General features: G+C 36.9%; 23 protein-coding genes, 4 long non-coding RNA genes and 7 pseudogenes across 38 annotated transcripts; 20 read left to right on the forward strand and 14 right to left on the reverse strand.

The window, feature by feature from the left end:
• Positions 1 to 16,925: 16,925 nt before the first annotated feature.
• LOC107881421 (protein FAR1-RELATED SEQUENCE 1-like) lies at positions 16,926 to 17,808 on the reverse strand. Its single transcript, XM_089053735.1, has 2 exons — positions 17,105 to 17,808; positions 16,926 to 17,019 (listed from the first exon to the last, which is right to left on the reverse strand). The coding sequence occupies exons 1-2, from the start codon at positions 17,806 to 17,808 to the stop codon at positions 16,926 to 16,928; spliced, it is 798 nt and encodes a 265-aa protein (XP_088909861.1).
• Positions 17,809 to 17,913: 105 nt separating this feature from the next.
• Positions 17,914 to 18,990, reverse strand: LOC148916328 (protein FAR1-RELATED SEQUENCE 5 pseudogene; annotated as a pseudogene).
• A 2,224-nt stretch (positions 18,991 to 21,214) lies between these two features.
• On the reverse strand, positions 21,215 to 24,491 carry LOC103335619 (heme A synthase COX15-like). Its single transcript, XM_008238637.2, has 7 exons — positions 24,217 to 24,491; positions 23,430 to 23,728; positions 22,826 to 23,051; positions 22,499 to 22,744; positions 22,281 to 22,391; positions 21,725 to 21,856; positions 21,215 to 21,608 (listed from the first exon to the last, which is right to left on the reverse strand). Exons 1-7 carry the CDS (start codon positions 24,379 to 24,381, stop codon positions 21,438 to 21,440), a joined length of 1,350 nt encoding a protein of 449 aa, XP_008236859.2. The 5' UTR covers positions 24,382 to 24,491; the 3' UTR covers positions 21,215 to 21,437.
• A 20,284-nt stretch (positions 24,492 to 44,775) lies between these two features.
• Positions 44,776 to 50,002, forward strand: LOC103335618 (subtilisin-like protease SBT3.6). The gene is made up of 11 exons (XM_008238636.3): positions 44,776 to 45,177; positions 45,291 to 45,382; positions 46,006 to 46,103; positions 46,227 to 46,382; positions 46,466 to 46,577; positions 46,843 to 47,386; positions 47,933 to 48,030; positions 48,127 to 48,369; positions 48,848 to 48,962; positions 49,039 to 49,237; positions 49,321 to 50,002. Exons 1-11 carry the CDS (start codon positions 45,088 to 45,090, stop codon positions 49,887 to 49,889), a joined length of 2,316 nt encoding a protein of 771 aa, XP_008236858.2. The 5' UTR covers positions 44,776 to 45,087; the 3' UTR covers positions 49,890 to 50,002.
• A 4,393-nt stretch (positions 50,003 to 54,395) lies between these two features.
• LOC103335617 (GATA transcription factor 5-like) lies at positions 54,396 to 56,161 on the forward strand. The gene is made up of 3 exons (XM_008238633.3): positions 54,396 to 54,555; positions 54,708 to 55,012; positions 55,107 to 56,161. The coding sequence occupies exons 2-3, from the start codon at positions 54,710 to 54,712 to the stop codon at positions 55,776 to 55,778; spliced, it is 975 nt and encodes a 324-aa protein (XP_008236855.2). The 5' UTR covers positions 54,396 to 54,555; positions 54,708 to 54,709; the 3' UTR covers positions 55,779 to 56,161.
• A 5,470-nt stretch (positions 56,162 to 61,631) lies between these two features.
• LOC103335616 (coiled-coil 90B-like protein (DUF1640)) lies at positions 61,632 to 64,552 on the forward strand. The gene is made up of 6 exons (XM_008238632.3): positions 61,632 to 62,093; positions 62,238 to 62,297; positions 63,367 to 63,443; positions 63,569 to 63,625; positions 63,732 to 63,798; positions 63,893 to 64,552. Exons 1-6 carry the CDS (start codon positions 61,776 to 61,778, stop codon positions 64,010 to 64,012), a joined length of 699 nt encoding a protein of 232 aa, XP_008236854.1. The 5' UTR covers positions 61,632 to 61,775; the 3' UTR covers positions 64,013 to 64,552.
• A 3,755-nt stretch (positions 64,553 to 68,307) lies between these two features.
• LOC103335614 (cytochrome P450 84A1-like) lies at positions 68,308 to 72,330 on the forward strand. Its single transcript, XM_008238631.3, has 2 exons — positions 68,308 to 69,249; positions 71,552 to 72,330. The coding sequence occupies exons 1-2, from the start codon at positions 68,308 to 68,310 to the stop codon at positions 72,170 to 72,172; spliced, it is 1,563 nt and encodes a 520-aa protein (XP_008236853.2). The 3' UTR covers positions 72,173 to 72,330.
• Positions 72,331 to 74,048: 1,718 nt separating this feature from the next.
• LOC103335613 (uncharacterized) lies at positions 74,049 to 77,163 on the reverse strand. The gene is made up of 5 exons (XM_008238630.2): positions 76,791 to 77,163; positions 76,258 to 76,427; positions 75,948 to 76,011; positions 74,540 to 74,612; positions 74,049 to 74,401 (listed from the first exon to the last, which is right to left on the reverse strand). The coding sequence occupies exons 1-5, from the start codon at positions 76,969 to 76,971 to the stop codon at positions 74,281 to 74,283; spliced, it is 609 nt and encodes a 202-aa protein (XP_008236852.1). The 5' UTR covers positions 76,972 to 77,163; the 3' UTR covers positions 74,049 to 74,280.
• A 2,766-nt stretch (positions 77,164 to 79,929) lies between these two features.
• NERD (GW repeat- and PHD finger-containing protein NERD) lies at positions 79,930 to 91,765 on the reverse strand. The gene is given in 12 exon segments (XM_008238629.3): positions 79,930 to 82,180; positions 82,284 to 82,438; positions 82,696 to 82,766; positions 86,181 to 86,231; positions 86,311 to 86,370; positions 86,793 to 86,920; positions 87,027 to 87,672; positions 87,675 to 87,941; positions 88,377 to 88,418; positions 88,420 to 88,565; positions 90,294 to 90,373; positions 90,467 to 91,765. Coding segments are annotated over 12 exon segments (4,848 nt in total). The 5' UTR covers positions 91,573 to 91,765; the 3' UTR covers positions 79,930 to 80,084.
• Positions 91,766 to 91,940: 175 nt separating this feature from the next.
• LOC103335611 (uncharacterized) lies at positions 91,941 to 94,094 on the forward strand. Of its 4 annotated transcripts, none has more exons than XR_016127847.1 (4): positions 91,941 to 92,169; positions 93,067 to 93,194; positions 93,352 to 93,484; positions 93,819 to 94,094. It is a non-coding gene; the product is annotated as an uncharacterized LOC103335611 (long non-coding RNA). The 4 variants fall into 4 exon arrangements; XR_001678040.2 differs by having other exon boundaries at positions 91,941 to 92,159; XR_001678039.2 differs by lacking the exon at positions 91,941 to 92,169 and adding an exon at positions 92,186 to 92,961.
• An 11,363-nt stretch (positions 94,095 to 105,457) lies between these two features.
• Positions 105,458 to 106,585, reverse strand: LOC107881438 (uncharacterized). Its single transcript, XR_001678064.2, has 2 exons — positions 105,812 to 106,585; positions 105,458 to 105,727 (listed from the first exon to the last, which is right to left on the reverse strand). It is a non-coding gene; the product is annotated as an uncharacterized LOC107881438 (long non-coding RNA).
• A 2,401-nt stretch (positions 106,586 to 108,986) lies between these two features.
• On the reverse strand, positions 108,987 to 114,054 carry LOC103335610 (zinc knuckle (CCHC-type) family protein). 2 transcript variants are annotated; one of them, XM_008238628.2, is made up of 4 exons: positions 113,893 to 114,054; positions 111,796 to 112,005; positions 111,086 to 111,178; positions 108,987 to 109,799 (listed from the first exon to the last, which is right to left on the reverse strand). In XM_008238628.2, exons 2-4 carry the CDS (start codon positions 111,921 to 111,923, stop codon positions 109,241 to 109,243), a joined length of 780 nt encoding a protein of 259 aa, XP_008236850.2. In that variant the 5' UTR covers positions 111,924 to 112,005; positions 113,893 to 114,054; the 3' UTR covers positions 108,987 to 109,240. The 2 variants fall into 2 exon arrangements, with proteins under 2 accessions (XP_008236850.2, XP_088910916.1); XM_089054790.1 differs by having other exon boundaries at positions 111,796 to 112,043; positions 113,893 to 114,041.
• A 14,426-nt stretch (positions 114,055 to 128,480) lies between these two features.
• Positions 128,481 to 131,900, forward strand: LOC103335609 (endoglucanase 24-like). The gene is made up of 4 exons (XM_008238627.2): positions 128,481 to 129,169; positions 130,268 to 130,567; positions 130,706 to 130,867; positions 131,058 to 131,900. Exons 1-4 carry the CDS (start codon positions 128,741 to 128,743, stop codon positions 131,664 to 131,666), a joined length of 1,500 nt encoding a protein of 499 aa, XP_008236849.2. The 5' UTR covers positions 128,481 to 128,740; the 3' UTR covers positions 131,667 to 131,900.
• Positions 131,901 to 133,984: 2,084 nt separating this feature from the next.
• Positions 133,985 to 135,179, forward strand: LOC103335622 (laccase-11 pseudogene; annotated as a pseudogene).
• A 2,692-nt stretch (positions 135,180 to 137,871) lies between these two features.
• LOC103335608 (uncharacterized) lies at positions 137,872 to 140,405 on the forward strand. 2 transcript variants are annotated; one of them, XM_008238625.2, is made up of 2 exons: positions 137,872 to 138,032; positions 139,679 to 140,405. In XM_008238625.2, the coding sequence occupies exons 1-2, from the start codon at positions 138,023 to 138,025 to the stop codon at positions 140,356 to 140,358; spliced, it is 690 nt and encodes a 229-aa protein (XP_008236847.2). In that variant the 5' UTR covers positions 137,872 to 138,022; the 3' UTR covers positions 140,359 to 140,405. The 2 variants fall into 2 exon arrangements, with proteins under 2 accessions (XP_008236847.2, XP_008236848.2); XM_008238626.3 differs by having other exon boundaries at positions 137,895 to 138,032; positions 139,733 to 140,405.
• An 878-nt stretch (positions 140,406 to 141,283) lies between these two features.
• Positions 141,284 to 143,475, forward strand: FBA2 (fructose-bisphosphate aldolase 2). Its single transcript, XM_008238623.3, has 6 exons — positions 141,284 to 141,461; positions 141,751 to 142,020; positions 142,135 to 142,244; positions 142,356 to 142,446; positions 142,627 to 142,896; positions 142,999 to 143,475. Exons 1-6 carry the CDS (start codon positions 141,288 to 141,290, stop codon positions 143,275 to 143,277), a joined length of 1,194 nt encoding a protein of 397 aa, XP_008236845.1. The 5' UTR covers positions 141,284 to 141,287; the 3' UTR covers positions 143,278 to 143,475.
• A 2,611-nt stretch (positions 143,476 to 146,086) lies between these two features.
• Positions 146,087 to 147,952, reverse strand: BBX19 (B-box type zinc finger family protein; annotated as a pseudogene). The gene is made up of 5 exons (XR_016127739.1): positions 147,655 to 147,952; positions 146,920 to 147,017; positions 146,701 to 146,816; positions 146,362 to 146,604; positions 146,087 to 146,176 (listed from the first exon to the last, which is right to left on the reverse strand). The product of XR_016127739.1 is annotated as a B-box type zinc finger family protein (transcript).
• Positions 147,953 to 158,758: 10,806 nt separating this feature from the next.
• Positions 158,759 to 166,614, forward strand: LOC103335604 (kinesin-like protein KIN-7E). Its single transcript, XM_089054104.1, is given in 17 exon segments — positions 158,759 to 159,157; positions 159,371 to 159,520; positions 160,390 to 160,633; positions 160,835 to 160,924; positions 161,013 to 161,113; positions 161,252 to 161,365; positions 161,451 to 161,532; positions 161,605 to 161,672; positions 161,767 to 161,832; positions 161,962 to 162,086; positions 162,879 to 163,215; positions 163,795 to 163,896; positions 163,987 to 164,560; positions 164,563 to 164,598; positions 164,601 to 164,821; positions 165,329 to 165,635; positions 166,116 to 166,614. Coding segments are annotated over 15 exon segments (2,775 nt in total). The 5' UTR covers positions 158,759 to 159,157; positions 159,371 to 159,520; positions 160,390 to 160,413; the 3' UTR covers positions 166,448 to 166,614.
• Positions 166,615 to 168,580: 1,966 nt separating this feature from the next.
• LOC103335602 (uncharacterized) lies at positions 168,581 to 172,047 on the reverse strand. Of its 3 annotated transcripts, none has more exons than XM_089054757.1 (7): positions 171,891 to 172,047; positions 171,551 to 171,617; positions 170,039 to 171,215; positions 169,282 to 169,338; positions 169,117 to 169,173; positions 168,969 to 169,025; positions 168,581 to 168,814 (listed from the first exon to the last, which is right to left on the reverse strand). In XM_089054757.1, exons 3-7 carry the CDS (start codon positions 171,196 to 171,198, stop codon positions 168,811 to 168,813), a joined length of 1,335 nt encoding a protein of 444 aa, XP_088910883.1. In that variant the 5' UTR covers positions 171,199 to 171,215; positions 171,551 to 171,617; positions 171,891 to 172,047; the 3' UTR covers positions 168,581 to 168,810. The 3 variants fall into 3 exon arrangements, with proteins under 3 accessions (XP_088910883.1, XP_088910881.1, XP_088910882.1); XM_089054755.1 differs by having other exon boundaries at positions 168,930 to 169,025; XM_089054756.1 differs by lacking the exons at positions 171,551 to 171,617; positions 171,891 to 172,047 and having other exon boundaries at positions 168,930 to 169,025; positions 170,039 to 171,541.
• A 3,379-nt stretch (positions 172,048 to 175,426) lies between these two features.
• LOC148916329 (uncharacterized) lies at positions 175,427 to 176,027 on the reverse strand (annotated as a pseudogene).
• A 5,284-nt stretch (positions 176,028 to 181,311) lies between these two features.
• Positions 181,312 to 183,470, forward strand: LOC103335620 (uncharacterized). Its single transcript, XM_089053817.1, has 4 exons — positions 181,312 to 181,706; positions 182,046 to 182,152; positions 182,287 to 182,371; positions 183,249 to 183,470. Exons 1-4 carry the CDS (start codon positions 181,650 to 181,652, stop codon positions 183,306 to 183,308), a joined length of 309 nt encoding a protein of 102 aa, XP_088909943.1. The 5' UTR covers positions 181,312 to 181,649; the 3' UTR covers positions 183,309 to 183,470.
• A 1,874-nt stretch (positions 183,471 to 185,344) lies between these two features.
• Positions 185,345 to 187,839, reverse strand: LOC148916330 (uncharacterized). Its single transcript, XR_016128163.1, has 3 exons — positions 186,539 to 187,839; positions 185,608 to 185,670; positions 185,345 to 185,499 (listed from the first exon to the last, which is right to left on the reverse strand). It is a non-coding gene; the product is annotated as an uncharacterized LOC148916330 (long non-coding RNA).
• A 17,150-nt stretch (positions 187,840 to 204,989) lies between these two features.
• On the forward strand, positions 204,990 to 205,899 carry LOC148916331 (uncharacterized; annotated as a pseudogene).
• A 6,872-nt stretch (positions 205,900 to 212,771) lies between these two features.
• Positions 212,772 to 217,557, forward strand: LOC103335603 (uncharacterized; annotated as a pseudogene). Its single transcript, XR_016127926.1, has 9 exons — positions 212,772 to 213,003; positions 213,381 to 213,454; positions 213,863 to 213,972; positions 214,105 to 214,155; positions 215,229 to 215,324; positions 215,473 to 215,620; positions 216,050 to 216,156; positions 216,291 to 216,381; positions 217,160 to 217,557. The product of XR_016127926.1 is annotated as an uncharacterized LOC103335603 (transcript).
• Positions 217,558 to 218,540: 983 nt separating this feature from the next.
• On the reverse strand, positions 218,541 to 222,052 carry LOC148916332 (uncharacterized). Its single transcript, XM_089054589.1, has 8 exons — positions 221,875 to 222,052; positions 221,548 to 221,614; positions 220,048 to 221,212; positions 219,283 to 219,345; positions 219,116 to 219,172; positions 218,972 to 219,028; positions 218,851 to 218,904; positions 218,541 to 218,768 (listed from the first exon to the last, which is right to left on the reverse strand). Exons 3-7 carry the CDS (start codon positions 221,193 to 221,195, stop codon positions 218,868 to 218,870), a joined length of 1,362 nt encoding a protein of 453 aa, XP_088910715.1. The 5' UTR covers positions 221,196 to 221,212; positions 221,548 to 221,614; positions 221,875 to 222,052; the 3' UTR covers positions 218,541 to 218,768; positions 218,851 to 218,867.
• Positions 222,053 to 227,536: 5,484 nt separating this feature from the next.
• LOC148916333 (uncharacterized) lies at positions 227,537 to 229,278 on the forward strand (annotated as a pseudogene).
• A 7,761-nt stretch (positions 229,279 to 237,039) lies between these two features.
• Positions 237,040 to 242,507, forward strand: LOC103335601 (uncharacterized). 2 transcript variants are annotated; one of them, XM_008238617.2, is made up of 9 exons: positions 237,040 to 237,277; positions 237,719 to 237,802; positions 238,211 to 238,320; positions 238,453 to 238,503; positions 239,918 to 240,061; positions 240,455 to 240,544; positions 241,037 to 241,143; positions 241,278 to 241,362; positions 242,292 to 242,507. In XM_008238617.2, the coding sequence occupies exons 1-9, from the start codon at positions 237,166 to 237,168 to the stop codon at positions 242,388 to 242,390; spliced, it is 882 nt and encodes a 293-aa protein (XP_008236839.1). In that variant the 5' UTR covers positions 237,040 to 237,165; the 3' UTR covers positions 242,391 to 242,507. The 2 variants fall into 2 exon arrangements, with proteins under 2 accessions (XP_008236839.1, XP_088910717.1); XM_089054591.1 differs by lacking the exon at positions 239,918 to 240,061.
• A 12,126-nt stretch (positions 242,508 to 254,633) lies between these two features.
• Positions 254,634 to 258,281, forward strand: CIB22 (LYR family of Fe/S cluster biogenesis protein). The gene is made up of 6 exons (XM_008238616.3): positions 254,634 to 254,813; positions 254,917 to 254,958; positions 255,182 to 255,263; positions 255,802 to 255,857; positions 256,578 to 256,652; positions 258,042 to 258,281. The coding sequence occupies exons 1-5, from the start codon at positions 254,682 to 254,684 to the stop codon at positions 256,617 to 256,619; spliced, it is 354 nt and encodes a 117-aa protein (XP_008236838.1). The 5' UTR covers positions 254,634 to 254,681; the 3' UTR covers positions 256,620 to 256,652; positions 258,042 to 258,281.
• Positions 258,282 to 258,350: 69 nt separating this feature from the next.
• On the forward strand, positions 258,351 to 263,837 carry LOC148916334 (uncharacterized). The gene is made up of 2 exons (XR_016127857.1): positions 258,351 to 258,489; positions 263,763 to 263,837. It is a non-coding gene; the product is annotated as an uncharacterized LOC148916334 (long non-coding RNA).
• An 858-nt stretch (positions 263,838 to 264,695) lies between these two features.
• LOC103335599 (uncharacterized) lies at positions 264,696 to 266,028 on the forward strand. Its single transcript, XM_008238615.3, has 2 exons — positions 264,696 to 265,283; positions 265,617 to 266,028. Exons 1-2 carry the CDS (start codon positions 264,812 to 264,814, stop codon positions 265,922 to 265,924), a joined length of 780 nt encoding a protein of 259 aa, XP_008236837.3. The 5' UTR covers positions 264,696 to 264,811; the 3' UTR covers positions 265,925 to 266,028.
• Positions 266,029 to 266,777: 749 nt separating this feature from the next.
• Positions 266,778 to 267,261, reverse strand: LOC103335598 (30S ribosomal protein S31). The gene has a single exon (XM_008238614.2). The coding sequence runs from the start codon at positions 267,223 to 267,225 to the stop codon at positions 266,926 to 266,928; it is 300 nt and encodes a 99-aa protein (XP_008236836.1). The 5' UTR covers positions 267,226 to 267,261; the 3' UTR covers positions 266,778 to 266,925.
• A 180-nt stretch (positions 267,262 to 267,441) lies between these two features.
• SULA (NAD(P)-binding Rossmann-fold superfamily protein) lies at positions 267,442 to 273,794 on the forward strand. 2 transcript variants are annotated; one of them, XM_008238611.3, is made up of 13 exons: positions 267,442 to 267,609; positions 267,721 to 267,774; positions 268,135 to 268,210; positions 268,605 to 268,664; positions 269,194 to 269,312; positions 269,730 to 269,774; positions 269,891 to 269,969; positions 270,553 to 270,614; positions 271,829 to 271,931; positions 272,427 to 272,487; positions 272,754 to 272,824; positions 273,254 to 273,393; positions 273,470 to 273,794. In XM_008238611.3, exons 1-13 carry the CDS (start codon positions 267,532 to 267,534, stop codon positions 273,572 to 273,574), a joined length of 1,053 nt encoding a protein of 350 aa, XP_008236833.2. In that variant the 5' UTR covers positions 267,442 to 267,531; the 3' UTR covers positions 273,575 to 273,794. The 2 variants fall into 2 exon arrangements, with proteins under 2 accessions (XP_008236833.2, XP_008236834.2); XM_008238612.2 differs by having other exon boundaries at positions 267,468 to 267,609; positions 268,125 to 268,210.
• A 1,238-nt stretch (positions 273,795 to 275,032) lies between these two features.
• Positions 275,033 to 278,465, forward strand: LOC103335594 (3-oxo-5-alpha-steroid 4-dehydrogenase family protein). Its single transcript, XM_008238608.3, has 7 exons — positions 275,033 to 275,487; positions 275,932 to 276,266; positions 277,007 to 277,241; positions 277,513 to 277,611; positions 277,731 to 277,802; positions 277,967 to 278,099; positions 278,231 to 278,465. Exons 1-6 carry the CDS (start codon positions 275,332 to 275,334, stop codon positions 278,069 to 278,071), a joined length of 1,002 nt encoding a protein of 333 aa, XP_008236830.2. The 5' UTR covers positions 275,033 to 275,331; the 3' UTR covers positions 278,072 to 278,099; positions 278,231 to 278,465.
• On the reverse strand, positions 278,456 to 280,980 carry LOC103335596 (NADP-dependent D-sorbitol-6-phosphate dehydrogenase-like). The gene is made up of 6 exons (XM_008238610.3): positions 280,725 to 280,980; positions 279,960 to 280,054; positions 279,734 to 279,851; positions 279,454 to 279,586; positions 279,108 to 279,327; positions 278,456 to 278,955 (listed from the first exon to the last, which is right to left on the reverse strand). Exons 1-6 carry the CDS (start codon positions 280,858 to 280,860, stop codon positions 278,725 to 278,727), a joined length of 933 nt encoding a protein of 310 aa, XP_008236832.2. The 5' UTR covers positions 280,861 to 280,980; the 3' UTR covers positions 278,456 to 278,724.
• Positions 280,981 to 284,921: the final 3,941 nt, after the last annotated feature.

The raw sequence follows: 284,921 nt of genomic DNA on the forward strand, positions 1-284,921 counted from the left end.
ACCTTGGCGTACGTCAACAAACTCTTCGGTTAGAGGTACAAGCAGTGGAAGAGCGACTTGCGCCACCATTTTCAGGCGTTTGATGATCCGCAAGTCGCTCTTGGAGGGTTGCCCGAAGGAGCTTGAGGGGCGGGAGGATAGTTGGGCGTGGTTCTGCGCTCATTTTCAGGCGCCCGATTATGTGGTATTTTTTTAATAATATTTGTTTAATTATTACATATTTCTTATTAATGTTTATTTTATTTTTTATATCTCATTATTATTTAATTTATTTATATTTCAACTATTACGTTTTATTTTTTGTATAACAGAATAAAGCCCAAGTGAATAAGGGCAATAGGAAGAAGAAGACTCTTCTCCACCATTCCGGCTCCAGGCCCTTCTCATATAGGATGGATGCACGGCGTCGGGTAAGAATAATATAATTTATATTTAATTTTTAATACGTCATTATTATTAATTTATTTTGTTCATACTAATATTTTCCTTCTCTTGTTCAATTAAGGGGGGGTCGAAATTCCCAGAGATTATTTATTTTTAATTCTTATGTTACGCTTTCAATTTATATGCATTTTTGAATTTATATTTTATGTAATGTTAAACAGACGACGATGGTGGAGAGGAGCCAGTTGGTTCTTCAAGAGTCCGCCTCCCAACTTCCTCCCGAGACTCCGATCAAGTCTGTGGATCCTCCGCATGATGCTGGATTTCAGATTTTGACGCAGACGTTGGATCGACTCTCGGGAGGAGACCGGGAACGTATTGTAGGTGGATGGGGAATGCCCGACAAAGGGAACCTCTGTTAGGATTTTGGCTCGTCAAATATGTCTTAGTTGGTTTAGGATTGTTTTAGGAAAATTAGAGGTATACCAATTCTTGTCCTAGAGGGATTAGGAAAGAATTTCAATTTTCCTTATTCAATTCAGGTTTGGATTTTTAGAAGTCTATTAGGATTTGGATAAGTGTAATTTCCTAATCTACTTAGGAATAGGAATCCAATCAGCCTTGGGACATGTAAGCAAACTCTATATCTATAAATAGAGTGTGGCAAGGCTTATTTTAATGAGAGGAAAAACAGCCAGAGACAGCCAAGAGTTTTGAAATTAGTTCTAGGGTTGCAAAAGTTATGTAATCTCTATTATTAATCAAAGGAGCGGTGATTTCTCTACCTAGAGAAATCACAACTGGACGTAGGCAAAGTTCACAACCAGTATAATTCTTGTGTGTTTCTAAGTGTTCTAATATTTGCTAGTTTAGTCTATTGCCGTCGGTTACATCAAAGAACAAGATCTAGAAGGCGAGTTATTTAACAAGTGGTATCGGAGCCTAGGTTAAGGGGTTCTACGATGTCTAAAGGGAAGATGAATGCGGATCTAGGACCTGCGTTAAAGCCCTTTAACGGTAAGGATGACTTCACGGATTGGCAAAGGATGATGAAGAACGTCTTGATACAGCAAGATTTGGATGATGCACTCAGCGGTGAGAAGCCAACAGGCATGACAGACACAGCATGGACTAAGGTTCTCAAGAAAGCCAAGAGTTCCATCGAGATCCATCTCACAAGATCAGTTCGGTCACACATCACAGAAAAGATGACTGCCCAAGAAGCATGGGAAAAGTTGGAGAATGTTTATATGGGCAAAACCGTGTCCAATAAACTTTTTCTAAAGGATGAACTATTCGGACTTCGACTGGAAGAAGGAGGTGATATTGAAGATCACGTATGCAGGTTTCAAAATTGCATAACTAATCTTCAGAAGGTCGAAGAAACTTACAAAGATGATGATATGGCTATCATCTTGCTGAGGTCTCTACCTTCGTCTTTCAAGCACTTTCGAACAACTCTAATGTTTGGAAAAGAGTCCCTGAAGCTTGAAGACGTGATTCAAGCTCTTCAGTCATATGCTAAACTAGATGATATAACTGAAAGCTCTCAAGGCCTTTATGCCAAAGGCAAGGAGAGGGGGCGGGAAAAGACAAAGGAATAGAAAAACAGGCAACAGAGGTAGGTCAAAATCCAAGAAGAAAAAGGAAAAGAAGGAAGGTTGCTTCGAATGTGGTTCAGCCGATCATTGGAAGAGAAACTGCAAGATTTGGAAAGGTAAGAAAGCCAAGAGGGAAGGAAGCTCGGGTTTAGCTAGTGCAGTCACCGAGCATGAGAGTGACGGGGAGCTTCTTTCAGTAACATCAGGCTCCAAGGCTTTCACAAATTGGATTTTGGATACCAGATGCACTTTTCATATGTGTGCAGTAAGAGAATGGTTCGATACTTACAAAGATGTCACCAGTAGGGAAGTTTTAATGGGGGACGATTCTTCATGTCCTGTAAAAGGAATCGGCACTGTTCAAATCAGAATGTTTGATGGGATGATACGAGTTTTGGGGAACGTTAGATATGTCCCTAGACTAAGAAAGAATTTGATTTCCTTGGGTACTTTAGATGAGGCCGGCTATGGGTACGAATCTAAAAAGGGAAGACTCAGGGTAGCCAAAGGATCACTGGTGGTAATGCGGGGTGACCTACAACCCAATAAGCTGTATAAGTTAATTGGGACCACTATAGTTGGGGGAGCAGCTGTTTCTGTAAATCAAGGTATAGAAGACAAGACTGAACTCTGGCATCATAGGCTCGGGCACATAAGCCAGAAAGGGTTGCAAGAATTACACAAGCAAGGCCTGTTGGAAGGCGTGTCATCTTGCAAACTGGACTTTTGTGAATATTGTGTTCTTGGAAAGTAAAGGAAGGTATCATTCATGAGTAACAGTGCAGATAACCGAAGCAAGGAGCAACTCAGCTATATTCACTCAGATGTTTGGGGCCCTGCACCAACCAAATCAAATGGTGGAGCCAGGTATTTTGTTACTTTCATGGATGATTTTTCTAGGAAGGTTTGGGTTTATTTCATGAAGCAGAAATCCGAGGTTTTTGCAAAGTTCAAGGAATGGAAAACAGAAACCGAGAATCAAACTGGAAGAAAGATCAAGTACCTGAGAAGTGACAATGGAGGTGAATATACAAGTAATGAGTTTACCGATTACTGCAAGCAAGAAGGCATCACAAGGCACTTCACAGTAAAGAAGAATCCCCAACAAAATGGAGCTGCTGAGAGGATGAACCGAACTCTCATGGAGAGATAGAGAGAGGAGCATGCGATTTCATGCAGGATTGCCTGATAGTTTTTGGGCAGAAGCTGTTAATCATGCAAGTTATTTGATTAACAGATCACCATCTACAGTTCTCGGTTTTAAGAGTGCAGAAGAGGTATGGTCCGAGAAGTCGGTGGACTATTCCAAGCTCAGGGTATTCGGCTGCAGTGCTTATGCACATATTCCAAGCGATGAAAGGTCCAAGCTCAAACCAAAGTCTACACATTGCATATTCTTAGGTTTTGAGAAAGGAGTGAAGGGTTTCAAGCTTTGGGATATCAACAACAGGAAAAAGGTTGTCAGCCGAGATGTTGTCTTTGATGAGACAACCATGCCTCTGAATAAAGTCGAGAGCAGTAGGGAGAAGAAAGACGATGCTGAAATTGAAGCAACAAAGATTCCGTTAATCAGTTCAGACGAAGAAGCAGGCTCAGGTGGAGCAAATTGAGCAAGATGCTGAATCTGATGGTTTTGAGGAAGAAGAAGAGCATCAACATCGTTCACCAGTTAGGAATTAGGTGGAGCAAGAAATAGGGCAAATTGAAGGCACTCTAATCCGCCAGACATCCCAAGGGGTTAGAACTCCAACCAACAATCCACCTGCATTCCAGAGATGCATAGCACTGGACAAACCTAATCGGAACAAGAAGAAACCCGACAGGTTTGGGTTTGACCAAGACGAAGTTAATTATGCTCTCAACATTAGTCAAGGAGATCCAACTACTTATCGAGAAGCTATAGCAAGTGATGAGCGAGATAGTTGGATAAGTGCTATGACAGAAGAAATGGAGTCTCTTTACAAGAACTCTGTTTGGGAGTTGGTTCCTGAAGCCCAAAGACAGAAAGCTAGTTGGATGCAAGTGGGTATTTAGGAAAAAGGAAGGACTACATGAACAAGATGCCGTGAGATTCAAAGCAAGGCTCGTGGCTAAAGGGTACTCACAAAAGGAAGGGGTGGATTATGATGAGATCTTTTCACCCGTAGTTAAGCATACTTCTATCAGATTGCTTTTAGCAATGGCAACTCAGCATGACATGGAGATTGAGCAGATGGATGTGAAGACAGCGTTTCTTCATGGGGATCTAGAGGAGACAATTTTCATGGCTCAACCAGAAGGGTTTGTTGAATATGGGAAAGAAAACCTAGTATGTCAGCTAAAGAAGTCCCTGTATGGCCTGAAACAGTCTCCAAGACAGTGGTACAAGAGGTTTGATTACTTCATGCTGAAAATCAATTTTAGAAGATGTTTATATGACTGTTGTGTGTAATATCATGTGTTCCAAGATGGGATGATCATATTTCTATTGCTATATGTGGATGACATGCTAATCGCTTGTCAAGACAAGTCTAGAATTCAAGACTTGAAGAAGATGTTGAGCAAGGAGTTTGACATGAAGGATCTAGGTGAAGCACAGAAGATCCTTGGCATGGAAATTCAGAGAGATAGGACCGTTGGAAGGATCTGGATATCACAAGCCAAGTATATTCAGAAGGTTCTTGAGAAGTTCAACATGCAAGAAGCAAAGGCAGTTTCGACTCCTTTGGCAGCTCACTTCAAGTTAAGTGGGCAACAGTGTCCTAAGTCCGAGGAAGAGCAGCAAGTAATGGAGAAGGTTCCTTATGCTAATGTCGTGGGCTGCCTTATGTATGCAATGGTATGCACACGTCCAGACATAGCTCAAGCAATCAGTGTCGTTTCCAGATATATGGGAAATCCAGGAAAGCAACATTGGGATGCAGTCAAGTGGATTTTGCGTTATTTGAAGGGTTCTTGGCGACAAAGGATTATGTTTGAGAAGCAAAAAGAAAATGCAAGGGTGTTGGGATATGTGGATGCTGATTATGCAGGGGACTTGGACAAGAGAAGGTCAACTTCTGGTTATGTGTTTACATGCGCAGGAGGACCGATCAGTTGGAGGGCACTACTGCAACCAATTACAGCTTTGTTGACCACAGAGGCAGAGTATATTGCATTGGCCGAAGCTGGAAAGGAAGCAATTTGGCTTAATGGCTTGGTAAGTCAAATGGGAATCACCCAAGATTTTGTGAAGCTGAAGTGTGATAGTCAAAGTGCCATTCACTTGGCAAAGAATCAAGTTTTTTCTGGAAGATCAAAGCACATTGAAGCAAGATATCACAGAATCAGAAATTGGGTGGAGTCTAAGGAGATTTGGATTGAAAAGATTCATACGGATGACAATGCCGCAGATTTCCATACAAAGATAGTGTCGGCCAAGAAGTTCAAGCATTGCTTGAACTTGATCAATCTCGTTGATTGATTAAAGTGGAGCACCTCCTCACTTGAGGTGCAATGAGGCAAGAAGAAGATTGTCAAGGTGAAGACTCTTGAAGATTTCCAGAGCTGCTTCAAGGAGGTTCAAAGATACTCTGGGGTGCAACGATCAAGACTTGGTTTGACTCACCAAGGTGGAGATTGTTAGGATTTTGGCTCGTCAAATATGTCCTAGTTGGTTTAGGATTGTTTTAGGAAAATTAGAGGTATACCAATTCTTGTCCTAGAGGGATTAGGAAAGAATTTCAGTTTTCCTTATTCAATTCAGGTTTGGATTTCTAGAAGTCTATTAGGATTTGGATAAGTGTAATTTCCTAATCTACTTAGGAATAGGAATCCAATCAGCCTTGGGACATGTAAGCCAACTCTATATCTATAAATAGAGTGTGGCAAGGCTTATTTTAATGAGAGGAAAAACAGCAAGAGACAGCCAAGAGTTTTGAGATTAGTTCTAGGGTTGCAAAAGTTATGTAATCTCTATTATTAATCAAAGGAGCGGTGATTTCTCTACCTAGAGAAATCATAACTGGACATAGGCAAAAGTTCTGCCGAACCAGTATAATTCTTGTGTGTTTCTAAGTGTTCTAATATTTGCTAGTTTAGTCTATTGCCGTCGGTTACATCAAAGAACAAGATCTAGAAGGCGAGTTATTTAACAACCTTGACCGCGGTCATCGTCGCAGCAAACAATCAGGTGACTGTTTTGACATCGCGGGTTGCTTGAGCTTGAGGGTCAGATGTCGGTGATTCTGCAGTCCCTCGCGCGGTCCGGCATTCCAATCCCGAATTTTGGTGCGTCGACCTCCGAGCCCGTCCACCCCGAGCATCCCCAGCACACCACGGCCCTGCAGACGCCCATACCTCCGAGCCGCATGTGGCAGATGACCAAGTAGATTTTAGAACATTGTTTGATTAGTTTTTTATTTTTATAATTACTTTTACAATATTTCTCTTGTATACATTTCTTTTATTTTATATAATAAATGTTTCTTTGCGATTAATCTTTTTATTGTAATTTCATTTTAATTATTAAAAAAAACCAAATTTATTTTTTTACAAAATTAAAAATCAAATAATAATAAATTTTTAAAAAAATATATATCGATTTTGCGCGACGAAACGTTATTCGTCGCGCAAAATCATTTAAATAAACCCGTTGACAAATATATTTTAATCATGCGCGACGAAGAATTTCGTTGCGCAAAATGTGTATGCGCGACGAATTATCTCGTCCACGCGAAATGTGTAGGAGCGACGACTATTTTGTCGTGCAAGGACTACTCGCGCGACGAATACTATTTCGTCGCGCAAAGTTCATGTATCTTGTGCCACGGACTCGTCCGTCGCGCATTGTTTTTGCGACGACCAGTTTTTCGTCGCGCAAATATTTGTGCGACGGAAATTAGGTCGTCCCGAAATGTTTTTTTAACGGTTGTTATACGTTGCAAAACCGCGCGACGAATGACATTTGTTCGTCGCGCAAATCCTTTCTTCACGAACTTTACGCGATGCATCGCACGACGAACCTTCACGCGCATAAGTATGTGCGACTAAAATCATTTTTGCGCGACGAATACCCTTCGTCGCGCAAAGCCTAAAATGTAGTAGTGATGGAATAACATTTGTGCGTACGTTGTTTGTTATTATTTTTCTTTCCTTTTAATTTTAAAATTTTAACATTTGTGCGTACTTATGTTTCATTTGCAGACCAAACAAATAATTTATTTTTTATCAATCACTCAATGTTTGGTTTTTTTTTAAAAAGGGGGACAGTGGTGGCAAGCCATGGCCATCCATCCTTCCGGGATCCGGAGAGGCTATAGGGAATTTCACCCCGTCCTTGACCCTCATCGCTTGATTCACCAACGGCAAGAATCGAACCCAGACTCCCGTTTACATAGTCCAATATAAGAAGGTGGTTGCTTTTATTTTTTATTAATAGATTGGTTGGAATCAAAATCACTTGTGTGGTACTTACAAGGAGAAACTTGTCTTTGTTGTGAGGGGCGCAAGCAATAACACGTGTCTTGTACTTCCTTTATCTGTAGGAAGCCAAGACGAAACATCTTAAAATTTTGGAAGGGGCCAGGTCCCAACGCGTCAGTGCTTGAAAGGTTAACCACAAAATTAAGAGCAAAAAAGAGAAGCAAAAGAGAAAATTAGGGGCTGGAAGTCTTGTAAAGTGAGTACCCACATCAATAAAATAGTACAAGGATCAATTTACGTGTGAGGGGTGTGATTTTGTCTGGTTCTCAACGTCGGCCATTCCTACTACTTTTTGTGTAATTTCAGAAACTCTGCTGTTCACAATCGAGGTATTATTGTTTCTCTACCTTCTTGTCTCTATCTCTCTCCCTTTCTTTTTTTAATTAGTTTTTCTCTTTTCTCTCGGTTGTCTCCCTCTTTCTTTTATTATTCTTCTCTCCGTTGCCTCCCTTCTCTTGCTTCTTCTCCTTCTTAACAAACAGGGCTAAGCGCACGGACAACAACTAAACACAATCAATCTAGGCTAGTTATTTTCTTCCTTTTCCCTCTCCTTCTTCCTATTTCTCTTGTTTTTCCATTTGTTTCTCCACACAAAAAAAGTCTGCATTTCTCTCCTTTTCTCTATGATGTTGCTGATTTAGATCTACTAGGAATTGAGTTTTTGTGTTTCTGATTCCCACAGTTTCAGATTCCAGCTTAATAAGTAAAAATAAATGATTTTTTGTTTTGAGGGGAGAACAACTCCAGTATTTGGCCTTTACCCAAATTTATACACATGCAGAGTTTGATGAAGACTGACGGAGAGAAGAAAAGATGGAGAGAGAGAGAGAGAGAGTTATGTTGAGAGTGTTTGTCCCACATTGAAATGTTAAGGGACCTAGTCTGGGTTTATAAGGAGTTGGGCTACTCCCTCATTGCCAATTGGTTTTGGGGTGGAATCTCAACTTCCTTCATGGTATCAGAGCAAGGCCTCCGTGTTGGGCCCAACGGCCACACGTGCTCCCACGCCACCTAATATGTGTTGTCCACGTGTTAGGCGAAAGTTCGCCACACGCGGGAGCGTGTTGAGAGTGTTTGTCCCACATTGAAATGTTAAAGGATCTAGCCTGGGTTTATAAGAAGTTGGGCTACTCCCCTCATTGCCAATTGGTTTTGAGGTGGAACCTCAACTTCCTTCAAGTTATTCGAGAGGGAGTGGGAGAATTAAATGGTGATCTGGGAGTTCATCTCTTTGATAATGTCCCTGAGTGGGTGGGCTCGACTCTCGCAGATGATATTGCTAGTGTTCACAGAACCCGTGTAGTCTGTATTAATCTTGTTTGAGTGTTGTTTCTGGGGCTTGGCCCCCTTAGCTCATCAAGAGAGAGAGATGGAGGCAAGAAGAAAGAGATACAATAATTTTTTATTTTTTTTAAAGGAGAATACATTTGGGAACGTATACGCGTGTATAGCAATTACTTTGGTAAGTGAACAGCATTGCTCTTACCCGTTTTAAAAAAACCCAGATCCTGCAATCAAGGGTGTATTTCCCAAGTGAACACATTCCAAGGTGAGTCAGAATGAAGATTTAAAAACAAAAACTATTTAGAAAATTGAAAGGAAGAAAAGTTATTCCCGCCCCTATAAAATTCGTCCTGTTCTCCTTCCTCCCCCTCCCATCAGCTGAGAACCATAGCCAACATTCCTCCAAGCTATCCAAGAAAAACCCGTCAATAATGAAATCTTAGAAATAAAAGAAAAGAGAGAAACTCATTAGCACATGAAATGGTCCCTTCACACGGCAAAATAACAATAAAAAAAGTAATTTAGGGTAAAAAACATTAATAAATATAAAGGTTAAAAAGTAATATAATAATAATTTAGGATAAATAATAATATAATAATAATGTAGTGTAACCATGATCCGGGGAATTCAGTAAGGAAGATGAAATCTTAATGAATTCGTAGCAATTTTCGGAACATTCTTTAAATTTTTGTGTATTTAATTATGAATTTTATAAGAAAAAAATAATAAAATAATAATTTATGGTAAAAAGTAAGGATGTGGCCATGTTGATTGACGTACATGTGTGCAATTGCTGAAAGGTGATGCACTCAGGTCGCGCCATGTGTCTATTGCATTTATTTTGACTTTTTTAGTGCAAAATTCTTGAAAAAATGGTAATAAATAATAGGAAAATCGAAAAAATGCCCCGAAAATTGCTCCAGCCTCCTTGTGACATTATATAACTTGGGGAAGCTATAAATCATCCATTTCATAATGAAAAAATACAAACGTATTTTGATAACTCACTTTCCTCTCAACCCTAGCTATATATCCTTATTAATTTCAACTTCAATAACCTACATCAACAAACATCTCCCATGAATGTTTGAAATCATTTTTTAAAATGCCTAACCATTATCCAGGGAGCTCAGTAAGGAAGATGAAGTCTCAATGAGTTTGTAGCAATTTTCGGAACATTTTTTCTATTTTTGTGTATTTAGTTATGAATTTTATAAGAAAAAAGTAATAAAATAATAATTTATGGTAAAAAGTAAGGATGTGGCCATGTTGACTGACGTACACATGTGCAACTGCTGAAAGGTGATGAACTCAGGTCACGCCATGTGTCCTTTTGCTTTTATTTTGACTTTTCTTAGTGCAAAATTATTGAAAAAATGGTAATAAATAGTAGGAAAATCGGAAAAATGTCCCAAAAATTGCTCCAGCCTACTTGTGACGTTATAAAACTTGAGGAATCTATAAATCATCCATTTCATAATGAAAAAATACAAACGCCTTTTGATAACTCACTTCCCTCTCAATCCTAGCTATATATGCTTATTAACTTCAACTTCAATAACCTACATATATCTCCCATGAATGTTCGGAATCATTTTTTAAAATGCCTAACCATGATCCAAGGAATTCAGTAAGGAAGATGAAGTCTCAATGAGCTCGTAGCAATTTTCGGAATATTTTTTCAATTTTTGTGTATTTAGTTATGAATTTTATAAGAAAAAAGTAATAAAATAATAATTTGTGGTAAAAAGCAATGATGTGGCCAGGTTGACTGATGTACATGTGTGCAACTGTTGAAAGGTGAGCACTTAGGTCTCGCCATGTGTCCTATTGCGTTTATTTTGACTTTTTTTTAGTGCAAAAATTCTTGAAAAAATGGTAATAAATAGTAGGATGATCCCAAAAATACCCCGAAAATTGCTCCAGCCTCCTTGTGACATTATAAAACTTGGGGAAGCTATAAATCATACATTTCATAATAAAAAAATCCAAACGCCTTTTGATAACTCACTTTCCTCTCAACCTAGCTATATATCCTTGTTAACTTCAACTTCAATAACCTACATCAACAAGCATCTCCCGTGAATGTTTGGAATTTTTTGATAACTCACTTTCCTTTCAACCGAAAAAATATATTTTGCAATAACCAACATTACAAGTATATTTCCTTAATGTTCATTATCTAATTTTTAATAATACAAGTATTAGTTTCCTTTCATATATAAGGCTGTAAAAGTATCTGTTTTGTTATAATAATTAGACAATGGTTTAAAGTCATCATGAGTGTTTGCGTCTAGATCTTTGAACACGTCAAAGGTGTTCAATAAGTTGTCAATACGACGTCGTATGGTGAATCAGTCAAGTATCTCTATTATGTCCAATCACATAAAATGATGGCACACTTTTTCTGAAAAACCTCACACATCAGTCAAAACCATTTTTAAAATATTATTGAATATTTCTCCTCATCTATATGAGTGACTATATCTTCACTCTATTTTTTTTTTCTCAGTATATGTTTACTTTGAGGGATTCCACAAATATATAATATAGCTGAGTTCTTGAGAACATTCTGTGGTGTGTGTGTGTGTGTGTGTGTGTGTATGTAGAGAGAGAGAGAGAGGTTGGGTTGGGGATGGGGTGGCTTCGCTGGTTTTTTTTTTCTCAGTTGGCTGGTGATAGGGCTGGAAGAAGGGAGAGAGAGCTGGGCTGGGATGAATGAATTTCCTCCCTTTTTTTCTAATGTATATATATATTTTTTACATATTCTGATTTTCCACCAAATTTTACAAAGAAATGTTCATGTACCATTTTCATCATGAACTTCCCATAGATTTTAGATTAATAATCATGCCCACTTTTTCTATTTTGATTGTTCTTCATAATTCTTCTTTTTAAATGAAATTTGAAAAAGCATTCTTTCTGGGTTTGGGTTTTAGCCATATTTGTATTTTTTTTCTTTTGATGGGACAAGATAATATTTGAAGAGATGCAAATTGAGCCAATACAAGTTGATTTGGAGGATTTCTGAATGCATAAGAAGTAAGAGCAAAAGCATCATGTGATTCAATTTGGGGTGGGTGTACTGATAAGAGTATGGTTGTCTGGGGGTAGGGGTAGGGGTTGGGAGGGGCTGGGTTGTTATTTAAAAGAAGAAAGAAAAGGGATGGGGTCAGGCTACTGTTTTTTTCTTCAGGGTGGTTGGTACGGGGCTTGGAAAAGGGGAGAGATAGCGTAAAGGGGTTGGGTGGGCGAAGGGTGAGGGGAGAGAAAGAGAGAGAGAGAGTTGTAGGTTTTTTATTATTTTTTATTTTTATATTTTTAAATTTTTAAATTTTAAAAATAATCTTTTAGCTTGTAATACAATTGTTTTAAAATTTAAATTATGTTTAAAATATATTTTTTCATTTAAATCCACGTGATATTGCAAAATAATAGTCATTTAGGATAAAAAGCAATATATGAATAAAATAAAATTTTGGTACAGAGGTGAGAATTTAATAATAATATAGGGTAAAAGGAAATATAATAATAATTTAGGGTAAAAGAAAATATAATAACAATATAGGGTAAAAATTAATATAGTAATAATTTAAGGTAGATAATAATAGTTTATGGTAAAAAGGAATATAATAATAATTTAGGGTTAAATGTAATATAATAATAATTTAGGATACATAACAATATAATAATAATTCACAATCCACACAATATAATAATAATTTAGGGTAAATAACAATATAATAATAATGAAATGTGGCGCAATCGTAAGACGCCATCTGTCGAAAATAATGATAACCCTCCTTTTTGGGATTGCCATGTGTGATTCTCTATAATTTAATATTATTTTTTTGGGATTTAACTTCTAAATTCATAATAAATTAATTAAAAATCTAAAAAATACACCAGAAAGTCCTATGGACTCCTTGTGGCATTCTCTATGCCCTCAAACTCTAAAAATATAACTTCCACTTATAAAAATATAAACTGATAACAAAAACTCAACTTTGTTTCTAAACAATTTAAAACACTAGTTAATGTTTCATAACATAACACTCAAGTTATTTGATCAAACGATTATTGTAAACTCCAATATGTTAAATCATGATTTTGGACCTCCATAATCGAGAATGATGTCGTGAGGAGTTTGTAGCAATTTTCGATGTATTTTTATGATTTTTAATTTATTTATTATGCATTTTAAAATTTAAATACTAAGAAAAATAATATTAAAGGGTGTCGACCAATCGTGGGTCGCCACTTGTTGAGGGAAACACTGACGGCACCACCTTCAGCTGCGGCCACATGTCGCTCAGTATGATTTAATATATTTATCTTGAATTTAACTTCTAAAATTCATAAAAAATTAATTAAAAGTCCAATAAATACATCGAAAATTCCTAGAAACTTCTTGTGACATTCTCTACACATTCAAGTTCTAAAAGTATAATTTTGAGTTATACAAATGTAAATTAATAATAAAAACTCAACTTTGATTCTAAGCAGTCTAAAACACTAGTTTATGTTTTATAACCTAATATTCGTGTTCTTTGATCCAATAATTACCATGAACTCAAATATGCGGAATCTTTATTGTCAATCTCCAAAGTCGAAGATAATGTCATAAGGAGTTTGTAGCAATTTTCGTTGTATTTTTGATAAATTTTGAATGAAATTTTAAATATAAACTTGAAAAAAAATAATCAAAACAACATGTGGAGCAATCATGGGACGCCACCTATTGGATAATGGCGCCATCTTCAGCTGCTGCCACCCTACACTATTTCATATTATTTTTCATGAATTCAACTTCTAAAATTCATAATACATTAATTAAAAATCCAAAAATTGCAGATAAAATTTCTAGGAACCCCTCCTGACATTCTATACACCCTCAAATCTTAAAGTATAAAATTTTAATTATAAAAATATAAAATGATAACGAAAACTCAAATTTATTTCTAAACAATATAAAATATTAGTTGATGTTCTATAACTTAACAACATGTTGCCTATAATATTTAATAATATTTTTCTTGATTTCACTTCTAAAATTCATAATAAATCAATTAAAAATCCAAAAAATACACCGAAAATTCTTAGGAACTCCTTGTGACATTATAAAACTTGGGGAAGCTATAAATAATCCATTTCATAATGAAAAATCCAAATGCATTTTGATAACTCACTTTCCTCTCAACCCTAGTTATATATCTTTATTAACTTCCACTTCAATAATCTAAATCAACAAGCATCTCCCGTGAATGTTCGGAATTTTTTGATAACTCTCTTTCCTTTCAATCGTAAAAATATATTTTGCAATAACCAACATTACAAGTATATGTCCTTAATGTTCATTATCTAATTTTAATAATACAAGTATTAGTTTCCTTTCATATATAAGGCTGTAAAAGTATATGTTTTGTTATAATAATCTACATATATAATAATTGAACAATGGTTTGAAGTCATCATGGGTGCGTGCATCTAAATCTTTAAACACGTCAAAGGTGTTCAATAAGTTGTCAATATGACACCGCATAGGGAATCAGTAAAGTATCTCTATCAGTCTAATCACATAAAATAATGGCATATTTTTTTCTGAAAAACCTCACACATCATTCAGAAGCATTGTCCAATCACATAATATTTCTCCTTGTCTATATCTTCACTCTTATTTTTTTTTTCTCAGTATATGTTTACTTTGAGGGATTCCACAAACATATATTATAAAGAAAGATAGCAAAAGTAGCAAAAGAACAAATACAAACAACAACATATAACTAGTACAAAATAATCCCATAACCTTATCACAAAATTTTATGTATCCTTCAGATAGCAATGTTTACAAAATCGTGCACCAAAATCGTGGACTATTGGAGTTTTTGTATTGCCAATGCACAGCCTCATATTGCCCTAATATTGGCACGATATAGCCTCCAATTGCCTTCATTTTGCCACTGCATTGCCCGTAATTGCCTTTATATTGCCACAGTATTGCCCCCAATTGCCTTGTACTGTCCCCGTATTATCATAAAAGGCAATAAATGACTATACAAAGACAATGAACAATCAATACGCAATTAATAAGCTTGCAATAACAAGCAATAGACGAACAATATACACGCAATATACATCGAATGTATATAATGTCTTTTCTCAAAAAAGGATGTGACAACCTTTCATGCGCATTGTCAAAATTAAGAGTTGATAGGTCCAACTGTCATAAAAAAAGCCAAATTGATGAAGGTTCTCAATGACAACAATCTTCCATAAGTCAAAAATCTAGGTCCAATTGCCATAAAAAAGAATTGTCAAATATCTCAAGAGGGAGATTATTTAAAAGAAAGAAAAAAAATCCTAAAACGTCTAACATCAGAAAAATACAAAGGCAAAAGAAAGTGTTTGCCCGTTCTTGGTTTACTCCTATGATGGAAGGGCAAAGTTCCCCACTGCCTTGAGAACCATAAACTGGTCAACAAGTCAGCTTTATTTGGTGTGCGAGCGTGCCATCGCTAGTAATAAAAATTCTAGCAGACTTAGTTTGGAATGGATAACTTGCGCCCCAAGTTACTGATTTCTGCAAACAAACGATTGTGAATTTGGGTGAGGAATATCTCCCAAGTAAGTTCTTTTCTTGCCTCAGACTGGTGAGGACTTTAACAATTTATCTCAGTATAAAGAGGTTGTTCTGGCCAGAATGGTTGATGGAATTTAAACTTTTTAGGCAGAATGCCTTTACAAAACTATAACAATAAATACTCATGCTAGAGAGATGAAGATACAGTTGGAACTCCATTTCTATCGAGATGGAAGGTTCTGTTCTGGGCTGGACTGGAAATGCCCGCTGGACTGGAGACGATTGACAACCTTGGCTGCTAGGCTTCAACTTGTAAATCGATACCAAAGGCTGATTCTGGCAGAGCTTTGATGTACCTCATGCTTTTGTGAGGCTTTTGAGTGGGCAGAACGCAATTTTCTCAATCTGCACGGGCAGGAGTGATGCTTTTAGGGCTTGTGGGCTAGAGACTGCCTTTGTGAATTTTGTTGAGGTTTTCCATATTTGGAGGAGACTCAAACCCTGCCTGACTTGGTTTGCTGAACCAAATTTGTAACGAAAGAAATCTCGTTTTGAATGACTTGTTTCTTAAATCTGGATTTTGTGGATCCTGATCTGGAGCTGGTTTCACTTGAAATTCAAGTGGGCTTGTTGGTTGATTTTGAACTTGTCCTTTGACGGTTTTCTTTGTGTAGGATCTTTGTTTGATTGGGTGATGATTTTTTTGTTGTTGTGTTTGTTGTTGTTTTTGTGTGTCCTCTACCCTGTTCACTCCTTCTTGTATTTATAGTAAAACTGTTTCTTTTCTGGAGTAGGGTGATTGTGTTTATTTATTGGGCGGCAAAGATATCTCCCCCCTTTTTCTCTTCTTTAATGGAAGGAAAGAAAATAGGATTTCTTCAGTTTTGGCAGATAGGCTCTCAAATAGGCAATCACTTCCCTGATTTTCTTGAAAAGGAACCTAATCTCTTTCCCAATTTCAACTGCCCCTTGTGATATTTTACCCGTGATGGTTAGTTTGATTCCTTTTCTGACAGCCTCCCTTTCTCGCTTATCCCTCTCTGAGATTGTAACTTGCTTATCTCCTTGGGAGAATTACCTTCTCTGAAAAGACAGAAGAAAAATCTCTGAATATATATATATATATATATGTAAGAGGGATTTGATCTTCAGTTTTTTCAGAATCAACTTGATGTCATGAACCCTTCAATCACTTCTTCTATGACAGTTGCCATTGCTGACTTTTCTTTATCCCAGAGATGTCACGTGGGATTGTTCCTATTTCTGGGCTCCATCTTCCTATTATATTGGGCCTGTGAGACCCTAGATTAGCCTTGTTTGCTCTGATGAGCCTTGGGCTGGTCTCTTCGGTTTTTTGGGCTTCCATCTTTCTTTGATTTTTTGCGGCTTTATTCGGGCCTAATTTTACTGTGGGTGTGTCAATTTTGGCCCAAACAGAAAGCAAGAAAGAAAGGCTCCAAAAAATTAACACCACCAATCGAGAAACAAAAAAACTTCAAAGAAAACTGAAACCAATCAAGGAAAAAAACACAAAAGTTGATACAAAATGAAACAACACAAAATAATAAGATTTCTTCATATTAAAGCTCACCAATATTGACGGCAAATGAGCTTCGTATAGTAAAAATATAAATCACTTGGTAGGTCCGTGCATGCTATCAAATTCATCGAATAACGGGTCACTAAGATTGATCGGAGTTGATTCTTCATTGTTTGATGGGGATGTCCTGCATAAACACCAAGCATAATATTACAATAAAATAAACCACTTGGAATTTTAGCTATTATTTATAAATATTTGTACAATCTTACGGTGTGTTCGCCATTCTTGGACATCGTCTTATATCATGACTAATTTGTCCACACTGCTGACAATGTCGGATCCCTCGCTCCATTCTCGTTTCCTTTGCTCCCTTTACTCGTTTCGAGCCTCCTTTGTGCGTTACTCTTTTAGGGTCCTTCAAATATTGTGTTTGAGAGCTGGATCCTCCAAATTCACTAAGACCAACCCCATCATTCAATAACTTCAACGTCACCCGCGTATCATTTAGATTATTCGACAATAGCTCATAACCTTCTTCGGACATTAAGGCATGCTCAATTACATCTGAAGCAAGTCTGGACATTCTACTTCGCTTTATTTGGAGAAAATTGTTCTCACAATCTTTAATTTCATTGCCATTTGAATCTGACACAAGTCCAGATTTTGCAGTTTTCTTCCATCTATTCAAAATGTATTTATTGGGCAGATATTCAATTTGCTCCCTTTTTAACAATGCCAGCGCATGGCAACAAAGAATTCCAATAAATTCAAATCCTTTACAACTACATGACCATTGATCGGAATACTTATCATATACAACTTCTTTCACTCTTGTTTTCCCCCTTTTACTTTCACTCACTTTATAGATAGCTTTGGAAGCGTCATCCATTTTCAGTTCCATAAAACATGGTAAACTTTGCATTAGCTCATGTTCAAACCTTTGAAACATTGCGTTTGTGTATATTTCAGCCATTTGTTTATCCATTGTCATCAATAAAGCACATTGAGGCTTTTCAAATGCATCAATGTGATCAGCAAGTAACTCATTTTGACGTTGATGGAAAAGTGCCCTTTGAAATCATGTTATGAGATCCATTAATGAATTTCTCCTTGACATATATTGCTTGAAAAATGCATGAGAGCCTTCTGCTCTTTGACTGCTTGACATTCCAGCAGCAAAAATATGTTTTACATAGGCTGGAACCCATGATTTTCGCAAATCAAAATCTGAACTCAGCCATGGATGGTCAGTCAAACCAGATTTTGTAACAATTGCATACCATTTTTCTTCAAATTCATCTATATTGTCAATCTCCCAGATGGTTTCCTTAAAATCTTTCCAATATTCCTCATAAACAGTCCGTGGTAGTTTATCAGAGAACTTGGTTGTGATGTGCCATATGCAAAGTCGATGAAATGTAGTGGTGAATACTTCAAAAATCGCTCTAGCCATAGCTGCATCTTGATCTGTAATGATCATTTTTGGCTCACCACCTGGCATAGCTTTCTTAAACTCCTCAAACATCCAAATAAATGACTCAGTCGTTTCCTTACTTAAAAATGCACATGCGAAAACAATTGTCTGACCATGGTTATTAACCCCCAACATTGGTGCAAATGGCAAGCCATATCGATTCGTGTTGAATGTGGTATCGAGCACGACAACATCTCCATAAAACCCGTATGCTCGTCTAGAAGTTGCATCTGCCCAAAAACATCGAGTAAGCCTGTCATTAGAATCTCCCTCAATCTTGAAATAAAATGATCTATTGTTTTTCTGTTCAGCTAAAAAATACTCAGTCACCAGTTCAACATCATGGTTCTTCATCAGGCTACTCTCATAATATTCAAAATTGTAAATATCCTTTTTGGTAAAACCAATTTTCTCCATTCCTCCAGATTGCACCTCCAAAATACTCATCTTTTTATGAGTAGGTATATCAGTTGAACCGAGTTGTTTTGTCAGTAGCTTTGCAGGTTTTGAAATATGACGGTGTGATCTCATAAAATGCACTCTTTCTGGGGGCGTCATCGTATGATTGTGTCCCTCTACAACGAGAGAGAAAGCATACTGCTTGCACCTAGAAACCTTCACAACAACAACTCTAGCCTTGCAACCACATCTACTTATCCCTCGGTGTCTTTTTACCGCCATAGGCTCTTCTTTTTTAAACACACATTGTTTGCAACATACAAATTCTTTTCTTAGAATTTCTTTATTGTATTTTTCCCTTCCGCTGGAATGGCGTCGAATACTAAAGCCAGCCAATAAAGCATACGTATTGTAGAAATCATAAACTAAATCAAGTGAATCAAACTTCATCCCAACTTTTGGTCTTTCCTCATTTCTGACTTCAGGAATGAAAATCATTTCATCAGCGATTACATAATCATCATTCTCCTCTGAGTCCCCAACCATTTTACTCACATATTATTGATACCTTAGATAACATTTGAATCAAACATTTCAGAAATAGCTAAAACAAAACAAAATAATCATGAAAGCAATTTAAATCTTGTACCATCATCAGTTGAAAACAAAGACATTTATAATGATTTAAAAAAACAACTTACCAGCAACAAATCCAAGAATTTGAATGCAACTCCCCTATGTTATGGAGCAAAATTGATCCTTCTGTTTCTTGCTTCCGTTTAATGTCTCCTCTATGTTGATTCAATTAAACTTTTCCATAAGAGCACATGTGGAAAATTAAGATGCAAACTTGTGTCAACCTGTAGCAGATTATCAATTATTAGAAATCCATAAAATAAATTGAGGCAGGACAAACCCAATATATTTTTAGAGAACTTGTTTTTACTATATGTATGCAATACCCATAAAGATCACCATTAGATTAACGTGTTGTTATTTTCATTATTTATTAATTGTTGATTCAACAAAGCTTAAAGTCAATATACTAAAGGCATCATAATAAAACCCAAAGCAATAAGGGGTTAAAAGCAAGAAAGAATATTTATGTATGAAAATAAAATAAAAACTGTAAAAATCAAGTTTTCAAATGAAATATAAATACAAAAGATAACAAAAAAATAATAATGATTACAAGAAATTGGAAAACATTAAAAGCAAAATGAGTGAAACTTAGAAACAAAGAGAAGTGGTTTTGCAGTGTTTGACTTACCATCACAATTGGAGTTGAAGAAGAGTACTGCAAGTTCTTCAAAACTTGGGTTTTACTTGTTCAGAAACGGAGTGCAAAGTTAGGCGAGTGAGAGACTACTGGAGGCTCTTTCAACATATCATTTGTCTCTTTTTCTTCTTCTCTCTACTATGACGATCTTGCAAATAATTTTTGTGACACAAAGACAAAATAAGAGAGCTCTTAGGTAATGGGTAATGATGAGCCATTTTCTACAACATTAATGACAGGGGCTAACAAAATAGAATATTTTTTGAATAAAAGGATTTGTAATATGGCTGAAAAATCACATACCAGTGAAAGAATTGAGTTGTGGGCTTCAACCCTTGTTCCTCCTCCTTCAGCAGCGTTCTCCACAGTTGAGTGTCTTTGTTTTTTTCTTTTCGGAGTAGCAAATTCGGCTTCGGAAGTTGGAAAGGGGCAGCTCTTGTTTGTCTTCCAGAGGAAGTTTCAGACATAGGACTTTGGACCTCTGTTTCAAAGAAAAGAGGAGATATGAGAGAGAAGTTCCGGGTTGCTCATTTTGTGATGGGTAATTTTAACCCGGTTGTAACAAAACTTCCTACTTAAATCTAAACCGTTCATTTGAAACTGACGGTTGTTATCATTCCGCACATAACCTCCTCATAATAACCTCCACATTCTAGAAGCTCCCTCAACAACTTTGGGTATAGAGGCCCAAGCCCAACCCAACTTTGTGTCGCTTTTCCTCTTCAGCTTCCAACTCTCACCCAAGGGCTAGCTTGCAGTTATTCAGCCCAATCTTCATTAAATTTAATTACAACAAACAAATTATTAACGAGCCGCGTTACATTACATCAAGCTTTTTAATCACCAGCAGAAAGACCCATCTTTAATCTTATTATTTGCATTCGATTTAATCAGCCCAACTTTCTTTCTCTCTCTCAAGTAGTTCGACATTGTCGTCAATATGGATTAAATCCCTTAAGAGGTGGGCATACTTATGGGCCTGATATGAACCAATCGTAGTTTTCAGTGTTCTTTTTTTTTCTTTCGGGTATATGATTCAAATGAGACTGAGACTTCTGATGTAGATATAGACTAGTATCAACCATCACAAATACTTATGGTAGGAAAAGAACTCATATCAGAAATCATAATACCGGAACCTATATATATCACAAATTAATATTCCCCAAATGCAAAACTGCCCCAAAATCTCAGGCTCACTATGCTCCATCTCAGAATCAGGAATTACCACTTACCACTCAAAGGTGTCCTCGGTAAGCTGAAGAACTGGTGGTCACTCGATAACAATGGAATAAAAGTCCGAACTACAAGCACATCTCTGCACATCTAGAAAATAACTCCCAGCTTTATCACCAGCGATATATACATAGAGCACAAGAATTCAATAACTCTTTTTGTTTCATCCAATTAAAATGTCAAATAGTTGTTCAAAAATGTACTACAAAGTCATCTAGATTGTCTTTGCAACTTGCGGTAGAGATTTAAGAAGAGACGGTGATGGCCTACGCAAAGTGTGATTGAGAAGGATCATCAGTGTCAGGAGAGTCAAAGCCCCAGCTTGATGTGCTGTACCAAGCTCTACAGGCACATATGACAGCAGTGTAGATATTCCCAGTGTGACCTGAAAAGATAACACAACGAATTGTGCAAAGCAATTAAAATCAACCTGGTCAAACTAATGAAATAATTCGAAGGAGAAGAGAAAAAAAGGAATGAAAAGTTGGAAACCATATATACCTGAAGGCCAGCCATGCCTACAGCACTTCCAATCAAAGACCGAACTGCAGGATGTATGTCAAACTTCCTTGTTGACCACCACAAAGCACCAATTGAAAATAAAGTTGCAGTTGCAAGGATACGATGATCAAGCTACAAACAGGAAGAACAATAATTAATCACAATCCTACTTCATGTTTGAAATTTGAAAAGATTACAGAACAAGCTAATACGCAGTAGAAGATTTAAGAATTCTATAATTTCACAAAAGCATAGTCGCCTAAAGAAAATGGTTTTCATCACAAGAAATTAAGCTCAAAGAAGACATAGAAACGGCTGCTAGCCGAAACACATTATGATGATAACATAATCACATTTCATTTGTTACTACAGAAAACAGATGTTTTTTTACTGAAGGAAGAAACTTAAAATAAGACATCTTTCCAATTTTTAACTCTTTTTTTTTTTTTTTTGGTAATATTTCCCTTGTCATCATAAAAGCAACCTTAGAGCAACATATAGCAACATTAAGTTGCAAAAAACTAAAATAAAATATATTCTTTGGTCAGAAAGATACCTGCACAGTAGATGTATTCTCAAAGAAGTTCCGGATTAGTGGCTTCATGTCAAAAACATCCCCTGGGATCCATGTATCCCCCATCTTTGGAAAAGTATTAAAAGCATGCCCCTGGAATTTTCACACACAAGCATATTTATATCTCCTACTCAGCAAAAGCCACATACCATCCATTCAGTTCATTGTGAAAGGCAAGAAGGAAAACAAAAATTACATACAGCATCATTCCCGGCTACAAATGCTCCTGAGACAGCAGTTACTCCGACAAGTAAGCTTACAGGAAGGGCAAGTCGCTTCACCTTAGCTGCCCCATGAACCCAAGCTAGTGATTCAGAAGGTGGTTCAGGCATGACAACAGAAAGACCCGTCCATAAAAGGCCACAGTATATAGCAAAGGCTGAAGTAAGATGGGCTGCAAGACGGTAAGGGCTTACTCTTGGCTGAGCATATTCAGATGCTGGCTCCTGTGAGAGAGAATTATTTCAAAAATTAATCGCTTTTATTAAATTTCAATCAAAACCACAACAAGAGAAACCATATCTGACCTCTAAACCACTTTTAACCATCCACCAGCCAATTAAACCCTGCCCAGCACCAAGACCAAAAAGAGCAGAGAGTCTCAGTCCAAGTTGTACGGTAATATACCCCTTGCGGAGAAAATACGAGAAGGGCAACGCAAACATAATTCCCAGTCCCCTTCCCCACATTCGATGTGCATATTCCATCCAATAGATGAATTTGAAATCTTCAATACTCATCCCTTGATTTACACTACATGAGACCAAGAACCAGGTAACATTATAAGGGTCCAAAAGAACTTCAACTCCCATTGAAAGCAACAATGTAATATCAAATATGTAATTCTTCAATCCTACAAATCTGGGTTAAAGTAAACTACAAAAAGCTAAAAAGACACATGAACAGTAAAATTATCATCACTCATATAGTCATTCAGTTCAAAGCACACATTTTCTGTTTTGCTTCCAGCCAATAGAGGATTGCATTTGTAATCAAACTTAAGCAATTCTGGAAGACTTTTAATGTAATTTCAAGTTTAGAGGCAGATCACTATGAGCTAAAAAGTGCTTAAAATGAAAACTAAAACTATTGCTGCAAAAATGTACACTGCTGTTTCCACTTTGCACTAACCGCTTATACTCAGGGGACTGCTTGTACTTCTCAAACTCAACCAACCAATCCTCATCTGAGAGAGGAGGAAGCCCCCCAGTAAATTTCCAATCAGTCATCGAAAGACCAGATCTCGTTAGTCGTGTAATACCGCCAAGTATCACCATACTAAATACCCATGCAGCAGAGCCAAAAAGCCAAATGCCAACCATTTTCTGAGCATGAGGTCCTCCATTTACAAGAAGCTTCAATCCCTCCTTATTTCCAATGCCTACAGAAGCAACAGTGGACATATTCCTCATAGATGGTACATAGTTACCCTGAAAATGGCATAAGAAACTTCCTTTTTATTTATTATTTCACAACACATCCCAGCCTAACTAGTTAAATTGCAAAAATTTGTTTTTGGTGCATTTATTCATCATGGGAAAAGGAGCTACTTCAAAAATTGAAAACCAGCTGCATTCGATGATATGCTACAAGTTTACAACTGAAAACCCCCAGTTCTCTGATTCTCTAATTCCAATCTATATCTTTTTCCCATTGGTTACAATAACAAAATGAAACTCAAAATCCATTATTTCATAATTAAATCTCAAAATTCTTAACTGAATGGTTTTGATTATCAGAAAAAATACTACTCAAATAAAAAATCCACAGCTGGAAATGAAACTGCAAAGCTTCCCTAATTCCGCATTTACAATCCACCATCCAAAATCTAAAGCACTGAACTTTAATATACTTTTTTCGAATTTATTTTCCAAAAATGAATTCAGAAGAATTTTAAAAAACAAAGAGAGAAAGGAACCTTAGAGAAAGATCGAAAGCCATCCAAGCATTTGCGTGTGGCTCCAGTAGAGAATAATCGATAAGATTCCTCGTTCAGAACCCTAGACGGCGTCGTTCCCCTGAGATTGTACAGAGCTTTGCTGTTGTTCTTCACAAACAACGCTACGACTCGGCTCCGAAACATTTCTCTCTCAACTCTGAAGTCTGAAACTGAGAGGGTTTAGGAGCGGTTTTGGTTGTTCGCGGCTAAATTTTATGCCTTCTTTCTCTTGGACCAGCAAACGACACCGGTTTAGGGACCTCTTTAAACAAACGAACACGTGGTCTATCTTCAACCCACGCAGGAAGTTTTCATGTGAAAAGCCACAATGTTTGATTGCCCCAGTAACCCACAGTAGATAACTTTAGGGCTAACGACATTATACCCAATTAAAAATTAAAGTAAAATATTTTTGAATCAAATTTCCTTAATTTGCATCCTAAAACGTTTTAAGATTGTATTAATAAACACATTCTGTTAATTTGACCACAGAGGATCTGCCAAAACTCAAGGCCCACAAAGAAATCCCAGAGGTGTGTCTTGGTGGGTGTGAGAGTAAATCCCAGAAATTTTCTGTATGGGCCCCATGAGCATTAATGACATGATATGGGCCATTTTTGTCACAAGTTTGGTCCAACTGACCTGATTACAAACCCAGCTTTAAAGGCCCATGACCATGACAACGGACTCGGCCCAGGCTGGAACCACGAGGCCTTGTGGAGCTTGGGCCGAAACCATTCGACCCAAGGCCAAAAGACAAACCCACGGCCCACCGCCCAGTCCAAGTTAGTAAAGGTCTGAGGCCTAAAAGAAATTGGAAGTCTTGATCAATCACACCCATTGCTACATGGAATGACTACGTCCCAGGCAAAGCACATGGAAACCGACCTACTGCAGCTCAAACCGTGCAAGGGGCCTGGGGCCTAGTGATGGAGGCGCGCCGCCCACTCAACTCTGTGCCACATTTGCCCAATCTCTCAGTTTTCGGTTCGACCTAGGTCGAAATGGAACCATGCCCTACACCCAAAATCACGGTCCTTCGCAAAGTGAGAAGACGCCACTTGTCAAATTTGCACGATTTGCTCGACCCTAACACCTGCACAGGCCTTGAAGAAGCCAACACTTCCCCTATAAATAGAAGACCCCCATCAACGGAAGAAAAGTTCAAATACCAAATCAAAAAGCCTCAACGTTTTGTCTGCCATGTCAAAGTTTTAATGCTTTCTAGGAGTAGAAATAACTTCTATAACTTTCGAAATCCCAGAGCTTGTTCTGGGTGAGTGGGTAATCCTTATTGCCATCCATCTTTATATAAACAAGAAGAGTTCTTGGAGATACTTGCATTTCTTTAAGTCTTTTCTTGAACACCATAATATCAGTCTATCCAGGTTTCTCCAAATACCCACATTTCTTGAGGAGTCTGAAACCAGTGTGCTACCGAGTTCGGCCACCCATTTGGTCCATTCGAGTTTCTCCAAGAGACCCTTGTCTCTTGGCCGAGTTCGAACCCACTGTGATACTGAGCCGAGTGCCATCTTTGACCCGCTCCGCTACCGAGCCCAGCGCATCGCCGAGCTACCGAGTTTGGCACTCCATCAGTCACCCTACCGTCTCCACAAATAGCCTTGTTGCTCAGGCCGTGAACTTTAAGGCCGAGAACTGTTCCTCACTCGGCCACAATCATTTGACACGAAGTCCGATCCATGTGCACTCAACCATTCACCACATCCATGCATCACAAATCGCACTCTAGGCCGTCTCGGCCTAGATGCTGGCACGCCTACACATCGCACCACACTAAGCAGGACGTTTTGCTATCTGCTCTTGCCAAACCAATAGTTTGGCCGACCTTTCTCGCCTATCTTTACAACCAGGGGGCAATATCATCTCCTATCGTTGGTTCAATTCGGTCATTTTCAAGGTATCATACTCACAAGAAACTAAAATAGTTTATACAACTTGACCATTCCCACTTATGTTAAGGAAAAGAAATAAAAATTCGACATAAAAAGACGGCTGTTTAAATAATACCTATTGCATGTTAGTCAGTCCTGATCTCTAACCAATGTTGTTCAAATTGGATATTGAAAAGGACGTCCTCCAATTTTGCTATATGCTCTAGCAAGGTTGCAAAATGCTCTGCATAAATCCATTGAACATCCAATGATCACTCTTCCACTTAAAAAATAAGATTAATTTTGAAACCTGCGGGGGCAACACCATCTTTAGCATGCCAGTCATAGTATGTAAAGTGAGCAGCATGTACATCAAAGTCAATGGTGTTTCATGGTAAGGAAACTTACTAGTGAAGCAGAACTGGTGAACACCTTGCTTCTAAAACCACAAACTCAAACTTATCTGGAGACATTGGAAACAAAACTCCAAGGTAAATGATAGACTATGGAAATTGATTGCCACCATTACCGCTGTTATATCATTCAACAAACAACCATGTCCCAATTGGAAAACCAGCTCGGATTGTCTTATAACTTTTGCTTAAACCAATAACCAGGAAAAAACATCATTCTAATTTATGTTCTTTCTGTTAGTTATTTAAATTATTTTATTTTGTTTGAAGGTTCACTTGTTTTTGCCACCTAATAAATTATGACCATTAAATTTTTCAGGTTTAACACTATTGGCTTCTTCTTTAATCTAAAGGTAAAAAATGTGTCATATTTTGTGTCAAAATGTGTGTCCCCCAATCTATTTATATTTATATTATTTTTAAATATATATTATCTTAATCACCATATCGGTGTAGTACCCGTATTATATTTTTGGAGATTTATTGTATTGGCGTATCTGTATTCGTATCGGTGCAACATAGGTTCACATGCTACATTCTCTTTACCTTTGTTTCTCTTTTATTACCTATCGTTAATTGTGTTTATTGTTTTAATTGGGCGTATTTACTGTTTCATATTTACACAAATTTAGGGTATAGTTTAACACGTTCTCCCATTTTCACAAACTGAAATCCACAAACTTCATACACAATTCAAAATTCAAGTTTTCAAGGAAACAAAAACCCATACAAATTAGCTCTTCTACTTTTCTTTTACTTTTACGGAATAACAACTACTTTAAAAGGAGAAAACACACTAGGAAATACCTAATTATAAAGTGGTTACATTAAAACTCGTCCAAAACAAGATATACTATTATATACATGGTCAATATTAAAATTTACTAGTGTCTACCAGCATTTCCCTTTTATAATGCTAAAAAAGATCTAAAGTTGAATCCACACCACCAAATGATAAATAAATAAAAGTTGATACTCCAGAAGTTGTATAATTTGATTAGATTAAATTTTTGTTATAAAGAATTTGTAATTGTGTGCATGGATTATCATCACACTCTTCTACGATTAACCATCACACTAAACTCAGATGGTGATACTGAAGCACTTTTATTTGCAAATTAAATTAGCAAAACAATAAATAAATGAATAATATTGCAAAACTTAACGTATTCACATTTGCCTACATCCCATCAAAGCTTCTATGTGTGTGCCCCGACACTAGCTTGTTGCATACAGAGGACATAAGTGTTGTTTTCGATTCAGTAACCGCACCAATCTTTGACAACCGTGACTGGTTCTGTAGGTTGCGGTTTATCTCACTGCGGTTGAACCACATCGTCGGCCGGTCCGTTTGGTTGTGGGTTTACTGTGAAGCCTAATTTTTTTGAGTTACTCCCCCAGTTTTGAAGATTTTGCTTAGTTTTTAAGCCCTTTTTCAGAAGCCTTTTGAGGGCATTTGTTTAAAGCCTTCGTTTATATAAGTTTTAGGCCACTTAACTTTAGTCATTCTAAACTTTTGATCATCATGCATCATCATATCTAGGGGTGGCATTTTACACCGAAAACCCGCAAAAACCAACCGACTATTTATCGCAATGAAACCGCGATCGCGGTAAACCGAACCGCATTTGCGGTATGAAGAACCGAACCGCATTTGCGGTTGCGGTTGCGGTATTTGATTTTCAAAACTTGCGGTTATCGCAAACCGCAAAGTATAGCCATTCTATGTTGTTTTATTTGATCTTATCATAATAAAATGTACTAAACTACGTTGTTTTATTAGTAGGTAGCATTGATGCTCAAACAACACAACGAGGTTCTTCAAATCCACTCACCACCAACACTTGAGTTTGTAACTTTAGTTTGTAACATTGGTGCATTGCATTTTTCTTTTAGTTTGTAATGTAATTAACTTTGAATTGAATTTTACCTTTTAGTTGTAACTTTAATTTATTTTGCTTTGTATTTTCCTTTTGGTTTGTAACTTTAAAGGATTTGGAATTGGAATGCTTGAGAAGTTTAAGTTTAATTGGAATGCTTGGAATTGTAACTTTAATTTTCTTTATATTGTGAATGCTTGAGAAGTTGAGGAGATTGTGAATTTATATATGCTTGAGAAGTTGAGGTTGTGTATTTATTTATTTAGGTTGTAAATTTATATTTTTTATGAATGCTTGAGAACTTGCAGTTTTAAACTGCTAATTCACGGTAATGATAGCTTTTTGCGGTTGGTTTGCGTTTCAAAATCACCATACCGCAAATAGTCGATCGGTTTGCAGTTTGGGCAAAAATTGGTTGCGGTAAACCGCACAAAGCGGTCGGTTTGCAGTTTCAAAAATCACCATACCGCAAATAGTCGATCGGTTTGCGGTTTGGGCAAAAATTCGCGGTTACCGAACCGCAAGCACCCCTAATCATATCATCAAAAGTAAAACTTAATTAAAAAAAGTTACAACCCAAATAGAAAATGAAGTGCAATGAAAACTTAATAAAAAGTTACAAGTCAAATAGAAAATAAAGTGAAATAAAAACTTAATAAAAAGTTACAAGCCAAATAGAAAATGAAGTACAATGAAAACTTATTTAAAATTAAATTGCAACCCAAATATGAAATGAAGTGCAATGAGAAGTTATTTAAAATTACAACCCAAATATGAAATGTGCAATGAAAACTTTGTTACAAACCATGTTGTCTCTCACAACTCAAAGAGTAGGTAATGATGATGTGGAAGCAAATGGAGGAGGTAGTGATTTTGTAGAAGCTTGAGTACGAGCCAAATCTAGTAGTAACAAGTAAAAAAACAAACATGAATGTTAAAAAATAAAAAAATAATTATTAAAAAAAATAAGAAGAAGAAACTACAAACATAATTTATTTAAAACAAAATAGTAGATATGTCTTACTTGCTTCAAGTTTCAAGTTTTTTTTTTATAGAATGCAAGTTCTTCATCCGTTGGTTCTTTGTAGAAGCAAAATTTATCTACCCTAAGCCAATCACTAGTACACATTAATGCCTTTACCATTTTAGGTGTCAATGAATTCTAAAAGGATCCACAATCCTCTTGCCTAGGCTAAAGACATTCTCACTAGCAATGGTTTAGCTTGGGATTGCAAAGATATCCTTGGCAGTTTTTGAAAGGATTGGATATCTACCCTCATTATCTTTCCACTAATTCAAGAATTTGAAGCCTTTGGTAGAAGGGCCTTCAAAAGGATCGGTCAAATATTTATCCACTTCATTGGATATTTCCACAAGTTGTTCCTCATTTATTTGTTGCACAAGTTGATGAAAATATTTTGGTTTGAACATCATCATAGCCTTCAAGATCATTTACAACATTTTCATCTTCGCTTTCATTCATTGGTTGGCTCATTAAGCCATCCACCCCTCTATACTCATTATACAAATTGAATAAGCATGTTCTCACTTCACTCACAACCTCAACTATCTTATTTTCTTCGGCCTTGAGATTTTGGAAGCTTATCTTAAGTATTTGAAATTTAAATCTTGGGTCTAGCACTAATGCTACAAAAATCATCTTGTTCACACTTCCAAAACTCTTCCAATACTTGTCAAACTTCTTCTTCATTGATGAAGCCAACCTTTGCAAGACCGGATCTCTAGGATCATTCATTTTGAGTTCAATCTCAACTTGTAAACTAACCAATTCATGGAAAATTATATTGGATATAACTGTTTTGGTTGCACTTAGTTTCAAGGTCGTGTCATAAAATTTCTTAGAAAGTGAACAAAGAGATTGACTTCTCCCAATCTTCATTACTTGGAGGACCCACTCTCTTCATCTCATCATTCTCTATCTCTTCAAAGTAAGCTTGAAAAGCTATATTTTTCGCCGTCATCCTATTGAACACTATCTTGTACTTGAACGCACAATCAAGCATTTTATAAGTTGACTTTCACCTTGTCACCACATCCATTGACACATTTGCCTTCCCATCCATCCTTATCTCTAAGGCATGGCCCTTAAAAGAATCCAACTTGCCGGGATGAGGGAACACATTTTACACAATTCCTTATCCCCTCAATTGAGCTAAGAAGCTCCTTCAACCCATCCTTAACAATCAAGTTAAGGATATGACATGCACACCTCAAGTGCAGTCACTTCCCATGAAGTAAAAGGTTATTAAAATCCTTCATCCAATTTCCCACATACACAACCGCCCCATCATTTGCTGAAGCATTGTCAACCGTAGTGCTAAATAATTTTTCAATCCCTCAAGCATTCAAGCATGCACATAAAGTCTTGCATATGTCAATACCCTTATGACTAGTGATCTTTGAGAAAGTGATAATCCTTTTATGCAAATTCCACTTACTATCCATAAATGGGCTGCAACTACCATATAGTTGATGTTTTAGATCGAAGTCCAAGTATTAGTTGTGATACTTACCCTTTCATTACCTATCACACTCATTATCTTGGTCTTCTCAACTAAGAATAAATCTGCTACTTCAGCAACTATCTTTTGTCTATTAGGGATCTTGAACTTAGGGTTTAACTCATATACAAAGTCCTTAAACCCGCTACCCTCAACAAGCCTAAAAGGGATCTCATCCCTTATGACATACTTCATACACTTGGCTTCACACCTTTGTTAATTAAAGGTGTGGGGAACTAATTGAGCTTGACAGCCTATGGTCACATTTGTCAAGATCAATTAAGTCTTATCTCCACTCTCAAAAAGAGGAGAGAACTTGCATCTCTTCTTTAGGTGATTTCTTATACTTGTTGTCCCATTTTTCCTAGAATCACCTAGTATATCTAATTTGTAATAGTTGCAAACTGCAAGTACCCTTTCCATCCCTTATCATCTTTCTTGTAGACTTTCCTGCAGTGTTGCCACACCATAGATTTTGGGGGTTTCCTCTTTCCTCCTACATTACATGAACCTACTTGTGATTAGGTTTCGGTTTCTGTTTGGGATTGAGGTTCTATTCTAGCTTGAATGAAATGTGCACTTCCTAAAGCATTAGTGTTGGATTGGCTAGACTCCATCCTATCCTAAACACAAAAGGCACCATAATAGACTAAAACATAAGAAACAAAATAGGATCACACACAACCAAACCAACCAGCAGACTATACACCAAAAAAAAAAAAAAACATAATAACAACAAATCAACCAGCAGCTACAAAAACATAAAAACACACCAACATATTCACAAAAACCTAACCAACCAGTAGCTACAAATTATATGCTTTCAAATTCAATTCCAACCAGCAGCTACATGCATTTAAGTTTTTAGGGTTATTTGTAGTAATGGTCCCTCAACTATACTCGGAGTTACATTTTGGTCACTCAACTCTAAAAATAGTTATAGAGATCACTCAATTAGGTGTTGTGTTGCACCATTAGCTCTACCGTCAAGTCTGTGACTTTTTTTGTTTAAAATGATGATGTGGCAAGCATCTCACAAATTCTTGATAGGCAAATGTGACTTTTCAGTTAATTAAAACGAATCTCCTTCTTTTGAAGAGAACAACACTTACAGAAATGATAGTCTAAGCAAAAAGGAAAAATCATGAGGGTAGAGAATCTAGGGTTTTCAAATTGAGATGTATTTGGCTTCGATTTTTGGGGGATTTTGGAAAATTATCTCAGCATTATGCTTTAATGGGTTAAGTAGCGAAGGATTTTGAGTTAAAATAGCAATAAAGTACAGATCTAGGATTTCAGTTTAGTGAAAATCACATAGAAAAGTGTCAGGTCTACTGTGTGTGGAGGCTTGAAATGGAGACAAATATTCGGTGGCCCCTAAGTATGGTAAGTTACAATAACCTAAATATTCCTTCTTCATTTTATACCGGTTTATATTCTGTTTGCAAATGTGTGGTCCTCTTGTGTTATATTGTATTTGGCTTTAAGGTTGGAAAAAATGTAAGTTGAAGTCTTTATTAATGTTTGTAGTCCCATTTTTGTCGGTTTGTCATGAAAGTGATTTCACACTTGCACATGCCTACACTTACTTTGTCTTCATTGTTTAATTTTGTTTAATTTTATTGAAGTTTGCTGTAAAGGTTGGTCAACATTATACAATCCATTAAAGTATACCTTTGTGTAATGTGGCAAATAAAGCAGAGCTTTGCACTCCTAAACTCCACCACTTTGGTTTGTTTGAGAATGTTGTGTATAAGGGAGGCAAAGTATGATATGTTGACAACTATGTTAATGACTATCTGTTATTATTGGATTTAAAGAAAATTAGGATAGATCTTGGATACAAAGTTGATATAACACAAAGGGTTACAAACTTAAAAGTTTACTATAAGAGACCTGCAAAAAGTGGTAAGCATGTTGTGAATAAGGTTGTAAATGATAGTTGTATTCCAGAGTAGGCTAGGAGCATTTCATCAAATCGAGTATTGGTGTTGTATTACCATGATCCTACTTAGAACGACGAGCTAAGGAGTCAAGATGAAGAGGTATGGCCAAGTTTGGATGCTTAGGAGTATCAAGATTATGCTAATGAAGATTTTCCAAGTGATGGTTTGGATTTGGATGGATCATATGGTAGATGTGCACCAAATGTTGAATATGCACAATTTTTTAAGAGGTGAATCAAATGTCTCTTAATGAAGCTATAGGGGAGATATCAGACAATGATGAAGATGGTGATGAGCTTTCTTCTGATAGTGAAAGCTCTGGTGGTGAGGAAGATGGTGAAAAAAAGACAAGTAAGAGGAAATGGAAGATGCCAAATTTAAACAGTTTAGGAAAGAAATTGATTTGAGAAATCCAGAGTTTAGATTTGGAATGCAATTTTCCAATAGGAATGAACTCAAGGAAGCTGTTAGGGAGTATGTAATTGTGCAAGGGAGGAATGTCAAATTGGTGAAGAATGATAATAAAAGGATTCAAGCAAAGTGCGTAGCTCACACGAGATGCCTATTTATTCTGTTTGCTTCTAAGATAGATAGAGATAAGCATACATTTGCCATAAAGACTCTCTTCTTAGAACACGAGTGTATTAGAGTGGACAAACTTAAATATACTAATTCAAGGTGGCTGTCAAATAGGTTTGCTGATAAGATTAAGGAAAAATCATGAGTGGGATGTAGGGGTATTCCAGTATGAGGTATTGGAAAGGGACCATACAAATGTTACAAGGCATCAGATTTATAGAGCAAAGAGATTGTCTAAAGGGCAGCTCACACAACACAAAAAACGCTTCAAATCAAAGCAGCATCAGCAAGTCTCTATTCACAATTAACAAAAACCGTAATTAAAAAAACTATAATACAAAACAACCTAAAAACTCTAACATAAACCCTAATAAAAACCCCCAATTAAGAGGAACCCCTAATCGAAAAGCTCCAATTCAACCCTAAACCTTAAAGATAACCCCTAATTGATTTCATCCAACACAAACCCTATTCAACAGAAACCTAAAGAGAAAATAGATAAGGGAGAAAAAGATAGGATAGAAGAAAGAAAATAGAAAAAAGAAGAGACAAAGAGAGACAAAGGGAAAGAGAGAAGGATAAAGAGACTTACCAAAAGGTCGCGATTTGCAGAAGAGGAAAAGAGCTTGTCGAGAAGGAGGCGAAGAACTCGTAGGAAGAGATGAGGGAAGAGAACGCAAAGGAGGAGAGAGAGTTCGACGGGTCTTGTTGGTGAAAATGAGATGAGATCGATGATTTCGAAGGATACAAAAAATTTTGGGTGATTCAGTGTAGCCAGCTTCATTGTAAACTCGTAGAACTCTCCTTTACACCCAATAAACAGCTAACACGTGTAATTAAAATATTAATTAATAAATAATATATATATTTACCTTGGTTCGTTCGGTAACCGCTGATTTAGGGAAAATGAATACCGCATCCGTGTCGGAGACTCGTAAGCTCGGTTCTGAAAACTAGACCGGCATTAACTCTTCGGTCAACACATTTTACCACTTGCAACAATCAGTCTGAAACCGTCGATTTGCAATTATTTCGGTTGAACCACACAACTCTAGAGGACATCGTGGTTCCACTGATCAATAAATATAATAAAAATATCAATATAAGATATAATTACATAATTTGATCACCGCATGAACAATCAACTTCAAATATCATACAGACAGAGATTGTATTTTGATTGGATTGACAAAAATAAAATGCTTGCCCTGAAAAAAGAAAACAAAAAGCCGAAAAAGAATTCAATCGTTGTTTTCACTAATGCCCAAAATATTCAAACATTCCATGGAGACCCACACAACCCACAAACTTCACCTTGCATAGTAAAGGTTTCAAATGAGTTATGTCTTTCACCATCTACTCATATCTGCCTTTTTACACAAGGAATATACTTTAAAAGAAAATTAAAATAGAGATACCTCGTTAGAGTTGACACAAGGCTTTGGAGCTCAACTATAAAGCTCCCATGGTACCCTCCTCTATTCTTTCACGTATTAAGACTAGCATTCTCTCAATCTCTCTTGAAACTCTCTGTTTGTGTGACATTTCTCTCTCTCCATCTCCCAACTGACTGAAATGGGTAGGTAATCTTTGATTACATGTCTGTACTTGTAGTTCTCACCTCCATCTTCACCACCACCTCCACATTCACCTTCAGCTCCACCTCCACATTCACCTCCAGCTTCACCACCAACTTCACCTCCTCCTTGACCTCCAACTTCACCTCCACCTTGACCTCCACCTCCACCTCCAACTTCAACTCCACTTTTAAAAAAAAAATTGCGTTGTTTGACACTATGATTTAGATGTATGCTTCTTGTGAAATTATACAATTTTGAGCTAAGGTTTACTTTTTCAAGTTGTGAGCTGCAATAATGCATTTACAATGAGTGTAAATATAGCATAATTGAGATGCAATTACAATTTATGTAGTGTCATTAAAGGTGTTGTTGCAAGGTTTGGTGGAAGCTAATGTATCCTTACTGATTTAAGAAATAGAAAATGAATAGTCGTTCGTACAATATATTAGAGATGAATATTCTAATCATAATTCAAGGGTTGTGGTTATGGGATCAAAGGTCTACTACTTCAAGTTTAACATTGATTATTGGAGTGATAGGTCTTTCTATAATGGAGAAGCTCTTTTCAGACTAAATAGTCGAGGTAAGAAGTTAGTATCATTGCATGGAGTAACAGTCTAAGGGAGCTCATTTGGATAGAACAAAGTATGAGAACATAAATGGTTCTAAAATTTGTGAATCTTACTTTGATTGTATTATAGTTGAATTTGAAATCATTGTTCCATTATGAGATTTACTAAGTAAGAGGAGTATGATATTTGTGTAATAATCTTTCTTCGCTGAACTTTGTTTTTTCTTGGATTTTTCTGGCAGCTTCCACACTCTTTTATTCAATGAATTGTTTCACTAGACTTTATCACAATTGTTAGGAATACATATTATTTTAAAGTTAATACTACAGATTTTCTCTCGTGCAGATTATGAAAATATAGAAAACCTCAAGGGCCTAATTTGAAAGGCAAAATGTTTAAAATCAACTTATGACCTGCCACAAGTGAACTCAACTGAAATTTAGAGCAACCTGTGCAAAACACAAGAGTGAACATAATGAACCCATGATATGTCTCTCATTTTAATGGAAGTGCGATTTCGAGGTTGCTATTGAGAAACAATGGAAGAAAAATACATGTACAAAGAGAGATCAGGAGAAAGTTGTGGGTATCACAATAAACGAACATTGGATATTAATCATACTAACAATAAGCTTTTGTAAAAGTGGAAGTATGCATGTGGAATACTATGTTATACTACTTCTCAATGTATAAGTTAATACATAAACCACAACTCACATTCTACCAACAGATTTAGAGACTTGCTTCATAGCATTGGAAAGCTCATCAACTTTTGTTTTCCCACTTACACAGGTGACTAGGGGGATTTTGGTACTTAGTAAGATAGGGCGACACGTATTTATGGTTATACCAATCATGTATGTAATCCAACTATTCTTTCCTATGGATGTTTGTGTTTTGAAAACAGAAGTGCATGGATGGCATGAATGATACTAACGTCATCCTCCATAATAAGCATATATTGATGGGTTGGTTTGGACTTTGTTATGATAAATTTGAAAAAACACTTTATGAATAGAGTGAAGGTTCTAGGCTAAATAGTGATCCAAAGTTCAATATGTATGAAGGCAAGAGCTGTCTAGGTGGTTTTTGGATCAACTGCACTAGTGGAATGCTGGATGCTATTTCTAGCATGCATGTTTAAAAACTCTAGTACAAAGGGTTGTCTTTTATGTCCTCCTACGTCTTTGGTGATGGAAAAGTAAAGTTGACTACTGTTAACCATAGTTGGGATTCAATTTAAGCACAATGGGATTTTTTTTTTTTTAAGTATTCAAGGATTTTAGGTACTTATTGTAGAAACATATGCTTGCACTAAATGATTTATGGGAAGAATGTTTTAGAGTTTTTTTTCTTGTTTTGATGATCCCTAAAATCTGAGTTATTTTGACTATGTTGAGAAACTAAGTGGTCATCCATTCTTGAAGTCTCCTAGAGATACAGTGGATTATTTCAGGAGTTTCAATCTGAAGGCTTACTATGCTTTTATTCATACCATGAACATACATACTGATTTTTAAAGGTTCAGGAATTGGGACGCAAGATTGAAGAAGGGGAAGGCAACTCCTTAATTTTTGTTGAATGTGTATAATTAGAGGGATGCTGAATTCAAAACATACACTAACAAGCCCGCAGAACTTTTCAGTTTCTTGAGGAACATGAACGAATACTTCAAGCAATCTTGGAGGAGGTTGACAGCTGATTATGTGGATGAGATTGTCATAGGGGAATGGCTTGGGTTTCTAGAGACTATTCACTTACATTTCCATGGATGAGTTATTTAAGAATGGGTTTTTGGAGACTGTTCACTTGCATTTCCGTAACTAGGATAAGTTGAGTCATTTCAAAATGGGTTTTTGGAGACTATTAACTTACATTTCCGTTAGTAGGATACGATGAGTCGTTTTAGAATCATTAGAACAATGGTTTTAATGTTTATATTATGTTCCCCTTAAAAAAAGAGTGTTGTTGCAATGGTGTTTCATGTTTGTAAACGGTCATTTGGTTTGTAAGAGAATCTACGAATTTTTGTAGTTAAAATTTAGCTTACAACACCACAATCATACTCCCTATGCTTTAATTCACTATGTGGATAAGATTGTCAAAGGTTGGTTTGGATTTTGTTATGATAAATTTGAAAGAACAGTTCATGAATAGTGTGAAGATTCTAGTCTAAATAGTGATTCAAAGTTCAATGGGTATGAAGATAAGACATGTCTAGGTGGTTTTTGGATCGACTTCATTAGCAGAATGTTGGGTGACATTTCTTGTATGCATGGTCAAAAACTCTATCACAAAGAGCTATTTTTTTTTTGTCCTACATCTTTGTTGATTAAAAACTAAAGTTGAATACTATTGAATGTAGTTTGGATTCAATTGTTGCGGCTCAATAGGATTTCAAAAAGAAGTAACACTTTTAGATTTTAAGGACTTGTTTCAAAAACATATGCTTGCACCAAATGATTTTATAAAAAGAACGTCTGAAGTTTTTTTTTTCCTTATTTTGATGATCCCTTAAATATGAGTTATTCTAAGTATGTTGAGAAACTAAGTGGTCATCCATTCTTGAAGTCTCCAAAAGGTGGAATGGATTATTTCACTAGTCTCAATTTGAAGGCTGACGATGCTTTTATACATACCATGAACAAACATACTGATTTTCAAAGGTTCAGGAATTTGGTGGCATGGTTGAAGAAGGTCAAGGCAACTGCTTAATTTTTGTTGAGTGTGTATACTAATAGGGATGCTAACTTACACTAACAAGCCTGCTGAACTCTTTAGGTTCTTGAGAAACGTGAACGAACACTTCAAGAATCTTGTGGGGGGTTGACAGCTGATTATATGGATGAAATTGTCAGAAAGGAATGACATGAGTTTTTGGATACTGTTCACTTGTATTTTAGTAGATAAGTCATTTAAGAATGGGTTTTTTGAGACTATTCACTTGCATTTCCATAAGTAGGATAAGATGAGTTGTTTAAGAGTGAATTTTTAAAGATTGTTCACTTACATTTCCATAAGTAAGATTGGATGAGTCGTTTAAGAATCTTTAGAACAGTGGTTTTAATACTTATATTATGTTCCCCCTAAAAAAAAGTGTTGTTGCAATGATGTTTCATATTTGTTGACAGTTGTTTGGCTTGTAAAAGCATCTATGATTTTTTTAATCAAAATTTAGCTAACAACACTACAATCACACTCCCTATGCTTTAATTCTTTATGTGGATGAGATTGTCAGAGGGTTAGTTTAGACGCTATTGTGATAAATTTAAAAGAGCGGTTTATGAATGGAGTGAAGATTCTAATCTAAATAGTGATCCGAAGTTCAATGTGTATGAAGGCAAGAGATGTATAGGTTGTTTTCGGATCGACTTCAGTAGCGGAATGTTGGGTGCTATTTGCTGTATGCATGATTAAAAACTCTATCATAAAGAGTTGTCTTTCATGTCCTCCTACATCTTTGTTGATGGAAAACTAAAGTTGACTACTATTGAATATAGTTTGGATTCATTTGTTGAGGCTTAATGGGATTTCAAAAAGAAGCAACACTTCCAGATTTTAGGGACTTGTTGTAGAAATATCTGCTTGCCCCAAATGATTTATGAGAAGAATGTTTGGATTTTTTTTTTCTTCTTGTTTTGATGATTTCGGTAAAATCTGAGTCATTCTAAGTATGTTCAGAAACTAAGTGGTCATCCATTCTTGAAGTCTCGAAGAGATAGAATGGATTATTTCACTGGTCTCAATTTGAGGGCTGACAGTGCTTTTATACATACCATGAACAAACATAATGATTTTCAAAGGTTCATGAATTGGGACACAAAGTTGAAGAAAGGAAAGACAACTGCTCAATTTTTGTTGAATGTGTATACTTACAAGGATGCTAACTTACATTAACAAACCCGCTAAACTCTTTAGGTTCTTGATGAATGTGAACGAACACTTCAAGCAATCTTGTGGGGTGTTGATAGCTGATTATGTGGATAAGATTGTCATAAGGGAATGAATGGGTTTTTAGATATTGTTCACTTAGATTTTAGTGGATGAGTCTTTAAGAAAGGGTTTTTGAAGACTGTTCACTTGCATTTCCGTAAGTAGGATATGATGAGTCGTTTAAGAATCTTTATAATGGTTTTAATATTTATATTATGTTCCCCATAAGAAAAAGGTGGTGTTGCAATGGTGTTTCATATTTGTTGATGGTCGTTTGACTTATAAGAGCATCTACGATTTTTTTTTAGTTAAAATGTAGCTAACAACACTACAATCATGCTCCCTATGCTTTAATTCTTTATGTGGATGAGATTGTCAGAGGGTTGGTTTAGACTTTGTTATGATAAATTTGAAAGAATAGTTTATGAAGAGTGAAGATTCTAGTCCAAATAGTGAACTGAAGTTCAATATGTATGAAATCAAGAGATGTCTAGGTAGTTTTTGGATCGACTTTATTAGCGGAATGTTGGGTGCTATTTCTTGTATGCATGATCAAAAACTCTATCGCAAAGAGTTGTCTTTTATGTCCTCCTACCTCTTTGTTGATGGAAGACTAAAGTTTACTACTATTGAACATATTTTGGATTCAATTGTTGAGGCTCAATGATACTTCAAAAAGAAAAAACACTTCCATATTTTTGGGACTTGTTGCAGAAACAGTTGCTTGCGCCAAATGATTTATAGAAAGAACGCTTGGAGTTTTTCTTTTCTTTTCTTGTTTTGATGATTCCTTAAATCTGAGTTATTCTTGATTATGTTGAGAAACTAGGTGGTCATCCATTCTTGAAGTCTCCAAGATATAGAATGGATTATTTCATTAGTCTCAATTTGAAGGTTGACGGTGCTTTTATACATATTATGAACAAAAATACTGGTTTTCAAAGGTTTAGGAATTTGGTCACATGGTTGAAGAAGGTGAAGACAACTGCTCAATTTTTGTTGAATGTGTATACTTATAGGGATTCTAACTTACACTAATAAGCCCGTTGAACTCTTTAGGTTCTTGAGAAACATGAATGAACACTTCGAAAAATCTTGTGGGGGTTTGACAACTGATTATATGGATGAGATTGTCAGAAGCGAATGACATGGTTTTTGGATAATGTTCACTTGCATTTTAGTGGATAAGTCATTTATGAATAAGTCATTTAAGAATGGATTTTTAGAGACTATTCACTTGCATTTCTGTAAGTAGGATAGGATGAGTCGTTTAAGAATGAGTTTTTATAGACTGTTCACTTACATTTCCATAAGTAGGATAGGATTGGTCGTTTAAGAATCTTTAGAACAATGGTTTTAATATTTATATTATGCTCCTCCTTAAAAAAAAGGTGTTGTTACAATAGTATTTCATATTTGTTGATGGTCGTTTGGCTTGTAAAAATTCTACAATTTTGTTAGTTAAAATTTAGCTAACAACACGATAATCATGCTCCCTATACTTTAATTCTTTATGTGGATGAGATTGTCAGAGGGTTGGTTTGGACTTTGTTATGATAAATTTGAAAAAACAGTTCATAAATGGAGTGAAGATTCTAGTCTAAGTAGTGATCTGAAATTCAATGTGTATGAAAACAAGAGATGTCTAACAAGAGATGTCTAAGTGGTTTTTGGATCGACTTCATTAGCAGAATGTTGGATACTATTTCTTGTATGCATGATAAAAAACTCTATCACAAAGAGTTGTATTTTATATCATCTTACATCTTTGTTGAAGGAAAACTAAAATTGAAACATAGTTTGATTCAATTGTTGAGGCTCAATGGGATTTCAAAAAGAAGCAATACTTCCAAATTATATGCACTTGTTGCAAAAACAGCTGCTTGCACCAAATGATTTATGTGAAGAACGTTTGGAGTTTTTTCTTGTTTTGATGATCACTTAAATCTGAGTTATTATGAGTATATTGAGAAACCAAGTGGTCATCCATTCTTGAAGTCTCCAAGAGATAAAATGGATTATTTCACTAGTCTCAATTTAAAGGCTGAACAGTGCTTTTTTATACATATCATGAACACGCACACTGATTTTCATAATTTGAGGAATTGGGACACACGGTTGAAGAATGGGAAGGCAACTGCTCAAATTTTGTTGAATGTGTATACTTAGGGATGCTGGATTCAAAACTTACACTAACAAGCCCACTGAACTCTTTAGGTTCCTCAATAATGTGAACGAACACTTTGAGCAATCTTGTGGGGGGTTGATGGCTGATTATATGGATGAGATTCTTAGATAGGAATTACATGGGTTTTTGGAGACTGTTCAGTTGCATTTTAGTGGATGAGTCATTTAAGAATATATTTTTTGAGACTGTTCACTTGTATTTTTGTTAGGATGAGTCATTTTAGAATCTTTAGAAGAGTGGTTTTAATATTTATATTATGTTCCCCCTAAAAAAATGTGTTGTTGCAATGGTGTTTCAAATTTGTTGATGATCGTTTGGCTTGTAAGAGCATCCATGAATTTTTAGTTAAAATTTAGCTAAAAGTACTACAATCATACTCCCTATTCTTTAATTCAATTTTTTTTAGTATAATTGATAGTCTAAACTAGAGGGAGGACGTTTCTCTCACACACATACACACAATCAAAATGTCACGGGGGTTTGGACATGAGACCTCTACTAAGCAAGTCAAGGTCCCTTTCCGTCAGGCCAGACTTTGTTTGCTGCTTTAATCATCTTTAAATGCGCATGAATTCTCCCACTCTATATGAAATAATGGAAAAAAATAGTCAATATTAAATAAAAGTTTAAAACATCATTTTATTTTTTTAAGTATATACGATAGTTTAAACTAAAAGGGAGAGAGATTTCTCACACACAACTAAGATGTTATGGGGTTTGTAACTTGAGACATCTTGTTTACAAGTCAAGACCCTTTTTCACTGGGCTTGACCTCGTTGACAGTGTTGGAAATATCATTAAAGTAAAGCATCGTTTAATTATAGGAAGACACTATAAGTTTCCTCATATTTAGGAGCACTTAAAGCATCCACAATGATGCTCTCTATTTCTTAGCTAAAATTTGGCTAAGAATATAAGAAAACTATTTTAGGAGCTCTCTGAAAATTTTTAACTCTAACCATACTCCTTAATTTGGAGAGTCATAAATACTATAACTCTTTTTTGATTGGTCCATCTCTATTAAAAAATAAAATAAAAAATAGTTAACATTAAATACATGTTTGAAATACTCATTAAATAAAGCAGCATTAAATTATAGGGAGCCACTAGGAGTCATTCTCTCTCCTCATATTTAAGAGCTCCTAGAGGACTCCCTATTTTATGAGGTGAATAGGGATCGTGGTTGGAGTTGCATTTTTACGAATCCTCCCTAAAATTTGTCTAAGAGCATCCACAATCACGCCCCCTATTTCTTAGCTAAAATTTAGCTAAAAACACAAAAAAACTATTTTAGGAGCTCTCTAAAAATTTCAACTCCAACCATACTCCCTAATTTGGAGAGTCATAAATGATTTCCTTCTTTTTATCATAAATACTTCTTTTAAAATTTAACTTCTGATTTGCAATAAAATATTCATATTCAAATACTAAATATTCCAAAATAATAAACTACAAAACAATTTAAATTTAACTCCCCATCCATTTTGCAAGAATTTCCATTTGGCGTCCCTTATAATAATTTTCTAGCATTGGAGGCATCCCAGTTGTATCTTGTAACATTATCCTTTCTTCCTCTTGTTCCTCTCTTTGTCGAATTTTAGCTTGCTCAATGGTAATCTTTTCTTGAATAAAAATCCATTCTTGAAATTCCATTTTCCTGCGCTCCATTTCCTTTTTCTCTTCTATGTATTTTTCTAAGAGCAATGAAGTAGGCGTAGTCATATTGTCATAAATTTGGTCTTTGCCCTTTTTCTTTTTCAGTCGTTCTTTTTCAGCCTTTCTATCAGTATCACATGATCGTACACCTGAGTTGCTTGACTTCATTCAAGCCCATTATCGTATTAGAGATAGAGAGATTCATTCCCAACTTCAATTAGATCTTATTGAACACTTGTGGCAACTGCATGCGGGAGAATAGGAAACTAGTAATTTGAAAAGAATCAATTGTATAAGTTTATTTGTTGTTTAATTTTGATATTCTATGGTTGTTGTGGTTTGCAAAATACCTATAGGGAAAAGAACTTAAAAAAAAAAAAAAAAAAGAGAGAAGGTGTTCGTGTGCTGAAAATGTCTGCAGTTAAAAGAATCGAAAAAAAAAAATGTTTGTTTGTGCTTTGCAAAGCACCTACAGCTATGGCAAAAAGAATAGAACAGATGGTGTAGGTAACTTGCAATAGAACGTGATTACAAATACAAAATGCAGAAGAAAAAAATTAAAGACATCATTAAATAAATATTTAAAATAATAATAAAATATGGTAGCATTTAATTATAGGGAGTCACTAGGAGCCCTTTCTCTCTCCTCAGTTTAGGAGCTCATGAGCCTCCCTATTTTAGGAGCTAGATAGGGAGCGTGGTTGGAGATGGGTTTTTTCAATTCTTCTCTAAAATTTAGTGAAGAGGTGGTTTAGGGAGTCCATTGTGGATCTTTCTAAAGAGGTGGTTTAGAGTCTATTGTGGATGCTCTTAGAAATTTCCTCTTTTTTAAAGAGAATTTAGAGTTGTGTTTTATTAATTCCTCCCAAAATATAGATGTTATGTTTCTCGATTTTAGGAGGTTATAAATGAATAATGACTGGCTCTTGAAACAAGAGGAGGAACTTATCCTGAAATGAACATGTAGCCAATTGAAAATAGACACACAATAAAAAAATAATAAATAAATAAATAACTGGAAAAGTAACACCAAGGGGCAAGAGCTGACCACCCGTCCAAGATTTTTAAACTTTTTTAATTGTCTGGACATATGTTCATTCGTAGCCGCATGTTCATTTCAAGAAGAGTTCTTCTGGTTTTTTTCGCGAGCCAAGTATTACATTTTTTATTTTTATTTTATTTTAACAGAAGCATTACGTCTTTGTAAATTTAGAATTCTTTATTTATAATAAAAATTGACAATTGTCACAATAATGTAAGGAGATGCCGAACATTTCCGTAAACTCTTTTATGGAGACATGCATGACCCCTTGGGGAAAACATGGAGTGGTGGCTCCCATCATGGAACAGTGAAGCCGAACACTGTTTGAGTCTGCTCTGTCTGTTCCCAATCATGGTAAATAAAATATGCTGCAAGGCCACGCAGGCCACGTTAAAGATTAGTTGAGGAGATGACCACACCCAGCTCTTTGGGTCCCCTTCTCTCCTTATCACAATCCCAAATGAGGAGATTTTCAGGCAACCCTCTTGGCCTTGAATATGCTTTCCCACAATGACCACAAGAAAACCAATATAACTTTCATCTCATCCATCGGTGCCTACCAACAACAGTAACAACAACCCAACAATTTATCAAGTCAAGAGGTGTTTTTGGCTTTGCCATTTTCAGGCCTCACTCACAATCGCATGGCTTCTTCTTCTGGGTTTATTGCCACCCTTTTTCTTGTTCTTGCTCTACACAGTTCTTGGGTCCTCCTCTCTTTTGCTTCACAAAATGTGAGTCTTACTAATTTAAATTTTGTGGTTGTTCTTGGATGTTACAGGTTGATCAATTTGCTTTTATGGGTTTTTTCTTTTTCAATTTATAGTTGTTTTGTTGGTCTTGGCAGGTTTACATTGTGTATATGGGAGAAAGACAGCATGAAGAGCCTGAACTGGTTTCTGAGTCTCACCATGAGATTCTGTCATATGTGTTTGGAAGGTTTCGCTCTAAGCTCCTCTTTGTTAGCTTTGATTATATATAAGAAAATCTTTTGATTAATATGTCATTTAATTTAAGTAAATCCAATAAAAGAAGATAAATTACTGTTGTAGTTTTACTGAGAGGAGATTCTTTTGCTATATAGTTATTGAATTTATTGTATTCAACTGCTTCCCTAGACCTGTTTTGATGCATTTTGTGCGTAAACTTTCCAATTGTTGATTCTCAAGTAAAATAAATAAATAAATAACATGCTGCAACTGCTGCTTTAGTTACTATAACCAAAAGCATGTTTGGCGTGAGAAATGTGACTGAAAGTGGGATGGAAGATTTGTCATGGAAGTGGCGGTTCGTGACTGCTTTGACAGGAAAAGCAGAAAACTCCCTTCACTGAAAATGCATATTGTATTTTCATGTATGCTGTTGTATACCATTAGCGTGCTGATTTTGTATGCTTGGGCATGGCTTTCTTTTTTGCCTGCAATGCACGAATAGGGGTGCTCTTTGTTATGCGTTTAATATTGTTAGGCATGGACATGAAACATCCTCTTGAAAGCACTTTTTAACAGGACATGATTACAGCAATACTATGAAAGTAACTGCTTGAGATAAAAAATTCACAGCAAAGAAGCCGCGAAGCAATCAATTCTGTACAGCTACAAGCATGGATTTTCAGGGTTCGCTGCTGTCCTAACTCAGTCTCAAGCCAAGCTTATTGCAGGTGTTACAATGTTGGTGAACTGTAAACTATTTTTTCTTTTTTCTTTTTTCTTTTTTCTTTTGAGTCAAACTTGTTCTTTGCTAACAACTGTAGTTAATGTTTCCCTTTACTGTATACTTGCAGATATCCCTGGCATTGTTCATGTCATCCCAAACAGAGTTCATAATTTGCATACAACTAGAAGTTGGAATTTTCTGCAAGTAAACTCTCATATTAGCAATGGAATTCTTTCAAGGAGTCAATCGGGTGCTGGGTCTATTATTGGAATCATTGACACTGGTCAGGGTTGCGAAATTCGTACACGCTTGCAAAGTGTTTCAGATCAGGTTACACCTTTACTTATAGTTCGTTTTGATACTCAGGAATTTGGCCCGAGTCTTTAAGCTTCAGAGATGACGGTATGGGAGACGTCCCATCTCGTTGGAGAGGAATATGTCAAGAAGGAGAAAAGTTCAATCGCTTCCACTGTAACAGGTTAACTTATGTCGTCTTCATATTTGTACATATATATAATATTTGATATTGATAATCTCAAATACGACCTCTGTGCATGATATACAACCATGTTTAGATAACTAACCTCAACAGGAGGAGATTTTGACTAACTTTCTGGAGTCCATTAAGGGAAGAAGTTTATTGAATCAAGATTCATCCTTGATTTACAGAGTGACTTCCTTCACTGAACAAATCAGAGAATGAAGTGGTTTAACATGTACTGTATTTGCTATGGTTCTTGCAGGAAAATAATTGGTGCACGGTGGTATATTAAAGGATATGAAGCTGAATTCGGAAATCTAAGTACAAGTGATGGATTTGAATTTCGGTCTCCCCGAGATGCTGGAGGACATGGTACTCATACAGCATCTACTGCAGCTGGTGCTTCAATAGAAAATGCAAGCTTTATGGGATTAGCTGCAGGATTGGCTAGGGGAGGTGCTCCATCAGCTAGGTTAGCTGTCTACAAAGTTTGTTGGGCTACTGGCGGCTGCAGCTCAGCAGACCTACTAGCTGCATTTGATGATGCAATCTTTGATGGTGTAGATGTGCTGTCGGCATCTCTTGGTTCTCCACCTCCACTTCCTTCTTATGTTGAGGATGTTGTGTCCATTGGTTCTTTCCATGCTGTAGCTAAAGGAATCTCTGTTATATGCTCTGCTGGAAATTCTGGTTCATACCCTCAAACTGTCATAAATTCTGCTCCCTGGATTTTCACTGTTGCAGCAAGCACTATTGATCGGGCTTTTCCTACTGCGATTACCCTGGGAAACAATCAAACTGTTGTGGTACATCATCAGTTCCTTCTTTCAGCAATGAAATTTGTGCTTGCTTCCTATTTGACATGATTGACACTATGGTAAAACAAGCAATGTTATTCTCTTGATTGACAGTCTGGTGTGATATGTTGCCAGCTATTTTATCAAAGCCATTGGTCAGGTAGAATAATTTATAAATGTGTGGTTCCAAGTGACGGCCTGGAAACATAACATATCACATTGTCCCACAAGAGAACATTATTGCATTAGGCTATTGTGAAAGTTCCTTTTCCCATGCTGAGAGAAATGTGTGCCTGAGTAAAGGATACTTTCACATAACGTCAAATATTGAAGTTAAGATTTGAGACTTTTTACTATGTATTTAGCTGTTTTAAGTTTTAACAATCGAGACCAGCAATACAATACAGGTCTTTATTTGATTTAGTTTCAGAATCTGGGAGGCTGAGAGTTGTTAGGAAATGTCTGGTATAGTTTATCCTGGTTTATGCTTCAACTTGTTTCTGAGTTTCCATTTAAATGTTTAAATTGGTGTTGGTAATATCAATTCATATGCAGGGTCAGGCTTTGTATACAGGGATGAATACGAACAAGTTCTATCCTCTTGTGTATGGAGGAGACATTGCCTCTATTGATGCAGATGAAGACAGTGCTGGGTATAAAACCTTTCTCTACCTTTGAGCTTAAATTCTACATGAACCTCCTAGCTAATACTAGAGAACACGCATTATAATGGTATGCACTTTTAACAGGAACTGTGACTCAGGAACTCTAAATGATACTTTAGCAAGGGGAAAGATGATTCTTTGTTTCCAATCTCGAACACAGAGGTTAGCTATTACTGCAATCAGAACAGTGATGAATGTTACGGGTGCTGGTCTCATTTTTGCTCAGTTTCCTAGCAAGGATGTTTCTTTGTCCTCGGGTAGTCTACCATGTGTCCAAGTTGACTTTGCAATTGGCACATATCTGCTAACATACATAGGAGCAACCAGGTATTTTCTAGTATGAGTAACTTTTCTTCATGCAGAATCTGTACAACTTGGAAATAAAAATAAAGAGAGCATCGGGGTTTTCTTGACTTTAGTTCTTGGCCCTCCTCATCATATCATTCCTCATAGAAGCCATAATTACATTTCCCTTCTATATTGGACCCGTGAACTTCCCTTTCATTTTTAATGGTAAGCACTCCTATGAATCTAAAGATGCTGCAAAGCCATAGTTTTGCTTTGTTATTCCACCAATTCGGGACGGTGAACTCATTTAACACTATGGAGTGTCTGTTGTAATATATATTTCTTCATGTTTTTTACATTACTTTGCAAATTTCCATGTCCATAAGCACCATGCATGTTGTAAGCTTTATTCATATTTCTTACAAAGGCTTAACAACCATCGTTTGTGTTAATAAATAATAAGCTGTGAGACTTTATTTTGAGGAGGACTAAGAAAAATTCAATAACCGTGCCACAGAAATCCCGTAGTCAAGTTCAATCCAACGAAAACACAAGTGGGACAACAGATATCTCCAGAAGTGGCATTCTTCTCTTCCCGAGGACCCAACTCTCTCTCTCCTTCCATATTGAAGGTATAAAAACTGTGATATAATTTTAGTTGATTTTTTAAAAACTTTTAGGACTAACATATTCAAATGTGTTGTGCAGCCTGATATTACTGCTCCTGGTGTTAATATTTTAGCCTCCTGGTCCCCTGCTCGTTCCCCATCCAAATCTCCAGATACCTTCAAAATTGAATCAGGAACTTCCATGTCTTGTCCCCACATATCTGGTATTGTTGCTCTGCTTAAAGCTATCCATCCAACATGGAGTCCTGCTGCAATAAAATCTGCCCTGGTTACAACAGGTGAGAAAGTAAATTTCATGGAATTTACTGCATTCAAGAAACTTCGTAACGTCATAGACAAATGATTTTCCTTCTCTTTACAGCTTCTCTAGAGGATGAATATGCTCAAAGTATTGTGGCCGAGGGAGCTCCTCACAAGCAGGCTGATCCATTTGACTATGGTGGCGGTCATGTAGATCCTAACAAAGCCATATCCCCAGGTCTCATATATGATATAGAATCCTCGGATTACATCCGTTTTCTTTGCTCCATGGGCTATAACAACACAGCCATCAGCTTAATGGCTGGGACTAAAATCACATGCCAAAAATCGACCAAATTCATTGTAAATCTTAACCTGCCTTCCATCACCATTCATGAGCTGAAGCAGAATATGACAGTATCAAGAAGGGTTACAAATGTCGGTCCGGTTAATTCTGTCTACTTTGCTCGTGTTCAAGCACCAGCCGGTGTGTCTGTCAAAGTTAAGCCATCAGTTTTGTCATTCAATTCTACTGTAAAGAAGCTGGAGTTCAAAGTCATCTTTTGTTCCCTACTAAGAGTTCAAGGAAGATTCTCTTTCGGAAATCTGTTCTGGGAAGATGGTTTGCATGTAGTGAGAATACCACTGGTAGTTCGAACTGTCCTTGATGATCTTTATGCAGACGCATGATGAATTGCCAATTTAATTTAAATACCTGATCTAGACCATTCATAATTGTAATTTTAAATGTATCCCTATGAATCAATGGTTTATGGTTATAACTTATGTATCGCCTGTTGCTACATTCCTCTAAATCCGTTACCCCACCCTCGCTCAACACTAGTGCTAAAATCTTTTCGCGAACGAGAATCGAACTCTGACCGCGTTATATAGGGGACAAAATGTTAGAGGAAGATCAGAGAGAACAAAAATAAGGATATGAAGTATAATGAACAAAGAAATCATAGTACTGCTTCTTTATTAGAAAAGATGGAGTCAATGGACAATAACCATAGGAAAATCAGAAGTCCAATAAAAGAGAAAGAAGGGAAAGGAGTGCTGAAGCAAGAAATGCTCTGTTGTGTTTTGTCCACCTTTTGTTTTTCTCTGATAAATATTTTTCTCTTTCTCTTGTCTTATTTATTTATTTATTTATGCCGACATGACATTGGTGATAGCGAGAGAGACACAATGTGGAAATGAGAGGAATAAAAAGTCAAGGCATGATAGTCTATTCATTCCAAAAATAAATACAAAAAATTCGAAGATCTTTATAGACTAGCTGATCATGAAACTCTATTTTTCGTATCAAAAAAAATAATTTGGAACTCTATTTTTCTATAATAAAATATGCTATTGTTGTACACCGTATAGCAGGAAAATACCATATTAGCATTTTCCTAGTCTTTTTTTCGGCTTTTTAGTCTTTTATAGTATTTTTAGATCATGAAGAAAGAATTATTGATAAAATTGGGGGAAAAAAATTGTCTGAATGGATCCCAAGCTTTTACATTTAGCGACTGTGCATTTATCAGCATTTCGCAAGATCTGAACCATTCTAATAATTTAACGACTCTTGATATGTGATGCAGACCACTTAGCACTTACCTACATGGACCGTTGGGCTCGCATTCATGCATGAGGATGACCTATTCTAAATATGTGCCTTTTCACATATGGGAGTTATTTTAGTTCATGAATAAAGTTATAGAGAGTCTTTTCATCTTTGTGAATTATAGGGAGATTTAATGTGAAATTATCATTATGAGGGAAGTTGGGATATGAAAGGTTTAGGATAATTGTCTAATCTTATCTTATCTCATCTTAGGAGAGTTATGAGGAGTTATCTCATATTAATTGAGAGGCTCCTATAAATAAAGCATGAAATTTTAGGAAGGGGGCAGTTTATGAATCAAATTTTGAGGAACTTTCTCTTTTCTATCAACTTGGGTATTCCATGGGAATCAAAAAGGCAAAGAGCCCTTTGTTCTTAGCTATTCTCATTCAAGAGAATCAACAAGGATTAAAGGTTATTTGTTTTATTTCTTTGTCCACTACGCACATTGTCAATATGACACGTCAATTTTTTACTTTTGACATGTATCTATTTAATTAACTACAACTTAATACTGTTAAGTTTAAAAGAATTATTAAAAAATAAAGAAAAAATTAAAAACCTAGCAGCACCCCGCGACTGCCATCCCACCCTTGATTCCCCTTCACCGTCCACAAATCTCTCCCTCTCTTCCATGAATGTGCATCATAGTAGCTATGGTTTTTTCTTATCGTGGCTTTATCTTTGCATCATAGTTAAATACCTGATCTCGACTGCCATCATATTAAAAATTGGAGAGAGAGAGGGAGGGGGGAATAGGAGAGGAGGTTGGGGTTTAGGGTTGCCGTGAGTGGGTGGGGTGGGATGTGTCATGAGTGGCTGATAGGTTTATGATTTTTTCTTTATTGTTTTTGTTTTCTTCATTTTAATTTATTTAGACTTAACGGTGTTAAGATGGAGTTAATTATATGGATGAGTATCAAAATTTAAAAATTGACATGTCATAAGATTGTTAGAATGGTTTAAATCTTGCGAAATGTGGGTAAATGCAGTAACTAAATGTAAAGGCTCAGGATCCTTGTATGAAGTACGAGATTTAGCCTTAAGTTTCTTTTATTATTGTTAATAGATAAGACACACAAAACTCAATTGGTTAAGAGTAGTTACCTGCAACTGTGGCCACTTATGTGTTTATCACGCAAAGCAAAAAATACATTTTGAGTACAAGCAATTGAGCAATACCCCACAAACCAAAGTAGAGAATGCATTAACATCCCAAAATATTGGGTTATTATGTAATCAATAGATAGCTGGTTGGGGTTTATTTATGTAGGCAATTGTCTCGTGGATTAGATTTAGAGTAATTTTGACTATTACTTGTAATAAATAAAATATAAAAAAAAAATCATACCACATGAGGGAATAATGTCGTTGTGTGGTAAAAAATTTCAAAGCAAGTGTAGGGTACAATGGGTCTTCTTCTTCGCCATTTACACATCGAAAGTCATTATCGCTGCCTTAATGCACCTTGGAACGCCTCCCCACCGTGTCGCGTTGGCCAAAGGGTGTAACTTGCTAAACAACAACTAGCACCTTGAGGTGATTCTTGGACGCCTCTATTAATCTTGTTAGGTCATGTAATAGCATATTTAACTTAATTCAACATCTTACTCATCTGTAGTATGCATTAGTGTTATCATCTCCAATTCAATGTAATCTTACTCATCTGTAGTATGTCATCTCCAATTCAATGTAATCTTACTCATCTGTAGTATGCATTAGTGTTATCGTCTCCAATTCAATGTAATCTAATGCAATACAATTCTATCCGATCGAATTTCAGTCACCAAACATAACCACAGTGCTATTTACAAGTCTTCCCTACAACACAAGAATCCAAAAGGGCCAGCTAGAAGCCAAGGAGGCCATGGTGCAACATGCTTTTTAACACGTGTTTGACAACTTGGAGCACTAAGCTTTGAAATTTCCAAATTGAAAACCAAATCTCAAAGCCACCTCAAAACGCATGCCACTTTTGCTTTTGAGAATCCCTGTTTTCCACTCTAAGCAATCGAAAACTATTCAAAATATCACTCTCGGAGACGCGTGGGTCATATTACTTATTACTAATTATCAATCAATTATCATTAGGCCTCCCTCAAATTAGAAAATATTAGGCGCGGGAAGTACGTTGCAGATTAACCAGGAAACGTGGCGCGATTAACGCGTACAAGCAAAGCAAAGCCATCGCAATCCCAATCTCGTAATATACTGTAAGTCCAGGGGCGAACGTTGAGGGTAAAAATGCCACCCACACACAAACACCAACCATTGGCGGTTTCCTGGGTGGTTCGTTTTGTTTTGAACCATCCTAGCGCCAAAAATCCCCACAACCCATTTGTCACCAATCAACGCAACACCCACCGCACGTTCAAACATTCAAATATCTTGCTTCTTGATCGGTATTGTTTGCAAATAAATAATTGCACATGAGAATTTGTATCCAATGTCAACAATAACATTCAAAATATAGATTATTTGAATAGCTAATTTTGATTCTTATTAAGAAAAAGTTCGCTCAACAGTAAAATTGTGAACATATAACTTCTAAGCTAAGAGTTCCGAGTTCGAACACTAATAAAAAATTCTTGTGATTTACGATTGATTACACAAATACCTATCCAATCATTATCTTAAGCACTGGTTTTCGATGAGAAAGTGGACCATGAAACTCATTCTTCCTATCAAAAGTCAATTCCACACCCATAATACATATTACTATTGTAAACAAAATAATTGGCAAAAATATTTGTATCATATCATTATTAACGGAGTTCGTGGAAATTAGATAGAAGTTCAAAAATCATTCATAATTAAGAATAGTTAAAAGAAAGTTTTATGCTATTCAATGCACACATTCCAACATGTTTACTTATCAATAATGTATATCAGAATGATTCCAATTCATAATTCCTCAATGTTTACTAACATATGGGTATTTGAATTATTCAAATCCTTACTCCCCCAAGTTTACTTACACATGCGAAATAAAAAAAAATTACGAGAGGTCCATGGTAAAATTTGTTAACAAACACCTTTAAAATTAGGAATTAGATCAACAAGGAGGAGTAGTTAATCCGATTCCAAATTCTTATTCAAAGTCCCTAATTCATGACTTCTTCCAACAAGGGAGAGTAGTTGCTCAAGATCAGTATAATGACGTGGTATGACGGTCCACATTTGCTGTCATTTCTTAACTTTACAAGATTTTGGGCTGGTTGGAGAAGTTGGAAGGGATGGAAGCTTGAAGTTGAAATGTCACTAGCCAATGCCATGAAGGTCACGGCCTCACAGAGGCCATATAGGTCATAGTCAAACCCTACTAGAATTTGGTCATGGGGAGGGACTTGGTCCGAATAGGCCAAGCATGCCCTTGCCAACCCTTTAAGACCTAGAATAGTCAGCCACCCAGCCACCCCTACCAAATGTCACACGCATGCCAGAATCACCCCATCTCATTATTTACTTATTTATTTTTTAATGTGTACTAAATTTACAAAAAAGAAAATAAATAAATAAATAAATAAATAAATAAATAAATACAGGCAGACTTTGAAAGAGATAGATAAAAACAACACAAAACCAATAACTCAGCACTTGCTTTGCCCACAACGCCAGCCTTTATTTCAGTGCTTTTTAACCCAACAAACTCTCTCTCTCTTTGTGACCCCATCATCTTCCACAGTTTCCATCTTCCTCAACTCCTTTTCCTCTTCTCTCTTCCTTCTTTCATCTTATCAGGTACACCCTTTTAAAATAATGAAATAATATAATTAAAAAACTGCAGTGAATTAAACCCATGCAGAACTAAAGCAGAGCAAACTACAAGTTTAATTTATTCTTTATATATTTCTTTGGGTTAAATTTTGATGGTTGAGGTTTTGGGTTTGTAGAAATGGAGCTCTGCATGGAAGCAAAGGCTTTGAAATCAAGTTTACGCAGTGAACTGGCCTTGAAGTCGAACCAGCAAGCTTTGATTGATGAGTTTTGGTGCGCCACTGGAATTTCTGGTGTACCCAGTGAAGATTTTTCAGTGGACGACCTTCTTGACCTCTCTAATGGCGAATTCGAAGATGGGTCTGTTGAAGAAGAAGAAGAAGAAAAAGACTCAGTTTCTGTGGATGATGAAAGTTCCAATTCAAGTAACTTTGTCTCTGCCGACTCTGAGTCTTCTCTGGCCAGCCAACTCTTAGTCCCGGTAACAAGCTTTGAAGAAACAATTTTTGCTTGAATTTTCTGTTAAATTAAGAAATTATTTGAAATTAATTTATGGGTTTTTTTGGGTTTTACAGGATGATGATTTAGCAGGGCTTGAATGGGTTTCTCACTTTGTGGATGATTCTATGTTAGACCTCTCTCTGCTTCACCCAGTCGGTACCCAAAAACCAGAGGCTCTTGCTTTGACCCGGTCTGAAGCGGAGGCCAAGCAGGTTCAATCAACACCCACATGGTTTCCTTCGCAAGTTCCAGTGAAACCCAGGACCAAGCGTTGCAGAGCGGCCAGTCGAGTTTGGTCGTACCCGTCTTCGTCTTCACCATCGTCGTCGTCTTCTTGTTCTTCTGGGTTTTCATTTTCAACGCCTTGTCTTATCTTCAACAACCCGGTTCAGAGCACGGACGTGTTTGTCGGTGAACCGGCGACCAAGAAACAGAAGAAAAAACCGGCGGTTCAAACCGGGGCCGACGGTTCAGTTGGGGTACAGTTTCAGAGGAGGTGTAGTCATTGCCATGTTCAAAAGACCCCACAATGGAGAACCGGTCCACTTGGTGCCAAAACTCTATGTAATGCGTGCGGGGTCCGGTTCAAGTCTGGTCGGCTTTTTCCGGAGTACAGACCCGCATGCAGTCCGACTTTTTCTGGTGACGTCCACTCGAATAGTCACCGCAAAGTGTTGGAGATGAGGAAGAGAAAAGAGGCGGGAGGACCCGAGCCCGGGTTGAACCGAGTAATTCCGAGTTTTTGAGGGTTTAGAACTAGATAAAGTGAACTTAAACCCGGTTGAACCGGTTTTGTGTTGTACATTTTTGTGGTTGTAGACTCGTAGTGTAGTGGTAGGCTCTTAGGAGCTTTTAGTCTTTAGCCTCAGTTTTAGGCTTTTTAGCTTTATACTTTTTTTTTTTCCCTTTAATTATTTGGGTGATGTTATGAATGTGTTTTGCAGGTCTAAATTCTAATGGGGGGAGGGAGAGATAGATATGGATATTAGGACTGAGCGACAGGAGGTTTTTGTTTCGTAGGTCTGTTTTAGAGTTTAATGGAGTCTTTGGAACTTTTGATTTGTTTTTCTTTTAATTTCATTTTGACAAGGCTTTGAAATGTTCAAACTTGAGAAGTGGTTCAGCGGTTTTTGATGGATGTTGAAACTTCAATCTTGAAAGGCCCACATGAGAGAGAGAGAATGCTGAGCTGGTGAAATTGGGGGGAAAAACATAATTGTTTAGGTCAATCATGTGGCATGTTTGGAAAAAAAATAAAAATTCATATGGCATGACTCATCATTTAAAAATTATTGTACATCACATATTTGATTATAATTTGAAAAACTTACATGAAACGAAAATAACAATATTTTCTTATCTCACTAATAACATATGTCATTATGTTATTGATCAAGAATAACAAAAAGTGTTATTTTTGTTGCGTGAGAGTTTCTCTCCCCTCAAAGAAGCTAATTTTGTGACCGACGCTCTAGTCACTTATGGTCATACGATTACTCATGCCATATTTGGAGGGTTGTCCGACAACACTCTCATTTTTTCAAAAAGAAAAAAATAACATATGCATCACGGCACGGCATATGCACTTGCACTTGCCACATATGCTAAGTAAAAGATATTAAGAAGAAATTTCATCCTTAAAGCAATAAATGAGAAGACTAGGTCTAGGAATGAAACTCATCGATTGTATTATTTTTGTGAAGAGATTTAGAGCTTAACGTATCCTATTTATTCCACTATTTTTCTGAAAAGATACTTGACTTTAGGGGTGGTGTCACTATTGTGGTTCCACTTGAAGTCAAACCAATCAAACATTAAGCAATGCAGTTTGGTTTGGTTCTGGAATAGGAATTGGTAGAATAGGAGTCATTCCCTTTCTGGATGGCTCCTTTGTTTGCTTACACGAGGTGGAATGAACAGTAACATGGGGTCCATAATAAATTTCATTTCTGATTCCTGATATTGAAGAGATTTGATTCCAAAGGGAGAGGTGGAATTGGAGAAGGGTGAAAGGAAATCAAGTTTTTCATGCAAAAAATACCCCTCACAAATCTAATTATTTTCATACGAAAAATTGTAGTAGTCTTTGGATAGAAAAACATATTTTGTTTAAAGGCATTTTCGTAATCAAAATGTTTTTCATTCCAATTCATGATGGATAGTAAACATTTTAATGAGAATGAACTCTAGTTTCATTTCAATTCCTTACAGTTAGTAAACAATTGGAATGCATGCCTTCGATTCTTAGTTAACCCGATTCTTGCTTAACATGATTCATGGTTACTCCAATTCCTGCTTATCTCGATTTCTGATTATTAAACATGCCATAAGTTAAAATGAGAGGATAAATCAAAGCAAACCAAATCATTGTTGGATGGCTTGGTTTAAGATATTAGGCTAAGATCAATACTCTCTCTTTTTAGTGGCTAAGGTCCATATAGAGAGCTTCATTTGAGGAATTCCTTAAATAAGGACACCTTTGTAGTGTCCACTATGCATTGTATTTCAATTATCTGAATATTTAAGTTTTTAGATATTCCCTCAAAGATCAACTCTGCAAAAAATCACTTGAATTCAAAACTATTTGACCACTCAATCAAGGGCGGAACCACACGGGCTACAGTGGGCTATAGCTCAAAGATCAATATATACTTCATATTAAAACCCAATAAAATCAAGTTTTCTTATTTGATGTGTGAGAAATAAAAGCCACTAAAAATTATCTTGAGAAAATGATTATTCCGAAAACCCATTTTTCATACTTAGTCAATATTTTTACATAAAACAACTTTTCATGTATGATATGAATGCATGAAGGAACCTAAGGTCAATTTAGGTAAAAAGTCTTAGATGTTCAATCCACTATGGTGTTAAACCCTATTTGGTTTATGTTAAAACTTATTGAAAATTAGTCTATGGAGTTATGAACTAGATTGGTTTATATGATTTAATGTTTACTTTTATTTCTAGAAAGACTATAGAAATTGTAAGTACCAAAAAAAATAATCATTAAATTTTAAGCTTATAACTTTAGCTAGCCCATCCGTTGAAAAATTCCTAGTTCCGCCCTTGCACTCAATTAGATGGTTATTATTATTGTCTTTTCTTGAAGTAACGTGTTCGTCTATTTTATTGGTCCTAGCTGCCTTAATGATCTTCAATTTGCCTAATTTTTTACAAAGATGATTTAGAATGAAGACTTGAAAATTAGACGTTTTGGATCGTTGAAAAAAAAAATCATAGGATATCCTAAAGGGTTTTATTTGATAGATCCTTTAATGGCTATATATATGAGTGTGGACATCCGTATAGCTTTTAATATACGGATGTGATGCATTAACCAGTTTTCTTGCATCCAACTACTTGTTTAGATAACTCACAACTTACATTAAGATGAAACAACACAGTGGAACACCAATTACAAAGGCATCTGCCATTGAAAGCCCAAAACAAAGTGCAACATGTGTTTATACTTCTTATGCACTGACATACGAATACGATGATATATAAGTTCTTGAGTTGATTTAGTAGCACTACAAATGAAAAAAAACAAAAAAACAAAAAAAAAAAACAAAAAAACATATCCGGACATTAAGAAAACTATGGACGTCAGCATTAGAGAACTATTATATATATATTTTGTGTGTTTCACTTTCACACTTTCCGAACTAATAGTCGTGTCTAATTAAACATAACTAAGTTGAAATAAACACTTTGAATATTTCTTACTTCTTATAACCTTATGAAGCCAAATCGTCAACTTCGACAATCTTAACCATTTCAAACACATAAAGCCAACATTGCATTCACTGTTCTAATTTCTAAGGGCTCGTTTGATAACCATATTTTATTTTAATTTTTAGTTTTCATTTTTCATTTTTTATGATAGAGTATAGAAGAAATTGAGAGTGAGAATGGAAGTGATGATGAGAGTAGAGGATGGGAGAGAAGAATAACAAAAGTGAAAATAAAAACTTGAAAGTGAACAATTTCAAATAGATTTCAGTTTTTTGGTTTTTGTTTTCACTTTTATTACTCCTTTCTCCCTTCGTTCCTCTCAATCCCATCTTCACTCTCATTCTCCCTCATTTTCATCTATATTCTAGCACAAAAAATAAAAAATAAAAACTAAAATTGAAATGGTTATCAAACGGGCTCTAAATCTCTAAGTTCCTACCTGTTTGAGCAAAATTTCGCACGGGGAATATTCATAGGTTGATTCCTCGACCTTCGATCTTCATTCTCTTTCTTTCTCGATCCCTACAAAATAAATAGGAGTAAATAGACCATACTCGAGGGGTGTTGGCCAAAGACCCTTCGATGCCTAAGTTCAATTGGATCTTGATAAAAATACGACAATAGCTAAAATGGATGGAGTTTTCTCTCACGGGGAGAGTCGGGTTGCCGGAGTCGTGTGTGGTGGCGTTTAGCCGTGTGAGGAGAGAGAAGAAGAGGGGCCGTGAGAGAGAGAGAGAGAGAGAGAGAGAGAGAGAGAGAGAGAGTGTGTGTGTGTGTGTGTGTGGAAATTGACATGTGAAAAATTACCTTGAATGCCTTGTGTATCTATGTATTTATAGTCTACTTGTGTGCTAGAGTTTTGGGAGAATAATCTTTATTTGGTTAGGATTATTCTTTTCCAAAAAGACGATAAGAATTACTCTTAAGAGATTTAGTGGAAATTGGTTTCTTGATTTAAGGAGATATTCATATCTTAAATCAAAGATAATTTTCCGAATTAAATAGAATTTGATTGGAGTAATTAGTTGATCTAAGGAATATTCATTTTCATGCGTTGTCTTCTTATTGGCAAGCAAAATATGTGTTCCTACACTTCCAATAATCAACATTCATAAAAGAAACAAACAATCTAATTTTATTAAAGGTTGATATCAACGAAGCATCATGATAAATGATAAAAGCCAATAAAAAGTGCCAAGTGCCATAAAAGGGGCACTAGAACAATTAAACCTAAAATTAATATAAGAGATTTAGTTTGATTAATGCGGTTTTCGTATGGAACAAACCGAATCAAACCAAACTAATTACTATTTAGTTCAATTTGCTCCAAAATTACACTTCTTTGAGTGTTAAAAACTGAACCAAACTAGTTAATACATTGGTTTGATTCGGCCCTACTTAACCTCAACTAGTTGTCAGAGCAAAGAGATCTTAATGCCCAATGGGTCTTCAATGGACTTAGTGGCCCACCATCTTTTCGGTGATTTAGTTACCCATATCTTGGGGTTCTTGATGTGCCACTGCCAAAGGTGGGGTATATGAGGAAGAAACCATGATTTGGGTATTGCTCTACACGACACTATGAATGAACCCACAAAATTCCTAAGAACGAAAAGCTCAAACTATATACGGTCTAGCTAAACAAAAGGTTATGTTAATGGAGCCAATTGTTGCTGCTAGTAATTGTATAGGGAAACCCTTTGCAGGATGATACCAAGATATCAAAAGCTATCAAGGAGAACTAGCATCTAGAAAAATAGACAACCCAGCAAACACGCTATAAGCAGATAAGGGCATCCATACCATGCTTTTAATTATGGTGAATTTTTGTCAAGATCCACACTTGTGCCTTGAGCCACATTGTATAATTCACCGGATTAACTTTGATACCATTTGTCACGACCCAGAGAAGTGCATGCAACCTCGGTGCTATACCTCAAAAGGACTAGTTACTAAGGCCATCACCAGTATGAGCTAAATAAAATTTTGGCCAAATTTGGAGGGCCACATTTGGCCCTTTAGCCCTCCAATCGGGCCAAATGTAGCCCATCTTTAGCCTATGCCAAATTTTTTGTGGGCTCCCTGCATTTGCTTTTCAACAACTAACATTAAAGCATATATATTTTTAAAATCTTTTTTAAATGTTTCAATTCGTGTTGTTTAAGAAAAAAGTATAAAAAATTATTGGTCATGACCATTGAAACCGATCCTCTTTTTTTTTCCTTTTTTTTATATATAAAATGTGGTCACCTTTTAAATGTTTTCAAGTGTTGTTTAAAAAAAATTATAAAAAAATCTTGGTCATGACCGTTGAAGATCAGACTATGAAACCCTTTTTTTCTTTTTTCTTTTTTAAAATGTGGTCACATATATGGAATATTGTCTCTAAATAGTAGTTTAATTAAATAAATAATATATAATTGTGGAATGTATGAGTGTTGTACCATAGTTTTTCTCAAAATAATAAAATATAAATGACTCCAAAATATAACCCTAGCATGGCTGAATATGAGAAAAATTTAGCCATGCATTATTATTTAAAAAATTAATATCTTAGAAGGCTAAATTTTTTGCCTTGGACTACATTTAGCCATATAACTGGAGATGGCCTAATGAGATACCCACCTGACCTGGTCGCATCTTTTGAAATTTATAGGATTAAAGGCTAAAACTAGAAAATGAGACAACAGTAGCCATTAAAAAAAAAGTAAAATAGTAATTTCAGAAGGAAAAAAAAAACCTTTTTTGTAATACGCGGCCTTTTGCTAACTTTACTAGACTTGACTTGGGCAAGGCCCTAGCGCTTAAGACGTGCTGGACCAAAGACCGAGAAGAAGAGATATAAACGCAGGCCGTGTGCTTTTCGCGCACGCAACCGCGGAACAAACGAACGCATAATAAAACGCCACCCATCCAACCACGTTTTTTCGCCGCCTCTCTCACTTCAAATACTTTGCCCAAACAAAACGTTTCGACAACTTTCTCTGTAAATCGAAAACAAATACATGGCGCTCTGCAAGCGCGTGCTTCAAACCGGTGCCGATTCCGCGTTTCTCTTCGCCAGTTTCCGACGAAACCTCTACTCGCCTTCTTCGACGAGCAACAATGGATTTGGGCTCTTCAGCAGGCAGATTTCGGGACTGGTCAAACCGAATGGGAATCGCGCGTTTCTCGTGGACACGTTGGCTCTGGTGAGGGGTTTAGAGGCCAAAGGCGTGCCGACCAAGCAGGCGGAGGCGATCACAGCTGCGATCACTGAAGTTCTGAACGATAGCTTGGAGAATGTGGCTCATGCTTTTGTTTCCAAAGCGGAAATGCAGAAGGTAAAACTGTTCTCCAACTGTTTGTTGATTTGCTTCAATGAAGTTTTAGCTGCGGTGTTAGTTTAGAAGTTGCACGCATTGTGTTCGATGTTTTTACGGCGAATCTTGTATGTAGTTTTGATGCGTTTTCTTTGGTGTTTGTAGGCTGGAATGCTACAAGAATCAAACCTGTCCAAGTTTAAGTCTGAAGTAAAAAGTTCACAGGTTCTAACAGATTTCTCCATCCTTCTTTCTTAAAAGTTATTCTTTTGGTTTAGTCTTTAATGAAATTTATTATCACTAGCTTAGTCGTTTTCTGCCATAAATTTTTTTATTTACTCCTTAATGCAATCTCAGTGTGGGGTAGGGGGTTTTGGTGGGCTTGATATTGACATGTGACAAATCACGTTGAGCATTGTTGACCACGATCAGCTTGGGCTTGTTTTGCCTTTCACATCATTGCACAAAACTAAATGTACAGATGCATGCATGTCATCCAAAACCTTAAGTCGAGGGGAAAATACTTACCGGTTTCTATTTTTGGATGGTTAACCTTGAAACAAAAGCAAAACATACGGTGGTCTTTTCATGGGTAGATTTGAAGGTGGCCGGATGGAAGCTATGTTGACTTGAGTTTGTTAGGGAGAATTGAAAATATGGAAATTAGCAAGTGTTTTCACAGCAGGATTTGCAGGGGATAGGTTTGATCCCCAACGTGCTGTCACCTTTCGTTGAATAATCAGAAAATTGACCTGTTTCTTCCAAGGGTTGACTAAACTAATCAATATTCTCATGAAGGTTTCTATCGTGAAATGCTCAATGAAGCGCATTTCTTGCTTCATAATAAATCAGGGAATTCATTTTGGAAAACTGACTTGATATGCTTGCATAGATGAGGAAGTAGTAGAGGTGCCATTCACACTTCTAATTTGAACTTCCTGCTCAACAACAAAATCCCTTCAAGAGACTAAGGACCTTAAATCTGTAAACATTTGTGCCGTATGTCCTTCCAGACCTGGAAAATGCTCGTTCAAGCACCTTTCCACTTCAAATGAGTTGAATAAGTCCATGCATTTCTTTTATCAACGTATTTATATCTTATGTTCACATTCAGTGCTAGATGCATGTGATGGTTTTAGGATTCTGCTAAACACTTTGATGAAGCATCATATTCTGAATACTCCTTTATATAAGACCAAAATAAATAATCATTAATAGTAGTACATTCTTAATAGTACTTTATATGGGACCAATATCATTGTGTTGATTCTAATTAACCCACAACTTTACATAGGAGCACCATTTTTCGATGTTGCAACGTGAGACTGAAAAACTTCGGGGTGACATAGAGAAGATGCGTAGTGAATTGAGGTATGTCTTATGATGTATAACGTTTGTGGTTTCTACCATCAGATGGCATATTGGCTCGTAACTTATTTTTTTCAATATTTTATTGTGTTATGTTCTTAGCTCAAATATTTTATTTCCTGAAACAGATACGAGATTGACAAAGTTACAGCCGGGCAACGCTTGGATCTAAATCTTGAAAGAGGGTAAGCAAACTTTTGTTTTTCTCTGTACTATTGTATCTATAATCTTCAGGAGTTTTTTTTTTTGGTTCTTGGTACTGTTATAATTAGTACTGATGCCTGAGTGCAGGCGCATACGCGATGAGCTAGCCAATCAAAATGCAGAAACCACCAATCTCACAAACAAACTTGACCGAGTGAGCACCATTACTGCACTGGAAGTTTTCTGGTTTGCATCAATTGATTATAACATTGAATTTTATTTAAACTTTGTTTGAACCTTGTTTACAGGAAATTCATACATTAAGAGCTCAGTTGGAAGCTGCAAAGTATGACGTGATCAAATATTGCATAGGAACCCTTGTCTCCATATCTGCAGTTGGTCTTGCTGTACTTCGTATTTTGTTGTAGGATTATAGCTACTTTGATGGTCAAATGTGACAGAGAAACTCAACGGTCACTATTCTTTTCATGGCAAGGTGATGCTAGATCCGTTACAGGGTTATAGCTACTCTGGTCATGGCAATTTGATGCTAGAACAATCAGTTAAATGAATGGAAATGTGAGATTGTGAAAAGCCAAATCACAGTTGGCCTTGTTTTCTTTCCCCTTTGCCATATTTGAGAGGCAAACGAGGAAATAAATGATACAGTCTGCAATCACTCTTATTTGTCAGGATACTCTGGTTCTGAAATCTTAGTTTAGTTCTTACAGGGAAAGCACGACAAGGAAAAGCACTTTCAGCGGCAAAGCTGATTGGTCGCCTGTTCTTGCGTATCCCTAAACACTGTATCAGCAATGTATGATGTGGCTGAAGGTATTGTAACTTTGGCCACCTTTTTCATTCGTTTTTCCAAATTATTTTACACACAGAATTTGCTATTTGCTTTGTTAAAATTTTCCAACATTGTTTTGATTAAGTAAATTTTTTAATTTTTATTTTTGGAACAATGCTCGTTCTCGGATCACTCAATGAAGCTCATTTAGTATATCTCTTCAATATGTATTGACTTGCTATGTTAGTGAAATTCCTTGAGTCAACATGTTACACGTGACACGTCAATCATATGAATTGGTTGCCCCTATTGTTCTACTCTGAGTAGGACAATAGTTGATTTTCCCGTAACTCTGATCATGAAATTGGATTAAGATTTAGCACCAAAGAAATTTGATTTGGGATTATGTTCGTGAGGATGGGGTTATGGTTATTGTTAGTTCATAGCAAGGTCGGCTCTAAGTGGGGTCTCATGAACTCACTGTCTAAGAGATTAAGGACCCGATTTCCTAACATAAAGTCCATAATTGAAGGCATGGCAGTCGTGACCAACTTCACATACCCTTTATCGAATATCATTAGCCAACAAGCAATCCGACAATCGATGATAATCACCTAAGATTAGCATTTAGAAACTCTAATTCCCAACACAAACGCAATTTAAATTCCAAAGATTAACTAAATAAAACCATTAAAAACCTAAATCACATATCTTGGCTCTTTGTCTTCAACTTGTCATGACTCTCAATTAATTCACATGTCTTCTGACGGTTAGCTTAACTGCAAAGAGGAATGATAGCAACCTTCTCTCTAATCTTCTCCTTTGGACCTTCTCCATTTTTTACTTGACATGTGTCATTCTCCTTACACTTAAAACAATGTCATTAATATATTATACAACCTAACTTTTGCTTTCCAAGTTTACCCTTATTAAATGTATTCAATTTATCCAAAAAAAATTCACAACTTTCTTACCATCTTATTGATTTTTTTTTAACATCTATTAAAGAAAATATCCTCTTTTTTGAAAAAAAAAACAGACATTTTCTTTATAAAAAAAAATTGGCATTTAAAAAAAATAATAAGATGGTAAGAAAGTTGTGAATTTTTTTTGGATAAATTGAATACATTTAATAAGGTTAAACTTGGAAAGCAAATTTAACTTGTGTAATATATTAATGACATTGTTTTAAGTGTAAGGAGAATAACACATGTCAAGCAAAAAAAAGGAGAATGTCCAAAAGAGAAGGTTAGAGAGAAAGTTGCTAGCATTCCTCCTCACAGCAAAACTACTTTTTCAAAATTTCACTATGTAAGGATACTAAAATATTCAAATTAAAACCACATGTATAAGCATGCAATTTTGTGCAAACCTTACATTAGCAAATTCCTATTGACCCTTACAAGATTTAACACCTCTCATAATTGTCAGTACATAATTTTTTTGGTGCATTTTGCATCGCTTTGTTATTATTATCAAATTACTCTTTTTTTTTGGCACCTAGTAGTTTCTTTTAATCGAAGGAGGGATTTGAATGTGACTCTTCTAACATTGAGATATAAAAGAATTATGTTGGACCAATTTTTGGCTATCTAATTGATATGCATGAGTTAATTTTCTTATGAAATTTATCATATGATATGCAAATAATAAAATCTTCACAGATCCCGAGTCTCCACTGTTGAAGAATATAAGTTCCACATCAAAGACTTAACTAAATAAAATAAAATATATAATGAATGGTTCCACTACTAATATCACCGAGACTTTTTGTGATAAAACTTCACACCTATTAGACTTTGTAGATAATTAAGTTGAGGACAATATCAATATTATTAGTAGTGAGCCACTGACCCAGTCTCTCTGAATTTAACATCTACATCATAAGCAGTCCAGATCACATATTATACATCAGACGATAATCTTTTGTATACCAAACAATATAATAAGTCCCCAGTAATGACTTGCCACATTGGCCCAATCTTCATAGAGGCTGCAGATCACATTTTAATTATATAAGAACCTCATCCTTTTCTTTTCACCTAATCAAATTCATAATTTATATTAACCTCCTCACCAACCCCATTTTCAAGAACACAAACCAAGCCATGGATGATCTCCTCCTTCACCAAGCACTTGAATCCCTGCGATCTGCTCCCATGTTGCTCATTCTTCTTCTACTCATCTTTTTCTTGATTGTTTTGTTCATGTAACACCCAAAACTCCCATACCGATCAGCATTGAGAAGGGCCCAGTTTCATTCAATTACTACTAACAGACACCTCCCACCCCAACTTTCTTCACATATGATGGCAATTTGAAAATTAGAAGTTAACAAATTAGTGAGAAAAAGGAGACAAAATCCATAGTCTTGGCGTAGGCTAGCTACCGAAAGGGTGAGAAGAAGATTGAGCAATGATTAAGCTGTTGAAGAGGAAGAGAGAGAGAGAGAGAGAGAGAGGGGCCGGGAAGGCAGTGCGAGGTCGACGATGGGTTGGGGTGGGTGGTGGCTCTTTTCTTTTTTCTTTGAGTGATGCTACTCTTATTACATTTTCCTACCGCCTTATGTAGCGATGAAATAGACAGTTACATCAATTAAAAAGTGTTAATAAATCTTAAAAGAAAAGAAAATATTAAATTAATTTTAATTGATATGTATGTCCACCTCATCTGCCACATAAGGTGGTATACAAATGTGGTAAGAATAATATTATTCTTTTCTTTTTTTTGATTTTTTGATTTTCTTAGTTTTATTCAAAAGGATAATAATAATTAGATTCCAAGTCCAGCTACAAAAAAAATATAAATTCTTATTCTTAAATGACACATGATAAATTTTTAATGGAAGTATCACAAGTTGAGGTGGTAGTAGACTACTACTAGGGGTGTACGTCAATTCGAAACCAATATAATTTAGTCAATCCATATCCAATACAATATAAATTAGATTGTGATATTTTCAATCTGATCCAATCATATTAGATGTTTAAATCCAATCTGATCTGATCCAATTGATATTGGACTAGATTGGATTGGATGATTGGTTTTGATAATTAAAAAATATAATAATGAAATATTAAACATGTACCCTTAGGTTTAATCTAATCAAACATATTAAGATGTAAATGTAAAATATAAATGAAATACTAGAGAAAATTATTTTGATTATATAATATATTAAACATAACTCCATTAAATAACTTAAAATATTCATAAACTTTTCAATTACAAATACCTATAAGGGCAAAATAAGCATAAACTAACTATATTGGATTATATTCTCATAAGTAAATCCGTCATCTGATCCAATCATGTCGGTTTTAAAAATTACGGATCCAATTCAATCTGCCAAATCCTCAAAACCAATTGAAATTGAATTAAACTGGATTGGATTGGTCGGTTTGAGTGGATTGGATTGAATCTTGTACGCCCCTAAGTACTACTATAATGTTAGACCAAGTTTTAGCTAGCTAATTGGTATGTATGAATTAATTTCCTTGTAAAATTAAACATTCTGGAAATAATATCTACACGAATCCCGAGTCTCTAGATTTAAAGACATTCCACTTCTACATAAGCAGCCCAGATCATATATTATACACGTGAACTTTTATAGATATCCTTATTAATCTTTTGTATACAAAACAAAACGAATTAAAAGAATTTCCAATACCAAAACAAAAATCCAAACAAATTTCAAATATTTCCTTAGTGCAGACAAGTGCAGCCAAAATTCCCACTGGGAATGGAGTTGGTGAGATTAGATCATCCTCTATGGTAATTAAGTCCCCAGTAATTACTTGCCACATTAGTTCAATCCTCATAAAGGCTGCAGATCCCATTATATATATATATATATATATATATCAAATTCATAATATATATATCAACCTCCTCAACAACCCCATTTTCAAGAACACAAACCAAGCCATGGATGATCTCTTCCTTCACCAAGCACTTGAATCCCTGCAATCTTCTCTCATGTTGTTCATTCTTCTTCTTCTACTCATCATTTCCTTCTTTGTTTTGTTCATGTTACGCCGGAAACTCCCGTACCCACCAGGGCCAAGAGGGTGGCCCATTATTGGAAACATGCTCATGATGGACCAACTCACCCACCGCGGTTTAGCCCAACTGGCTAAACAATACGGTGGGCTTCTCCATCTTCAGATGGGGGTCTTACATATCATGGTCGTATCATCTCCGGAGGTGGCCCGAGAAATCCTCCAAGTCCAGGACAGTTCCTTCGCCAATCGGCCTGCAAATGCTGCCATATCATACTTGACGTATGATCGGGCTGATATGGCTTTTGCCAACTACGGCCCGTTTTGGCGTCGCATGCGCAAAATTTGCGTCATAAATCTGTTCAGTCGGAAACGGGCAGAGTCATGGGCCTCAGTACGTGAGGAAGTTGATGAGATGGTTCGACATGTGGCAACAAAAACCAGCTCACCGGTCAATATCGGTCAATTGGTTTTCACTCTAACGAAGAACATAACTTATCGGGCAGCGTTCGGGTCAAGCTCCCATGAAGGGCAAGGAGAGTTTGTGAAGATTTTGCAGGAATTTTCTAAGCTTTTTGGGGCTTTTAACATGCAAGATTTTCTTCCATGGTTGGGTTGGGTTCATGCACAGGCTTTTAAGGACAGAATGGCCAAGGCTCGTAGGTCACTAGACGTGTTTATTGATAAGATCATCGATGATCACATGGCTAAGAGGAATACAAATAAGGACAAGAAAGATGACAATGAAGCTGATACAGATATGGTGGATGAATTAGTAGCTTTTTTCAGTGATGATGCTGCAAAGGAAAGTGACGACCCCAATTCTACCTTTAGGCTCACCAGAGACAATATCAAAGCTATTATCATGGTAAGTCTTACATGAAAATATAATGAGGATCCATAATATATCGATATTGTCGTCAGCAAAATATACTGACATGTTATATTTTTAAAATATTGATGTGCGTGTCCATTCTTTAAAGAATATATCCTGCATAAAGAATTTTTTATATGTATAAACAGTTCATACATAGATATACATTAACAATTATTCTTTTAATCTTGAGACAACCTCGACGGAACAAGGGAAATAATTATTCTTTAAATAAACCTTTTAATACATTACTATAATTTTCTTTCCAATATTATTAAGAACAAACTATAGAAAATTTCCCAACTTATATATCATTTACGAGTTTATATTCGATTTTGGAAACATTTATTAGTACATACTAAATATCACAAAACTCTACAATTTGCTTCCCGAGATCGTTAGAAAATTCATTATCTGCTACGTGGTATTTGTGGGACTCATTTTTTAACTGACGTGGACTCCACATAAGAAACAAAATTAATAAAATAAATGAAAAAAAAAAATCTAAAACCCAAACAAAAAAAAAACTCGTCTTCTCCATTTCATTTCCAGCCTGACCTCCAACCCACCCTCCCCACAGCTCCACCCCACCTCCATTAGATCTGACTCTCTCCAACCCAGATCAAGTCGCAATCTCTCTCCATCTCTCTCCCTCTACCCCTTGGTTTCACCTCCATGGGCGTATTGTATGGTCACTCAAGGTCTCATTTTGGTTCATAAAATGTTGATCTTCGAGTCTACGACTCAAGCTTGTGAACTTTGTTCTTTGATTCAAAATAACAGATCCGCAACTATGCTTGTTCTTTGATTGATTTTTTTTTCCTTTCTTTTTGAGTATCAAGGATCGGTTGCCAGACCCCAAACCATTCGAACACAGCCTTGTGCCACCCAGATCTAAGCAACAAGTCGAGTCGCGTCCGTACATTGATGAGGTCGAGGAGAGTTAGGTAGATCTAGAGGCACAATATTGGTCAAATTTCTGTTAGCTAAAGCACACCTAAAGCCAACTAGCTCCCAATTATAGTTACCTAACAGATCTCTAGGCAATGCACCTAACAAACCAACCAACCCAATCAAACCCCAACCAACCCAATTGTCCAAGACAAGAGAAGCAGAAGCAGATCTTAAGCTCCCTCCTAAACTCCTGTTTCCATTTATATCACCAAACAACGTAAACAAAACAAAACAGAGGATCAATTTTTCCCCGAGGACATCAAAACCCGGGGAAATTTCAAATACGGACAAGAAATAGGATCCCAGAAACGGAACCAAACAGCGGATCTCATAATCCGTGGCTGTTAGTTGGAGGGTCAACCGGAAATAGTAGAAGAAAGAGAGGAATTGGAGTTTACCTGTGAGGCTGTGAGAGTGCAATTTGGGATTTGGGGGAAATGTAAATGCTGGAATTTAGGGAGGATAGAGGAAGTGTTTAAACAGAGAGAGAGATATATAGAGAAGAGAAGGGAGAGAGAGAGAGAGAGAGAGAGAGAGAGATGCGACTTGATCTGGGTTGGAGAGAGTCAGATCTAATGGAGGTGGGGCGGAGCTGTGGGGAGGGTGGATTGGAGGTCAGGCTGGAAGGCAGGGGAAATAGGAGAAGACGAGTTTTTATTTATTTATTTATTATTTATTTTAAAATGTTTTTGGGTTTTTAGATTTTTATTTATTGTTTTTTCATTAATTTTGTTTCTTATATGGAGTCCACGTCAGTTAAAAATTGGTCATACAAATGTCACATAGCAGATAACAGATTTTCTTACGATTTCATTAATGGAGGAGCAAATTGTAGGCTTCCGTTGAGTATGACCGATAAACGTCAAAATCGAGTATGAACTCATAAATGACCTTATAGGTTGGAAAATTTTCTGTAGTTTGTCCTATTATTAACTACCAACCCCCGTTCTACCGATCACATCGTTCGCCAATATTGTTGCCCTTTATTTGAGGTGCCAACTCGGTCTAGGGGTTTTCCTTTTATTTTTTTTGAATTATCTAAAATTGATTTTTTTTATTTAGGTAATTTCACTAGCGGATTACATTATAATTAATATTTTGTAATAGGTGGGTCAACGCTTTTTTCCTTTTCTAAATCAAAAGAAACAAATCTGATTTCTTGTGTTTTTTTACTATATTTACTCAGAATTTATGGTAAATAAAATAAAGCACATTCTCATTTCTCACTCAGAAGATCAATATTATGTGTTAACTATTTTGGTAATGGAAATTATGTGTTTAATTATCAACGTCTGTCACTTCTGATTTACTTTTAGTGATAAAATCCACTTTGCATTCATAGGATGTAATGTTTGGAGGAACTGAAACGGTGGCATCAGTGATTGAATGGACAATGGCAGAGCTGATGAAGAGCCCAGAAGATCTCCAAAAAGTGCAGCAAGAGCTCATCAATGTTGTTGGCTTGAACCGTAGGGTCCAAGAAACCGACCTCGAAAACCTAACCTACCTCAAATGTGCAGTCAAGGAATCCCTCCGTCTTCACCCACCAATCCCTCTCCTCCTCCATGAGACCGCAGAGGAGACTTCCGTGGCTGGTTACTCATTTCCAATCGGGTCACGGGTTTATATTAACGCATGGGCTATTGCCCGTGACCCGACTGCATGGGATGAGCCAGAAGCATTCAAACCCTCGAGGTTTTTGAACGATGGCTCGCCCGATTTTAAAGGGAGCGACTTTGAGTTCCTTCCATTCGGGTCGGGCCGTAGGTCATGCCCAGGTATGCAATTGGGGCTGTATGGGCTGGAGATGGCTGTGGCCCATCTTCTTCATTGTTTTGCATGGGAGTTGCCTGATGGAATGAACCCTAATGAGCTTGACATGAATGATGTTTTTGGACTGACTGCACCCAAAGCAGTTCAGCTTGTTGCTGTGCCGAGTTACAGGTTGAATTGCCCGCTTTGAATAGTTTGAGGAGATTGTGAAATACTACTTTGGTTTTTAAAACAGTGATGAGCCTATTTCTTTACGTATTTGTATTGCCGGTCTTGAATTTTTCAGGGCCCAGGGCAAAAGTAAAAATTATGTCCCTATATATATATTTTTTAAAATTTAGTGATGAACTCACTTCCATTTTTCAATCAAGATCTAACCTGTTCACATTAACAAAAAATTTAACATTCAAAGCAAATACATTATTTCAATTCAAACTTCAATATATAAAAATTCAAAATAAAAGGCTACAATGTATAAACAAGATAAATACTTGTAACAATTTAATAAGTTCTTTTTTATCCAGCAACAAGCAACCAACAAATAAAAAATTTCTATGCTCAATAGCCAAAAGCAAAACAACATCAATCCATAGTGGCGTAGCCAGGAATTCTCTTAAGAAGGGTCAACATTATTAGCCTGAGAAATCCGTGAACATTAACATAATATTTTTTATATATTGTATAATTTAATTGTTATCTTCCAAAATCATGACCCGAATCGCACAATAGATTACAAAGGAAATAATTTGACATGAATCAAATCAAAATACATTGTTTAAAAGAGAGTTGAATAGCTAGTATTGGGAGATTTACTTGATTGATGGTCGATTCAATAACAAAAACTATAAGAGAACTCAATAAATGAAAGAATAGAAAGATTGAAGTTAAAAAGGAAAAATGGAGTAAAGATAAATATAGGAAAAATTATAGAGGTAAAGAATAACAATTAACTAGAGTCCGAAAGTTAGAAGGGTCATCTATAAAAGAAAATCAAATATAACACATAACAAATGCATTTGTTGCATAAATTGGAGGAAGGTCAGTTAACCCTTCTAGGGCCTCAACTGGCTTCACCATTGTTAATCTAGTTGAAATCCCTTTGCATCCCCAGCAACCAGCAAAATAAAAAATGTCTTTGCATCCTCAATAACACAAAGAACAACATAACTTGGAATTTGAGAAATCCCCCTCCACAACAACAAACTTGATTTTTCCAAATTTGCAATCAATTAGAACTTAAAAGAATTCCTGCAAAGAGAATGTGCAACTCAAGTGAGTTCACAAATCTAAAACAAAAAAAAACAAAAACAAGAAATCATATTTTCCTTTTCATTTGATATCAAATCATGAAAATTACTTTCAATTGATTTTTACAAAGATCAATTTTGTATTGAACAGAAGTCCACACTCAGGATTTTGTAATCTCCCCAATCTACCAATAGAAAAATTAATTTAGGGATTCACAACTTTGCAACTAGTAGGAGAGGCTTAGATGAGGTGATATGAGATGAGAAGAAGAGGAAGAAGGAGAAGAAGAAGAAGAAGAAAAATTTAGAATAGATAAATCTAATGTTAACCTGGAGGAGTGGAGCGGGTTGAGGAGCGGAAAGGATGCGCGTTCTTCCAAAATGCCATCCCTTTTTTTTTTTTTTCCCTCAAAAATATTAAATCATTTTATAATAATATAATATAACACTTTAAAAAAACATTTGAGCTCTTGAATAATAGGCTCAGGGCGGTTGCACTGACGGCTCCTGTTCAGGGCCGGCCCTGTTGATTAATAAGGTAATTTATTATGCTATTTGTTATAGTCTCCTATTTGTTCAGGCCCCTATCACTGACTGGTTAGTACAGTTCGTTTGTATGGATCGATCAAATAAACAGACGAAAATATTCCCAATAAGAATCAAATGATTAAATGATGTTGGCTAAATTTTTACAAGAGATGATCTTTGAATGATAATCTAAAACACCGAACGTCCAAATTATGAGATTATATTGCTAAGTGGACCAAAAAGTGATCAAAGCCGTATTAACTTACTAATCGATTAATGCTTGTTCACTCCTGATCAAACAACTAAGCCACATAATTATTTATATAAAAATTTGGCTGCAAGTAACAAAAATCACTTGTAGACGAAAACCATACAAACCGCTCCCTCCGTATGATGATTAATTTGTTCATACAAGAAGAAAGAGGGAGGAAGGAACATTTCAATTTAATCATACAACTGGGATCATGCCATTTCAGGCATTGGGCTTCTTTTATGCTATAAATTACTTATACAATCAAAATTGTTACTTAGGCCTTCTACGGTAAGGGTATAGAATGTCATCCACACTCTGTTTGATGTAGTTTCCCACTCTATTCACATTCTTAGCAACACCTGATGCTACTAGTATTGCATTCCTCTTAAACCTGCATATATACAAATACTCAAGAGTTTTAAAGTCTAACAAGAACAAACTGAACTGGAAAACTCAAACACAAAACCATGTGAAAAAAAGAAAGTCATGGATAACTTCTTTTCTTTGCTAACTCAAAGTTCTGCCATACCTGTTGAGATATTCATCTCCTGTTGAATGTGGTGGTCTGTAGCTTCGGGGTTGAGGAATCGGCCGAACATTTTCTGGAGAGGGAAACACACCAAGAATTTATAAACAAGGTTGCTGTGAATGTTATAAGAAAATTCAGTCATTTTGCAACAGTAAGTATTCACATTAAATATTAAGGTTTGTTGGTTTACTATGATTCTCAAAAGCTGAAGTTGTCAAGTGGATAGACCTAATAGGGATATATAGCTTTACTGGACACTTAGCCCAATCAATGTGGAACTAGTGCCCAACACTTTTCCTCAAGTGGATTCCCTCTTGTGGGTGATCATGCACGTGACAAGTGGCCTCAACCAAGAGTTCTTATGTATAATAAGGTAACCTACACATTGTGGCTCTAATACCATGATAAGCTTGTTGATTTACCAGATACATATTCTAAACACAAATAACACAGATAGATTCGGAAAACAAATATTATACTTAGATGTAACAAAACAGGCACATGTTCTTCAAATAAGTTAATTGCCTTTACACATTCACAAATAGAGCACATACTTAATTAATAGTAAGGCATTTGGAACAACAAAGCCTTATCCCAACTATTTGGGTGTAGGCAACGTGAATCATGGTCCTCTATATCGTCCTATGTCCGGCCATATTATCATCTAAGTCACCCTAATTATATTATCATATTTGTCTTCTTTCCCTCGAACTACTCTCTATGTTGATTAAGTTACTCTTTCTGACTACCATATTGATCTGCATTGAATATGTCCAAAATCTCCAAAGCACCATAGTCAGTTTTCTCTCATTTCCTATCTACTAAATGCTATTTTTTGGCCTGTCAATAGGTGATACTTCACCTTTCTCACAAATGCGCTCATTTTGAATCCTATCTTTCCTTGTCTTCCCACACATACATCTCAATATCCTCATTTCTGCCACTCACTTCATCAAAATGTTGCTTGCCCTGCATCTATCCCATATAGCATGTTGACCTAACAGCTATTATATAAACTTTACCAAGCATTTGAGAGCCAAATGAAAATGGACCCACTCCACATGAGTGCCATGGGCTTCATTTATCAAGAGAATAAATTATACATCAAAACAAGGAAAAAAGTGGGAGATCTCAGTCTGATGGTAACCAAACATCCATTAATGAATGCAGGAAAATCACATTGCAGATGAATATAGAAAGACTTCATCTAACTTCAGGTGTTTATGGTGAAAGCAACAAAATAGAGAGAAGTATACGTACACAAATAAAGTCACTGAATCAATTAGTATCAGAGACTAAGAAGATACGGGAAGATGGATTCTTTCTATATTCCGACAAATCAAGAGTGAATTGAGATCCCCACAGCCTTTTCAAATAAATAAACAGAGAAAAGAAAAACTTCATATACCTTCAATTTTATGAGCAGGAGCATCAGCCTGAGCATGGCCTGCAGGTTTTTTGTCATACAATACCTGACACAAACTAGTTATGTCACATATCAACTGAGTTTATGAGAAGATCATAAACATACAAATATGAGCATTATGAATTATCAATATAATTATATAACTAACTTAGACATAAGGACAGGAAAGACAGGAAAGTGACATGGATATTCGACTAGAGAAATTCCAAACAGTCTTTAAGAATAAAATGAAATGTAATATGAGCTTTACAAATCAAGAAAACAAGAAAAAGATAGAGTCAAGATATAACACCTCAAGACCAACACAAAACGGCAATTCCGCTTGTTTATTCTGCTGATCACTAGGAGAATCTTTTCTGTCTAGGAACACTGAGTAACCTACGCAAGCATACTTGAAATCTGTAAGGCTGCGGTCCGCTTTAGAAGCCTCCAACTCAGTCTCTCCCACAATGTAGCTGGGCACTGGTCATAAATCCACAAATAATCGCATATCTTATAGATGACTATAAACAAATAAATTTCAGATGCATCTAAATACACAGGAAGAAAATTAAGAGAAATTATTATATACTAACAAATAACAAGGACATCATAAACAATACATACTCCACAAAGACAGAGCCCTTTTTTTGTGTGGGAAAATGTTGGCATCAATTCAGCCTGTGAATGTTGTAGCACTAGAATATCAAAGAACCGATCTTTCTGGCTTCCAGATTCAATTTGAATTATGCATCAAAGTAATTCATCAATTCATTTGAAGAGTCTATGAACTTTGGCAATCAAAATGAGAGAGAGAGAGAGAGAGAGAGAGAGAGAGAGAGAGACCTTGTTGGAGGGTTTTGGAGAGGCCAACGCAGGTGGGATATTTGGATTTGGATTTCTGTGTGGAGGAGTAATAGAGGCAACCCTTGCATGACTTTCCCTTCGCTGAGCCATTGCTGAGATTAGGGTTAGGGTTTGGAATTTTGATACCTCCTCCATGTGCGTCTTCGCCTTCCTTATCCATCTCTCTCTAAGAATTAAAGATTTATTAGATTTTTAGATTATTATCTCTCTCTCTCTCTCTCGCTCTCTCTGAGACCCAATGGTTCAATTCAATATCATCATCATAAAGCTCTCCATTTTGGTTATGGTTATGTGCCCCTACTCCTACTCCTACTCCTCTGTTCCTTGTCTGTTGTTTGTTCATTCACTATTTTTTTGTTCCAAGTTGTTCATTCACTTTTCACTTCCCTCTTGATCTGCACTAGATTCTTCTGGACGTTCGATGCTAATCGGACGGCGCAAAACTGAGCACTAATAACCGAGTAAATGATTCATGAATTTGGCTCATTTTCATTATATTTATCACTTTCCATATATTGTATATAAGTTGAGGAAGGATATCCTTGTATTTTCATTTTATTTATCACTTTGGCTAATTATATATTTATCACTTTTCATATATTGTATATAAGTTAAGGCCCACCACGTATTGTTAATTTTGTTGTTGTTTACATAGTAAGAACGAGTATGTTAATGGTGGCATTGTTAAAATTTTCTCGAGAAAATCACAAGGGATAAAACTTCGGGGTAGGAAAGAGCACCACTCATGCTAATGACTAAATAGAAAAGTCAACACCCTTATTACAAAGTCAGACAAATCCTCCCTAATGCCATCTAGGAGCCAGGAGGTCCATCACCCAACCAATAACAAAGCTTCTCGGCTCGAAGACTATAACGTGCAATACGATGAGCCACAGTTTTGGCAATACGAGGGGCAAAACGAAAACAGGAGGATAACGCCAAAAGAAGATGCCGAATTTCAGTCACAAGCACTCCTTCCGGAGCTAAACATTCTTCCTCCTTTGATAACAACTGCATTGTATTTCAATAATCCGAATCGTCTAATTTTATAGATATTTTGTTAGAGATCTCTGCAAAAAGTAACTTAAATATGAAATCATTTGACCACTCAATTAGATGGTTATTATTATAGTCTTTTCTTGAAATATTGTATTTGTCTATTTTGTTGGTCGCAACTAGATGTTAGAAAATTTATTAGAATTTTCTGAAATTAAATGAAAATTAAAATTGAAGAGATATGTCTCTTCAAGTTTGAAGTAATGCATCTAAGTTAACAGATGCATCACTTGACCTTTTAAATAAAGTCACATATTTTGGGAAATGGGTCCTCAACATACATAAGTAGGCAAGACCTACACATGGAAGATAGACTGATTTTACATATATGTGTGTGTGTGTGTGTGTGTGTGTGTGTGTGTGTGTATTCATTACATAGTGCAATATAGAGATCTTTGTAGAGTCTCATAAGTGAGTCCATATGAAAGAGTTCAACACAATCGTAGTTTGCTTGGGCCTTATGATTTGGAGTGCTACTATTGTAAGGATGGGGTCGTTGTATCTTGGGACACAAGTGCCGATCAACCATGGTGGGGTGTAAATTGTCTTAAGGACAGAGTACCTAGCACTTGCCTCGACCATTATTTCCAGATTTTTCTAATCCATATCATGTTAGCTTAGCATTGTATGTGCTTGTAAGTATGCATTACTTTTGAGCAAGAGTTTGCATAAATTATTTCTAAATTTTCTATGCATTAAATATAGCAATTAGACCCAGTTGTTATTTCCAACACTAGATACCTTAACCATTTCGATTTGCCTAATTTTTTTTTTGTAAGGATGACCTATGAATGAAGGCTTGAAAAATAAATGGTTTTGATTGTTGAAAATAAAAAAGGTATGGGACCCTAAAGGGTGTCCCACCTTTAATGGAAGGGAACTATATATATTCATAATATAATAAGATCACCCCAAAAAGGTCAATCCTATTTCTTTACTTATAATTTTTTTTTAGTTTTTTTATTTTTTATACAATGGATATTCTACATTAATCTAATCTAAACTATGGGAAAGAGGATTCAAACTCAATGCATAGTGAGAAACACATCTACTCTAGCCAATATTTCTAAGCCCATGTATGCTCTTATCACATTGAAATATCTAAACTCTGACCGAATAAAGTGTATCTGAACAAATCAAAAACTATGTTTTGTTGACCAAAATGTACAAAATGTCAAATATATCAGTAAAAGGGAAAGGATTATTCGTAGCAATGATCCCTCAATTATACTCGAAGTTATATTATGGTCACTCAACTCAAATATTAGTTGCAGATGTTACTCAATTAGCTGTTGTGTTGCACCATTAATCCCTACCGTCAAGTCTGTGACTTTTTCTGTTTAAAATGATGACGTGACAAACATCTCTTAGATTATTGATGGGCAAATGTGACTTTTCAGTTAGGCTTATTTGTAGCAATGATCCATTAACTATACTCGAAGTTACATTTTGATCACTCAACAAAAATTAGTTGCAGAGGTCACTCAATTAGATGTTGTGTTGCACTATTAGTCCATACCGTTAGAGAGACTTGACGGAATGGACTAATGGTGTAACACAACACTCAATTGAGTGACCTCTGTAACTAATATTTGAGTTGAGTGACCTCAGTAATTAATATTTGAGTTGAGTGACCAAAATGTAACTCTCAGTATAATTGAAGGGTCATTGCTACAAATAACCCAAAGGGAAAATATTTGGCTTAGCTCCATACACAAGATTGTGATTGATAAGACTGATTGGGCTGTAAGAAGAATCTGGATGCCTGAACAAATAACCATCAAGTGCACAGTAACATAGAAGAATAGGAAGGTAGAATGGTTCCCACTTTCCACTTTCTCTCACATTTTAAGGATTCTCTTTCTACACCAATTCCACTCTCTTTGGGGATTCTCTTTCTGCACTAATTCTATCTAACACACACGTAGAGAGAAATCATTTTGTATTTCTATTATAATAATGCAAATTACTCTGTGCTAACTATGTTTTGTATACAATACTAGATTGTAGTCTGAGTCTACAACTTTTGTTACTTCAAAAAGAGAAGAAAATCTACCATATAATAAGGCTTTTAATGAAAAAGCTGGATAAAAGGAAGCAAAAATACACTAAACTGCCCAAGTTACGGTAAATAGGAGATTAAAAAAAAAGTTTATACAAAGTCAAAACTCTTTATGGGAAATTGCTGTACAGTAACTGCTCTGCTGCTGTGTTCCCTTAATGGTCCGGGTGCAAATAATCGCACGACGCGCCCTTCTTGCAGTGACCACTTTCGAAGAACCTGCACACTCTCTGCCCTCTGAAAGGAGGCCTGGAAGAACCTCCTCCCCCACCTCCTCCACCACCAAAAGACGACTGTCTATTCCAAGGTTTGCCACCACCGAAACCAGGATCACCATGAGAACCTCGATCCCTTTGATTTGAGAACCTATCTCCATTCTGAGTTGCATTGGGTGCATTCCAACCAGGATTGGCATTCCCAACAGTTGGCCCTTGACCAGGTGGAGCCCAACCTGGATTTGCACTTACCGATGGTGGTCCTTGACCAGGTGGGACCCAATTAGTCACTGCATTTCCAGGTACGGGACCTTGGCCAGGTGCAGTCCATCCTGGACCTTGACTCGGAGGTCCCCAGTTCATGTTTGTATTACCAGGCACTGGTCCTCCCCAGGTCACGTTTGGATTTCCTGCCATTGGCACCCAACTAGTATTTAGATTCTCTTGCCCCGTTCTTGGCACAGCACTTTGGTTATCTGGAACTCCCACGCCCCAAGGTGCCTGTGGTTGTGCTGGAGGCTGAATGTATGTATGATTACTCGGAACTGGGGGTCTCCAAGGATCAGAGTGCGGAACACCTGAGAAGCCTGATGTAGGGAAATTTCCAGCTAAATTCCCTGTGTTCATAGATGAGGGAGCATTGTTGGTAGATGGAGCATTATTCCAGTAACCATGGGTGTGATGTTGTGCAGGCACAGTAGCAGCATTATTTGGTTCTATCCTTTGAGAGGGAGCACCTCCCCAGGGTTGAGATTCACTCCCAGGTACTGGGCCGGAGGCAGTCATTTCCTGTTTCGGAACTGAACCAGAACCCCATCCTCGAGCATCACTGGCAGGAGCACGACTAGTCACTGACTGAACCAGATTTTGCAGATTTGAAACTAGGTTATTCACATCAGCTACTTGATTCATTGAGGCATTGGACAATACAGGCGCTGACCCTGTTACTTGACCATGCATTCGAAGAGCAGTTGTAGAGCCCAGAAGAGTAGCATTTTCAGACTTGGGGGCTACATTAATGCCAGGAAGAGAACTTGAGCGATCATTTCCAGAAGCTCGCAGTGCACTTTCTGGAGTAACTACTGCAGTAGGTTGCAGCACTCCATTGCCTCCCAAGACAGAGCCACCTGGATGACCAGGGCTGGGTGACCAATTACTTTCGTAAGCTTGCCCCCTTGCCCCACCCAATGGAGTTTGGGCTGGAGTAGGTGAGGGAAGGTTTGTTGTGCTCCACCCATCTGAAGAATACTTGGGGACCTCAACTGATTGCGGAGTACCTCTGCCTGAGGAAGAATTAATTTCATTTGGAGATCCCCAACTTACTCCTCCAGCTTGGCCTTCTGTACCTCGCTGAAAGAGAGCTCCTTGAGACTTCCCAGAATGTACAGGTGAGAGATGTGAATTATGCACCATTTGAGCCTTTGGAAAACTGCTGTCAACGAATGAAGGGTCTTTCTGGAACTTTCCAGCCAATGCATCAGTTACCAGTATAGAATCTTCTTCTTTCTCAGTATTTTTCCAAACTCTCAAGTTGGCAGGGAAATAGCCAGTGTGATTCCATTTACGCAACTGTACCATGGAAAATGGTCCCTGGACTTTTCCAGAAGGATCCTTGTAATGCCAAATTTTTTCTGATTCATTGACTGCAGATTGTGCTACACCAGTGGAGAGATGCGCCACTGAATTTTCTGACCCCCCAGCAGGAGATGATTCAGATGGTACCGGAGACTGTGTACTCCTAACACCAGTTTCTAAACTTGAAATATTTTGTTTCTTCTCCCAGTGGTTTGTTTGCTGTGTTTCTCTGTCTCTTCCATGACCCCACGAATCATTTACTATCTCACCAGCTGCACTTGTATTTTCTGCTTTGTTGAAGAACCCTTTATTTGACATGTTCCTGCTTAACTCCCGATTCATACTGGAAAAATTCCTTGTCCCACTCCAGGAATCATTTGAAGAAGGTCCTGCTCTTCGTGGAGAGATTGGCTCCCTCCCCTTCCTTCCAAAGCCCGAACCTGTAGGTCTAATATAACTTTCTGCATGAATTGAAAGCTATGTTATTAATAATTGAATTAATGACAAAGATAGTTGTGCCAGAGAATATAAGGTATAAAAATTTCACAAGAAGTTGAATGCGACCTTGTTTTTTATCATCGCCTTCACCTTCATCTTCCTCAGACTCATAACTTGGATCCATATTTGGATCCACATGTATTTCTAGAGTTTCCTCTAGTCTACGCTGGCGCTCCTCAGGTGTCTTCAGTAGCTGCAACTTCTCTACACACTCTCTAAGCGTGAAAGGAAGTTAAGGATTACTTCATACCTATTCCTAGTCATCTTAGAGTAGCACATTACAACAAAGAAAGAACATCTTTAATAATAAAAAGTAATTCAAGTTTCTATTTCCTAGAAATGAAGAAACTCATACGATTGTTTTACTTTAATACTGGTAAAATGTATTTGGGGCATCAACTTTTGGTGCAATTGCAAAGATGGCACCCCAAGCAAAATTGTGAACAAAAATGTACTAAACATTAAAAGATAAGGATATTCCTTCCTACGCCCTTTTTCACTAGCTCGATCACGAAGATGACTGAGTCTCACTATCTCTGTTTCTAACCACTGTATCAGAATAAAAATAAAGAAATAAATTAGTCATCAAAGAAAATCAAGAAAAATTAAAATAAAATTATATAACAACCAAGCTATAGGAAAGTACAGAGGACAAAGAAATATATTCGATTTACATCTAGAAGATTAGGGGTTGTGAACATTAAAAGGAGACAGAATCCATATGATGTAGTACAGCCCGTAGGTATTAGATTAAGCACTCAAACAATAGAGTAGAAAAGAATATAAGAGACCGAGGAGAAGAAATAGAGATCAAAAAGACGAGATAAAGGACAGAAACAGTAGAACAAAGAAGAATATCGGAGATCGAGGAGACGAAAATATAGATCGAAGGGATGAAAGAAAGGACCGAAATCAGAGAACCGAGAAGGAAGAACAGAAATCACATAGTTCACCATATTGTCTCTAAAAAGAAAAGGATAAACAAATCTGCTTGAGCTTATTACAAAATTCACTGGGGAGATGCCACTGGTTCTTGCTGATTTTCATGTTATAGTCGCCCCATGATAAAAGAATTAGGTGCAGATACGTTAGGTCTTTGCTTTCTTCTTGAACACGGTAATGTTAAACACATACTGAGCCGCTCACAACTTCAAGGTTGGATTGAGGTTGTCTATTCTATATTTGGGTTGATCATGAACTACAACAATCAAGTACTTGCCTCATCTCGAGCTTAGGTATTTAAGCCACATGACCATATGTACATATATAAAAGGATCCACAGCTCAAGTTCAAGCTTGATTGGGTTTATGATGCTAGGCAAGCCAAATGAAGTCAAACTTGAGTTTTGGATTGACCTCCCCTCAAGGTGAGCTCGACCTTGCTTGTTCAAGCTCAACTCGAACTCAAGCTGCCCTCAAGCGCTGCACCTCTACAGTTCACATATCCAGTCAAGTTGGAAAAAGAAAATAAGTTGGTTCACCTAGGCTTGTATGCAACCTTATACATCATGGTCCCCATCCCAAATACTAAATTGAAATAAGTAATAACCAATAGATTCTCCTCTTTGTTGCTTCATTATGGGTGGTAGGGATAACAAAAGCCAAAATCAATTATACTTGGATAACATAACCTAGAACCTCTAATCAAACCCATTTTAGTAAGGACAGGGGAAGTAGGGTACCTGATTATCAAACCAGCTTAAGAGAACAGGAGGATTAGGGATGGGGACAGCAGCTATGCCAAGCAAGTTTACTCTTTACAAGGCAAGATCTAAAGTGTAGAACCAAACATGAAGAAAGAAGCCTTCTTGGCCTTAAAAAATAAATATAAATAAATAAATAAGAGAGAGAGATTAAAAAAAAAAAACTTGGTAGTAGTTCAGATTGCTAGCTAGTTCCGTAATTTTAAGTGTGTAAATACAATATTAAGTTTCTAGTATGATGACCACATGATTTATACTTTCATAATTAGAGTCTTGGTTCTTATGAGGATGGTCAGTAACCCTACATAAATATTTAGATTTTGTTACAGCTAAATGTTATAGAAGATTGAATATGTCTCTTGGAATAATGGAACAAATTTTTTTTGCAAATTTGTGAGTGTACTTCTTTACTTCTTATTTTTCTTTATCTCTTCCTTTTTCTTTTGCTAAGATACTTCCTTTTGGTTTTCTGTCTTTCTATCACTCATCTTCCACATGGATTACCATAACTTCTTGCAGCACCTTAGAGCCAAAATCCAACAATCAACATACATGGTAAAGCTCCACCACCATGCATCAACCAATTAATAAACTTAAATTACAAAACAAAAAGATGCTTGTACTTCACTCACATACTGTAAAGGTTCCTTGATATTCCCAAGTCTTCACCTATTTAAACTAAAAACCTAACATCCCAAATGCTTTTGAGAACCTTTCGACTCTCAAAAACCTTTCGACTCTCAAACACCTATTAAAACAACCCTTGCAAATCCACAAATCCTCTACTTCCCAGAAAATTTCACCAACCAAATATCTTGAGCACCAACCCCTTTTGTCCCTTCAAAATATGTCTCAAACCTTAAATCATCCTGCAATCCCAAACGAATTCCCCAACAACCCAAGACCTATTTAGTAAGACTAAATGCACCATATAAGTGCATATGCTGGAAAAGACATTGATAGATACAAATCACTGTTGTTTTCTATGTAGAATTCCAATTGAAGTGGTTAAGGGATTGAAGAATTTATGAGGGATCTTATGTGGGAATGGAGAGAGGAGGGAAAGAACGAACACCTAGTGAGATAGGAGGTAGCGCATAGAGTAAGAAGGGTGGTTCAGTATTGGCAACTTAGTGAAAAGGATAAGGCATTACTTGGAAAGTAGATGTGGTGATCTATGGTGGTTAGGGGCACAAGCTGCTACCCTTGGCTTTGATTCATTTTATACTTGCTGCCAATCTATGATGGGAATAGAAGTGTCAAGTTTTGGGAAGCACCCTCATCCATTTCTTTTACAAATTGTCAATCCTTCATAATGCACACAATAAACTCTTTTTGGTTGTTGTCATTTTTGCAGATTTAGGTTTTGGGCTGTACCTTTTATGAATGATTCTTATATTTTTTCTGGCCGATTGATAGAACTTTAGAGTTTTATTATATTGTATGCAGTGGATAAATTGTCCACAAGTCTTTTATTTCTTTCAAAAATTAAGGGCCCGTTTGATAACCATTTCAATTTTGGTTTTTAGTTTTCATTTTTTGTGCTAGAGTATAGAGGAAAAAGAGGGAGAATGTAAGTGAGAATGAGAGTGGAGATAGGATTGAGAGGGGAGGATGGGAGGGAGGAGTAACAAAAGTAAAACTAAAACTAAAAACTGAAATCTGTTTCAAATTGTTTTCACTTTCAAGTTTTTGTTTTCACTTTTGTTACTTCTCCCTCCCATCCTCCGGTCTCATCCTCACTCCCATTCTCACTCCCCCTCATTTTTCTCTGTACTTTAGCACAAAAAATGAAAACTAAAAACTAAAAACTAAAATTGAAATGGTTATCAAACAGGCCCTAAATTTTTTACTAAATTTTGTTTCTTATCAAAAATGAACAATAATTTTGCATTTAAATGCTAGATATTTTTTTCTTGTAAATAGCTATGATAAGAAAAATATTATTTCCTTCATCGTCATCGTTGTTATTGCATCATCATAGTCTGTTTTTCTTTCCTCCTCTCTGCAACAAAAGTTTCCTATGTGCACTCCAAAACCTTATCCTGACAATCAAAACCACAGATATCCCCAACGCCAATGCTGTAATATAAAGCTCAATTTCAAATGTACCAATCAACCTCAGATGCAACATAAAACATGTGCAAGCCCAATCGTACAGCCGCACATGTAGATGCAAATGATATAAATTTATGTAAAAATAAATAAAAATAAAAGAGGCAAAAAAACTACTTTGAGGTAAAAAAGGGCAAGAAATTTACATCTTTGACTCTGACTGCTTGGAGTGCCAACGCTTTCTCTTGAACATCACCCTACAAGCAACCACTTTCTCAGGACCACAAAAAACAATAAATAACAACACACGAAAAGAGCAATGGAACAGAGAAATACCACAGTTAGCCGGTTGATAAGTCCACATTTTATGCTCTGACGCAGTCGTTTGCATTCGTCCTAACAATGAAACAAAGAAACAATGACATATATCAAACAGAGTATCATTCAAATAAAAAGTTTTCAAACAAATAATTTATTTTCCAGCAATCTTCCTTATGCTGCACATAAAGCTGCAATTACTCTCAATAATGAGGGCAAAGCCAACAACGCCATTGGATCTGAGAATCAAGTTCATTTCCCTGGTATGTAACATATATTACCCAGTGGCAAGCATTATCTGGCTTTCTAATGTTATTTCTAATAAAGGCCATCCCCTTCAAAGCAAGGAGATATTCAAATCATGCCTCTTTTACACCCACATTTATGCTACTTTTTGACCATGTTTGGAATTTAAAAAACAGTTAGTTATGAAGATTGAAGCAACTCTCAGTCTCTCACTCCTGCCATTGAAAAGAGGGAAATGTTATATGCTAAATCACCTCAGTGAAGTCTTGGTTTGAGATGATGTCAATTGAAATGATCTCTGTCTTGTTTAAGTTTAATATCTCTAGCAAGATATCTGTCATCCTTTTACCAACTTTATATGGCTCAGCAGCTTTGCATGTACCTGTTGAGAAAATCATTTGAAAAATGAACTTTACCATTCTGAAAAGTTTAATGCCTTCTTTGCTCAGACCAAAAATACAATGAAAGACAATTAACCAAATGATTACCTATAACTTGGACCAGCCTATACAAATCTTGCTTTTGACCACTACCAGAAATTCTAATTCTGACAAAAGAATGAGCAACCTTGTCCCCAAAGTTATCCAGATCATCAAGTAGATCTTCCACTAAATTACGCTTTAAGTAAATTAAATTAATGTTGTGTATATCAATGGCTGCAAAGTCATCAATATTAGACTGTGGTCCTCTCCCATCACCCTTTTTACGTGTTTTGCGTCTCCTGTCTTTACTGGATTTTGCCGGTGTATCAGAGTTTCCATCAGCCTCCAACTGATTGCCTTCAGTATCAACAACACTCCCTTGAAGATCATCAGCCTGAGAATCCTCTTTTACAAGAAAGTGGGATTCCAGAAGTTTTAACATTTCAAAATGCCCAACACGTGGTTTCCCAAATAAATTTTGAAGCCTTATATCACAAATTATCTGACTTTTCCGGCGAGGGTCACGAAGTTTGTTCCTTTTTATATATTCTAGCAAAAGAGCCTGGACATCAAACTGAGACAGAGCAGACTTGTCACCATTTCTCATGTGCATAACAAACTCCAAGAGTTCCTTTGATCCCCACCCTGTACTGTCATCTGCAGATGGGCCTCCAGAACCAGTTGCTGTAGCTGGACTTGATGAATCCTTCCCTTTCCACGGGTTCTCAATCGTTTCTTGGCCTTTCTTTTTTTAGAGTTGGCCAAATCCAAATTCTCAGAATTGTCTGACTCAGACCCTTCATCATTATTAACATCATAAGGTTCATCATGTGACTCCTGTTTATGTCCAGTTGCTCCTTTCCAAGGATTCTTGGCCTGAGCAAGTTCATCAACCGTTAGAGATAACCTCTCTTTTAAGTCTATCCAATAATCCTTGAAGAGGTACTCCCAGCTGGTTTTATCATCAAAATCAACTTCATTCTGCACAAGCACAACAAAAATAAGTACAAGCTGAATGCCACTGCAAGCATTTAATTTAGAAAATGTGAACCAGACTTGTAAAATCGCACTACAGAGTTAAAGCAAAACAAAAAGTCAAAAGAACTAAAAAGATAAACATGGAATTAATTCTTAACAATGGAAGTACTTATTAAGGACAAAAATTTTAAAGGTAGAAAATTCCTGCAATGTTTCCAAAGGTTCTAATCTGATGATAAGACAACTGCAAAGAAAAAAAACCGGCTAACAGATTTTTAAGGATGTAACAAAAAAGAATTGCATGACACATTACTTTCACACGCTAAAATACTTCGAAGTAAGATATATCTTTCACCCTAATAATGACAATGCTCGCAAAAGGAAAATATAAAAGCGGTGAGAGAAAAACAGAAGACAAAAAGAAAGAAGGTATCATACCGTGTCCTTGTTTCCTTGCTCATTCTTTTCAATCAACATGACTGGTTTTCATGCATGTCTCACAGAGGCCTTTGTTTCCTCGAACACATAAGAAGAGAGCATCTTTGGTACACCCCTTGCACAAGGAAAAGGTACATGTATAACACATGTAGTGGGCATTCTTCTCACAGTTGCTGCAAAGGTGCCAACCTAATATACATTTGCATTAGATACTGGCCAGCAACCCAAAAACACTAAAACCATTTTCAAAAATAAGCATTTTTATAAATGATGAGAAATGATGAAACTAAGTCACAAATGCAAAAGAATTGGAGCTGATAAGATGAAATCAAAAGGCAATCATAATGCCTGCAATCTCACTCAAAAAAGACAATGCCCACTACATTCAGTAAAACTAGATGACAAATCACAAACGGAGTGCAAAAAGACAGAACTTCCAGGAATAAGGCCAGAGTCTGAACTACTGTAAATGCAGCATAACATAAACCCAAATCCTTCCAAAACCAAACAGATTGACCAATGTTGCCTAGAGCATGGTTCGCCCTGGTACTTGGTAGGAGTCTGGTACTCATTATGTTACTTTAACTTTAACTGTACACAATGCAGTAGGGGTAAGCTTAGTTCGCATATCTGGTCATGGGAATGCATTAGAATTTCTTATTAAGATTGCTTTGGTACTATTAAGTATATATTTAATCACAGTGATAGATTTACAATCAACTTGTAAAAATATATAATCCTCGGAATCAGATTTAAAAACTATGTGACCAATAAAATGGATAGTGTGTGTGTGTGTGTGTGTGTGTGTGTGTAACAAAATGGAAATGCTCTCTTGCCAGACTGTGAATCTGGGTCAGACATTAGGTTGATTCTTTCCTGAATGTATGATCTAGATAGATGCAACATATGAAAACATAAGCACCGGCCTAGAAACATAAATCTGGCAAGAGAACATACCCTGGAATCGAAAATATGTATAAACCTTTTGTGTTCTTTTCTTAAATAAAGCATAACTTTTTGTTTCATTTAATCTTCATAAAAAATTAATCGAAGTATTATGGTTTCTCATGGATAAAAAAAAAAGAAAAGAAAAAAAGAGCGAGAGAGAACAGAATAAAACTAGGGACGCTAGTTTTAGTGATCTGGATTTGGTGTACCATGTTTTGGGTCATGGTAGTAGGGGGTGTAGCATCATGTAACACTAGGTTGAAATATAGCATATATAAATTCAATGCACATCTTGATTATTTAAGAATTAAGAAATCTCTAAAATGCACAACAGGAATTTTTCTAAAATGTAACATCTTAAGTAGGTATGAGATTCAAAATTTGACAAAGTAGGACTTGATTTTCATGCTTTAATAAAGATATATCTCCTAACTCTTGAATTTGATACATCATAAAGTGTAGCCCTATGAGTTCCACAGATTTGATTTACGCTGCTTAAGTCCCCCTTACTTAAGCAGCATTCCATATTATAAAGTAATCTGACACAACAAAGAACAATTCTGGGACGATTACTACACCAATAGCATGAAACTTTGGTCCGAACTTTCCATTGTTTCCCTAAAATTCTGGAAGTATGCAAAAAGAAACTTACTGGAAGTATGGAAAAACCAAAATTTAAACAACAGTATCAATTTTTCAGACCTTGCCAACAACTGGTATTGCTTTTTCTTCTGTAATTAAAACAAATTTCAAAGACAAAAACATTCAATTTTTTACAACATGAAAACACTAACCCAATCATCACTAAAACTAACGATTTACTTATCCAGCTAGGGTTTTAAGGTACAAAAACCACATGCCAAACACAAATAATCACCAAAAATCAAACATCTGAAAGACACGGAATGAGTAAACAAAGGAGTATTAGATAAAAAGATGAGAATTTGGCAAAAAGTAGGAGAAAATTACCGCAATTCCATCGACCCTTAGCCCGAAAGAAAGCCTCATCACGATTAACACATGAAGGATGGTATGCTTTAGGACATCCCCTGAAAACCACCAATTAAATCAATATCATTCAATCAACTAATCACAGAAGTAACATTAAAAGAAGCACAAACAGTGAGCAGAGTTTAACTGACCTGCGATCACAAAGTACAAGCTCACCCCCATCAAAGCAAATGAAACAGACATCCTCTTCCATCTTCTTCTTTGAGAGGAGTTTTCCCGTCGCCTTAGAACTCTTCCCACGCTTCCTCTTCCCGCCACTGCCGGCCCTATTCGTTTCCTCATCCTCCTCCTCCTCCTCTACTTCCATCCCTTCTGCTTCTTCCTCTGCTGCCTCTGTCTCCTCTGCCTCAGTTGTCTCCTCCATTGCATCATCAGCCATATCCACCTCCTCCACCATGTCGGTCTCAGTCACCATGTCCGTCACATTTGCCTCATCATCTCCCTCCACCTCTTCCTCAGTCTTCTCACCCTCTGCCTCAGCCTGCTCTCCCACCGCTTGGACCTTCTCAGCCTCTGCTTCGGCCTCCTCCGCTTCCACTTCGGCCGTCTTTTCCTCTGCTTGGTCCTTCCATGAAATGACAGTCTCCTCAGCCACTTCAGCCACATTAGACTTCTCAGCAGCCTCCTTTGCCGAGTGAGTTACAACACCTTCCTCGGACAACACCTTCTCCGTCTCCAATCCCCTTTCATCCTTTTCATCCACGGCCCCAACTTCAGTTTCCTCTGTCACCTGACCTTCGGCGACACTCAGCTCCTCCACAATCTCGGTATCCTCTGTCCAATGACCTTCAGCGACATTCAGCTCCTCCACAATCTCAGTATCCTCTGTCCCATGACCTTCTGCGGCATTCAGCTCCTCCACAATCTCAGTATCCTCTGTCCCATGACCTTCTGCGACATTCAGCTCCTCCACAATCTCAGTATCCTCTGTCCCATGACCTTCTGCGACATTCAGCTCCTCCACAATCTCAGTATCCTCTGTCCCATGACCTTCTGCGACATTCAGCTCCTCCACAATCTCAGTATCCTCTGTTGGAACCGCATCAGATTCCCCCTCAACACCGGGCCCGAAGCCCTCGGTTTCGGGCTTGAGCTCGGGCTCGGGTAAAGACTCCGACATGCATTGGGGCTCGGTTCTCCGGAGCTCCTCCTGTGTTTCAGGAGACAGTACAGCGTCATTTTGAACCGGAACCGAAGGCTCGTTCACCTTCAAAACATCTTCTTCTTCGGCTTCCATTTGAATATACTAAATTCGGAAATCGGAGATTGAAAACCCTAAAATCGACAGAGCTAGGGTTAGGGTTTTAAGGTTTCGGTTCCCTTCCCTGGTAGGATGATGTACGTTTTATCGTTAAACACTAAAAAGATTTTGTATTAAAATTAACTGAGAGTGGTAGAGAAGGAGAAGCCAACCGTAAGCAAGAAGGGGTTTCCCGTGCCGCGCGGTCGAGTCCGCTCACTTATATGTAGTCACTGTATCCGGTCACCGTTGGATCTAATCCAACGGATGAAAAGAAATCCAATCTTACAGTAGAAACGGGTAAAATAAAACCCGTATTTCTAACGAACATCCGACCCGACTAAACTTTGAACAAGTTCCGTATTCTCTCCTCTCCTTGTCTCTAACCTGTGAAACAACTTCCTCTTCTTTCACACCAAGTCCACCATGGATGATCGCCGAGATCCAATCCCTCCCTCTCACATTCGCCTTTCTCTCTCTCTCTCTTTCTTTCTCAAATCTTGAGGCCCATCAAGAAAAAGATTATTCGCTCAAAGAATCTACAGTCGCAACCTTTAATCTGCTACCTCGTCAATTTCATCCTGGTGTGTCTTGGTTGGTAGAGGAGGTAAATATGCACTTCTTCTTTTTTCTAAATCAGCGAAATTGGTGTACTGAAACCTGGGATTGTTAATGCAAATTGGGGAAAACCGATTTAATTGTTGCTTGGAAGTGAATCATCTAAGGAGAAAGGGTTTCTGTACTCGGTTTTCTTTTTGCTGTGTATCCACGGCATAATTACTTTTTGTTATTTTTAGGCTTTGATTTTGAGTTTTAGGTTATAATATCTGCCTGTGATTTATGCTGGTTTTCAGTTTTCTAGTTTCTAGTGAGACAAACCATTTGCAGAGAAGGAGAGGATCATATATTAATTCTGCACTAGCTGATGATTTTGTTTAATTTTCAGTTTGGCTGCTGCATTTTTTATTGATGAAGAAAATGAAATAGTGAATAGGTAAATGAAGACTAGTTCCAAGTTGATTGGCATGGTCTAGTCACTTAGAAATGGATTCAAGTTGGGAAATTTATAATTGGATCCTTTGTTTTGATCATAAAAAAACTCTCCCAGTAGAGTAGTAGATTGAATTACGCTTGAATTTACGGTCAACATAAATGAAAGTTTTTCGCATTAGAGCGTTTTTGTTTTATTTAATTTGGCTACATTGATGAAGGGATTCGTTTTGCATCGGAATTTTGTTTTTGTTGCTTCCAAAACCACACTAATGTTTGCCATAATTTCCCACTTTCAAGCAACAGAGTTTTGGTGCTTTTCCCCCCAAATTCTTTCATGCTACTAATTGATCATTTTCGTATAGTATCCAGCAATGGTAGCCAAAAACAATTTCTGTAAGCAGCAGTTTATCTGTTTGCATTTAGTAATTTGTTTATGTATTTCTGTTCAGGCCATATATTATGAACTGATTCTGTGTGTCTCTCCTTTTGTTCAATTAGGATTTCTTTCTTCAGCAAAAATGGTAACTAAAATGGTGGATCTGCGATCCGACACAGTCACTACACCTAGTGGGTGAAACAATGCAGGCCGCAATGGCAGCTGCCGAAGTTCATGATGATGTCAAAAGGTATGCCTGTCAAAAGTTATTGGTGCTCCTGTTGGATCTGTCCTTGTTGGTTCCAAATGCTTTATTACTAAGATACTGTTGAGAATTCCTCTTGTAAAGATCATCTTTTCTTTCTTTTTTTATCGAAATTTGATTTGTTGTTGCTTTTGCTTCTTAGCCTAGAAGGCTCAGGAAAACCTTAGGAGGTGGAATGAGACAGGTTGGTATCCTTTGTGCTGCTGCTTTGGTCGCTTTACATGAGAATGTGGCAAACCTCGACACCGATCACAAGAGAGCTAAGATTTTAGCAGGTATATTCTCAGTCTACTTGATTTTGTATACCAAACTTGTTTGGAGGACAGCCGTCGCCTTCTCTTCGCAAGCTCTATTCATGGATTTTCTTATATTTCCTTTTGATAAATTCAGAGGGACTAAATCAAATCAAAGAAATCGTTGAGACCAACATTGTGAATATTATCTGCTCAAATTTAGTCTTAGCCGGCTCTGAATTTATTTCTACCATTTACTTTTATCGTTCTTTCAGGAAACTTAATATATATCATCACATTCACATGTTTGCATATCTGCAATTGCTCTCTCTCTTGTCGCCCAAATTTATGCTTCTTTTCTATGTAAATGTTGCAGCGAGCTCTGACTGGAGGCCATGATGAAAATGGAAACTATACATGGGACAACACAAGCTCCACCCTTCTCTCTCTGTCTCCAGCATGATTTCATCTACCTTTGAACATGCGATTATTCAAACTTTGCCAAACTTGTAAACTTCTTTGCTAGTTTCATTTGTAAGATTTTATGGTGGCAGAATTTAATGTGTTTTATTTTATTTTTTCATGTATATAACATGACAATCAAAGACTTTCACCTATCCTGCTTATCAATATTTGACTTTCTCTATTAAAACATCTGACTTATAATAATGGGAATAATCCTTAATGTCTCCCTATTGAATCCGTGATGAACGCTCTATCGATAGTGCCTATATGGAGGTGCTTTGCCCAGCACTTACATAACACGTAAATAGTGCCTCTATAGTGTCTTGGCTGCTGCCATTATCTTAATCTCTAAGAGCACCTCCACCCCAAAAGGGAAGGGCAGGGCAAAGGCAAGGCAATGTCTGACATTATTCATGAATAGTGTCAATCTTGTCTTTTTTGGTTCCACTCAAAGGGCAAGAGTAAGGGCAAATACTATTCATTTTACTTTATTTTCTATTTTTTATACTTAAATATTAATTTTGATAGCTTTTCAGATAATATTTTCGGTTGTCATGTGTCACTATTTATTATAAAATTCTCACCTAAAATTTCAGATCACATTTTCGGATAAAATTTTCGAATAAGATTTTCGGTTGCTACGTGTCCATATTTATTAAATTAAAATTTTCAAATGGAATTTTATAGTAGAAAATTTGGTATGGAGAGTGAAAAATATTGGAAGGAGATGAATTTGTATGAAGATTTAGTGTGGAAAGTGAATAATATTGAGTAGGTATTTATAGAAAAAAATTCCAAAATTTTTTTGATATTTTTTAGGCATTGACGTCGGGAGCATGCAGGCAATAGCCTAGTCCATTTTTGCCTATGGGCTTGCCCAGGTTGGTGGGTCCCATGGCTTGCCTGAGCTGGACTTTCTGCGCTGGAGGTGAAATTAAGGCATTGGGGGCCCTGTTGCCATGGCAGGGCTATAGCGCTACACTTGCTCTAAAGCTTAAAAAATAATTTTGACTTGTAAAAAAAATTTCAAATAAGTTGGCAAGCTCAAGTTTGTTTATATACTGTTAAGTTGAATGTCTTACTCTTCCTCGCTACAACTCTTCCTCCAATGATTTCTTAAAATTTCCCATAATCAAATTTTGATTTTCACACTTCATCGTTGAAGCAAATGACGGTAGGGCAATACCATGAATAGTTGGATGGGCAAGGTTCTTCAAAAAAACAAATTGGAGAAAAAGATGAACAATTTGCTCTCTGCATTGTGAGTTGAGTTTGTTGGGTAGGGAAGGCTTTTATACTGAAATCACCATCTAATCAATTTGGTGAGCTTTTCTCCCTTTCTCCTCCCTTCGACTTCCCTTTCTTGGCAAAGATTGCAATGAGATTTTGGCCAATCTTGGTTTAATGCAAATGTATCAATAGAACCTTTGGAACATCATCTAAGTGGCTTTCTAAGACTAGTTAAGATATCATCTCTCCCATCATATTTTATCGCGAATCATAGATGGTTTGTTTAGCGTGGCATGTGGATTATAACTCTGCGATAGATCCTTTTTTTCAAATATTGTATTGGGCTGATAGTTGCTTGGGCCCGATCCATGGATTTTTTGGGCCTCAACAGAAGCAAATGATAGGGCAATACCATGAATAGTTGGATGGGCAAGGTTCAAAAAATGAGTCAATTATCTTAACATCTATCAATACAAGAGATTTTGGCCAAGCTACAATAGAACCAACATCATCGTTGACAGTTAAGATATCATCTCTCACAGGGATGGGAACCTTAGCTTCAACTTCAATTGATATAGTAAAGGCAACTATGTGATCCATTGAGTCTAAAGCCAACTTGCATTCCTTCACACAAACATTAAATACAAAACCATGCAAATTAATTTATACCAAGACAAACCGATAGAAAGCATTTTTTTAAACCTATAGATATTAATTTATACATTTGGAATCCTTATCCTTACTTCTAGAGTCGGTCCATGGCATGTGCGGGTTGTGCGACCGCATAGGGCCCCTCAAAATTTAGGGGCCTTCAAATGTTTTTAAAAGCCCAACGTTATATTATATTTGTGGGTATGTGTAGTTTTTTTGTATGTAAAAGAAAATTGAATGAATTAAAGTATGTGAAAATAGAAAAAGGATGATCTTGATTCTATTTCTAGGTTCTAACGTAATTGGTACCACATATTTTGGTTTAATTTATGATTTATGAATTTTAAAATTTGAAAAATTGTTAATTTACTATATATATAGGGCCTCATCAGCTTTCTTTGCACAGAGCCTCCATATCTAATGGACCGGCTCTGCTTACTTCCATTCGTATTGTAGGCCATGTGCAAGATCCTTAACAAGCAGCATGGCCATTTTGGTGTTTTGCACCATGCCAAGACAAGCAAAATGTTAAGTGGTGGTGCACGTTGAAAGCAAGATAAGGTTGGAGGAATGTATCGAATCTGCTAGCAAGGCCATCGAAAGCTCTCGGCGCATGGCGAGCAAATGCGCGTAGCACCTATCGCGTGTGCGGGCACGTGTGCACCGCATACATGGTAGATGCGGCGCGTCTTTGGACAAGTACTGACGTGGCCCTAGCAGTTTTAGCGGTTTCAAGGGTGTTGGAACCAATGGCGTTTCTAGGTTGTAGCAAGTGGGATCATGCTTGGCCCAAATTTTTGTTAAAAAATTCTTACCTACACTACATATGTTCCCCACTTAAATTAAGCATATACAAACCTGTACAAACCTTTTTTCTTTCTTTTCCTTCCCTCTTCTCTCCTCTCTCTCCTTTTTCATTTCTTTTCCTTCTCTCCTCTCCCTTTTTTTTTTCCTTCTCTCACCTCTCCTCTCTCCCTTTTTTTTTTTTTTCGTTCTTTTCCTTCTATCTTCTCTTTCTTTTTTCTTCTTTTTCCTTCTCTCTTTTTGTTTTAAAAAAAAATTTACCTACACTACTTATAATAATAATAATAATTATTTTTAGTCTCACACAAACCCCAAGCCCGCCTATATTTTTATATTTCATTTTTATTTTTGTCTCTCACAAAGACAATTGTTTTAGAAATTTTAGAAATTAATTTTTGTATTTGTAGATATAGATGCATTTGAGGGTAAAGCTCATTATGTTACCCCTCACTATGTGTATTTTTTTATGTTTATTAATGAAATTCACTCCTATTGTTGAGTTTAGTATATAAGTTTTGTCCGATCGGCTTTCGAATCCTGAAATCGCCATTGATTGGAACATGGTTGGGATGCTGGAGAAATTATAGAATGGTACAGTATCACCACGTCAGGGGTGACATACTTCCATTTAGAATTTGCCACGTGTATTTTTTTAAAGAAAATTTATACTTCTTTTTCAGCTAGACATTGGGTTCCAATTTTACCCTTCATCAAAATTAAAAGAGAAAAAACACCTCCCACCTCTGTCAGTTCCCCCCTCCCCACATCATCCCTCCCACCTCTGTCCAGTTCACGGTCCCTCTCTGCAACGCCTTCCCTCCCTGTTTGTATTCCTTTCCCCAATCCTTCAATCTCCTTTTCTATGTTGCTTTCATCTCCCTCAAAACCTCCATATCCAAGTTCTCTTTATCCAACTTTGCTCTCAATCCCACAATGCCTTGACAAGAGATGATCATATACACGCATTCAGAAAGATGTGCAAAGCAAACTTAACCTAAAAGGCCCCAAGAAATTCTTGATTTGCAAAGATAAGGTTTTGACCCATGGAATGTGATGATAAAAGCCAACTATTAAATAAAGTGATTCTGAGAGAGAGAGAGAGAGAGAGAGAGAGAGAGAGAGAGAGAGAGGGAGGGGGCACAACAAAGGGGTAGAGGTACTGCAGCCAAGGTTTGCAATCGTCTTCTTTCTTTTTTTGAATTAATTTTGTTCTAAATGGTAAAATTGAAACCTAATGTCTAGCTAGAAAATAATTTAATTAGTGGAGAAAAAAAAAAGACACGTGTCAATATATGAGTGGAAGTATCACCAGCTGACATGATGATACCGTATTATTCTATAATTTCTCGGGATGCTGGGGTTTGAAATTCAAACGTGAATTAAGTGTTAGAGAGGTTGAAGGCGGTTTACGAGGATGTGACTGCATGCTTCAAGTAATGGGCAAATTTTCTATGAGTGAAAATCGGCCTTAAAGCATAGTAGGTTGCTGGGGAGGCGCTAAGAGGGGGCTCAGCAGTTTTGTGGGAAAACTGAATGACTAGGTAGTGGACCTAGGGGCTACCACTAGCAATGCCTAGTAGATGGGGATGTCATCTACACGTTTTATGCTTATAAATAGACCTTGAGAAGGTTGAGTTGAGATACAAAGTTGTGAGAATTCTTATTCTTAAAAGTTTATTTAGGAAGGATAAACATTTTATTTTTAAAGTAATTACTTTGGTAAGTATTACATTATAATAATTATATAAATAATTGTTGTACTTTTATAATAAATTATAGTATTATAATCATTTTATGGAAGTCTATGTTTTATTTAATTGCGTCACTTATTGCATGTTCATTATTTTTAATTAAATGGTTTTGATGCTTTCCGTAATATTTTCTTTTAAATATAAAACTAGAGTGTAAGGTTTACAGAGAGGAAGGCTAGTTGCAAGACTATGTTTTGTGCATGGCTATCTACTTGGAATATTTCATGCATGGCTCCGTAATGGAATGCAACCTTTTAAATATAAAACTAGGAGTAACATATGGCTATCTATGGAATATTTCATCCAATTGCGGAGTTATCTTATATGCTCCACGTTAGCATGTGTCAATCAACTATGCAAATTACTTGCATGGTAGCCAAATTGGTTTACTAGCCTAGGGATCTGTGGAAGAGTGGCATTTTTGAGAACAGTCTTGGAATTGCAAAGCGAGAAAGGAATGGCTGGAGGTAGTGATTCCTTGAAAGAGAGAGTAATAATGTTGGTGAGTAGAGCGCCAAAGAGCTGAAGAATTTCTTGTGGCATATAGAGCAGTATTTCCAAGCTATCCAAGGTTTCGGATGCCTAGAGGATGTCCATCAAGAGCATGTACATGGTTGGGGATTCTAAGTTATGGTGGAGGATTCGTGTGTAAGAAGTGATGAGTGGGGGCAAACCCATGATTGATAAGTGGGTTGTACTGAATAAGGAATTGAGAGCTCAGTTTCTTCTATGCAATGTTGCATTTTTAGCAAGGGAAGCCTTGAAGAATTTGAAGCAAGTTGGTTCAGTGAGGGACTACGTGAAGGCTTTTTGTTCTTTGATGCTTGATGTGTCCAATATGTCAAAGGAAGACAAGTTGTTTAACTTCCTCATGAAATTTGCAGCCCTGGGCACTATCGGAATTAAGGAGACATAACATGAGAAGCCTCAATTCGCCATTGCTGCAGCTGAGAGATATATGGACTACCAAGCAACAGTCATTTCTAGTAGGAAGAAGAAGCAAGGTGGGAAGAAGCATTCAAACAACAGGACAGTCGAGAAAAGGAAAGAGATTGGGATTGCTTCAGATGGAGCCAATGGCAAGAAGCACAATGACAAGAAGAAGTTTTCAGGTTGCTTTCTTTGCCAAGGTGCCCACCGTGTGAAGGATTGTCCAAGGAGAAAGAACTTGAATGCAATCGTGACTGAAAGAGAGGAGGTGCTGAAGAGGGCAGCAATCTCTAGGTGAGTCCAATGGTGTTATTGAATTCACTAAGAGTAATCCCACCAGAAGATCTATTGGGAGAGGATGCGATTGAGCAACCGGTGTTGGAGGTGATTGAGGTGTTCGTAAATGTTTTTGTTATGGAACCCTTGGAGATTTTCATTGATGCTTCTTTGGTGCACAAAGGTATGCTTATAGAGGCAATTGAAAATATGGAGCCGAATTGGGATCTAAATTATGGGCTAAAAGAGATGCAGTATGAGGCGTTGGCATCTTGCCTTGACACTTGAAGAATTTATTTGCTAGATCAGAAGTTTATGGCAAGGACTTGTGTGCTACACAGCCACATGTACAACATGGGTACCATTCAAGATGACTTTAGTATTTATATAGATGTGCTAGAGGAGTTCGATTTCAAGTTGGTCTATATTTCCATGAGGCATAGGGACTTCGAGGAGCGGTTTGATGAGGTGATGGCAAATGCAGCCCAATTTGTTTTTTCGGCCTCAGACCTTTTTAAAACTGAGTCAGAAGATGAGTCGTGGGTGAGCTCAACAAGCGATAGCATCATAATGGATGCAATGCTTGGAAGAAATAGTGAAAACCCCGAGGCTAAGGAGGAGCCACAATGGGTAGATGAGCTTATGGTGGAGTCTGAGAACAAAATTATTGCGGTCTCAAGTGATGATGAAGAGGAGTCTATGGTAGAGTCCAAGATAGAGGTGATCTTAATTGAGTTAAGTGATGAAGGGTCTATGGAGGAGACCAATGGAGAAGTGGTTCAAGAGGAGCCAAGAGATGTTCAAATGAGTGAAGGTGCCAGGGAGTTAAGTCAACGATAGGGTCGTACTCTTGTGGTGTGGGTGGTTTGTAAGACCCTTAACAAGCTGCATAGGCCATTGCATGATTTTGGTGCATATGCAGTGCACGATGAGCAGGCGGCAACACATGTCGAGCAGATGCGTGCAGCATAGCATGTGGATAGGCCTTGCACCAAAGTTGGCATGTGCAAGCAAACATGCTAGGTAGGTACTATGATGTGGCCCGAGCAGTTTTTAGCTGTTTCAACGGTGTTGGAACATGGTTGGGATGCTAGAGTATGAAATTCAAAACATGGATAAGTGTTGAAATGGTTGAAGGCGATTTATAATGGTGGGCTGCTGGGAGGCGCTGTGTGATTGTGTATGATTTTTCTTGTTTAGATAAGTCTTGCTTGGGTGTGTTGGCATTCACTTGTTTTGTTGCTTGAAAACAGAGCCCTCACAAGTTGGTGGTGCGAGAAGGCTGACTTAGGAGGAGTCTAAGTGTCGAGCAAGGGTCGACAAATTAAATGTGTTTTTCACTCCTGTTACACTTAGCATGATGAGTAAAAGCTTAATTAAATTAAATGTGCCTACTTTTTTTTTTGTTTGGTTAAATTAAATGTGCTCGCTTTATTTCTTATTGATAACCACAACACGTACTGACATAATGAAGATATTCCAAAGTTTCAATTACAATGGAAAAATAAAAATTGTTGATGCAACATCAGCAGTCAAAGGGTGATTTGAACTATTTGAAATTAAAAATATATATATTCTTGGCAAACGCATACATTTTTCTCCATAGTCGGGTTGCAAATTAATCTCTTGACCCTCATTTTCAAGAGATCTAAACGAGCTGAAAACCCATATATATTCTTTCTATAAATCTCCAAACTGTTGGTTTTAGATCTTAGGAATGGCATAGGCATCCAACGACACCGATCGGTTCTTAAAACCACCTTCATCAGTAAATTTGCTAATGCGAGTGGTTCATGATCAGTAATTTCTCCGCCAATTTTATAGGTTTTTGGTATAAATTTCCACCCTTAATAACACCTATCTCGCCGTCCACACATCACTAGGGTCCATGTGTCTTGGGGAGTGACCGAAATACTGATATCATGCGAGGCTCAGTTGTATAGGTCATAAAGCTCTGTTTTTGCACCAATACATTGATTTTTATACAAATAGGTGGTTATTAGGATTATTACACCCTTTTATCTAATGGGGTACCAAGGAAGAAAATATTAAAGGGTAAAAGAGTCATTGTTTCTCTTATACCAAAGGTAACTAACTAGCCCTATTCCTAGCTCTAGCCCTAAACCTAGCTTCAGAGATAGAGCTGCTAGCTAGCTAGAGTTATTGTTGACATGCTTCGATAATAAAGACAGCTTTTTCTCAAACTGGGAAGAAGAGGAAAACCCTGGCTAATCCCATCCACTATTTTCTTTAGTTTTGCCAATTTTTTTAATATTTATTTTGTAATGTTTGCTAGTCACTAGAAATACATTTCTTTTTCATGTAGAAGTTCTGTCTCTAGCAGATAATCTCCTCCCTCCCTCCCTTGTTCATGTAGGAGTTCATGTAGGAGAGGACTTGGCAAACGCGTACATTTTTCTCCATATTCGGGCTGCAAATCAGTCTCCTGACCCTTATTTTCAAGAGATCTAAACGTGTTGAAACCCCATATATATTCTTTCTATCAATCTTCAAACCGCTAGTTTTGGATCTTAGGAACTGCATCGGCATTCGAGGACACGATTAGTTCTTAAAATCGCCCCTATCGGTCGATTTGTTGATGCGAGCGGTTAATGGGCGGTAATTTCTGCATTGGTTTTATAATTTTTCAGTATAAATTTCAGCTCCTAATAACACCTATCTCGCCGTCTACATGTCGCCAGAGTCCACGTGTCTTGGGGGAGTGGCCAACATATTTATGTCATGCAAGGCTCAATTGCAGAGGTCATAAAGCTTTGTTTTTGCACCAATACATTGATCTTTATACAAATAGGTGGTTATTAGAATTATGACACCCTTTTATCTAATGGGGTACCAAAGAAGAAAATATTAAAGGGTAAAATAGTCATTGTCTATCTTATACAAAAGTAATTAACTAGCCCTATTCCTAGCTCTAGCCCTAAACCTAGCCCTAGAGATAGAGTTGCTAGCTAGCTAGAGTTGTTGTTGACATGCTTTGATAATAAAGATGACGTTTTCTCGAATTGGGAGGAAAAGGAAAACTCTGGTTAATCTCATCCCCTATTTTCTTCAATTTTGCCACTTTTTTAATATTTATTTTGTAATGATTGCTAGTCACTAAAAATACATTTCTTTTTCATGTAGAAGTTCTGCATCCAACAAATAATCTCCTCCTTCCCTTCCTTGTTCATATAAGAGAGGACCTTGTTCTACCTCCAGTTGGTCACTCATTGTCTTTTAGATTTTCAACTTGCTGATTCTCTCTTTCCTTACTTTTTATTTGCCTTATTAGTTTATTATGCAATGATTAAAAAGTGACATTTTTTACAATCGGTTCTCTTCTCCGATTTTGACAAATTCGAGGACCTAGAGGCAAACGCGTACATTTTTCTCCATATTTGGGTTGCAAATAAGTCTCTTAACTCCCATTTTCAAGAGATATAAACGAGTTGAAACCTCATGTATATTCTTTCTATCAATCTCCAACAATGTACCAATGATACTTTCATAAACATTTTCTCGATATGCATAACATCGAGAGCATGCCTCATAAGAAGATACCTCCAATACTTGCGATCAAAGAATCTTGACATCTTCCTCCAAAAAACTTTAGTACCATCATTCTCACCTCCACTTGCACCCTTTTTTGAACACCATTTGTAATGAATACCTTCAACACTTAACACTTCATGTCCCATTAAAGGCTTTGAAGGTAGCCCATGTTTCGGTTTCCAATTAAATGCAACCTTTTACAAATTAATTTACTTAACTGTTGATATTTTCATCTTCCATAAGTGCGATCTATTGGGATCTAATTAGCAAGGTCGTGGGTGATTTTGAACTCTTTCTTTATCGACTGTGAATTAAAACTCCATTTTAATTCTCCCTTTCATGAGGACCCAATTATAGAATTCCTTAGGGCTCTTGGCTATATGATTCAATACGAGCTTAATTAGGAGAATCCATTTAGTTGGAATTACAACGCAATTTGATCCTTCTCTATTTCCTAATATTCTTGATCTCATTAATAGGCTACCGAATTCATATCAAATCCCTAACATGATCACTCTTGGCTATATGATTCAATATGAACTTAATTAGAAGACTCTTTCTTAATTGAGCTCTGACTTCGGCCGAAGATTCCCGAATGATATCTCAGAACATTCTCTCCCTCTTACTAGAAGTCAAGATCCCTTATCGTATACTCACTTGCCTTTATGGACTTGTTGAAGATCCCAATGTTACCTCGAACCGAGCCTAGGGATGAGCTCTACATTACGATACAATCAGAGATCGACTCCACATCCATAAGGCAACCATGATGCCTCAAGTCTAAGGATTAACCTTGCGGTATTGCAACCGATGAAATCTTATTTGACATGTAAGTAGAACTTTCACACAAGATTTATAATTTGATCACTCTTTAGTGAACTCATTCTCAAGTGAGCACCTACACACTTATCTTAGTGTCTAGACACCAATGACTGAAGACCACCCTCCAAGTTGAGCAGATATAGTGCGTACCGAGCTTTGCAGTTCGTCAATGCCTAGTTGAATGATCCTATGACCGGGAAGTTTTTGGTTTGAGTTACAAGGAAAGGTCTTTTCGCATCTAACATCTTTAGATCACTTTCTTTATCTTATGGATCTATGGACTTGTAAAATATGTTAATGGTCACATGTGGACCTTTATTTGAATTGACATACTTGCCCTTAAATGTTAACCTAAATGGTTAGTTTAAATGAAGTTTTCCATAAAAGATTTCATCTAATGATTGACTTTCAGAGCATACTTCTAACGATCTCCCACTTCCATTCAAAGTAAATTGCCTACTTCTTCAATAACCATCTACCTTAGATGTTCATTAAATTGAAGCTGATGTCATATACACAGTATGTGATATACATAAGCATATCTAAGAGTCACGTTATCCTCTCAAACATTTGATTATTTTAATCACACGTTTTACTTATCTTAGTGTGTGTTTGGAGCTTTGATGAGACCTCTTGTTTCCTGGCTCGAGCTATTGCCTCAATTGATCGCCATTGTATCAATGTATATCAATGACGTATTATGGTTGAAACAATTTCTAATGAAATTATTTTCTTATCCAAACATACAAAGCTTCCAATTCAACAACCTAAACATTATTTACAAAAACTTGTTGAAATAACATACCCATACGTTGTTTAGGAAATCACATTCATTGTCCAAAGCGAAAAATGTTTATTCGCTTAAATAGATTTTGGTCACAGTTGCACTTGTCGATACTTTAAGCAACTATTAGCTTAGTTGTCCGTTCATGAGACAGTTCCAATCCATGATCATCCTAAAGCACGTCATTTCTCCTTTTAGGCATAATGAGACATTCTTGATAATCTAATACTATCAAATCTTTCATTTGACTAGTATTCTCATGTGTCATATACATCACACATGGCCTCTCAATTTAGGGGATCCGAGCAAACTTGCTTTCACTCTATTTTGAAGTTTCTTTTCAAGAAAACTATATTCTTTTTTAGAGTTTCTGAATGTCATGTCATATGATAACTCGGAATTCCCATATTTATCACCGTTAATTTCTATCCCTTATGTGAAAACTCTCATCTTAATTTAGAAGATAATAATCACATTAACTCTTTACAAGATAAGCTACATCAATAAGGCACACTCAAGTATGTGCATGATTATACTCCCACTGAGTCTTTTCATCTTGCATACATATATTAGCTTCACTCATACTTGCCCAAAAACTTCATGGAGATTCTCTCATATTCATGTTACTTTCATAGCATGCATCTAACGAGTTGGGGTTGGACTTGGTATCTTTGCTCTTAAGCACATTTTGCAAGTTTGGTTAATTTTCTTATAGTGATGAATGCTTGTATATTTGTAGATTTGCAAGCCTTGTTGATAAGCATAAGAAAAGAGAATGCAATTACACAAAAATCTCCAAGTACAACCAAACTTCATCTCAATTACATTTTCATGGCAAACACCTTCAATCATGAAATAACCACAACAGCCCACAAAAGTCTACACTAACTTCGAATCTTGGCATTTTCAGCTTCAAATTTGTCAAGCTTCTTCAGCAAACCTGGTATCACCATCTTCAAACGCTCACACATTTCAGGATCAACACACATAAAAAACGCACATCCTCCTTCCACCTCTTCGCTGCATACCAAGAAAGAAAGAAAATTTTCAATTCTCATGCCCAACACAATCAGGATTATGCATATGATTGGAGCTTATGATTACCCTTCCCTTTGGGCACACTATAAATCTGCATCTTGGGTTTAGATTCGTCCATGAAGTTTGAAGTCGAGCAACAGTGTCACAGTGACAATGTTGCACAGCCTCTCTTCTCCTTCCTCCCACTCTTCTTTGATGCAAATGATGACAAATAGTGAGATGCAAGAAAGAGCCAAGAGAGTCAATTTAAGAGCCTTGAACTAGGGCAATGCTATGAGAATTGGGGGGAAAATTAGGGGGAATTTGGGGAAAGTGAGGAAACGTAACTTTATTTTCTTGGATCCACACAGCTAAACATCCAAATAAGCACGCCACTTGGCCTAACATCACCAACTTAACAAATTTTCGCACAAAATAGATGGAATGGTATAACATGCAGTGGTGGATCTTCAATGGAGCAAGGGTGGTCAATTGACCCCCTCAAGTTAGAAACCACTTACCTGGGCAAAAAAAAAATTGTCCCATGCAATGCTGCAAGTTCATGTTTCACGGCGCCCACCAACTATTTGATGTTTTGTTCCAAAGAGGCAGCAGGAGCAGCGCATGCCTTTCTTCCCTAACCACTACCTGCGCAACTTATTTTTCTTCCCTAGGCCCGCATATATCAAGCAGCCCAATACCCCCTCCCCAAAAACTTGTTTTGAAATATAATTTGACCGGTGGTAACTCTCCCAATTTGTTTTTGAATTTTGATGTCTCCCTCAAATTTCAAAGTAATGTTGATTTTTCCATTAATTATGAATTATAATATTATTGTTTTATTTTTACGAGATTCTTTTGTCTAATTTTTTTTTTGACATCTTATATGTTGACTCCTGAAAGAAAAATTTATAGATCAGCCACTGGTAACATGAGTAACGGAAATAAAGCTCAGGGGTATATGGGGTGATAATTAAGGTCCAAAGGCAAATTGAGACAAAAGTGAAAGCACAAGGGGCATTTCAATAAATAAGCCTAATAAAATAAAATTTTATGTTAAGTTTAGTTGCGATATCTCTCTTCCCAAACATAAATTACGATATTAAATATGTTAAAGCTGGGTTTAGACAAGCCTCAAAGCCATCAATTGGACCAGCATTAACCCGAGAAAAAGAAACAGACCCCTTTGGCATTAAGGGTGGGCATTGAGAGTCTACCCATATATCCTAGGCATTTTCCTCATGTTTTTGCATGATAGTTTGAACCTAATTAGACCTCTACCTAATCCCACCAATCTTACACCACATGAATTAAAGCCCCCTGGCTACATTGAGACCATGCTGAAAAAGGAACAATTTATGTGTCTTGCATATGCATAGTAGAGGTGTCAAACGGGCCGGCTCGTGCTTTTAACGTTTTCGTCCGTGCCGGGCCGGCCCATTTAATTTATTAGGCCGTATCGTGTTGGCCCATTTAGTAAAATCATTTATCTCGGCCCGACCCAAAGCCTATGCCCACATTGAAACATGTCGGGCTAGGCTCGTGCCGTGCTCGTGCTTGTGCTCGTGCCATACTCGGGACCAAGAACCAACCCATTCAATTTGAATTTTTTTACGAGAGTTTCACTTGGGGCTAAAATTTATTTATTAATCGTTGACTATGTTTAAATAGTATTCAAGGATTATTTAAACTTGATTAACTAAATTCAAATAATTAGAGGCAAGAAATGAAAAACTATTTGAAAACATTAATCAATCAAACATCCAAACAATATGAAAGGGCAAAGGACAAAAAGTGTCTAACTCCACAAAGTCCATTTCAACTTTTCATCTTTAAACAACTTATTATTTTAGGGTAATGATTTCCCCACTCCAATTTTATCCACTTACACTCCTTTTTTAGTTATAAAATGGAGTGTAAGCGGATAAAATTGGAGTGGAGAAATCACCACTCTTATTTTATATGGAGTTTCACTAAAACACCCAAAATGGGGGCTTAAATTATAAAAAAACCCAAGCACTATTTAAACATATAAACATACCCAAAACTCATCATTATACACACTCAAAATCCATTTATAAACACACCCAAAAAGTTGACTTTGGGGTTGATTTTGGGTGTGTTTCTATTTAAATAGTGCTTGGGTTTTTCTATAAATACATGTCTAGGATTGGGTTTATTTATAAATTTGTATATTTTATATGTGAAGAAATGTCTTGCTTTGATTATAAGAGAAGTGTATATGTCATATGTACTGATTCAATGTTGTTTAATTAATTTGTAGTTGATAAGTTTAATTAATTAAGGACCCAAGTAATTTCCCTAAAATGAAAGACATCACATATATGTTTATGATTATATAATATATATATATATATATATATATATATAAACAAATGACATTAGATGTCAAATTATTGCATTTTGACTTTTGAGAAAGAAAAAAATGTTAAGTGGGCCGTGCTTGAAGTGGGCTTGGGCTCGTGCCGTGCTTGGAGCGGGCTCGGGCCAAGCCCCCCATGGCCGGTCCATTGGACCTCATTTTTAGATCCCGCCCGCCCAAGTTTTCGTGCCGTCTTGGACACGGCCCATTAATATTTGTGCTCATGCCGTGCCTCATTTAAATGGGTTGGGCTCGTCTTGTCTTTGGGCCAGCCCGTCATTTGACACCTCTAATTGAGATCGGAAAATCGGAAAAAAAATCATGTTGACTAAAAAGTTAACAAACCAATGCAAAACCAAACCGAACTAGTTCAAACCAATTCTAACGCCGATTTCACACCTTCCAAAACCAAACCAAATCAGACAAGATAGACTGTATTTTTTTTATTTTAAAAAAATTATTTAAGTCCAATACTAAATTTTTAATCCCATAACTAATATTTCCCCAAATCCAACTTCAAAGCACCTCTCTTTTCTAGGCCTAATTATCTCTCTTTGCATGAAATTTCGTCATTTGTGATTTTTTAAACCCAAAAATAAAATTTTAGTTGAAATTTGTTTAAAAAAATTAATTTGAAAAAAATCTAAAAAAACATCCAATCCAAAACCGGAAACCGAACCTACTGGTTTCTTAAATTTTCTTTACCAAAACCAAACCAAACCACACCATTTGTATAGTATCGATTCCTGTGTGAGGTGAAAACTAGACCAAACCACGCCCACCCCATCTTGCACAAAAGAGCCTCTCTTTAAGAGTTCACAAGCTTCTGAATCATAAATGATGCGAAACGCAAGAAGAGAGAAATCAGGAGACATCACATCCTCAGGCAACCCAATCACATACTGTTTTATTTTTCAGTAATTGCCAAAAATTCAATACATAATCATACTAAGTCATCATCAATTATGTTCTAACGCAAAATAGGTACTCCACATTAACAAAACACATCCTACCAAAATAAAGTCTCAATTCAACTCCTCAATAGTCTGCAGTTTCAACCTTCAATCTAAAGCCTAAATCAGAACTGCTTGCTTGAGATAAAAGGTAAATTCCGTAACATCATCTGCCACTTATCAGTACCTCCTGGGGTAGCGATCCATAAATCTGCCAGAAGGACACTCATATGCCAGGTGTCCTCGTCCCCCACAGTTGTGACAGATCATCAAGGGCCCCATACAATCCCTGCTCATATGCCCAAGTTGTTGGCAGTTCCTACATACAATGTCACGGTAACCGCCGCCGCGCATTCCACCTCCTCCACCTCCACCTCCACCTCCACGCTGCTCTCCCAAGACATTGGCTCGGGGGCACTGTCTTGCCACATGCCCAGATACATTGCATAAGTTACAGATGGGTTCATTCGGGCAATCACGTGCTAGGTGACCTGTCTTTCTACAGTTGTTACATGCTTTATCATTTGTGCAGTCAGCTGCAATATGACCCTGCTTGTAGCAGTTGTTGCACAACCTCAAGTCCCCAGGTGGCATTGGGGGAGCTGTGCAATCTCTAGCGCGATGTCCAGCCTTACCACAGGTGTGGCAGATGCCTTCATTTGGGCAGTTACTGGCCATGTGACCAGGTTCCCGGCAATTCCAACATAGCGACTTTGTAGTACACTCTGAAGCAATGTGCCTAGTAGAACATTAAATGGCACAAGTACAACTATGTCAGTAACAATCAATAGCTCCGTCAAACACGTAGCATCTTTTTTTCACTTTAAAAAAAAATTAAAGAAGACATCTGCATGAGGCAGATCATTATTACTGCGAGATACGAAACCATGCAACCTTATTGAAGCAATGAAACAATTAATTCACCCACCGCTTTCACCACAAGGTACTGCTACTTTGCTTTAAAATGGAAAACAGAACATTCTGAATTGTCTTAATATGTTTAAAACCTGAAGATCTCCAAAATAATAACTTTTTCCCATCACCATAGTCTCACAGAAATAATGGTCGAATATTAAAGCAGTCCTAAGAGCATGGAGACCCAGGTGGCTCCAGAAAATACGAGAAATTTGACAAATTGTCATGCATCAAAGCCTTCTTGTTGCTGGGGACCATGCATATTTCTCTCGAACTATAGGGATTTTCTTAAAACCTTTATGGTCATACTATTGGCACACAGTTACAGGAGAAAGGGATATGAAAGTGATAGTGTTGGTGGCTAGTAATTATCTAAAGTGGTACAAGGTAAACATGCACTAGCATATTAGTGGCAGAGGACAGAAACTGAAGTGGTAACAATGAAGATAAGTTGACAAGGGAAGACAGTAGCTGTGGGATGGTGGGGCGGTGGGGCGGTGTTGAGGCATGAAGTGGTAGCTGTGTTAATGTCAAAATTATAACAAAGATAGTGGGTGTTATTACAGCAATCCTGTGCACTGTTAAGGTTTATGTGATTTACCAGTGAAACTGAATGGTGGCAATAGTGGTATAATCATTGAAGATGGAAATGGTGGAGGAGAAGATGCTGTTATAACTAAACACGTGAAAGGATTATTATTATAATTATGATGGCGATAATAATTTCTGAACAGAAAAATGGGGGAAGAAAACTTCAGTTTCTGAATTATCAGTAAAACTATGATTGAAATAGATCGCTTGGTAGCAGAGACAGTAGCATTTGTCTAGCTGCAAAATGGTTCAGGTAGAGACAGTAGAGGGATGTAAGATGCAGTAAAGCAAAATTACATACTCAGGATTTGTATGTTTGGACTTCTAGCATTAACTAGCATATTTAATTTCTCATAGATTTCAACTCTCTAGAAAGTCAGGGACCCCAACCTCTTCAAACCCTCTCCCAGAAAACAAAAGGTCAAAAGAACAAACAAATAAAATGATTATAATGAGTGCAGAGAAGCAAATAATGGAACATTATGATGTCCAATTGCAAGGCAAAATAAGTTTCCGTACCCAGGAAGACCGCAATTGTGACAAATTGCAACATTAGGGCATTCTCTAGCATAATGACCTGGACGTTTGCAGTTCTTGCACAGATTGTCTCGGCTGGAAAAAAAAAATTGCAATAGATTAATTTCTGAGCAAAAACTGGCATTCCCAATTTCAAACCACTCCTTAATTTTAACTTATCATTAAGAAGAATCAGACCCATAATCACATAAAGAAACAAGCAAAACCAAAACATTCAGAGCGTGAAACTAAAGCACTCTGAAGTTTTAAAAAAATACCCAAAAATGGCAAAAAGTTGAAGGAGTTAATACATGTACTGAGCTAAATGTATCTGACAATACGAAAGTAAAAGGCTTACAGCCTTTGTGCACCACTGACAGAAACAAAGCTACCTCTACAACCAAGATGATGGATACTTAATTACGTCATTAAACAATCAATAGGATTCACATTTGTATTCGAAAACTTACAAAGGTCTAAACAAATGTACAACAAAGCAAAGCACGTTATTAACCAGAGCCAAAATTAAGAAATATCAACTTCAAAAGGTCTTCTAAGGTATATTCAAGTAGAGGTCTTACTCAACAGATACAGTTGATAGTAAGATTCCAGAACATCTCCAACGAAGACATGTTGACAGATTATTTTCTCCTTATCAACCCACATTTTACAAAGACAAGAAGAAATAAAATAATAGTCAAAAGCCATTAAACCTGAAACCCCGACGTCCTCCATCTCTCCTGTAAGGTGCATCGCGGTAGGAAAAGCGATCAGAACGGATCTTACGATCCGTAGGGCTCCTGCTCCTGCTCCTGCTTCGGCTCCTGCTGTCTGAACTCATGTTAAATTAATTCTTATTAAGACCTAGCTCCACTGACTTGAAACACCACCACAACCAACACCACACAGCCGCTGCCTCCTCCCTGTCCACATCACAACCACACCCATATTACAACCACACCTAAGATCATATCCATGAGTCAAAACCAAACCAACTACTTTCCCTTCATACCAGAAAACACCATATCCCAACAAAGTACACAAAGTTTTCAACAAGCAATCCATCTCACAAGAATTTAATGACCACCAGCCCCAGAACCTTATACTAAATACCCGATTTCTCAATCACATCCTTCAAAAGAAAGTCAAGCATCCGTTGCAAACAATCAGGGATTCCCACTAAAACTCGAGCTTACATCAACAGGAAGACTTTACCTAAACTCCAACTTCTTGAAACCATCTAAACAGATTGATCATTAAATAGTTGGTTAAACTAGCAGGAAAGCATGAAAAATATTGGGACTGGTTACTCATTGGCAAATAGGAGCATTTTAAGTTGCAGGTTGGAATAGGGAGGACACTCTCACGACTATATGAGTACCATATGATATAATATAGGAGAATTTAGTTGTTGAAGAAAATCAAAAGGACAACCAGCTAGTTGGTGACATCTTTCCATTGTAAAAATCTGCAGCCATTACAAATATCACCCTCCACTAATCAAAAAACATAATCTAGACCTTGTTGAAAATAGAAATCAACATTAAACTTGGAGACCTCAGAGAGTTTATGAAAGTTTCAAACAAAACCTTAAACTAGCTTTGGATGTATAAAGCCCCTGGAAGACCACAAACTTTTCTTAAACACAAAACTAAAGATCCAGGGGCTCCAAAATCCACCATCAATAAATGATATTGCATGTTCAATCTATCCATCCATTTTCATGAAGAAAAGCTCCTCATTAAACCTACTTGTAAGTTGCAACCACCTCTCCCATCCACTACCCATAAAATCCTTCAATTTTAAAAAATAGTCTTTCTGCAGTTGTCCCCAAACACATTCTGGTGCTTCAAGCATGATCTAATCTGCTCTTGCAACAATACAAAATCACGGTGATGTATGGAATCAGAAGCGTCTGACGAAACTATGATATGATAGGAGAAAATTGAATCACATCTTCCACCAAAGAACCAAATGGAAAAAGATAATGGAAGCAAAAACAAAATTGAAAGTAGCAGAGGCAAATCAGGAAGGCGCAGTCTTACTTCATTCCCCAAACCTTAAATTTTTGAAAAGATAATTCCCAAAAAGTAATATTTTTAAAGGATAACTGCCGAAATGAATGAATGGGAAACAGTGCCTTTTGATAATACGAACATTTACTTGTTGTACAAAACATGCTTGTCTGAAAAAGGGCAGATTTCACTGAAGAAGTTGAGGGTGAGGGCAAGAAGGGAAGGCTATTGGTACTTCCTTAGTATAACTTCTGAATGAATCACATGAATGTGTTCACCATGCTATCTACAAAAAATTATTTGCGGTTATTGTTCTTAAGATTTCCCATAACCTAGCCCAACTCTTGGCCAACCCATCTACTGTTAGGTCCAAAAATTCCCACTTTCTACGAGTATGCATATTCGATTGGCACTCTCTCGAAAGTGCACGTACATGTATGTGAATTTACATAATGTTCGTTTAACATGGTATAACGTCAACAATATAAGGCTTGAGCCAAATTCTTGAAGTACACCCTTGCTGTCGTAGCATTATATCAATTTGTCTTCAATGATCAGTACACTCACACAGAAAACCATAAAACCCTTAAAATCAAACCACTTACCACCCAGATTCAAAATTACAGAGAAAATCCATAGCAGAAAGAAACCCAAATTCAAGTAAACAAAAACAAACCTGAAACCCAAACAATACACTCCAGTGTTTTAAATTCGACGTATACATACACCAAGATTAGCCCTAACCCTAGAAATGGTAGACAGGGAAAAGTGCAATGAAGAAGAAGAACAACAAACCTGAGCCAAATAGCTATACAGACGGGTGGTGCTACTGTGACTTCTATAGCACGACGAAGTAAAAAAAATGTGCGGACCGATAGAGAGAAAGAGAGCGCTCTCAGCCTCTGAGACTCCGATTCGTGGACGCACAACCGCTGAGCGTCGATGGTGATTTCGATTGTGGCTCGACTGAGTTTTCAATTTTATGTGATTACCCAGAAGCCCATTCTTCCTTTTGGGCCCAAAATTGCTCTGGTTGGGTATAGTAACTGATTTGGCCTGGTCACCCTCGTTTTTTTTTTCAATTTAAAAAAAGTAATGCTAACTTTACCACAATATTATACCAATATTGTTTTTTATATCACTATGACCAACGGAAGCTGCAGCCGCCGCAGTGCTACAACTTGTACAAGCTCAACTTTAATGGCTCTCTGCAACCCGCTAACCATGCTGCCTTTGGGTAGGGACGGACTTGTGCACATGCTAATCTGGGTTAGAGTCCAGGTGATTTGATTTTTTTATTAGCCCAACATTAATATCTCAAAGCCCACCCTAGCGCACCTCACAAAATTCACGCCCTTACCCTCAAAACTAAGGCAGAACAACTCGAGAGGTTGAAAAATCATACGGATCGAAGAAAATGGTGCTCGGAATCGAGCAATGGAGATTTTGGTAAAACCCAATTTCTTGCTTTTTCACCGGTTGGCGTGGTGATTGAGGTGCTATATTTACTGGCGCTCATCAGCGCCCATGCACCCAACCAACTTTTGCTCATCCAACGGTTAGTTTTTAAAAAGTAATACTCCACACTCATTGAAGCTGCTCCAACTACTCACGCATGATTCAATATTATTAGTGCAATTAATACCAATGGCAACTTTTTGAAAATTAATACCAACTTCAATTTTCTTTCTTTTTCTAAAGTTTTTGTACTATTCAATTTTCCCTACAAAACCCACCTATTTCTTCAAAATTTGCACACCAGTAAAATCATTTACCACTCTTTAATTTCGATTAATCTTCTACTCACAAAATTATTTATTAATTGCTTGTATATTTTTTTTTAATTAATATCTCAACATCATTATGAATATATTATTTATTAGTATATGTGGGAGAAGCCTCCTCCCCCTATAAACTCTCACTTGTATTAAAAAAACTAATTGTTTTTTTCTTTTAGTTTAATGTTGTTTTTATTTAAGGTTGTACTAGATGCATTTTGAGGGGCTCATTATGTCCCCATGTATTTTTTTTTATCAATGAAATTTACTCGTACCGTCGAGTAATCTATCCTTTTAGTAGGTTTGTACGTAATCTATCTTTTTAGTAGGTTTATATGTAAGGCTTTCAAGCTATCTCCTTCAAGCATGTTTTCCGAGAGGCAAACTTTGTGGCGGATTCCCCTTTGGCGATTGGGCACTCTACCCCCATCATGCCACATTTGGTTGCAGAATCTTCCTTCTTCGGTGGCTAGATCTGTCTCTTGGGATTCTTTAGTTGTAGGTTGCCTTCAGGGTTTTGTGTTGTAATTCTTTTGTGCTTATCAAAAAAAAAAAACCAAGAAGCTTGTAGCTCAAGTGTTTAAGGGTAGTTATTGTTAGAAAACAATCAGTATGGAGCTCTAAAGAATATTTGATAACATAATTTAAATACAACTTAAATTATTCCAAGAGAAGTGTAATATGAATAAAATTATAAATGAACAAAATTATAATAAAATTATAAAATAAGCAAACAAAGTAAACTGACTGATAGAGGCTTGAAAATGCAATGTCCATAAACAGAATTTTGCCCTTACACTCGTGCCTTGTAGTTCTTCAAGCGTCTGTCCCAATATACAACTATCAATTCTTTGAACTCTAACGAACTGTATTCATTTTTTCTCTATCAAATAGTGATTGAAAAACGTTCTTATTTAATTTCAACCTAATTGTAGCCAACCCAAGTGTAATCCATTTTAATATTAAAAAGGCACTAAAGTTTATAAAGTGTGTTAACTTCTTGTGCTAAACCAATGTAGGACTAAGGAATTAATTATGAAGTTCGTATTTAGAATTAATTATGATAATTTTAATAAAGGGTTACTTTTTTAACTTTTATTTGGTGTGCTAGCCTATACTCTATTTCTATTTTGTACTCAAATGCCAATGCTGATAAATAATATATATATTGTTGTATTTAATTGAATCAATCAAGAAAATGACTAATTAAAAAAAATTGATGTTGAATAGATAAAACGACAACATGAAATCTAGTAAAAATAATGTCTATATCTACAATCTGCATTAGCACATGCATAAAAATGGATAAGATATATCATTAACCGCATCAATACTTTCAAGTATATTGTTGTAATACGATAGCAAAAGCATTAGTTGTTATGTTACAACTAATGCCCTTGATGCTTTTAGGCATCATAAGCCAATGCCCATTACTTACATGGAAGCCTTCTAAACATCGAAAGAATAAATATAGTGATAATTTTATTCTACTTTTGTCCAAACTGATGCTGTAAATGGAATACACATTGAAGGTTCTCTATTTCCAATAAATAGTTAAAGGCCACTGTGATGAATACCTCGGTTAGGCCTCCGTTGCCTAAGGCAAATTTTGGCATAGTGTTAGTTTTCTATTCAAACTTTCCAACAATACCCATATTTGAATAGAAAATAAGTGCACAGATATAAGAGAGAAAATCAGACGAAAATTGCATCGGGATAGGCATCTTTTGGACTTGAACCTACCCTAGTGAAAGCTTATCAGGTTTACAAGATGACACAATGAATATGTAATCTTAAATTGTTCACCCTAGCAATAAACCAAGACAATAAGTCTCACACAATTCTCATCTTAACGAACACATGTTCATAAGTTTGTGTTCATTTTAGTCTTGAACAAGATCCTAGATTCATGAGAGCTTTAGAGAATTTGGCTATATAATTCTCATAAATGCGACCACCACATTTACTCTCATATAGTGAGACTGATTAAGAATAGTCAGTTATATTCCTCTTGTTACCAAGATATCAGTATCATTAAACATAAGTATCATCTATAACTTCCACAAATAACAAATTTCTTCCATCATAGGAATGAGGTATATAGTGTGTTCACATCCTTGAACCATGCCTAACCAGTTTGCCTATTGAACCTAGACCATGGGATCTCCAATCAACTAGGTTAGGTTTTCGCCAGGCTAGTTCATTTGTAGTATTGGCATTAGCCTTATTCCCCTTGATTTATACTTTACTTGCTCTTTTGGTAATCCTTTTGTGAAAGGATGTGCTAAATTATCTTTTGCCCTTCCTTGTCCTGCTAAACTATCACAATGTATGCATATAGTTGTTACAGGCTTAGGCCACAACGAAATATCTTCCAAAAAGTTTCTTAGCCACTAAACTTCTGCTGCAGCCTTGAAGCTACAAATTCTGATTCCATAGTTGATCGTGCAATACAGGTTTGTTTGGAAAATTTCCCAGATATTGCAACTTATCCTAATATGAAAACATATCCACTTGTGGTTTGTTTCAGTACTGTCGGATATCTAGTTAACATCATTATACCCTTCTAGTACTGGAGGATATTTTGTTTAATGCAATTCATAATCTAACATGTATTTCAAAAACCTTAGTAATCTGACTAAAGCTTCCCAATGATCATGTCCTAGATTGCTTGTATACCTACTTAACTTACTTAACAAATAATCTATATTAGGTCTTGTACAATTCATTATGTACATTAATTCCAATCACTTGTGCATATTGACATTGTGATATAGCTTCACCAACATTTTTCTTAAATTTACCATTTGCATCAAATGGTATCACATCAGGTTTATCATCAAAATGACCAAACATTCTAAGTGTTGCCTCCACATAATGAGACTGGGTAAGAATATAACCTTCGGCATTTCTTTTAATTCTTATTCCAAGAATCACATCAGTAAGACCTAAGTCTTTCATATCCAAATTTGAATTCAACATTTTCTTGGTTGAATTAATTATATCCTTGTTTGTCCCTATTATGAGCATGTCATCTATATATTGGCACACTATAACACATCCATTATTATGAGTTTTGACATAGACGCATTTGTCACACTCATTTATTTTACAACTATGTGTCAACATAACATGGTCAAATTTTTCCTATCATTGCTTAGGAGCTCGTTTCAATCCATATAAGGATTTGACTCAATCCATATAAGGATTTGACAAGCCTACATACCTTGTTTTCCTTACCGTTCACAACAAATGTTCTATGTAGATTTCCTCATGTAAATCCCCATTGAGAAATACAGTTTTTACATTCATTTTATATTTCCATATTATAAAATGCTGGCATGGCAATCAACATTCGAATAGAATTTATTCTACTCACAGGAGCATATGCATCAAAGTAATCCAATCCATCCTTTTGACGATAAACTTTAGCTACTAAACGTGCCTTATACTTGTCAATTGTACCATCAGGCTTCAATTTCTGTTTGAATATCTATTTATATCCAATTGGTTTATTTCCATGTGACAAATCAACCAATTTCCAAGTGTTGTCTTGCATAATGGATTCAACTTCTCTATTGATTGCTTCTTTCCAAAATGGAGCTTATGGACTTGACATAGCTTCTTTATATATTTGTGGCTCAACCTATACTATGTAAGTCATGAAATCTGGTCCATAATCCTTAGGATCATTTGATCTCTTACAACTCCTAGGTTTTGCCTCACTTGTAGAAGGATTAGATGAACTATCATAATTTTCTTTCAAAAGATCATCAATAGTTCTTTTATTCATAGAACTAAATTTTTCTTCCCTATATAGAAATATTTCCTCAAAGAATTATGCATTCACAGATTCTAATATGATGTTAACATGAATATCTGCAATTTTGAATTTAATTACCAAAAATCTATATGCTGCACTATTTTGTGCAACCAATGAAAATATAGCCAATGGTTTTAGGTCCGAGTTTAGTTCTCTTAGGTAAAGGAACTTGAACTTTCGCCAGGCAACCCTACTCTTTCCATATTTTCTAAGTTGGCAGTCTTCCTTTCCAAATTTCGTAAGGAGACTTATCAGTCTTCTTGTGTGGAATTCTATTTAGGATTTTATTTGCAATAAGTAAGGCTTCACCCCAAAAATTGTGTGGAAGCCCTGAGCTATTTATCATGGCATTTATCATATTCTTGAATGTACAGTTCCTCCTCTCCACAAAATCATTTTGTTGTGGCATATAAGGAGCGATTGTTTTGTGAATAATGCCATGAAAAGCACAAAATTTAGAAAAAGTAGAATATACGTACTCTCCTCCTCTATCTAATCTTAAAATCTTTATTTTCTTGTTAAGCTGATTCTCAACCTTAGCTTTATATGTCTTAAACACATTCAAAGCTTCATCTTTGCTATGAAGTAAATACACACAGCGAAACTTATTGCAATCATCTATCTCTATCATGTAATAATTTTTATCTCCACGTGTAGGAGTTTATCTAAAATCACATAAGTCGCTATGAATTAAACCAAGCACTTCATTAGACTTTCCATGTGCATATTTGAATGTTTGACTAGCAAACTTAGATTCAGTGCATATTTCACACTTAACACCAACACTTATATCACATTTAGAAATCAAACCTAAGTTATCTATTTTGCGCAATGACCTACAATTCACATGTCCTAATCGAGCATGCCAAAGATTAGAATAATCAACAAAGTAAGTAGAAGCCTTATTTATATTATTATTGAATGAATTAGCAAGTACATTGAGTTTGAACAATCCTTCAGCAAGATATCCTTTCCCAACAAACATTCCCTCTTTGGTCAGAACAAATTTGTCTGACTCAAATACAAGTTTGAATCCTTTTTTGCGGTTTTAGATACTCGAGCTATGTTGGGAGACATGTACATGCAAAATCGAAGCAATGGTAGGGTGAGAATGTGGAGTGGTTGGCAAGGAAATTCGAACCGAGGTCGTGATTAGAGTAGTTGGTGCATCTGAGCTAGACCACTGCCCATATCTACGACAAGAAATAGGCTCTAGGGTGGGGTGCTGAGGAGGAGATCAACAAAGTCTGGCAGTCGGTGGAGGCACTGGAGCCACTGCCCGTATTTATATTATTATTGAATGAATTGGCAAGTACATTGAGTTTGATCAATCCTTCAGCAAGTTATCCCTTCCCAACAAACATTCCCTCTTTGGTCAGAACAAATTTGTCTGACTCAGATACAAGTTTGAATCCTTTTTTGCGGTTTTAGATACTCGAGCTGTGTTGGGAGACGTGTGTGCATACAGAATCGTAGCAATGGTAGGGTGAGAATGTAGAGGAGTGGCTGGCAAGGATATTCGAACCGAGGTATTGATTGGTGCAGTTGGTGCATGTGAGCTATACTAAACCACTGCCGGTATCTACGACAAGAAAAAGGCTCTAGGTTAGGGTGCTGAGGAGGAGATCAACAAAGTACTGGCCAAAGTCGGTGGAGGCACTCGAAACGAAGGGGTTTTGATATCATGGCGGCAAGTGTGGAGTAGGGAGATGTGGTAGGTGTTGTAGGAGAGGGCTTGTGAAGGGGAAGATAAGGGTTGTTTGTGGAGAAGTGGGAGTTGGAGGTAGTCTTTCTGTGGTGGGTTGTTGGAAGTTATAGAGGTTCGTGAAGGTGAAGAAGACAAAGAAGAAAGACAGTAGTGACACCATTGTTGTGGGCTCAAAGAGAGAAAAGATATGGGGTGGGTCAGCGATGAGAGAGAGAGGAAAAAATGAGAGAATGAGAGAGTGGGTTGGCGACGAATTGTTGATGTTGGATTTTTATTGAAAAAAAATAATTTATAATAATTTATAATATTTTAACGAATATTTTATAGTTTTTTTACACATCATCATCAAAGTGGGTACCACACTTGCCACATCACCAATTTAACAAATAATCTAACAGTGAAGTTGACAGAAGTCGTAATTGGTCAAATTAAAAAACATTAGGTATGAAATTGATGAAATTGAGACTTCATACTGCATTTTTAATACGACACCTAAACCTCAATGGAATAAAATGTGGTTAGTCCTAAAAGCTATTACCTTCCTAACCATTTAGCTTTGACAACTCACAAACTATTACTAATGCAGAAAAAGAGAACTTCACACCCTCTCTCTCATGCATGCAATTAATTAGACCAACATACAAATTCCACATGCAAAATCAAAATGAAAAAAATAAAAAGAAGAGAAAAACGAGTTCTCTCGCAATTTCTCAAATAAATTTATTTGAGACATATGTTATGACATTTCTTACGCATTTTACCTTAATGATTCGCATCTCTAAATAATCTATTTCTTAGTTCTTCATCCAAAAAATAATTCTTATAAAAAGTAGACAATTTAAAAACCGTTAAGACATCTAACTGTTACCTACAAAATAAACAAGTACGGTGTTTCAAGAAAAAAAACTAAAATGACAACCATATGGCTAAATAGTTTCAAATTCAAGTGATTATTTTCAGATATGATAATTGAATGAATACCTAAGAAATATATGGTTCATATTTATAAAGTACAAAGTGAGTCCTACAACAATATCCCTCGAGTAAGAGCTCCATCATCAACAATATTTTCTATATATAAAATAATTTTCTCATGAATTTTCTAATAGATTGTTGGGAAGAGTTTTTCAGATGTGACTCACCTATTTTAGAATTCCAAAATTATTAAAGAGGTTGTTGGAGATCCTCTTACTCTACTTACTGACAGGGTATTTGCCAGCATTTTTGGCTTGTTTATATTCAAGAGACAAAATATTTTAAATTATCATAAATGAATAATCTGTGCACACCACTTTACTCATATCATAATTTTAAATTTTGTAAATTGATAGATGTCGTAGTGGGTTTACAATTAGAGGTGTCAAACGGGTCATACCGGGCCAATCAATTTAAACTCGTGCTTTTAATGTTTTCGTGCTGTTTCGGGCCAACCCATTTAATTTATCGGGTCATGTCGTGCCGGCCCATTTAGTAAAATCATTGATCCCGACCTAGCCTAAAGCCCATGTCCACATTGAAATGGGCCTGGCTGGGCTCGTGTCGTGCCGTGCTCGTGCTCGTGCCATACTCAGGCACAAGAACCAACCCATTTAATTTAAATTTTTTTCACTTAGATTTTTTTTTCCACTAGATAATTCAAATTATAAACATTAAAAATATAATTAGAGGCAAGAAATGATGAACTATTTGAAAACATTAATCAATCAAACATCCAAACAATATGAAAGGGCTGAGGGCAAAACGTGTCTAACTCCACAAAAACCACGTCAACTTTCATCTTTAAACAACTTATTATTTTATAGGGCTTGTCCAATATAGGTCCCTACAATTTCTATTTCCTAGACATATATTCATCATTCTATAAATCTATGTGTTAAACCCAATTTCAAACATAAATGACTAGTAGGATATAAAAGGTCGTAGTATTCCTATGTTTTTACATCTTTGCCATCATACTTCATATTTTATTTATAATTTATTCCAAGCATTTCATTAACTGCCATAATTGTAATTAAAAGTCCCTACTAATAGCATATCAATTACCCTATTTCTTTTCGTTGCCATTCCCTCTAACATATGGCCCCTTAAAATTGCAAATAAAAAAAATGTGAAATTACATATCCAATAATGTACATATGAAAAATATAAATATAAATATATACGTATAAAAATATAGGTATATTATTTACCAAAAAAAATTAACAAAAATAGGTCAATTACTTTATAATTGAAATTTCCGTACATTTTTCATAAATTAAAAATTGGTACACAATAATTTATAGAAAATAGGTGCGTTGTATAATTGAAATTTATGCACATTTTTTATAAATTAAAAATAGGTACATTATTTAGAGGAAAAAAATAAGTTCATTATACTAGGTACATTATTAGAGGAAAAAAAAAATTGGTATATTATTTTGAGAGAAAAAATAGGTACATTATTTTGAGAGAGAAAATGAGTACATTATTTAGAAAAAAAAATAGGTACATTATTTAGAAAAAAAATTAATAGGTACATTATTAGAGAAAAAAATAGGTACATTATTTTGAGAGAAAAAAATAGGCTCATTAAAAAAAATGTTTTCATAAAACAAACATAAAAAGATGATCAAATTATTTTTCATGAAACAAGAAAAAAAAATAGGTTCAATAAAAAAAATGTTTTAAAAACAAAACAATAAATAGATTATCAAATTATTTTTCAACATAATTAGAATGTACACTATTATTCATAAAACTATAATAAAAAAGAATACTTGTTCTATAATCCATTAAAGACAACAACATTAATTCCTAAATTTAATATTGAATTTAAATTACTAACACTTTAAATAGATTACTAGTCGTAATTCATAGAAGGAAAACACCACTAATTCAAAAATAGATTACAGTTACTTTAATGTGTAATTTAATATTTAATTTCAAATAAATTTCTAAATTAGTTCTACATCCATTACAACTATTCGGAGATTTTTCCAAATTCAACGGGTGTCATTAGTTACACCCCCCAAAACACATTAACTTATAAATAGAGGTAGTTTTGGAATCCGAAAAATACAATAATCATATTTTAAGTTATATTAGGTGACTTGTTTAGTTGGATCATAGTCATCGGGTATTATTTGAAAAAATTGGGTATTTTAATTAGAAAATTAAAGAAAAGGGTTGTAAGTGAAATATCGCAAAACCGCAAAAATCAACCGCAAATATACCGGAAGGGAACTGCTAATTGCAAAATACCAACTGCAATTTGCGTTTTGTTCCGACTGCAATATGCCGGTTGCGGTTGCGGTTTGAATTATTTAAAACACGCGGTTTTGAATACCGACTGCATTTATATATTATGCGTCTCTCTCCTCTTCTTTCTCTTTGTGCTAATCGAAGCCAACCATTCTTTCATATGGCTTTGTCGGACAAGGGCATTCATTCACGTGGACTTGCCTACAATACAAGTCCAAAAAACATTAAAATATTTTATAAAAAACTATATTTTGACATTAATATTTTCGAAAACTCCTTCCTCTTCAGCTTAGTGTTCCTTACCAAAACAAAGTGCCTTACTTTCTTCTCAACAACTCATCTTATCTTGCTCTCTCCATCTCAGCCTATCTCTTCCTCGATTTCAAGCTTTTCTCTCCATGGATTCTCTCTCTCTCTCTCTCTCTCTCTCTCTCTCTCTCTCTCTCTCTCTCTCTGCGGTTCTGTTTTTCTTTGTGGTGGTTTATGGTTGATGGGTTGATGGCTAATAGGGGGTTTTTGGTTAGGAGTAGAGGTGTCAAATGGGACGGCCCAGCCCAACATGGCACGAACCCAGCCCGTTTAAATGAGGCACGGCACCGCACGAGCACGAATATTAATGGGCCGTGCTAGGCATAGCACGAAAAATTGAGCTGGGCTGAGATCAAAAAATGAGGTGCAATGGACCTGGCCGGCCTATGGCTCGACATGGGCCGCGCTTGGCCCGAGTCCGCTTCAAGTACTACCCAAGCTTGGCCCCACTTAACATTTTTTTTCTTTCTCAAAAGTCAAAATGTAATAATTTGATATCTAATGTCATTGTTTATATCGTTTTTTTAAATAATCATAAACATATATATATATATAATGTCTTTCATTTTAGAGAAATTACTTGGGTCCTTAATTAATTAAACATATCAACTACAAATTAATTAAACAACATTGAACTTAATATCTAATTAGTACATATGACATATACGCTTCTCTTATGAAAACAAGACATTACTTCACATATAAAATAATAAGTTGTTTAAAGATGAAAAGTTGATGTAGACTTTGTGGAGTTTGACACTTTTTGCCCTCTGCCCTTTCATATTGTTTGGATGTTTGATTGATTAATGTTTTCAAATAGTTCATCATTTCTTGCCTCTAATTATATTTTTAATGTTTATAATTTGAATTATCTAGTGAAAAAAAAATCAAGTGAAAAAAATTCAAATTAAATGGGTTGGTTCTTGGGCCCGAATATGGCACGAGCATGGGCGTGGCACGAGCCCTGCCCGGCTCGTTTCAATGTGGACATGGGCTTTGGGCCAAGCCGGGATCAATGATTTTACTAAATGGGCTGCGTGCGGCTCGATAAATTAAATGGGCCGGCCAGACATGACATGAAAACGTTAAAAACACGAGTTTAAATGGGACGGGCCGGCCCGGCACGGCCCGTTTGACACCTCTATTTGAGAGCGAGTGTGCCATGTAGATCTGATTAAATTTATAAGCTTATCATCATCATCATCATTCTTTTTACAATTTAAATTCAAAAACGATGTCAATGTTTTTTGAAGTTTGAAATTCAGGTACCATCTGCCATCAAGTTGGAAAAACAAGGAAGAAAATTTGAAGCACAATTTTACAAGTTACACAAAAAGTACTAGGAAATGACCAGCCTATACAAAAACGACTCTTTTTCATGTCCCTTATATGTGATTGAAACGAAAAATCCCCCATATCCTATGTGCTCAGATGCCTGATCACTCCCTCACCATCATAAAATTTAAGCATCAAATCTTGAGAGTCTTTAACGAGCAACCAAGTTAGTATGTAATGTAATGTATGATACAACACACACTACGTACTACAAAACTAACTATAAGGCGCAAGCGTGCCTTAATCTGACACATTTGTATATAGCAGACACAAAACCCATATCCTTGTTTCCAAGTCGTTATCATAATATCCTAGCATTTTCCTTATCTTTTTGCATGATAGTTTGAACCTAATTAGACCTCTACCCAGGGCTGGTTGCGGTACGATAACCACAAATTTTTGTGGAAACTGCAAACCGCCTGATAACTGCGGTATTGCATAATTTGATACTATAACCGAATAATTGCAAGTTACAAGTGACTCGATAAACCGCAAATGCGGTCGGTGTCCGCAAAAAAACCGGTACCTACCGATTGGGTAGTTCAACCAAAATAATCCAAGCAACCCCAAACAATCCAAGCACCCGCAAACAAACCAAGCAACCCCAAAATCCCAAGCCTCCTAACTAGAGGTGTCAAACGGGCCGTGCCGGGCCAGCCCGTCCCTTTAAAACTCGTGCTTTTAACGTTTTCGTGATATGTCGGGCCGGCCCATTTAATTTATCGGGTGGTGCCGTGCAAGCCCATTTAGTAAAATCATTGATCTCGGCCTGGCCCAAAGCCCATGTCCACATTGAAACGGGTAGGGCCGGGCTTGTGTCGTGCCCCTGCTCGTGCTCGGGCCTAAGAACCAACCCATTTAATTTGAATTTTTTTCACTTGATTTTTTTTCCACTAAATAATTCAAATTATAAACATTAAAAACATAATTAAAGGCAAGAAATGATGAACTATTTGAAAACATTAATCAATCAAACATCCAAATAATATGAAGGGGTAGAGGGCAAAAAGTGTCCAACTCCACAAAATCCACGTCAACTTTTCATCTTTAAACAACTTATTATTTTATATGTGAAGAAATGTCTTGCTTTGATTATAAGAGAAGCGTATATGTCATATGTACTGATTAGATATTAAGTTCAATGTTGTTTAATTAATTAGTAGTTGATATGTTTAATTAATTAAGGACCAAAGTAATTTCCCTAAAATGAAAGACATCATATATATGTTTATGATTATGATTATTTTAAAAAAAAAAAAACCATATAAACAATGACATTAGATGTCAAATTATTACATTTTGACTTTTGAGAAAGAAAAAAAATGTTAAGTGGGCCGGGCTTGAAGCGAGGCTTGGGCTCGGCCAAGCCCGACCCATGTTGGGCCATGGGCGGCTGATCCATTGAACCTCATTTTTGATCCCAGCCCGGCCCAAGTTTTCGTGCCGTGCAAAGCAACGTCCATTAATATTTGTGATCATGTCGTGCCGTGCCTCATTTAAACGGGCTGGATTCGTGTCGTCTTTGGGCCGGCCCGCCGGTTTGACACCTCTACTTACAATACACATTGCCTCAGAGTCAGGTTCATCTGTCATCAAATGGCGGCAAGGTTTCTCCCACCAAATATCTGACATAAAATTATTATTATTATTATTATTATTATTATTTATTTTTTTTTTTTTGGCTTACCAGAGCATTGATATGAAACTTAGAGGAGATAACTTTTTATTTATTTATAGTACGTATTTACTTCTATTTTAGTCAAGGAAATTTCCTCTAGTAATATTTGAACAGAATTTCACCCAACGCCCATATGCTTCCATTCCATGAAGTCTCTTATGACGAAAGCCAACAATGATGATGCCTTTCTTAATTTGATATAAGATTTTGATTCATGGAACACACTTGAAGTTGCTTCAAGTGTGTGTTTATTATAAGAAAAATGGATGCTCACAACACAAGTGATACACACTTGCAGTTGCTTAATTCAAGTATATATTTGTTTTTCTTCTTTTTTGTTTGTTTTTATTTCTCTTATTTTTAGGGTCTAAAGAAGAGAAGATTTTATTGAATGTTTTCAAAAGAAAAATGGATGGAAGATAAGATATAATGTAACAGAGACTTTTACTCAGAACAAGTCTGAAAGAAACCCAAAGCAAAATCCTTGCGGTCTCGCTTATGTTTGACAGTTTCAGGAGGATGTACCAAAAGTGATGGAAGAACCCAATTCCCAAAGCACTTTCTTTTAAACTGCCCCTAATTCTTAAGTCCCATTTCAAGCAAATTATATTCCACAAACAAAGCAATAGTTTTCCTAAAAAGGCAATATATTGAGTGTAAGCACCGCCCTCTCTTCTCTTGGCTGCCTTGCACAAGGAGATAAGAATCATTCTGTATAGGTACTCCATGTTATAAAGAGAAATGTAATTTTAAGAGTTCAAGACAAGTAAATTAAATTGTGGATGTGAAATAAGGTTATCCTACAACTAGAAAGGGAAAGCTTCGAACTCCAATATTGGTTATCGAAATAAATACTCTTAATCACTAGAACTATAAACTCCGACATTGCGTAACAAGTTCATCCTATATCCCATTATATGCTTATGCCTTGTTAGGTTTGATTGGAACAAGGGCCTTGCAATCTACAATTTAGTTGCTGCATTCACATTGGATGTAAAACTGACCTCAAACATCCTAGGCCCAAATCCACAACAACAAATGCAATGAGAAAAATCCAAATGCATAAGCCTCAAAGGGCATAATTTTGATCATAAGCATAATGCTAATACATAAAATATAAATACACGATCCAAATGCCTCTCTAAGCACTCACCAAGATTCAGTAACTTAGAATTCAAAGATACTTTATAACAATGAGAAAATTTGCACGACATTCTTCTTCATTAAATATAAGGATTTATGATAAACTCTAAAGACGCACATACAAATAAATCACCAATATCAAGTAAATTCAAATGTATTTTTTTTAAGCACACACAAGTGTAGTTTGTTTGATCAATTTATTAGAGGAATCCACATTCCTCAATATCAATTCCAACCCAAACTCAAAAGATTTATAAAAAGAAAAAACGAATATAAAAAACCCAATGCACTCACTTTTCTATTTAGAAAATTGTCCCCACCACAAAAGCATCACATTCATATGTGAGAAGTAGTGTGCACTCACATAACATAACACTATTCCATTTTTGTGCAAGGCATGTGAGTCCCACTGACACTCCCTCCACACTCACCTGTCGGCGCTCACACGACTTCCTCTCGCTCCTCCTTCCCTCCAATCTCCTCACCTTTCTTCCCCGTGACACCTTCATTTGCCCCATATAAATAAAACCACCACCCAAAACCAAACCAACCCAAAATTTCAAAACCAAAACTCATCATCAAAAACTTGCTAAAACCACAAAAACCAAACCAACCCATTTCAAAACACCATGAAAACAACCTTCTCCTTCCCTCATTTCCTTGCTTCCATCTTTACCCTAGCCCTAATCAGCCTCCCCAATTTTGCATCATCAAGCCATCATGACTACCAAGAGGCATTGTCCAAGGCCATCCTCTTCTTTGAGGGGCAGAGGTCAGGGTTTTTGCCCCAGGACCAGCGCCAATCATGGCGCGCCAACTCGGCCCTAAGTGATGGGTGGACTTACAACACAGACTTGACTGGCGGATACTATGATGCTGGGGACAATGTGAAGTTTGGGTTCCCAATGGCCTTCACCACCACAATGCTGGCTTGGAGTGTGATTGAGTTTGGAGATTCCATGCCTCCCAATGAGCAAAGGAATGCGCTTGTGGCAATCCGCTGGGCCACGGATTACCTGCTCAAGACTGTGTCTCAGCCTAACAGGATCTTTGTGCAGGTAAGGTAAAAATTAATGGCTGTGGTTGTGGTGGTGGGTTTTTGGGTAGGAGGGAGAGTGGGTAGACCAGTTAATGTGTCTTTGTTAAACTTTTAATATATAAATATATAAGCTAGTGATTTTGACACTCCTTATTTACCCTATGTACAAATATAAGTGTCCGAAATTCACATATATTTGCAAATTACAGATTTGACACATAAATTTTATCGCATATATAATTATTTTATATTTAGATGGGTGGAGAAGTGTGGAGTTTTGTAGTCCATTGGGTCTCGGTGGCTCAATTGGTTTGTCACCTAGTCCTGTGGCCCAGTCTATTTTGATCCCCTTAAATTGCGTGCAATTGCATCTGCCTGTGAAAAAGTTTATAATAGAATCTTAGTCCTTGAGTTTCTCAAAATTCATGAAATGTGGATCAAGATAACTTCCCTCCCATCCACAAGTGTGCGTCTCTATTTTGTTTTGTAGCTTCACAAGCAGGTTACTATTAGGGTTGAATGACATGCATTTTCACTAACTCCTTTGTCTGTTTATTTATTAGAACAAGCTGACACATTAATCCCTTTGTCCGTCAAAGGGTCAGATTCTGAAGTAAAACTTCTATGTAACATGTTTTATATAGTTTTATTTTTATCTGTCTCATCGTGTGAATCGTCACACACTCTAAAAGAGTAACATAGTTGTAATTTTTTGTTCTTCCACTGTTGTAGTTTTGTCAACATCAAACTTTGATTTCAATACTAACCCACCAACCCACCCCCCCAAACAGAAAAACTTTAATTCCAATAGAAGTGTCTGTGCCTAAAATAACAAAAGATAAAGGAAGGGGGAATCAATTATATTTTCTCAAGTAATTATCATCTGTGAGTGGGCGGTGGGCTATGTCTCTATACCACTTTTTCATAAAGCCCGTGAGTTTGCATGAGACAATCAATTGTCTTCATCAAGCTTTATGCTCATGACAAAAATGGTCCTCAGCTGAGTCCAAAATGCGTCCCAAATAATCAACCCATGCAAATAGGGTTTGTAGTGCTAATGACAAGGAAAGTTTGCCAATTTTTGGAGGGTGTAACTATGTTTTTCATGGAATAATAGGTTGGGGACCCAATTATAGACCATAATTGCTGGGAAAGGCCAGAAGATATGGACACAGCCAGGACTGTTTATGCCGTGGACTCGCCCAATCCGGCTTCTGATGTCGCCGGAGAGACGGCTGCAGCTCTGGCAGCTTCATCAATGGCATTCAAATCCTCCGATCCCGGCTACTCAGACACATTGTTACGAAATGCCAAGAAGGCATTTGAGCTAGCTGACACTTATAGAGGAGCTTACAGTGACAATCCTGATGTTAGAGGTGGTGTCTGCCCATTTTATTGTGATTTTGATGGTTACCAAGTAAGTCCAAAGTCAAAATCACATGACTTTTTGTATTATTTTAAATATTTTATAAAAAAAACTGTATTTATATTTAAAATATATCGTATGTCTCACATGTATTTATTTGTATATTAATTTTGGTGATATGTTTGGAAGGACGAGTTGCTATGGGGAGCAGCATGGTTGAGTAGGGTCACTCAGGATAGTGGTTTTTTCGATTACATACAAAACAATGGCAAAACTCTTGGTGCCGAGGAGAATATAAACGAATTTGGGTGGGACAACAAGCATGCTGGCCTAAATGTTCTAATATCCAAGGTCAGTTTATATAAAACACATATAATATCTATAATGTGTGCTGATTTTACATACATCATTAAAAAAACGTGACATTTTAAGATATAAGCACAATATCAACGCAGAAAATATAAGCAGATAAACGGGACATAAATGTATCAAAAATAAAAAGTAAACCCGAGTTTTTTTTTTTTTTTTTTTCTTTTTTCAGGAAGTCCTAGAAGGCAACATGTACACCCTTGAATCCTACAAAGCATCAGCTGATAGCTTCATGTGCACATTAATCCCGGACTCATCGTCCTCCCACATCGAGTACACTCCCGGCGGCCTCATCTACAAGCCGGGCGGCAGCAATTTACAGCATGTAACTTCCATCTCATTCCTACTACTCGTGTACGCAAATTACCTTTCGCGAACCTCGCAGTCTCTGAACTGTGGCAACATAAATGTCAGTCCCACAACCCTACGCCAAATTGCCAAAAAACAAGTTGATTACATTTTGGGAGATAATCCAATGGGGATGTCATACATGGTTGGTTATGGTGACCATTTCCCACAACGCATTCATCATCGTGGCTCTTCATTGCCATCAATCAAGGACCATCCCCAACCCATTGCTTGCAAGGAAGGCTCAGTCTACTTCAACTCCTCAAGCCCTAACCCTAATGTGCTTGTGGGTGCCCTTGTGGGAGGTCCTGGAGAAGATGATGTTTATAACGATGATCGTGCCGATTTTAGGAAATCTGAGCCAACCACTTACATCAATGCACCATTTGTTGGTGTTTTGGCATACTTTGTGGCTAATCCCAATCCTAATTAGCACACATTGATACATGGTCAAGAACAGGTCATTTTTTGTTTTTGTAAATAACCCATATCAGGATTTGAAAAATAGGGAAAGAACAAAAGGTGTCTCTCATCTTGAGAGCAAAGAGAGAAGAGGCTTGTTACTTAGTCTTTGGAATTTGAATTATACTGTCATTGGTTTTGAGTCACAAAAATTTCGTGTGACATTTTACAGAGAATAAAGAGAGGTTTGTTATGTAAAATTCAATATATATGGTTTTGATTTCTCCAAAATAAAAATAAAAATAAAAATAAAAAAAAGAATAAAATACAATCTTTTCACTCTATTCCAAGAAATTTTTCCATAAGCGTGGAGGACTTGTAGCTCGAATTGTTGAGGCTATTTATTCCACACCTAAGCGCAAAGTTCGAATCATATGTCCTTTACTTTTTCTTGTAATGGAAAAAAAAATATATATATATATTGTATTGCTAGATTCAATAAATTAATGAAAAAGGTTTGTCTCGACTCCGATGCTTGGTAGATGAACACATGAAAACTGAAAACTCCCATGGCCCTCGTGAACAACACGGGTCTTGTTCCTTTGTGAGGGAATGATTAGGGTTTTCAAGCTCATTAACAACAAACAAAATCTTTGCATTATTCGATACTTCACAATTTAACTTTGTTGTCAAATATTAGGGTTAATGGTTAGAGGTTTCTTCCTTATTTTATTTGTTGCATTTATTAGTTCGATAATTTATATCATTTATGTGTTTATATACAGTCTTCTTCTATTGAAGAATTCTTCAAATACTCTCATTTGGGGGACACTTTGTGTGATCAAGTACAAATCTTATTTCAACGATCTGAAACATCCTTTTTTTTCAAGTCTTCTCATTCATAAATTATCCTTGCAGACAATTATGCAAATTGAAAACCATTAAGACATCTAATTGTGACCAACAAAATAGACAAACACAATACTTCGACAAAACACTAAAATAACAACCACTTAATTGAATAATTAAATGGTTTCGAATTCAAGTAATTTTTGCATATATGATTTTTAAGAAATACCTAAAAGATAGCGGGCTTAGATCTTTGAAATACAATGTGAAGTGGACCCTACAAAACTGCCCCTCAAATAACTCCTCAATCGGAGCTCTCTAATATTCTTATTACGCTACCTAATCACATTAGACACATAACATCCATGAGAACTCTTAACTCAATAGAAACACATTTAAGTCAACGACAAAAAATTAGCACCTACTAAGAACTAAACTTAATATTATCGAAGTCTCTAGTGCTAGTGGTAGGAGACCAACATTTTCTAGAGCCATTGATTGCATTATTTGTGACCTGCCAACATTTAAAGTGCAACCAAAAGATAGTTTGTTTGTGATGTCAATTGCCACCAATAATATTAATTGGTCCCATAACATCCGGCTCTGTACTGTACGGTAGGTTCGTATTCATGCCATTCTCATAAATAGTCATTTTTCTTGTTTGTGTTTATTTATTTACTTTTAACAAAATAAGGTGACAAATTGACAATGTACCCAAATTTTGTCCCATTCTGCAAAATTATAAAAATATGTGGCTCCTAGTTGGGTAGGGTTCATGGTGGAGGATAGTTTGGGTCAAGAACATTGTCTTCTGAAAAACCTCCAAGCAAAAACATTAATTTCTTTTTGTCTTGCTCAAAGTTTTCTGCAGGATTCCATTAATAATTTAATTAAGTGTTGCATCTCGATTTAGATCAACAATTCAACATCGCCCCTTTTGTTTTTGTTTTTTTTGAATTAGGTCAATAGCAACCACAGAAATCAAATGAGAGTCCACCATTTATTTTCACTTGATTTCGACCCATTATCACTGTGGCTGCAATTTAAGGCATTAGCTTTCGGCCCAGGCCCAACAACAAGGTAATGCATTTTGCAATGCCATCCATGGAAAAAAGCTTCACTTTGTTAGGAACTCTTCAATGTTAAGACAGGGCATAGTTACACCTACAATATTACTATAGCAGGGCAAATAGGAACTCTATGGTGGCATGCACGTATTTTCTGGCTAAGAGCCACTGTGTATGGAGCAATTGTCATCTTGCCTAAACAAGAGACTGGTTTTCCATTTCCTCAGCCATACAAGGAGGCTAATATTGTCTTAGGTGAGTTAGTGCAACTATAAGATTTGTAACTATATACAGAAATTTTTTAGAGTTTATGCAGAAAATTATTGTACTGTCTCTTGTGAATGGTGTAGGAGAATGGTGGAATAACGACGTCGAAGAGGTTGTTAAACAAGGAAACAAACTGGGATTGCCATCAAATATGTCAGATGCACACCCCATCAATGATGGGAAGCCAGGGCCTCTCTTTCCCTGTTCTGAAAAAAGCACAGCATTCTGTAGAAAAGTTGTTGCCTACAATAAGTTTATACAATGCGGATATGGTGGACGTGTAACTAGTTATTGTGAGAGCAACGATGTATAAACTCACTGTATGCAAGAACTTTTCCCTCTATGACACTAGATGTTCTGAGACCACTTTTGTTTTATGGCAATCCCACTTGGACATGAAAAATGAGACTTTGCATTCTTCATCCTTTCTTGTTTTTGCTATCTCAGATACCTATGCATTGGAGGTTGAACAGGGAAAGACGTACCTGCTACGAATCATCAATGCTGCACTCCATGATGAGCTATTCTTTGCCATTGCTGGTCACAACTTGACAGTGGTAGAAACTGATGCAGTCTACACCAAACCATTCACATCTCAAGCAATACTAATAGCGCCAGGTCAGACCACGAATATTCTTGTTCAAGCCAAACAAGCGCCCGACAGATATTTCATGGCAGCTAGGCCATTCATGGACGCACCGGTTTCCATTGACAACAAAACTGCCACTAGAATACTGCAGTACAAAGGCATCCCAAATACTGTGCAGCCAGTTCTTCTCCAACTTCCGGCAATCAATAACACAGTTTTTGCATTGAGCTTCAATGCCAAGCTAAGAAGTTTAAACACAGCACGGTTCCCAGCCAGTGTACCTCTTAAATTTGATCAGCGTCTCTTTTACACGATCAGGTTGGGAATCAACCAATGCACGACTTGCCTCAATGGAACACAGCTCACTGCTTCTTTAAACAATATCACATTTGTGATGCCCCAAATTGGGCTGCTTCAAGCTCATTATTTCAACACCAAGGGAGTAATTACCACAGATTTCCCAGACCGCCCTCTAACACCTTTCAATTACACTGGTGCACCAATCACTGCCAACCTTGGAAAGGCACCCGGCTTAGCAAACTTGCCTTCAATTCAACAGTTGAGTCGAAGTCCCATCCTTTCGACCTTCATAGTTACAATTTCTTTGTTGTTGGGACTGGAGTTGGGAACTTCGACCCCAAAAAGGACCCGGCAAAGTATAACTTTGGTGGATCCTCCCGAAAGAAACACAATCAGAGTTCCTACCAGTGGTTGGGTTGCCATAAGGTTTAGGGCTGATAATCCAAGTAAACACATCAAACTCACCAAATAGCATGCTACATTAAACTTCAAAGTTACTAATTAAGCCAGAATAATCTCTCTTCTTTTTTTTAGATATTTCACTAATATTTTGAATGGTATTTGATCATCTTTAGGTGTCTGGTTCATGCACTGTCATTTGGAGGTCCATACCAGCTAGGGTTTGAAGACTGCATTCGTAGTGGAAAATGGGAAGGACTCAGATCACTCTGTCTTGCCTCCACCTACAGACCTTCCACCTTGTTAGTTCCTCGAACAGGAGAACTCACAGTGGAGTACTTCTTGAGGAACACAAACCATTGTTTTTTCCGAGCCCTTTGGCTGACAATTGCTTGCAAACACTCCTGCATGACACATGCAATGAAAGTAATGGTTCAATCCATCAGCCATTATAGTCAACAATCACAGCCAAATTCAAGATGAACTTTGATCTAAAAAATTTCAACAAGCTAAGGTGGAAATCAGGCTCAACTGCAGTCACTTCTTAGAAAAATGCGTGAGGTTCTTTTGAGGTCCGGTTTGGATTCAAGGTCTATTGTGGCCTGTTTGATAGCCACGAAAAAATTTGCTTGAGTTCCCTGAAAACAGTAATAATTCAACGTTATAAGACCTCATATACTGTATAATATATACCAACAATATATATGAAGCATTAAAAATCAATAGAACTGAACTCAGGAATATGTCTTTACATTCTAAACCAGACTCATGCACTCACTGATCTGGCCCAAGAAAAATACGGTGAAATATTCAAAATGTTCTTTTCAAACACTTAGACACCGAACTACATGGCAAGGGTGGCCAGCATTGGTATGTGGTGGCCAGCATTGGTATGTGGTAGCCAGCTTTTATAGTGGATTTCACTTGTGTTTTGAATGCTCCCAAAACAGCTTATTGTCTATGTTCAAATGAAGGTAAAGAACACTGTCAAACTAGTTCACAATTAAATTAAAAGCTTTCAAATTTTGACCAATTACTTTAATTTTCTTAAAATCAACGGGAGAGTGCGATCTTGGGAACTATTCTGACATATGTTTAGCTTCACGTACCTCTCTCTTGCTTATTTAAACCCTCATTTCTCTAAACAATAAAAAATACAAGATTAGGATCTTCAGCTACTCTGCTTCTCTCATTTCTCTAAACAACAACAAAAATTCAGTATTTTGCTTCCAAGCTTTCAAATGAAAGCTCTACAGTTTCTACCTAATGTTGACAACAACACCTCCATCTTACAAACTGATGCCAAATTTGTTTTATATTTTGCCCACAGCCCTATAAAACCATTAGACCTTGACCTGCTATCATGTCTCATCCCTACAAAAACCAACAAGTTATGTTGGGGTTCTACATTTCTATTCTAAGAGTCACTAACTACAAGTCTAAAATAAATATATAAAACCAACTGAAATTGTATAGCCATTACAATAATATAATTCAATACAATTATTCAAAATACAAAAGATAATACAGTTTGTCAAATAGTCTAGATTAAAAGTATTGAGATCAAGGTAAAGAACTTGTCAATTAGAAGCTTTCACTTTCCTCATAACATCTCTAAGTAGTTTGAAGCCTTTTATGATCCTAAAGCTACCTTTGTAGTTTGATCCGCCTAATTGGTCCAACGTCGCTGAATGTCTCCTCCAGCTGATGTTTAAAAGAAAAACAAAGCCTTCATTACTAAAGCTAAAGCAGCACAGAAAATTTCAACTTAAAGAATAAATAGAACAGCAATCATATAAACAGATTGTAATGCAACTATTCAACTATTCTATTTCAGTAAAGAAACGAAAGACAGGAGTAAAATGGGGTGTGAGAAAGAGAAAGTACCTGAGAGTTTATGAAAGAGTAGGGCAAGTTAGAGGCGAAGACAGTGGAGGCACAGTGCTCGCTTTCGCTTCTCCTTTTGCCACCATCTTTGCTTTTGTTCTTCCCCATCTCTGTTTGGTTATGGAATATAGACCTAAAACCCCAGCAGGGAACGAAAGAGAAGGGTTTCGTTCATTTGTTGTTGTTGTTGTTGTTTGTGTTTGGTATTCAATGAAGGAGAGGGTTTGTAAGTAACGTGGGCTTGCAATTTGGGCCTGACCCTGCAAGAAAAGTAGTTTTGGATTTGGATGACTTTCACGCTGCGTTTATTTCTTTGTTTTGTTTTGTTTGTTTGTTTTTTCTTTTTTTTGGCATACAAGCGATATAGGGGAAGGGGAAAATGGAACTTGGTATCTTCCTTTGAGTTATTTTAGTTAGATTGGTAAGAGTCAAAATTTGCCCCAACACAAGGGCAGAACTAGTTCTTTACTCTTTGGGAAATTTGCACATATGCCATGAAACTATTTTAGGGTGTGTGCATTTGTCGTTCAAATACAAAAATATATTATAAGGATAACAAAGAGGAACTATATGGACAACAAAGAAACACTATATCGGGGATGAAGGGGTTATTATAGAATAAAAGCTGTGAAAATAGCTATTTTAGCACAAACTCCAAACTTTTACAGAATTGAAAGGCGGCACAAAATGAAGCCTAAGTGTTAAGCATATGTAATATCTTCTTAACTCCTTAAAATTGAAGATGAGCTCCTCCTTAAAACAAACGGGATTTTGACACTTGTCAAGTTAACTCGACTTTGTTTTTCTTTGGTTCCTTTCAGTAATTTTTTAAGTTTAAATACAGTAACTGCTTCTTCTTTTTTGTTGTCCGAAAATACAATCAAATAATTTTGTATTTACCTTGTCCGCTTTTCAAACCTTGATAAGCATTAAACGCCAAGACTTATTCGTTTCTTCAGTGTCTGCCTTCCAAAGGTTCCATCTTTGTCTTCCTCCTGTTCATCACAGCTTCTCAAGTTAGGGTTTTCAATGGCACAAGGTACGCTCCTACAATTTTCTTCGTCTTCGTCGTTAATTAATTTCGAATTCCTGGAATTCCCTCCCTTAGGGCTTAGACTTGCGTTAAAGTTTGTTTCTTGACAGTTTGTATGATCTTAACATGAGTGAGTTCTGTTTTTGTTTGTGTTTATATATATGATTTTTTATTTTCTGTTTACTTATACATCTGCCAACGAAAACCCAAAATTGTAATTTGAAGACTGTGTTAACTTAGTGCAGAACACAGAAGCTAAATATATACAAAGCAGAAAAGGGTATATAGTGATAGAGGGAGTTTCAATTGAGTATCCCTCAAACCTTATTTGAGGGACACTCTTTTAGGCCCACTCTGCATTGTATTTCAACGATGCAAACCATATATTTTTTTAAATCTTCGTTTACATGATCACCTAAATAAAAAATCATTTAACCAGTTGATCAATTGATAGTCATTTTAGTGTTTGTTGAAAGCACCTTGTTCGTGTATTTGCTTCATCACAATTAGATGTTTTAATGGTTTATAATTTTATTTTATTTTATTTTATTTTTAAAGATGATCTATGAATGAAGACTTAAAGTTTAGACGGTTCGTATCATTGAAATACTAGACGGAGTGGGCGCCACAAGGTGTCCCACAAATAAGTTATTTGAGGGATACCTGACTACGTGGGGAATCTGTAGTTAATATATTCATATATGTGCTTTTGCGTATGATTATGTGTGAATGGTTTGCTTAGATCATTTTTGTTTTGGCGTTTTGACAAGAATGAGTAGTTTTATCGAAATGCTTGAAAACCTTTGTCTCCCTTTGTTTCAACATAGAGCATTATACTTATGTTATGAGGCAAAATGAATGTTTTGTTCTTGAAGGTAATTATTGAGTAGATTATCTTTTGGATTATCAATGCGTTTCACTGATAAAGTTGGACATTCTTGCAAAACACAAACAAATTGTTAGTGTGAGATGTTTTTACTGCAAGGTTGAATTCTCTGGAAAATTAGCTTGTGTGTAGAAAAGTTCATCCCTCGTCTATTAGTCCGCTTCTTGCTTGGTTTGTTTGCCTTCTAGGAAGTTGCACTTAAACTCAAAATAATTCCTCGCAGAAGAAACATATATGTCTTCAGCTCTAACATAACAGATTTGGTTAAGCCACCCTGAGTGCACTACGATTCTATTTTATGCGTTGTTAATTAGTTGTTTATATCATCTGTTGGCTTTGTTTCTTCCATCAGTGTGAACTTTTATGTCTGATTATACTGTTTTTTCTTTTGTTTACTACATGAATATTTGAACATCATGAATGAAACCATGCTAGGTGGTTTGGGTATAGCTTGAAAGGTTGTTTCAGATGATGTTGAACCAACATACTGACTTTGGTCCAAAATGATTGGAAACTAGGTTTTTGTTGTCATTCGGAATTTTTTTCCAAGGAGCTTTTACCTTTTTCTGTTTGGGTTTTTTTTCGACTTTAAACTTTCATGTCAGAATGGAACAGTAACATGAAAATTTGCATGTGAACATGTATATAAACCTGTATACTGACGGAATATATTCACATTCACATGTCAGCATAAATTGTTTTGCATTTGTAACAATTAGGTGTTACTTGTACTTATTTCAATTTACTGTTTCCCACAAATTTGTAGCTATGGATGTTGGAGGTGAGGTGATGGAAAGCACTATTCCTTCTCTTATTGTAGATTCTGTTCAGAAAGGAGAGGTACTTTCTCCAGAAGATAGTGCTTGGGTTGATTCCTGCCTGATTAGTGAATCTGATACTTTGGATGATGACTGGGCTTCTCTGAAAGGTGCCCTGCTAGAAATCCTTAATTCTCAGCCTGAATCACTCAGCTCTTCTGCACTTCCTTCTGGTGAGGGGGCAGATACAGAACACTTCCAAAGAAGAACCCAAAGGAGTCTGCTTCCTATTAATGAAGACGAAGAGAGTGGAGATGATGATATGCCCACTGATGAGGATGCTAGTAATTTGCAGTCATCAACTTTTACGGGAAATCCATTCTTGCCAGGTTACCGTGATGATGACCTTGGAGTGACTGGAAACCTTGAGTTAGGAGCCAATGTTGTCTCTACAGTATCTGAGATGGAGCCTTCAACTGAGGATATTTTCAGGGTTTGGGACTTGGATGTTCCAGTGGAGGAAGATGATCTTGTTAAGCAGTTGGAAAAGGCCCTTGAAGAAAGTTCACTTCAACCGCTCCCACCAACTTTCAATGATTCTGATGTGTGGAAAAATTTGAAAGTAGATTCGGTTGATGCTCTAATTGCTGGAATTGCAGACCTGTCTTTGGTTGAAAGTTCCAGATAACATATTCATATTTTATATATATATACCAGAAGTTTAATTTTCCATTATCATTGTTCTGCTGTTGAGTATTGGCTTCTTGTTGTCTCAAATTTTCATTGAAACATGGACGATGGTTTAAGATGGGGGAAGTTTTCGGGATTGCAGTTTTGGAAACTCTGGTTTTGTCTTCACAGTGTTTCATAATTTATGGGTTACCTGATGCCCAAATAATTCTTTTCTTCCATCAGTCTAGTTCCTATGTTAGAAGATGATTTATTTATTTGTTGACTATACTTCAACATCTTACCAAAATATGTCATGGAGAGGCAAGAGCTAGATGATGCTGTTTGTGCAAATCAGCAAAACCACTCATTGCCACTGCCATTGTGCACCATCCATGCATCTGCTAGCTGGTTAGGGCCTTTAGATTGGCAAGGAAAATCATGACCCCCATCATGTGGAGTAGCTGACGTGTAATGCTATCGGTCGTCCATGTGGATTTTGGCCAACATCAAAACTTTACTATTAAACCATAGCCATTTGTCAGTAAGTATGGAAAAAAAAAGCAGGAGAGATCATAACAACCGCATATTTACTTTCCATTTTGGACTCTTCACAATGTGAGCGTCATGCATTTGTCTGTTTACTAAACAGAAGAAAAATAAATATCATAAGTTTTCCAAGACTATTTCAGCCTATTTTTACAAGGTGGGCAAAAACCCTCATGTCTGAACCACGTATGCAGCAGCCCAAGTCAGCAAGTTATCATCCACATGGCGAAGCAGTATTGGTCCTCGCACAACAGCCTCAAATTAGACATCTTTGTTATACACAAGACAATTATAAATACAGAGAGTGAGCCCATGTGTGGCAAAGAGCGAGAGCTTCGCCAGAGGAGATAAGATTATATTAAACTGCTCTTCACTAGGCTGCTACTCTCGCAGCTAACAATGGCTTCTGCTTCTCTCCTCAAGTCTTCTCCAGTCCTCGACAAATCTGAGTGGGTGAAAGGCCAGACTCTCCGTCAGCCCTCAGCCTCTTCAGTGGTGAGATGCCTCCCCACCACCCCATCTGGTCTCACCATTCGTGCCGGTTCCTACGCTGATGAGCTTGTTAAGACCGCTGTAAGTTTCACAACATTTTATTTGCCATATGATTTGTACATTATTATAAATTATGCTCTCCAGAAAGTATATGCATGCCTTTTTGTCTTGCTCTGCTCTTATCTAAGTATAGTCTTAGGCCCAACAAAATCTAAAAATCTTATGGGAAATGTTAGTTTGCCAAAACTAAACTGTCAGTTTGAACTATTGATAACATGTTCTAATGTTAGTAGAGAAAATAGTATCCTTAAACTTGCATAGCCTGTTGAGGTTTGAATACTGATGATGATTGGTTTTGGTTTGGGTGTAGAAAACTGTTGCATCCCCAGGCCGTGGTATCTTGGCCATGGATGAATCAAATGCAACCTGTGGCAAGCGTCTTGCCTCAATTGGGTTAGAGAACACGGAGGCTAACCGCCAAGCCTACCGTACACTCCTTGTGTCAGCTCCTGGCCTTGGCCAGTACGTCTCTGGTGCCATTCTTTTTGAGGAGACTCTCTACCAATCCACCATCGATGGTAAGAAGATCGTTGATGTGCTTGTTGAGCAAGGCATCGTCCCCGGAATCAAAGTTGACAAGGTAAGCCCCTGAAATGAAAATCCATACATACCGAAGCAGCTTCAAGCATACTTTGATGAAAACATAGGGCATAAATCTTATTGTAGCTGCATGTTTTTATCATGATAACAACAGGGTCTGGTGCCCCTAGTTGGTTCCAACGATGAGTCATGGTGCCAAGGTCTTGACGGTCTTGCCTCTCGCACAGCTGCCTACTACCAACAGGGAGCTCGTTTTGCCAAATGGTATGTATCAAATCTAAAATCCCCATGTTAATCTGGCAATAAAATTGAGCTCATATCATAATAAGGTAAACTGATGAAACTTTAACATATTTTCCAACTTTGATGAACTAGGCGTACTGTTGTGAGCATTCCCAACGGGCCATCAGCTCTTGCAGTGAAGGAAGCAGCATGGGGTCTTGCCCGCTACGCTGCCATTGCCCAAGTAAGAGGGCTGATATCTATGCAGACAATATTTGTGTTCTTTAACTGGTTCTCAATCAATAGTAGTTTTGCTTTCAAAATTTATTGACAAGTATCAAATTGCTAATTAGACCACCGGCTTGGTGTTTACTGTCTAGTTAGGATGTGTTTCTGATAAGGGTTTTGCTTCTTGATTGTTTAGGACAATGGTTTGGTCCCAATTGTAGAGCCAGAGATTTTGCTTGATGGTGAACACACCATTGACAGGACTTTCGAAGTCGCCCTGAAGGTTTGGGCCGAGGTTTTCTTCTACCTTGCTGAGAACAATGTCTTGTTTGAGGGTATCCTCCTCAAGCCAAGCATGGTTACTCCTGGTGCTGAGGCCAAGGAAAGAGCCACCCCTCAACAGGTTGCAGACTACACCCTCAAGCTCCTCCACAGGAGAATCCCCCCAGCCGTCCCTGGGATCATGGCAAGTATCATAAAGATTTTCTAAGAACTTAACACTGATTTATTATTTCTATGATGACAAGATATCATGTACTGATCTTGATGGAATTGTCTTGTTGAGCAGTTTTTGTCCGGTGGACAATCTGAGCTTGAGGCAACCCTGAACTTGAACGCAATGAACCAATCAGCAAACCCATGGCATGTGTCATTCTCCTATGCCAGAGCTCTCCAAAACACCTGCCTGAAGACATGGGGAGGCAGGCCGGAGAACGTGAAGGCAGCTCAGGACGCTCTGCTCATTCGTGCCAAGGCCAACTCACTTGCACAGCTTGGCAAGTACACCGGAGAGGGAGAGTCAGAGGAGGCAAAGAAAGAGTTGTTCGTCAAGGGCTACGTGTACTAAGTCATTTGTACCAAAGCTATAAATGATGAAGAACAAAAGGCAGCTGATGGTGTTGATGTTGATTGAGGAATGAGACTAGGTTCTCTTAAATGTGTGTAATGATTATAGCCATGAAGACTATTTTTGTTGATGAACATTCCATGTACTTTTTAGCAACTTAATAAGCTTCTTGATGATGAGTTAGCCGGTAGTTATAAATCAGATTCTTTAATGCCTGAAATTTGCATTTTCAGTTCATAAATTAACCTCAACCCCAAATAAAAAGCAACTTTCAGCACCCGCTTGATCCTATGTAGTACATAGCTGTTTTGTTCATGGCCGTATAATTGCTAGCTTTTCTTTTCTTTAGCGATTACTCTCCCACTTAAATTCACTAAACTAATACGGTTCGAATCATCAGACTATATCATAAAGTACATCGCAACGATGCAATTCTCATTAAGTTAAGCCTTCAACTAAGGACCTCCTTGGACTGCCTTTTGTGCGTGTATAAACACTCTGTTAAGCAACTAATCCAGATTAATTAGGCCTATCGTGATTAAAACACTAAAAGATAGAGTACTTTGATGCTCACAGTAGAAGTGCTGAGAGACTCCAAGACCATCTAAAAACAATTCACATGAGTTTTTGGGGGAGCATTAAACTACAGAATTAGGCATAGTTAAGTAGCCTACTATGATTCTAATGCTACTATTTAGGTACAAGCTTTTGCTCAAATTCACATTTTGTTTTCTAAGATTTGTTCAAAATGTCATGTAAGTGCAAGACAGACCAATGTCAACAACGATATTCAAATCTGATTACAAACACTTTTGAGAAAACTATAGTAATGAATTTCATTTCCCTCTTTCAAGCTAGAAACAATGTTTTTGACACAAATGTAGATAGTTTCTTCATTTAATCTACTTTGCACAAGGAATGTGACAGACTGATCCTGAACCAAAGAAAACGGAAGAAATGTACGAAGAAGGTACTTGAGTTGACAAGCATCATGAAACAGTAATTGTCCAGAACATCTGCAGTCACAAAGTAGAAGCAGAGAAGGGTCCGTAAATTTTTCAGACAATTTTGACAAAGAAAAATAAAATCACGTTAGATTAATGAATACATAAAACCATCAAAAATACAAATAGGCTGGCAGCCTAAAAATACAGCGACATCTTGACTTCATTCTTAAAAGAAGTTGTTTATGTCTACACGCAACCGATATCAAAACAAGTAAAGTTAAATATTCCGGATAATCGCATCATAAGACATTAATTTCCCTACTTCCCCAAAACTCTAATCCGTGACATAAATTTTGTTTGGTCGTGGCAATAGTATAACAGGAAGCCAATACAATTTCCACCTGTTTATTTCTACCAAAACTTTAAAGATAGAAAGGGTAGTTTACAAATTGGAGGGAGAAGATGACAGCTCACATTCAGTTTGGTTTTAAAGACACACCATGAGTCACTCAACATAGTTGGAATTAAGAAAAAATACCAAGCAAAAATCTCTTAAGATCTGCCACCAGACTAGCGTTCGGTTATTTAGGAGGACTAACTCAACTTTTAAGAGCAATATGTTTCATTCTCCTTCAAAAGGTCTGTATTCAAGTTTTTATAAGCCATGCAGAGTGGTTCTCACAACCTCAGAAGTTCCACGTATCCACATACCAATTAAAAGCAAAAACTTGTTACCAATACCAGAGCTAGAATCCCACAAATAACCAAACAGCAATGCCGAAACCTGGTTGTTTTCCAACATTAAAAGGCACATTAACCATATAGGGGGGAAAGCCTCTAAGTTTTTCCTGAAACCAAGAGGATGTAGCCTGTTACTCTCTTCAGTAAATAGCAACTGTTAAGAAAAATAACCATCCTTCTCGTTTCCGACATATTATCCAAGTTCTAGGAGAAAAAAAAACCGTTTAAATTGCCCAAAAAGGGCTTTTTAAGCCTAAGTACTATTGTTTCTGCTAGCAATTAAAGTAGGTCAATAGCTAATATGGTGGGTGTTGGCATAAATGGATGGGTACCTAGAGCAAAAGACTACCTTAACCACTCCATTACATTACTTAATTTATTAACTGAAGTTCATTATGTACAACGATAACCCCTTCTTGTTTAAAATATCCCCCATTTATATATATATATATGCTTTCTTTTTGTGCATTCAAACTAAAATTATGGTTTTAAAAAAAAAGTAAAGGTAAAAGGAAATGTGCTTTCTATTTAGTAATCAAATGTTAGTAAGGATCCAATTTTGCCCATGCATTATCATATAATAAATAATTGGGGAAGTGTAAAAAGTATTATAATGATAAAAATTGACAGTATCTTCATGTCAAGGAGGTCTGATATCAATTGGAAATATAGAGCATAATAGTAATAAGTCTCTAAAATGGCCTTGTTTTTTTTTTTTGGTCAAAAGTCTCTAAAATGGTCTTGTTTCTAAATAGCATCCAGTGGGCTTTGTGTGGTGGGTGCTGGGGCTGGTGGACCAAAGATTTTACTTGCAAACTTTTTTTTTTCCCTTTGTAAGAAATCTACCCTTGGCAGTGACCCAATTTGAGAAAAAGGTTCCAGACATTTTTTAGCATTTTGAAAGAAAAAACTATTGAAAATTGCCATCTATTTTATGTGCGCTTGTCGATACACAATTGATCCGAACAATTCTTTGCTTTTAGGTCTGAATTTTAAAAAATCAAACTCAATGCTAGAATACCTTCCTGAGCTATAAGCAACAATGACAACTTCATGCTAGAAAATTGAGAAAATACAAAACAGATGGACGAGGATAAGGAGATATGTAAAAGGCACCTTGGTCACTTTTCAGGCTATCTTTTGAAGGACCCAACAGGAACAACACTTGCAGATTCATCATTCACACCATTTTGAACATCCAAACCCTGTTCCTAAAACATAATGGCAAGAAAATTGTTGTTTTGATAAACCAAAATGCTTATAAATTTCAAATAACCGAAGGATCAGAACACAGTTCACAACAGTCAAACAGAAATCCAAAAATGAATGTCATAAAAAACAAAAAGTACAATATTAAAGAATCAGATACTGAGGTCAACATGGGAAAAATATATACCGGGCTAGTTGAAGCTTGCCCGTTCATTCTTTGGGGCCTGGTATTAAGATCAATCAATCTATTGTCCATCTTGTAGTCACCAACAATATTGTTGTCTAGGACTGCAACTGGAGAGGCACTGCAATTCTGTTGATTCTCTCTTATACTTAAACTAGGTGGCTGAATATGGTCTTTTCTTACTTCCTTTTGGTCAAGTGGTTGAAGCCCTAGTTCCTCTGAACGGCCAGGCTTATCCCCTGGAAACTACAAAGAAATGCCCAAGAGAAAGGAAATAATCTCAGGAGATCTATAAGCCAGATATAAACCTTAACCACAACTCCCCAGTAGAGAGGAACAAACCTCAACTCTCTGCCTGAAAAGGAGATACCTCCTATGGGTTCTTTTACCACCAACATGTACAATCATATCGCATTGCAGGCAAAGGGAACTACCATCTACTTCACAGTAAAAGAAGGCTACATACATGTGCCCACAGGGAGGAGAAATCTTCAAAATCTTTCAACATAAGTTCAACATTGATATTCTCACAAAAACCGGAAACATAAAAGTCTTGCATACCAGGAGCATTTTCGCAAATATCACAGCAAGGAACATCACTGGGGCTAGCTAGCCCAACCCGTACATGTCTACTGGCAAGCTTTATTACACATATGGACCTGCGATTCCAACACAAAAGAACAAAATAATGCTTCTACAATAGTTTGTGAATTATATAAGATACAAAGAGCAGATGGTGCCATATGCCTGCTAAGAGCTTGTATTCAATACATAACGTTTCGATATTTGAAACTAACACACTACATTTAATAGAATCCCACAATCACTGCTCTTACCAACATCTCAAAATTCATCATTTATGTGAACTAATTAAGTTTCCCCATCTTTGAGTTCAGGCAACAATATACCATAATTAAGCATAGCCAAAAAGGGAAATTTGAGCAGGCGACAACTACATCAAGTAAGAGGACGAAGTCAAGGATTTAAGTATAAACCAACAACAAGAAGTGATTCAGCTTACAATGATGAAATCAACATCATAGAAGCAAGGCAACAAAGCAGTTGCTATAACCTTTTACTTTTCAAACATGGTAAAGCAATCAAGACTAAAATACTTTGCAAAACCCAAATTCCAAAAACTTGCAAATTTGTATGCTAAGATCACTGGAAGCATAAAAAGCAACCCAATCCCAAAACCCAAATTCAAAATTCCCCAAAACCATGAGTGTCAAATAGAAAGTCAATGTTTGCATAAACAAAATTGCAGATGAACAAAGAAAAGAAGGAATGAAGAACCTTTTCGTCGCAGGAACGGCAAAGAGCGGCCTCGTCAGCTGCGCAGAAAACGATGGCAGCAGCGCCCTCGCACACGTCGCAAAGCGTTCGCATTCTGTCTCCCACTCCTTCTCATTCCTCCATTCTACTCCCAAACGCCATCGTTTTCGGTTTCCTCAAATACAGGCAAAGCCAAAGAAAAAGGGAGGAGAATTTAAGTCTTGCAGTGGTCCTTTTATACAGAACGTGGGCAGTAGTACTTTGGAGTCTTTACCTGTGACGTTTGATTTGGTCTCTGTGCTTGCAGGTTTTTAATTTCATTACCATTTATGGAAATGTCTCTTTTGGTAGCTACACTTCAATTTCAGTTGATGGTTGTTCCTCAAGCATCAATTAATGCATGTACACATGTGGTTCTGTTGGGATCTTGCCAACTATTAAGTTTTTTTCTTGTTACATTTTTTGTTGGGTCATGTTAGGGAGACCATCTTTAGATACTAACTTATGTATCAACTCTCTAATAGAGTGGAGTCACCAATATAATGGGTCACGCCTATTAGAGTTGCAGTTAATTATCTAAACTCTCCCTATCATTTTCCTTTTTGGTTTGACCACGTTTCTAATATATCCTTTCTTGGTGAAGTAAACGCCTGTATAATTACAAAAACTCCTACGAGGGACAAAATAATATTTCAAGGAGCTTCCAACTACGAACCTCTATTTACAAATCAATCACATTTTGTTTACTTCTATTTCATTTCATTCAAGATAACTTACCTCTTTTTTTTTTTTAACAGTATATAATATTAAACCTAATTCTTGTGTAAACAATTCATAATAGGAGCCTAGTTCTTGCCTAATCCATCTTGCATATATACCAAGATATTTAAAGGCTACTCTCAAATTAATTATAGGAACCTAATTCTCTCTCTCTTGTTGCACTGGTTTCTTCTCTCTTACACTCGACTTGGATCTCACCAAAACCGAGCCAAGCCAATGGAAGCTTTGGACGATTTGGCGTTAGTCCCCGAGGATGGCTGGTTAGATGCCATTCCTCTGGCCATGGTTAGATGCTATTTCCATGACAATGATAGGATGGGTAGGTAGGGAGTGGAGAGCTTGGGGTGAGGGAGGGCAAGGGATGCGATTTCTTCCCTCAGTATCTAGAAGACCAAAAGGATCCACATAATTTTGTTATTACATGTCATTGTGGCATAGCCACTTGTACAAAGCTGGTCATAGAATGAAAGCTCCTTCCAATCCATTTTAAGCCACTAATCTCCTTTATCCATTGACCCACCACCTTATTTTTTAAGTCTCTAGTAAATTTAGGCCAGAACCTCCTCTTTTGTTATCAAATTATTAAAATAAAACGCTGGCTCAATGATTGTGGACAAGATGCTCTCTCAACTCAAAGACCCTTTAAATTAAGCATAGATTTCTCACGTCCCAAGTTCATAGCCCATGATTAGGGACCCCAAACTCAAGACGTTGCCCAAGTTTATCATGTTTAGAGTTTACATCTGAGTTCTGGAGTTCGGGATTCGACTCTTTAGTCCCGTGTATGGAGTCCAAGATCTTGAGTTTCTGGTCCGATACTAAATCTTGAGACTCAGGTCTCATATCATGAGTCCTTCATCTAGGGTCTATAGTTCTGTGTCTAGGGTTGGGCTAAATCCCAATGCAATGGTATTGAGAAACAGTACATTTTTATGTGGAATTTTCGACTCCAACTCCAACCTCCCAACACCAGACTCGGGGCCAAAACCTCAAACATGTCAACTTGTCCTTTAAATAATTTTATTGAGGGACACATTGTAGCGTCCGATATAAATTTTATTTCAACAATTTAAACCGTTTATTTTTCAAGTCTTCATTTAAAGATTATCCTTGAAAAAAATTAGCAAAATTGAAAATCATTAAAACTTTTAATTATAATCAACAAAATCAACGATCCCAATAGTTCAAGAAAATACTAGAACTACAACCATCGATTGAGTGGTCAAACAATTCAAGTGATTTTTTGCAAATAATTTTATTCGTGGGACACCATTTACGAATTTTTTCAACGATCCAAACCGTCTATGTTCAAATCTTCATTTATAGATCATTCTTGTAAAAAATCATGCAAATTGAAAATCATTAAGGCATCTAATTGGGAGAAACAAAATAGACGTACATGGTGCTTCAAGAAAAGACTATAATAACAATCATCTAATTGAGTGATCAAATGGTTTCATATTTAAGTGATTTTTTGCAGAGATAATCTTTGAGGTAATATCTAAAAACTACAATTCGGATCATTGAAATACAATGCGAGGTGGCCCTACAAGGGTTTATTTGAGGACCTCAACTGAAGCCCTATATAAATATATATATATACACACTTTTTTTTTTCTTATTTAAAAAAAATGAGGATTATTTTTTTTCTTAGTAGGAATGTTCTTATTAAATTTGAAAATGGATAAACTTGCTATTAGCTTAATTGGGTTCATGTCTTGAGTTGGGTTTGTCAATCTTTTATGATCCTCCTGATAGTATTAGGTATTTTCTTGGTGAAGATTTATTTGGAGTCTGTAGGCCTCAAGTCATTATTTAGTTTCTTTATTGTGCGGTAGCCCTGTTTCTTCACCCCAAAAAAAAAAAAAAAAAAACTTGCTATTAGAATTTATTTGGGTGTGGATATAAAATTGAAGGACATCAATAAAAGCTCCCTTTTGGTTTCTCTCTTTCATTTTGTGCCTATCAAATTTGAGAGCTGGACAAATTGAACTTTTGGGCTCTATTGGAAATATGTATGGGTCAGCAAGCAATTGCCTTTCCACGAAGCCCCACAGTAGCTGGAGGGGTACCAGCTCCCTTATGGGTATGAGCAATGCAATCAGTGAAAATTCTATTTGAATACTTATATGCAAATTTTACGTCACATATGATAGAAAAATTCAGGTCTGCAACTTGAGAAATGACCCCATCGCTTATGGTATTGGAATTTTTGAAAACATTGCCTCAATCCGTCCATGTTTATTTTACGGTCAGAGTCTATTTTATTTCCTTCTGTGGCTCTACTTTATTTTTTATTTATTTTTAATACTAGTGATATTGAAAGAAGGGGGAATTGAAACTAGAACCTTGGCTACATGGGTAAATGTTGTTAACCGTTTGAGTTACAAGTTCCTTACTCAATCATGATATTCGTTGACAAAGGCGCACAATTATGTCATAATACTTCAAATCGAAACAATAATGCTAGAGACATTAACTTATTAATTACATCAACTGTCAACATATTGAACCATGTAACATCAGTTTGTGTAATAAATTGATGTTTCTAGCATGACCCAAATCAGAAAAGTCCTATAGAGTGGTTGTCACATTTTAATCAGTTGTTAGTTTGAAGATACAGACGTTGTAATTGATTAAACAAGCCCATGGATTAATCTAAGCTATCATATAATAATTCTTAAAATAAATAAATAAAAGCCTTTAAAAAAAGAAAAAAAAGTGCAACAACTGCTTTCTATTTTATGTTGCACAGTTCTCTCAAGTACTGTGTGCAAAAGAATAATCTCAATTCTAAGCAAGAACAATGTCTTTGTGACTTATAACTCTAGTCACAGAGTATTTATTCTCACATTCACGGTAAGAGTTCAATTCTCGTTCGTTCTTCCCTAAATAATAAAAATAAAAGTTACAAATATATGTAATTGGACTAATGTAGTTGTCATTTGGTGAAAAATCTATGAGTGATTTGATCATATAGTACTTGTTATTAAAATTGTTAGATCTTCATTTAATCATAAACATACACAAAAGAAAAAACAGGCATTACAATGATGAATATAGATAGATAGGACAGGATCCAAAGTTTAAGTCCTCCCTCAGCCAAAAGTACCTTTTTTAAGTGCCTATTTCGTGGTTTCCAAGCGACAAAATATTCTGATCAAGAACATGAAAAAGTATCTGTTTGATTCTTCTCACTCATCATTTGATTTTAAATTTCCTATTTCAGTCCAATTATTTCGGAAATGTTTAGAGTTTCTAAGGCTCTTTTTGGTGGGCTAGCTTGAACTGGTTATAATGGGCTTTGAAGCATTGGATTGGACTGACTTGGACTAACTAGGTTTTAAATCCAGTTGTATTCATTTTTGCACCAAACAACATACTGCAAATAACTTCTTCTTTTTTAATAAATCAATTTTATTTTTAAAATCAGATGCAAAATTCAGACCGAAGAAAACCCTTGACTTTTTGTAAAAAGCCTAGAACCATATGCAAAACCCAAAAATCTAGTCTAAGGAGACGACATCGTCAAGTTGGAAGTCACATCCACCCATTAACCCTGCATCTTAGAGATCTCGCTTTTATGGTTTGGATCTCTAAGCAACAACGTCATCGAATTGGTCTCAAAGCACCGTACATCCACATGAGAGAGCTTACTGACAAACGCCATGACTCTAGAGAAGGGTTGAAGGCAGTGGAACATAGAGATGAGCGAGATTGGGATGATGATAGGAGAGAGAGAGAGAGAGAGAGAGAGAGAGAGAGAGAGAGAGAGAGCAGACGAAGAGAACGGCTTCGAAACCCATGTCTCACTTTGGGTTTTGATATCAAGCGTATGTTGGATTCATATCCTAAACAAAAATTTAAGTCCAAGTCAGTGTGTAATGCAATTAAGCCCACCAAACAATAGACTAAACCCATGTCCATTTTAATTGAAAAAATCTCATTCAGTCCATCCCACCAAACAGGGCCAAAAGTTACAAATTAACCAAAAAACTTCACAGTTGAGAAACCCAAAAAAGCAAATTTGTGGCAACTTACCAATGTGACACCCCATATTTCTAATGGCATGTTTTCTTGTGATCCACAAAACTATGTTGTGCTTGAGTACCGAATATTAAAATGTAACATCCAACTCAAAATCAATAAAAACCTCTAATGCAAGACTTTTATTTTCAGCGTGGGATGGCACTCTCAACTACGAATATCAATATATATGCGCGGAAGATTGTTATCATTTATATATACGTAATTACGTATAATGGTCCGCAAATAGTTGAAAGCAATGCTCTGTTTGAGAATGTCTTTTTTCTCTGTCTTGAACCTTTTAGTCAGAAAAGGCCGCATAAAGAGTCAAATCACCGCTGCTAGCTGGTTGTGAATGGTGTAAAGAACATGAGATTTGGTAAAGATGCTTTCTTGAGGGGTAAGTAATGTAGGGACTCATTATGTTACAACTTACAATGCATGCAACTTTGAGGTGGTTGCTAACTAAAAGGTGCCATCAGTTCTGTTGTATGCATCAAAGAGCATGTGGGTTGGTCATGCTCCAAGTAACATGTGGGTGCCTGCAGCTTAGGTCCTACTATGTTAATCTGACTGTTTAACACCACAGAGTGGGGAGTGGGATATAACTCAGTGGGTTGAGCTCTTCCGCCTCCAGTAATTAATGTATTGTTCTTTGTATTGTTCCACTTGTATCATAAAGAATTTATTTAAAATATTTCGTTTATGACATTTTATTTACCTAACAATGTTATTAGCATGCCAAACTGTTTAACTTGAACTATTTTAGTTTATACATATGTTGACATTACTCCATTGATTAACAACAATATGTACATTATTAGTGCCCTAATTACTGCTATTATTATTATTATTTTCCCTACAACAACTTCATATATCTATAGTTTTTTCGTTGAAACTTTATATTCATAGTTTTCTTTGGGTGTTGTTAAACGATTCTTAAAATTAATTGAGTACACCTTAATATTTAAATTAAAATGTAAAATTAACTAAGTACACCCGATTTAACTACTAAAAATACTCTTGATACACTTTAATACACTCTATCGCACAACACCAAACCCATTCGAAAGTTGACTGCCGAACAATATCAGACCACCAAACCCTTGTTGCCGAACACTACCAGACAAACACAAAACTAAATCAAATATCTATGATTCCATTCCCTAAAAATCTGGTAATTAAAAACTCTACTCCCATTTGAGAAGTGGCTGGCGAACACTATCATATAATATTTATAAAAAGAAAAAAAGAAAAAAAAAAGTGAACAGTTCACGATAAGGGGGAAGATGTGTTGAATAAGGACATCAGTTAAAAAAAATAACTGGAGAAAAAGAGTGGTTAAATAACGTGGAGAAAAATTTGCAACTTTCACAACCCATAAAGCTGCCTCAAACCTCCGCGGTTGAAGACCCACGGCCCTGCGATTTTTTGCTCTTCAAATGCATTGAGAGGATATAAGTTGGAGTATTGAGCAACACATATTAACCGCAATTGGTTTTAAGAATGAGTGATTGTCCTTCTCCGACCCTTACTGCCCAACCTGAAAACGGACAGCTAATGCAGTCCACTTATTGGTGAGGACCATAATATGGGCTTCAAATTTGGGATATAATAATTGAGTGTACAATTTGGCACCTGGAAGTTGTTCAGATATCATGAAGTTTAGTTGTGATTAAACTTTTTTATTCATTGGAAGTGATATCCAAACTATACGAAACATGTAAATTGTAATACTAAAAGTGTGGGAATTAAAGATCTTGAAGTTAAATTTTGAGATATCTACCAGAGTTTGGAGACTCTGAGAGTTGCACAATCCTTGACAAATAGAGGAAGATGATACCAACGTTTTTGGAAGTAGGGTTTCTTCGCTTACTTTAAGACCTTTAGACCTTAAGGACCTTTTCTTTTTGGTATTGACTTAACTTAAGACCTTTGTGCACGTTTGTAATTATTGTACAAGACACATTTCCACTTGGAAATTTTGGTGATCATGGTCCCATATAATGATGGGTAGGCGTGCAAAATCTTATAATCGAATGGAACCCTTGTCCTTGCCTTTGACTCCATCAACAACCCCAACTTCTTTTGCATATTTTATTTTGCCCTTTGTCAGCATTTGTTATGCCTCAAATCATGCCACCAAGTGTGGTGCGGAGCCTGAATTGACGACTAGGTATTCTACCGATCATGAACATAAGGTTTTACCATCGAGATAAAATGTTAAAGACAAGACAAAAACTATTTACCTTATAGATTAGACATTGATAAACCTAGATGACTAGACAATGAGGTCTAACCTAATAAAAAAGAGCCTTTGACTTGTAGACTAGAGGTTTCAAGTTCAATCCCTATACATCTTAGTTTTGTGCGTGTGTGTGAGAAGATGTTCGAATAAGTGGTGTCATAAGTTCGAACTTGAAACCTCAACTGTGATTTTCTCTGTCATGATCTGCTTTAAAAGTGATGTATAATTATAAGTGGTTTAGTAGGATCCAGATCCTCTGCTCTGATTTTCTCTGCCATGATCTGCTTTTACTTTTGGTCTTTATACGCCACCTCATTAAAATTTAATCTAAGGGATTTAAATGTTGACACATCACCCTAAAACAAAAACCCAATTGACTCCTAATTCAAAAAGAAAAAAAAAACCCTAACACCCAACTAACGGAATATTTAACGTCCAAAGCTTTTTTTTCTTCTTCTTCTTCTTTGTATTATGTCCTCTTCTCTTTTTTTCTCCTTCTTCGTGTTCTATCCTGTTGAAAGACAAATATTTTTTTCTTCTTCTTCTTCATATTCTGTCATGTTGAAAGACAAATCTTTTTTCTTCTTCTTTTTGTTCCTCATCAACCAAACAACGAGCGTATACTTATTAATTATCTGATTTCTCAAACTCAACCCTCTACAAAGTTTTTGCACCTCAACTCAACCCTTGGATGGCAAAAGGATGAACAGACGGGGAGAGAATGTTGTTTATTGCTTTACTTTGTCAAAACTATAAAAAATATATGTTATTTATTTCTAAAATACACGTGTTATATTCTCTATCTTTGGATTGTTTTTTTTAATAATGTGGCAGCATTATAGTGAAAGTATAGTAGATCATGGCAGAGAAAATTAGAGCAGATAATCCGGATCCGAGGGGGTTCTACTCGTTTAGGGGTGTTTAACGATTTTGATGACTTTGTTGACATGATTGGATCTCAGAATTAATTATCAAACATGATTCAATCTGATGACAAATTTGCTTGTAATGTAATATAATTTTAATCCATTCTAATTGGATTCATGTTTTTCTGCTGGTTTTTTATTATTTATTTTTACTTTTACATATATTACAAATTTAACGATACTTGTTTCATGTTTCAATATTTATTTAGATAATTTAGGTTACAAATCCGATTATTCAAAATTCGATCAAATATATCCAACGTAAGTTGAATTAAAATTAGATTGGATCCTAACCTCTGATCGGATTGGATTGAATTATAGAATCCGCGATCTATTCAAAAGGCCTACTTCAACCAACCAGAAATGTTTTGAAAAGGACATTAAAAAATCTTATTGCTCACATCATAAGTATATTGTTGTGAGATGATGTTGAACGTTTTTAACTACCCAGCTTTCCCAAAGGAACAATGCTTGAAGAAGTCGTCAGCCAAATAAGAAGAAAAATAAAGACGACGCTTGAGATGTTGTATATGCAGAGAAAGTCAGTTGGTATGCTCTCACGCATGCGAAGAGACTAGTTATATAAGGAGAAAGATCTAAATAATGAAATATCTTTTTTTAAATACAAACGATAGTCTAAATTACAAGAGGAGAGAGGTTTCTCACACACGCACTACCAAGATGTTGTGGGCTTCAAACTTGATACCACTATTCTGTAAGTTAGTGTCATTTTCCATTGTACTAGACTCCATTAGCTAAACGGTGAAACATTTAAATCCCCGAAATGCTCTTAGTTAACTTAAATGTTAAAATAATAATAATAATATAATGTAGAAGGTAAATAGTAAATGACAAGTTATTTAGATTTAGAAAATTAAAAATAGAGGAAGTTGGTTGAGAGAACAATTGCCCAGTGAGTTAGGCACATACACATAGCATAAACAAGTGAAGGAATTTTTAATATATGATGATGTTTTGGAACTACGTGAATATTGCCCCGCTCCCAATCTTTTCATTAAGGTTGGTACTTGGTAGTTAGTCAACCGACAAACCGGCTCAAGCACTCAAAAACTCTTTTTAATTTTTTAAATTTTTTTTTTAAAATTATCATCTTGTTCAATGTCAGATCCGCTGACAGCCAAAAGTTTGGTGATCCGTGATCCATGATCCATGTTGTTAATCAGAGTGCCGATTGTTTTTTTTTTTAAAATTATTTAAATTATATTTTATTTTAGAATTAAAAAAAATAATAGGTAAATGAACGCATTTTCAAGCCTGATAGAGGTTTTTTTTTATATAAAAATTTTAAATTTATTTTAGAATTAAAAAAGATAATAAATAGTTGTGTTTCTTAAAAGTAGAATCCATTATCTAATTTTTCTTTTAATTTTAATTTTTTTTAAATATGAAAAAGTATGAATTTACCATATTATCCTCTTTAATTAATAATTTCAATTCTTAATATTTGTATTAACTAAGGGAATTTTCTTGTATTTTGAATATTTGACTATTCTCTGCCTTTTGCTTTATACATATATATATATATATATTGTATATATATTCAAATGTTAAATATTACTCATGTTCTTCACTTTGATCGTTTCATAGTATTTTTTGTTTCAAATTTTATTTTGTAGTCAAAATAAAGAAAGAAAAATATAAGAGAAGCATACATATACATTACTTGGTGGAGATTTTTGCTCGAAATTATAGACAACAATTTGCATTGCCACATTACTATGTTGCCATCTTTTACTTGTATTGCATATTTTTTAGGGGTGGCAATGAGTTGTGTCATGTTGAGGTATTACATGGATCTGAAATTTTCAATTCAGATACAACTCTTATCAAGAAGCTCCAACTTGAACACTATCCGTTTATTAAACGGGTAACACGACATAACATGTTTTTATGAATGAGTTGGATTATTTAGGTTAAGCTATTAACAACTCATTTGACATGATTAACCATTGGAACTTATTTAGCATATTTAAATCAATTTAGTCTATTTAAACTCATTTAATCTATTAAGTATTTATCCATAATGTCACTCACATATTCTAAGAAATTTATAATGATATTGAGAATATTATACGAAAAGACAAATTTAGTGTTAAAAAAAAAAGCAATTTTAATCCTATGAAATTTAAACTAACAAAATTAAATAGGTTAAATTTGACAGGTTACATATGGGTTGAAGGATTGGCGTGACGATCCGAAACCTACCCATTTATTAATCATGTCATAGTAGGTTGACTTGAATTTGACTTATATTTTCTATCGTATAAGTTGACGTGCATATATTATGTTGTTTGAGTTTCAAGTTGTTTATCAGATTGTGTCGAGACCCTAATATTTTGTCTATTGACAGCTTTACGTTTTCTTTCTTTCACTCTTAAACACATTACATACAAAAGGTACAAGGCATTTTTTATCGAGATTAATCTTAAACAATCTCATCATTTAGACTATAGAGTGAGTTGTCAATGAATGTTGCTAGTAGTACACTCATGGATACATGCGTATGTTATGATCATAGGTATTTTTGAAAGGCAAATATCTAATAGTCAATGACGATATGGTCTAGTGACATATTTACTTCAGTTTTTTTGTTATAAGAAGAAAGAAAAACAAACATGTAATACAATTTTTTGTTTTTTGAGAATTATTACCAACTATTAGTTATCAAATTATTTGGTGTTAACCTTATGATTTCTTTGGTAAGCAATCATGTTGATGTGGATTTCTTTTTGGTAAGTCATGTTGATCCATGATTGTTAAATTTAAAGGCAAACATTCATGACTTATTTATCTTTTTTGGGTCAATTTGGGTAACCGAAACATGATTCCTTCTTTTACCCAAAAAAAAAACATGATGCCTTCTTTTTCAGTTTCCCTAATGACCTGCCTTTTCCCTTTTTAGTACTCAACCGCAATCCACCGTCCATGTCCGACGGTTGACGACAACCACCCAAAACCAAACCATCCGACGGTCATCGACTCCAGATCGAACAGTCCCAGACCCAAAACTACAGCACCGAATCACAAAACCCCACGTGTTGCCCATCCGAAGCCCTCATTGATTCATCCCAAGTCCCTATCGTCTTTCCCTTTTTCACGTGCCATCCCACAGCTTGAAAAAGCCACGGGCAAAACCGTAATTTCCACCCGCTCCACGTTCAGTGAGGCTCTGTTTTAGAACGAAAGCAACCGTCTCTTTTCTTTTTGGGAGCGCGAGAGAGAGAGAGCTTCAGATCGTGGGCTGTGGGATATAATCGCCCAGTTTTACTGTTACATCGAGCTCCTCGGGCCTCCGTCACGACGCCGTTCCGTTCCGTTTCGGGTTCCAAGCTTTTTCTTTTTTCTCTGTTTTTGCTTTTGCGCTTTATTCGTCGAGTGAAGTAAAGTTCCTTCGTCAGTAAATCTTGCTTCAAGTTTGCTTCAAGTTCCTTCGAAGCTATCTCAATGGCTCCTTCTCCTCCTCCTCTTGGATCCCAGAGAAGCTCCAAATCCGAAGCGTTGAGTTTTTTTGTGTTCGAGAAAGGTAAATAAATCGGATTTCGAGGGGCATTTTTTGAAAGTGTAATAAAATAACACAGGGATTTTTGTGGCACTAGTAGTTCTGGGTTTTATATATATATATATATATATATATATAGAAATAAATAACCGTTGGAATTGGGTTTTACGGCCAACGTCTAATGCATTAATTCTTAGTTAATTTTTGTCTCTCTTTTGTTGTTTTTTGGTGTTGCAGAACACAAATCAGAGTAGCAGAGAAGCTTCAGAGCTCAGACTGAAACGACAAGTCGTCGGCAAGTGTGATCGCAGTATGCTTCTAGCCACATATTGCCCATCCAATCGGAGAGCCTCTAACGGTTTTGTGAAAACGACAAAGAATTTGAAGGTAAAATCTCATCTGGGTTTTGTCTACTTGTTAGAAATATTAGCGCTAGTGAAAGAAACAGAAAAAAGTACAGTGAAAAGCTTGAAACTTTACTTTGAGAGGTGAAAACGAATAAATGATGATGATCTGGGTAGGTTTGGAACTTTGGGGGACCATTTTTCTGCAAGCTTGCACGTTTTGATTGCATATTGAAGATTTTTTAAGTGAGATTCTGTTACTTGCTGTTGAAGCATAGTAGTGGGTCGCCACTTTGGATTTGACATTCATGTTGGTCGTTGTCAGATGAAGCATTAAAAAAAAAAAACAAATGAGATTTCATTTTTCATTTTTTAATATAGTGAACTGAAGCTTAGAATCGAAGAATTAAGCTTTAACAAACCTTTTAATTATAATTAACTTTCTTTGTGAATGTTGTCTTCTGGAGGTGGTTGGATTTAGCCACAGACTGGCTTGTGGGTGCAGATATGGGACGTGATTGGCATTCGGGGTTTTTATTGTTTTAACAATCTTTATATATTTTATTTTTAAACGAGATGCTTGGGTTAAAATGCTTAAACCCATGGTTTAGCTTGTTGTTGCTGATGTGACCTGTAGTTAGTATTCTTTTATGTTCTTTTGCTTTTCTGAGGTGGTTGGATAGTACCCATGATTAGCTTCTTGTTGCAGACAATGCGGTAATGAAAGGCCTAATTTATGTTTGTCGAGTGCAACAACCCTGCTTTTAACATTTAAGTCATCTTGCATTTTAGGAAACCAAGAGTGGGTTGGAATACTTGAACACTGAGCTTGTGTTTCCACTTTGAGATTTTTGATTTATGTATATATATATTTTTTAAAAGTTTCAATTAATTGATTGTTGGGTTGAGAAGAGCGTTGGGTGGAAAAGTTAGATAATGGGGGCAATTGGTGGGGAAGATCTAATGAAGTGGGAGAAGATGCAAGGAGCCGGTGCTCGCGAAGAGAAGATTCTAGTTTTAGTGAGGTTAAGGCCCTTGAGTGAGAAGGAGGTTGCATCAAATGAAGTAGCAGATTGGGAATGCATCAATGACACCTCCATCTTATACCGAAACACACTGCGGGAAGGGTCTACATTTCCAACTGCCTATACATTTGGTAAGAAAATATTCATCTGTTGAGAACGGGACATCTGTATACAATGTTACTCACTGTAATTCCTGTTAAGCCTATGATTATGCCCAGCAGTGGCCTTTGCCTGCTGAATTTCTGGGAATGCAAGTTTTATCACAGTTCATAAATTTAAGGTAACATCTAAACTACTTTATCTCTTTATCTCTGTTCGTATTTTTGTGATAGACAGAGTATTTCGGGGTGACTGCTCTACAAGGCAGGTTTACGAAGAAGGAGCCCAACAAATTGCCCTTTCAGTTGTCAATGGTATCAACTGTAAGTACAAAGATCTGGGTCCTAACTATTTCCTCATACCTTACTTTATGCAACTAGTGGAAAGTTTACACCAAGATTTTATTTTCAGCAAGTATTTTTGCATATGGTCAAACAAGCAGTGGGAAAACGTACACCATGGATGGTATAACAGAGTTTACAGTGGCAGAAATATTTGACTATATACACAGGGTAAGAAAAATGTGTAGTGATTTTATGCAGTTATTTATTTGCAATTTTTTACTTGACTGTACTCTTTATTTACAGACCTTAATAATATAAAGATCTTATTGGAGACATCACTAATCTAAGGATTGCTATTGCTTTCAGCACGAGGAACGAGCTTTTGTTGTAAAGTTTTCAGCAATTGAGATATACAATGAAGCTGTTAGAGACCTCCTAAGTTCAGATAATATTCCACTTAGGCTGCTAGATGATCCCGAGGTGGATGCATTTTTTTAATTTTTTATAAAATAAATTCTTTCATGTGTATATGAGTTTTGCTTTGACACTTTTCCGTTCTCATCAGCGGGGGACTATAATAGAGAAAATCAGAGAGGAAGTTCTGAGGGACTGGAGCCATTTAAAGGAGCTCCTTTCTATCTGCGAAGGTAAATCATTTTAGAAAATACTGCCTTTACCAGAAAATGTTGTATTTTAAGTATTTTAGTGTATTATTGCAGCTCAAAGACAGATAGGGGAGACTGCATTGAACGAGAAAAGCTCTAGATCACATCAAATTATTAGATTGGTGCGCCCTTCCTCCTGGATTTCATTTGATAAGGGTTTTCATTTTTATATGCAGTGCTTTAGACTTTTCTACTTAACACTACTTTAACTCGCAGGCAATTGAAAGTTCTGCTCGTGAGTTTTTAGGCAAGGGAAATTCAACCACCCTTGCAGCTAGCGTGGTATATATATTAATTATTTATAGATTGGATTTGGTTCAATAGATAAAAATTATCTGTTAAATTAATTTAATGGTTTCCAATCCCAAAATCATGTTGATAATACATTCAGAAGTCCTGGGTTTGTTGCAGAATTTTGTGGACTTGGCAGGAAGTGAGCGTGCAGCTCAGGCATTATCAGCTGGGACGAGATTAAAAGAAGGCAGCCACATTAATCGCAGTTTACTTACTCTTGGGACTGTTATTCGCAAGCTAAGGTTGTCTAGTCCGTCCTTTCTTTATGTCTATTCACTTTACCAAGTTGATTTGGCAGGCAACGGTCTAGTAAATTATTACTTATTGTGGATATTTGCTGTTTTATTATGTTTATCTACCTACATGTGTAATAAATTTTTTGGTTTCAAGTCTGATAGCTTTTTTCTATATCATTGTTTAGAACCACCATGTCACTGGAATATATGATTTCTTGAAGGGAAATTACAACTAGGCACAAAAACTGGCTAAACCCTTTGAATTACAATTACATGCCTCATCTTTATCTGCGTTTTTTTCCTGTCATTTTTTAATGAACTGAAAATGTCTTTTTAACCTTTGTTTTTTCGGAAAAAAAGTTAATAGAATAATGGTCCGATATGCTAGGTAATCTAATCATAATTTCCTGGATTTGTCTGTAATGTTTCTGATAATTAACAAACTATTGAATTTGGGTAGTTATGATGAATGACCTGAAGGTTCCAAAAGCAATGTCTTTGTCTTGGCTATCATTAAAGGTACAAATTTGAGTACAAGTATTCCTAGTGTAAATGAAGGTGGTTAGTATAATGATTAATTAATTTGTTTTGTTACCCACTCCCCCGTTGATAAAAGAAAATAAAAAAAAATGTTTTGTTTACTTCCAGGAAAAAATAAGATATATACTTACCTCATATAATTTCTGGCTTTGCAAACATTGACTGACTGACCTTTCTTATGAACAATTTATGTTTCCTCCTTTGTCGTACTTACTCATGTTATATGATTTATAAATCTACTTGTATTGTTCAACACAGTAAAGGAAGACATGGACACATCAATTACAGAGATTCTAAGCTGACACGCATACTGCAGCCTTGCTTGGGTGGTAACGCTAGAACTGCCATCATTTGCACTTTGAGCCCTGCACGAAGCCATGTTGAGCAAACTAGAAACACTCTTTTGTTTGCTTGTTGTGCAAAAGAAGTGACTACAAAAGCACAGGTCAATGTAGTCATGTCAGACAAGGCACTGGTTAAGCATTTACAAAAAGAGCTGGCTAGATTGGAGAGTGAGTTGAGAACACCTGGCCCTCCTTCCTCAACTTGTGACTACACAACATTACTTAGAAAGAAAGATGTTCAGATAGAAAAGGTAATGAGTCACTTTCTGGAGTAGTTTACAATTAGGGATAGCACCTGTAAACGGGAATTAAATATATGTACACAGCTACGAAGATATTGCTTAAGACCTGTGACAGATCACAGGACATTATTTAAAATGCAGTACATGAGATGAGTTAAGACTTTAATGTGGGAGAAAATTCTGTCAGAAGATAGGTCAAGAAGACAGCATTTGAGATGTGTTGAGTTTGCTTCCAAGTTTCACAAACACGAACATGTTTCTCCAAGTTTTCATTCAAGGAGAAATACTGCACATGCCTATTCTGACAAATTTTACCAATCATACTTGGTAAAACCAAGTCCACAATGTAGTCCTTGATGCAGTTGAAATCATCAGTTATAATGTACCAAATTGTCTGTTTCAAGGAAATTTGCATGTACCTAGTATCTAAAACACACTTACATCTATGTAGTCATCCGCTAGATGTAAGTGTGCTCTAGGCTTTATATTTATCTATGCTCATATTTGGAATCTGTAAACATGGTTGATTTAAGAAAGCGTCGGATCCAATGCATTTAAACCAAGACATGGCATGCCACATTTTTGCAGATGGAGAAGGAAATTAGAGAGCTGAAAAAGCAACGCGATCTTGCTCAATCACGGGTGGAGGATTTACTACGGATGGTTGGAAATGATAATGATTCAAGACAAGTACATAATTTTGCCTATGTATTTTGGAGTTATATTACAGGTTATATATGCCCTTATTCTTCTAACTCTTGCTTATTTTTTCTCTTTCAGGCTTCAGACAATCATCATCCTAAATGGCAAGCAGGGGATGTTTCGGATGATGAATATTCAGTATCATCAGGTGTGGTTGATTCTCATTATCTGAATGGTGTCAGAAAGTTCAACAATCCACATTTTGATGAAAGAGACAGTGAGAGCAGTCCTGAGGAAACTGCAGGTGGAACTGCAGAAAATACTGATGACTACTGCAAAGAAGTTCGCTGTATTGAGATGGAAGAGCCAAGCTGGGACAAGAACTCTGGATCCCCTGCCTTATCTACTATTGGCAATGAAGGAACATCTGCTTTGACATCTGGGGATACAAGGGTAACAGGTCAAGAATTGATATCTACCCCAGTGAATGCAGATAGAGAAGGGATTCAGATGCAAAATGGTTTTGCATATGGCACATTGGAGCAGAGACTACATGATGTACAAATGACCATTGATTCTCTTGGTAGTCCTTACCCTGAAGAATCATTTCCGCATGATATTTCAGCAAATATGTCAAGTTCTAGAAGCCTAAAGTTAACTAGGAGCTGGAGTTGTAGAGCAAATCTCATGACTGGCTCATCTTCTCCGGATAAATGGAGAGAACCCCACCTAATGGGTTTGAGAAAGCTTTCAAGGGAGACCAGAAAGTTTTGGGAGGAAGGTTCCTCTATTACATTATGATTCCAACAGAAGGTTGTCAAGAAATGATTCTCAATCTTCCCTTGGGAGTGCTGTGGATGAGCTAGGAGCACAGACCACCGATGAAGATATTACTAGTGTCCATACTTTTGTCGCAGGACTAAAGAAAATGGCCAAAAAGCTTGAGTATGACAAACAACTTGCCAATGGTCAGGTGAGAGTGTACCTGACTTCCAAACTTTTCCAAAAAGCAAACAAAAAGAATGCCATTTTATGTCTATCTTGCTTTCTGCAGAGTTCATCTCTTATTTGAGCGATGGCTATCTTTTTTGAATGTGCTTGTTATAGTAATTAGAATGATTTTCTGAGAATGTGAAACATTATCCATCACTCTGACTCTCTTAATATTCACACTTTTATAGTTTTCAAGTTAATAAAGTTGGGAAGAATTTGTGACTGTTTTGCATTGCAACATTTGTATTTCCATGTTGGGGAGAATTTTGCAACTTTTAGAAACTTTATACATTTCAACTGGTTCATGTGGCTTGTGTGGATATGGAATTATGCAAATTCATAATCTTCTTATGTTGCGCATTCTCACAACTTATTTACCAATATTCTTAGCTAGTAAATTGCTTATATGAACTTTAAGGCATTTGGGTGAGTCAGCTTCTCACCCTTTTTTTGCTTCATTTAACATGGATCGGTATGTGCATGCTAGGACCAAGAGACTGGGGTAGCAGCTGAAAACTTTGAGAAGAATGTGAAAGATGTAGGAATAGATCCAATGCTAGAAGTATCCGAAACACTTGATTGGCCTCTGAAATTTGAGAGACAGCAGAGGGCCATACTTGAACTTTGGGAAACTTGCTACATATCAGTGGTCCACAGAACCTACTTTTTCTTGCTCTTCAAAGGTGATCCAACGGATTCCATTTACATGGAGGTAGAGCTTAGGAGACTCTCTTTCCTCAAAGAGACTTTTTCCCGTGGAGATCATGCTGTGGAAGATGGTCAGGCGCTCACACTGCTTCAAGGTTCTCTCTCTCTCCCTCCCCTGGTTTCCTCTCTTCCTGTAGCTACCCATTTAAATAAAGACTGTTCAATAGTTGTCATTTTCACTAAAATTTGCTTCGCAGGCTAGTAACATGGTATTTTAACAGAGATGGGCCTATATTCTGAATTTCAGAGTGCTTTTAGATGCTAAATTTAATCAAGGAAAATGTATTATGGTTATAACTTGAAACAAGTTTCTTTTTGTTAGATGAATCAAGTTTTGTTTCTTGTCTCTTGTTTTTTGTTTTCTTTTATCTAACACAATGTTTCTTTTATTGTTAAAAACCTGTTTACAACCCTTTAGACCAATGTTGGAGTCCATGAAAATTTGAACTTGAGTTTTGTTTCAATGCAACATATATTTCATGCACAAATTAATACAATATCTGTTCATGAATTATTGCTGTAACTCTATGTTATTTAACTGCATTGTCCTATCCTTGCATGTTTATTTGGACACAGCATAAAAGCTATTGGTCGTGAGAGACAGATGCTAAGCAAGCTGATGCAGAAAAGGTTTTCAGAAGAAGAGAGAATGAGACTCTTCCAGAAGTGGGGCGTTGCACTGAATTCCAAGCGCAGGAGGTTGCAGCTGGCCAACCGCTTGTGGAGTAACACAAATGATATGAACCACGTAACGGATAGCGCTGCCATTGTTGCGAAGCTCGTGATGTTCGTAGAACAGGGGCATGCCCTCAAGGGAATGTTTGGGCTGAGTTTCACACCCCCGAAAGCAAGGCGTAGATCCTTTGGATGGAAAAATAGCATGGCATCTCTTATATAAACATGTTGCTCATACGTATACTACTTTGTAGAGCCCACATAGCATCATCAAAACTTAAAACAGTTTGCTTATAATTATGATAGGATTGTGTAAATCTTAGTTGGCAATCGGCATGCTCTGGTTAGAAAGCTTTGTTGCATCCTTAATGAAATGTTAGTTTTGAATCTTATGTGTTGTCATTATTGTTTGCATCAAATGTGCAGACAAATACTATTGTTTATGCATGATGCAACAAAGACGACATGAGAATGCATAGGGTTCATCATATGGCCCGCGGCCCATGGGCCAAATTGGGTCGGCCTGATTTTTTGATGGGAAGGGTATAGTCAATGAATTTAAAATTTAGACACGGTGCATGGCTTGCCCATTTGAGTTCAGTATGATCCAACTCAGCCCAACCCGACTAGGTCCGCCCATAATATAAATACGATTCAATTAATTTTTAAATATTTATGTCATAGTTAATGGGTGAGATTCAATTTCTCCAAGTTTCAGGGAAGTTTTTATTTGAACCCAATTATTTTAAGTAAAACTCAACCAATGTTTCTTTTATCCAAAAAAAAATACCAATTTTTCTTTTATAAAATTACAAGTTCGTTCATTATAAAATTTTGTTTTAAAATTTTCAGGTTCACATTGATTAAAAAATAAAAAGTAATTTTTTTTTTTTGGGGAAAACCACCACAACTCGGGGCTGTGAACCGTTGGCGTGGTTTTTCTATTATATATATATATATATATATATATATAAAATTCTTTTTGTTCATTTTAACCGTGGGGAATCAAAAAACAATTATTTTTAAACCTAGGAAGGCAGAAGTTGTAGCCGCCTTCGCTCTACTGTCTCCCTCTCGCCCCTGGACATCACCATTCCTGAGCAGTGAGTGAGAGAGAGAAAGTATGAAGAGAAAAAAATACTAGATTGATGAAAGAATATTTGTACAGAAAGAGCTTAGAAGGCAGAGAACGCCTTCTCTACGAGAACAAGCGCAAGATTAGAGAAGCTCTGCAAGGTTATCCTTTTTATCTTTGATTTTGTTTTAGGGTTAGTTGATATTATTCTTAACTTAACCATTTATTTAGCAGTTGTGAGGTTTTGTATTTTATACAAAAGACTTCGATTTTATTAGGAGGAAACCATTTATTAAATGAGACTTTCTATTTTGTTAAATTTACGATATTGGACTCATGTATTCTTCAACAACTCTTGTAACACCATTAGCAATATTGATATTATCTACAACTTAACCACTTGTTAAACTGTGTATTTTATACAAAAGACACTATTTATTATATGAGACTTTCTATTTTGTTAAGTTTCTGATGTCGACTTGTGTATTCTTCAACAAATTTGGGACACCTTTTGTTTTCTTGCAGAGGGAAAACCGATTCCCACTGAGCTTCGGAATGAAGAGGCTGAGCTTTGTCGAGAAATCGATCTCGAAGATGAGAACACTGCTGGTATATGAGTATATAGAAATTCTTCTTTCTCTTCTTTGGTTGTTTAGACCGCCTATGTATATTTCTTGATGGTTCTGTTGGTTTTTAAAGAAGGAAAAAGGAAAATGTGAGAAGAATGAATGGTTAAAGTTTATTTGATTTTCACATTATAGATATGTGTCTTTTCGAGAACATTCGGGAAAAATTTGCATGTAGTTATGATGAGCCTGTACAAGTGCACTTCGAAATTGGCTGTGTACATGATATCATGGGCGATTCTAATTCTTTATTCATTTTTTTTGACACCCGCAAATCCCCATGTTGCAGGCCCAGACACGAAACTCGAAACTGGGGTCCTGCTACTGAACCCTATGAAGATACAGGAAAATTCTATACAATCTTTAGGAGGCAGGAAACACTATAATAAACCTAGAATATGAGGGGAACTTTTCCATAGCTCTGTCATTTCAACTTTTTCATTGACTCTCAAATTCTATGTTTTTGAGTCCTCAAGCAAAGCATCTATACCACTATTCCAAATAGTCGTATGGCTGGAATGGAGGAGGTGAATCATTCCCGGAGGTACATGAGTTTATCTTTAAAATTCAAAGGAGATGGCGACGCCACCTGAGGCATCGCCATAATATTTTAATCAAATCATTAACACTAAACATAACATCAATCCAAAATCCATGATTCAAAGGTAACCTTCATTAATGAAACTTCAAATATCCATTGCAAAGTCCCCATTTTTCTCTTGTCATATTTTTGGGGTAATATAACTAAGTCCCAGCTTAACTAAGTCATACAATTAACTGGACATGTAGGTGAAGTTCAAACTACAGTCTATGCAAAACAAAAACAATTTCAAACTTGCAGTTTACAAATTCCAAAAAGGATGCAGTGGCTTCAGGCCTCCAACTTCACCTTCACGAAACATAAGATTAAGAAAATTAGTAAAGCATAAATCCAAAGAAAATTTCATTACCTTCCACAAGAAAAGTCATAATCAACAACTAATCAATGGGAAGGTAACAACTACCTGCTTCATACACTCTTCTAGCTTGCTATTCTTCATTACCTTCCACTTCTTTCATTGCCCTTCTCTTCTTCATTACTGTCGTCTGGTGCATTTACCCTGTAGATACAAAGTCAAACAATGAAGATAAAATTACGTCAACATAAGATTCTACAAATATAATACGTCTTTCAAGTCACTTCTTCATTACCCTCTTCTGCTTTTACTATCACTCTCTTCTTCATTACCGCCATCTGGTGCAGTGACCCTGTTAATAGATACACAGTCAAACAATGAGATAAAATTAGCATCAACATAAGATTCTACAGATAAACTAATATATATGACTGACTTTCAAGTTACTTTTCTTCATTACCCTTCTCTTCTTTTATCACCCTTCTCTTCTTCATTGCCCTCATCTGGTGCAACTACCCTGTCAATGAGTATATCCAAATAATGAGAGTCACATAGCATTAAGTGTCATGCAATTTAGAACCTATACTATCCAAACTTATAAAAGCTTGGAAGCTTACGACATTGGTTGAATGACTCATTATTCAAAGTTTTGATGCTCAGTTCAGCAATAGGAGCCAACATTTAACAAAGAATTTTGTTTCCTGTCATCCAAATAACGGAAACCACAGCTAGCTGCCACGCACCAAACAGCCCCGAAGACCTTTAGTCTTCTTTCATCCTCCAAAACGGCTTAATATTTTCACAACGCAAAGAAAAACTGGTCCTTGGAATTACCCAACTCACATTAGCCAGTCTGAACAACTTGAGGCACAAACTTAAAAATGCTATTTGGGCAGACAAAGCAAAAAAGAAAAGTTATGCATTTAGTTTGAAACTTCTTATCTCTAAAGAGAAAGTTGTGCTTGTTCAGCTTTTGTTTAAGTTTTAAATTTAGCCATAGACAAACTAACCACACTTAGTCTACTGTCAGTCGTCTCAAGCAGAGTATACGTGTCGATGTGATTGAAAAGAGATAATTAATAGCATGCTGACTTCTCCATATATATATATACTGGGTTGTGATCGGAAAGATGGCACGACACAACAAAAAACACATGCAGCTAGATTGATAAACATAACAACTAATTAGCATATGCATATTAAGGGACGTTACTTACAATCCTGCTGTGCAATTCATCACCATGTAAGTGGTTTCATCTAGATTGCATATTCCACTTGACAGCATTTCAGCCTTTAATATATCACCACCATTAGGGGTAAGTATCTTGAACTTGCACCAATGAATTTGACAAGACCTTACATCGTTGTCGTGGATGATCATGCGATCCCATACCAAACCCAACTTGTGGTGGCCATTCTCGACTCCAACTTTAACCAACGACAGTGGAACCCACCATGGCTTGAACAGGTCTACAGGCTCATCCGTAGGGAAGAGTACATCTCCACTGTCATATGGACCCTCACTGGGAAGGACTGTCTCAAGGCCAAGGTCATGGTCAAAATTTTCAAGGCCTACCTCATTTTTCAGGCCCTCAAGTGGGCTGGACAACCATGTATGAGCACGAATATCAAACGCATATACACCTGGTCGAGCATTAAAACCAGGGGATTCTCTATCCGATGATGGGTTTTGCGTTCCAAGGGAGAACAAAAGCGAGTCGTCAAAAAGTATCACCCCAGGGGACCATACACCCCAAAATCTGTCGCAAATGACTTCCCAGCGGTTGGATCTCAAATCTATGGAGTACATGGTGTTATAATATAACATGGGGTTATAAACCAAAATATTACTCATAGTAACACCAAGCATATGTACTTCTCCTGTCAGGCCTTCCTTTTTCGGCAACTTGGTGGAGTCGCCACTAGGATGATTCACACGGTAGAGGTTATCTCCAGAAGTAAAGATCCAGCCATCCTCTCGAGCAATAGCCCCGCCTTGTCTGTCGCTATTAACTCCGCCCCCAATATGCCAGATCGGCGTCGGAGTAGCATCCAAGTCAATGTACCTCAACCCGACCCTACCGATTTTATTTGTGTCCCCAATGATACTGCCAATGAGGTACAAGCGGCGGTTCACGGCAACAAGTCTGCTGAAGTCAATCCAGTCCAACCCTTCGCCCCCAAAACTAGGCAGATTGAGTTGTCGGACTCTGTCTCTTTCGCTCGCACGCAGCACTACAATGTTCCTCCCTTCGTTGTTGTTATCATTTTCTGCCGTCGCCGCCGTGGATTTCCTTTCAATAACGTACCAAAAAATCGTTTCATCTGCCCTAACCATCAGGTATATTGGGCTTTCAGTTTCGGTTGGCATCACCATTGTTCTCGCTAAAAAAACTACCAAGAAACATCAACCAAGAAAAAGAAATTAGTCTTCTTGAATTACAAGAACATAACAGAGAAATGCAGGAAATTCATTTGCTTGCTTGCTTCATGTTTTGCTCAACCCACTGCCAGTTTTATGCCATTTTCACTCAAACAAACTATAAAAGCCATTAACATGCAGAACAAGCAAGGCAATAGAAAATAGATAAATATGGCAACCACCAAAATGGGCTTGCATAATCTCCTCTGTCCAACATAAAGGAAAAGCAAAACCAAACAGAGCAAGAAAAAGAATTAACAAAATAAATGCAATCTCTCAAAGAAAAGATTGCAAAAGAAAAGGGTACCTCAGAATTTCACTTGTGCTCCTCTAAGTACGATTCCTTCCCCAAAAGTTAAAGAAAAACTCAGATCCTGAAGACCAAGAAAATACATAAGCAGAAAATACATAAGACCAAGAAAATGCATAATCAAAGAAAAAAACCGCAATAATCTTGAACATAGTGACTAAAATAACATAAGGTTCCAACTTTTCAAAGGATTAGCAAGATTTACAAGTTTCTTACCAAAAACATAGTGAAACAATGAACTGAACAAGCCAAAAGGTAGAAATGCAGTGGTCTTCCAAAACCCAGAAGACCAAAAACAAAATTTCAGGGGTGAGGTATCACAGGTAAGGAAGGTTACCTTATGGTGACAGAAGAAGACTCTCTTCAACGAGCAGGAAGAGATTTCCAGCCCAAGACGGAGGAGACGAGGAGACGAGCGCTGGCGTGTTTTCTTCGTCAAGTCTCTCTGTTTTCTTGGTTGTGAATTCTCAGCTCACGTTTGGCAAAAAGAATAAAAGTTCTCAGCTCACGTATGATTGTGTCAAACGCTGGTCGTAAATGGGTCAAATTTTGTTTTATATTCTCCAAGTTAATTTTGGTACCTCTCCGTACGGTACCTTGTCCTAACATGCTTAATTAAACAATTAATTAAGGGTTTAGGGTTTAATTAAACAATTAAACAATTGTTTTTCGGTCAACATTAAACAATTGCTTAATAATTGGTTTTCCTTTTTATTTTTTTGGCTTATCCTCAAATAAAATGGCATCACATACATATGGCTCTTCACGTTATTAGGGGAAGGTTTTGTCCATATATGTCGTGCTAATATTGGGATGACTCATTGACCATTTTTCCCTTTATATTCTTTTTTCTGTTTAATCTAATAAACTTGTATTGGTTTTTTATTTTTTATTTTTATCAAAAGAAGATTATGTTGATAGTTTGTGAGTCTCTAGCCCCTCTCTCTCTCTCCCTCTCTCTCTGTGAGTCTCAGAGGAAAACTCCATAGAAGGAGGGAGGAAGAAGCATCACTAACCTCTTCTCTCTCTCCTCTCTTCTTGTGTTTTCATTTTAGGTTAGTGAAAAGTCCACTCGGGAGTTTTGATTAAGAAGCCTCTTATGGGGAAAAAAAAATCCTCTTGCTGCTCTTTATTAATTTGTATATTTAAGATTAGTTTAATAGTCTTTCTCTTCACGTTATTAGGGGAAGGTTTTGTCCATATTATATGTCGTACTATTGTTATAACTCCTTTACCATTTTTTCCTTTATATTCTTTTTTCTGTTTAATCTAATAAACTTGTATCGGTTTTTTATTTTTTATTTTTATCAAAAGAAGATTACATTGATAGTCTATGAATCTTTTGCCGCGCTCTCTCTCTCTCTCTGAGTCTGAAAGGAAAACTCAATAGAAAGAGGGAGGAAGAAGCGTTACTGGCCCTTCTCCCCCTCCTCTCTTCTTGTTTTTTCCTTTTGGATTAGTGAATAAGTCAACTCGGGCGTTTTGATTAAGAAGCCTCTTGTGGTGATTTCTTTTGAGCCCTACTTAGATTGAAGTTCCCCATCACTCCTTTTAGGCTATGTTCTCAATCAAATCATTCTTTCAAAACCCACACTCTAACAATGCTCATGTTCTCTAAATTTGTTTCTACATCGTCTTTGACGAAATCACCAATTGTTCTTTCACAGGGTTGTTTATTTCGTTAATTTGTTCACTCTAATGCACATGTAGATAATTGGAAATTATATTTTCCCCATATCTGTTATGGATGCAATGGTGGGTGTGGTCACGACGACGCTTCATCATGTGGTAGTGGTAGAGTTCATTTAGGCTCATGGATTGCTTTAGGGTCATGTTGGGTTTGTGGACTTTTTTTGGGCTTATGGTTAATTGTGGTGATGTGGGCTAGTAATTTTAGTGAGACTTGTCCAATATAGTTTTATTTTTAACATGTTAGTTCGTTGCTCTCTTGGAATTTGTACTTTGGAAATATCATGTTGATGTTTGTACTGTTGAAATCAATCTCAAAGATGAGAACACTGCTGGTATATGAGTATATAGAAATTCTTTTTTCTCTTCTTTGGTTGTTTAGACCGCCAATGTTTTTTTCTTGATGGTTCTGCTGGTTCTTAAAGAAGGAAAAAGGAAAACTGTGAGAAGAATGAATGGTTAAAGTTTATTTGATTTTCACATTATAGGTAAGGAAGTTGAAATTAAGAAATGAGGCTTAACAGGCTAGGTCTTTAGAAGACATTCAGTTAAAATTTGCATGTAGTGATGATGAGCCTGTACAAGTGCACTTAGAAATTGGCTCTGTGTACATGATGTCTATAATTTAAAACAAATACTCGAAAAACTCTTGATACCCAACTGTCCTGTAATTTGTAGTTTTACATTTTATCATGTGGTCAATTCTTCCCTGTTTTCATTTCTGAATCCTAGTCCCAAGGGCACATATCGACGATGAGTATGCTAAAGCAGCAGAAAGAGATCCCAAGATTTTGATAACTACTTCCCGGAATCCAAGTGCCCCGCTAGTACAATTTGCAAAGGTTGGCCTAGCCTCTTTCATTTTCTCTTGTTCATCTAGTTGCACTTTTGGTGTTCAATTTGTTGGTTCGTATTATTTGCTGCAAATTTGGTTTTGATTAGTGATATTGTGGTTCACATAACACTTGTTGTAGGAACTGAAACTTGTTTTTCCTAATGCACAACAAATGAACCGTGGTGGCAGGTTGGTTAACTTTTTTGCCCAAACTTGTTCGGCTTATTTTTCTCTTCTTCCCTATTTGTTTTTACATAAATCATCGGTTTCTTGATGTGCATTTTCCAAGTTTTGCTTTTGTTTCCTTTTCATGTATATCAGATATATGCCCAGTGTGTGATAACAAAATTTTAGACTTGGAAAAATCGTACACCTCATGGGGTTTAGTCTGAAAATTAGGACTTGGGTACGTTGGACGTTTTGGTGCTAGGAGTGTTTGTGAGATTGGGCCGGGATGTTCGGCTCCCCAACCCTGATCTGTTGAATCTTTTATATGAATTCAACAGTGAATTATTTCACAGTTCTATTTTTTATATGGACATTTAGTCTTTTGAAAATAATTTGTTCACCATTTTAAATATGTTGTAGGGAACTGACTAGCTCTTAGTCTACTGGTGTTTCTCTTCCTAATGTTGGAAGAGATCCCAAGTTTGAATGCCCCCTCCCTGATTTATAAAAAAAAAAGTTAATTTTCGAGACAACACGACACCGGTAATAGAAATTAAGCATACTATGAAGTTAATCAATTAGGATGAATTATTATTTGCTTAACATGAACTCATAACCTGCTAACAAAAAAATCCATGTAGCTTAGGATTTTTTTTTAAATTTTATTGATTTTTAGCACCAAGAAAAAATCGATTTTTAGGAAGAGTCTATTGGTTATATGCTCAGTACCGAAATAAGATAAACAAAAAGTTGTGAAAAAAATCAACCTAATCGTTGCACTAGTAGTAAAGTTGATGCAGGGCAACGGCTATAAGCGGCCGTCTAGCGACCCAAACGTACCCGAAATACAGAGAATAAAAGGATAAAGTTGTATAATTGAAGCTGGAACGAAGATAATTGAGTTCTAGGGCTAAATTCCCAAAGAAAACTCTTTAGACTAAAGTCTGAAATTGTATTGATGAAAAATTGAATACAAAAGTCTCTTAATAGCCTATTTATACTAGAATACATTAGCCTAGAATTCCTATTCCTTGTTTACTAAGAAAACCCAATTGATAAAGGAAAGTAGAAACAAAACAAGAAACTTAAACCAAATCCTAATGAAGAGAGGAAAACATTTAATTTAATAATTTGAAATATCTAAACCTTATCCCTTTTTGACTAGGATTGATGGTCCTGCATCAACTCCACCGGGTTGGAAAGAAACTCGACTCTGGAGAGAAAGCTTTAACAACTTCAGCATATGTCTCTGGATCAATCCTCTTTAATTCTTCTTCAGGAACGTGCTCTCAGTAGCATTCTTACCCAACCATTTCACTAAGAACCGCCTGTACTGGTTACCCCTCCTCGACTTTACCTCTTTGACATCCAACACATCTTTAACAATCTCAGTTGAGCCTTTGGAAGTTGTTGGACTTGTGCCTCTGTTGAAACTGGTTCTTCATCAAATCCTTCAAATAAATACAAGTCAGACACATGGAAAATTGGGCTAATTTGGAGATCAGGTGGCAGCTCTAACATGTAAGCGTTTGAACTAATTTTCTTCAACACCTTGCATGGCCCAAACTTTTTAGACTTCAATTTATGGTATGTGCCTTTCGGAAATCTGTCTCGTCTCAAATGCACCAAAACCATATCACCTTCTTCAAAATCTTTGATTCTCCAGTGTTGATTTGCAGCAGCTGCATACGACTCATTACTAGCCTTTATAGCTGCCTTTACTTCTTCATGCACTCTTTTCACGTGATCTGCAAAACCCCCTCCTTCATCACTCACCCTCATCTCTTGTGCAAGTGGAACTAGGTCAAGAACATGTTGAGGTCTAAGTCCATAAGCAGCTTCAAATGGCGTCTTCTTTGTTGATTGATTCACAGAATTGTTGTATGCAAATTCAGCTTGTGGAATAATCAAATCTCATGTCTTGACATTGCTTTCAACAAGGCACCTTAGCATATTACCCAGACTTCTATTTACTACTTCAGTTTGACCATCTGTTTGCGGATGACAAGTGCTAGAATACTTTAGATCAGTTCCAAACTTCCTCCAAAGAGTCCTCCAAAAATGCCCAGTAAACTTAACATCCCTATTCGAAATAATAGATGTTGGCACACCATGTAGTCTCACCACTTCTTTGAAGAATAAATTAGCTATATGTGTGGCATCTGCTGTTCTAGCACATGGAATGAAATGTGCCATCTTGGAGAAGCGATCTACCATGAAAAAAAGACTGTCATATCCTCTTGCTGTTTTTGGAAGTCCTAACACAAAGTACATACTAATATGAACCCAAGGGGCTTCCGCAACTAGTAGGGGCGTGTATAAACTTGTATTTTGTGAACTTCCTTTGCTAAACTGACAAATTCTACACTTACGGACCAGTCTATCAACATCCTTGTACATTCTAGGCCAATAATAACGATCAGTCACCATAGCCAATGTTTTATCCCTTCCGAAATGTCCTCCTAATCCATTACCATGAAGCTCCCTAATGATTTGTTCACGTAATGATCCCTCGGGAATACACAACAAATTTCCTTTGAATATATAAATACCCATCATGCATTCGAAATGGTAACATCTTCCAACTTGTTGGACCTTGAAGTTCAGAAACTATAGAGCTGAAATATGGATCCCTAGCATATTGTTCTTTTAACTCCTCAAAGCCAATAACTTGAGTACTCATCGTTGTTAATAATAGATTCCTTCGGCTCAAAGCATCCGCAACGTTGTTAATAATGAACTCCATTTGACATGCCGAGCATTCAACTTCTTTTGAGAGTTCAAGTACCTTAAAGCTTGATGATCAGAATAAACCACGAATTCTTTATAAACGAGGTAGTGCTCCCAATGTTGAATTGCCCGAACCAAAGCATAAAATTCTAAGTCATAGGTAGAATAGCGACATTTAGCACCTGACAACTTCTCACTAAAGAACTCCACAGGTTTGCCTTCTTGACTCAAACCAGCCCCAATTCCAACATGGGATGCATCACATTCAATAGTGAATAACTTCTCAAAATATGGTAAAGTAAGTACTGGAGCTTCGGTCATCAATACCTTTATTTGTTCAAAAGCTCTTTGTGCTGATTTTGACCATTCAAAGCTATTTTGTTTCAAGCATTCAATGATCAGATTCATAATAGAGCTGAAACCACTGATGAATCTCATATAAAACGAAACCAAAGCATGAAAACTCCAAACATCAACCACAGATTGTGGCACTGGCCACTCCATAATAGCTCTTATTTTCTCAGGATCTGCTTGCAAGCCATTAGTTGAAACAACAAAGGCTAGGAATACAACTTTGTCGCTCAAGAAGGAACATTTTTTAAGATTTATATAAAGTTATTCCTTACAAAGGGCCTCCAGAACTTGTCGCAAATGGATTAAGTGCTCTTTAGAAGTTTGACTATATTAATATGTCATCAAAATAAACCACCACAAATAAGCCCAAAAAAGGTTTTAATACCTCGGTCATGACTCGCATAAATGTGCTTGGAGCATTGGAGAGTCCAAATGGCATCACTAACCACTCGTAAAGGCTATTAGGAGTTTTGAAAGCTGTTTTCCATTCGTCACCAACTCCTTATGCGAATTTGATGGTACCCACTTCTCAAATCAATTTTGGAAAACATCTTAGATCCTGCCAGCATGTCAAGCATATATTCCAGTCGAGGGATAAAGAACTGGTATTTCACTGTAATCTTGTTAATGGCACGACTGTCCACACACATCCTCCATGTTTGATCTTTCTTTGGTGTTAACAATGTTGGAACCACGCATGGACTCTTGCTCTCACACACTAACCCTTTAGCAATTAAATCTTCTACTTGCCTCTGAATTTCAGCTCGTTGGGTGGGTGGCATTCGATATGCAGGAAGGTTAGGTAATGCTGCTCCAGGCACCAAATCAATAGCATGTTGAATACTCCTCATTGGTGGTAAACCTTGTGGTAATTCATCACCAACTAACTCTTGGAATTCCATCAATATGTGCTGAATTCTTTCGTAAATTTGGAAACTCATTAAATTTCAGCAGTTGATCAACTCCTATCTCTTTAGCAACAAGTGCATTACATAATTCCCATTTCTTTGCTCTATTGTTCAAAATTATGGCATGTTAAAAACCCACTAACTTTGGTTACCTTAGGAGTGTTCTTCACTTCTTTGAGTGGTTGCAAGCTCAACTTCTTTCCATCTTGATGAAATACATAGGTGTTGGCCTTAGTGTAGTGAATCATGTCTTTGTCAAACAACCAAGGTCTTCCTAATAAGATATGACATGCATCCATAGGAACAACGTCGCATCACACCTCATCATCAATGGTATTACCAATAGTGAATTTAACCAAACACCTTGAAGTAACTGATACGTTGTTCCCCTTTCGAAACCATGCAACCTTGTATGGATTAGGATGCTTCTCGATCGGTAACTTAAGTTTTTCCACTGCCTCCTTTGAGATGATGTTCTCACTACTTCCTCCATCAAGGATCACATTACACACCTTTTCCCCACAGAAGACTCGTGTTCGGAATATATTATGACGCCGTCAATCTTCTTCCACAACTTTGGGAGTTGTCATCACTCGTCTGACCACCAAAGATTCTCCTTCAACTGGTAATAGATGAATAACTTCCTCTTCATTACCAAAATCGTCATAGGTTGGTTCAGGAAAATCAGTTGCCTCATCTTCATACTCTGCCAAATTCACCCTTTTTTGTGGACAACCGTAAGAGGTGTGCCCCTTCTCATCACATGTGTAACAACGCACTTGTAACAACGCACTTGTGATGTACTGTCACCCCTAAGATTGCTTGGAATAGTAGTGTTCTGAGACCCAAATTTCGCAATTTCCTTCCATTTTTCATTCCTATCAATGCCCACCATGTTCCTACCACCAGTTCGGGCTCTTTGTTCGCTTCAAACCCCGTGAACAGCTGTTGTATTTCTCTGCCAATAATTTTCTGTGCGTCCAGAAACAAATCTCCTTCCTCCACGTCGCAATTGTCGACGCTTGACCATTAAGGCATATTGTCGAGCATCTTCAAGGTTGAACAAGCGAACCACACCCAGCTCATCTCGAATGGTTTTATTCAAACCAGAAAGGTAACAAGATGTCATATGTTCATTAGTCTCATTCAAACCAACTCGAAGCGAAAGATTATCAAACTCAGAAGTATATTCTTCGACAGACATTTCGCGTTGTTTTAAGTTATGAAACCGTTCATATAATTCCATAGTGTAATCAGCTGGTAGAAACTGCTTGCGTAACTTGGTTTTCATAAGATCCCATGTGTTGATCTTCTGCTTTCCTTGTCGAACACGCTGCTCTTCAACTCTCTTCCACCATTGAAGCGCGATACTCTTCAATTTAAGCTTTAAAAACAACACTCTGTGAACATCTGTCATAGGCTTCCATTCGAAATAATTCTCTAGGCTTGCTTCCCAATCCAAATAATCTTCGGCATGCATCTTTCCATAGAAATCAGCAACTTCAATTTTAATTCCTCCACCATTCAAATCCAACGCACGAACCAACCACTCTTCCAATCCACCTCTATCACCATCATCATGGTTTCCAGCGTTATGAAAAGGGTTGTCGACGTCTGTTTCGTCTTCATATTCATCCTCACCACCACCTTCCGGTATGTGTAAGGGTCCGCAGTTGCGTTATGGAATCTCCATATAGGCATCCGCGCGTTCCTATCGTTGGAGGGTTTGCACCGCTCTTGACAAGTCTTCCATCATACGCCGCATCTCAGCCATCTCTGTGTGTTGGGCTTGGTTCCCTCATCCATGACCTCTAGCACGTCCAACCATGGTGTGGAGCAAGGATTAACCTGGCTCTAATACCAATTTGATGCAGGGCAGCGGCTATAAGCGGCTGTCCAGCGACCCAAACGTACCCGAAATACAGAGAATAGAAGGATAAAGCTGTAGAATTGAAGCTGGAACGAAGATAATTGAGTTCTAGGGCTAAATTCCCAAAGAAAACTCTTTAGACTAAAGTCTGAAATTGTAGTCTAAAGTCTGAAATTGTATTGATGAAAAACTGAATACAAAAGTCTCTTAATAGCCTATTTATAGAATACATTAGCCTAGAATTCCTATTCCTAGTTTACTAAGAAAACCCAATTGATAAAGGAAAGTAGAAACAAAACAAGAAACTTAAACCAAATCCTAATGAAGAGAGGAAAACATTTAATTTAATAATTTAAAATATCCAAAGCTTAGCCCTTTTTGACTAGGATTGATGCTCCTACATCAAAAGCCGTTGTACAGGTTGTGTTTCTAAGTCCATAAAACAATCCTAGAGCACAAAGCTCTGTCATTTCAACTTTTCCACAGGCACCAGAAAATAGAAAAGTTCCCAGAATTGCTTATTTGCAAATGTTTTTTGTGCATGGTGCTGTTTCACTTCTGTTATGTGCCATGTGCTTAACCATGCACTACTCACATTAAGTCATTGGCACTAGGGCTGGCATTTTCTACCGAGATACCGCAAAACTGCAATTTCACCGGCAACCAAACCGTAATGTCGTGAAATACCGACCACATATGTGCCTTTAATTTTCAGTTCAGTTTGTTCAGTCTTTTACTGTTCACCATTTGTTTGGTGTTGCGATTATGTCTAGATTGACCCCTACATTTAAGAACACGGTGAATATCTTTTTTCCAGGCAAATGACCTCTTCAGTTTTTTCTGATGTTATTCTATTTATGTTAGATGTTAGAATTCTTTCTCGACAGCTTATCACATTTGAGGATATACCTGCCATGGTTCTGATCCTTTGGTCTATTTTCCATAGTAAACTATCTAATTGACTTTAAGTGTTTTTCTCCCAAACCCTGCAGGTTATTTCTGAAATTATTGAAACTTGCCGTGCACATGATTTTACAGATGTTGTTTTGGTTCATGAAAATCGTGGCGTACCTGATGGTTTGTTTATAATCCACCTTCCTTCTGGTCCAACGGCTTTTTTTGAACTGCGCAATGTGGTAAGTAGTGTAATGATCCATGTTCATGTAAAATAAATATTTGATATTCAAACTGACGTTTGACTGCAATTTTCTAGGGGTCTTCAGCAGAATAAACATAGGGAAAATTGAGGCAGAGATAATGGTTTTAAAAGTGAAAGAAGAATGATGGTCTTTTTTCAATATAAAAGCATCAGCTTCCCAGAGCAAAGAAACATAATAGGAAGAGCTGATAATGACAATTGAAATATGCCAATCATGATGAACATTGAAAATTAAACCCATTTAATTAATTAGATTTATGATCTTGATAATTTTTTGACCTTGTTGCTTTCTGACCGTATGCTTGAACTTAATAGTTTGGGAATTTTGCTAAAAATATTCTACTTAATAGGTTACAAGACATGACATCAAGGACAAGAAAGCTATGGGAACCATGCCGCAGGTTTATCCACATGTGATTCTTGACAATTTCACGACTAAGGTACCATCGTCTTGATTGCTCACATAACCCAATATATTTGAGAAGAAAGATAAGACCCCATGGATTAATAGCATTGGTCACAGATTATAATTGTTGTGCTAATCAATGACCAGTACAGTTTTCATGAATTTACTACTGACCATGAAATTTCGAGGACTCTCACCCCTTGAAGCACCATTTTGTGTTCTGCTGGTTTGTTTTGGTGCTTGTTTGTATTCATAAACTATCCTGATGGCTCATTATTCATCTCTATCACTCCTATTTTTTTGTTGGCCTTCTTAGTTACCACCCTATCAACATTATATTATATTATCTTTTTTCTTCTTTATGTGTTGATAGTTGGGTGAGAGAACAGCAAATATTTTGAAGCATCTCTTTCCAGTGCCAAAGCCAGATACGAAGCACATAATCACTTTCGCCAATCAGTCAGACTATATTTCATTCAGGTTTGTTGTCTCATTTGTGCTTTTCTTTTCCCGCTGTGTGGTTTAGTAAGTGAGTTTTCTTATTTGCGATTCTGTTCTTCGTTAAATGTGTAAGTTTTGCTTTGCTTTTCAGTTAACAAACTGAGAACCTACAGGCATCATACTTATGGGAAGCATGGAGGTCCTAAATCCATCGTTATGGAGGAGATTGGTCCTCGGTTTGAAATGAGGCTTTTCAAGGTTAGTGCTTTGCCTATATGGTCAAGGATTTGTGCTTCTTGCATTGATATGACGCTCTCTTATTTTCAGTTTAATTTACTGTTTTGTATATATTTTTCTATTTTTAGTCTTTTTGCCTTCATGTCTGTTCACCTTTTGTATTGTTTCAAACTGCACCCAAAAGTAATTCAATATGTCTGGTTATGAGGTTACAGGCATTCGCTGTGGTAGGTTTGCCCATTGAAGTGTCCTGCCTTGAACATTTTAGCCTTTCTTCCCTATGGCCCAACCCTTTCTCCTGAAAAAATGGTTGGGAAAGGGTGGGTACTATTCTCCAAGACCAAGAATAGTTTAAAACATAGCCTTAAACTGGAAAATATTGGTGTACCTTCCCATAAATGGCCATCATGGACAGATGAATGGAGTGTGATTCTTTTTCTTCAATGAAATGGTTATACATAACTCGAGTAGAACTGTAATATTTCATGTATTTTACTTTGTTGGCTAGTGCGCGCGCACGCACACATACACATATCATGCCACTATAAATTTGGAGGAAAATAGGGAGAGATAGTAGAAAATACATGGCGTTCGCATAAGAGAATTTATGTATATATAATATATATAAGTTATTATCGTGCAGATGCTATTGTAAACAAAGAGGGGTAGCAGATGATACATGGCATCCGCACGATAATAACTTCCAAACATCTGCATAGGAGAATATATATTGAAATTTTAATCGTCTCTCCAAGAGCAGTTACTAATCACACATAAGGTTTAAATTGGCCATAATGGCTACAGTTGAACCTCGAGATTTCTATGACTCTAGTACATTTTTTAATTAATATTTCATTGTATTGTTTTGCTTACGCTTTTTCTCTATCTGGTGTTGCAGATAAAGTTGGGAACACTGGATCAGACTGAAGCCCAGGATGAATGGGTCTTCAAGCCATAGATGAACATAGCCAAGAAACAGAAGTTTATAGGGATTTGATGTGGTGTGAATCTTGATCGCTAGCCGTTACGTGCGGTGACAGATTAAGATTGAGGAAAGCGATCGGCGGAAGAAACGGCCCAAGAAAAAGGAAAGCATGCAGCAAGGAAAAGGGATACAAAATCTGTCGCAGTCATGTCCGGTTGCCTCAAATTTTCTGCGTTTGTTTAACTATCTTATGCACTGTATCAAACTCTGTCTGTCTATGCCTTAATGAAGATTGTGAGAGTTTTTTCTGCTCTTTTCTTATCTTCTTCACCCGCTTCGCACTTCATCAGTAGAAAAGTACCCTGCTGCATTTCTTGTGTAGCTTTATGGAAACATGAATGGAAGACTGATAACAGTGCGTTTGGATGAGGAAATTTGAAAGTACAAATGAATTCATAAATAATGAAATTTAAAATACGGAAATTAATATTTTAGAATTTGTAAATTTTCTTGTTTCGGTAATGAATTTAAATACGAAATTTAGCTTTTACATGTCTCTTGAAATTTTGGAAATGACGACTTTTTAGATGGAATTCAAAGTTGGGATGAATTTCAAATTCCATGTTTTTTCCCATGTGAAATTTCTAAATTTTTATGTTTTTTTAATCAAAACACTGGAATTGGTTCATGTCTCAATTTAGAAATTTTGACTTTTGTCAAAATACCGAGTTTATTTCCCTCATCTAAACACTACTACGACGGAAACGGTAGTGTGGATGTGTTAAAGTTCAGATGTTCAGGTCCTCGATTGAGTGTAAAAGGCTGTTGTGAAATTTGTTTAACAAATACTCATCTAAAATTTGAATGTTATGAGTTGGACAAATAAGAGTCAGGGACTACATTTGAAATCACTGTTTTGGTTGAGCAAGATACTAGATGTAAATAAGTAACCCTCCCTGTCTTGAACTTTTGGTTCTAATTCCTCATTTTCTTTTCTGAATGGAAATAGAAACTCTGTGCACAAATAACCCAAATCACAAAACAGCTACCACCAAACATCCCCAAATAACTGCAGTAGTTTTTCTATCAAAAACCAACTTTGATGCTGTCACAAAACAAAAAATTACCCACAGCAAAGTTGCTCCCCGGAAAGAATTTACCCAACTCACTTTAGCCTCCCCAAAGGGAGAGAATGAGTTTCAAGTTTAAATTGATGCTTCTTGAAGGAAAATGTTGAAAATAATGCACATTTGTGCTTAAGATTTCAAGAAGAATCTAGAGAATTCAAGCGCTCACCATAAAGAAGTTGCATGGCAACAAAGCAAAATGAACATGGTGGAATATTCTAGAAAAAAGTGATAAGTGAATGGCTAGAGTATGGCGGTGGAAGAAATCTCTAGAGTATACAAACATGTGGCTGGAGTTAATAGACTAAGTCGGTGGAGAATGTCTATGTCGGCTACTCTCATCTATAAAAGGGACTTGTAGCCTTCTCAGGCAAAGCCAATAAACTCCCAGTCTATGTTGAGGAGCCAATAAGCTCACCAATCTAAGTGAAGGGCCAAATAGCCCAAACTAATCTAAGTGTAGGGCCAAATAGCCCAAATAAATCTAAGCAAGTATAGTGGCTAATAAGCCAATATGCTAAGTGTATATGGCCAATTAGCCTACACTAAGCCATGTGCTCTTCTCCTCCAAATCTAATAAAATCACTTTGTTTCCCCTATAATCTAACAGAAAAACTTATCCCTGTTCCGTATATTTATTTTTGAGTTGATTTCTCCAAAACTGGCATTGACGCTAAAACTTTGAAATTTAACTTAGCCAGACAAGAAGCAAACACAGTTCTCCTTTGAGTCCTCAAGCAAAGCATCTATACCACTATTCCAAATAGTCGTATGGCTGGAATGGGAGGAGGTGAATCATTCCCGGAGGCACTTGAGTTTATCTTTAAAACTCAAAGGATATGGCGACGCCACCTGAGGCATCGCCATCATTTCTGAATCAAATCATTAACACTAAACATAACATTAATCCAAAATCCATGATTCAAAGATAACCTTCATTAACGAAACTTCAAATATCCATAGCAAAGTCCTCATTTTTCTTTTGTCATATTTTTTGGGTAATATGACCAAGTCCCAGCTTAACATAAGATTCTACAAATATACTAATATGTATTTCAAGTCACTCTTCTTCATTACCGCCATCTGGTGCAGTGACCCTGTTAATAGATACACAGTCAAACAATGAGATAAAATTAGCATCAACATAAGATTATACAGATAAACTAATATATATGACTGACTTTCAAGTTACTTTTCTTCATTACCCTTCTCTTCTTCTTTTATCTGCACCCTTCTCTTCTTCATTGCCCTCATTTGGTGCAACTACCCTGTCAATGAGTATAGCCAAATAATGAGAGTCACATAGCATTAAGTGTCATGCAATTTAGAACCTATAATAAAAGCTCGGAAGCTTACGAGATTGGTTGAATGACTCATTATTCAAAGTTTTGATGCTCATCAGTTCAGCAATAGGAGCCAACATTTAACAAAGAATTTTGTTTTCTGTCATCCAAATAACCGAAACCACAGGGGCCACGCACCAAACAGGCCCGAAGACCTTTAGTCTTCTTTCATCCTCCAAAACGGCTTAATATTTTCACAATGCAAAGAAAAATTGGTCCTTGGAATTACCCAACTTACATTAGCCAGTCTAAACAACTTGAGACACAAACTTAAAAAGGCTATTGGGCAGACAAAGCAAAAAAGAAAAGTTATGCATTTAGTTTGAAACTTCTTTTGTCTAAAGAGAAAGTTGTGCTTGTTCAGCTTTTGTTTAAGTTTTAAATTTAGCCGTAGACAAACTAACCACACTTAGTCTACTGTCAGTCGTCTCAAGCAGAGTATATAGGGACGTGTCGATGTGATTGCAAAGAGATAATTAATAGCATGCTGACTTCTCCATATATATATATATATATATATATATATATATATATATACATGGGTTGTGATCCTATAAATTTTTTCAATAATCCAAACCATCTATTTTTATGGAATCCTTACAAAAATTAGACAAATGGCACAATGACACAACTAAAATTTCAATAACTCAATTAACTGGTAAAATAATATCAGATTCAAGTGATTTTTTGTAGAGATGATCTTTGAATGAGTATTTACAAAATAAACGGTTTGGATTAGTGAAATAAACATAACAACTAATATAGCATATGCATATTAAGGGACGTTACTTACAATCCTGCTGTGCAATTCATCACCATGTAAGTGGTTTTATCTAGATTGCATATTCCACTTGACAGCAATTCAGCCTTTAATATATCACCACCATTAGGGGTTAGTATCTTGAACTTGCACCAATGAATTTGACAAGACTTTACATCGTTGTCGTAGATGATCATGCGATCCCATACCAAACCCAACTTGTGGTCGGCCATTCTCGACTCCAACTTTAACCAACGACAGTGGAACCCACCATGGCTTGAATGGGTCTACAGGCTCATCCGTAGGGCCACGGACAACTCCACGGTCATATGAACCCTCACTGGGAAGGACTGTCTCAAGGCCAAGGTCAGGGCCAAAATTTTCATGGCCTACCTCATTTTTCAGGCCCTCAAGTGGGCTGGACAACCATCTACGAGCACGAATATCAAATGCATAAACCCCTGGTCGATCCTTAAAACCGAGGGATGCTGTATCCGATGATGGGTTTTGCGTTCCAAGGGAGAATAAAAGCGAGTCGTCAAAAAGTATCACCCCAGGGGACCATACACCCCAAAATCTGTCGCAAATGACTTCCCAGCGGTTGGATCTCAAATCTATGGAGTACATGGTGTTATAACCTAACTCGTTGACATAAACCAAAATATTACTCATAGTAACACCAAGCATATGTACTTCATCTCTCAGGCCTTCCTTTTTCGGCAACTTGGTGGAGTCGCCACTAGGATGATTCACACGGTAGAGGTTATGTCCCGAAGTAAAGATCCAGCCATCCTCTCGAGCAATAGCCCCCTCTTGTCTGTCGCTATTAACTCCGCCCCCAATATGCCAGATCAGCGTCGGAGTAGCATCCAAGTCAATGTACCTGAACCCGACCCTACCGACTTTATTTGTGTCCCCAATGGTACTGCCAATGAGGTACAAGCGGCGGTTCACGGCAACAAGCCTGCTGAAGTCAATCCTGTTCAACCCTTCGCCCCAAAAACTCGGTAGATTGAGTTGTCGGACTCTGTCTCTTTCGCTCGCACGCAGCACTAAAATGTTCCTCCCTTCGTTGTTGTTATCATTTTCTGCCGTCGCCGCCGTGGATTTCCTTTCAATGACGTACCAAAAAATCGTTTCATCTGCCCTAACCATCAGGTATATTGGGCTTTCAGTTTCGGTTGGCATCACCATTGTTCTCGCTAAAAAAACTACCAAGAAACATCAACCAAGAAAAAGAAATTAGTCTTCTTGAATTACAAGAATATAACAGAGAAATGCAGAAATTCATTTGCTTGGTTGCTTCATGTTTTGCTCAACCTATTAGATGACTATTGTCCTCAGGACTCTATCTTGTATTTACGTTTATCCCATGTGGGATTCCTCTTGGTTATCTGATTACATTGTATTCTTGATATAGGACTCTATCTGTAATGCTGTATAAATCAATACAATATGCCCTCATAATATTTGAGGCTTTACCCATATGTTCCAATTCTTTTATGGTACTAAGAGCCTAGTGACTTAAAGTCTGAAATTTTATTTTATTTTTTGGGCTTCTCCAATATAGTTCCCTACCATTTATATTTCCTAGACATATACCCATCATTCTATAAATCTATGTGCAAAACCCAATTTCAAACTTAAATAACCAGTAGATATAGAGGTTGTAGTACTCCTACGTTTTTACATCTTTGCCATCAGATTTCATATTTTATATATAATTTATTCCAAACATTTCAGTAACTGCCATAATTGTAATTAAAACTCCCTATTAATAACATATCAATCAACCCATTTCTTTTGGTTGTCATTCCCTTTAACATATGGCCCCTTAAAATTGCAAAATATATATATATATATATGTAAATTACATATCCAATAATGTACATATGAAAAATAAAAATAAAAATAAATACATAGGTATATTATTTACCAAAAAAAAAAAAAAAATAGGTCAATTACTTTGTAATTGAAATTTCCGTACATTTTTCATAAATTAAAAATAGGTACACAATAATTTATAGAAAATATGTATGTTGTATAATTGAAATTTATGCACATTTTTTATAAATTAAAAATAGGTACACTATTTAGAAGAAAAAAATAAGTTCATTATACTAGGTAAATTGTTTTACTAGGTATACATTATTAGAGAAAAAAAGGTACATTATTTAGAGAAAAAAATAGGTTCATTATACTAGGTAAATAGTTTTACTAGGTACATTATTAGAGAAAAAAAATAGGTACATTATTTTGAGAGAAAAAGTAGGTTCATTATACTAGGTAAATTGTTTTACTAGGTACATTATTAGAGGAAAAAAAATAGGTACATTATTTTGAGAGAAAAAATAGGCTCATTTAAAAAAATTGTTTTCATAAAACAAACAATAAAAGATGATCAAATTATTTTCCATAAAACAAGTAATAAAGAAAAAAAATAGGTACAATATTTGGAGAAAAAAAAGGTTCATTAAAAAAATGTTTTAAAACAAAACAATAAATAGACTATCAAATTATTTTTCAACATAATTAGAATGTACACTATTATTCATTAAACTATAATAAAAAAGAATACTGGTCGGTAAAATTCATAAAAAGAAAACAACATTAATTCCTAAATTTAATATTGAATTTAATTTATTAATGCTTTAACTAGATTATTAGTCGTATTCATAGAAGGAAACACCATTAATTCAAAAATAGATTACTAGTTGTAAAATAGATTATAGATTACTAGTTGTAAAATAGATTACTAATACTTTAATGTGGAATTTAATATTTAATTTTAAATAAGTTTCTAAATTAGTTCTTACATCCATTATAACTATTTGGAGATTTTCCAAATTCAACGGGGTGTCATTAGTTACACCCCCCATAACACATTAACTTATAAATAGGGGTAGTTTTGGAATCGAAAAATATAATAAATCAGATTTTAAGTTATATTAGGTAACTTGCTTAGTTGGATATTTGTCATCGGGTATTATTTAAAAAATTGGGTATTTTAAATAAAAAACTAAAGGAATGAGTTGTAGGTGATTTTAGATAAATTTTATGGGTTTAAGCTCAATTTACTATATATTTTTTCCATGGCCTCTTCTTCTGATTCCGCTGCTGCTTCTCCCTCTGTTTCTCAAGCTGTTCATATCAAGCTTGATCGCAATAACTATTCCCTTTGGTTGACCTAGATTCTCCCTCTCCTCAAGAGTTGCAATCTGATGTCCTTCGTTGACGGTACTACTGTCACTCCTCCTCCTTTTCTTGAAGATGACAAGGGCAAGCTTACTGATGCCATTAATCCTGCTTATGATACTTGGATTCAACATGACCAATTGGTTTTATCCTGGATCAATGGTTCTCTTAGTTCTACTGTTCTCACCACCGTCACTCGTTTCAGTATTCTTTGTCTGTTACGCATACTCCTCTTGCACTCATTCACTCTGATGTATGGAGTTCGTCTAATAAATCAGTTTCTAGATTTCAATATTATGTTCTTTTTGTTGATAATTTTTCTCACCACTCATGGATATATGTGCTTGAAATATGAGGTTTTCTCTTTGTTTGTTAAATTTAAGACACTTGTTGAGAATTTATTTTCTACTAAAATTAAAGCTCTTCAAACTGATGGGGGTGGTGAATATACTAGTCGTATTTTTCATAATTTTTTGGTTACTCATGGTATTGACCATCGCATTTCTTGTCCCCATCACCCAGAACAAAATGGTTTGACAGAACGAAACATCGTCATATTGTTGACACTGGGCTTACCTTGTTGGCATGGGCGAAATTAGGCTAATGGCTATAGTGGGCTGTAGCCTAGGGAGGTTTTTGGGGATAAAAAAAATCAAACCAATATATTTGACTTATTTTAAATATAGCCAAGTATGTATTAATCTATTAAAGTCTAAAGAAGTCTAATTCTTTATCAATTTAGTCGTTGGACATCAATAAAAATATACATGAAAATATGTACACTTTCAATTATGTTGTTGAATACATTTTCATTTTGATATTATGTGTTTTTTGGTTGCATTTAATTTGTATTTGTTTTATGCTAAAACTTATGGGAAATTAGCATTTAGCCTTGCACTCGAGGAACTAGTGTGGTTTATATGATTTAATGAATACTTTTGTCTCTAGAGAGGCAATAGAAATTGTAAGTACAAAAGAAAATGATTATTAGATTTTTAAGCTAACAAATTTAGCTAGCCCACACGTTAATAAATTCCTGGTTCCGCCCTTACTTGTTGGCCCATGCTTCCATGCCTCTTGCCTATTGGGCTGAGGCCATGCATACTGCTATGTATTTAATTAATTGTCTTCCTTCGAAAGTGGGTCTTCAGTCTCCATATCAAATTCTTTTTCATAAAGAATCTAACTTTGCTTTTCTTAAAATTTTTGGGTGTGCATGTTTTCCATATCTGCGGCCTTACAATACTAATAAACTTCACTTATGACTTGTTAAATGTGTCTTTCTAGGCTACTCATTAGATCATCAAGGTTATCGTTGTTTAAATTTGACCACGAATAGAGTCTTTTTATCACGCCATGTTATTTTTGATGAACATTGCTTCCCCTTTCAAGAGACCAAGGGCTCTCATGCCTCCATTTCTTCTTCCTCTTCTGCGGATTCTGCCCCACCTTTACAAGTGTTTGGGTCTTTTCCCAACCAGCAGGCTATCTTGCAGCCCCATGGCCACCAAAATGTCACACCCACTTCTCCTAACCCATCCTCACCCTTGCCAACCCTCATATCCACCAACCCATACTCAACTTCTCCCTTGCCCAATGCCACCAATCATCCCACAGCCATTGCCTCCCCAACAAACCAACACTCCCCGCCTAGTTCTTTCCAAGTTTATCTTCGCACCCCACATAGGACCGTCCTCACTTTTCCCCCTCCTGACCCTGAACCTGTTTTACCAAATTCCTCAAGACACTCATCACCTTCGGCCACTTCTCGGGTAAGACCTTCTACTACTCATTCTATAGTGACTCGTGCTAAAAATTGTCTTCGTAAGCCCAATCCTAAATGTGCAAATCATGCTTTCTTGGACTTTACTAATGATATTGTTGAGCCCACTTGTTTCAGTCAGGCTAATAAATTTCAGGAATGGCGCACCGCTATGGGAGAAGAATTTAATGCTCTTAAACGAGTCGGTACTTGGGTCCTTGTTCCTCCAAAGCCTTGTGCCAAATAAGTGGGTGTTTCGCATCAAACGCAATTCTGATGGCTCCATTCAACGTTACAAGGCCCGTTTAGTGGCTAATGGTTTTCATCAGCAAGAAGGGTTGGATTATGGCAAGACATTTAGCCCAGTTGTGAATCATTCCACCATCCGTCTTATCTTAGCCTTATCTGTTCAATTTCAATGGCCCGTTCGTCAGTTGGACGTTCAGAATGCTTTCCTCCACGGCTATCTAGATGAGGAGGTTTATATGCGTCTGCCCACTGGGTTCATTGACCCTCAATTTCCTGACCATGTTTGTCATCTTAAGCGTTCTCTCTATGGGCTCAAACAAGCCCCTCATGCTTGGTTTAAATGTTTCTCCACTCATTTGGAAGATTTGGGCTTTACTGCTTCCACAGCCGACTCTTCTTTATTCATCTATCTTAATGGGTCCATTTGAATTTATTTGTTAATTTATGTTGATGATATTTTAATTACAGGCAATGACCCAGCCCACATCTCTACACTCATTCAAGACTTGAGTCGTCTCTTCTCCATGAAGACCTCGGGCCTGTTCATTATTTTCTGGGCATGGAAATTCTTCACACTCCTGACGGGTTTTCTCCCACTCAATCCAAATATATAAAGGACTTTTTGGTGCGAACAGAAAGATGCAGGACGCCAAACATATTTCATCTCTTGTTGCCAGTGAACGTCGTCTTAGCCTCCATGATGGTGTTCCATTGGATGATCCTTCTGAGTACCGAAGTGTCGTTGGTGCCTTGCAATATCTCACTCTCACACGTCTTGATATTGCCTTTGCTATGAACCACGTCTGCCAATTTATGCACCAACCTACCTCTGCTCATTGGGTTGCTGTCAAACGTATTTTTTGCTATCTTAATGGTACTTCCACTCATGGCTTGTTCTATAAACTTGGTTCCCTGTTAAGGCTTATTCTGATGTGGACTATGTCGGTGATCCTGATGATCATCGCTCCACGGGTGGCTATTGCTTGTATCTTAGGCCTAATTTAATTTCATGGAGTTCTAAAAAGCAAGGAGGTGTTTCTCACCCCAGCACCGAAGCCGACTACGCCAACTTGCTTATACTGCTGCTGCGATTTCTTGGTTCCGTGCACTATTTCGTGATCTGCAGCTTTCTCTTTCCTGTCCTAAACTTTGGTGTGACAACATTAGCGCCATCTCCTTGACCTCCGATCCTGTATTCCATGCGCGTACTCGTCATGTTGAAGTCGATTATCATTATGTTCGTGAAAAGGTTGTGTGGCAGGAGCTTGACGTTCGTTATCTTGCTACTCATGACCAAATTGCCGACATTTTTACAAAGGGGTCTATTCCACGTTTCTAGCTGCTGACCTCCAAGCTTCCAGTGAGTTCCTCCCATGTCAGCTTGCGGGGTGTATTAGATGACCATTGTCCTCAGGACTCTATCTTGTATTTACGTTTATCCCATGTGGGATTCCTCTTGGTTATCTGATTACATTTTATTCTTATCATACTTGATAGAGGACTCTATCTGTAATGCTGTATAAATCAATACAATATGCCCTCATAATGTTTGAGGCTTTACCCCATACGTTCCAATTCTTTTACAACCCACTGCCAGTTTTATGCCATTTTCACTCAAACAAACTGTAAAAGCCATTAACATGCAGAACAAGCAAGGCAATAGAAAATAGATAAATATGGCAACCACCAAAATGGGCTTGCATAATCTCTTCTGTCCAACATTAAGGAAATGCAAAACTAAACAGAGCAGGAAAAAGAATTAACAAAATAATGCAATCTCTCAAAAAAGAGATTGCAAAAGAAAAGGGTGCCTCAGAATTTCACTTGTGCTTACGATTCCTTCCCCAAAAGTTAAAGAAAAACTCAGATCCTGAAGACCAAGAAAATACATAAGCGACCAAGAAAATACATAATCAAAGAAAAAAACCGCAATAATCTTGAACATAGTGATTAAAATAACAAAAGGTTCCAACTTTTCAAAGGATTGGCAAGATTTACAAGTTTCTTACCAAAAGCATAGTGAAACAATGAACTGAACAAGCCAAAAGGTAGAAATGCAGTGGTCTTCCAAAACCCAGAAGACCAAAAACAAAATTTCAGGGGTGAGGTATCATAGGTAACAGTCCTATCATCAATAGGAAAGGGAAGGTTACCTTATGGTGACAGAAGAAGAGACTCTCTTCAACTAGCAGGAAGAGATTTCCAGCGCAAGGAGGATACGAGGAGACGAGCGCTGGCGTGTTTTCTTCGTGAAGTCTCTCTCTTTTCTTGGTTGTGAATTCTCAGCTCACGTTTGGCAAAAAGAATAAAAGTTCTCAGCTCACGTATAATTTTGTCAAACGCTGGTCAAATTTTGTTTTATATTCTCCAAGTTAATTTTGGTACCTCTCCGTACGGTACCTTGTCCTAACATGCTTAATTAAACAATTAATTAAGGGTTTAGGGTTTAATTAAACAATTAAACAATTGTACAATTGCTTAATAATTGGTTTTCCTTTTTACTTTTTTGGCTTATCCTCAAATAAAATGGCATCACATGCATATGGGGAAAAAAAATCCTCTTGCTGCTCTTTATTAAGCTCAATAAAAACTTTAATAATTTGGATATTTAACATTAGTTTAATAGTCTTTCTCTTCACGTTATTAGGGGAAGGTTTTGTCCATATATTATATGTCACAATTTTATTTACCTTAATAATTAATGTACTAATATAGGGATGACTCCTTTACAAATTTCATTTTTTCCTTTATATTCTTTTTTCTGTTCAATCTAATAAACTTGTATCGGTTTTTTATTTTTTATTTTTATCAAAAGAAGATTACATTGATAGTCTGTGAATCTCTAGCCGCTCTCTCTCTCCGTGAGTCTCAAAGGAAAACTCCATAGAAAGAGAGAGGAAGAAGCGTCGCTGCCCCTCTTCCCCATCCTCTCTTCTTGTTTTTTCCTTTTGGGTTAGTAAATAAGTCTATTTTTGATTAAGACGCCTCTTGTGGTGATTTCTTTTGAGTCCTTGCTTAGATTGAAGTTCCCCATCACCCCTTTAGGTTATGTCCTCAATCAAATCATTCAATACTACAAAAAGTGAAAAAGACGACCATAAAAAAACGACGGTTTAACAAAAAATCATCGTTGTGTTTGAAAAGACGACGGTTTTATAAACCCGCCGTGTAAGAATAACTTAAATACCTAAAAAATGAGGAGTCCAATGGTTGTTTTTAAAACATGACACACCTAATTTAAAAAGCGACGTCTTATTGAAAAAGGATTTCCTCAGAGTAAACTCGGAGCCCAAAAACAACAGCAGAAGGTATGAATCAATCGACGTAGAAAGAAAAGATGACGTTTCAAAGAAATAGACGCTGTTTTTTCTCCGCAATAACCACGACCAAGTTTTCGTATCCGGTGTCACACAATTTCAGAAGAATCCACGGGGGTATATTACAAAATACCGCCGTCTTACATACATGTACAACGACGTAAAATATAAATTTTCCGACTTATTTCATGTTCCATACTACGACGGTATCATTAACTCTAACCACGTTGGTTTGTTCAATTAACGCCGTGTAATAAAATTTACCACGTCGTGAAGTTAAAATTACCGTCGTCTTTATTTTATTTATACGTCCAACCTTATATCTAAACCGTCATCTTAATTGTAATTTATTTATTTAATTTTTATTTCTTGAATTTTGTTATCCTACGTCTGTAAATCAACTTAATGTCAAGAATTGAGAATAACCACGATAGTTTATATAGAAAACAGCCGACAGAATCAGATATGAATCCCAAGAGTTACAAAATCTTACCAGATGGAACTCTGTTCCTCATCATAATCGGACCACAGAAAGACACAGATTTGCATTTAGAAAGGCAATTTTTTGGAAGTGGATGATGTGTGTGTGTTCGTGTCTTTCAGATACATAAACGCACACACACATCAACATCCAAGCAATTGCCTCTAAAATTTAATGACGGCAGCCACAAATTTGCATTCAGAGAGACAATATTTAGGAGATTGATGATGTATGTGTCTTTGTGTCTCAATTGAGACATAAATACACACACACATCAACATCCAAAAATTTGCCTCTAAAATTTGACGACGACAGACACAGATTTGCATTCAAAGAGACAATTTTTTCAACGTTGGTGATGTATGTATGTTTGCGAATCAGATACACAAACATACACACACACCAACATCCAAACAATTGCCTCCTAAGAGGTGAGACAGAGGGCATGGAAGAAGTTGGAACCCTAAATGAAAACTGAAACTGAAAGAAAACTAAAAAAAAAACTCAATTTATAAAAAAAAATTCATATCCACGTCGGTTACATTAATACTAATGACGTTTAACAATGTAATCAACATCGGTTCTTACAAAAATGAGGACGTATTAAACACAAAAACAACGTCGGTTATTAAACTCAGGGCATCGAGGTTTTGGCAAACTACGTCGGTTTAATATAAAAAAACGACGTGGTAACTTATAATATTATTTATTTAAAAGTAAACTTTTGACGTGTAGTGCCCAACTAACCACGTCGTTTTCGGAATACAAAAGGTCAAAAGGCTTTTTACTAACTACGTCTGTTCATATTATTTTAATGTCGTAGTAACAGCATACTAGGGCGGTTTTTATAACCATCATCGTTGTATTTATCTTTGGGACACCAAATAAATGTTGGTTTGTTTAATTAAAGTGTGTAATACAATTTACCACGTCGTGAAGTTAAAATTACCGTTGTATTTATTTACTTTATAAGTTTACATTTATACCTAAACGGTCGTCTTAATTACATTATTTTTTACTATTTATTTCTTAGATTTTGGTATCCTACGACGGTAGAACAACTTAGTGACAAGAATTGAGAATAACCACGACGGTTTATATAGAAAACCGCCGAAAAAATAGATTTTTCTGAGATCCAAGATATACGTCGTGAAGTTAAAATTAACATCGTATTTATTCACTTTATACGTCCAACCTTATATCTAAACCATTGTCTTAATTGTAAATTTTTTTTTAATTTTTATTTCTTGAATTTTGTTATCCTACGTCTGTAAATCAACTTTAATGTCAAGAATTGAGAATAACCATGACGGTTTATATAGAAAACGGCCAGCATAATTATATCTGAATCTTAAGAGTTACGAAATCTTACCAGATGGAACTTTGTCCTCATCATAATCGGACCACAGAAAGACACAAATTTGCATTTAGAAAGGCAATTTTTTTGAAGTTGATGATGTGTGTGTGTTCGTGTCTTTTAGATACACAAACGCACACACACATCAACATCCAAGCAATTGCTTCTAAAATTTAACGACAGCAGCCACATATTTGCATTCAGAGAGATAATATTTTAGAGATTGATGATGTATGTGTATTTGTGTCTCAATTGAGACACAAATACACACACATCAACATCCCAAAAATTTGCCTCTAAAATTTGATGATGGCAGCCACAGATCTGCATTCAGATAGACAATTTTTTGAACGTTGGTGATGTATGCATGTTTGTGAATCAGATACACAAACATGCACACACACCAACATCCAAACAATTGCCTCCTAAGAGGTGAGACAGAGGGTAAGAAAAAGTTGGAACCCTAATTGAAAACTGAAACTGAAAGAAATCGTGGAAAAAAACTAAATTTAAAAAAAAAATTCATTTTCACGTCGGTTATATGAAAACTAACGACGTTTAACAAACAGAATCCACGTCGGTTCTATAAACATGAGGACGCGTCGGTTATTAAATTCAAGGAACCGAGGTTTTGGAAAACCACGTCAGTTTAATATTAAAAAACGACGTTGTAACTTATAATATTACTTATTTAAAAGTAAACTTTTGACGTCTAGCGCCCAACTAACCACATTGTTTTCGGAATACAAAAAGTCAAAAGGCTTTTTACTAACTACGTCGGTTCATATTATTTTAATGTCGTGGTAACTACTTACTAGGGCGGTTTTTATGACCCCCGTCGTCGTATTTATCTTTGGGATACTATATAAACTTTTTGGTCACCGGACTTAAACTTTTACGTTCTCTCTAAAATTTTCAGTTTTCTCTCACTTTCCCTTCCATTTCCGAAAAGCTACGTTTCTGATTCTCAGTTTACCCTCTCAACTTCTACGTTCTTCCTCGTCTTCGTCTCCAAAATTTGATTCCGAAGGAAACTTTCTTTGCAAGCCAAAGGTTTGAAAACTTTCTCACTCCCCTTTTTTTCTTCATTTAAAGTTTTTTTTATTTAAAGAACTATTCTCGCTGATGTTTGAAACTAAGACTTAGGTTTGAAAATGCAAAATCTTTCAATGTTCTCACTCACAGGTCATGTGAGGACGACGGGTTTTATTTAAACCGTCGTCTTAATGGAAGAACGTGGGAGAGAGAAAACTGGGTGATTATTTTATGAATTTACAATACGACGACGGTCTTGTTTAATGATCCGTCGTGTTAAGTTAATTACTACATCGTATTAGCACATCCACGTTTCTGTTCATTAGAACTTCGGTTCTGTTTTTTGTCCGTCGTTTGAACTTTCATTTTACGTCTGTATTTTATCTAACCGTCGTTTTTCTTGCAGTTTTTATTTCTCTGTAAGCATGGTTTCGAAATCTCAAAGTAAGGATTCTCAGGCATCAAAAGGTCATGGCAAGGACATTGTAGTTTCAAAGGCACAATCTCTTCCAAGCAATCCCCCAAAGAAGATGAGATTTACTTCATCTTCCGAGAAAGACCCAAGCTCTGCGACATTTGATGAAGTGACGAAATCTACTCGCGGTATCAACACAATGAGCCATGTTGTGAAGAGGAAAATTCAGAAGATTAAGCCTGTGGTTGAGTACAATAAAAGTGGCAGACCACATGGCAAGGCTACTATTGAGATGCAGAGTTACATTGGTGTTTTGGCACGTACCAGAGTCCCTCTTGTGGACAAGAAATGGACTCAATTGCCCAAGGACATGAAGGATTTGGGAAGCTATTTAAATGACTTATGTTGTTGGGGAAGGGGGCAAAAGATGGTGTTGTCGTCTGCCGCCAAAAAATGGAAGGATTTTAAGTCTACCTTAACTAGGTAGTTTATCCTTCCATTCGCAAATGAGAATGAGAAGTTAAAAGAGCCCTCTCAGCTTTATAACTTCATAGAGAAATCTGAATGGGATGCCTTTGTAGCTTCAAGGTTATCCCAGATTTTGAGGCTGTACATTTTGAGCGATCACAGAGAAGGGAGAAATGCCAGTACAACCATAGGTTGTCTCAAAAAGAGTACGTTGGTTTGGAGGATCAATTGGAAGAAACCATGTCCGGTGAAGAAATCGATCGATCTCTGCTATGGAAGAAGGCAAGAGAAGATAAACAGGGAAACATCCCTAATCCAAAGGTTGCAGAGAAGGCAAAATTAATCGTAAGTTTCATTGACTCTGTTCTAAACTTGTAAAACAAAGGTTTTATTTTTCATTCAGACGTCGGTCTTTTTATCAACCGTCGTTGTAATTCAATAAAGACGTCGGTTTTTAAACACCGCTTTTTTAAAAATATATAACGTCAGTATTTTTATAAAACCGACATCTTCATTGAATTACAACGCCGGTTTTGTGTTTCTGTATAAGGTTTTTTAAATTAAAATTTTGAACTTTCTTCATATTCACACACACACACACACTCTCCCTCCCTCTCTATTTCTCTGCAATTGGTTTGTACATTATTTCTGGATCAATGAATATTTTGCTTAAGTGTTTTTATCAAATAAACGACGGTTATTTCATGGACCGACGTTTTAATGTATACAAAACGACGGTAGTTTTGGGACGATGTATTAAATTATTTTATGCGTCTGTTTTTAAAATAAACTGTCGTTATAACATCTTTACCACGTCGGTTAATATTTTTATTAATTTATTTATTTGATCAGTTTTACTATCTGTTCACTCACTGACATTCTCTCTCTCTCACTTTTAGGATGATTTGAAAAAAACAAGTCTCCGAGGGCACTCTGACTGTCTCTGGGGCAACGATGTTTTGACCTTGGCTTTGGAAACCCCTAAGCATGGTGGGAGGGTCAGAGGTGTTGGAGCTAGGGTTTCCCCAACTCAATTCTTCAATTTGCCGAGACAACAGAGAGTAAAATTTGCTGACAAATTAAAGGAAAGTGTTATGGCTGCAGTGAGAGAGGAAACCAAAAAGATGGAGGAAAGGGATAAGGAAAGGGTTATGGAGGCAGTCAGAGCAGAGAGAGAAATTATGTTGAAACAATTCAGTCAACTAATTCCCAACTTTGATCCCAACATGCTCAGTAAAATTCCAACTACACCAACTACACCAATTACTCCAATTCCTCCAATTCCTCAAGAGCAAAGCCCAAAAAATCCAATGTCTGACAAAGCAAGCTGCTCTAATGTGAAAGCCCTTGAATTGGATGAAGACAATCCCACGAATGATGCTAATGTTAATGCTACTGAAAACCGTCAAGATCAAACGGTAAAATCTCTGACATTTGCTTTTTCAGAATTTTAAATTTTAAATTGAAATCGGTGTTTATTTTAAAACCCGTCGTCTAGTTTAACCTAGATGACCTTTCTATTGTGTAGTGACGTTATAACGTTTACACAACGACTGTTATGTATTTACCGTCGTCTATAACCTTTACCCCGTCAGTATGTTCTAGAAACCGTCATTGATATGACATACCACGTCGGTTTTGTTGATTTGTTGGAGTCTTTTATTTTACTTCATGAACACACTAACTTTTATTTCTTTATTTATTTCTTGTTACAGGATCTCTCAAAGCCTGACATGCCAGCTCCTCTGTTAGCCCTATGCCAATATGTAGAGACCAAGTTGAAGCCTTCTAACGAGACCATTACAGTTCACATGCCTGAGGAAATGTTTGGCACTAATCATACCTGGCTCTTAAGTGAAGACATTTTACAGTTTGCTATCATGGTTGAGATTGGAGCCACAGTGATTGCAGTATACATGAGGTAATTCTAGAAATCCAATTTTGGTTTTTTTACATTTTCTTTCTTTTAAATTAAAATCTCATTTAATTGAATTTCATATATTTAATTAGGTACCTATTTGACTATTTAAAAATGGCAAATATGGTAAAACTTGTTGGCCTTGTGGACCCTGGACAAGTCAGCTCTCAATCTGGAACATGTTATCTCACCGCTCAAAACATCTCTCAGAAAGCCTGAAAAAGGCAGATGGGGATCAATTTTACTTGGTGCCTTATAATCCAAGGTTAGTCCCCTTCTATACTTAATTGGTTCCTTGTAATATATTTTTTTGTAGTATATTTAATATATATATATATATGGATAATATTGTGTAGGGATCATTGGGTGTTAATAATTGTGAGACCAGCTAAGGAGACTGTCTATTACATGAATTCATTGCCAAACCGCTCTGTTGATGAGGACATGAGAAATATAGTGAATACGTAAGTTTATTTATGAAAACCTATGATTTTTTACATCTGCATTTGATTGATATGACGGCTTTTTCCAATACCGACGTTGTAGTGAAAACAAAACGACGGTATATTATAACCGATGTTTTCAATCATTTACAACGTCAGTATTTTCTTGAAACCGTCGTCGTAATTGAAATACCACGTCGATTTTGTTTTTAATTTTAGGACTTTTTAATTTTTTCTGTTAAACTTTTATTTAAAATTAACTTTGGTTATACATCGTGTTTCTTCGTCACCGACGCTAGAATGAAACACAACGACAGGTTCTTATTTTTCGACGTTGGATATAAACTACAACGTCATTTGTTTTACAAAACCGTCGTCTTCATTTATTTACCACGACAATTAATAATTTTGAAGCTGGTTTTTAGTTTTGTCATTAACACTTTTTGTTTTCTTGAAACAGGTCAATCAAAATGTATAACTCTCACACAGGGAAACAATCATCACGTAAATCACCCATATAGAAAAATCTACAAGGCATTCCTAGACAACCAACAAATGTAGAGTGTGGCTATTACGTGATGCGTTTCATGAGAGATATAATTCATGATCCAGGCCTAGGCTTTGAGAAGAAATTAAACTTTAATATATAATTTCTTTATTTTAGTACCACGACGTTTGCTTTCAAAACCGTCGTTTTGTTACTTGTAACACGTCGGTTTTTGTTCTTTATTTGCAGTTTGACAAGAAAAAGGAACCAGTTATGTATACTCAAGAACATACTGACGAAATCAGGCTAGAATGGGCAGAATTCGTGAACAAGCAAATACAAAACAATAATTGATAATATACATTTATTTAAAAATGTTTAGGTGTATTTTAATTTTTTGACAATGTATATAAACATATTTTTAGTAATTATTTGATCAATCATCAAAAAAATCAAATGAAATATATTGTTGTTTCTATTTTTTTTTTTTGTTGTGTAAAATATAAATGTATTAAAATGAACTAAAATGAAAATAAATCATAAAAATGTAATTTAATTCTCAAAATCCGACGTCTCATTCATCTTTACACGTCTCTTATATATAAACCACCGCCGTCTTGTTATAGCGGGAAACAATACATCGACGGTATTTCTCAAAAATGACATTTAAGGTTTATATACATGTCGGTTTCTTTAAAAAACTGAAATCTACGAAAAAATTTGTAGAGACATACAACGTCCATTACATGTTAAATGGTGACGTTGTATCCATAAACAACGTCATCATCAGAATAATAATAGACGTTGTAAATAACTAAACACAGCGGTTATTATATGGCGACGTTTAATGTGTACTAGGACGACGTTATGAGTTATTTAACGTCGTTGTAAACTGATGCAACATCGGTTATGTATTTTTATATTCAATTTTTGTATGACTTTTATATTTTATTCATAATATTCATAATAATTTCAAAACAAATTCCAAAAAATAATCTGACAACTACTATGCACTCATTGGAAGATTTTATCTCCCCTAAATCTTTAAATTTTTGACAATGTATATAAACATATTTTTAGTAATTATTTGAACATTCATGAAAAAAAATCAAATGAAATATATTGTTGTTTCTAAATTTTTTTTTTTGTTGTATAAAATATAAATGTGTTAAAATGAACTAAAATGAAAATAAATCATAAAAATGTAAATTTATTCCCAAAATCTGACGTCTCATTCATCTTTACACGTTTCTTATATATAAACCATCGCCGTCTTATTATAGCGGGAAACAATACATCGACGACATTTCTCAAAAACGTTATTTAAGGTTGATATACACATCGTTTCTTTAAAAAAACTGAAATCTACGAAAAAATAAAAAAGAGATATACAACGTCCGTTATAGGTTAAATAGTGACGTTGTATCCATAAACAACGTCATCATCAGAACAGGAATTGACGTTGTAAATGACTAAACACGGCGGTTATTACATTGCGACGTTTAATGTTTACTCGGACGACGTCATGTGTTACTTAACGTTGTTGTAAACTGATGCAACGTCAGTTATGTACTTTTGTATTCAATTTTTGCATGACTTTTATATTTTATTCCCAATATTCATAATAATTTCAAAACAAATTCCAAAATAAACAGACAACTACTATGCACTCATTGGAAGATTTTATCTCCCCTAAATCTTTAAAAAATATAATGTCAAAATGATTTAGAGACAAAGCACAATAGTCATTACTACTTTGCATTACATAACCCTAAGGTTTATGTGATCCATTGGTGGTCATAAAATTGAAAATTCTTTAATATAAATTTTAGCCTAATAATATAGAAGGCATTGTTGTAAGGAGTCCATAGCAATTTTTGGTTCATTTTTCTCGTACTTGTGTATTTTTTTTTTATAATTATTGTAAAATTTAGGGTTTAGGGTTTAGAGTTTAGGTTTTATTGAAATGACGCCGGTTTGCTTTCGCTCTTTTTGGTCAATACGCGCTTCGAATCCCAGGAAACTCACACCAAAGCTAATTTTTTAATATTTTAGACGTCGGTTTTTGTATGGGCGACGTCAAAACACAATATAACGTCGTAAATGTAACATAACCGTCGTTGTAAATCTTAAATTAAACGACTACTGGGTTGTATTTACTGTCGTCTTTAATAAACTCAGTCCTTTGAAATTTTTGACCGGGATCTAAAATTTTCCGAATTTCCATTTAACCCTAAAGTATTTCCTTCTCTCTCTTCAACATAAATTTGTCTTAAAGTTGTCGCTCTCTCTCAAAGCATTGGGTATATTCTCTGAGCTCTCTCAAGCATTTGATATTTTCTCTCAGCTCTCTCTCAATATCCATGTAAATATATTCTCTCAGCTCTCTCTCAATATTCTCTTATTATTAGTTTGTATATATTCTCTCAGCACTCTCTCAATATTCTCTTAGATCTCTCTAAATATTCTGTTAGTTTGTATATTCTCTCAACTTTGGTTTCTTAATATGGGTTCTTTTATGTTTTGATGTTTGCATTCTGCTAAGGGTTCTTTGAAATGGAATGGGGATGGAAGAATTAGGCATTGGTTTTTTGAAAACGACGGTTGGTTTCCACCAACCGTCGTCTAAATTTTTAGTATACGTCGGCTTTTTATTTACTACCGCGGTCATTGTTATTCAACCATAATATCTTGTTGTTTGCTTAAAGATGATGGTAAATAGACATATCGTCGTCTTAATATATGTTATGTGACGATTATTTTGTAAAAACCGTCGTCTGATTATTGTGCAATTTTTTTCATTTTTCCCACTTTGTTCTCTTCTCTATCAATATAGTAGTGTTTCATTGCTGGTCTTTTTACTTTATTATATGTATGATTTTATAGTGTGTGAGATGGATAAGTCATGGATGCATGCGGAATAGAAGATCGAAGGCATATGAGTTAGGTGTGGAAGGATTTTTGAATTTTGCTGTAGAAAATCTTGTAAATACAACTCATATTCGTTGTCCATGTGTTAAATGTGGGAATATTCGATTGTTTGGAGTTGGAATTATAAGGGACCACTTATACTTTAATGGAATTGACCAAAGCTATAAGATTTGGACATGGCACGGAGAACCTTGGGAATGGACTACTAATTCTAGTAGAAATGTGGAAGAGGATGAGTAATGTGGGTTCAGTTTTGTTTCTGAAAAAGTAGGGATGGATGATAATGATTTAGGCGATATTGGATTTGATCCTTATGAGTTTGCCAATGTGATTGGAGATAGAGATCAACCCTTGTACCCTGGTAGCAGTAAGTACACGATGTTGTCGGCTTTGGTGAAGTTATATAATTTGAAAGCAAAACATGGGATGAGTGATGTTTGTTTTACAGAATTATTGATACTTCAAGGAGATTTGTTTCCATAAGGAAATACACTATCTTCCTCTATGTACGAGGCCAAAAAACATTGTCTGCTTTAGGGATGAGTTATGAGAAAATCCACGCATGTCCCAATGACTGCATTTTGTATAGGAAGGATTATGAAGATTCAACTAATTGTCCTACTTGTGGTGTCTCAAGGTGGAAGGAAGGCAAAGATTCAATCTTGAAAGAGGGTGTACCAGTGAAGGCGGTGTGGTATTTTCCTCCAATTTCAAGGTTTAAAAGGATGTTTCAATCACATAAGACAACTAAGAGTTTGACTTGGCATGCTGCTAGAAAATCAGTTGATGGTCAAATGTCTCATCCAGCGAATTCTTCGTCTTGGAAACTTGTTGATGATAAATGGCCCGAGTTTGGTAAAGAGCCGAAAATTTGAGATTGTCTCTCTCATCTAATGGATTCAATCCTCACAGTTCTTTAAGTAGCAGATATAGTTGTTGGCCAGTTATCTTAGTTACATATAATCTCCCACCATGGTTATGCATGAAACGGAAGTTCATGATGTTGACCTTATTGATTTTCGGTCCTAAACAGCCTGGAAATGATATAGACGTCTACTTAGAGCCTTTGATTGATGATTTAAAATCTCTATGGGATGAGATTAGAGGAGTGTATAATGCACATATAGGAGAATACTTTACACTCAGAGGTGTATTATTGTGGACAGTTAATGATTTTCCTGCCTATGAGAACTTATCTGGTTGTGTCGTTAAAGGATATAAAGCTTGTCCAATATGCGGCGATGATACACCTAGTCACAAGTTGAAAAATGGCCACAAAATTTGTTACATTGGGCATATAAAATGGTTACCAATCAATCATCCATATCGGAGGTAGCGTGCAGCTTTTAATGGGAAACCTGAATATGGCACGCCTCCTGAGCTATTAAATGGAGAAGAAGTGTTGTACATTGTTGAAGATATTAATTGCATATGGGGCTCGAAAAATGGGAGAAGTGTTGGTGAGAATGATGGTGACTGAGTTTGTTGGAAGAAGAAATCAAAATTCTTTGATCTCGAGTATTGGAAATACCTTCATGTGAGGCAAGTCCTAGATATTATGCATATTGAGAAGAATGTTTGCGATAATATCATTGGTACATTGCTGGAGATCCCTGGAAAAAATAAAGATGGGATTGTTGCTCGGTTAGATTTATTGAACATGGTGGTCAAAACTGATTTGCAACCCGAGTATGGACAAAGACGTACTCGCTTTGCCTCCAGGGCCTTGGAATTTTTCAAGAGCAGAGAAGAGAGCGGTTTGCAATTCTTCCTATGGTATGAAGGTCCCTGAAGGTTATTGTTCAAATATAAAAAATCTTGTATCTTTAAAAGATTCAAGACTTCTTGAACTTAAATATCATGATTGTTATACTTTGATGCAACAATTGCTTCCATGTCGGCAATTCGTTATGTTTTAGAGAAGCCTTGCAAGGTATGCAATAACTCAATTGTGCTTCTTCTTCAATGCTATATGTGCAAAGACGGTGGATGTTTCCAAGTTAGATAAGTTGGAAGAAGATGTAGTAGTTACTTTGTGTTTGCTTGAGAAGTACTTTCCCCCTTCAGTCTTTGATATCATGGTTCATCTAGTAGTACATCTTGTCAGAGAAGTTCGTCTATGTGGCCCAGTATATTTTAGATGGATGTATCCGTTTGAAAGGTATATGAAAGTGCTAAAATGGTATGCTCAGAACCGTACTCGTTCGGAAGGTTGTATTGCTGAGCGGTATATAGTTGAAGAAGCTGTAGAGTTTTGCACCGAGCATTTATCTGAAGTTATTACAGTTGGAGTGCCTTCAAGCTAGAAGATGGGAGTTTCGAAGCCATTATCAGGTTGCACAGTAAGCTTAGTTGATCGGGACTTGTTAAACTAGGCACATTTATATGTCTTAGGAGAATACGGAGGAAGTCCTACCTTACATCGAGTACGTATAACTTTTATTTTTCATATGGAGCCATTTTAAATATTATTAATTTCTTATGTTTATCTTATATACAAGGAATCATAATGCTTGATTTTTTGGTGTCAATGTAGGGAACATATGATCCACATCAAGACCACTTATCCAAAATTTAGAAAGAGAACAAAGTGTCTACAAGATAAGCACAATAACACTTTCATTCAATGGCTCCACTTTTAAGGTATATATATGTTATTGAATGACATGCATATTCAACTTTTAATTTTCTTTCATTTTATATGTTAGATTGAATTAAGGTATATATGATTAATTTGTAGGTTCAAAATAAACTTAATGGGGAAGAGCATAATGGCGTATCAGAAAATTTGAGGTGGCTAGTAGCTGGTCCAAGCATGGCAGTGCCATCATATAGGAGCTATCTTATTAATAGTGTTAAATTTAACACCAAGACACAAGATGATGTGCAAACTGTCCAAAATAGTGGAGTTTATTTACTTGCACATACTATGCAAGTTGCTAGTGCCAAGGATAAAAACCCTATTGTCTTCAAATATGGGTTTTTATAGTGTTATTCAAGAAATTTGGGACCTTGACTACCAAAAGTTTAGAATCCCAGTCTTGAGGTGTGATTGGATAGATAACACTTCGGGCCTTGTAGTCGACGAACTTGGATTTACCCTTGTAAGATCTGAGTAAAATTGGACATAAGAATGACCAATTTGTTATGGCTTCTTAAGTCAAACAAGTATTTTATGTTGACGACCCAATGCATCGTGGTTGGTCGATAGTGTTATCAATGCCTAATAGAGAATATAATGATGTTATTGGTGATGATGTGCTAGGTGATACTAGAATTGAGTGTGAGTCATTTACTAGAGGGATACCAAATGTTGACACATTTGATGACCTAGTGGGTGAGTTTGGGAATGAAAATATTAGAGATGGGTGTGAAGATATATGGATTGATTGATTGTTGTAATGTATGATCTTAGTATTCAGTTAATTGTATGACATTAATTAATAATTTTGTACAACATTTTATCTTATATTTTTCATAATGTAGGCTTTGGGCAAGACAAATCAAAAATTAAAAAAGCTGGGTTAAAGCTGTAAAGTACGACGGTCAGGGATAAAAATTGGAAACACAGACGTCTAAGATAAAAACAACGTCGGGTTTCAAAAAGGCAACAGACAGTAAAACAAAAAAACAATCATCTGAAAAAGAAATCAAGACGGTTTGCTTAAAATAAACCGTCGTCTAAATCTAAAAATAAAGGTCGTTCAGTTCCATTAACTGTCGTGACAGATGTTATGCACGTTTGCTAGTCTAAAACAACTGACGTCTCCCCCCATACATACGTCACGGCTGGTCAAACAAGCGACTTTTAAAAGGACAACCACGGTCATTATGTAATAAGAACCAACATGGTAAGTAATTACAACGTTAAGCAGGTGGATCTCTAGACGTAGTGAAGTAATTAACTACATCCTTTATTTTAAAATAACGGACTTTAAATCTATAATCCACGTCGGTTATGTTTCTATCCATGCCTTAGAATACTATTTATAACGTCAGTCGTTTAACATAAACCGACGTGGGGGAAAGTATTTGTACGTCAATATTAAGTAATATTATGTCATTTTAAATATTTTAGATGTCGATTATTTAGAAAAAGTGACGTCTACCTCTGTCAAAGGGCATTCTTTGCACTATTTAAACGACGATTCTCGAAAAAACTAGACATGGAAACTGGTTAAAACGTCGGTTTGTATTATATTTCGAGACGTTGATAAACACATTGAGTGTCGGTGATGCCTAGTGCAGTTTGTGGTTATTTTATTTTACGGCGGTTATTGAAAGACAAATGACATGTAATACTCTTTAAACGTCTGTTGGTTTGTTTTTACGTCGTTGTTTATGGTCCACACGTCAGTTTCTTTCTTTTTTTAACGTAGTAAATATTAACCATGACGGTTTCTAACTTATCCAAAGTCTTTTTTCCTTCATTTAGAGACGTGGATAATTATCTGTACGTCGGTTCTTCTTTTGATCTTGACATGTAATAGTCTGCAGATGTCTCCATTCTTGATAAAACCGTCATCTAATGTTGTTGGAGATTTCATTTTAGGCTAATTATATCATAATTACACGTCGGTTAGTAATAAATCTAGATGTTGAATCCCTGAACAACGTCGGGTATTAACCGTCGTTGTTGATAGTACAAAAGATGGCGGTCGATTTCACGACGGTTGGAAAACCTTGCACACGACGGTGGTTTCTCGTCGTCTATTTCAATTTTTGTAGTAGTGATTCTTTCAAAACCCACACTCTAACAATGCCCATGTTCTCTAAATTTGTTTCTACATAGTCTTTGATGAAATCACCCAATTGTTCTTTCACAATGGGTTGTTTATTTCGTTAATTTGTTCACTCTAATGCACAGGTAGATCATTGGAAATTATATTTTCCCCATATATGTTACGGATGCAATGGTGGGTGTGGTCACAACGACGCTTCATCATGTGGTGGTGGTAGGGTTCATTTAGGCTCATGGGTTGCTTTAGGGTCATGTTGGGTTTGTTGGTTTTTTTTGGGCTTATGGTTAATTGTGGTGATGTGGGCTAGTAGTTTTAGTGAGAAATATAGTTTTGTTTTTAACATGTTAGTTTGTTGCCCTCTTTAGATTTGTACTTTAGATGTCATGTTGATGTTTGTACTATTGAAGTTTATCTAATGAAGTTTATATTTGATGATAATAATAATAAAAGATTATGTTGATATAAAAAAACAAAAACACAACACATTTAGAAAGAACCTCTTGGCCAACGGGGTTTAGCCAAGTGAAAAAGGCCTTGACTTGTAGACAAGAGGTCTCGGGTTTGAACCCCGATGACATCAGTTGTGCGTGTGTGAGAAACTCATTCCTCTTTAGTTTAGACTATCTCTTGTACTTTAAAAAAAATAAAATAAAATAAAATAAAAAACCTATTGCCCTTCCAGACTTAGGGTTTAGGGTTCAGACAATCATCATCCATTCAAGCTTCAGACAATCATTATCCTAAATGGCAAGCATGGGATATGTCAGACGATGAATATTCAGTATCATCAGGTGTGGTTGATTCTCATTATCCGAATGGTGTTAGAAAGTTCAACAATCCTCATTTTGATGAAAGAGACAATGAGAGCAGTCCTGAGGAAACTGTAGGTGGAACTACTGAAGGTACTGATGACTACTGCAAAGAAGTTCCCTGTATTGAGATGGAAGAGTCAAGCTGGGACAAGAACTCTGGATCTCATGCCTTAACTAGTGTTAGCAATTAAGGAACATCTGTTTGGACATCTGGGGATACAAGGGTAACAGGTCAAGAATTGATATCTACCCTAGTGAATGCAGAATAGAGAAGGGAGTTTGATGCAAAATGGTTCTGCATATGCACGTTGGAGCAAAGACTACATGATATACAAATGACCATTGATTCTCTTGGTAGTCCTTCCCCTGAAGAATCATTTTCCGCATGATATTTTAGCAAATATGTCAAGTTCTAAAAACCTAAAGTTAACTAGGAGCTGGAGTTGTAGAGAAAATCTCATGACCGGCTCATCTTCTGTTAGTATTGATTTTTTATTGGCATTTCCTAGAGACAAATTAGACTAAGTATAGATGGTAAATTAATTATGATGGTGGCTATCAAAATTCCAAGATATGCTCTGAAGACTTATATGTCAACCAACGATCACTAAGGTAAATTCTTCATTCAATCATGCATCCTGATTGTGGTATTTCAAACATTATTTCAAACTCACAATCTGATTAACATTTTGATTAAGAAAACTTTTTATTTTAAGAAAGATTAATTTATTTTATAAATTACTTTCCAATTTTGAACATTAAAAGTCTTTTTTGATTGGAAATCAATTAGTTTGTTTATGGCAAATTAATCGGTTGATTAGGACTAATTGATCTTGTTTCCAGTTTTGAGAACCTTTATAAAAAGGAAGGCTTGATTTTCATTCGAACAACAACTTTCAACGAATAGAGTATTTCTTGAGTTTTCATATACACAAAAGAAATTTGTTGTGCTTTATTTTCTAAAAGGATAAATCATCAAGAGTAAGATTATCTTGGTGATTTATCTTTGTATTCATATTGCATTCATTTTCATGTTCGGTGACTCATACGGTTGAGGGCACAAAGACCGCTGTGATAGTTTTTCTCCGGTGAGCTTGAATCGATCGTGACCAGTATCATATTCAACATAAGAAGAGTTGGAATAACTCCGTCGAGCTTGAAGGAATCATGACCAGTATTGCGTTCAACATAAAGGAGTGTCGAAAGATCATCCTGTGACAAGTTGAGTTACGAAGAAGTTGGTATACGTTGTCAAGGGTATCTAGGACAAGTTTGTATACTACTTGTAATCATCATTTTATAGTGGATTTGCCTTGAACTATCAGGTCCCGTGAATTTTCCCAAGAGGTGGGGTTTTACCACATAAAATAACTTCTGTGTTTTTATCTGTTTTTACGTTCTATACAATAGAGGATTGATACATCGTATCAATCCCTTTGGCGTGTATTTTTATATATTATTGTATTACTCTTGACTACTCAAAACGCAGACTTTACATTTTTAGTGTTTTAAGCCATCCTATAGGTATTTTCATCTTCTCCATAGATAAATCGGAAAGAACCTCACCTAATGGGTCTTGAGACAAGCTTTCCTGGGAGACCAGAAGGTTTTGGGAGGAAGGTTCCTCTATTACATTATGATTCCAACATAAGGTTGTCAAGAAATGATTCTCAATCTTCCCTTGGGAGTGTTGTGGATGAGCTAGGAGCACAGACCGCTGAATAGTGTCCATACTTTTGTTGTAGCTTTGCAGGACTTAAGAAAATGGTCAAAAAGCTTGAGTATGACAAACAACTTGCCAATGGTAAGGTGAGAGTGCATCTTTCCAAAAAGAAAACAAAAAGAATGCCCATTTTATGTCTATCTTGCTTTATGTAGAATTCATCTCTTATTTGACCGATGGCTATCTTTTTTGAATGTGCTTGTTATAGTAATTAGAATGATTTTATGAGAATGTGAAACATTATCCATCACTCTGACTCTCTTAATATTCACATTTTTATAGTTTTCACGTTAATAAAGTTGGGAAGAATTTGTGACTGTTGCATATTGCAACATTTTTATTTCCATGTTGGGGAGAATTTTGTTCACGTATCGCAAACAACAACCTACAAGACGATTTGTTGCAATCTTTGGGCGAATGAGCACTAAATGTGAGCAGCCTTGTGAATTAGCTAGTCTTTTGTGTTTGCAACTAAAATAATGAAATACATTGTCATGTTCAAGTTTTCGTTTTGTTTTAAAAACAACGTTTGTTTGTATAAAAATAATTGAATGAAGAGATTGTTTTGTTTTAAAAACAACTTTAAAATTAAGTTAAATAGAAAAAAATAAGGATGTAAAAAGAATGATAAAATTATGATGAAAAATTAAGGAAGGATAATATGTAAAATGATGAAGATTTTTGTGAGAAAATAAAGATATTTATAAATATAACAAAATTTAGGGTTTTTTTAAATAAAATAAATCATTTTTTCTGATCTAAAAAAAACCTGGCCGACGTCACCTAACGGCTAGGAAGGCAGAAGTTAATTAAAAAATATTGTAAAAAAAAACTCGGGGCTGCGAACCGTGGTTTTTCTATTTATTTATTTAAAGTTATATATATAAATATTATTCTTTTTGTTCATTTTAACGTGGGGCAATCAAAAGCAATTATTTTATACTAGATTAATAAATAGGAAGGCAGAAGTTGTAGCCGCCTTCGCTCTACTGTCTCCCTCTTGCCCCTGGACATCACCATTCCTGAGCAGTGAGTGACAGAGAGAGAGAGTATGAAGAGAAAAAATACTAGATTGATGAAAGAATATTTGTACAGAAAGAGCTTAGAAGGCAAAGAACGCCTTCTCTACGAGAACAAGCGCAAGATTAGAGAAGCTCTGCAAGGTTACCCTTTTATCTTTGATTTTGTTTTAGGGTTAGTTGATTTTCTACTTAATCTTATGAAGATTCCACAGGGATGGAGTTTGAACAACATCGATATTGTCCCCAATTTAATCAGGTTTATACTAAAGGACTCGATTTTATTAAGGAGGAAACTATTTATTACATGAGACTTTCTATTTTGTTAAGTTTCTGGTGTTAGCCTCTGTGTATGCTTCAACAACCCTTGGCCCACCACTAGGAATAATATTGTCCAGTTTATAAATTCTCGATTTTTTTAGGAGTGAAACTATTTATTATGAGACTTTCTATTTTGTTAAGTTTTCGACGTGAGACTCATATTCTTCAACAAATTTGGTACACCTTTTGTTTTCTTGCAGGGGGAAAACCGATTCCCACTGAGCTTCGGAATGAAGAGGCGGAGAAATTGGTCTCGAAGATGAGAACACTGCTGGTATATGAGTATATAGAAATTCTTTTTTCTCTTCTCTGGTTGTTTAGACTGCCAATGTATTTTTCTTGATGGTTCTGTTGGTTTTTGAAGAAGGAAAAAGGAAAACTGTGAGAAGAATGAATGGTTAAAGTTTATTTGATTTTCACATTATAGGTAAGGAAGTTGAAATTAAGAAATGAGGCTTAAAAGGCTAGATAGATATGGGTCTTTTCGAGGACATTCAGTAAAAATTTGCATGTAGTGATGATGAGCCTGTACAAGTGCACTTCGAAATTGGCTCAGTGTACATGATGTCTATAATTTAAAACAAATACTCGAAAAACTCTAGATACCCAACCGTCCTGTAATTTGTAGTTTTACATTTTATCATGTGGTCAATTCTTCCCTGTTTTCATTTTTGAATCCTAGTCCCAAGGACACATATCGACGATGAGTATGCAAAAGCAGCTGGAAGAGATCCCAAGATTTTGATAACTACTTCCCGGAATCCAAGTGCTCCGCTAGTACAATTTGCAAAGGTTGGCCTAGCCTCTTTCAATTTCTCTTGTTCATCTAGTTGCACTTTTTGTGTTCAATTTGTTGGTTCGTATTATTTGCTGCAAATTTGGTTTTGATTAGTGCTATTGTGGTTCACGTAACACTTGTTGTAGGAACTGAAACTTGTTTTTCCTAATGCACAACAAATGAACCGTGGTGGTCAGGTTGGTGAACTTTTTCGCCCAGACTTGTTCGGCTTATTTTCCTTTTCTTCCCTGTTTGTTTTTACATAAATCATCAGTTTCTTGATATGCGTTTTCCAAGTTTTGCTTTTGTTGCTTTTTCATGGATATCAAATATATGCCCAGTGTGTGATAACAAAATTTATACTTGGAAAAATCGTACACCTCATGGGGTTTAGTCTGAAATTAGGACTTAGATATGTTGGACATTTTGGTGCTAGGAGTTTGTGAGATTGGGCCGGGATGTTGAATCTTTTATATGAATGCAACAGTGAATTATTTCACAGTTCTATTTTTGATATGGACATTCAGTCTTTTGAAAATAATTTGTTCACCTTTTTAAATATGTTTTAGGGAACTGACTAGCTCTTAGTCGACTGGTGTTTGTCTTCCTAATGTTGGAAGAGATCCCAAGTTTGAATGCCCCCTCCCTGATTTATAAAAAAAAATAAAAAAATAAAAAATAAAAACTATGTTGTATGGGGTGTTAATTTTCTAGACAACATGATACCGGTAACAGAAATTAAGCATACTATGAAGTTAATCAATTGGGATGATATTATTTGCTTAATGAACTCATAACTGGTAACCTGCTAACAAAAAAATCCATGACCTTTTAAAGCTTGATTTTTTTATTTTTTTATTTTATTGAATTTTAGCACCAAGAAAAAATAGATTTTTAGGAAGAGTCTATAAGTTTTTAAAAAATAAGTAAACAAAAAGTTGTGAAAAAATCAACCTAATCGTTGCAAGAAAAGTGGTTGTACAGGTGGTCTAAGTCCATAAAAGAATCCTAGACCCCAAAGCTCTGTCATTTCATTTTCCATACGCAAAAAATAGAGAAGTTCCTGGATTGGTTATTTGCAAATATTTTTTGTGCAAGGTTGTTGCCCTGTTAGTGTCAGCAAAGAGCTACTCACATAATAGGAAGAGCTGATACCGATGACAATTGAAATATGCCAATCATGATGCACATTGAAAATTAAACCCATTTAATTAATTAGACTTATGATCTTGATCATTTTTTGACAGTGTTTTTCTCCCAAACCCTGCAGGTTATTTCTGAAATTATTGAAACTTGCCGTGCACATGATTTTACAGATGTTGTTTTGGTTCATGAAAATTTTGACTGTATCTGTGCTTGAAGTAGTGTAATGATCCATGTTAATGTAAAATAAATATTTGTTTAAAACTGGTTTGACTGCAGAAAAAGAATCCAGACAACAGCAATTTTCTAGGGGTCTAGCAAAAAAAACATAGGGAAAATTGAGGCAGAGATAGTGTTTTTAAAAGTGAAAGAAGAATGATGGTCTTTTTTCAATATAAAAGCATCAGTTCCCAGAGCAAGACATAATAGAAGAGCATAATGACAAGGACAAGAAAGCTATGGGAACTGTATGCCGCTAGGTTTGATCCACATGTGATTCTTGACAATTTCACGACAAAGGTACCATCGTCTTGATTGCTCACATTACCCAATATATTTTAGAAGAAAGGTAAGACCCCATGGATTAATAGCATTGTTCACTGATTATAATTGTTCTGCAAATCAATGACAAGTACTGTTTTCATGAATTTACTACTGACTATGAAATTTCGAGGACTGTCACCCTTTGAAGCACCATTTTGTCCTCTGCTGGTTTGTTTTGGTGCCTGTTTGTATTAATAAACTATCCTGATGGCTTATTAGAAAACCTCTCCCGATGGTAATGTGATTGGATGTGGCTCATTATTCATCTCTATCACTCTATTGCTTTTCCCCTTTATTACTGTTCTTACTTTTTCTAAATTCTCCACTCTTTTGGGTTTGCATATGTGGTTCTGCTACACCTTAATCTTATGTATAAATACATCACTCCTACTTTTGAGTTGGTAGTTGGGTGAGAGAACAGCAAATATTTTGAAGCATCTCTTTCCAGTGCCAAAGCCAGATACAAAGCGCATAATCACTTTTGCCAATCAGTCAGACTATATTTCATTCAGGTTTGTTGTATCATTTGTGCTTTTCTTTTCCCGCTGTGTGATTTAGTAAGTGAGTTTTCTTATTTGCGATTCTATTCTTCACTAAATGTGTCAGTTTTGCTTTGCTTTTCTGTTAACAAACTGAGAACCTACAGGCATCATACTTATGGAAAGCATGGAGGTCTTAAATCCATCGTTCTGGAGGAGATTGGTCCTCGGTTAGAAATGAGGCCTTTCAAGGTTAGTGCATTACCTATATGGTCAAGGATTTGTGCTTCTTTTCATTGATATGACACTTGCTCTCTTATTTTCAGTTTAATTTACTGTTTTGTATATATTTTTCTATTTTTAGTCTTTTTGCCTTCATGTCTGTTCACCTTTCGTATTGTTTCAAACTGCACCCAAAAGTACTTCAATATGTCTGGTTATGAGGTTACAGGCATTCGCTGATGGTAGATTTGCCCATTGAAGTGTCCTGCCTTGAACATTTTAGCCTTCTTCCCTATGGCCCAACCCTTTCTCCTGAAAAAATGGTTGGGAACGGGTGGATACTATTCTCCAAGACCAAGAATAGTTTAAAACATAGCCTTAAACTGGAAAATATTGATGTACCTTCCCATAAATGGCCAGCATGGACAGATGAATGGAGTGTGATTCTTTTTCTTCAAGTTGAAGTTAAAATGAAAATGGTTATACATAACTCGAGTAGACTGTAATATTTCATGTATTTTACTTTGTTGGCTATCTCCTTATTCACTAACCAAAGGCATCCGCATGATAATAACTTCCGAACATCCGCATAGGAGAATTTTTATATATATATATATATATATATATATATATATTGAAATTTTAATTGTCTCCAAGAGCAGTTACTATTCACACATAAGGTTTAAATATCGAAGTAATTATGATTTCCCATAATGGCCGTCTTTTATTCCAGTTCAAGTTAAATGTTTAAATTGGCCATAATGGTTACAGTTGAACCTCGAGGTTTCTATGACTCTCTGGTGTTGCAGATAAGTTGGGAACACTGGATCAGAATGAAGCCCAGGATGAATGGGTCTTCAAGCCATACATGAACACAGCGAAGAAACAGAAGTTTATAGGGATTTGATGTGGCCTGAATCTTGATTGCTAGCCGTTACTTGCGGTAGACAGATTAAGATTGAGGAAAGCGATCGGTGGAAGAAACGGCCCAAGAAAAGGAAAGACTGCAGCAAGGAAAAGGGATACAAAATCTGGCGCACCCAAAATCATGGCCAGTTGCCTCAAATTTTCTGCGTTTGTTTTTTTCCTTTCGTTCTCATGAACCTTCTGTGTCTTCTGGTAATTTAACTATTTTATGCACTGTATCAAACTCTGGCTGTCTATGTTTAATGAAGATTGTGAGAGTTTTCTGCTCTTTTCCTATCTTCTTCACCCGCTTCGCACTTCATCAGTAGAAAAGTACCCTGCTGCCTTTCTTTTGCAGCTTTATGGAAACATGAATGGAAGATTGATAACAGTGCGATTGGATGAGGAAATTTGAAAGTACAAATGAATTCATAATCCAAACACGGAATTGGTTCATGTCTCAATTTAGAAATTTTGACTTTTGTCAAAATACCTATTTCCCTCATCCAAACACACTACCACGTGAAAGGTAGTGTGGATGTGTTAAAGTTCAGATGTTCAGGTCCCAGCAGTCGATTGAGTGTAAAAGGCTGTTGTGAAATTTGTTTAACAAATACTCATCTAAAATTTGAATATTATGAGTTGGACAAATATGAGTCAGGGACTACATTTGAAATCACTGTTTTGGTTGAGGAAGATACTAGATGTAAATAAGTAACCCTCACTGTCTTGAACTTTTGGTTCTAATTCCTCATTTTCTTTTCTGAATGGAAATAGAAACTCTGTGCACAAATAACCCAAATCACAAAACAGCTACAACCAAACATCCCCAAATAACTGCAGTAGTTTTTGTATCAAAAACCAACCTTGATGCTGTCACAAAACACAAAATTTACCCACAGCAAAGTTGCTCCCAGGAAAGAATTTACCCAACTCACTTTAGCCTTCCCAAAGAAAGAGAATGAGTTTCACGTTTAAATTGATGCTTCTTGAAGAAAAAAAAACTTATCCCAGTTCCGTATATTTATTTTTTTGCTTAAACTGGCATTGACGTTTGAATTTAACTTAGCCAGACAAGAAGCAAACACAGTTCTCCCTTGAGTCCTCAAGCAAAGTATCTATACCACTATTCCAAATAGTCGTATGGCTGGAATGGAGGAGGTGAATCATACCCGGAGGTACGTGAGTTTATCCTTAAAACTCAAAGGAGATGGCGACGCCACCTGAGGCATCGCCATCATTTCTGAATCAAATCATTAACACTAAACATAACATTAATCCAAAATCCATGATTCAAAGATAACCTTCATTAACGAAACTTCAAATATCCATAGCAAAGTCCCCATTTTTCTTTGTCATATATTTTGGGTAATATAACTAAGTCCCAGCTTAACTAAGTCATACAATTAACTGGACATGTAGGTGAAGTTCAAACTACAGTCTAAGCAAAACAAAAACAAGTTCAAACTTGCAGTTTACAAATTCCAAAACTTGCAGCTTCAGACCTCCAACTTTACCTTCACCAAACATAAGATTAAGAAAATTAGTAAAGCATAAATCCAAAGAAAATTTCAGGCAAAACAAAACCATCAAATATACCTTGAATAACAAAGTAATCAGCGAGTTTCCCCTATCTGATTTGTTGGGAAGCAGCTGCAACAAGAAAAGTCATAATCCACAACTAATCAATGGGAAGGTAACAACAACTATTCTTCATTACCTTCCACTTCTTTCATTGCCCTTCTCTTCTTCATTACTGTCGTCTGGTGCATTTACCCTGTAGATACAAAGTCAAACAATGAGATAGAATTACGTCAACATAAGATTCTACAAATATGTCTTTCAAGTCAGTCTTCTTCATTACCCTCTTCTTCTTTTACTATCACTCTCTTCTTCATTACCGTCATCTGGTGCAGTGACCCTGTTAATAGATACACAGTCAAACAATGAGATAAAATTAGCATCAACATAAGATTCTACAGATAAACTAATATATATATGACTGACTTTCAAGTTACTTTTCTTCATTACCCTTCTCTTCTTCTTTTATCTGCACCCTTCTCTTCTTCATTGCCCTCATTTGGTGCAACTACCCTGTCAATGAGTATAGCCAAATAATGAGAGTCACATAGCATTAAGTGTCATGCAATTTAGAACCTATACTATCCAAACTTATAAAAGCTTGGAAGCTTACGAGATTGGTTGAATGACTCATTATTCAAAGTTTTGATGCTCAGTTCAGCAATAGGAGCCAACATTTAACAAAGAATTTTGTTTCCTGTCATCCAAATAACGGAAACCACAGCTAGCTGCCACGCACCAAACAGCCCCGAAGACCTTTAGTCTTCTTTCATCCTCCAAAACGGCTTAATATTTTCACAACGCAAAGAAAAACTGGTCCTTGGAATTACCCAACTCACATTAGCCAGTCTGAACAACTTGAGGCACAAACTTAAAAGTGCTATTTGGGCAGACAAAGCAAAAAAGAAAAGTTATGCATTTAGTTCGAAACTTCTTATCTCTAAAGAAAAGTTGTGCCGTAGACAAACTAACCACACTTAGTCTACTGTCAGTCGTCTCAAGCAGAGTAGGGACGTGTCGATGTGATTGCAAAGAGATAATTAATAGCATGCTGACTTCTCCATATATATATATATATATATATATATATTACTTATAGTTTAAACTCTCTGGATTGTGATCGGAAAGATGGTACGACACAACAAACAACACATGCAGCTAGATTGATAAACATAACAACTAATTAGCATATGCATATTAAGGGACGTTACTTACAATCCTGCTGTGCAATTCATCACCATGTAAGTGGTTTCATCTAGATTGCATATTCCACTTGACAGCAATTCAGCCTTTAATATATCACCACCATTAGGGGTAAGTATCTTGAATTTGCACCAATGAATTTGACAAGAACTTACATCGTTGTCGTAGATGATCATGCGATCCCATACCAAACCCAACTTGTGGTGGCCATTCTCGACTCCAACTTTAACCAACGACAGTGGAACCCACCATGGCTTGAATGGGTCTACAGGCTCATCCGTAGGGACATGGACATCTCCACCGTCATATGGACCCTCACTGGGAAGGACTATCTCAGGGTCAAAATTTTCAAGGCCTACCTCATTTTTCAGGCCCTCAAGTGGGCTGGACAACCATCTACGAGCACGAATATCAAATGCATAAACCCCTGGTCGAGCCTTAAAACCGAGGGATGCTGTATCCGATGATGGGTTTTGCGTTCCAAGGGAGAATAAAAGCGAGTCGTCAAAAAGTATCACCCCAGGGGACCATACACCCCAAAATCTGTCGCAAATGACTTCCCAGCGGTTGGATCTCAAATCTATGGAGTACATGGTGTTATAACCTAACATGGTGTGATAAACCAAAATTTTACTCTTAGTAACACCAAGCATATGTACGTCTCCTCTCAGGCCTTCCTTTTTCGGCAACTTGGTGGAGTCGCCACTAGGATGATTCACACGGTAGAGGTTATCTCCCGAAGTAAAGATCCAGCCATCCTCTCGGGCAATAGCCCCGCTTTGTCTGTCGCTATTAACTCCGCCCCCAATATGCCAGATCGGCGTCGGAGTAGCATCCAAGTCAATGTACCTGAACCCGACCCTACCGACTTTATTTGTGTCCCCAATGATACCGCCAATGAGGTACAAGCGGCGGTTCAGGGCAACAAGCCTACTGAAGTCGATCCAGTCCAACCCTTCGCCCCCAAAACTCTGCACATTGAGTTGTCGGACTCTGTCTCTTCCGCTCTCACGCAGCACTATAATGTTCCTCCCTTCGTTGTTGTTATCATTTTCTGCCGTCGCCGCCGTGGATTTCCTTTCAATAACGTACCAAAAAATCGTTTCATCTGCCATAACCATCAGGTATATTGGGCTTTCAGTTTCGGTTGGCATCACCATTGTTCTCGCTAAAAAAACTACCAAGAAACATCAACCAAGAAAAAGAAATTAGTCTTCTTGAATTATAAGAACATAACAGAGAAATGCAGGAAATTCATTTGCTTGCTTGCTTCATGTTTTGCTCAACCCACTGCCAGTTTTATGCCATTTTCACTCAAACAAACTATAAAAGCCATTAACATGCAGAACAAGCAAGGCAATAGAAAATAGATAAATATGGCAACCACCAAAATGGGCTTGCATAATCTCCTCTGTCCAACATAAAGGAAAAGCAAAACCAAACAGAGCAAGAAAAAGAATTAACAAAATAAATGCAATCTCTCAAAGAAAAGATTGCAAAAGAAAAGGGTACCTCAGAATTTCACTTGTGCTCCTCTTAGTACGATTCCTTCCCCAAAAGTTAAAGAAAAACTCAGATCCTGAAGACCAAGAAAATACATCAGCGACCAAGAAAATGCATAATCAAAGAAAAAAACCGCAATAATCTTGAACATAGTGACTAAAATAACATAAGGTTCCAACTTTTCAAAGGATTTGCAAGATTTACAAGTTTCTTACCAAAAACATAGTGAAACAATGAACTGAACAAGCCAAAAGGTAGAAATGCAGTGGTCTTCCAAAACCCAGAAGACCAAAAACAAAATTTCAGGGGTGAGGTATCACAGGTAAGGAAGGTTACCTTATGGTGACAGAAGAAGACTCTCTTCAACGAGCAGGAAGAGATTTCCAGCCCAAGACGGAGGAGACGAGGAGACGAGCGCTGGCGTGTTTTCTTCGTCAAGTCTCTCTGTTTTCTTGGTTGTGAATTCTCAGCTCACGTTTTGGCAAAAAGAATAAAAGTTCTCAGCTCACGTATAATTGTGTCAAATGCTGGTCGTAAATGGGTCAAAGTTTGTTTTATATTCTCCAAGTCAATTTTGGTACCTCTCCGTACGGTACCTTGTCCTAACATGCTTAATTAAACAATTAATTAAGGGTTTAGGGTTTAATTAAACAATTAAACAATTGTTTTTTGGTCAACATTAAACAATTGCTTAATAATTGGTTTTCCTTTTTACTTTTTTGGCCAAGCACTATATCACTCAAATCAAATATGGAAAAATAATAAAAAAAAAAATCCTCTTGCCTGCTGCTCTTTACTAAGCTCAATGAAAACTTTAATAATATGGATATTTAAGATTAGTTTAATAGTCTTTCTCTTCACATTATTAGGGGAAGGTTTTGTCGTACTAATACTGGGATGACTCCTTTACCATTTTTTCCTCTATATTCTTTTTTCTGTTTAATCTAATAAACTTGTATTGGTTTTTTTATTTTTTATTTTTATCAAAAGAAGATTATGTTGATAGTATGTGAATCTCTCTCTCTCTCTCTCTCTCTCTCTCTCTCTAAGTCTCAAAGGAAAACTCCATAGAATGAGGGAAGAAGAAGCGTCACTGCTCCTTCTCCCCCTCCTCTCTTTTTGTTTTTTCCTTCCACTGGGCATTTTTCCTTTAGGCTATGTTCTCAATCAAATCATTCTTTCAAAACCCACACTCTAACAATGCTCATGTTCTCTAAATTTGTTTCTACATTGTCTTTGATGAAATCACTCAATTGTTCTTTCACATGGTTGTTTATTTCGTTAATTTGTTCGCTCTAATGCACAAGTAGATCATTGAAAATTATATTTTTCCCATATCTGTTACGGATGCAATGGTGGGTGTGGTCACAACGACACTTCATCATGTGGTGGTGGTAGGGTTCATTTAGGCTCATAGGTTGCTTTAGGTTCATGTTGGGTTTGTGAGCTTTTTTTGGGCTTATGATTAATTGTGGTAATGTGGGCTAGTAATTTTAGTGAGACTTATCCAATATAGTTTTGTTTTTAACATGTTAGTTCATTACCCTCTTGGGATTTGTACTTTAGATGTCATATTGATGTTTGTACTATTGAAGTTTATATTTGATGATAATAATAAAAAAAGATACGTTGATATGAAAAACAAAAACACAACACATTTAGAAAGAACCTCTCGGCCAACGGGGTTTAGCCAAGTGGAAAAAGGTCTTGACTTGTAAACAAGAGGCCTCAGGTTTGAACCCCCATAACATCAGTTGTGCGTGTGTTAGAAACCCCTTCCCCTCTAGTTTAGACTATCGCTTGTACTTTAAAAAAAATAAAATAAAAAAACCTCTCGCCCTTTCAGACTTAAGGTTTAGGGTTCAGACAATCATCATCCTTTCAGGCTTCAAACAATCATTATCCTAAATGGCAAGCATGGGATATGTCAGATGATGAATATTCAGTATCATCAGGTGTGGTTGATTCTCATTATCCGAATGGTGTCAGAAAGTTCAACAATCCTTATTTTGATGAAAGAGACAATGAGAGCAGTCTTGAGGAAACTGCAGGTGCTACTGCTGAAGATACTGATGACTACTGCAAAGAAGTTCCCTGTATTGAGATGGAAGAGTCAAGCTGAACAAGAACTTTAGATCCCTTGCCTTATCTAGTGTTGGCAATGAAGGAACATCTGTTTGGACATCTGGGGATACAAGGGTAACAAGTCAAGAATTGATATCTACCCTAGTGAATGCATATAGAGAATGTAGTCTGATGCAAAATAGTTCTGCATATGGCACATTGGAGCAAAGACTACATTATATACAAATGACCATTGATTCTCTTGGTATTCCTTCCCCTGAAGAATCATTTCCGCATGATATTTCAGCAAATATGTCAAGTTCTAAAAGCCTAAAGTTAACTAGGAGCTGGAGTTGTAGAGAAAATCTCATGACTGGTTCTGAAAAGCTTTCTTGGGAGACCAGAAGGTTTTGGGAGGAAGGTTCCTCTATTACATTATGATTCCAATAGAAGGTTGTCAAGAAATGATTCTCAATCTTCCCTTGGGAGTGCTATGGATGAGCTAGGAGCATAGACCCCCGATGAACATATTACTAGTGTCCATACTTTTGTTGCAGCCTTGCAGGACTTAAGAAAATAGCCAAAAAGCTTGAGTATGACAAACAACTTTGTTGATATTCTTTTTGGGAGGTCAACTTAGAGAGAAGTGGATAGTCTTCAGCATAAGGGGGAAGGTGAGTACCTTCAGCAAGGGAAGGGCCTGCAAAGACAAAGTAGGAGAAGCAGTCGTTAAGCTTCGGACACTGGTGTGGTGCCGATCGAAGGCTCTCTGATGCTTAAGTCAGCTATGAGTGGTAGAATTGGCAGAGGAACAATAAAAGTGAGAGAGAAATTACTCTTTTTACTTGGGTATTGTTCTCTATTTATAGGGAAGTGAAAGTGAGAGGTTTGCACAAAGTTTCGATGTGGGACTTTGCCAAGCTGCTGTGGTGGTGACACGTATCCTTGGAGATTAGGTTCGGCAGTTGGGAGCTTGGCGGTGGGAGCTTCAGCAATGGGAGCTTCGGCAGGTGTCTTGCACCTCGAATGAGTGTCTTCCTTCGGCAGTGGAGAAGGCGTGTCTGTCTTGGTGCTAGTCGTTTTGAGGCTGGATATGCTCGGTTGATTATGGTATAAACAGTTGTCTCCCAAGTTCGCGGTCGATAAGTAACTTTTGGGTTTAGAACTTGTGAAATTTTTGTGTAATCATGACCGAGCATTCCAGATTCAGTGGGAGCCGTAGGGCCCTAGTCTCCTAAGTTGGCAAGCTAGAAGTTGCGTCAACACTTGGAAGGTATGATAAAAGCTGTGTGAGCTTCTAGAATTGTTGGTAGCTGGGTACCTGAACTTTCGGCAAGGAGAAAGAAGAATGTATGAGCTTCCCGAACCCTTGGTAGCTAGGTACCTGAGCGTTTGGCGAAGAGGCCAGGATTGAGCTGCGGGGTTAGGTAATTGTCAGCCATAGTCGGATCAATGGGTTGGGCCATTGCTCGGCAAGGTGTAATAGTTTGTAGGTGGGGTTGAGCCAGAGCCAGGCTTCAGTTAGGGAGTGTTTGGAAGGCTTAAGCATGGGTTGAGGAAGACATGTGAGATTTTGGCAACAAGGGCCCTGCCGTTCGGGGTTGATGTACGAAAAATTCTTGAAAAGCGCCTTACTAACTTTGAAAAGCCTTTGCGGTTCGGCAAGGCTAGTTTCCTTTTGCCTTTGGGCTTCTATTTGTTTTGGCGAGCCCGCGCCAACAAGCAGGCCGGTTGGTGTATTGGCTTGACCCAAAGCATGGAGTTTGCATAGGGGGCTTAGGGTATGGGTTTGGTTGAACCATAATTGGGCTTCGGTAATGGCATGGGGGCTGTGAGCTAGGCCCTCCGTAAGAGCTGGGCCAAGTCCAATAGGGTGTAGTTCGGGCTAGGGTTTGGAGGGCAAGTATAAAGACTCTTTGTGCCGTTCAGCAAGATGAAATAAGCCTATCGTTCTGCAGGGCGTGTTGTCTTCAACCCTTTTCGGTGTCGAGTCCTAGCCATTTTTCAGCAAAGATGCTGATTGGTAAGGGCTGGGTTTCAGCAATTGGTGTCCATAATTTATACATAGCCTGTCGTTTGTCAAGTTGGAATTCTTGGAGGAAAGTTTTCTGGTGCTCTTCGTTCCTTCTTCACAACCCTTGCCGTTCGGCAAGGGTGGGTGAAAGATTTGTGAGGACTGTATCGGTGGTTTGGGGATCGGGTCCTTCGGTGGAGATCGGGTTCTAGCACTTGAGAAGGGGACTGAGTCTGAGTAACCGGTAGGGTCGCGAAGTGATTTCGTGAGTTCCCAAGCTTCTGCAAGGCTGGTTTTGAGAGGCGAGGCTGCTTGAGATTTTTGAGGGAGTATAGTTTGCGCAACGCATGGCTCTTGCCATTCGGCAAGCTTAACTTGGAGCCTTCATTTTTGTTTCCCAAGCTTTGGTAAGATAGTGGTGTCAACAAGGATTGGTTGAGCTCGAGCTTCGGCACCGTTCGGTAATTGTTCTTGGAGGGGATTCTTCCAATCTAGAACCGTCTAGGGTGTGGGTCCTTGACTGACAGCAAGGAAGGAAGGGATTGGGCTTACAATCTTGAGTCGAGCCTTCGGTAGGAAACTGTTGGGTACTCTTTGAAGCCCCTTATCTTCTGCTCAACCTTTGTCGTTCGGCAAGGGTGGCTTGATTAAATTTTTTGAGGCCCTTTGTGTTCAGAAAATTGGGGATCTAGTGTGTTGTCTTTGGCAAGAGTGTCTTGGTGAGAACTAGTTTTTGTGAGCCCCCATTTGGTTCTGCACGATGCTTACCGTTCTTGAGGGATTATTGGAGCTGTGATTTCAAGGTTTGGCTTTTGTGACCTTTAAATTTCTGTTTTTGTCTTCGGCAGCCTTGAGCTTTGTGTTTTATTTCTTTGAACTCCTTCATCTGGTCCCATAAGTTGAGAAAGGAATTGGGCCTTCTCTACGGGGCAATGGAAGGAGGGGTTGGGCTAAGGGTCAATTTGGTGCTGAATCGTTGGCGCAAGCACATGACCATGGGCACCGAGTGTCCCCTCTCGATCTAAACAATGCTTGCTGTTCAGCAAGCTAAATTGGGTGTACCAATTTCATTCGGCTAGACTAGGTGGAGGTTCGGTTATAAACTTTAGGCCTCAACATGGAGTGAGGACTTGGGAGCTGATCTTGCTTCGGCAGTAAGAGTAAGTGGTTTTGAGCCCATGTTCTTTACGCACGGGCCTTGCCGTTTGGCAATGTCTTCCCAATTCCTTTCTCCGTATTATTTCTTGAATTTGAATTTGGAATTTTAATTTCAAATTGTGAAGCAGGTACAAGGAATTTGAAAGGGAAGGTGAAAGGGTGCTAAGGTTTTCTCGTGAATTGAGGCGTTGGTACCTTTGAGGCTTTATACATAGGAGCTCTAGGTGGAGAAGGCAAATATACTTGAGTCTTGAAAATTTTCTAGAAAGTGAGAAGGAATAAGGGAGATTTCCGGCGAGATTTTGGTGGTGGTGCTTGTGGCCAAGGTGATTTCCGGCGTCGTAGTCGTGGTGATGCAAACAAGGTTAGACCTCATTTCCCTTGAACTTTTGAATTGAAATGTCATTTTTGGTATGAAACATGTTGAAGATTAGGATGAACACCTTGAATATGAGTATGCACTTGATGAACACCTTGAACATTGATACGAACTTGTTGAATGTATGTTTCTAGATCAAAGAGCATGTAGGTGTGCCCTCCTTTTTTGTGTTCTTGTGTTTTCAATCCATCTTGCATGTGCATTAGTTCCTTTTCCTTATTTATGCATATTGTAGATGTCTAAAAGTTCTGATAGAGAAAGTCATGAACCCCCCTATCTTTGGTGGGGAAGATACTGAGAGTGCGAAGCCCAGCTAATATGTTTGTTCTGAAAGTAAGAGTTTTGAGACAGAGGGGGTGGTAGAAGGTATGATAGAAAGTAGGATGATAGTGCATGAAGGTGAGAGGGGTGAGCCATCAATAAATTCCCGGGAGGCCGAGCACAGAGAGATGCAGAGGAATTACAGAGTTTTAGAGGCTGTGGCTGATCGGGTTCTAGCCTTGTCTCATACACTAGAGGTGGGCTCGAGCAATCAGGCATCATCGTCAAGGTCTGTGGGCGTAGCCGTGACTTCAGCTTTAGAGAGGGTGGATATACAGGTTGGTGTCCCTTTGTCAATGCGTAATATACTTACAGAGGTAAAGCTGGCAGAGCTCGGACAGATTTTTAGTGTCCCACCCTCGATGGGCTTGAGGTTACCCACTACTGCTGATGTGGTTAAATATCCTCTGTAGGGATGTGTGTTGATATTCACTGATATGTACTAGCATGGCTTCAGACTACCATTTCATCATTGGGTACAAATGATGTTGGCTAAGCTGAGGTATGCACCGGGGCAATATAATCCAAACTTCTGGATTCTTTTACATGGGGTGTATATTACTTGGTGGTTTGCTGGATTAAGGGAGCCAATATTTGAGCAATTTATGTATCTTTATTCGATCTCCAAGCAACATGGAAGTTTTGGCTGGGTACAGACTAGTTGCCGAAAGGCAAAATAGAGAGGTTACTTTATTGGTCACAAGTTTTCTACTCATAAGTCTTAGAGGAACAGGTGGTGCCTGGCTTATGGTGACTAGGAATGTCCACCAGGGAAGACCGTCTCCAAACACATTCTTACCCACTTCAGTCTATAGGTCCTTGGCCCCATCCTTTAAGACTGATTATTGTTTTGTAGTGTTTTTACCTGCTTTAACTCTTAATAATCCATTTTTGCTTGTGCAAGTGTAAATGGTTGAGTAGTATCTAACTTTTGGTGCAGGTTCGGTGAAGTGGGGGCCGATTTCCAAGGAGCAAGAAGATGAAGTTGAGAGGGTGAGATCATTGCTATCAGAGACCGAGTGTGATTACCGAAACCTAGTCACCCAGAAGAATCTGTTTGAGTCCGGCCTTTGCAAGGAAATAAGTATTTGGGTCGCCTTTGTTGTTTGTCTTCTGATTCCTTTTTGTAGTTATGACTAACTTAATTTTTGATATGCAGTGGCAGGTGTTATAAAGGGAAGCACAAAGGTGGCTGTGGATCTTGATGAGGCCGAGATGCAGAGGCGACTTAGGAGTCTCGGGCGAAGAAGGCGGAGAAAGGGGTGCCAAGCAAGCGACTAGAAAGCGCCCTAGAGATGACGATGAAGGGCTGGTTGCCGACGTCTGGGGAAGAAGAAGGCGTTGGAGGAAGCTCACCAGAGTGTGATGGGGACAGAGTTAAGGCTTCCTCCCTTTAACCTACAGGCACCGCCAAAGCTCTCATTCGGTATGGAGGATGTGTTTGCTAAGGGGGTGGAGAAGGTGGACTTCTCCGAGCTGCGTCGGCAGAAGAATGAGGTGAACCTGGCCATGCATCGACGGGAGGTTCCCTTGGTGAACGTCTTCTGGAAGGCGTGAAGAGTGACCCCGAGGCTCTGGCGAGGACACATGCATATTTCTTTGCAGATTGGGCCCAGAAGACGTTTCTTACCCATGCCTATACAAATTATATCTATCTGAATTTGTTCTTATCATTCTGGTTTGCTCTGACTAATAATGCTTTGTTTTGTAGGTCTTTGGCGAGACGTATGTGAATATGGCCAAGGCAGATAAGGAGATCCAGAGGTTAAAGAGGCGGTATGTGAAGAACGCCATGTTGTTGTAGAAGGCGCCGGCGAGAGAGATGGAAGGAGCTGAAGCGCTCAAAAGTCGAGGAGATAGCTATCGTCGAGTGAAGCGGAGCGAAGAAGGCGAAGAGGGAGCTATTGCCCGAGCCGAAGCGGTCGAGTTGTTCGGAGTTCAGAGGAGCTGCGGAGTTACATCATGGATCGGTTAGTATATGAGCGAGTTGCGCTGGAATGAGAGATTGGCGAGGTTCAACCCTTCGGTCGAGATCAACTTTGATATGAGTGGTGAGCCTCCTTCACCTAGTCCTACCACCGAGACCACTCCAGAGCTATAGCCGGCAACCACGGATACCCTCTCTACCGGGGCCTAAAGGCGTTGCCTTCTTGATGTATTCTAGTTATTTTGTTGGAACACTTGGTGTTTATTTTTGTTTTGTATAAACATTTTACCTGACTTGGGGCAATGTTATTTTGATTTGCTTTGATAGTAGACTTGTTGTCCTTTGATATCAATTGTGCTAGCGAAATGATAATCATGTGATTGATAAGAATTAGCCAGAGTCGAGTTTTTCATTAGGTAGGTGCCAAAAGGCAGAAGATACAAGAGATGGTTGAGTCAAGGCTCAAGACCAAAGTCGAAGAAAACATAATGTCCTAAGGTCTAGTTGTGTTTACTTATAGTAGTATTTGAGGTGATCAGCATTCTAAGAATGAGGCAAAGTCTTGCCCTTGGGATTACGAAGTTGATAAGTGTCGGGGCGGCAGACTTTGGTAATCTCATAAGGACTTTCTCATGTAGGACCCAAGGTACCTTAAACAGGGTTCTTAGTGGCCAAGGAAACCTTGCCCATGATCCAATCCCTAATCTTGAAAGCACGGGGTTTGACTCGAGAGTCATAGTACTTGGCGATACGCTGTTTGTACACGACATTGTGCATGTTGGATTGGTCACAAAGCTTGTCAATGAAGTCGAGGTTTAGGACTAACTGCTCGTCATTGGCTTCGGTATCATAAGTGGAGGTTCGGTATATGGGCTGGCCAATCTATATTGGTGCCACAGTTTTGGTACCAAAGGAAAGAGAAAACGGTGTTTCTCTTGTTGAGGTACGGAATGTGGTGCAGTAGGACCAGAGAACCTCTAGGAGTAGCTCTAGCCAGCAACCTTTGGCTTTATCAAACTTGGTCTTCAGGGTCTTCTTGATGATCTTATTCACGGCTTCAACCTGGCCATTGGACTGAGGATGGGATGGGGAGGCAAAGCAAAGACGTATCTTGAGGTTGGAACAAAATTGTTTGAACTTTGCATTGTCAAATTATCGGCTATTGTCTGTGACGATGGGGTTGGGGATGCTGAAGCGACATACGATATTCTGCCATATGAAAGTTCGATGCAAGCTGCAGTGATGGTGGCTAAGGCTTCAGCTTCATCCCACTTGGTGAAGTAGTCCACAGCTACAACTGCATATTTGACCTGGCCCTTACCCTCGGCATAGGTCCAATGAGGTCAAGTACCCATTAGGCGAATGGCTAAAGACTGACCATGGCTGTCAATATTTCAGTTGGAAGTTGTGGAATGTTGGCAAACCGCTGGCACTTATTGCACTTTTGGGTGAAGGCTTGAGCATCGGTATAAAGTGAGGGCTAGAAGTATCATTGTCAAATAACCTTATGTGCTAGTGAGAGAGCACCTGAGTGGTTGCCGCAGATACCCTCATGGATCTCCCTAAGGACATAGTTACCTTCCTCTGGAGTCAGACACCGAAGGTAAGGGAGCTGAAGCCTCACTTGTATAAAGCGCCATTGATGATCAGGTATCGAGCGGAGCGATAACGAACACGTCGTGCTTCAGCAAAATCAGCAGGTAGTGTCTAGTTTTGCAAGTATTGAAGGATGGGGTCCATCCATGTGGGGTTATGATCAATGGTACAGATGAGCGGTGCTCGTGTGCCGGGCTAATCCAAGAACTCCATGTGGATGTTACGACCGATGCCTTGTTCTATAGCGGATGCTAGCCTGGCCAATGTATCAGCATGATTGCTTTCAAAGCGTGGCACCTAGCTTATAAGATAAGCGTCGAATGTTGCCACCAAGTGGCGGGTATTGCGAAGATATGTCATCATAGAGGTGTCCTTAGTAGTGAAGTCCTAGTTAACTTGGTGAACGACCAATTGGGAGTCACTAAATATCTGGATTTGCTTAGCGCCCATCTCTTTAGCTAGCCGAAGGCCAGCTAAGAGTACTTCTCGACATTCTTAGAAGCGAGGAATTTGAAGCAGATGGCCTACTAAAGAACAACTTTATCTGGGGAGATAAGAACAAGGCCAACCCCACATCCCTGGGCATTGGATGAGCTATCCACATATAAGGTCCACAAAGGCTGGGTTGGGCTAGAGTGCCGTTGCTGGCTCCGTTGACCTGGTTTGAGGGAAGTGTGGAGTCGATTATGATCTGGGGAACGGCCAAAGCTTGGTCTATGAATTCTGAGATAAAGTCAGCAATGACCTGGCCTTTTATAGCCGGGCGGAGTTTATAGTGAATATCAAATTCACCTAGCTCAATAGCCCACTTAGCCAACCTGCCAGAAGTCTCTAGCTTCTGCAATACCTGTCTTAGTAGTTGGTTGGTTAGGACATGAATGGTGTGTGCTTGGAAGTATGGTCTTAGGTGTCTGGCTGACACCACTAGAGCAAAGGCCAGCTTCTTCATATCTAGGTACCGAACCTCGGCATCTTGCAATCCCTTGCTAACATAGTGCATCGGATGTTCAGCACCTTCATGGGGGTGGATAAGCGCTGAGCTAACTGCTGTGGCCGAGACGGAGAGATAAATCATGAGGATATCTCTAGGCTCGGGGGTTGACAACAAAGGGCTTGGCTCATATACTCATTGAGTTCGCTGAAAGCCTTGTCACATTCTGCAGTCCAGGTGATGTTTCGCTTGTTACCCTTAAGTGTCTTGAAGAATGGGGCGCATCGATCAGTGGCCTTGGAGATAAACCTGGTCGGGTCACGACGCGTCTGGTAAGGCTCTGGATGTCTTTGATCGTTTTGGATATCTTCATGTCTAAGATGGCCTGAATCTTTTCTGGGTTAGCTTCAATACCCGGCTAGCTAATCATGAAGACAATGAATTTTTCCGAAGCTACGCCAAAGGAACACTTCGGGGGGTTGAGCCTCATTTTATACTGCTTCAGGGATGGTGAACATGGCAAATAGGTTAGAGATGTGCTGGTTAGCAGTACGACTTTAGAATAGCATGTCATCGACATAAACCTCCATGGTGTTGCCAATCAGTGGGGTAAAGATGTTGTTCACAAGATGCTGATAAGTAGCCCTAAGTTTTTAGGCCGAAGGGCATAACCTTGCAGCAGTAGAGGTCACGGTCGGTGATGAAAGATGTATGGGTTTGGTCATCAGGGTGCATGAAGATCAGGTTGTACCCTGAGTAAGCATCCATGAAGCTAAGGAGGGCGTGGCCAGCTATGGCGTCAACAAGCTGGTTGATTTGAGGTAAAGGGAAGATGTCCTTCGGGCAAGCCCGATTAAGGTTGGTATAGTCTACACACATGCGCCAGTCTTTCTTTGGTTTATGTACCATCACCACATTAGCTAGCCAGGTGGGATAGTCCACCTTCTTGATGAATCCAATACTGCTTAGCTTATCCACCTCCGCATTCATGGTCTCATACCTCTCTGGGTCATAGGCATGACGCTTACGCCGAACAGGGAAGATAGGAGGATTAATGCTTAGCCGATGAGAAATAACATCAGGGGATATACCAAGCATATTGTTGTAAGACCAGACAAAGACCTCTTAATTAAGGCGAAGGAATGCCACGAGGTCGAGCCAAACTTCAGAGAGGCAGCCGATCAGGATGTCATTATGGAGGCGGATAAGCTCGAGGTCTTCCACGGGTTTGGCCTCTTGTAACCGATTCCTCTCGGGTCCTCGGTCGTTCGGTGCTTCGAGAAGGGCTGAGCCTTGGTTAATGCTAGGTCTCACCCTATGTTGGTGATTGGTGGACTTGACTTCAAAAATGCGTCAAGTTGGTCGCCACGTTGTGCTCATGCCCGGGAGGTGGGAACTTGAGTAGCATATGCGTGAAATGAAAACCTTTATTTGCTCCAGAGGCGTCCTAGGATGACATTGTAAGTGTGGGGCGTCAATGATAAGAAAGGGAGTGGTGATTGTCGCCCACTAGGATGAACCAATAGAGATAGGAAGATGGATGCTGCCAATGGGCTGAACAACATAGCTATAGGAGCTCACAAGGGGTTTGATGCTTCGGTCTATCAAGTGGGTAGGGACTTGGAGCTCGTTGAAAGCATCAGCAAACATTACACTGACCGAGCTACGGTGTCCACGAATCGCCCAACATTGAAGTTAGTAATGTCCGCGCGGAATAATGAGTGGGTCGTCATGTGGGAGAATGACACCACGTTCTTCCTCCTCGCATAAGGTGATGGGGGCCCAGCTTGATTTTTGTGTCTTAGGCAGGCATCTGTCCTCAGTGCTGAAGAATTAGTGCGCATAAGAAGAACGAACATAGTGTTTGATGGAGTTATTGGAGGTTTCGGCCAACGTGGGACCACCGCTGATGGTGGAGATCATGTTGATATGTCTTTGGTGAGGGTTAGGTGAGGGATGGGAGGTTGTGCACATATTTATCCAACTTCCCCTCACGAATAAGTCCTTCAATGATGTTGCTTAAGGCAACACAAAATTCGGTATCGTGGCCACCTGAACTGATGAAAATGACATAAGACACCTGTGTTTGGCATAAGCTTGTTGGTTAGTCTCCTAGGGAGAGGCTTGGGTATCATGGGTGCCTCGTGCATTAGGACATTCTCATAGGTGGTATTGAGGGTGGTGAAGACCTCAAACCTAGGCTTGGGTGTGAAGAGGAGTGGGGCCCGATCACTTGTCCTAGGAGGGTTACTTCCACTGGGCTGGAAGTGGTCGGCCACGCTTGCTATTGTTGAAGGTATGCTGGTAACTATCCTTCTTTTTGGTGCGGGTACCTTAGTTATCCGGGGCGGGAGTAGAACGCGAGGTGGGGCTGGGCTAGGTACCGAAGCATGTGAAGGATCACCAAAGGTGCTGTGTGCAGAGGTGGCTAGGTTATGCTTGGAGTTGAAATACTCGGCCTTAGCATGAACGGCTGCCTGCTTCATTAGCTCTGCATATGTGTTCCAAGGGTTGCTGTGGACCAAGTACCAAAAGTTGGACTCGCGGAGTCCACTCTTGAAAGCACCGAAGGAAGCGCGATTGTCAATCTTCGGGCAATGAGAATACTCATGGCTGAAGCGGGCTGCATATTCCCGAATGGGTTTATCCTCACCCTACCGAAGCATGTACAAGTCGTCTGCGGAGTACAGGTGATCGGTCCGGATCATGAAATGATCTAGGAAGGTATGCTTCAGACTATCAAATGAGTTGATGGTGCGGGAGTTCAGCTGTAGAACCAATTCAGGGCCGCGCCACTAAGAGTGGAAAGGAAAATAGGCACATGCCTTCGTCAGTGAAACCCTTGCATCCGAGGGCAGACTGGAAAGAGTAAATGTGGGTAAGAGGATCTTCCGTGCCAATGGCTGAATGTCCTTCTCCTAGTGGTAATTGAGGATACGTTCGGTAAAAGGCCCAGTCGTGGCTTCGCCCAGAGGGGCTGTAGCTCCTGTGTTGCTCACTCTCTAGATGCCGGACCTTCTAAAAAATAAGCCTCATGGCGGGTCGGCATGAGGAAGAGTGTCGGGTACTAAAGGCCTGGGGTATGGGTTGGCAAGGGCTTGGTAAGGTTCCCATTCTTCGAACGCCTTGGTATGATACAATTCCCAGTCATCTAGATGGTAAGACTACCAATTATCCGAGTCCCCTGCACCTTCTCCAGCAAGTAGGTGAGTTGGCTTCGGTGGGGGGCCTAGGTGTGCTACCATTGGGTCCTTGAGATTAACAGGAATAGGGATAGGGTCTGTCTGACGGTCCAAGAGACGGTCCTTGCAATCTTTATAGATCTTGACTAGTTCATGGAGCTGGTCATTCCGTGGGGAGATGTGAAGGAGCCATGACTTGGTTGTCTCTGGATGGAGGGGGCCTTTACCCTTACTGAGCCTAGAACTGGACTGGGGCACTATGGTGGGAGTGCACTAGCTGGTTTGGCTGGGTATGCTCAGCATCCTGAGTAAAGTCATGTTGGGAGCCTTAAGGATGAGTCCTCTCCCAATTACGCTTCAGGTCGATATTTTTGGTATGGAGATGTTCGTATTTCTTGGACATCTTGGCAACGCTGTGCAGATAAGCTCTACTCGCCGAGATTGGCATCAAGGTTTTCTTGGAAAGTACCTTTGTCGGGGGTGTGGTGCTGAGTATCATGGCTATCCTCGGTCGGCATAGCAAAGTGTGGGGTAAAGAAGAGGCGACGAGGCCTGACAGGAGAAGGAGTCAGCTGGGCTGGTAGAGGAAAATGGGATTCAATGGTTGTTTCCCACAGATGGCGCCAAACTGTTGATGCTCTTTTTGGGAGGTCAACTTAGAGAGAAATGAATAGTATTCAGCAGGAGGGAAGGTGAAGACCTTCAGCAAGGGAATGGTATGCATAAGACAAAGTAGGAGAAGCAGATCGTTAAGCTTCGGACACCGGTGTGATGCCGGCCGAAGGCTCTCCGATGCTTAAGTCAACTATGAGTGGTAAAATTGGCAGAGTAACAATAAAAGTGATAGAGAAGTTACCCTTTTTACTTGGGTATTGTTCCCTATTTATAGGGAAGTGAAAGTGGGAGGTTTGCACAAAGTTTCGATGTGGGACTTTGTGCAAGCCACTATGATGGTGACTCGTGTCCTTGGAGATTAGATTCGGCAGTTGAGAGCTTCGGCAGTGTCCGCACCTCGGAAGAGTGTCTTCCTTCGGCAGTGGAGAATGCGTGTCTGCCTTGGTGCTAGTCGTTTTGAGGTTGGATATACTCGGTTGATTATGATGTAAACAAACTTGTCAATGGTAAGGTGAGAGTGCGTCTCTCCAAAAAGCAAACAAAAAGAAAGCCATTTTATGTCTGTCTTGCTTTCTGCAGAATTCATCTCTTATTTGAGCGATGGCTATCTTTTTTGAATGTGCTTGTCATAGTAATTAGAATGATTTTCTGAGAATGTGAAACATTATCCATCACTCTGACTCTCTTAATATTCACACTTTTATAGTTTTCACGTTAATAAAGTTGGGAAGAATTTGTGACTGTTGCATATTGCAACATTTGCATTTCCATGTTGGGGAGAATTTTGCTCTCATATCGCAAAGAACAACCTACAAGAGGATCTTGTTGCACATCTTTGGGCGAAATGAGCACTAGAATGATGAGCGGCCTTGTGACATTAGCTAGTCTTTTGTGTTTGTAACAAATAATAATTTACAATACTTTGTCATGTTGAAGTCCTTGTTTTGTTTTAAAAACAACTTTAAAATTAAGTTAAATAGAAAAAAAAAAATTGAAGGATAGTTTGTAAAAGAATGAAGAGATTGTGAGAAATTATGTAAAATGATGAAATTGAGGATAATATGTGAAATGATGAAGATGTTGTGAGAAAATATGTAAGAATGAGGTAGATATTTATAAATTAAAAAAATTTAGGATTTTTTAAATAAAAGAAATCATTTTTTTCTGACTAAAAAAAAAAAAACCTGGCCGACGTCACCTAACGGCTAGGAAGGCAGAAATTAATTAAAAAATTGGAAAAAAACTCGGGGCTGTGAACCGTGGTTTTTCTATTTATTAATATATATATATATTATTCTTTTTGTTCATTTTAACGTGGGACAATCGAAAAACAATTATTTTATACCTAGAAAGGCAGAAGTTGTAGCCGCCTTCGCTCTACTGTCTCCCTCTCGCCCCTGGACATCACCATTCCTGAGCAGTGAGTGAGATAGAGAGAGTATGAAGAGAAAAAATACTAGATTGATGAAAGAATATTTGTACAGAAAGAGCTTAGAAGGCAAAGAACGCCTTCTCTACGAGAACAAGCGCAAGATTAGGGAAGCTCTGCAAGGTTACCCTTTTATCTTTGATTTTCTGTTCAAGTTTTGTTTTAGGGTTAGTTGATTTTCTACTTAATGTTATTAAGATTTCAGAGGGACGGAGCCTTAGCCCACTACTAGCAACATCGATATTGTCCTCAATTTAATCAAGTTCATACTAAAGGTCTCGACTTTATTAGGAGGAAACTATTTATTACATGAGACTTTCTATTTTGTTAAGTTTCTAGTGTTAGCCTTGTGTATGCTTCAATAACCCTTAGTCCACCACTAGCAATATCAATATTGTCCAAAACTTAATCACATGTTTAGTAGATGTGGTATTTTATACAAAATACCTCAATTTTATTTGAAGTGAAACTATTTATTATATGAGACTTTCTATTTTGTTAAGTTTTCAACGTGTGACTTGTGCATTCTTCAACAAATTTGGGACACCTTTTGTTTTCTTGCAGAGGGTAAACCGATTCCCACTGAGCTTCGGAATGAAGAGGCGGAGCTTCGTCGAGAAATCGATCTCGAAGATGAGAACACTGCTGGTATATGAGTATATAGAAATTCTTTTTTCTCTTCTTTTGTTCTTTAGACCGCCAATGTATTTTTCTTGATGGTTCTGTTGGTTTTTAAAGAAGTAAAAAGGAAAACTGTGAGAAGAATGAATGGTTAAAGTTTATTTGATTTTCACATTATAGGTAAGGAAGTTGAAATTAAGAAATGAGGCTTAACAGGCTAGATAGATATGGGTCTTGTAGAAGACATTCTGTAAAAATTTGCATGTAGTGATGATGAGCCTGCACAAGTGCGCTTAGAAATTGGCTCTGTGTACATGATGTCTATAATTTAAAACAAATACTCGAAAAACTCTTGATACCCAACTGTCCTGTAATTTGTAGTTTTACATTTTATTATGTGGTCAATTCTTCCCTGTTTTCATTTTTGAATCCTAGTCCCAAGGACACATATCGACGATGAGTACGCAAAAGCAGCAGAAAGAGATCCCAAGATTTTGATAACTACTTCCCGGAATCCAAGTGCTCCTCTAGTACAATTTGCAAAGGTTGGCCTAGCCTCTTTCAATTTCTCTGGTTTATCTAGTTGCACTTTTGGTGTTCAATTTGTTGGTTCGTATTATTTGCTGCAAATTTGGTTTTGATTAGTGCTATTGTGGATCACATAACACTTGTTGTAGGAACTGAAACTTGTTTTTCCTAATGCACAACAAATGAACCGTGGTGGTCAGGTTGGTGAACTTTTTGCCCAAACTTGTTCGGCTTATTTTCCTTTTCTTCCCTATTTGTTTTTACATAAATCATCAGGTTTCTTGACGCATTTTCTAAGTTTTGCTTTTGTTGCTTTTTCATGTATATCAAATATATGCCCAGTGTGTGATAACAAAATTTATACTTGGAAAAATCGTACACCTCATGGGGTTTAGTCTGAAAATTAGGAGGTATGTTGGACGTTTTGGTGCTAGGAGTGTTTGTGAGATTGGGCTGGGATGTTCAGCTCCTCAACCCTGATCTGTTGAATCTTTTATATGAATGCAACAGTAAATTATTTCACAGTTCTATTTTTGATATGGACATTTAGTCTTTTGAAAATAATTTGTTCACCATTTTAAATATGTTGTAGGGAACTGACTAGCTCTTAGTCTACTGGTGTTTCTCTTCCTAATGTTGGAAGAGATCCCAAGTTTGAATGCCCTCCTCCCTGATTTATAAAAAAAAAAGTTAATTTTCGAGACAACGCGACACCGGTAACAGAAATTAAGCATACTATGAAGTTAATCAATTAGGATGAATTATTATTTGCTTAACATGAACTCGTAACTGGCAAGACCTGCTAACAAAAAAATCCATGCACCTTGTAAAGCTTAGGATTTTTTAATTTTTATTTTATTGACTTTTAGCACCGAGAAAAAATAGATTTTTAGGAAGAGTCTATTGGTTATATGCTCAGTACAGAAATAAGATAAACAAAATGTTGTGAAAAAATCAACCTAATCGTTGCACTAGTAGTAAAGTGGTTGTACTAGTAGTACAGTGGTTGGACTAGCGTTTCTTCTAAACATATTAATGTACAGGTTGTGTTTCTAAGTCCATAAAAGAATCCTGGACTCCAAAGCTCTGTCATTTCAACTTTTCCATAGGCACCAGAAAATAGAAAAGTTCCTGGAATTCCTTATTTGCAAATATTTTTTGTGCATGGTGCTGTTTCATTTCTGTTATGTGTCATGTGCTTAACCTTGCACTACTCGCATTAAGTCATTGGCACTAGGGCTGGCATTTTCTATCGAGATTCTGCAAAACCGCAATTTCACCGCAACCAATCCGTAATGTTGCGAAATACCAACCATATATGTGCCTTTGATTTTCAGTTCAGTTTGTTCAGTCTTTTACTGTTCACCATTTGTTTGGTGTTGCTAGTATGTCTAGATTGACCCCTACATTTAAGAACATGGTGAATATCTCTTTTCCAGGCAAATGACCGCTTCAATTTTTTCTGATATTATTCTATTTATGTTAGATGTTAGAATTCTTTCTCGGCAGCTTATCACATTTGAGGATATACCTGCCATGGTTTTGATCCTTTGGTCTATTTTCCATAGTAAACTATCTAATTGACTTTAAGTGTTTTTCTCCCAAACCCTGCAGGTTATTTCTGAAATTATTGAAACTTGCCGTGCACATGATTTTACAGATGTTGTTTTGGTTCATGAAAATCGTGGCATACCTGATGGTTTGTTTATAACCCACCTTCCTTTTGGTCCAACTGCTTTTTTCGAACTGCGCAATGTGGTAAGTAGTGTAATGATCCATGTTAATGTAAAATAAATATTTGATATTAAAACTGACTTTTGACTGCAGAAAAAGAATCCAGACAACAGCAATTTTCCAGGGGTCTTCAGCAGAAAGGGAAAATTGAGGCAGAGATAGTGTTTTTAAAAGTGAAAGAAGAATGATGGTCTTTTTTCAATATAAAAGCATCAGCTTCCGAGACCAAAGGAACATAATAGGAAGAGCTGATAATGACAATTGAAATATGCCAATCATGATGAACATTGAAAATTAAACCAATTTAATTAATTAGATTTATGATCTTGATCATTTTTTGACCTTGTTGCTTTTTGACTATATCTGTGCTTGAACTTAATAGTTTGGGAATTTTGCTAAAAATATTCTACTTAATAGGTTACAAGACATGACATCAAGGACAAGAAAGCTATGGGAACCATGCCGCAGGTTTATCCACATGTGATTCTTGACAATTTCACGACTAAGGTACCATCTTCTTGATTGCTCATATTACCTAATATGTTTGAGAAGAAAGATAAGACCCCATGGATTAATAGCATTGTTCACAGATTATAATTGTTCTGCAAATCAATGACCACTACTGTTTTCATGAATTTACTACTGACTATGAAATTTCGAGGACTTTTACCCTTTGAAGCACCATTTTGTCCTCTGCTGGTTTGTTTTGGTGCCTGTTTGTATTAATAAACTATCCTGATGGCTTATTAAAAAACCTAATCCTGATGGTATTGTGATTGGATGTGGCGCATTATTCATCTCTATCACTCTATCGCTTTCCCCCTTATTACTGTTCTTACTTTTTCTAAATTCTCCACTCTTTTGGGTTTGCATATGTGGTTCTGCTACACCTTCATCTTATGTATAAATACATCACTCCTATTTGTGAGTTGGCCTTCTTAGTTACCACCCTATCAACATTATATTATATTATCTTATTTCTTCTTGATGTGTTGATAGTTGGGTGAGAGAACAGCAAATATTTTGAAGCATCTCTTTCCAGTGCCAAAGCCAGAAACAAAGCGCATAATCACTTTCGCCAATCAGTCAGACTATATTTCATTCAGGTTTGTTGTCTCATTTGTGCTTCTCTTTTCCCGCTGTGTGATTTAGTAAGTGAGTTTTCTTATTTGCGATTCTATTCTTCGCTAAATGTGTAAGTTTTGCTCTGCTTTTCCGTTAACAAACTGAGAACCTACAGGCATCATACTTATGAGAAGCATGGAGGTCCTAAATCCATCGTTCTGGAGGAGATTGGTCCTCGGTTTGAAATGAGGCTTTTCAAGGTTAGCGCTTTACCTATATGGTCAAGGATTTGTGCTTCTTGCATTGATATCACACTTGCTCTCTTATTTTCAGTTTAATTTACTGTTTTGTATATATTTTTCTATGTTTAGTCTTTTTGCCTTCATGTCTGTTCACCTTTTGTATTGTTTCAAACTGCACCCAAAAGTAATTCAATCTGTCCGGTTATGAGGTTACATTCGCTGTGGCAGGTTTGCCCATTGAAGTGTCCTGCCTTTAACATTTTAGCCTTTCTTCCCTATGGCCCAACCCTTTCTCCTGAAAAAATGGTTGGGAAAGGGTGGGTACTATTCCCAAGACCGAGAATAGTTTAAAACGTAGCCTTAAACTGGAAAATATTGATGTACCTTCCCATAAATGGCCATCATGACAGATGAATGGAGTGATTCTTTTTCTTCAAGTTGAAGTTAAAATGAAAATGGTTATACATGACTCGACTCGAGTAGACTGCAATATTTCTTGTATTTTACTTGGTTGGCTATCTCCTTATTCACTGACCAAATATTGGGTTCCAGCCATACATACATACATATGATGATACATTTCATCCGCACGATAATACCGTGTTCATTGATTTTGTAGGACCCAATTAGATGTCGAAACGATTTGTCTAATTTTTTGTAAGGATGATCGCAATAGGATCATTGAATTTAAATATATATTGGATATATATATATATATATATATATAATTGTCTCCAAGAGTAGTTACTAATCACATATAAGGTTTAAACTGGAAAATAATTATGATTTCCCATAATGGCTGTCTTCTATTCCAGTTCAAGTTAAATGTTTAAAGTGGCCATAATGGTTACGGTTGAACCTTGAGGTTTCTATGACTCTTGTACATTGTTTAATTAATATTTCATTGTGTTGTTTTGCTTACGTTTTTTCTCTCTCTGGTGTTGCAGATAAAGTTGGGAACACTGGATCAGACTGAAGCCCAGGATGAATGGGTCTTCAAGCCATACATGAACACAGCGAAGAAACAGAAGTTTATAGGGACTTGATGTGACTCGATAAACTTTTTGGTGTGGTCATAACACTGTCATGTGGCGTTACTGATTCATGTAAAAACACATAATTTTGCTTTTATTAATATAATATCGTCTACTCATATTATAATATGTGAATTTGTAACATGACGTGAAACGTGTAAAAAACTGAGTTATTCTATCCTGCACAAATGCTGACCCAACTACTAACTAACATTGCATCACTTTTTGTTTGGTATAAACATAATTTATCTTCTCCTTTAGCTAAAACCACCAAGTTTGCACGCCGTTTCTTGTTAATCTTCCATACCTATCAGCATGAATTTTCACCTCAATCCAACAATTTCGCGTACTTTTACTTGCTCATTAAAAGTGGCATAGGATTCTGAGTAGCCCTTGGAAACCAAGCATCTGATTGTTTGGGAGTGCTTCTTCCTGAAGCGCTTATGCCAGTAGCGCTTATGTCAGTAGCGCTTATGACATAAGCGCTTCTACAAAGAAAAAGTTTGTCGTTTGGATGTCACATTTAAAAGTGCTTTTACATTACATAAAAGTGTTTTGATATTTTGTTGAGTGTTTGGCTGACACAGTAAAAGCGCTTTTAAAGAGTGCTGCTATTTCCACCCCTCTCTCTGTCCTATTTTTCCACCCACCTTATCTTCAAAAAATTTAAGACAAATTTACCCATTTGTAAAATGACTTCTAAGGACTTAGGGACAAAACCAATCTCCCTCACCTAAGAGTGAGCAACCATTTTATACCAGCCATTGGATTAATCTCACAATACATAGAGCCTTTTATTAACTTAAATTCTTGACCCGCATATTGCACACAACTTCTTCTTCCTCATCTAGCCATCTCTTTGTTTAAAGCTTCCCAAAGTTTTACTATTTTTCCATCATAAATCTGATTTCTCTTAAAGGTACTATCATTTTCTCTGCGAAACAAACGTGGGCAAAATTAATTTTCCCTTCAAAGGCTCCTATTGTCCTTTTAAGATTTCATGAAATTCTATATCATGAAGTTGTTTTATTTTCATCTATTCGCTTCAAACAACAAGCGATTGGTATTATTTGATTGAGAGAGATCAACATGATAGGAGCCTAGGGACCATAGCATTCGAACCTTGCTTTAACTTCATGTTCTTCAACCACATATGTATTAAAATAAATAAATAAGAAATTAAAGAAGACCTAAAAGAAAATAAATACCCAAATCCCCTCTTCTACCGCACACAACCCCTCTCATCACAAAGCCCATGAGTACCTCCTCCAGGATGAGAAAGAGGGATGAACTCTTGAAATAACCACAATTGGCTTGGAGGAAAGAAAGGGAGATTTCCCTTAATACGGGTCAGGAAATAAAACGGATATAAGTTGGGTTTTTGAGAGAATTTGCTTTGAATTAATAATTAAAGGGTATTTTAGGAATAATGGTGGGTGGAAAGATAGGATTGTGTTTTTTTCAAATTTACATAGTGGGTGGGAAGATAAGGTAGGTGGAGAAATAAGACAGTGGGTGGAAATAGTAACACTCCTTTTAAAAGTACTTTAAAAAATTTTAAAGAATCCCAAAATATTATAATTAAAAATTCACAGGATCCCAAAATAAAAACACGACTTAAAGTTGTGAAGAACCATTAAAACAACAACTATTTGTATTTGTTTTTCATAGGAAAATTATGCATCTATGGTATCATTCTCCAACAACGATAATCTAAGGATACTTCGACTCACTCATGAATACTAATTGTGTTCATAGTAGGATTTAGGAACATAATCCATAACGAGGATTATGCCAGCCAGTTGTGTTCATACTAAACTAAAAAATTAATCCTCACTTTTGGTTTTTCACCTTCATATGAAATTATGAATTCTTTCAATCTTCATATTCCTCACTTTGGTAGCACACCTAAGTGCTATATATATATATATATATATATATATATATATATATATATAGAGAGAGAGAGAGAGAGAGAGAGAGAGAGAGAGAGAGAGCTAAAGAGTTGCATATTCAAGAAGAAGAGAAAAAACAAGTTATTTCTACTAATTCTAGAATCAACAATAATGGATTCTGAAGCTTTTGGAGCTGAAACCAGCAGCAACAGGGTTTTAAGCATACTGCTATTAATCATAGAGCTCTGATACCAGTGGTTGGTTGTGAGATTTCGATGTCATGGATGGTGATTTTAGTGTCTCTAATGTTGTGCCTTAACATATCAACATTGCAGACGAATTTAATGTTGATGCATATTGACAATCGTAAATGTCTGTTCGTCCAAAAAAAAAAATTTCGTAAATGTCTGTGATAGTTTTAATTTTAATAGGAGAGAAAAAGAGAGGGTATTTTTGCATTTTCAAAAAAAATAAGTATGGGTATTTTCGGCATTTTAAAAGTTTCATTAAAGGAAGCCAAGTGCTTCCCGTGTTTTTGTCTGCAGTGCACTTTTAAGAAGAAGCACATCTTAAGTGCTTCTTCCAAAACCACTCCAAGTGCTTTTGGATCGCATCCAAAGTGCTTTTGCAATTTTTGCGAAACACCATTTTTAAAAGACAAAAGCGCTTTCACCCATTTAGAAGCGCTTTTCACTGCTCCAAAAGCACTCCCAAACAAGCTCTAACTTAGCAGGCGATCCATTTATTTTATGGAGTGCAGCATGTTACCATATGCCATGCTTATTTCACATAATAAATCATTATACAGCTCTCTGTTCCCGAAACAGCTTAAGGCACCACCTTTTCACAAAATGCACTATTCAGAACGAGGTTGTCTAAAACTAAACTAGTCCCATCAAAATGCATTTATCTGCAATTATCAAAATTCATTACCTGCTCAAGTGTCTCTCTTTGCCCACGCAACAATGCAGCACAGCACTCATAAAGATATAATTTCAACTTCCAGAGCTGATGTGAAGAAACATACGGAATAATAGAGGATGATAGACAAGCACTTTGGGTGCCGTTTTGTGGATTCTGCTTTGAGGGTCTCTTGCTTCATGAGAATTGTAGAGATAAATAGAAGTATATGAATTGAGTGAAATTAAAAAAGATTCGGATGATTCATGAATTGTCGATTTAATCTAAACTTGTACATGCCAAAAGCTTTTGAGGGCTTTTGGAGAACACTGCGATGCCCCAGTCCTTTTGTAGGTTGATGTTCAACTGCGAATGCGTTACTTGTTGATCAAGAAAGGCTAGCCTGGGCCCTTAATTTGGGCTTGACGCCCCTTTCATCAGATGCATTAGGCGTGCCACTACTAGTGTTTTACTCTTCTATTAGAAAGAGAGAACGAGTGATCTAAGATGTGAAGATAGTGTTGCCCTCGTGTATCTTAACTTCTAACCAAAGCCATTGTGCTCCCTCAGTTCTTGCACTTTTAACTGGCCCAAAACAAGCTTAAAAGGTCAATCTGCATAGTTCAAATAATCATATTTAATATGGTTGTCTTGCACCGCATGACTTTCCATCAGTTGTCGAAATCAGCTTTGAGTTAAAAATTGGATATTCGCGCTTTTACCCAAGTAACAATAATGGTCTTCTGACGTTTAAACAAAAAACCTCTGAATAAACAAAAACATGGATATTTGTTTATTTAGACTGATGGCTTTCTTTTTTGACTTATGCGACTGTGCTCCAACTGCTTAAAGAATCGGCCCATCGATTGTAGAAATTAGGGTGAGCTAATTTTGGTCCAACATTTGCCCCCTAATTTTAATCAGTTTGAACGTAATTGATTAACTTTAAAAGCCACATCTGCCTTGGGTGTCGTTTCAACACTTGCCACCTGTTGGTAATCTCTTACGTGATAACTTCCTGGGTATGCATGCGCCATGCTTTTGAATTTTGAATTGTTTCTTTACTTCCAAACAGCTAAAGGCAACTCTTCCCATTCTACTCATTCTGCTCTTAGTAGAAAACGTAGAAATTGAAACCTAAAATTACCAATGCTTCCATTTTCTCAGATATTGTGCTTTTCATTTTCCTCATGCGAAACCATCAATCCTCAGAAAACCTCAAACACCTTGGCTCGAGTTTTACTATATTTCATCATACAGAGATGACACCTAGGAAGACAATGAAAAGGAAAGAGGCTGAAGAAGAAGAGATAATTAAAAGGACGCCCTTCTTGACTGGAGATGGAGTTGTCACGCCCCAACCCACGAATTTACGTAACCTTGGGTTAAGACGTGATTCACACTTAAATTCTAAAAACTATAACTACAATGTGAAGAAATATTTAAATAAATCAAATAAATATTTCACATAGAATATTCAGCGGAAATGACAACATCTGAAATCTCAAAATTTTTACATTATTTTGCAAGTTTATAACTCTTTGCAAGTTGGAGAAAATATTCCCTCCTGCCTTTTTCGATATCATGGTTCACTTACCTTGTCACTTAGCATGGGAAGCAAAAGTCGCTGGCCCAGTATAGTTCAGGTGGATGTATCTTGTAGAGAGGTAATGTATGTTTATAAGTTATTTTTGTATAGATTGTCTTTGATTTATATTTTCAAAAAAAAAAAAAAAAAGGTTCTAATGTTTGATACTTATACAGGTATTTGCTCAAGCTAAAGAGTTATGTTCGCAATAAGGCTCACAGAAGGGTCTATTGCAGAAGGTTACTTGGCAGATGAATGCATAACATTTTGCTCTCACTATTTGAGTCGTGTTGAAACTAGATTTAGTCGTACATAGAGAAACTATGATGGAGGACAACCATCATCTGATGCATCTAAACTATCCATATTTTCAGCATCTGGTAAAGCTTTTGGGAAAAGTGAATTAAGGGAGATGAGTATTGAGCTTCACAGGGCTGCCACATATTATGTCTTAACAAATAATGATGATTTTGAGCCTTTTATTCAGTAAGAAATCTTCACACTCATTGAGAGAATATGAGCATACATTAACTTGTTTGTTAACATATGCATTGTTATCTCATGCGTGCAGAGAACATAAAAATTCTCTAGTCCACTCTGGAGTCCAAGATGTGGATGGGACACATAGGCATCAATTTGCCAATTGGTTTGAAAAGAGAGTAAGAAAATATTTTTTTGTTTGCAATTTCACTTTAAGTGTTCGGATCATATAAAGGTCATTGAAAATATATATTTTTCTTAACTTGTAGATTGAACAACTATACAAGGACGGGAAAGTGAGTAAGGAAATGTTTGCTTTGGCCCATGGTCCTAAAAGGCGAGCCACTTACTATTCTGGTTACAATATGAGCGGATTTAGGTTCCATACCTTGCATCGTGATGAGAATAAAAAAAACACAAAATAGCGGTGTCATGGTTAAAGGGGAGAATTAAATTGATGATGTTCCTTGGTATGGAACATTAACAGAAATTGTAGAGCTTTGTTATACACAGAAGAAAAGGTTTGTTCAATTGCAATTGGTATGATACAACCCAAAGAGGAAGGGGTTATAAGATTGATCGCTATGGGATTACGAGTGTTAACACAACACGCAAGTTACATACTAAGGATCCATTTGTGTTGGCAAGCCAAGCAACACAAGTATTTTATGTCAAAGAAATAAAGAATAAGACATGGAGTGTGGTGGTGCAAACGAAGGCTAGAAATGTTTATGAAATGCCTAATGATGAAGGAGAACCATACCAAGAAGAAGAGGCTCAAAGGTGTATACACGCAACTACCAACCAAAATGAAGACGAAAGTAATGATATTAATAACAGTGGGGATGATGGTGGACATGAGGACGAGGATGAGACTAATCATATGGATTTGGAAATAAGATATAGTGTGATTCTGTTTATTGCATTATTTGGTGTCATAAATTTTTTATTTATAAATGGGTAGTATTTTTATTTATGTTTGGAATACTGAAACTCTTTGGTTATTTCAGTTGCTATTATATTTGGTGGAGTATTTTTTATTACTGCTGTGATTGTTTTATGTCTAATTCTATTATAATAGTATTTCTTTCTAGTATTGTCTATTTTGCTAATGAACACAAATGGTAGCTATGGCAAGAAAAGGAAGGAGTCGCAATACATCATCAACCGATGAACAGAGAGAGTTACTTAGATCCTCTGCAGCCCAACATGCCTCTGTTGAACCATCTCATGATAATGAAGTACAAGAAACTCAAGAAACATGCTCTAATTAATTATCACTTATTAGTTTATTTGATGGCATATAAAGTACTTTAATGATTCAATTTCCTCCAACATTGTAACCAAAGAAGCAGCTCGGAATTAGGTATACTTTTCAAGCAAGAGATTAAAGGAGCTTGGGTAAAATTTTCAGATTATCCAGAGACTCAAGTAAATCTATTATTTTAGCGTTTCATCGAAGCTGGATATACTTACACATGTTCTGAGGAAGAATTGAAGGTTGCATTCACTGGACATATAAAAAAAAAATTTGCTAATTGGATGTGGAACTTGAGAAGGCCAATTTTTCAAAAATACAAAAGCACTGGTCAGAGATATGCAAACCGCCCAGAGAATGTACCTGATCCTTCAATATGGATTACAATGGTTGAAAGAACTTTATGTATGGTTTCCACTTCAATGTCTAGCTTCTTATTTTTCCATTAGCATGATATTGTGTCTATATATGAAACATGCGTTTATAATTTCACTACAGGAAAAAATGGAAAACAAAAAGGCTAATGTTGAACAGGAAAACCTTGATGTCAATGATTGGGATATTTATAGAGAGGTGATTGCCCCGAGTCATGGTCGTGTTCTTGGCTTAGGCGGTGGCGTCAAAGCTAAAGATGCGTACTATTCCACAACTAACCAAAACTGTAATAAGCGTAGGTGCATGGAATTGGAAGAAAATTTGAGCATTTGAAAGAGGAATTGAATGATGTCAAAGGTCAATTGAGCACTTTGCAACAACAAGTTCAAATGCTGATTAACAATAACCCACAAAATTCTGCTCACAGTGCAAGGCAATCACCTAATGTTGTATAGCTTATGTATATTGCTTCTTAATTGTATTTGTTACTAAAATTCTATTAGGTCTTATTATAATTCTTTGTTTTTGTTTTTGTTATACCAGGACAATGTGGGAAGCTGTTCCGATGCTTATCTTAGTGATGATGTCGTGGAAGAGCCCAACTAGTTCTTTTATCATCTGCCAAAAACATATTTAGTAATGTCAGACTTGGAATTTATATTCAAAGTTTAGAAGTTGGAGACATATATGAGTTGATATGAAATGAATATTGTTCAGTTCTTTTATATTAATGAATGACAAAAACATATTTATGAAAAAAGTTTCTGATTGGAAATATTATTTATATTTTTTATTATGAAAATATAATATTTATGAGAGTAATTATTCTATTTACGACAGGTCTGATTACATTTTCGACATCCTTGATAATCGTAAAAAAACTTTTACGACAATCTATGTTGATCGGAAATATAACTTACGAGTCATTTCCAAGAATAGTGATTTCATTTACGACACCACATTCCCATCGTAATTGTCTACTTTCAATGACACGTTTCATTATTTCCAACCGGTCTACACCGTCGTAAATAACATTTCTGACGACCGATGTTCCTCACAAATAGGTCCTACGCATTATTTCCAACAAAGAATAATTATTTTTCTATGCAATTTTGCTATCGAAAATGTCTATTTCAGATGAACAAACATAGTCGGAAATAAATTTAGTCCTCGAAATAGTATTTTAGACAAGATTTCTTGTCAGAAAAGTTTGGTCGGAAACAACAAAAGCTTGTCGTATAAGAAATAGATCCGACTACCTTCGAATTATTTCCGACCATTTTGGTATATCGGAAATACTAAATTATCATTGTTTGTCAAATTAGTTTCCGACGATGTCATAATATTTACGACACACATCGCTGGTCGAAAATAAAAACTTTTCTGACGGCTCGTCGGAAATGTACCTTTTCCGATGATCGCCTTTCCGATGCCATCCGACGGCCATCTACTCTCGGAACAACGTTTTTCCAACAAAAAATTGGCATTTCTGACTTCGTTTGGCCTTCGCAAAAAAGGTTGTTTTTTTTTTTTTTTAGTGTGTTTTGCCTATGAGATTTCATATAATTTCTGCTAATCATGTTTGACTATTTTCTTGCAGAGATAACACAAGCTCCAGGACCAGAGGTGGCTTCTTAGGTTGTGATAGTGAGATGGAATGGTAAGACACTTTACTGCATTAGAATCCTAATTAGACATATTGTGTCCGAAGTTAGATTTCTCAATTGACTTTGCCTGTAATTTGTTAGCACATGAAGGAGATAATGAAGAGAAAAAGTCTCCCATGATCAAAAGGAAGAGAAAAATGACCACGAAGATTGTAGAGCAAACAAGTGAAGTTGAAGAACATGAACATATTCAAAGTGAGGCTGAGGAAGAGCTTGAGGCTGCAGTAGAGCCTCCTTCCTCACCACTGGGACAACGCAAGCCTCCCAGATCAAGAGAGGTAAATCTATAGGACCTTGATCTGACATTTTTGTCTTTTCAAAAGTCATCGGACTAACTGAACTTATTTCTTTTTAGATTTGCAGTCAAAACCTTAGTTCAGAAGCAGAAAATTCCTAAGGTGTCTCTTCCCCAACCTGCGATCTCCAGAGGAAATGAGAAAAGGAGAAAAAAGGTTCAAGATGTTGATGCTGGAAAGGTTGAAAATCTCACAAGGTCTGAAACTATAGGAGCTTCTCCAACTCCAATTGTGAGCAGAGCATCTCTCCTGGCAGATCCGAGGATTAATGAGCTTGCAGAGAAACCAGGATTGGTCTTGCATATGGTCCTCTAGCTAGTAAGCAATTTTTTCTCTTGTGGCTCTTATTAGTCATTTGCCTTTAGCTTATGCAATAACTAATTGCACTTTTGGTTTCAACTGACTGAGATAGAGATAAAAGAGAGAAGCAAGAGGAGAAACAATAATGGAGGCCCATACACTTAATGTAGATGCCGCAAAAACTGCCTCAGTTGCTCAGGTAAGACCATTGTTGGTCTCTTGTCTTAACGAGTGTGAGTTCGGAGAGGGAACTGATCTTTTGATTTGCAAACCAAGCCTGTCCGAACCTATTCTTCCAAGACCAGGCAGACTTCAAAGATATCTGCTTCTCCTTCTAAGGTGAGCAAAAGCTTAGAAGTTTGTCTAAAAAACCATGTTTTAGTCTTTTTAACAGCTTGTTTTCTGCTTTTTCCTTAGGCAAAAGAGACTGTTTCAGTGGATAAGCCAGCTGAAACAACAAATGTTATAAAGAGCCCGGTGACTCAACAGGTAACAGTTCCAGCTGCCTATTCAAGTCATAGACCATTATTTGGTTTAATTGGGGCTGATTTTGAGTTTTGATTGCAGACTTCAAAGGTTCCAACTCCTCAACCTTCAACCAAAGCTTTTGAGACACAAACTGTCTCATCAACATATGCACCCTTTCCTCCCATCATCTTAACATCAATGCGTGAACTGGTAGACCATGATTTGGTCCTTCAATCACCTTGCTAATGTTTCTCTTAATGTGCAAAAAATTACTGAAGTTGCCCCCAGTGTGGACACGGGGAAAAAGGTGATGGAGAGTCCAAATAGAGTGAGGTTATCACAAAGAGCACTGGGGCTGAGCAGGGAACACATCGGACAGAAAAATCTGAGATGCTGGTTCATATAACTTCAACTCCTCCTAGCCACAAAGTAGGCATACTTCCAAATTTCTTCAGATTACCTTTGGCTCATTGAAAGAGTTAAACTGACATAAACTAGTTTGTGTTTGTGGCAGCCACACTACGGTGATTTAAAGATGGAGATTATGGGATCACCGTTGGGAGTTAACCCTTCTATGGGTTACTCTTCTTCTGCTTTTGATCCTATCATAGAGATGGTGAGATTAGCCAATGCTCCAGCTACTGATGAGAAGATGGCTGATGTGGAAGGGAGTGCGCTAGTAGTCCGACAAAGATTAAGGCTGCACCAGAGCCAATTGTGGTTGCAGATGAAGCCAAGGTGGAAGAAGAGCAAGTAGATCCTGATCCAACTTTCAAAACTCTAACCAAAGTATGTTTCTTCTTGTCTTTCTCCATTTTCTGATTTCTAGACATGATAAAATATTGATTGTTCACTTCCTTTGCTCAGGAAGCTCCAATCTCTGAAGTTGTTCCTCTCAACTCTTGTTCAGCTAGAGACATCACCTATGTGGTGCCAGATGGAGAGAAATGAGTAGAAGAATAGGAAGAAGAAAGTGATGAAAGCCCTGGTTTTGCAGCCAAGAAAAAGTTTGAAGAAGCTTCTAGAGCTAAAAAAATCATGCAGAACTAGTGTCTACTCTAGTGGCAGTAGCTACAACAAGAGAGACGTTGGCCAGTTGTGCCTAAAACCTTTTGATGTTGTGCAGTGCTCGCCTAGATTGGGAAGACTACCTCACCTTGGTCTCCAATCAAGTGAAAGAACTAAGGGATACCCTGAACCAATACCATACAAGTGTTGACTTGGCACCAAGTGCTGAATCTTCTGCAATATGAGCAAGGTGTCCAATCCAAGGCTGAGGCAGTAGCAGCTGGAAAGAGCCATGCTAAAGAGTTTGAACAAGCTCAGGCAATCATCACTAGGCTAGAGCAAGAGTTGGAGAATGCCAAAGCTAGAAGGGATGATGCCTTGGAGAAGATCAGTGAGAATCTGGGCAAGGCCAAAACTGCAGAAAAAAATGTCTGAACCCTAAACAACCAGCTCCCAATCTACAAAACAGCCATTCATCGCCCATCGTATATGCTCAAGGCAGCTGCAAGCCAACATGAATGTTTTGTAGCAATTTTGAAAAATATAGTTAGACACTAGTAGAGCTAGGCCTTGTCATGAAGAATTTTGCACAATAGTTCTTGAATAAATTATGTTGTTATGCCATTAGAACAATTCTGGCAATTTTGATCAATATAAATGAAGTTATATTTTGTTTTAAAGGTTGTTTCCAACTTTGTGCTTTGTATGAATTTAACTTTAATTTCTTAGTCATGAGCGTTGGTTAAATAATTAAGTTGTTTGTAAAAGAAATTTGCTAAGAAACACATCAATGCTTATCATTCAAACACTGACTGCCTGTGTGTATATAAATCATAATTTTGGCCTCAATGTGATAAAATTATAATTTTATGAAGTTAATTATACGTTTTATGGGATAAAATAGTAATTAAAAACAAAATAATAGAAAAGAAAAGAAAAAAACAAGACACAACCTTCATCCCACCGCCCATCCCCCTTCTTATCCCCAACCAATAACTGACAAACGGTCCCTGTAGAACAACACTCAGTCGATATATTCTACCCTTCAACAAAAAACTATAACTAAATGAGGATGTCCTCATGTAAAAAAAAAAAGAAAATAAATTCTTCTTCAGGGTGTCACACCCTTAGTGCAATATTAATTTTGTCTTTTAATCATCTACTCATAATCAACTAATTCTCGAAGCATTGAACTACATGGAATTAATGGAAGAAGAAAAAACTGAATTTTCTCTATTATGACCATAGATGCAAGAGCCAACAACTTCCTAGTGTAAGAGTCGTTTATATGGACCATAGATGTGGACCTTTATATTATCCACATGATTCATCTAAATAGTAACTTCACTTAATGAAATGATCATGTGGCTAATATAAATGTCCACATGAGAAGTCCATATATGACGCCCTCACTATAGAATTTCGCCCTAATGCAAAGAAACATAATAGGATTTGTGAACATAAGGATTTAGATTTGAGGGCTCAAACGGGACCCGTAGGGTAAAAATTGAAGTCCACCAAACATTGGACGAAGAGAAGAGAGATAAACATCAAAGATAAGAATTCTACTTTCAGAAAGCCACACAAAAGTGTAAAGAGAGGAAGAGGTGACGAGAAGAGCAGAGGAGGAGAAGGCGAAGCATTGATTTAAGGAGGCTGGGCAAACCAAAAGAGGCGTGCTCGTTCTTGCAAGAGACACTTGGCTTCAAAACTCACATATGGGGTTGGGTTTTAGAGTCTCACTTATTTGGGACATTCAAGGCTCATATCCAGTTCGAGACACATTTTAAGTTCACCAAACAATGGTATAAGTTATATCTATCTTAATTGGAAATATCTGGTCCAGTTTAGCCCACTAAACGGGACCTAAGTTCAATGAGGTGAATGACATAAAAATCGAGCCCAGCCCATGAATACAGTTTAATTCGGCCCAACAAAAACCCGGTTTCCAGATACGGCAAACGAATTGTGAATCGAAACCTGGATCTAAACGACGTCGTCGGGGATCATTTCCTCGTCAAAATTCATCTGAAGAAAGACTGAAACAACGAGAGAGAGAGAGAGAGAGATGAGCGCAGTGTCAACAGCAGCGTACGCAGCTCGTCGAGCAGCTCAGAAGGAGAAGGTTCGGATCCTCTACAGACGAGCCCTCAAAGACACTCTCAACTGGGCTGTTCACCGCCACCTTTTCTACCCAGATGTAACTACGCTTTGCTCTCCCTTTTCAATTTTCCGTCATGTCCCATCAATTTATGCATTGCATTCGATTTCAATCTCTCAATTTCTGATTTTTTCTTCTTCAGGCCGATGCTCTGCGCGAGAGGTTCGAAACCAACAAGCACGTGGTTCGTCCTCCTTGTTCCCTTTTGTTTAATTTCCCCCATTTTGTTTTTGTTGTTGTTTTTGTTTGTGTTTCAATTCGATTTTTTTTTAATCTTTCAATTTAACATTTTGATTTTTGTAGCTTGGCTGCATTGCTTGTTACTGAATAAATGTACCCTTTTGATTGTTTTGCTAATGAATGAAGGTACCCTTTTGGTTGTTTGTTGGTTTGGTGTGGATTTACAGGAAGATCCGGACACAATTGATAGACTCATAGAAAATGCTGAAGCCTCCTACAATAAGTGGCGCCACCCTGATCCTTATGTTGGTAAGACCAAATTTACATAAATATATATTGCTTTTGCCCTCAATTGGAAAAATGAGGGGTTCTTTAGATTTCGTATTGCTTGGTTGATGTTCTGAACCTAATTTTATGTTGTAAGCTCCAGAGGCTTTGAGCCTTCATATGGGGTATTAGCTTGAGGAAAGAGGATTTTGGAATTGGCATGAATGTCATCAATTTGGATTTGATGGCGTTATCAATGACAATATCATTGTTGCGCAATTATGTGGATCAATGTGGTTCTATCCTGCCAATTAACTTTGCGTCCAGATTTTTCTTGTTTTTTTGGAATGAATATTGAGGGACCAGCTATTGAGCTCTCTCTAAAGCCGTATCTTTGTTCTTATTAGTGCATAGATAATCCAAATGTGTTAAAAACTTGAAATGAAAGCTTGCTTTTGTAAATTTCACTAGGTTTTGCTATTTCTTTATGGTCTTAAATAATCTCTGTACTTTCTGTCTCATGGTTTTAATTTTATTTTATTTTCCTTCTCTTCTCTTCTCATTTATCTTTTTTGCGTAGTTCCTTGGGCTCCTGGTGGTTCAAAGTTTCATCGGAATCCCACTCCACCTGCAGGGGTAATATATTATAATAACTCATTCTTTGGTTTATCATTGTGCTTTGTTCTTTTACTTGTTCACTAATATTTTGATGACATCTACAAAGAATGTTCTGCTATCAGTTGTGTGCTTTTGATTCCCTAGTTATGTTGTGTTATATGTTTACTTTCTTGTAGTGTAAGTGTCTAGTTAACTAGTAATGCTCTCCTTTTCTAACCAAAGGACATAAGTGGAAATGGACAAGTATTCTCAAAATTGGTTGCTGTTCTTCTGTTTGGAACAAAAGCAATATATTTCAGTTGTATAATAGCTGGAAATAATAATTTTTTTAGATGACCACTCAAAGTAAGAGTAGTTTTTTTGTGTTCGACTTTTATCCTTTAATTCATTCAGGAAAATATAGAGCCCTTTTGTTCAGTTTTAAAAAATGGATTCTTGAGAATTTTCTTATTTACTTTCAAAAAAAAAAATATGAAGTAGTTTAGTTTTCACAATTTTTTATTTAATTTTACTATTTCAAGTTTCCATAAAAGAACTTTCCTATTGCAAGTAGAAAGTTCTTTGCTTTTCCTATGTATTCATTGATTTTGCAATGTTCTTATTCTCATGTTTTTCCCGCCTGGAGCAATGACACAGCTACCAAGGATTGGTGGATCCACTATACCACGGTTGCAAGTTAATGCATTGCTATTTGCTTCACTGTTTATGATTCCATTGTGATACTTTTTGTTGATGCAGATTGAGATAGTATATGACTATGGAAAAGAAGATAATGAGTAAAAACCTGCATATTTTTCTTCTCGATAAATAAAGGTTAGCAATTTAATATCTGCTTGATATATGTGTTTTGCTTGGTATTTTCTTTATATGTTTTTAGGTGTGTGTAGTCACTCGTTTGGTCTTAGGAATGACACTGCTTGTTCTAAGAATCACACCATCCCTTATTAGTCATTTTGACACGGTGAATTCCACCTTTTGTCAATTCACCATTTCTTAACAGATTGGTGACATTAAGATTGACATTTTTTTTTTCCTTCCCTATTGTAAATAAATAGTTAAAGTGACTGTCGGAGAAGCACAGCTTATAGTATCACTATAATTTCATCAGGAAATCACAAATCTAGTCATACCAAAACCTGATCCTTTTTTTTTTTTTTTTACAATCCACAAGTCCAGATTTTTCTTTTCTCTTGACCTTTTTTTGTTCAATATGAAGCATTCAGCACACCCACATTGTGCCATTGATAACTGTAATGGGACTGTAGTCATAAACAGAAAATTTCAATTCCTTTGTTACTCATCTTGTATTAAGTCCTTGCATAATCTTGAGAAGTTGAAAGAAACAAAATAGTACACAGAAAGTGAAAGGAGAGTGAAATAAATAAAGAAAGAAGAGACAAAATGATTTGGACCTGGAAAAGAGTTAATGTGACTGAAACAAAACTTGAAGGAAAATGGTGGAAGGTAGAGGGCGCCTTAAATGTAATTTGCATTTAATTGGTAAGAATTCAAAAATTGCAAAAGAGTGAATCACGTTTCACAAACATTTCCACTGTTTGCAAGTGTTTGTATGTGTGCTCATGGATGGGAGATATCGCTCTAATTTATGGAGGGATTGGAGCTAATGTGGACGAGCATGATGTAGGCATTGAAGTCCACAGTGACAAACAAATTTGTGGCAATAGTCATCTTTAAGATGTTTGGATTGCCCTAGTAGAGAGAATTAGTATCTAACTGAGAAAGTAGATGGAGGGACATGGAGATAGTCAGCAAAGGACTAGAGGAGGGGGAGGGAGAGAAAACAAGGGAAGGCAATAAAACTCATGGGAGGTTGTTGCAAATGTTTCTTTGCTTATTTTTTAACTTCTCATTTATTCTTGTTAAGTGGTTTCATATTGCTGTGTACATAACGTTAAAATAAGAAATTCTGAACAAATTATTTGGCGGTTCTAGTGAACATGAATTTGGTTCACATTGGTGTTTTTTTATTGTTGAAAAGATGCTGCATAAGAAATCTAATTATCCTTAAGAAAACAGGGGAAGGAGAAGATAATAAGCTACTCATTTGGCTTGTTTTGTCGGGTATTTCATGTAGCAAATGCGTTGCACTTTCTTCCCTATTTTAAGATGCATCAATCATACCCTCCAATAGATTTTTTATGACTTTTCTATTGATGATATCTGTTGCTTTCACCAATGCAGATCAAGATGGAGAATGACTATGATGATGAAGATAATTATTGAGGCCAGCATCTTTGATATGTTACTTAAGCAAATGAAACAGTTTTAATTGCTTAGTTGCTCCTTTTTGAGGTGTATTTGGTGTTTTTGTTGACACAAAACAACAGTGACAACGTGGTATGTTGCAGGATTGGATTAAGCATGATGCTTAATATGCACAAATTTCTCCTGGTCAATGTAATTTGCATTTCCTTGGCTGCATTGTTAGGCCAATATGCTCCCATGAACCCCCACAATTGGGGTGGTGTAGTGCGGGTGTATCTGTGTGCTAAGTGTATATTGCGAGTAGTGAATTTGGGGAATTTGGCCATATAAGCGTCTAGATTTGGAGTTGGCCTTGATAAAATGCATAATGGATGCTTTTCGGTTCTCTCACTTTACCCATGCAATGGAGATTGTAAAGGCAAAGGTTGTTAGGATTTTGGCTCGTCAAATATGTCCTAGTTGGTTTAGGATTGTTTTAGGAAAATTAGAGGTATACCAATTCTTGTCCTAGAGGGATTAGGAAAGAATTTCAGTTTTCCTTATTCAATTCAGGTTTGGATTTCTAGAAGTCTATTAGGATTTGGATAAGTGTAATTTCCTAATCTACTTAGGAATAGGAATCCAATCAGCCTTGGGACATGTAAGCCAACTCTATATCTATAAATAGGGTGTGGCAAGGCTTATTTTAAAGAGAGGAAAAACAGCCAGAGACACCAAGAGTTTTGAGATTAGTTCTAGGGTTGCAAAAGTTCAGTAATCTCTATTATTAATCAAAGGAGCGGTGATTTCTCTACCTAGAGAAATCACAACTGACGTAGGCAAAAGTTCTGCCGAACCAAGATAATTCTTGTGTGTTTCTAAGTGTTTTAATATTTACTAGTTTAGTCTATTGCCGTCGGTTACATCAAAGAACAAGATCTAGAAGGCGAGTTATTTAACAAGTGGTATCAGAGCGCCTAGGTTAAGGGGTTCTACGATGTCTAAAGGGAAGATGAATGCGGATCTAGGACCTGCGTTAAAGCCCTTTGACGGCAAGGATGACTTCACGGATTGGCAAAGGATGATGAAGAACGTCTGATACAGCAAAGATTTGGATGATGCACTCAGCGGTGAGAAGCCAACAGGCATGACAGACACGGCATGGACTAAGGTTCTCAAGAAAGCCAAGAGTTCCATCGAGATCCATCTCACAAGATCGTTCGGTCACACATCACAGAAAAGATGACTGCCCAAGAAGCATGGGAAAAGTTGGAGAATGTTTATATGGGCAAAACCGTGTCCAATAAACTTTTTCTAAAGGATGAACTATTCGGACTTCGACTGGAAGAAGGAGGTGATATTGAAGATCACGTATGCAGGTTTCAAAATTGCATAACTAATCTTCAGAAGGTCGAAGAAACTTACAAAGATGATGATATGGCTATCATCTTGCTGAGGTCTCTACCTTCGTCTTTCAAGTACTTTCGAACAACTCTAATGTTTGGAAAAGAGTCCCTGAAGCTTGAAGACGTGATTCAAGCTCTTCAGTCATATGCTAAACTAGATGATATAACTGAAAGCTCTCAAGGCCTTTATGCCAAAGGCAAGGAGAGGGGGCGGGAAAAGACAAAGGAAGAGAAAACAGGCAACAGAGGTAGGTCAAAATCCAAGAAGAAAAAGGAAAAGAAGGAAGGTTGCTTCGAATGTGGTTCAGATCATTGGAAGAGGAACTGCAAGATTTGGAAAGAGAAGAAAGCCAAGAGGAAGGAAGCTCGGGTTCAGCTAGTGCATCACCGAGCATGAGAGTGACGGGAGCTTCTTTCAGTAATATCAGGCTCCAAGGCTTTCACAAATTGCATTTTGGATACCGGATGCACTTTTCATATGTGTGCAGTAAGAGAATGGTTCGATACTTACAAAGAAGTCAGCAGCGGGGAAGTTTTAATGGGAGACGATTCTTCATGTCCTGTAAAAGGAATCGGCACTGTTCAAATCAGAATGTTTGATAGGATGATACGAGTTTTGGGGAATGTTAGATATGTCCCTAGACTAAGAAAGAATTTGATTTCCTTGGGTACTTTAGATGAGGCCGGCTATGGGTACGAGTCTAAAAAGGGAAGACTCAAGGTAGCCAAAGGATCACTGGTGGTAATACGGGGTGACCTACAACCCAATAAGTGTATAAGTTAATTGGGACCACTATAGTTGGGGAGCAAATTGCTTCGTAAATCAAAGTATAGAAGACAAGACTGAACTCTGGCATCATAGGCTTGGGCACATAAGCCAGAAAGGGTTGCAAGAATTACACAAGCAAGGCCTGTTGGAAGGCGTGTCATCTTGCAAATTGGACTTTTGTGAATATTGTGTTCTTGGAAAGCAAAGGAAGGTATCATTCACGAGTAGCAGTGCAGATAACCGAAGCAAGGAGCAACTCAGCTATATTCACTCAGATGTTTGGGGCCCTGCACCAACCAAATCAAATGGTGGAGCTAGGTATTTTGTTACTTTCATGGATGATTTTTCTAGGAAGGTTTGGGTTTATTTCATGAAGCAGAAATCTGAGGTTTTTGCAAAGTTCAAGGAATGGAAAACAGAAACCGAGAATCAAACTGGAAGAAAGATCAAGTACCTGAGAAGTGACAATGGAGGTGAATATATAAGTAATGAGTTTACTGATTACTGCAAGCAAGAAGGCATCACAAGGCACTTCACAGTAAAGAAGAATCCCCAACAAAATGGAGCTGCTGAGAGGATGAACCGAACTCTCATGGAGAGAGAGAGGAGCATGCGATTTCATGCAGGATTGCCTGATAGTTTTTAGAAGCTGTTAATCATGCAAGTTATTTGATTAACAGATCACCATCTACGCTCTTGGTTTTAAGAGTGCAGAAGAGGTATGGTCCGAGAAGCCGGTGGACTATTCCAAGCACAGGGTATTCATGTAGTGCTTATGCACATATTCCAAGCGATGAAAGGTCCAAGCTCAAACCAAAGTCTACACATTGCATATTCTTAGGTTTTGAGAAAGGAGTGAAGGGTTTCAAGCTTTGGGATATTAACAACAGGAAAAAGGTTGTTAGCCGAGATGTTGTCTTTGATGAGACAACCATGCCTCTGAATAAAGTCGAGAGCAGTAGGGAGAAGAAAGACGATGCTGAAATTGAAGCAACAAAGATTCCGTTAATCGCCTTCAGACGAAGAAGCGGCTCAGTGGAGCAAATTGAGCAAGATGTCAATCTGATGGTTTTGAGGAAGAAGAAGAGCATCGCATCGCTCACCGCTTAGGAATCAGTGGAGCAAGAAATAGGCGATTGAAGGCACTCTAATCCGCCAGACATCCCAAGGGGTTAGAACTCAAACCAACAATCCACCTGCATTCCAGAGATGCATAGCACTGGACAAACCTAATCGAAACAAGAAGAAACCCGACAGGTTTGGGTTTGACCAAGACGAAGTTAATTATGCTCTCAACATTAGTCAAGGAGATCCAACTACTTATCGAGAAGCTATAGCAAGTGATGAGCGAGATAGTTGGATAAGTGCTATGACAGAAGAAATGGAGTCTCTTTACAAGAACTCTGTTTGGGAGTTGGTTCCTAAGCCCAAAGAAAGAAAGCTAGTTGGATGCAAGTGGGTATTTAGGAAAAAGGAAGGACTACATGAACAAGATGCCGTGAGATTCAAAGCAAGGCTCGTGGCTAAAGGATACTCACAAAAAGAAGGGGTGGATTATGATGAGATTTTTTCACCCGTAGTTAAACATACTTCTATCAGATTGCTTTTAGCAATGGCAACTCAGCATGACATGGAGATTGAGCAGATGGATGTGAAGACAGCATTTCTTCATGGGGATCTAGAGGAGACAATTTTCATGGCTCAACCAGAAGGGTTTGTTGAATATGGGAAAGAAAACCTAGTATGTCAGCTAAAAAGTCCCTGTATGGCCTGAAACAGTCTCCAAGGCAAAGTGGTACAAGAGGTTCGATTACTTCATGCTGAAAATCAATTTTAGAAGATGTTTATATGACTGTTGTGTGTACTATCATGTATTCCAAGATGGGATGGTCATATTGCTGTTGTTATATGTGGATGACATGCTAATCGCTTGTCAAGACAAGTCTAGAATTCAAGACTTGAAGAAGATGTTGAGCGAGGAGTTCGACATGAAGGATCTAGGTGCAGCACAAAAGATCCTTGGCATGGAAATTCAGAGAGATAGGACCGCTGGAAGGATTTGGATATCACAAGCCAAGTATATTCAAAAGGTTCTTGAGAAGTTCAACATGCAAGAAGCAAAGGTAGTTTCGACTCCTTTGGCAGCTCACTTCAAGTTAAGTGGGCAACAGTGTCCTAAGTCCGGAAGAGCAGCAAGTAATGGAGAAGGTTCCTTATGCTAATGCCGTGGGCTGCCTTATGTATGCAATGGTATGCACACGTCCAGACATAGCTCAAGCAATCAGTGTCGTTTCCAGATACATGGGAAATCCAGAAAGCAACATTGGGACGCAGTCAAATGGATTTTGCGTTATTTGAAGGGTTCTTGGCGACAAAGGATTATGTTTGAGAAGCAAAAAGAAAATGCAAGGGTGTTGGGATATGTGGATGCTGATTATGCAGGGGACTTGGACAAGAGAAGGTCAACTTCTGGTTATGTGTTTACATGCGCAGGAGGACCGATCAGTTGAGAGCACTAGTGCAACCAATTACAGCTTTGTCGACCACAGAGGCAGAGTATATTGCATTGGCCGAAGCTGGAAAGGAAGCAATTTGGCTTAATGGCTTGGTAAGTCAAATGGGAATCACCCAAGATTTTGTGAAGCTGAAGTGTGATAGTCAAAGTGCCATTCACTTGGCAAAGAATCAAGTTTTTCCGGAAGATCAAAGCACATTGAAGCAAGATATCACAGAATCAGAAATTGGGTGGAGTCTAAGGAGATTTGGATTGAAAAGATTCATACGGATGACAATGCAGCAGATTTCCTTACAAAGATAGTGTCGGCCAAGAAGTTCAAGCATTGCTTGAACTTGATCAATCTCGTTGATTGATTAAAGTGGAGCACCTCCTCACTTGAGGTGCAATGAGGCAAGAAGAAGATTGCCAAGGTGAAGACTCTTGAAGATTTCCAGAGCTGCTTCAAGGAGGTTCAAAGATACTCTGGGGTGCAACGATCAAGACTTGGTTTGACTCACCAAGGTGGAGATTGTTAGGATTTTGGCTCGTCAAATATGTCCTAGTTGGTTTAGGATTGTTTTAGGAAAATTAGAGGTATACCAATTCTTGTCCTAGAGGGATTAGGAAAGAATTTCAGTTTTCCTTATTCAATTCAGTTTGGATTTCTAGAAGTCTATTAGGATTTGGATAAGTGTAATTTCCTAACTGCTTAGGAATAGGAATCCAATCACCTTGGGACATGTAAGCCAACTCTATATCTATAAATAGGGTGTGGCAAGGCTTATTTTAAAGAGAGGAAAAACAGCCAGAGACAGCCAAGAGTTTTGAGATTAGTTCTAGGGTTGCAAAAGTTCTGTAATCTCTATTATTAATCAAAGGAGCGGTGATTTCTCTACCTAGAGAATTCACAACTGGACGTAGGCAAAAGTTCTGCCGAACCAGTATAATTCTTGTGTGTTTCTAAGTGTTTTAATATTTGCTAGTTTAGTCTATTGTCGTCAGTTACATCAAAGAACAAGATCTAGAAGGCGAGTTATTTAACAAAGGTTGCGTAAAGTGTGCCTTGAAGAAATGAAATTGGAATGGATGGTCATTTGGTAGATATGTTTCTTTGTCAGTAATCTTGTTGCTAAACTAGGTTCAAGGTTCAAAGCCAAGATTCTCCTTTGTTTTTCGAAGAGGAAAGTAAAAATACTCGAAATTGTTGGATTGAGGGGAAAATTCATGCAGATAGGTATGGAAGATTTACAAGAAACGGCGTACAAACTTTTTGGTTTTAGCTAAAAGAGAAGATAAATTATGTTTATACCAAACAAAAAGTGATGCAATGTTAGTAGTTGGGTCATCATTTATCCAAAATAGAATAACCCTGGTGTGATTTTTACACATTTCACAAGATGTTATTAATTCACATAATCACGTTTCACAAGATGTTATTAATTCACATATTATAATATGAGTAGACAACGTTGTATTAATAAAAGCAAAATTACGTATTTTTACGTAAATCAATAACACCACATGACAGTTTTATGACCACACCAAAAGAATTATCGAGTCATACATGCACTCCGATATGGAGAGAGGGTGCGGTAGGAATTGGGAGACTAAGGAGAGTGCTTGTAATTATAAGCTTGAAGACCAACACCATTGAATTGAATTTGATAGGAAAAGATGATTAGGACATTACGAATTTTAAATCAGTTATGCACGCATGATAAACCTGAGAAACCAATGAGGGCCGATGGAATTGGAAGAAACCAAAAAGTGTTTCAACAACTGTAAAAAAAAGAAAAAGAAAGAGGTTTCATTTGGTTAGAAGCTTAAGACGTGTCCATTTCGAAGTGCCTCTCATTGTGGAAACGTATTTAAGGAGTTGGTGTCCATTTCAAAGTCTCTTTCGTCAACTCTGAAATTGGTATAAATCGTGATAAAAAAATTTTATTTTATAATTATGATTGATTTATATTGGAACGGCAATGATAACTCCCAATGAAGCAGAGAGGGTATTTTACTCATAAATGGGGTAACAATTCATAGTTGCCATCTCTTTCCTGTTTTGACAGCACTTGTTTGTTTATATTTGAATTTAGTGATGACCCAACTAACTTATAGAACATATAGTTTTTTCTCCCCTCTATCTCGCATGACCCATAAACCAACAACCCTTTTCAGTTTTCCAGTGCCAAAACCATTTCTTTGTTGTTTCTTTGTTGCTTCTCTGCTTTTTTGTTCCCTTGAATTCTGGCCAAAGATGGAGGAAGAAGCCATAAGGGTTTTGGGTTGGAAAGTAGGGAGAGATTTCACAACCCTATGTGCAACAATATTTCCTGTATTGGCTTCTCTCATCATGGTGGTTTTGTTCCTGTGGACCATTTGGTCTGAATCTGAAGCTGCAAAGAAGGCAAGCATAAACAGTGGGTATAACAATTGGGGATTCTGTATTGGAGTCTTAACCCTAGTACTTGGTTTCTTGTTCTTGGCTGCTGGGCTTCCTTTACTCGCAGACTTGGTTATGAAATTGTCGGAGCAATTGCAGAACCATGAGGAGAGCAGAAAACATCAAGGTATTAAGTTAATAACCAGAACCAAAATTCAGAAATTTCATTCTGTCAGATGATCATCTCATTGTCAATTTTCTACGTATGCTTTTCAGAACTTTAGTCTGTTCCAAACACCAGAAAAACTTACCTGCACCGGTTATATAACCGGAATATGGCAGTTTTACTCTCTGAACACACATCAAAAGCCAAAGAGTTCAATTCAATAGTACATCTAATGCCTTCTCAACTATTTTATGAATTTTCATGCATCTGAACTTTTCATGTTTATGTGAACGAGTGTGCGTCAATATAGCATATTTTGACAACTATCAGCTTACTTGATTCCTAATGATGTAGGAGGGAAGTGGAAGACAATATGTATCATCAGCCGCCTAGCTATAAGCATCATTGCAATGTTCACGCTAGCATGGGCCATTAACACCGGAATTAGGCTTGCAACTGAACCTAGAAGAGAAGGGAAATATTATCCTCTAGCATCCCCAGTTGGTGTTGTTACTATTATGTTTGGCTTCACTTATTCTATCATTGGACTCTGTGTAATTGCAGAGCTAGCACTAGAATTGATAAAGCAGTTGCAAAGTACAGAGAGAGAAGAATTAGTTAATCATCAAGTTGGCAAAATAGATGTCAAATTTTTTGTTTGACATTGCTACAATACAGCATACTACGTGCAAATATCATGCTCTTGCTGATCAGTAAGTAGATTTAGTTCATTTCATCCACAAAGAAGGAAAGGTTTTTGGTTTCAGATGCTCTATTGGCCTGTCATTTTATTCATTTTCCCACCAATTTATGACCATTCAGCAATCTGTAATCGATATTCTGAACATGTAGGTTGGCTCTAAGGTTTTGCCCTCCATGTTCCATAGGCATGCGGCTAGTGCTACGAGATGACACTAAGTGTTTTCACCCTGCTCACAAACTGCACATCATAATGGCCTCTATCCCTATTCATAAAGCACTTAGAAAATAATAGTTGGTGGCCATCATTCTCAGAACAAGCAATCCTAGTATGCTACAACTCCCTTTTCACCAGTCAGTCTATGCCTAAGTGTACTTGCACCTAGTTCTCTAGTCTTAATCTTTTCACCAATCTGTCTCTCTGGTAATTTTGTTCAAATATATCTTCGATTGTGAAGCGTGATCTTATAAAATGATAAACTCACACACACACGATAAGAAATTTGAAAATAAAACAGGCAATTCATAGGCAATTCATATTCGAGGGCTTCTGAAATTATTCTTTTTTATGTGAATATGTATAACCAGAATCTGATTTACAAGTTCACCTTAGAACATGAAAGCTTAAGACTCGTCCTACAAGCATCCCTTGCTAAATGTTTCCTGAGCAAAGGAAGTACTTCACGGTATACTCATGAAATGCCTACTACAAGACCAATCATTATTTTCCATCTTAACCTCACCATTCTAAGTAGCTCAGAATTATAATTTTCAATCTTATGCATTTCATTTTGTGATTTTAAAATGAAGAAGTAATAAGAGTAAGAACCATCAAACAAAATGATAATAAAAGCATGTAAAATTGGGAGATAACGTTACATATATTGAGCTAAAACCCTAAGGAAAAAGCTAACAAGGGTTAAGAAAGAAAGACAAGTGAGAATTCAAATTCAAATTCAAATATTTAGATGAGCTTGAAAGGAAGAGGCCAAGGAGTGGACCTGGGCACCTCAACCTTGTCCTTGATGCGCTCTATCTTCTTCTCCTTCTTCGGTCGAGCGTTTCCGTACGACCCTTTGAATCGCTTTCCTTTCTTCGTCTTCTTGTCCCCTCGTCCACACACGATCGGCGCCCCAATAGAACTCATTCTCGCCGCTGCTGCTACTGCTGAAGAAGATGATGATGAGGTTGTTGTGAAAAGGGCACGCTGCTCCGTCATCAGCACCCGCCTTGCTACTGCGCCGCACCACTGCATCATCGCCATTTCTCCTGCCCACTCGTTTAGTACAGAGAGAAGCTATGAAAGGGGTAGACATATTTAGGTGATGACAGAATGGGCTGGGCTTGTTGGGTTATTTTTTTTGCTCAAGCCCATTAAGGGCCCAATAATATTCTTGTTGGAAAATGGATGATGGAAATGGCCTTGTGGTTCCAAATCAAACACATTGCCGTACGTTTATCAGTGACTAAAATTGGTATTCAATCGTCATCTTTCTTTGTTTCACTACCAACACAGAAAAAGAAGTCAAGAAAGCAGCTTGTTCTATCACAGAGATTGAGCTTTGCAACAATGGAGCTCTGTAGAGCCACTGCCTTCTCATGGACCCACACTGTCTCTACCTCTCTTCATGTCTCTCTGCCCCTCTCTGTTAGTACCCAGCTCTCCCATTTTTCATCCTTGCTTTCTCACTTTGTTCACACAATGCTCCTTTCTTTTTTCCTTTAAATTTGTTTCATTTTATCTTTTTTGGGTTTTTAGAAGTTTGAGACTAAGAGACTCAGTGTTTGGTGCGCCTCTGATCAAACCCAGAAGGTATGCTCTTCAAATTTTGAATCTTTTCACACTCACATTTTGCTGATGATTCTGTGACAGTATTTTGCGAGCGTAGCTAATTCATTTGGGCACTTCAATCTTACTAGAATTTTGTATGCTGGTGCTCTAATCTTGTTAAACTAACTAACTTCCCTCCTCTTTGCAATGCAATTTGGACCAAAGTTGTGGAGATTAGACTACACAAAGTTACTTATCATCAGTCCTTTCTATAACATGGTGGTGTCATTGATTAGGATGAAGCATTTGTGTGTGTGTGTGTGTGTGGTTAACAAGTTAAATATTATGTAGGTTGCCTTTTGTTTGTTGGAGATTTCATTGACCCTTTGCAGGTTGTCATAGGCAAATACAATGACCGTATCAGTAACTGGAGCCACGGGTTTTATCGGTAGAAGATTGGTGCAAAGGCTGCATGCAGGTCATTTGAATTCCACCTCCAAAATTATATAATCTTGCAACTAATATGCAGTGTGTTTATTGTATTACCCTTACGTGTTAAGGTGTTATTATGCATTCCACCTCGGCTTAATGTTTTTCTTTTGGTATTTAATTATCTCCAATTGACTATTGATCCGATCCTTATTTTTACTGGAGCGGGCGAGTGCATACATGCATTTCTTCCAGTATTTGTGTGCATAACAAGGCACATTTAGAACCAAATCAAATCATTTCAAGGTTATGGTGTTGCTTGATTGCATTTACTAAGACTATATTGCCTAATACTTTTTTCCTATGTATAAAGCTGAAACTTATACTGCATGTCCATGCATTGCGCTAACTTAAACTTCCTCTTAATCCAATTTGGAATGCAGATAATCATAATGTGCATGTCTTGACACGGTCTAGATCCAAGGCTGAGTTAATTTTTCCTGGTAAGAAGGTAATGTATACGTGTAGTTATTTGGTAACATGTTCAATAACCTCCCCTCACAAGGAAAAAAAATAAAATAAAATAAAAAAGGAAGAAATTTCTCATTTGCACTTTAAGCAAACTGTTAGTTTGTGTTAAATGTTTTATGCTTGATAAACATTTTTGGGCCTGTCTCCTGTTGTTTCTTAAGTCATTGATTCAGTTATATTTTGGGCGAACATGTGAGGGGAGTATTAGTGTTTGTATTGAATGTGCTTGATTGATATACATTGTTGGGCTTGTTTCCTAAGAGTTTTATTTTTTGGGTTAACATAAACAATATTCAATTTCTTTTTAAAAAAATTAAAAATATTTCTAAATCTAAAATACTATTGCATACATATACAGATGGAAATTAACCACTTCCAGAACTCCTTGATTCATTGCTAAATGTCATTCGTTTTTTCCCTGTTAATAGTGAGATAACTAGTCTTCTGCATACATTGTTTCTTTTTTGGTTTAATACTGGAGATGTTCCTTGCCACTTGTAGTCAAGGAATTTCCAGGAATTGTGATTGCAGAGGAGCCAGAGTGGAAAGACAGTATCCGAGGTTCAAATGGCGTTGTAAATTTAGCTGGAGTGCCCATAAGTACAAGATGGTCTCCTGAGGTTGGTATCACTTGCTCATTTCGATCTTCCATTTCCATCTACTACCATTTACCTTTTTACTTAGCAACTAGTGATTACATGAATCAAAGATATAAACTTTTTGCCGCACTACTTTAGAGACTCTTCTTGGGTCTCACTCACTGCTATGTAAATAATTTTTATTGTCAAGCTCGTGCTTGTGACCTATTATCTGAAATATGATTAAAGGTATTAAATTAATCATAAAATGTTTTATCTTTAGCAAATAACATTAATGTATAATAAAATGAAAATTATTATAGTAGGAAAATTTTGTCATGAATTGACAGAACATTATATGGTATGTGACTCATATGATGTGTCAATATCAAAAGTCAACATATTGTATAGGCATCCCTAGAAGCTGGTGGTAGTTACTAACTTCTCATTGGACTGTAGATAAAGAAAGAGATCAAGGATAGCAGGATTAGAGTCACCTCAAAGGTAACCAGTTGTTTCTTATAAAGAACCACTCATGCTGCAGTCAAAATTAAAATTCACTTTCTCTTATATTTCTTACTGATGCAAAAACTAATTTGGCCTTTGAACTAATTGTGAAGGTCATAGATTTAATAAATGATTTACCAGATTCCGTTCAGCCTACAGTCTTGGTTAGTGCGACAGCCGTCGGTTACTATGGTCTGTTCTGTCCTACTCTTTTTATCTGTTAATGCCAATGTGTCACACTTTTGCGTGTTTTCAATTAATTTCAGTGATTTTTGTTGCTCTGCTAATATTAATCTGTTAAGCATTTTAGATGTTCATGTGGAATTTGTTCGTATTCTTGAGACCATTAGATTCTAATGGAGCATTTGGATACCCCATGGAACTGGAGTGTCCTCAAATATTTTATTTTACCCATATGTTTTTTGAATTTTTCTCAGAGTTTAGTATGATTGTCATATTGCATGAGTCACAAAGTTCCACAAAAATTACAATTAGGTGCTTGGTTCTGAAAACTGTTTTCAATCATTGATAAAGTTCAGACTGATACCTCCTCATGTCACGCCCCATTAGAGAACCAGTTAGCAAATATTATATTGTCATCGCATTGAGGCAATGCTCATTCTCTGCCTCTCACTGGCATATGATTTTCCATTGCTTTAAATGCTCAAGAATGTATAATCCAAATTTGAGGAGCCTCTTTATATCTTGCATTGCTAAACCCAACTTCCAGTTTCCATTTTCTCATTTTTATTTATCTTAATTTTTTCATGTTCAGGTACTAGTGAGACACAAGAATTTAATGAACAAAGTCCATCAGGAAATGATTACTTGGCTGAGGTATGCAATGACATAATTTATATTATGTATATTTTATGCATAATCATAATTTTTTTTTTTAAATGAATGAAGTCTATATGAGGTGGTAAGATATGCTTAAAACTTCTAAAATTTTGGTACCATCTACCAATTGGTCTAGTGGTACTTTTCTTTCCAATGTTGGAAGAGGTCTAGAGTTCAAATCCCCTCCCCCCATTAATAAAAACAAAAAATTTATAGAAAAAAACTTCTAAAATTTCGGTTATGTAGTATGTTCCAGAATATTAACTAACTGGTTATCATACTACATAAATGTAATATGTATAATCAGGTTGCGTCAATGGCAGAACCAAAAACCAAGGTGGAGAAGCCACCTGTTGAGGGATGGGATTGTGATTGTACTTCTACTTGAGAAAAAGGGAGAAGGAGAAAAATGAATGAAGTTGTTTTGTAGTAGGTTAATCCAGGAGTACTTGTTACATAGAACATGTGCGTAAGTTATTTTAAATCTGGATATCCTTAAGGAATAATGGTAAACTATAACAATTGGAGAGATTTAGGGAGAGGTTTAAGGGATATGAATTCGAAACTAAAATTAAATGAACTATTTGACCCTCAGTTCTTCTAACCCTTAAACATGGAGAATTACTTTTGTCCTTCTAGTGTAGAGACCAAAGTGGGTGAATCTCCTTATCAATAGTATATAGAAATTGATATAGGGAGCTTTAATACACACTTTCATATTGGATATATCATTCCTTTGCTGATCTGTTATTTAAAAGTTACAGGCTGCATTGATGAAGATCTCGAGTTTGTGACTGTAACTTATGTATGCCTAACTTTTAACCATGTGGTGCTTGCCTGATCAAGTAGAATATTTCCTGATTATGTTAAATCTTTTTTTTTAAACGAAGATTATGCTAAATCATGTTTAATCCCTGGTTTTCGTTGCGAACACTATCCTAGGTCTTTTGCAGTTCAGATGAGTTAGAATTATGTTTTATTGTTTTCCTTTTAGAGTTTAAAGCTCGTAGTCAATGGAGTCTACTGTTATTATGAATAGAACAATCAACCTTCAAACCATGAACATATTCTCTGTTCGGCTACATTCTGCAATATATCATCACTTTTTATTACTAACAAATGACTTCCAATGCATGAAGAAATATGACTTCTGCTTGTTCTTTTGAGCTCAACATTTCATCCTCATCTTAAACTAAAATGCAACCTTTCAGGTTTGTAGAGAATGGGAAGCAACTGCCCTCAAAGTAAATAAGGATGTGAGGTTAGCACTTATTCGCATAGGTGTTGTGCTTGGCAAAGATGGCGGTGCTTTAGGTATGAATAGTCCTGTCAACCCTTACTTCCCTTGTATGTGCATGAACTGAACTTATCTACTTTGACTGTGGCTATGACTGGTACTATGAAATGAACCCTTGCATTGTATGCTCACGTTGCGTATGACTAGTACTTCACCCTTGCATGTATGCTCATTAACAAAACTTGCCTACTTGGATTTTGGGTTTGTCCACTTTACTGTTTAATTATACATTGACCAATCTGGTTATGCTTAGGGTTGCATGATCTTTTCAGACCCAAAAAAAAAAAGGGTTGCATGATCTCATAATTGTATTGGGATATTTTATGCATAGTTATATCTAATGTTCTATTTCTGTTGTCATCTAAGAAAAATATACTAGCAAAATTGTTCTAAAAAGTTGTATGATTTTTATCTTCTTAGCGTAACAATTATACATATCTAGAATTTTGTTGGTTTCAAGGTAACAAAGCTTCTCCTGCCTCACACATACTTACACCTTTGAGCTTATGCAGCTAAAATGATCCCTCTCTTCATGGTGTTTGCTGGAGGACCCTTGGGCTCTGGAAAACAATGGTATTTTTCTTAAATTTCAGTCCTTTGTAAGAGTAGTCTGTCACACTTTTGTGCTACTAACACTGTACGGTTGGCATTTTCCTCTGGTTCAGCATTAAAAAGGAAAATTTAAGCATTTCAATTATGTTAATGAATTAATATAACTTGACAAATTATGTTTTTACTTTCAACATGTATTATCTACTGGATGCCTGTTTAATGAAGAGAAGAAAATAAATGCACCGAAGATAACAACAAATGTATTTATTATTCTCAATGTGCTGTAGGTTTTCCTGGATTCATCTGGATGACATAGTGAACCTGATATATGAAGCTCTATCCAATCCATCTTATAAAGGTAAAGATTTCATTATTTGTAATTTTAATTATAGTTTTAGCAAAGTACAAAAGGATTGATGTTGGAATAAAACCAACATACTGGTGCTGAAACTGATGATTCCCTGTTTTCATCTAAAGTTTGCTAGCACATGGAGATAACTACACTTCTAAAGAGTTCTAGGACTCTATTAATCTAACATACCGTTTCATATTATTATATCTTGTTCCCTTCTCAAAGCTACTCAAATTAACTGACATATGCAGTCACAGTAGATATCAAATGTTTTCTTTACCATACCTGCATACAAATATACGATAAATGTGTTCAGCTTTTCAACAATTACCAAAATCTCAGGAGTTATCAAATTTTCACCTAGGCTATCCATGTGATACTGGTTCTCGGAACTTTTCAATATATTGAACGCGGTTGTTAAAACCTTAATCTCAGGGGTTATCAATGGAACTGCACCCAACCCGGTTCGATTTGCAGAAATGTGTGAACATTTGGGAAATGTCTTGGGTAGGCCTTCATGGCTGCCTGTACCAGATTTCGCCCTGAAAGTGGTCCTTGGAGAAGGTGCTTCTGTGGTAAGAATTTTCTTTATCTTCTTTTCAATTTTCTCCTGAGTGCATATTGCTCAGAAACTCAATAATGTCATTGCAGGTTCTGGATGGGCAAAGGGTGCTTCCAGTTAAAGCCAAAGAATTAGGCTTCACGTTCAAGTACTCTTCTGTGAAAGATGCTTTAAGATCCATTATTTCACAATAAGTGACCTGATGTGACAAAGGAAACATCCATGGTTCTTCATTCTTTTAGGTATTGTTATAATAAGTTGCAGAAGAAACATCTTCTTTTTCGTTCTTTTTGTTAGATATAAGAAATTCAGATTCAAGTAATCAAGTGAGATTTGGGTCCTTGTATTGTAGATGCTATGGATCGGCTGTCCTGGCTCCTTAACCAATTACAAAGTTTTTAAGTGGTTACTATATTCACATGCCTCTAAAAACAAATTTTGAAAGTGTTTTATATAAATCACACAACTTCCAACTATATGGCGTTCTCTTGATTCTGCATCATTAGCAATTTTTATTAGGATAGGGGGATGGGTAGAGTGTGGGACAATGGCTGGGGAGGAAGGAAAAGCAAGAGAAGATTAGGGAGAAGGGTTGCGGGTAGGTAGCCGAGGCTGTGTATAATTTGGGGTTTTGAACTTGTTTTCAATTTTTAATTAAGTAATTTGTTTAGTGTTGTTTACCCTAAAAATATCTGAGCCTTAGAATAGGCTTGAGATTATGTGATTTGCGAGCGTGCCAATATTAGCAGTATAAAACCCAAAACTTGAATGAGAATTGTAACTTGCGCACCATGTAAATAACTTCAGTCAAAGCAATTGTGAATTGAATGGATGTTCTTTTCTATGCCTCGAGACAAGACAAATGAGTACTTCATAATCTCTCTAATACAAGGGAAGGGAATAAAAAGAAAACAAACAGTAAACAAAAAAGGATCATAATAGATAGATCTTATAAGAACGGGGACTACTACCGCCTTGGATCACTTCTGGATCGATTAGAAGGCTTGGAATTGTTGAAGAATATGAGTCTCAGATCAAAAACTTGACTAAATAAAGACAAAATATAATGAATGGTTCTACTACTAATAACACCGAGGCCTTTTGTGATAAAACTTCACACATACTTGACTTTGTAGGTGGTTATGTTGGAGACAATATCGGTGTTTTTAGTAGTGGACCGCTGACCCGTCTCTAAATTTAACATGGTATCAGAGCGGGTTGATTGATTGGATTTAAATTGGGCATCTACCCTTACCCAATATGTAGTGTTCACATGTTGGGCAATGTTTACCCCTGCTCTTTATCCAATACGTGGTGCTCACGTGTTGGGCTGAATGATTGACTCTAATGTGGACTTGACTCCACGTGTGGACTATGACTCCCCATATCGGAAACTTGATTAAATAAAATACAAAATATAATGAATGGTTAAGATGGGACAATATCGGTATTGTTAGTAGCTGGCCGCTGGCCCATCTCTCGATGGGTATGAGTTTGTAATTACCTCATAAATTGGGGGTTTATTGTAGTTGATCTGGAAAAAAAAAATTTGTGAAATGGCGGAAGTTAATACAGCCCGAAACGACCCTGAACAGTGTCGTTTAATTTTTCAATACTGTGCTATAACTTTACCTCCTCCCACTAGCAAAGACGCAAAGCTCGGAGACTAGTTCTATGCCAAAACCTCACGTCACGCCTGGTAATGGTATCTCATCAACTTGGACGACTCGTGTCCACCACCTCGTGATTGCATTCATTTCCACAATAAATTAAATCTCTCCCCAGATTTTCTTCTTTGTTATTTCCTTTTTATGTGCATTGCATGCACTGTTTCCCCGAAAAAAAAAAAGGCGCTTGCTCTTGAAGACCCAGTTGAGCCAGTGCTTTCCTTTGGCAGAGAGACTAGCATTTTTCAACTCTTTAAGCTCTGTTCTATTGGGATTTTGCTAAAATGGAGGTGGGTCTTGTTGGGTTGCTCAGAACAGCTTGGATTGCAGCGATACTGCCTCTACTCATAGCTTCTGTACCTTCTTCTAGGCTGAGCTCATTTCATGGAGCTGTTTTGGAATTTGCCAAGAGAGGGAAGATCATGAAATCTTCTTCTCAGGTTAGTGATTGATTGCTTAACATGATTGATTGATTGATTGATTGTGATTGTCTTTTTAGGTTTATGGTCCGTTTGGTTGGGGAGAAAGTGGAAGAAAATAAATAAGTTTAAAGGTTTAAATTTTAAATTGTGATGGGTTTTGGAGGATGTAAACTCTTAACTAAGTGAATTTTGTACCGGGCTGAGTAGAAGTGAGGAGGCTTTCCCTCGTTTACTTTTCATTTCCAACATTTTCTCCGTAACAAACAGAGATTTTCTGAATTTGGAATATTTCCTTGGTTGATAGCATGACCTATGAGTTTGAATGATTCATATTCTTGTCTATATAGTTTTCAAAAAATTGCAGCAATGGAATCTTCGCTATTTAGTTTTGTTCTTTAGTTCCTTGCATGATCAATTTTCCCATTTTCAAACTTCCGAAATTTTCCTGTTCTTGTATTGTAGAAGTTCACAGTTCCTCAAAAGTTCTTCTGCCATTTCTATCTGGTGGCTGTAGTGTGGACAACCTTACTCCTTGTTACAACTGGGATGTATGCGTATAAAACAGTGCCATTGGTTTATCCTACATTTCCCAGCCAATTGACTGGAGGTTCACACATCTTTTCATGGCATAAGTCTCAATCGATTCCTGTAAGTTATAGATATGGCGTTTGGCGTTCTGTCTTTCTGCTTTTATTGATGGAAGTTCAAGTCTTGAGGCGCCTCTTTGAGACAATATATGTATTCAACTATAGCTCCTCTGCTCGGATGCACATTTTCGGATATCTGACTGGACTCTTGTAAGTTATTTCAGAAACCCTTGTCCTTTCAATTTTTTGCCATGATAGTTGGCTTTGTGCAATACATATATTGATTTGCAGCATGCATCTTTTCAACTGCTTTCAAGATGTCATTAATTTACGGCATCTTTAATGGTATTGTTGTTAATACAAGTTGAGATACCCCTTCCAAATTATACCTGTTCGTTGTGAAAACCAAATCTCAAATGGTAAAGCGTAAGAAAGTTGGCTGAAATTCATATTTTCTATAACCGCTACTGCAGTTTTCCATAGGTTAAGCCTGGTTAAAACATCTCCGACTTTTTTCTTTCTTGCAAGATGTACTCTCTTCTATATAATAGATATTGTTTTAATAATTGTAAAATTTAGGAGTCATATATTTATGGGAACTCATAACTGACTAACCTTTTAGTAAATTTAGGTTTTAGCCAAAAAAAAAAATTTCACTTTTGGAAAAAGCCAAAACTTTTTCAAAAAAGACAGAAAAACCTCTCAACTTTCAAATCAAAGACATGCAAATGTAAAGGATTTCTTAGGAAATCTAAAAATAAATAAGGGCAATTTTGTCCATTTTGGCTTATTTTACAAATTTTCTCTCTCCTTTGTGTTTTTCCAAAGTCTCCCTAACCTTTTTGTTCTGGAATGACAAATGTTTTGCAGATGTCAATTTCCCATGTTCTTTCACGTTTACTGTATACATGATAGATGTTCTACTGATTTATGTTATTTTCTGATGTTAGCTTCTACACAGCAGCACCGTTGTCACTTTGCTGCAATAATGCTCTGGAGGTGTATAAATTTTCATTGAATGCAGTGGCTGAGTTCATTGTCAAAGGCAAGACTACTATGCAACACATGGAATTTGATTGGTTGGAATTTGTGGGTTCTCTTTTGAGGCTTCGTTGGCTCCAATGGACTGGTGCGGTTATATTCTTTTGGGGCTGGATCCATCAGCGCAATTGCCATGCAATTCTTGTATGTTTCATCACACGCACATACTCTCTCTTCTGCTGTTCGAGTAAACATATATTCTATGCCCTAAGAAATCATACTAAGTTGTTTAAATTTGAAGAAATATATAAAACAAAATGGAATAACCTGACATCCACGAGGTGCTGCAGAAATATATACTGAACTGAATCATTTCATACAGCTGATTAGAGGAATTTATATCTGTTGTTTCTTATTTCAATCGTCTTTGCATTCACTTTTATGCTGTCCACTGACTTACGAATATATTTAACAGGGCTCATTACGGGAACACAGTGGACAAAATGATGAATATGTGATTCCTCATGGTGATTGGTTTGAAGTTGTTTCATCTCCACACTATCTGGCTGAGATAGTAAGTCTCATGCTTCCTTTCACTGCCTGCCTCAGGAGTATTCTTTTGTCATGATTAACTTTGAACTTCTTCCTGAGTCTTGATTTATATGGTTAATTGCTTTTCTGGTGATGATGAAGGTTATATATGCTGGCCTTGTGGTTGCTAGTGGAGGAACAGACCCTACAATCTGGTTACTTTTTGGATTTGTGGTACGATTTTTGTTTTTTATACTGAAAATATAAGGTACATAAACATGCATACAGAAGAGTGCTCACGTGCACACACACGCACACGAGAGAACAAGAGTCCACACACGCACAAGAGACTGATGTCCTCTATAGTGACTTTACTCTTTCATTGGGGTATCTTTCAGGTGTCAAACTTGGTATTTGCAGCAGCGGAAACACATAGGTGGTACCTCAAGAAGTTCAAGAATTATCCCAGTAATCGGCTTGCCATTTTTCCATTTGTATACTAAGTGCAAACATATAATAGCTTGTGCAAAGGTAAGTGATCGTAAGGCTTTGTTATACACACTTGAACAATCAATATGGTAGCTTCTTTTCTGCCCACAGCAAGCTGATGGAAAGATTGAAAACTTTGATGCCCTTCCCAAACTTTTTTTCTTGTTTAACAGAAAGAAGGGATGGATAGGAGAGCCTCTGACAAGTCTCCAATGTACAACTCTGTGGATCTTGACATACAAGCAAGTACATTGTAACTTGATACTCCGTACAATTTCATCCAAAGAAGCATGTAGCAACAAATAGGTATGCAATCTGTAATTGGTACACCAAACTATACATATGATTTACTTTAATGATCATTCTATTAAATATTAATACCAAACAAATACATATGGTTTACTTTAATGATCATTCTATTAAATATAAATACCAAACAAATACAACAGCCTTCATTTTATTTAGACTTTTCTTTGCAAGGCCTAATGCAAAGATGTACAAAATTATGGAGTTTTCGAACTAACCGATACAATGAGCATTGTTGGAGGACATAAAGCTCAGTTTATTGCAAGTGAAAATTCATAAGGGTTTCTGTTTTGCTTCCCTTTTTGTCACCCTTTGAAGAACATGTGGAAGCAGTGACTTGGAGGCTTTCGAATTATGCAGTTTATGCATAAACATCTACTCCCCAAGATAAGGAAGGTAGAGTGGTCCTGAATTTCTTGTCTATAGTATTGATCAGCTCTACGTCCTCTTTCTCCAGCTTGAAGTTAAGAACTTCCAAATTCTCTTTCAACCTCTCAACTTTTGAGGACTTTGGAATCACTGGTGTGCCCCTCTCAAGATTCCACCTCAGAGCAATCTGGGCCACACTCTTTTGGTACTTTTTAGCCAGACCCTGAAAAAGTAAGAGAAATAGGTGAACAAATATTTTATGAATGCCTAAAGTTCTCGTGCCAGAATGGGAATCTGGATCACACGAGAACCTGGATCACACGTTCATCTGATCGCATGATCGGTCGTTCGTATCTGTAGAAAGAGTATACTTACAATGAGAACTGGATCTTCCAGAGGTGAAATGGAACCAAATGCTTTGACATTAGCCGTAGCACCTCCTAGAGGGGTGTGGGCCATAGGTACAACTCCATGTTTCTTACAGAATCTGACGAGAGATTCACGCTGGAAATAAGGGTGAGTTTCAAATTGGCTCACGTGAGGCTTGATTTTGGCGTAAGATAAGCAATCTCTGGTCAGAAAGAGCTCGTAGTTGCTGCATATAATATCATCATTTTTCTGTTAGGACACAAGACCAATTGAAAAAAAAAAGATTCCCCACCAAAACAAAAAAAACATTAACATAAAAGAGCCGATGATCATTTGATTCAATGACATTCACCTGAGACCAATGCTACGAACTAGGCCGAGGTCAACGGTCTTTTCCATGTCGTGCCATGTAGTTTCCAGGGAGACTGTTACGTCTATGTCCAACACCTTATTCTCGTCCAAAAGACTAGCAGTTGTACCAACTCCTGTGAGCACACAAGCAATGGGTCAAATACCAATTCGTTGCAATCTAGATGAAACATACCATCTATCGGTTTTAGACACATGTCATGTTTTAATTGGATTATCCTAACACAATCACGAAAGAAAACGAGAGAGAGAGAGAGAGATACCGCTATGTTTGGTGGCTAATGGGTAGTGAACAAGGTAGAGATCCAGATAATCTAACTGAAGCTTCTTCAGGCTATTTTTGCAGGCCTCAACCACATGCCCATGGTCTGAATTCCAAACCTGCAATTACATACACATGAACATAACAAATTATATGAGATAAGGTCTAATAATAATACTACTCTTAAAATTAAGCAACTTCATTAGATTGGCAATTAGACTACTGGCCTTGGAGGTGATGAAAAGTTCCTCCCTCTTGACAAGCCCACTCTGAATTGCTTCTGCAATTGCTTTCCCAACGTCTATCTCAGTCTTGTAATGAGCTGCAGCATATATATTCAAAATTTAATAAATAAAAGTGACAATATTTTTAAATTATAAAACAAAAAGAACAAAATTTATATTAGTTTTTAGGGTCACCAGGATTGTACTTTTTCTTTTTCTTTTTGGTCGGGATTTTCCTATATCCTATGTGAAGCAAACATTTGACTGGTCCAAAAACATAGGAACGATCGTATGTGCCACTCATTTCTTTTCCTTCCCTCATCAAACTGCACCTTAATTATCCTAATTTGGCATGTTGTCGGTGGTGCACTTTTTTTTTGTCCGGCCAAACAAAGGAACCATGTAGGTTTAGTCAATTGTCCATGGTAGCGAGCTTTGGAATGATTTAAACTATCGTTTTGTTTTTTTTGTCTGAATTTAAACTATCGTTTGTAAAATAAATATATATAAAAAATTATATAAATTATAAATTAAAAAATAAAATTAAAAAAATTAAAAAAAATTAAAAAAAATAAAAAAATAAAAAATAAAATAAAAACCTTGTTTTTTACAACTCAACAACGCCTATTATTACAGTAAGAAGAAAAAAAACTTGTTTTTATTTGTCTTTATTCACAAGATATTGGAATATTAATGTAAAGATGAAGAAAAGATGGTCAATCTTGGAAAGAAACTAAGAAGAAGGTGAGGGGATGGAAGGGTACATACCAGCAGCATCAAAATGGCGATAGCCGAGCTTGATTGCGTTTAAGATGGCGCTCCTGAGCTCTTCTTTCTCCAAGCGCCAGAGGCCGAGACCGATGACGGGCATCTCGAAGCCATTGTTGAGAGTTATGGTGGACATAGTTTCTCACTCTCCAAACACAAACCGACTTCTGCAGTCTTTTTTTCTCTCTCTCTCTCTTTTCTCTCGTGTATGAGTATTTGCAGTGTTCTCTCTCGTGTTGTGAGTACTCAAACCTCGTGCCCCTTGTGACCTTATATAGCTGCATGGGCATGAAATAATTAAGGAAGCAGGCAAATTTAAATAAATAAAATTCAATAAAATAAAATAAAAAGAAACTTTATGTTGGAAAAGGTGATTGGGTCCACATGAATAATGAAATGAACAGTGATTTTTTTAAATTTTAGCCCGGATGTTATGGGTCTTTATAATCTTTCGGGCTGACGTTGCGGTATCTTATTGCTCGTTTGATAATATTTTCGTTTTAAAAAAAAAAAATTTGGGAAATTGAAAACCATTTGGAATTATTTGTTTTTGGTTTTTGGTTTTCATTTTAGGTAATATTCTGTGCACACATTCTCTCCCTCATCCATCCTCCTTCCCCTTTCCTCCAATCATCCATGCCTCCCATTTCATCCAATCGTTCTCTCTCTCTTGTCGTGTATGTATTTTCTTTCTATCTTTTATTTATTACCGAAATAAAATAATAATAAAAACCGAAAACAAGGAATGAAAGTGTAACCAATCAGGTTGTAACAGTCTAGGTTGGCGTGTTGAGTTGCACATCGGTAAACTAATCCAGGCTTCAGAAGCAGTTGCAGAGAGCCTTAGTAACCAGTTTCTTTTAGGGTATAGCGACGAGGCGGCTTGCGGCTCCTGGGTCGTGACACAGGTCGTTTATAAAAAATAAATGAGAATCAAACGTAATTTTGCAATACCCAATGAGATAAGGTAAGCAAATTATGATGTTTTTGGGGCGGGAGAAATCAAACCTAGGATCTTAGGCGACTACAAGACTCAAATGAATTATGATGTATTAATCTCAATTTGTAAGAAGAGCGACTCTACGTAAAGTTCTTCTACGAAAAAGTTTTTGTTTTATCACCTTTGTGTACAAATCATATTTATATTTCGTCACCATTTAGGTTAAGTGATGATGAGATACATAACACATAGTTATATGAAATTAATATAAGAAGGAAAAAAAAGTTTCGCTGCCACTCCAACATCAATACTACAATTATACACGAACTCACTATATTACGTTAAGCATGCGACGAGGGACATAACACAAAACGCATGATTGTTATGTAATCAACTTATAAGCGACTACGAGCATGATTGTATGTAATCGACTTATAACCGACTATAACCAACTATAACCGACCATAGATAAAGAAAAATTCTCCATGCCGACCTCGTTATCAACACCAGAATCATATATCGAACTGAACCATACTCTGCCACACACGTGAATGAGATAAAAGACAAAGCGTTTTAATTATATACCATCCTCCTTCCTTTCTACCCACACAAATATCAATCCCCTAACCTATAAGAAGTCAAGAACACTCCAGCCACGCCTTGGAAAATATTGTCTGTACCCTCTAATCTGTAGCGGGCTTTTGAACGAAAGGGGATTAGGGCATACAGGTGTCAGGTGAAAACCTAGCTCATCCTAGTTTTGTTGCTTCTTGGGCCTTCCTAGCTGAGAGTTACCCTGGCCTAAGGCCAGTACAAAAATAAGGCTGCGAAAGTCCCCAAACGCTGGATAAAATAAGCCCAAGTTTTGACAACCTTTTATCATTTATCCTCTGCACAATCTTTGTCCTCTTTTAACCAACCATTTCTAGGCCTTGGTGGCCTTGTGTTGGCCTAGTGGTCCTTATTAATCACACAATCTTTTTTTTTTTTTTTTTCTTTTTTTTGTCACACAATCAGGCTGGTGAAATTGCGTCGCTTTGTTTTTTCCGATTGACAGGTAGGCATGTGGCTTGGTCAATTGAAAATCGACAGGCATGTGCAACCCTAATTAGAACAGTGACATAAGTTACGTGAACGGTGGAGAAAGACCTCTTTGAGATAGAGAAATATGGAGAAACTGTTTACTGTTTTCTTGGTTTGGAAAAACCGTCGCTATTACAAAAGCAACAATCTGAAGGTTTGGGGAAGCATTTTCCCATATCTACTGGGTATATTCTAATTCCTATCAACAACATGCTTCGAGAGGTTTAGATTTTTTCAAATTGGAGCCACAAGTTTCAAGAACTTCACCGTTATTCTTAGTGTTAGCGGGGGTGTCATGGTAATTTATCGCTTGGTACGTTAACACAACTCAAACTCAACGTAAAGTTAATTAACGAGTTATAGGGTTAATCGTTATTTAACACAGACACGAAGATAGCACGAACACTAAACGAATGAGATTATCGACAAGCATGAGAAACGAAACTTTGACAGATTAAAGAGAATGGTTAATTAATCTTTTCAACTTCTTAATAGGTGTTGTACGAGCCACTGCATAATTATAGGCTCAGTTTTGAGTTTACCATTCCAAGCCATGTACATGGATTTACTCAGTTTCCATATTAATTTTTTATATATATAAAATTGGGTTAATAGTTTCTTATTATCATATCATGTCAAAATAAATCAACAAAATCAAATTTTGCTCTTATTAAAGGCCTTAAAATAATTATATATAAAATATTGTGTTAATGGATTTACTTTGTTTCCACTTTTAATTCTCTTGATATGAAGAACTTGGATCACTATCTGATTTAAATTCTATGCGTTTTGATTTAAATTCTATGCGTTTACTTAACTAACTGTCAAGGAAGAAGAATAATTAAACGACTTCGAGTATTGATATTAATCTGAATGAAAAAGAACGTCATCAAGTAAAAGAAAGCAACTGCATGCAGAAAGGAGGAGTTCGAAATGAATATTCTGACCGGTATACCAAGGGACTCAAGGATTGACAGAGCTCTAATGGAAGGATGAAACCTGGGATCTGAGAGCATCTGGTCTGGAATACGTGTTGAAGTCCGTGAAAAAGCTAAGTAGATGATTGGTAACCATTTCGCTTTTCTTTGTTAGAGAGAGAAGGAAAATATATTATAAAAAGGAGAATAGTTACAAAACGAGCCAAAAGATTAGCCTTTCTTGATAACTTTCTTGATAACTTGTATGTCTGGTAGGCCAATTACTCTCAATTAGAACTAAGAAAAATGGTAACGAGACTTGCTTTAAAGTGAGTCCCTACTTGGACTTGCCGCCAACTGATGATCTTAGCGCAAGGATTAATGTTAAGCTTGGCCCATTTTATACATTAAATACGAGATTACATTAAGTCCATATAGGGACTCTCCTTTGATCAAGCCTCGTTAGCATTTTTCTTCAGACTGATTTCCAAATTTGCATGCCACACTTTCTCGTATGGAATTTGCTTCTTGTGGCCCAAATAATCATGCCTAGAGATTATACGTAATCTCACATTTGTGGTTCAATGAAACTAAAGTTTTAATATTTCCTTCACCCTAATCGTAAAACTCTAGGTCAAGTTAAGTTAGTATTCAAGCCTAATTGAATCCTAAGTGCCCTAGAGTAAGTTTAGGGTTAGGGTTCGAGACTTGGAAAGGGTTTTAGAATAGGTTTGAAAAATGTTTGGGTTAGGGTTTCTGGTTCGAAACATGAAATTAGGGTTTGAAGGCTAAAAACCATTTGTGGAACACTAAAATAATTTTTAAAATGTTTTTGGTTATTTTAAAATAATTTTCTAGGATTTTTAAATAATTGAAACCATTTAAATAATTTTGGAAATTAAAGATTAATTTTTAAAGTCTAGAAAATAATTAAATATAATTAAATACTATTTATTAATTTTTAAAGTTTGAAATTAATTAAAATATTTAAATACTAATTATTCACTGAATAAGCACTGATTAAAATCCAATTACTAATTGAATTAATTAAATAAGTCCAAGATTTTACTTAAGTATAAAACTTAAACTAATTAGGAAATTATAAGACTATTTAACTAAATTAATAACTAAATTCGAAATGATTAAATTAATTCATTAAAACTACTTAATTAGCATTTTTCGTATTATACATGTACGTATGTATTTTTCAAAAATACTTCCATTTTTCGTATAAGTATTGTGAAATACACATTTTTT

The sequence above is a fragment of the Prunus mume genome, linkage group LG6 (assembly GCF_029339155.1).
Source record: "Prunus mume cultivar Tortuosa linkage group LG6, ASM2933915v1, whole genome shotgun sequence".
In the NCBI taxonomy this organism is placed as follows: Eukaryota; Viridiplantae; Streptophyta; class Magnoliopsida; order Rosales; family Rosaceae; genus Prunus; species Prunus mume.

Coding starts and splice junctions, on each gene's coding strand:
- CIB22 (XM_008238616.3), top strand. CDS start 254,682: ATGAGCGCAGTGTCAACAGCAGCGTACGCAGCTCGTCGAGCAGCTCAG. Junction 254,814..254,916: donor GCCACCTTTTCTACCCAGAT/GTAACTACGCTT, acceptor TTTCTTCTTCAG/GCCGATGCTCTGCGCGAGAG. Junction 255,858..256,577: donor ATCCCACTCCACCTGCAGGG/GTAATATATTAT, acceptor TTGTTGATGCAG/ATTGAGATAGTATATGACTA.
- LOC103335617 (XM_008238633.3), top strand. CDS start 54,710: ATGGAGCTCTGCATGGAAGCAAAGGCTTTGAAATCAAGTTTACGCAGT. Junction 55,013..55,106: donor CCAGCCAACTCTTAGTCCCG/GTAACAAGCTTT, acceptor TGGGTTTTACAG/GATGATGATTTAGCAGGGCT.
- LOC107881421 (XM_089053735.1), bottom strand. CDS start 17,808: ATGGCTGAAATATACACAAACGCAATGTTTCAAAGGTTTGAACATGAG. Junction 17,020..17,104: donor CCAAGAATGGCGAACACACC/GTAAGATTGTAC, acceptor GTGTTTATGCAG/GACATCCCCATCAAACAATG.
- LOC103335601 (XM_008238617.2), top strand. CDS start 237,166: ATGAAGAGAAAAAATACTAGATTGATGAAAGAATATTTGTACAGAAAG. Junction 237,803..238,210: donor CGAAGATGAGAACACTGCTG/GTATATGAGTAT, acceptor TTTGAATCCTAG/TCCCAAGGACACATATCGAC. Junction 238,504..239,917: donor AAATGAACCGTGGTGGTCAG/GTTGGTGAACTT, acceptor CAAACCCTGCAG/GTTATTTCTGAAATTATTGA.
- LOC148916332 (XM_089054589.1), bottom strand. CDS start 221,195: ATGGTGATGCCAACCGAAACTGAAAGCCCAATATACCTGATGGTTATG. Junction 219,173..219,282: donor GATAAAAGAAGAAGAGAAGG/GTAATGAAGAAA, acceptor ATCTATTAACAG/GGTCACTGCACCAGATGACG. Junction 219,029..219,115: donor GATAGTAAAAGAAGAAGAGG/GTAATGAAGAAG, acceptor TTGTATCTACAG/GGTAAATGCACCAGACGACA.
- LOC103335610 (XM_008238628.2), bottom strand. CDS start 111,923: ATGAGTTCAGACAGCAGGAGCCGAAGCAGGAGCAGGAGCAGGAGCCCT. Junction 111,179..111,795: donor GGAGGACGTCGGGGTTTCAG/GTTTAATGGCTT, acceptor TTTTTTTTCCAG/CCGAGACAATCTGTGCAAGA. Junction 109,800..111,085: donor CACAATTGCGGTCTTCCTGG/GTACGGAAACTT, acceptor ATGTTCTACTAG/GCACATTGCTTCAGAGTGTA.
- SULA (XM_008238611.3), top strand. CDS start 267,532: ATGGAGCTCTGTAGAGCCACTGCCTTCTCATGGACCCACACTGTCTCT. Junction 267,775..268,134: donor CCTCTGATCAAACCCAGAAG/GTATGCTCTTCA, acceptor AGGTTGTCATAG/GCAAATACAATGACCGTATC. Junction 268,665..269,193: donor GGCTGAGTTAATTTTTCCTG/GTAAGAAGGTAA, acceptor TGCCACTTGTAG/TCAAGGAATTTCCAGGAATT.
- LOC103335613 (XM_008238630.2), bottom strand. CDS start 76,971: ATGGATAAGGAAGGCGAAGACGCACATGGAGGAGGTATCAAAATTCCA. Junction 76,428..76,790: donor CTCCAAAACCCTCCAACAAG/GTCTCTCTCTCT, acceptor ATTTATGACCAG/TGCCCAGCTACATTGTGGGA. Junction 74,402..74,539: donor GGAGATGAATATCTCAACAG/GTATGGCAGAAC, acceptor GTATATATGCAG/GTTTAAGAGGAATGCAATAC.
- LOC103335596 (XM_008238610.3), bottom strand. CDS start 280,860: ATGTCCACCATAACTCTCAACAATGGCTTCGAGATGCCCGTCATCGGT. Junction 279,587..279,733: donor ATTAGCCACCAAACATAGCG/GTATCTCTCTCT, acceptor GTGTGCTCACAG/GAGTTGGTACAACTGCTAGT. Junction 278,956..279,107: donor TGGAAGATCCAGTTCTCATT/GTAAGTATACTC, acceptor TTACTTTTTCAG/GGTCTGGCTAAAAAGTACCA.
- LOC103335598 (XM_008238614.2), bottom strand. CDS start 267,225: ATGGCGATGATGCAGTGGTGCGGCGCAGTAGCAAGGCGGGTGCTGATG.
- LOC103335599 (XM_008238615.3), top strand. CDS start 264,812: ATGACCCAACTAACTTATAGAACATATAGTTTTTTCTCCCCTCTATCT. Junction 265,284..265,616: donor GGAGAGCAGAAAACATCAAG/GTATTAAGTTAA, acceptor CTAATGATGTAG/GAGGGAAGTGGAAGACAATA.
- LOC103335620 (XM_089053817.1), top strand. CDS start 181,650: ATGGGAACCATGCCGCAGGTTTATCCACATGTGATTCTTGACAATTTC. Junction 181,707..182,045: donor TTGACAATTTCACGACTAAG/GTACCATCGTCT, acceptor ATGTGTTGATAG/TTGGGTGAGAGAACAGCAAA. Junction 182,153..182,286: donor TCAGACTATATTTCATTCAG/GTTTGTTGTCTC, acceptor GAGAACCTACAG/GCATCATACTTATGGGAAGC.
- LOC103335594 (XM_008238608.3), top strand. CDS start 275,332: ATGGAGGTGGGTCTTGTTGGGTTGCTCAGAACAGCTTGGATTGCAGCG. Junction 276,267..277,006: donor GGATATCTGACTGGACTCTT/GTAAGTTATTTC, acceptor TTCTGATGTTAG/CTTCTACACAGCAGCACCGT. Junction 277,242..277,512: donor GCAATTGCCATGCAATTCTT/GTATGTTTCATC, acceptor TATATTTAACAG/GGCTCATTACGGGAACACAG.
- LOC103335609 (XM_008238627.2), top strand. CDS start 128,741: ATGAAAACAACCTTCTCCTTCCCTCATTTCCTTGCTTCCATCTTTACC. Junction 130,568..130,705: donor GTGATTTTGATGGTTACCAA/GTAAGTCCAAAG, acceptor TATGTTTGGAAG/GACGAGTTGCTATGGGGAGC. Junction 130,868..131,057: donor TAAATGTTCTAATATCCAAG/GTCAGTTTATAT, acceptor TTCTTTTTTCAG/GAAGTCCTAGAAGGCAACAT.
- LOC103335602 (XM_089054757.1), bottom strand. CDS start 171,198: ATGGTGATGCCAACCGAAACTGAAAGCCCAATATACCTGATGGTTAGG. Junction 169,174..169,281: donor GGTGATAAAAGAAGAGAAGG/GTAATGAAGAAA, acceptor ATCTATTAACAG/GGTCACTGCACCAGATGGCG. Junction 169,026..169,116: donor GATAGTAAAAGCAGAAGAGG/GTAATGAAGAAG, acceptor TTGTATCTACAG/GGTAAATGCACCAGACGACA.
- LOC103335618 (XM_008238636.3), top strand. CDS start 45,088: ATGGCTTCTTCTTCTGGGTTTATTGCCACCCTTTTTCTTGTTCTTGCT. Junction 47,387..47,932: donor GAAACAATCAAACTGTTGTG/GTACATCATCAG, acceptor ATTCATATGCAG/GGTCAGGCTTTGTATACAGG. Junction 48,963..49,038: donor TCTCTCCTTCCATATTGAAG/GTATAAAAACTG, acceptor TGTGTTGTGCAG/CCTGATATTACTGCTCCTGG.
- LOC103335616 (XM_008238632.3), top strand. CDS start 61,776: ATGGCGCTCTGCAAGCGCGTGCTTCAAACCGGTGCCGATTCCGCGTTT. Junction 63,444..63,568: donor AAGATGCGTAGTGAATTGAG/GTATGTCTTATG, acceptor TTCCTGAAACAG/ATACGAGATTGACAAAGTTA. Junction 63,626..63,731: donor GATCTAAATCTTGAAAGAGG/GTAAGCAAACTT, acceptor GCCTGAGTGCAG/GCGCATACGCGATGAGCTAG.
- LOC103335619 (XM_008238637.2), bottom strand. CDS start 24,381: ATGTTTCGGAGCCGAGTCGTAGCGTTGTTTGTGAAGAACAACAGCAAA. Junction 22,392..22,498: donor TTGTAGCCGGGAATGATGCT/GTATGTAATTTT, acceptor TGAAAATTCCAG/GGGCATGCTTTTAATACTTT. Junction 21,609..21,724: donor TAGGCATGGCTGGCCTTCAG/GTATATATGGTT, acceptor TTATCTTTTCAG/GTCACACTGGGAATATCTAC.
- FBA2 (XM_008238623.3), top strand. CDS start 141,288: ATGGCTTCTGCTTCTCTCCTCAAGTCTTCTCCAGTCCTCGACAAATCT. Junction 142,245..142,355: donor GGAGCTCGTTTTGCCAAATG/GTATGTATCAAA, acceptor TTGATGAACTAG/GCGTACTGTTGTGAGCATTC. Junction 142,897..142,998: donor CAGCCGTCCCTGGGATCATG/GCAAGTATCATA, acceptor CTTGTTGAGCAG/TTTTTGTCCGGTGGACAATC.
- LOC103335614 (XM_008238631.3), top strand. CDS start 68,308: ATGGATGATCTCTTCCTTCACCAAGCACTTGAATCCCTGCAATCTTCT. Junction 69,250..71,551: donor ATATCAAAGCTATTATCATG/GTAAGTCTTACA, acceptor TTGCATTCATAG/GATGTAATGTTTGGAGGAAC.